This window comes from Poecile atricapillus, chromosome 9, assembly GCF_030490865.1.
Source record: "Poecile atricapillus isolate bPoeAtr1 chromosome 9, bPoeAtr1.hap1, whole genome shotgun sequence".
Lineage (NCBI taxonomy): Eukaryota > Metazoa > Chordata > Aves > Passeriformes > Paridae > Poecile > Poecile atricapillus.
In genome coordinates, this window is record NC_081257.1 from 12,826,343 (window position 1) to 13,085,445 (window position 259,103).

General features: G+C 40.9%; 3 protein-coding genes across 3 annotated transcripts; 1 reads left to right on the top strand and 2 right to left on the bottom strand.

Moving 5' to 3' along the window:
* Positions 1-66,227: 66,227 nt before the first annotated feature.
* On the bottom strand, positions 66,228-191,444 carry EEFSEC (eukaryotic elongation factor, selenocysteine-tRNA specific). The gene is made up of 7 exons (XM_058845096.1): positions 191,125-191,444; positions 159,341-159,548; positions 156,964-157,060; positions 155,220-155,384; positions 127,602-128,243; positions 109,369-109,525; positions 66,228-69,766 (listed from the first exon to the last, which is right to left on the bottom strand). Exons 1-7 carry the CDS (start codon positions 191,393-191,395, stop codon positions 69,582-69,584), a joined length of 1,725 nt encoding a protein of 574 aa, XP_058701079.1. The 5' UTR covers positions 191,396-191,444; the 3' UTR covers positions 66,228-69,581.
* Positions 191,445-197,742: 6,298 nt separating this feature from the next.
* RUVBL1 (RuvB like AAA ATPase 1) lies at positions 197,743-214,234 on the top strand. Its single transcript, XM_058845153.1, has 11 exons — positions 197,743-197,981; positions 198,717-198,803; positions 199,445-199,577; positions 203,444-203,595; positions 204,853-204,942; positions 205,765-205,914; positions 207,232-207,295; positions 208,212-208,410; positions 210,110-210,212; positions 213,253-213,344; positions 213,649-214,234. Exons 1-11 carry the CDS (start codon positions 197,841-197,843, stop codon positions 213,806-213,808), a joined length of 1,371 nt encoding a protein of 456 aa, XP_058701136.1. The 5' UTR covers positions 197,743-197,840; the 3' UTR covers positions 213,809-214,234.
* Positions 214,235-233,379: 19,145 nt separating this feature from the next.
* On the bottom strand, positions 233,380-245,641 carry SEC61A1 (SEC61 translocon subunit alpha 1). Its single transcript, XM_058845041.1, has 12 exons — positions 245,496-245,641; positions 244,163-244,230; positions 243,460-243,525; positions 243,293-243,371; positions 242,365-242,496; positions 240,860-240,969; positions 240,526-240,679; positions 239,530-239,690; positions 238,672-238,869; positions 238,174-238,365; positions 236,501-236,577; positions 233,380-235,716 (listed from the first exon to the last, which is right to left on the bottom strand). Exons 1-12 carry the CDS (start codon positions 245,620-245,622, stop codon positions 235,530-235,532), a joined length of 1,551 nt encoding a protein of 516 aa, XP_058701024.1. The 5' UTR covers positions 245,623-245,641; the 3' UTR covers positions 233,380-235,529.
* Between the last annotated feature and the right edge of the window lie 13,462 nt (positions 245,642-259,103).

The following is a 259,103-nucleotide window of genomic DNA, read 5'->3' on the forward strand; positions in this document are numbered from 1 at the left end:
TTTTGTTTTTCTAAATTATTTTTCTTGTCAAAAAACAAAGGAGGCAGGTTACTAACACTTACCCCTTTCAAAACTGTTAGGAGCCTGAAAAGAAGCATGCATAGCCCAAAGCTTTAGCTTTATGATCACATTTCCCCTCCAAAATATTTTGGAGATAAATTCCAGGCACTTCAGCCTGGAGAACTTCACTGGAGAACAGTGCAAAGATTAAAACCAAACATATTGCCAGTAATTCCTGGCAGCCTGTTCAGCAGTGAGACCATGGACCTGGGAATGAACCTTTGGCTGTGCTCTGACTTGAGATAAGACCTTGAGTAAGTCCTACCTGCCTCTCTGGCCTGCAATACTCTGCAGGGGCAATGGCTGAGAATTAGCAAAGGTTTTTCCTTATTTTGTGGTGTCTGAGGTCTGGTCACTGCAAGCCTGTATTTTCAAGAAGCTTGCTGCCTGCCTGCATGGTTTTTGTATATGTACATATTAGCATTTTGACCCATTTGCATGGGGGCCAATTTCACCTCCTGACCTGCAGTTTAACCTCATAAATTGCCTCTAAGCCACCAGAACATTACCCTGCTGTTCCCCCAGGAGAGCAGGCTGGCAGGATTTTGGATCAAGCCACCACTCAGCTGCACCATACTGTCAAAGTCCACCACCCTGTGCCCTGCTCACACTGATCCCAGACCTGCATCGGTCCCAGCCTGACCTCCTTTGCCCCAGCACTTGCATACCTGGCTCAAGGCTGCTGTGCAGGTAAACTCCCTTGTGCTGTACAAGTCCTGTTCCTTCTGCCAGAGACCATTTCGAGGTCTGTTTTCTGCTCTGCAACAATTCTCTTCATGCAGAGAACACAATTTGCAAAGCCCCTTTTTAAAAATCTCTCCCACCATTTGGCACTCGTCTAATCTGCCCCCAGCCCAATTGTTTATGTCTGACTAATGTTCATTGCTTCAAAATGAGTTTGGAGCTAATGCTGTGTCTACCAATTAAATGTTTGATGGAATGACATCAAAATCAAAATGGACAGAAAAAAGTATTTCCCTTTGATATGTTGACCACATTGTATAAAACTCACTATTATAAGACTCAGGTTGCTTAGAATTTTGCCAGACTTTAATATTTTGAATTAAAGCTTTTGATGCTGGTTGTCTGCCCTTCTGGAATTCAGGGTGAAAATTTCAGGCAACGCAGTTCATCCACTACAGGAAAGCTTTTTACCCCAGTTTAAAAAAGAGAAAAACAACAAACAACTGATATCTTGTGCAAGGTTTTGGTTGAATAGTCTCAGTGCTGTCATTTGGAGCTGGGCTTTAAATTTTGGCAGGAAGGCCACAATGGTGCCAGGGAATAATTTTTTACAGGAAGAGTAATGCACCTTTGGCCAAGCTATGAGTGCCTGAAAAATCAGTTTGCATATGCTCTGTAATGATTTGTGATAGGCAGCAAAAATATTTTTCAAAGTCCTGATTTCACAATCTAAATATTCTTTTTGTGCAGTTTTGGTTTTCTTTAATGTAATCTATAAAAATAGCCAGTGACCTTTAGTGACATCTAAACAGGCTCCCGGTTTCCTTCCATGGTTTGAAGCCTTAAACAATAGCCCCAAAGAAATGACTCAATACCACACACACATGTATTTGATGCCTGGGAAATTGCTGGTTGTTGGTCAGCAAGAACAAGGAGACTCACACAGCTCCAGTGCATCGCAATTTCAGGGAATTTGGGGAACTCAAGGCATCAAAGGCCTGTGATGCAGGAAGCCAACATCCTCCCTGCCACCACTCTGCACTCCAAGCAATGTGAGGATGCCCACAAATTTTGAGTGAAAGGTAAATAATGAGGGTAAAAAACCTTCTGGGATTCCATGGGATGCTGTGGCTCCTCACTGAGCTGCTGGGACAACACTTTCCACGTGCTGAGCTCTCAATGTCTTAGCACAGGCTGCTGAAGACTTTCAGTGCGGCCGAGTCCCAAAGCAGTATTTTCCTATATTAGGGCAGGAGCATTAAATTACCCTCGCTCTTAAAGGAGGAGGAAATTTCAGAATCCTATTAGGCAAAATTCACCTGACACCAGCTTTTAACATGTGTATGTATAACCTCAGACAGAAAGGAACCTTTGACAGCTCAGCTGATAGAACTGTTGCCTTTAGACCACAAGCAACGTGTGTGAAACCTGAGAGAGGAAATCTGCAGGTTTCTGGAGAAATCAGGATTCTGAAAGTGGGGTCAGCCTTCTGGCTGACAGTCACAATATGGCAACCACCATTGTCCAAGACAGTGGGCAGTCTGCAATGAATTATGTCCTTGCTCTGAAATCCCTGTGTCCTAAGGACTTCTTTTCTATATAGCTGCCAAAGCTGCTATTTACCCAACATAGCCATAGCATTGGGTCATTAAACAATACTGATGGCAATGCCCAGAGAATTCCAAGCACCTATTGTACTATCACTGAATTCCTCCTTTGATCACCATGGTCAGAAATATCTGATTTTTATCACTCTTTAATAGCTCCCAATCAACTTTAAGAAGTTACCACAATGCTCATGGTAGAACCTTTGTCAGACCAGGCTAATAATTGACAAACCCAGAAGAGCAGATCTCACTAGCTCCCCATTGTCAGTCATATATGACCGTCCCCATGGGCTTGAAACCCCAGGGACAGGGTTTGAGCTTCCATGCTGAAGATTCCTCTGCCTGTGTAAGAGCAAAAAGAGCTGTAAGTGTAGAAGACTTTTCTCCAGCTTTCTGCAAAAGCCCACAGAGATTAATAGGGAAGAAAATTTGAAGCCCGTTTGAGCAATCTCAGAAGGACACAAACTCCTAAGCATGAAACAGGAACTCTGGCATTCGTGTTGTTACTAGATCACTCAAGAGAAACACATCTTTCCCATACTTAAGGCACAAGACTCTTCCTTGTAACAATTCTGTCACCCTTCACCTGTGCACCAGACCATGCTTACAAATAATCTGGCAACACTTCCCAGTCACTGTTAAGACCTAGAGATCCCTACTCTCACCACCTGCCCCTCACTGAGATGGTCTAATTCACACATATCTAACCCCAAGCAGATGCTTATTCAGCACATGCTTAGCACTGACAGCTTCTGGTTCAGATTTGGAGGGCATGTGTGCCTCAGAGTTTGCCTGAGCTCTCCAACCATGCTGCTCCACCTAATAAAAGACACTATCTCAACCTACAAGCCTTGTCCAGCAGTAATCAGAGAAATGTATCTTCTCTGATTCCAAAATTTGCCAGTTGAAAGGAAATTAAAACCCAGTGCTCTGATAAACGCTTCTGAAAACAAAATGGTCTAAAGAAAGGAATCTGAAATCAAGTTTATAAATTATAGAAGTTAATATTGTTTTTAAAATCTCTGTTTTCTGTATGCTGCTGATGTTGTTCTTGAGAGGCTTATTCTTGAAACCTAGGAAACCCTCAAGAATCAAAAATGCTGGAGGTGAGTTTAGGACCAAGACTTCTCTTGGTGAAGGAGACATACATCAACATCCACTACTGCTTGTTTGAGTGAAAACAAAAAGGGTTATCCTTGGTTTTGGATTTATTCTGTGAAACTAATGAAGACTATGACCCACTTGCAACATATTTAATGAATCACAATAAGCAGATGACAAATTTGCAAGAGCCATTTGAAAAGGCAGCATTTTTAGGTAATCATAAGTTATATAATTACATGATTAATGCTCTCATTTGTAGGTAGTCAAAACATGGCAACAATACATATAACAACATTTTTAATCCAGTTCCATAATGTACAGTTTTATCCCCCTGTTCAGATAGGAATTTCTCTCTTTATTACCTGCCTGGTGATGTACAACCTGGAAATTCCTGGATTGACACTGAAGCACCAGGCATTATCCAGAGGCAGCACAGAGGATTCAAGAGACAGCTGTACAGTGTATTGACCAATTTCTAAGGGGTGAAACAATAATGGGAATTTACAAGACTTGCACGTTCCTGAGGAGTAAGGAAAACAGGAAAAATCACATATGTCTAAATGAAAGTTTTAGAGTAGGCGTGTCGGTGTAAGCTACCTGGGGAAGATGAAATAAAAAGCGTAGATTGCATTCACTTCACCCAAGAAGCAGCTGTGTATTCTAGTGGAAGTATTGGTTTCCTGCCTCTAACATGCACACATTCATGTCCCTCACTTGCAGATCACGAACCTGTTACTTGATTTGTAGAATTTATGAAATCATAAGGATTTTCACTCCGGTGCGTTTTGGGAATTCTGCAGACTTTCAGTGCTCCTACTCAAGTCAGCCACACAACCAGATAATTAAGCTAAATTCAATTAAAATAAAATCTTTATTTTATACTTAAACAAAACCATTGAGCTCTAAACCATGGAGTTGTTATTAAATGACCACTGTGGCAGAGTGACAGCCAGATGCAAACTGCTCTGTGCTGTCCAGCTTCCCAGAGGTGATGCTCTGCATGACACAAAGCCTCCTAGCAACGAGTCTGACAGCACAGAGTAGCTCCACAGCATTTGAGTCCTTGACCCAACACACAGCTAGGGGGAACATCCATCTCCTCTTGCTCTGGGTGGGACAGAGGGGCTGAACTCCCCTTCACAGCAGCCTTGTGTTACATTATCCACTAAGCTGTGTCCATTGCTCTCTGTAGTGGCTCCCAGAGCTGTTCCTGGGCTCTGTCTCTTCCTACTGAAGCCATTGGGCCTCTTGTAAGGAGCAAATGGGAAAAAGCCTTGGACTTTGCTTATGCTGTATGGCAACACAGCCCATATAGAGCATGCATATAGAATAATTTAACCTTTTACACCAAGCAGCTGTCTCAGGCTTAGAAACTAATGTCTTTTTACCAGTTAGCCAATAAAAAGATTTAGGGTTGCTAAAGAATAAACACCCATTCTCTCGGGGAAGCCCTTATAGACTATATGGATGTACCAAGCTTTTCATTTGGTGAGCTCTAATTACTGAAAACCCCACAGATCCAAGTAGCCAGGCCATGCACAGACTCTCAGAGGGACACCTGAAAAGCTCTTCTCTAATCACCACACTGCATCAGAGAAGCAGATTTGGAAAAACTCAAGTAAACCCCTTCTGGATTCTCAGAGGAAGCTCTTATCCAATCCTACCATCTACTGAGAAATTCTGTTTTTGAAGGAAAAGGACCTGTCTCACATCATGAAAGTTTCCTCCAGCATCTGAGCTGAGCCAAGTGCAAATGAAACCTTGAACCTATGCCCAGAATGATCATCAAGAAGTGAAACTTTTGAATTAGGACAATATAAAATATGCCAATAAAAATTTCTTTCCTACAAGTCCTGTTCTGATGTATAAATCTTGCCTCACGTCTCTCCCAGCCCAGCTAAAACCTGGTCTGTGCAAAAACCCCAGGGAAACCCCACTCATGGTATTTCTGACACAAGCCAGGGAGCAGTTGAAATTACAAAAGACAGTTCTCAGATCAAAGAAACCCACCTCAATTTGCATGAACTTTTAGATAAACACCAAAAAAAAAAATGTTAAAAGTTCACTGAAGGACTGACTCTTTCCTGCAATCACCCTCACACAAATCCTATATTTGCCATTTGTCTTGATGGGTGGTAAGGTCTTAGGGCAGGCACCACGACTTCCTCTGCTTTAGTAAAATACCAGCACCATTGACCTCTGATTCTAAATGGAGCCTGTGAGTCCTGCCACAGTAAAAATAAAATTCATAACCTATCCAAGCCCTAACATGACTTCATGAGGACCCTCCCCTTCTCTATCCATGCTGCTCTAAGTTACTGAGGTCATATTTAGCGAGGTTGGATGTGTGAAATTGACTCATGAGTGGTATGTCCAAATGATCCGAGGCTGGGAAACAAGATACATGATCAGGTCATATCAGAGCAAAAGTGAAAAATTCATAACAGAACTCATCTCTCTCTCATTCCTCCTTTGCTTTAATCACCAGATGTTCTCCATTCAACTACCTGCTACCCTCTCTGAGATTTAAATTAGGCACATAGTACTCCCAAAGACGTGATCACAGCACAGAAAGGTTATAGGAGAAATTCATTTTTGCCTTGGCATCCTACAACTGGTAAGAGATATGAAAAGAACTAAAAATCCTGTGATGACAAGCTAGCTTCAGGCACCCTAACTAAGAGCTCAGAAATCTCACTCTTTCCCTTGTATTAGAGTGAGCAGCTTCACAAAGACTCAAACCCTAGATTATCTTCAGGGTTATTGTGAGGTGACTGCAAAGCTTTCTCGTCAGGCTGCCAGTGGGGGGGACAAAAAAAAAAGCTTTCTGAATCAGGCCCTTATCATTTGTACCACATTACAATCCAAAATGAAAAATTACTTGCTCCAGATTTGATAGAATAAAGCATCTTGAGATGCCACGGCAGTACCCAATTTTCAATAAAGACATTAAACCTACGCTTCAAAAAAAGGGAATAATTACATTGCTTTTGCTTTGAGTTCTAATGTTAAAAGTGTCAATTTATAAAACTACGTAAACAACCACAATTCCTAAGCAGACTGCAGCTAATTAGACCCCTTTTGATCTTTTATTTTGCCTAGAAGCTTATTTAACAACTTTACACAAAACTCAAGGTTTTGACACACTCATGGACTGGGGGAGGGAGGAGACCACAGAAAAGAAATTTTTTCTCTGCTGCTTGGTAGGTGGGAGGCTGGTCTCTTCCTGAAGCACACTCACTAACAGCAAGCCTGGGAAAATTCCTAGCCATGAAAACAATTGCCTCTTATTTGAGCTGTCTTGATGGAGACATGATGCAGAACAAAATATTAAAAACTAAATCAAAGCACAAATCAAGTTGTTACAAATGCTCCAGCTCTACACTCACTATTTGTGTGCGTGAGTTACTGGCTTAGATGAAGGATCACAGAAGACCAAACAGCATGGCTCCAGAGCACTGGGAGAGGTTGTCTTTACCTGCCACTGCAGATAAACTGGGCACTGGCACTGCAGTATTCCCCAAAAAGGGCTGTGCAGTGCAGAGAGAGGAGGGAGCTGCAGTTTCCTGCCTGAGCAGCAATGAGCTACACTGCAGAGGAGGGGCCCAAGGGTCTGGTGGGAGTAGGACAGGCAGTGCTGGTCAGAGCAGCAGAGCCCATCCTGAGCTATGCTGCACCAACACAAATCTTTGAGCAAGCTGACATCATCTTGGGGCAGCAGAAAACACTGGACAGTATCTCCAGGTCCCTTCCAGCCCTCCTTCCCACAAAGAACTGACACTAAAACAACCACGAGGGCTGGGTGACACAGAAGCCAGTAGGACTTGGGCACTTGTCACTTCTGTGACCACTTCACATCCCCCTCCTTTCCGTGACACGGCAGACAGACATCCTGATCTCCCAGGAGCTCACCACGGCAGCAAAGTCAGGAGTATTAAGGACAAAAAGCTCTTTGTCCTGTCCTGAAATTAAACAGCATCATTGGACTTGAAGGACTTAGGTGGTTGGGCTCGTGCACACAGACAAAGCAAAAGGCACAGACACCCTTCCTCCTCAATACAACTGGGACACCATTCCCCTGTGGATAATCCCTGCCCTGCCTGGGCACACCAGTGGGTGTCTCTGCAATCTTTCCCAGAGGATGACAGCTCCACAGCATCCACCTGTATTGCAGCAGCCTTCCCACTCCCCTGGGTGAGGCTCAGCCCTCAAAGCTGGAAGCCAGGCATGGAGAGGGAAGAGTAACAGAGGGAAGGGAGAGAGGGATGAGCTGCTTCAAGCAGCATAGCTGTGTCTGCAGTGACATGTTCCTGTCTGCAAGCAGATCCCATCAAATGAGTATCTGGATAAATCTGAAACAACCATAACCATCTTGATTTACTGATTCAGCCGTGTTAATCCTCTAACATGCAAAGGGGCCTGGTGCAAACCTCAGTCTGATGTTAGTAATAGACTTGCAATGTTTCCTGTCACCACTCAACTGCCTTCAGAAGTGGAGAAAATCTGAGCTTACCTGGTAGCTGAATTTACCTAAGATTCTTTGTTCAAGCAGGAATAAATATGCTGATGGCAGCTCTCAGCCCCCACTGAGCTGTTACAGCGTCCCCACACCCACAGCCAGGTCCCACCCAGAGGATTCAAACACAGCCCTTGCCTGTGTTCCAGTTCTCTTACCCTAGGCTCACAACCATTAAGAAAGCTTTAAAAATTGCAAATTTATTGAAAAAGTTGTCTTCCTCACCCAGTTCCAAGGCTGTCCTGGCTTGCAACTTCACTTCCTTTTCTCCTCACTCTCCTGCAGGTGCATCAGCTGAGTGATGGTTCAGCAGGGGAAGGGAAGAAGGAAGTGATCAGAGGTGGTACCTGCACAGCAGCAGAGCTATTTCACCCTCATGCTGCACATTGCAATGTTAATGATTTCAAAGAAAACCATTTGCAAAGCTAAAAGCTTAATGTAGGAGTAAAAATCAATACTGTGCTCACTGAAGTCCCCTGATACTGGAGACTCTAAAGCATCATTCAGGTAGACAGCGCTGGGCATTCCCTCCTTAACGACTGCCTGCAGACCATTAGAGACAGGACAGTGCTTTAATTTATTCTCTTTGTCATTCTAATATAGATCTTCCCTTTTTAAATGGTGTTTGTACTTTATACTGCAGTCTGGGTTCAGAAATAGAACAAGTCCTAAAAGCTGGGATCAATACATCCCACATTACCTTTCAGAAGGGAGGCAGAGAGCACAGCAAAGAGGAGAGGGCCAAATGCCCTGCTGGCAGAAATAGTGAGTTCCTTGATGCTGCTGCTTAAAATATGAGTCAAAGCATGGACTCAAACTTAGCTGACTAAATTAAGAAAAAAAAAAAAAACAAAAAAGGAATTAAAAAGAAACCAATCCCAAAACACCAAACCAAAACCAATAAAAAACCCAACACAATCCAAAATACTATTCATCCTTCTTTTGCCAAGAACAGCTCTCTGCAAATAAATCCAAGCCTTTTCCAAATGTTAATAATTTATAATGTATCACTACTAATAACACTGGCAAAAGGAACTGTTGGGATGCAGAAACTGAGCAGGAAGTCTGACCCACCCAAGGCACCAAGCCAAAGAGACGAGCCAGCTCACTTGCCTGCTGCCTCTGGCACAGAAGGATCTCTTCTCCTTTCCCAATACTCCATGCTATCCAGATACCTGAGAATTTTAAGTAATTTATCTGGAACTATCCACAAGCAAAACAGTAAACATAAAGGCTCATTTTGCCTGCAAGGGCCAATGATGTTTTAAGGTACAAAACATTAAGGTTCTCTGAATCCACAGAAATTATGGTTCCAGAAAACTTCAAATGCTGTGAGTCTGGTCTGTCTCTTTTTAAGAAAGAATTATTCCCAAGGTTATCTTGTTTGTTTTTGTATGCCAGACTCCTGCCCTCTGAGCAGAGGTGGAGCATAGGAAGGCATTTCCCAGTGTTGGCCACAGTGGGCTTGAAAATCTTCCTAAAGGAAGCAAGCTTAATAAACAACAGCAATCAGTCCAACAAGCCTCCTCCTTGGCTCCCAATAAACTAGAAGCAGAAGGAAGTAGATTGGAAAAAAACATACCCCAACCCCCCCAAAAAATTGTGGTGGGAAGATTTTGAAAAAGTGGCCTGTCAATATTTCATTTTTCTCTGTACATCAATGATATTTCTAAGAATTTACATGTTGTGGGGTAATTCCAGAATTGCAGAATGCATGCAAGTCTCATGCAGCTGTAACAGCTAAACAATAACTAGCTGTAGACAGTTTATGGACACTGAAATGATGATCAGGTATGGATGATGATCTCCAAAAATTGCAGGGTTAGTACAAAACTAGTGCCTCTCTCCAAAAGAGACAGGTTAGTACACAGTGTTTTGATGTATATAGGTCACCCTGGGTGCTCTGAGGTGTCTCTGTAACCCAAAATCATTCATGCATCTTTAGAGGAGAGTGTGCAACAGGCACAGACACTTAGCTAAAGTTTGTTTTTTTCTGATCTAATTGATATAGTTTCTCAATCTGACATTGCCCTAAGGGTCAGAGATACTCTCTACTTTTATTACATACAGATGCCAGATCCATATAGCTCCGTTCCACAATGAAGAAATCCCCAAAGATTCCAATTGTTTTAAATAAAAAACCCAAGCAAATGAAAAACAAACCCTCTCCTGCCACCTACTCAACAAGCACATGCAACCCTACCCAAACACTGCTGCTAATGCTTTGCAGTAACACTTGCTCAACACCAAACAAAAGCACCTATAAGTCACCAAGTCAGTTGGTAAAATCAGATCTAATATGTCAAAATATTTCAGTTTCACCCAAACACTCTTGGTTAGTTAGTGCTAAATATTAATTCCATCTCTTAATCCTTCTGCTAGGCAAGCCATATTTCCTGCTAGCAAGCAAAGTCAAGCAACATGTCTAAGATCACAGAGGAATGTTGGCTGGACCAAAATAATAACCAGCATATCATCCCTCAGTCTGCCCTCCTCCAAAAAACAAGGGTACACTCCTTCCACTTCAGGACATTTCACCTTGGCTTTTATCCACTGCTTATTCAACTTATTTCCTCTCTCCTAGAATCCAAATAAATCTGCATGGTGCTAACTGAGTTCCTACAAAACAAATGGTGGAAGAAAGGCATCTCAACCCCCTAATTCCCTGAACAGCTCAGGCAACCCAGGAAAATGAGTTGCCACGTGTCCCCCAGGGCCATGCATGGCCCTTGAGGTGATTTCTTTGGGGGAGCACCTACCATTTCCTCAAGGAAACCCCTGCAGCTCACTCACTCGAGCACTGGGGCTGGAACCTGCAGTTTTGCCTTGCTGCCTTGTTCCCTGGGTTTGATCCAACCCCCAGATCCTTCTCCCTGTTCAGGGAGCATCAGGACACTTTTAAAAAGTAATGGCTGAAGAGCCTTCAGAAAGCTCTGGGAGTACAAGTGCTGTTGTTTCCACAGGACAAATGTCTACAGGGCTGCATTTAGGGAAGGGGCAAAGAAACATCTGTGTGCTCACGGCGGCAGCAGTACAGGCACAAGCTGCAGCTGCAAAGCCCCTCCAGCTTGGCTGGTGCTCGCTGCTAACTGCTGGCATAAATATAGTAACAGGCTTGCACATATGGCAGGCAGTTTAATTTTAGAAATCAAAACTATTGAGTGATTAAGTTAGTCATCCTTCCTCAATTTGGGACCAATACAACACTACCAGAGGCAGTGGTCATAACCACTGTGGTTTGCCAGAGAGAAGGAGAGCGCACGTGCTCCTGCGGCAGTGGGGAGCACCAGAAACCCCATCCTTCTCTGCCCAGCCTGGCTTCTCAAAGCAGGATCAGACAAAAGGAAGAAAATCCAACTTAAATGAGCCTTCAAATGAAAACTGAGAGCCTGCAGATTTGCACACACGAGCATGCACAGCCTGCAACACGTTCTGGATGGGGTGTGGCAGAACCGCTGCCCTGAACACGGTGCTTTCAAACAGTGAGATGAAAATCACACTGTGCCAGTTGGCTTCTGGAAGCGAGATCCATTCACATCTCAGTCTGGGATTTGAATTTCCCAAAGGAAACAAATGAAGAGGGAAATGGGGGCCCTGTTCAGCCAGCACGGCTGTCCAGGTGCTAACACGCCTGGGTCAGGAGTACGAGCAAGCTGTGTGCTGGAACAGCCCCTTGTCACCAGCACAGAGTCCTACCGTGCTCAGCAGCCTGGCCTGAGCCAACATGAACCCACCCATGGCCAGGAGGGGCCTTGATGCACTCCAAAACCAGCTGCTCCCTCTGCAGAGCCTGTGGTTTATCCTCAGCTGCAGCATCAGTGGCACCAGGAGGATGCAGCCCTGCAAAGCCAGCCCGTATCTTTCCCTTCCAGTGAAAACCAGCGAGTGGGGAAAGCAAACAAGCCATGGAGGGATTTTCTGTTTCTCTAGACAAACACTCTAAGAACAGTTCAAAAGAGGCTAATTAAATTCCAAAATCCCTGCGCAAATACATTAATAATGATTTTGAAATTAGCAGTTAACCAAGGAAGTTTTCAAGGTGGGAAGTGTTTGATACAGAAGAGCGTGTGAGAAAGAGCTGCCCAGCCTACGTTAGAGACAATCTCTCTGGCTAGCACACGTGTTCAGGGGAGTGGGCATAGCAAATGCTCCTGGGCCCAGGAACAGCAGTGTCCCCAGGCTGCAGGGGGACAGAGAAGCCAATCCCCTTCATTCCAAATCACCAGGAAACCAAGCAAACACTAAATGACATGGCCACATGAGTCTGAACTGTCGCTGCACAGCCTCACCAAAGAGGTCAGTTTACCCATATCCAGGGTGAAGGAAAAGCAAAAGACCTCTTTTTCTCTCCTGCTGTCATTACAGGAAATTTCCAAACACCAGATAAATATTTTTTGTCTTCCCACACAATCCTAAGCAAATCAAGAGTCTGCTCACTCTGTGCATGAAGCATGAAATGATGAAAAATGGATAACTTGTTATAATTGCTCATATGGCAGTGGAAAAATCCAATATTGTTGCATGGTCTGCACTCCCACGGTTCATGGAACCTCTCAATGTTAAATGCCATCATTCTCACAAGCAGGAAGGACAATAGTACCATTTTTCATTCAGTGATAGCAAACCAAGGAAAGAAGTGATGCGAAAAAAAACACAAAAGGGAAGTGGTGTCCCCCTGTAAAGTCCATGGTAGAGCAAGGATTTAAACCCACTGGCTGAGGCCCTGAGCACCAGATCACCCCATCTTAGTCAAATCTCCAACCATGGTCACAAGATTCTCTCTCCTATTCTTTTCCTTTTATTCTCCACATGTCTTTTCCCAGCAAAATAAAATTATGTTTTTTTCAGGTAAGATCTCATGAGATACTGATTCATATGCTTGTTAAAACGCAGATCCATTATACCTCTTTTTGCTTTCATTCACTAATTTTATTGTCCTATAAAAGAAAAGATTTTCTGGTGAGATGCATTTACTGTGCTGCCACTACTGCTAAAGGCATAGAGCTGCCATCATCTTCCGGAAACAGGTTTGTTTGTTTCATAAATCCTGGTTTCAGTATTTCTCTAAATACAGAAATTACACATAGGATAATAAATTCCAGGATCATTCTTCCTTTGGATTTGACAAATAGAGCTGCAGTTCTTTCCCCAGCTCTGAAGTACCTCTTTAAAAGAGCAGTCAGCAGTCTGATAACTTTAGATAAACCGTTTAATTTCCAGAAGGAGCCTTGTCTGTATACACATGGTCTACTGGGTGTTCTGCTTTCTCCCTGCCTGCTGCCTGTTGGGAAGCAGAGGCTTTGGTTGAGCAGCTGGCAGTCTCAGCTTTCTGCATCACAAAGCTGTCTCATTCAAAATTTAAGAATCACTTTCATGAACCGTAAGAAAGTGTGTTATTTACCTCAGCAGCAATCCAAGTACTTTCTTCTACAGTTTCACAGCCTAGAAGAAGAGACTTGACAATTTTTTTTCCTTTATTTTTATGAAACTAGAAAATAAAGCTAGAATAAAAAATGACCAAGAATTGTGAGGGACTGATTTATGAGGGAAAACAATGAAAGAGTGGAAAAGCTATGCAGTTTTGCCTCCTGTTTGAATGGTCCAAGAAAGGAGAATAACTTAGAGGTAAATCCAGTTGGTAGAACTAGAAGAGGAGGAAGGAAGTTAACTGCCAAATTCAACTGGATCACCAGAAAAAGCCTCCAAGCAGTTTGATTCATTATGCCATGCTTAATCCTGCTTAGGGAGAGATTCCACATTTAAAAGCAGCTCAGATAAAAGGAACCAGAGGTGTGCTCACCATACACGAACACACATCAGCTACCTTTAGCTAAAACTGGCACATTGATAACAGCAAAAGCAGGACAGGACAGCTCAGTGTAAACTGGTGATCAACATCTCCACAACTTCAACAGCCCTTCCTAATTCACACATTTCTATGAGAGCTCTGTCTAACAAAATGCATGGAAGAGTCAAGATGGCAGAAGAACTCCAGGATGTCAAAATTTATTTCCTTGTAACTGCCTAACCTCTTTCAAGTTTGCCCTGGGGCTGAGGCAGCTGAGCACAAGGATGAGCTCTGCCCAAGGTGCTCAGGGCGGTTATTCCCACTCACACCACTTGTGTCCCCTCTTGAAATGTGGGTAAATCAACCTTTTTGCACAACTGCTGCAGCACACGCCTGTCCTGCTGCTGTGGAGCTGCTGATCTTCCAAAGAAGAAAGCCAGTCACCTGGAGAAGGGCTTGCACCATTTGGGTTTGCACTGAGGCCCTTTGCAGGACAGACAGAGATCCTCCGTAGACAGTAGCTTGCTGCCAGTGAGGGAAGAGCAGCAGAACTTCTGTGTGATAATCTCTTAAAATGCCAAAAACGTGTTTTGCCCATGCTAATGCTTCTTTTTGTCCACCTGAAAATCTCTAGGAACAGCCAATGCTAAAAAGCACAGAATAAGCTCCCATAAAACCTCCTGTCTGGAGTCTAGGGACTATTAATCAAGAACATCAGTGCTTTTGCACAAAAATATTGTTAGATTTTGTTGTCTGTACTTTTTCGTGCATCCTTGGGTAGGGATTTCCCTCCACAGTTCTCACAGCAGGTAACAGTACTGAAGCCCTGAGAAGGTATGGTTACAGACTGAAGATCCTCACTGCAGAGATTTTACAGTCTTTTCCAAATCAATGACTAGAGACATAGCAGGTTAATCCTGATTAGTAACAAACACCTTTGCTGTGATTATATTGGCAATAACCACTTAAGGCTTCTTTCGTCAGGTGGACCTCATTTCATTCTCACAGCTGTGTCTGGTGTTTTAGCCACTTCTCCATCCTTTTTCTTACTTGTCCATTCTTCCACATATTGCTATAACTGAGGAAAAGAAAACCAGAAAGGGCTAGGAATGATTATCAGAATAGAAGACTGCCACTACCACTGCTTCTCTCTCCAGCTGAGGATTGTGTTCCTGTTGGCTCTCCCTTTCCCTAGCTGAGCTTGGGAGTGCTAAGCCACCCTTAAAATCCTCCTAGTTAGAACAGGTCCATCACATTATCTGGGATATAATAGAGTTAAAAAAAAACCTAATAAAAATCCCAAACCATCAAGGCTGGGTTGCCGGGAGAATCGTGCTATGCAAACATTTCAGCAGCTGCACTACACAGGTATTTATACACCTTGTGGGCTGCTCCTAGAGGCAACAACCCCAGGCTAAGTGCCACTACACCAGGGCTGGGATGATCTAGCAGTGTGGTGGGTGTGCAAGCACTCAGCTAGACATTGTGGGATAGCAATGGAAAGAGCTGGCACATGCAGAGCATCAGTTATTTGGGAACAGAGACAGCTCCTTGGCTGTGGGAAAGGTTGCCCTACCTCAGTAAGTCCATTTGCAAGGTAGCTTTCATCAGATGCAATACAGCAATGTAAAATCCCAAGAAACACTCCACTTGTCTGCAACACACTGTAATATGAAAAACACAGAAGTTACTTGCAGCAGACACCAAGCACAAAGAAGCATCTGCTTTAACCAGCTGTCCTTTTTGTCAGAGGAGGTCTGATGTCAGAGCTGAGGTGTCTGAAGGCCAGCAACATTGGTCAGTGGGCCAGAGCAGGGCATCCTGGCTCCTGCCCTCTGCTTGGGAGGGTGCTTTATCTCACAGTCAAAAGCAAGTGAACCAAGATTAAGATTTTGTTCCTCATTCAACACTGACTCACTCTGTAACCTTGAACAAGATCCTACACCACACCTTGCCCTCGTGGAAATGGTACAATTTACCCATTTCCCTGTGCTTGTGTGCCTGGCACAGCCGGTGCCCATGAGGTACTTTCAGGTCACTGGCTCAAGGGTGCCAGAACGGAACCTGGCTCTTTTAATACATCCTGGGCTTATTCCACACAGTGTTAGAGCCTGGGTCAATGTATGTGAATTTTTTCCAGCACTCCATGAGTTCTTCTGTATAGCAAAGTTAAAGCAAGCAAGGGGAGGGGGGGAGAGAGAGAGAGGTTCCCATTTGATTGGCTGTGACTAGCTGCAATTAAAAACTATAATTTATTACCCTGGATTATGAGTATAATTTCAATGCAGAGAATTAAGGTTTTCTTCTGAGATGGAAATAAAGATTAATTTTTAATTTCCTTTCTCACTGCACATTTAAGAGCAATGGACTCCATAGAAAACTACAGGTCAAAGTAGTTTTATGGAGGAATGACAATGTTCCATTGCCGAATAATTTAATGCTCTTGCTGCCTTTTTAATATTTGACTGCAGCTCCCTCATGCGAAACAGCGGCAGCAGATGCTGTACACGTTTGCTGCAGCACTCAGGTCAAAGTGACTTTGAAACAACAAAGTTTCACTGTGGACAGCTTTGGAGCTCCCTGATGCAGGCAGCTGCCTCCCACGAGAAAGGCACAGCCCTTCCAGCGAGGCAGGCAGCTTGTCTGGGGACAGGGAGAGCAAAGGTGGAATTAAAGGTTGAGGAAAGAGAAGGACGCTGAAGCCTGAATGGAATGGGTACACAGCAGGTGCACCCCAGCTCAGACATGCACAGGTATATTCAGATAAAGCAAGAGAAGTATTTCCACCCTGGAAATGCTGCTGAAGGACAGCAGGACTCTGGGTTTGCCTGCACACAGACTGTGTTTTTCCAGTCTGCACAGCACATCAGCAGAACACAGGGGAAAACTGGGAACCACGAGATCAGGAATTCACTTGGTCATGGACCATGACTAGGTCACTGCTTGCCAAAACTGCTCCCAGCCCCCAGAGAAAACAGTCTGGGAAAAGCTGGGAAATCCACAAAATCACACAGTGCTGCTGGGTGAGCTGTAAAGGAGAATCCAATGCAACATGAGAAAAGAGAGGAGGGCTGTGTGCATCCATTCCTCCAAGAACAAGCACCTCTCAGGACCGGATTTTCTGTTGCTGCTCACAGCAGGCTGATACCAGCATATGCCATAGACCTAGTATCTTACTTTGGGTAACTGGCAGTGAACAAAAATATCACTGAAATTCAGGAACACTTTAAATCCTTGCTCTGGTAGTAGAAATTAACAACAAAACAAAAACAAACAAACAAACAAAAATACAAACAAGAAAAACAAAAAAAAAACCCACCCAAACTAAACAATAAAACCCTGCCATACTAGTTGCTTGGATCCCAGTTAATTGAATAACCTCATGCTGACAGAACTGAAACCTCAATGGCCTGGTAATATACTGTATAACCTTTCCATTGCAGGGTTTTTAAAATTTATTGGCATCTTATACCTGGCATCTTGGGTTATAAATGCAATTAGATGCCTGAGTGATACAACTGCTGAGCACTGTGCAGGGTGACCAGGAGGAACATCCCCCAGGGACACGGTGGGGACAGTGCTTTCAGTGTGGACCAGATCCTCTGAGTGCCAAAGATCCCCAGCTCTCTTGGTGGCCTTCAGACGAAGTCTGCTTAAGGAGGGGAGAGAAGACTTTTTGTGAAAATCTTTTCCCTATGTGAAATCTGTTCACATAGAGATCTTAAGGGAGATTTGGACAGAATAATGAACAAATACTCAAAGTCTTGGCAGTCCCTCCCCATCCAGGACTTCCAGGAAGCATGTAAAGTAGATTCATTTTCAGTGCACAACAACAGCAGAGCTAGGAGCCCAGTTTAGGACAATTCAACACCTGTCTGCTACTCACATCTTGGCATATAAAGTGATCCTGTGTCAGATAGCAGTTTCATGAGGCATCTCCTCCAAAAAGAGGACAAAAATCAAATGGTGCTGTCATTCACCCAGAAGTCTCTACACAAACTGTATCTCAACCTTTTCATGTTAAGTCTCAAAATAGAAGATGTAACACCCACAGACACAGCTTCCCATAACCCTCACTGCCCGGGCAGCAGGACTGCTCTGAGGCTGCTGCTCCTGCAGGGACAGCTCCAGCCACTTGATGTACTTCTGCTCATCAGTCCAGGGAAACACTCCTCTGAGCTCTCAGGAAAAATCAAGATGAGCAGTTATTTGGAAGCACTCTAGAGAAAGCATAGAAGCTGAAAATATTAAGGTAACTGGATGGGGAGTGCTTCTTCCTTCTAGCCAGGACTGCATCCCAACCAAACCTCTTGCTTTGTGTGAGAGTTTGGAAAAGAACTCCAGCCAACAGCAGTGACCAGAGCTGCCCCAGTACTTCTTGCAGCAAGGGTACTGAGTAACTACCTTGGGCATTTATCACATCCTGACACTTTACAGAATTCCTTGCAATTTTCCAGTTGCCTACATAATTTTCTTGTGCTGTCTGTCCTAAACAATTGTGTCTAGACATTGTTCTCTTGAATCAATCATGCTTCTATTCCTGTGTGGCTGCCTTTCAGCAGCAACCAAAGCACTCATTAGCTACAACAAGTTTTCTTCTGATGGCTGATGACTCACAGACCCTGCAAAGGGGATACACACGAGCCTGGATGTGACCAGACCTTGGGAGTGTTCAGCTTATTTCAGCCCAAAGCACATAGAATTTTGGTGAGTTTTTCAGAAGTACTTCCCTGTCCATTACAGGGATACTTATGGCCACCTTTGCAGAAGATCCTGGACTATATGGGATTCCAGTTTTGTAGCTCTGGGGAAGCAGAGGAGACACAGAACCACCAGCTACAATGCAGCATCTTGCTCACGAGCATTCATCATCAGCCCTGTCTCTAGCAACCCACCCCAGTAGAGCCATTGCCTGAGTGCAAAGACTGGTGCATGTCTCCGGAAATGGAGTTGAGATGTTTGTCTTATCTGAACAAATTCAGTGACTGAACATGCTGCACAAAGAGCATGAGTAACCCTGACAAAGCAACTGCCGCCTCCTTATCATGGTCTCCAAAAGGACTGAAAAGAATCAAGCATCAGAGGCTTATCTCTTGAGAGATGTTCAGTGCCCATGCCTGGCTTACCAATCAGCCCTAACGCCCTTTTTCACTAGGGTTCTTTTGCCTTGTTTTTGGTCACACAGGACAGCCTTGCCACTTCCTGAGTGTGGAGGAGTTGTGAGGGGAAGTGGGGTGTGCAGGATGGGCCCCTTTGCCCATGCTGTTTTCTCGTATTTCTGGACGGTGGGATGTTTTTACCCATGTCTATTTTACCATTGTGATAAGCATAACGAACGGCCATCCTGATAGCACAGAGAGGTTCTGAAAGGTTGTGTGATGACAAGAAACAGAAGCTGAGGACAGGTTTTCTTGAAGCCACATTGAACTGGCATCCTTCTGACAGCCTACCCATGCCCTCAGTTTGGGGTCCTGCTGCCAATGTGCCAGCTGTCTGAAGAAGAAGTGCTCACCCTGAGGTGGAGAGGGTTCCTGGTTGTGGCTTACTCCCAGCCCCGCATGAGTCCTTTGGGTTATGGTATTCCTCAGCAAAAACAGAGCCATCACAGGGGTCACTCCATGACAGTGGGACACATCTGCCAACTGGCATTTCTACATTTTTTGTGCCTGGATCTAATGGCTCAACTCCTTATGTCAGAACCTGCCTGCAAGAAACAGATCGGGCTTGGTCCCACACCAGCCCCATGAATAATACTGTTTTGATGGTCATAACCCTCAACTGAGCTCCTATATTCACAGTGTTCAATATGGTAGAAACTGAAATGCAGAAAATATCAGCTGTAGAGAAGGAGGATTCTCATTTTCACTCACACCCAAATTGTGCTAAACCAGGTCAGAACAGTCTACATCTACACCTAAAATTTTATTTGATCTCCTTTCACTGCCTCATCCCAAGTTCTCAAAATTCTATAAGCAAATGTGTTGATTTATTTAAACCCAATATACACTCTTGAGACCACTCTGGAGTTTTGATATTTCTTAAACATGATCATCTTTCTTACTGTTCCTTTGTTCTGAATGGAGTAAAGGTATAAAACTAGCATCATGCTTTATCCTTAAGACCACACCAGCATGTCTTCTCAAAACTCAGGTGTCAGGCAGATAGACAGATAGCAAGAAGGATAGTGAAAACTCCACAGAAGGAGATATAGCAATATTATCACTAATTTACAGGGCTATTCTTATTTGTCATTTGTACACATAGGCCTGGGGGCACAGCAGTGTTTGAGGACTGGACAGAGCCACAGGAGCTGCAGCCTGGCCCAGTTTTGTTCCTATGTTCTTGCACACAGCCCTGAGCAGGTCACCTTACCCCTTGCTCTCCCTCTGCCCAGCTGTCTGCCCTGGCTGGGACTGTCTCAAGCTATTTGTAGCAAGGTGTATCTCCTCAGGCATATTCTGTACCTTGTTCAGTGAAGCCCTACTCTGACCTAAGGTCTCTAAGCACTTTTCTGAGACATATATTCAATAATGACATGAAACGGATGCTAACCGGTTGTGCAAATACCTTCATTCATTTCCATATTTTAAAATCTTTCCTCCAGAAAACCCACATAATCAACACAGATGTCTGCCTGTAATCATGCAAGGCTGAATTCATAACAGATGATGTTTATGGAGAAGTCTCACTGAAGGAGCTTTCACAGCTGAAGTTCTTTTATCAGGCACTCCCCAAGCAGCCCCCCTCTCATGCTGTGCTCAGCTGAACAGATACAACAGGGGTTGGAGGGGAATTTTCATCTGGCAGGTAATAACCAACACTTGAACCCTTTTTTCCTAATCTGCAGATTTCAGAGGTTTGGCACACTGGTCATCATGAGCTCAACTTAGCTCATGGCTTCACATCACTCTACAGGAGTGGAGCTGCACAGGAATTGCTCAAACCTTTCCAGCAGCTGTACTAGAACCTGAACTGTAATAAAAACTTCTCAGCTATTTGTTATTAGCTTTTTGTTATTTTTCTCTAGGAGGATACAGACCAGGCAAGACAGCTCTCTTCTCCATCTCCAAACCCATTAGGGCTGCCCATTTCAATCACAGTCTGCCACTTCTCACATTTGCCAGAAACAGTCACTAAAGGAATGCCAGACCCTTGCCCACAGGGTCTGTGCCACAGGGCATGGTTCAATATAAAATGGCCATCCAGCAGCCTTTGCTGTATAGTCCTGAAATAAACTTTAGAGATTGGGTAACTGAGAACTTCTACCAAAAAGAAAAAAAAAATTAAAAAAGAGAGCGAGAGAATTCAGCAGGGGATGTAGGAAGCACTGGCTGACCACTGCCCATAAGGCATCCTTGGAAATCAACAAGAGGAAAGACTTTATCATAGCTCAGATCTACCAAACAGAGCTCTGGAGAAAAATACATCTTGTTTTCAAACATTTTCCTCTAACAAGCATTGGATGAAGAGAGGAAAAAAACCCAACAAAAACCCCAAGCTCTGATGAGAAAGATAAATTCTCAAAAACAGTGACAGACGCACAGAGCAGATATCAGAGGAAAAATGCCACCAAGATCCGATTAGCTCAGTGAATCAGCACTGTGGACAGTATCTCTAAACCAAGCTACTCTTCCCTTTTCCCCTCTCACAAGCTTTCACCCCATCATTGCAAAGTCCTCCCAGCCCACAGCTCACACCCTACCAGGGGTCTAGTGCTGTCAGTGCTGGCTCACACAAGACCCTCTGTTGAGGCCAGTGAAGTCAATGCTGGTGTAGGCACTGGGCCCTTGGCTTGGGATAGCTGGCACCTGCTTCCAGCTTACTTTTAGACTGCATTTGGGATGCATGCAATAGGAAGGGATTGGGTTGGCATGTAGGGAAAATATCTTTATGTGAAAGATGAGAAATATCTTTTTGTTGAAGGAAGACACACAGTTAGACAGGTGATGTTCTGATGCATTTTCAGCCAGGGTGCACCGCCTATACCAGCACAGGTTTACCCCAGCGACTCTTGGAAGAGAAGAAGAAATTTTCTTGTTAAGAAGAAGGCAATAAACCTTCTAGAAGGTTTGTTGGCTTCATGACCTTAGGCTCTGGAGGCTTGAGTGAAGAAGTGTCCTATTCCTTGCTCCAGTGATCTGGCCCTGTGCACTGGCCAATGATGGCAGCTGAAGACACCTCCAAGGAATCTCTAAGCCATCCAGTCTGCCACGGGCTGTGGTTGTTGGCTAGATGAGGAACCTGCACCAGGCTCTGTGAAGCCATAGGTACACAGGCAGATTAGCTCAGGAAAGTTATGTGATTCAGCCACAGCCAAGGCAGATCTGCCTCAAGTGCTTTTCATCAGCTGGAGCAAGAGAGGACAGCAGTGTCCAAGACAAGCAATGCTGGACAGGCTGCCTCTGCTCTCAGCCTTTCCCTGGGAAAGGGAAAAACTACAAAGGGTGTGAAGGAGACAGGGAGAATACTGGCTCTTCCAGTACTGAGTTTCTTCTTTTCCTAGAGGGAACAAATAACAGCCACAGTGAGCCATAGTAGTGATGGGAGCAGAAGCCGTGACAGGAAAAATATCCGTAATAACCAGTTGTGGTCAAAGAGTGAAGAAGCAGGGAGAGGAGTGGCAGGAGGATCCTGTCCTGAGCTGACAGAGGAATTCAGTCAGGTTTTAGCTATTTACAATCCCTCTGCTAATTAACAAGCAGACCTTTCAGTGACTTTTCCCAGCAGTGAGACTGCTATACTGTAAGCTGCATCATATCGCTCCCGTGTCGGCCAGATCAAGTCTCAGTTTCCAGACCAAAGGGCCACCATTTTGGTCTCTCCAAACTCAAGAGACAAACCCAGGAACAAAGCCTGGAGCAGACAAATACTGCAGCCTTGCCAAACCACTGGCAGCAGCTTTACCATGTAAACATAAAGCTGGCCTCTATTTGCCAAACTTCAAGCCAGCTGCTCGAGCCCCTGGCTGTAGAGTGAGCCCAGCGTCACTAAGCACAGCGTCTCTCCCAGGCCTCCTTCTGCTCTGTTCTGGGGCCAGGATAAGCAGTATTTCTATGGAAATAAGCCCTAATAGTTGCTCTGGGTCCAGCAGGAGGAGCTGGCTAAACACATATTTTTGTCTTAATGTAAGGCCTAAATAAACAGTCAAATAAGACCCCAGTTTAAAAAATCCTGTAGTTTAAAGGATTCCCTCAATTCTCAGTATTTCTTTTATTCCCATGGTAACTGATATGAGTCTGATCTGTAGCCCAAATATTTTCTCCTGCCCCCTTTTCTAGTGTAACTGGAAACATACACAAATTTAATGTTGGCTTGTACAGTTTTTGCAAATACTGTCACACATTCATTCTAAGTAATTGGTGGAAGCACATTGCATTCTTTAAAAATACACAACAACTGCACTGATGTAGAAGCAGAACATCTACATAACTGAGAGACCCAGAGCTACTCAAAGGCTTCCTATCCATAGATCTGAAGGCTGCAGTGCAGGGACTCAGTTAACTCTTACCTTCAGGCCATGACAGAGTCCATTTGGGCAGGCAGGGGTGCACAGACCAGCCCCTTGGTTGCCTACACCAACCCAGCAGTAGTCCTGTTACTTCTGCACACTGACTGCAGAGCCAGCAGAGTTCAGCCAAATGTCATCAACCCCACATCTCCTAATAATCATCCTCCTTTCAGACCCTGCTGGGACTGCCATGTCATTTGGCACTTAGTGCCATGGTCTAGTTGAAAAGGTGGTGATTGGCCAAAGGTTGGACTCAAAGATATTAGAGGTTGTTTCCAGCTTAAATGATTCTGTGATTTGGCAGGAGAAGCAGTTTTTGGTTCCTCTGGTTAATGAAGGCCACGTTCAAGCACAATTCACTTGCCATGCATGAGCTGGAATCAAATGGAAAGACACTCATTTTAAATGTGGTTTAAACAGAGATGTAGAAAACCACCATCTCGGTCTTCAGGTCGTCCCTTAAGATTTTGTCATCTGCTGGCCAAACTGTCATGCTGAATCCTCTTAAATTCCTACCCCATGGTAACAAGGAGCTTGCAGGACTAGCTTTTTATTTGGCACACCAACCCATTTATTTAGTAGAGTTTGGATCACTTTTCAAAGGGTCCATGCTCCTGTCACCAAAATATACATTTCCTGAGACCCTTTAAAAGCTTTGTAAAATATCTTGCTCAGCACCTCCACCCCTTGAGTGAGTTCCACATCCCTTAAATAACAATGAAACAGCTTGTTCCCAAGCTGGGAGCAGGCTTTTCCAGGGACTAGGAGGGAAGTAGTAAGGACTTTGCAAAATTGTCAGATGTGTGCACCTGCTTATGAGTGGATATTTTGTCCCATATTTTTGTAGTAGAAAAAGAAACCAGAGGTTTTACCTGACAGCTTCTTACAATCCGGCCAGTGTAAGGTATAATACAGTCTTTTTTTCCCTTGCTTCTCAGATCTCAGGAGCGTGTGCCAAAAGACTGTCAACTTGTTAAAAGTACATTAATGCAAATTCCAGAGCTTTCAGTTATGTTTATGCTAATAGAAAGCCCCCCCCTCTGTGACAGGCCCAAGTGAAGAGTCAGTAACAGGAAAATTAATTCCAGCTGTTGAAATTGATTTAAAACTAGCTTATTCATAATAATAATAATAAGGGAAAAAAAAAAAGAATTCCTGAAATAAAAATAAAAAAGGGAAATACAGAAAGCACAAAATCATGTTTACTGCATGAAAGCAGAAAGGGTTCTCCTGTTGGGAAAAAATCTTCCAAATTTAATCAAGCCTAGTTAGAAGAAAGCTCTAGCTTGTTATCTGGTTGTAAGTGTAGATTAACATGAAAAGAATTAGCTATATGCACAGCCTGATTTTGCAAAGGAAACACAAGGGTTTTGTGCATGTATTTTGTTTTATATTCCCTATGTCTAATCCACAGGCAAGGAGACCAAATGCAGGCTGCAACAGGACAGGTAATATTTTAGATGATAATGGTTGCATACTGAGAGCTCCAGAGCTCTGGGTGGAGAGATTAGCTCCCCAGCACTGCTGCATTTATTCAGTGCCTTTACACTTCTTCTGACTTGAGTTCTGAGTGATTTCTGTGCTTAGACAGCCCCAGTCTTGGGATCACATACCCCAACTTTGCTGGGCTTTCAGGGTTCAAACCGAGATCTGGTGGTAAAACTGCTGTCTGGCCTGCCATTTCTAAAATGCTGAAAAATGTCCATATCCTTGATCTAAATATCCATTTTTACCTGAATTTTTCTTTTTCATTTCCCATCAATGACCCTAAGTCCTTGACTGTGTGTATGGGTAGCCCTAAAAGCTGAAGGAACATAGCGCCTTGTAAAATTCAGTGTTGATGTCAAAGGTGAGGCAGTCTTAAAAACTTTGTTCAGAAGTATGTTCATTCAACATCTACAACTGGAACCAGACTTGAAAATGCAAGGTATTCTCATTTAGCCAGGAGAAGAGAGTTTCCAAAGCACTGGTTTCAGACTACTACAATCCTCCTTGAGTATAGGACCTCCCCTTTCCTAAGGAGCACTTCTGAAAGACCTGAGGTCTTATTTAGGGTCCTGCATAGATTCTAAGGGTTATCTTTGCCACACGGGATATCATCTGGTTAGGTCCATATTCCTTGCTGCTTTTGAAGGGACTGATCCAGAGCTCACTGAAATCAGTACAAACCTCTCTATTGGCTCTGCAGTTTTCACATCCAGCTTTAAGGGACAGTCTTGCACTTCATTATTGAAACGGCCTAATGAACTCCACAGACTCTGCCTTCACTGCCCTCCTCTCTTAGTTCCATATCCCCACCTCGTAGCTATGTGCATTTGCTTCCATTTTAAATGCCACACATTTTCCACAGGGGTGGATGAAGGGGCACAGACAAAGATGAGATGCCATGACTTAGATGGAACCTAACCAACTTATGACACTGAGAAATTTACATGTGTGGGTGGATGTGAGGATAAGGTGTTGGACCAATTTCAGTAAGAATGTTTAGAGAAGCCAAGTCAAACCCATAGTTATGCAGGAAGTTAACAAAGGATGCCAGCCCTAACCCTATAAGGAAAGAAATGGGCTGATGAGTTTGCAGGAGGTTGCTTCATTTCAAGGCAGGGGGAAGAGTGAAGGAAGTTTCTCTAGAAATCCTCCTAGAATTTCAGAAATTTGCCTCTTTATTGTCAACTACAGAGAATTAAGACAAATCATAGAGCATGCCACAGCTCAGTCAAACAATGAAACGCTCAGATTAATTGTGGAAAAGGAGACACCATTGGTTCAGAGATTGACAGTGCCCCTGACTCATGCCATCAGAGGGAGGGAAAAAACAACAGTAAAGAAAGTAGGGGTTATTTCTCAGAGTGTACCCCATGACTTCTGCTAGCTCATGCCACAAAAGAAGGACACTGCACATTTTCAACTGAAGTGTGGGCAGCTAGAACCATCATTTGAACTTAAAAGGGCCATTCAATACTTCATTTACCAAATACAGTTAACCATGTGGGGAAACAGAGCATTGCAGTTTAAATGAAAACCTGACTAAGAAAGAAGGAGGGGATATCATACTTTGCAGGACTGAAAAATGAGGGAAGTGTGTGGAAGCAGGAAGGATTTTCTCTAAGGGCTGGTATTTCCCTCCATGGCACTCGCTCAGGCCTCGCTCACACAATTTTGCAGGCACTTGCACACCAGGCTTAACAGGCTCAGGCCATTTGCAAGCAAACCACCAGGTTCTTGCTTTTCTGCTCTAATCAAAGTCAGGCTTCTACCTGCCGTCAGTTCCTATGGCCCAAAACCAGCAATGAAAACCCAGGAATTCAAATACCATCGGTTTGGGGAGGGGATGGTGGTGTTTGTTTTTAATAACAATCAGCTTTAGGTGTTTTTCTCTGCCTTCTGGATCCTGAATCTTTCAAGCATAACCAATCCACACTTTCAAATTACATGGGGAGGTGCGTGGGGGGGTGGAGTCCACACAAACATAAGGACTAGAAACATGCCTTTGAAGTGAAGTTAAAATTCTCAAGCAGTTATTTAATTCCCAAAGACCAGACACCAAACAATAAAACATATCCCTATCCTCACTGGAAAGCCTGGTGCTGCAAATCCCCTCCTCCTACATATTTCTTATTCATATAAAGGAAGTTTGACTTGAGACCTGAGGGAAGACAATGAGGATTTTGCCCTATGACTTTTAGAAACTGTTATGATCCAAAATCTGTAATAGAGAGCAGAACCACAAGTCTCTTTTCCCCAAATAAATGGTGTTTGCTTGAAGCAGGCAAGAATCCTGTGCTGTAAACATTCAGGAAAAAGCATGGATAAAAGCCCAGAAGGAATACACACACAAGTAATGTTAGGAGGGTTTCTCTGCCTTGCTTTTGCATGGCTTTTGAGCCCACTGCTCTAGTCAGGATGATGATGGAACACAGGGATTTGAAACCAGAGGAAAAAGTAACTATCACCTCAGCAGCATCCTGGCTGGGCCAGTCTGAAGTGATTCCTGCAGCTGCTGGGAAGACCAGAACACTCTGGATGCCACAGGCACAGGGCTGGAGTTAAATGTTCTGTGTGCTGCCCTGTTCCATATCCTCCTGCAGAAGGCCAGGCCTGCCAAAAAAGCTGGAGCATTTCAAACAACCGTCATACTGCCCAGGGCTGATCAGCTGTTCCCCAAAGCCTCCCGAGGCTGTGCAGCACAAATACACCTCCTGCTGGAGCCATTCAAAAAGCTGCAGCTACGGGAGAAAGGAGCTGAGCTCTTTTACAAGGCATTAAGTTTCATTTGCAATTACTTGGGATTTTATTGCACTACTGAATATAACAGGTTCCTTAACTGGGCCAGCAGCATTGTACCCATATGCCTTTTTAACAGAGCTTTTCTGTTATTGTTTCCTTATTGGTCTTTTCCCTTTTGCTACACTCAACTGGATTTTACTGGCATCCAGCTTGTGCAATAGGCCCCAAGTGGCTCCTCCAAGAGCCTTATTTGTTAATTTGATGGCTGAACCAGTGCATGAGGAATGAAAAATACTGAAATGCAGTGCCCAAGATGCTACTTCACAGCGGTGGCAACAACCCAGGAAGCGTTCCCCAGAGTAAGGCTGCTGGGTGAAGCAGTTCCTCCTCCAGTTCATCCTTGGAAGCAAGACATTCCTTGATAAAACACCTACATATTTCTGCAGGTGACTGTGACTGCAGTAGGATGGAAAGCTGTTACAAATCACCCTGAAAGAACCACAATGTGCTGCACAGGGATGGGGCCACATGGAGAGATGACAGGGCTCCTGCTCCTGCAAATATAAGCTTCAGAACACCTGCAAAGACCTCAGTGTGCCTCAGAGACAGACAACAAGTGAGAAAATGCAAAAGGCTGCGGCATTTCCATACAGAACACCATTTTCTGCGCAAAGAGTCAGAAAAAAAATAAATCCCAGTTCAGTCCAACAACTTTCATTCAGAATGACCAGGTTCACAAAGGAACTCAGCACGCACCAGCAGCAAGTGCTAAGTGAATTCAAGAACTCCAGCTCCTTTGAAAACCTGGTTTCCCAAGCAAGATACCAGCAGCTGATGGTAGAACTCAAAGGGTTCCACCATCAGGGTTCACTGAGCTCTTGCTCTTGCCTTGTTAAATAATGCACCATGGCAGAAAGCATATACATAATAATGCATATGCTTTCTACAGTGGATAAGAGCTGAAAAGCCTTGTGGAAGGAATACATCTGAAGGAGGGATTAGAACAGAGATAAGCCAGTGGTGGATAAGGAGTTCTACTTGCAGAATTCCACATCAAGAGTTTTTTTTTCTGGAAAAACACCCCACCCCTCATCAGAAATTTCAAATTCTCACAAAGAAAATGTATGTAAGAAAGGACTGATTATATTCCTGATTTGGCGGAACTGGGGGAAAGGTTTCCAGTTTTTGTTTGCCATGACTTTTAATTTGAATGTCTTAATTTATGCTTGGAGAAGACTTGAAATAAAAATAGCAAAACTAAAATTAGATGTTTCAGTTGCTCAGGTCATATGGTACCTGAGCCTTTAGGTTTTATGGTGGAGAGGGCTATTTTATTTTAAGATTTTTTTTTTTAGTAGAGACATCACTATCCTGATTTATGAGATTACTTGTTTTTGGCTATTTTTCTTGTGCTGAAAATTTCTCCTGAGACGGGAAATCATGGTGAGCTCTGTTCTAGACCCAAGCACAAGGAACAATATCAAAAGGCATCACCACCCGAGAGTACTTCCTTTTGCTGAAACAGAATCCCAAAACATTTGCTTTGCCAAGAATAAGAGAAAGAATAGAAACAGGATGCTCTTGCTGGGGTTACAAGCCACCATTAAGAAATGCAACCTCCTCATATCCCAAAAGAGAGCATCTTGTGCAGCTTTACTGACTCAGGGTGGTTTGAGTTGAGCAGAAGATGCATTCCTGATAAACCACAGCAGAGATGAGAAAACTTTACTTCTCCTCAGCACTTTTCCCTGCCTCACCTCCTCAAGTCTTCCCCCATATTATGTCACAGATAACAGTGAAACACAGAAAAGGCTGGACCCAGGGAAAACCTGCCCTGATACATCCCTTCAGCCCTCCCCACAAAAGCCCTTGATGTAACTCGTCACCTCTCCCCCTTCCCAGAACCCACTGGAGCCCTGCCAGCATCTTCTCCACCAGCACCCTGGACACTTGAGGCAGTGAAAGGTATCTCCACATGCAATTCCACACCAAATCTGAACCCTTCAGTTCTTTCTGGAACACCCAGAGCTATCTTCAGAATCCCTAACAAATACATTAATTGCTTTCAATTTATCAGCCTCAAATCATTCCGTCTAATTACCATTCATCTAGAGTTTGTGTTTTTAATGGTTTATGGGTATTGTTGGTAATCTTTTAATTTCTCATTAAAAACAATATCTTGTACCCACTATGTGTGAAAAGCCCTAATCCGATAAATCAAGCAAGAGTAACACAGTTAAAAGGAAATCAGTGGAACAATATTTGGGTTTATATATTTCTGCCAGTCAATTTGTAATTAAAAGTTGCTGCTTTAAAAAACACAGTTGTTGCTGTGAAAGCCATTATCAGTCGGCATTTTCATATGAATACTGCTTTAATTAATTAGCAAAAGTAAATACATTATATATCAAAAACCGCTTTCCCACTGAACCCATGCGTTCCAGAACAAAAGGCTTAATAAACCATACAAAAGAGGGACAAATTAGCTGATCCCACCCTCCCTTTTCAGGTTTAGAGTCTTTTAAAGTTCTCCAAGGTTTTTTTTTTTTTAACACCACACTTGGTTTTTTTTTAATACATTGTTTGTTTTTCTTTAGAAGTGGGGGAGAAGATGCTACACAAACACAAAACATGCCATTCAAACTAAATTATTTGGAAATCAGTTTAGCTGGTTCTTAGAAAACAGGAGTGTTTATGATTATTAAAACCCAAATGTAATTACGATCACATACAACACAGTCTCTTTGGAACACATTATTTGCTGAACATTAAGGGGTTGGAGTTTGATTCACAAAAGGAAAAGATGTGTCTGAAAAATTCTTTTGTCTAGGGGCATTCCAGAGACTGGAAACAGCAGAAGAAAATTCTCCATTTTCATCAACAAGCCGGAGAGAAAGTGTGGATGAGTAGTGTTGTTTCAGACTGAGGCCTATGATAAGAACACCTTGAAACATCAGTGGCATCTCTTATCTCACAGGCCTTTAACAAGAAACAAGGGTCCTGCCATCTGACTAGCAAACAAATCATTCACCTCATCCTGTCCCTCTCCTGCTGAAGTGCTGCAAGCAGGCTCCACCTGTGGGTAAGGAGCAGAGAGGAACAAGTGTCTCAGTTTCGTGATGACTGTGGTGAGGCTGGGCTCCCTCGAGACTTCAGACCAGGCAAAGGCAGTGGTGGGACCACTCACACAGGTGTAGAACCCGACATAAACAAAGAACTCTGTAAGGCTCTGTCTGATGGATAAGACAGAAAAAATTCAATTACACTCACCTACAGGGAGGGAGTTCACAGCACAGTGACAGCAACCTCAGTGGGCTGATCCTCACCACCTTTTTAACAGCATAAACAAATACTGGTGAACAGGTGAGGCCAAGGAGTGCAGTTACCAGACTGAAAGTGTGCAAGGCCAGGTTGGGTGGGGCTCTGAGCAACTCAGTCTAGTGCAAGGTGTCCCTGCCCATGGCAGGGTTTGGGACTAGATGACCTTTAAGGTCCCTTTCAATCCAAACCATTCTGTGATTCCATGAAGTACAAAACGACTCAGTGGAAAAAAAGGAATTACTCAAGGGCAATTTCTCTATGAGAGTACTGGAGGTTTTCCACCAAAGCATACCTCCAAAAATTAAAACCAGCACTAAGAAGATGAGAATATCAGACTGGCTCATGGTATGGCTGTGTAACAACCCATGCAAACATCCAAAATTTCACTAACATAGGAAAACCAGGGGTGCACTCATTCAAAAGCAGTTTGCAGTCATCAGATCCAACCCTCTCCACCAAATTTCCTCTCTTGTCAGATATTTCAACACCCCACTCCATCCTGACTCCTAGTCATCTTCCCACTTGCTGAGATGCTCAGCATGCTTCCTTGAGAAGTAGATTGCAAGTAATCTTCCTTCTTGCAGGAATTACTGAATCTTCCTCCTCTTAACTTTAATGCATGAAAGACCTAACAGCCAGTCCCAATCCTTTATGTCCTGCTTTCTTGTGCTTTCTCTTCCCTTGTGTGTTTAACTTCAATTCTTTGGAGAAGGGACAGTTTTTCACTCTGACTCACAGCTTTGCAGTGACACACACCCCAACAGGACTCAGAATTAAGGCTTCAGGATGTTTTAAGTACCCAGACGATTTTGAAGATTGTCCTCCTGCTCACTCAGTTCCTTTACATCATTGCATTGCAACAGCAAATTTTTTCAGCCTTTTCTGACAGGAAATCTTCATCCTTACACCTTGCTTCTCATCCAAGGGTTTCTGTGCAGCCCTGTGTCCTAACCTCTATCCCTCACACATCCAGTCTGAGGCACAGTTTGATGAGACACACACCTGCTTCTTTGGAGTCCCAGCATGACCTGCACTTCAGAACACTTCCACCTTTCCAGAGAGATGAAAGTCCTGCTCCTAATCCATCGCTGGCTCCTTGCAAGGGCTGACAGACCACCCCTGCTATAATCCCACTGCAGTGGGATGACTTTTTGTTGCATTTAGGTGATTACTCGCCTGGACATGTTTCTAGTAGGATTTGTGCCTCAGTGTGAAGGCTCATTAGGAAGGTACCATTAAATCAAGCCAGAATTCCCCCAGCAAAGGGCACATTTGGGCAGACACAGGGGAATGAGACAGCACGGGGTGGAGTGCCCAGAGCAGCACCATGCTGAGGGATGCTTCAGCACAGAGAAGCGTGTGCTTCATCCACAGGCATTCTTTCCCCTGCACTTTCATTGATTTTTATCATTGTTTTATTTGGTTTAGCCGCCCATCTGGAGAGTTCTTGCCTCCCCCGGCCCCCATAAATAACAAAACCCGGCTCTAACCAAAGGCAGTTGACAGAATCAGCCCCATTGCCCTTTGGCAGTTCTTCCAGGAATTTTTAGGGTTTTTACCAGTCAGGAAAAGGCTTTGATGCTTTGGAATCAGGATTTTATGAAGATCACTTTGTAGGGTTCAGCCAACTCATGAAGTGTCAAGTGTGGGGCATTCTTTCATCTCATCGCTGGATGGGGAAAAGATCCTCCCTCTTACCAGAATGAGGACTGGCGAGGGGGAAAACAGAGAGATGAAGGTTCATCCATAGAGGGGAGGGTTTCTTTTCTCTTGATAGAGTCCACCCACCACATTCCCATCATACTGATTGCTGCAGTCCTATCTGTCTGCTCTCCAGGCTACATCAGATAAGAGGAGAACTGCTTGTTCGCTGCGGTTCTGATCCTGTGCTGAGGGGCCTCCCAGCTGCAGGGCCAGGCTCTTCCTCACCCTCCTTTTCCAGCTGCTGTTTTCCATGGCTGCTGCATCAGGAGGGATGCTGTCATGAAACCTGCCACATGCAAAGAATGAGACAGTAATTGAGACCAGCCTAAGGAAATTTCATCTTCCACTTCACACTCATAAACACCCATCTACAAAAGAGAGCAAAAAAAATCCCTGTTTTCTCTCAAAATTTATGTGCAAATTCCCATCCAGCCATGCCTGGGCTGTTGAAGGCTTGGTTGCCACTTCCCCCTGAGCCAGTCCCACTGTGGATGGCATTCACACACTGATGGGCTGCTTCTGAAGCTTGCAGCTCCACTGCCTCTATAATTGTTCAGAAGCTGCAGACAGTAACTAATGTCTATTTGGCAGAACTCGAGGCTTCTACCATGCTGTAAGCTACACAGCCCATCTTCATCTAGCAGCTGACATCATTCCACCTGGTTCAGAGCAGCTGAGTTGCACAATTGCTTGCATCCCCTCCCATGGATGGGCACAGCTGCATTGTCCTGGTTCACCTCACTGCAAGTACTGCTTCTTTGTTTGGGTGCTCTGCTCAGGTCAGGCCACTCAGAAAGTATTCCTTTGCTGGCTGTCTGGCAGACACACAAACACCAGATCCAGGTACCAGAAGAGGAGTGAAAGCAGCAAGCGGGACACCCTACACCCAGAGCTTCCACTCCTCTTCTGCAATGTAGAAGCCAAAGGCAATGTCAGCAACAGTCCCAAGGGAAATGACAGCAAAAATAACCTGAATGATCTCCTTCATCTTGCTTCATTCATGTTCACAACCAAACACAAATGGAGGCCAGTCCAGGGTTCATCAAACTTATGATCCAGTGCAAGGCACAGGGACATCATGAACGCTGCTGGCCAGGGGGCTTCTGCTGTATCTGCACAGTGTCGCTGAGGTTTAAGTGGGGACACCTGGCAGAAAATGTTTTACAATGGTCACATGCCTCCAACATACTGCTTTCCAAGGGCACAACCTCCACCACACCAGAGAACATGGAAAAAGCTACTGAAAACAGCCAGGCAGTCTCACAGACATTTCCCAACCAACAAAATACCACTGAGAATCAGTGTAAAATTGCCCATTGGTGCTGTTGCACAAAATAAGCTTCTGTATATTTTGTCTTTTAGGTCTATTACTAAAGGTAGAAGGCTCAGGTACTTACAGTGCTGGAGTAGATCTGCCTCCAGTTCCCAGCTCTGCATATATGACCTTGAAAAAGTCATTCAACTTTTCAATGGCTGAGCAGTTCAACTGCAAAACAAGGCTTTTCCAGCTTTTGGCTGTCCTGTCTGTTTAGACTGTAAGCTCTTCAGGGCAGGGACTGTCTCCTATTAAACAATCATAACTCTCAATTAGGGTTTTTTACACATCCAGGGCCCTCACAAAAATGTCATAAAACAAAAGCTTTCTAATAAATTCTGGGGGATTCCAGATTGGGATCCAAAACTGCTCAGTGGTTTTCCCTGCTGAATATGATGCCGAATCCCTTGTTAGTTTGTGTGTGTGAGGGGGGAGGAGGGAGACTATAATTTAAAGAGATTGCATAAAAGACCATTTAAGTCCTTGTGGCTGTATATTTCTTTTAATTAGTTTATGCACAGTGCATTTGCATGGGAAGCTGCACAGCGTGTGGACAGACTTAATTAGGAGAACAATACGTTCCCTCTTAAGATAATGACTTGAGGATTATGAAAATTATTATTCCAGATCCATCCATGGGTCATTCGAGGTTCAGTATCCAACGAACTTTTAAAATGCATTGAGGTCAGCAGTTTGGATACTGTCAGTAAAGTCACTTGATTTTACTGTTGCTTAAATGATTAATTATGAGCAGCGGCTGCAGGCATCCCCCAAGTTACACAATAGCCCAAGGACTCACTGCATCGCACATGTGCCATCAGCTCCTCTGGAGAGGCAGATGTGCTGAACAGGGCTGTGAGATCCACTGCAGAGCCAGTGACATCTCCCTGTGTGCCCTCCCCACTCCCTTTCACCCATCCCTTTGCCTTTACATTCCTGCCTGGGGAGGCAAGAAATTTCCATCTCCTCTAATGGATCTTTGCAGCTGGAGAACCAAGACAATTAGATGAGGGTTTTAGGACCCCGGGCTGTAGCCCACATCAGATGGCTAAAATATCCCATTTTAGAGCAGAGCACCATAGGCAACTGAGCTGAAGACATCACCTGAGTGCACCTCAGCTTTAGCCTATATCTTGATGTGCCTTAAAAAAGACTTTTTTGTTTTTTCTGCTTCTCTCTAAAGTCCCATCAATTTTCCTTACTCTTAGAAAAGCATGATCATCATGACAAAGCATAAGAACAGTCCTCTTTGAAAGAGTTTCCACATAGACCAATATTGCAGAGCCAACTCAGTTCAAATAATCTGAGCACCCCTCCTGGCTCCTCCTCTTCAGAAATGGTTGCTGTTGGGTGAACAGACTCCCCACTGCAGCAGGGCACCCTGGAGAGGGCCAGCCCTCTATCCCAAATCTCCAGCTCTAACTGCAAAGGCTTTGGAAACTGCTGTCCTCAAATCTGAGCCATCAGGTGCAGGACAGACAACAAAAAAGCAAAGCCACACATGCAGTCGAAGAGGACAAGGTCAGCTCTTTCCGCATCAAAATCCATGACTCATTTAGGAATCATGGCTATCACACCTTGAGTATCCTTTCCTTCCTCTTGCCCTATGATGATAAGACAAGTTTTCCACTCAAATGAAATGACTGTGAATTAAGTCAGGCTCTTTAATAGCAGTGACAGCAAAAACTTGGTGAAACCTTTAAGTGTGGTGTTGCTTTTAGAACTGAGGAAACAGCAGTTCTGGAAGCAGAGAGGATATCTTCAGCTTTACCTCCCCCACTGAAAAACTTTGATTTAGGTTGATCAAAAATTGACATTGCACATCTAGGGGTGAAAGAAAAGTCGGTTTGAAAGAAAAAAAAGAGACAGTTAAGAAAGAGGAATTTCAAAGGTTCATTTTGTGGATTTAGAACAACTCAGCCCAGTGATTAAGCCTCTCACAGTCTTTGTACATCTTCTCCAAAATTTCAAATCAAGAGAAAGAATGAGGTGGCGTGTCTGCACTCACACTGGCAAAGGAAAAAACTCTGTGACTGGTCCCAGCAGTTGCAAATATCCCTGTGCTTTTCCTTGCTACTTTCATTATTTTAAGGCTTCGTGAAGCCATACTAAGTGCTTAAGGCCAACTGTGGAGAATGAATACCACAGAAAAACCATGGTTTGTGCAGCAGGACACGAGGGTGTGCCCAGGAGAGGGCACAGCTCCTGTCACAAACACCAGACAATGGCTCAGCAGTGGCTCCATCCCACCACATTTATGGCCAGAGGGCTCAGCAAGGTCCAGTTACTATGGAGCAGGGGGAAGAAAACAAAAGCACTATTAATAATGAGAAGAGAACAGCTCCTCAACTCTTCAGGGTCAATAGACACAATTTGAGAGCATTGCCCATTACTCAACCTCTGTTGTTGATAACATGGCACCCAAAGCATGCCAGGCACTGTGCAGGGCAAGCAGAGATGTCCCTGCCCCAGAGAGATTGTCATCTAATTCTGATTTTACAGTCATATTTCAAAAGCACAGTGAGATCAAAGTCCTTCTCTCCTCCCCCGGGCACTCATTCTCTCTGGTGGAACATATCTCGATTCATAAATCAGAAGAGCAGTGATCTCAGTGAGCACTGCCATTCAGGACACAAAAGGAAACAGATACCAAAGGTAGTCCTAACATCATGCTAGTGCTCAGGAGAGTAATCTGGGGTGCAAGAAGAGGGGAAACACAGCAATTATTAATTTTTTTTGTTACCAGAGCAGATTTTTTGTCTGTCTGCAGCAGAGATAGCAGTAACAGCACACAACAATAATCCATGGCACTCTAGAACAGAAAAATGTAAAAAAAAGAGCTCATTCTAGAAATTACATGAAAGTTCAGGACCTGTTAGGTGAGATGGTCAGAAAACACCTTAAGAATGAAAACAGACATTGGAATAGGGTAGCACTCATTTGGGAAAGGACACTGAATTAGACAAGCATTCCCAAAGGCAAATCCCTGCTTTCTGATTCATCCACAGATAGTGCCAGCAACAGCAGGGCACACTTAAGCACACAGGAGTAGAGCCAATTGTCTCCCAAGAACTATCCCCACTGCAATATCTATGGATTCCTTCCTTCCACACCCCCCCCCAAAAAATCTGCAATTCAAAAACTAAATTTGCCCCTGAACTGTTTAATCTGCAAGCTCCAGTGATCTCCCTGCAAAGGGCGCACAGGCAACAGATGTTGAGAAGCCAAGCTGGCACTTTGCACACCTGAATGTGTGACTGGGAGCCAGACAGACAGGATGCACATTGCCTGGGAACATCTGATAAGGCCGTGCCCTTCAGAGCCTGCACAGCGGTGAAGGGGCAGGAGAGAGGCTTAGAAATAACCAGAAGCTTTCTTCTTCTTCCATGAGTCACTCCTGCTTCAAGGAGCTGCAGCTTTGATTATTAACTGGGCTAGTCAGCTAGATATTTAAATGATTCCCAAAAGTCATTAAGAGCCCAATCAGATATGCAGTGCTTGACTCTAGCACAGGAATGCAGAGAGGGAATTATTAGCATAAACTATGCTTTAGAGAAAACCTCCATGTATTTTATATTTCAGGGTACAGGGGAATCTGATTTAACTGAGTTAAAGAGAAGAAAAAGAAGCTTAAGCAATTTAAGGGAGCACATTAAACATGGAAGGGAGTAAAAAATATTAAATAAAAACATCAGCTACCTCAGGGATTAGGAATAAGAAAATATAATGTCAAAGCACTCTTCCTCTCTATTCTCTAAGCAACAGGCAGCTCCTTTAGATTTCTCCTGACTTTTCAGAGAGAAAATTTACACTCAAATCACTGCTGAAATTTGCATGCCTGAGCAGGAGATCTCATAACCCTGCTGTCCTCTGTCCCAGACTGAGACCAGAGATGTGAGTTGATGCAAGAAGTGAGGGATGGGAGACACAGAAAGCTTACCTTTATATTTACCTGGCCTCCATGCCAGAGCCATGACACAGACTCTCCCTCAGCAAAACCTCAAAGCCAATCTTCTGTAGAATGGTCTTTATAGGAAATATGGTGTGGCAGGAAACCCACTGGAGTTGGTACCAGAAGACAATGCCAGAACAGAAGCAATACCAGAGTAGGAGCCATTTCAGAGACAGACAGAGGATCACCTAACTTGTCTTTATAACTCACCTCACATGTCTGGGCAGCCAACCTAGCAGGTAGTTCCTGCCACATCCTGCATGGAATCCAGCTCCTGGGATGGCAAAATAGCACAGGAGTCTGTGCAGGGGCTCATTCAGAGGAATCATACCCAGTAGTGCATTCTTGCTGCTTCAGGTTAAAATCAGAGTCACGACAAACAAATCTGCAAAATAAAACCCAATTCAGGGTGACTGGAAAGTTGGGCTAAACTTGGAATTTATAACAAAAGAAGAAGGCAAGCAAAAGTGGTGCTTGCAAAATTCTGTGGGGGATCATCTCTTTAGAAGTAAAGAGCAATCAGAAACTCACTTCCTAGCCCTACTTTTCAGCAGAAAACTCAATGGTTTCTCACAAGAAGTCAGTAAACAGCATAACCTGAGGCTGGTCACCGAAACTCTTTATCCATCAGTTTCCCCATCCATACACTGGGGCTTAAAGTATTTTACTTTCTTCTTTCCATCAAGGAATGGGAGCTGGCAGATTGAATGTACTCATGCCTATGATACCTTTCTCAGAAAGAGACTGCCATAAAGAGGGCAAAACTGTATTGTGACTGCGATTAGAAACCAAAGTCCTCCCGTGCAGTTATTTAATTAAACCATAAATACAAACGGATAAGTGTCTAATGAGCCAGCTCTACACAGTGTATTTATATTCCTCTGAAAAGAACAATGCTTAAACTGGTTGCAAATAATAGTCCTCTCTCCCAGCCTGGTTTTCCCTGCAATCAGGAATCAGGCTGCACAGTAGTTTGCTGACAAATTGGTTCATGTTATGAAGATAATGAAGGCATCAAATTACTCTGCACTCCTTCCCCCTGGAAGCAGCGAGGCTCTTGCAGACAGCGATTGCCAGGGTTTTATTTGTGCCTGCATGTGTGTGTCATTTGTGAGCAGACAAGCCCCAGAGGCCTGTCAGCCAAGGCAGGATGGCTCCAGCCATCGCTCCCTGGCAAACTCCTGGTGCTGCACCGACCTTCTGGCTGAGCACTTGTCAGGCTGCCAGGGAGGTGACCATGGCAAAGAGCCACAGCCTCTGAAAGGTGTTTTCTTCCTCCAGCACCCACAGAGATGCTCCAGGCCCTTCTGTGAGAGCTTGCATGGGTATCAGAACCATTTAGTGATGCTAGGGCAACATTTCTCTAGCTCTGGTACACTCAGCTGTCCAGGAACAAAGCCTAAAGCAACAGATCCAGCACAGCATTTAACCAAGGAGCTGAACAAGGTCATCTCCAGAAGAAATAAAATACTTTGGCTGGATCACAGTCCTTTTGGACACTGGCTCTGGAAATTTTTCTACCTCTCTTTCCTTTTCTACCTGCTAAAAGGAAACTTTAACTCCTTCTTTGTAGAGGTTAGTGGAACTCAGGTGGAGAAGAGCAGCAGAGAGGAAAATATTCCCTGAGCTGTTATTACTAAATATATATTTTGAACAGGTAAGATTTCATGAAACTGGATCCAAAGAGCTTTTTAAAGTCACTATGGGCACCAACAAGACAAGAAAAGCTTTATAGTGATCATAACAAATGTGTCAGGCTTAACCCTGCAATTGATTCGCTTTTGGTAATGTAAGTTAAGCTTTAAATCTATATTTCATATATAATCAAGCAGCCAAAATGGCCTTTAAATATAGAGCCCAGACCAGCTGCTGTGTCTTTATCTCAGAAAGCAGGAGGGCCAACAAAGCTACAGCCAGGGAACTGACAATTCTTCATTATTATCCTCGCTGATCGTACCCATCATCTCATCTCCCCTATCAAATTTCTGGGCCTTTTTGATAAAAAATAATTTAAGACTGGGCTCCACAGGAAGCACACAAAGGTTACAGATTGAGCAATGCCTGGGAACCCCTCTTTAAAAGGTGCAAACAGAAACAGGGCCTGAGAACGGGAGCTGTACACAGGGATGCCAGGGTCAGACACTTTGGGAGAATTCTCTTCCCTTCATAGTCACCAACAGCAAGTTCTGCTGCTGGAACCCAAAGGCAGGAGGACTTTTAAGTCTCACTCTCTGGGCACTCATTGGTGTTGCTTGTTTTCCTCACTCTCTCCCCATCCTGAATTGCAAAGCTTCCCAAAACAGCCCACTCCAGACTGTTGAGTCAGGCTGAAGAAGACTCATCTTCACCTCTTTCTTCTGAAAAAGGACTTGGGTTGGGTTGGGGTTTGTTTGGAGGGATTTCTCTGGGTTTTCTTTCCCCTTAGTACTTTCTTTGGCAAAACAGTTTTCCCTGTTGGTTGGGTTTTTCTTTAAACTGCTCACAGGGTTTTCCTCTCCTGCTTTGCTGGAGCTACAGTTTCATGCTAGAAATTTGGTGGGAATTCTTGTTTTGGGGATTCCTTTCTGAGAGCCCATGCCTTGCAATGTGTGATCCCCTCCACGTGCTGCAGTGGTCCATGACATCAGCCTGACTGGAGAACTGATCCACTGTGACAAGAAGAACACAGGACACACAAAAAACAGGATTTTTCTTTTTCTTCTGCAGTTGGATCAATTCCCTAAGATATTTCACTGCACTGCCTCATAAAACCACATGGTCACCGTCACAGGGATGGCTGCTGCAGGCTGGGAATGCCCCAGACTGTGATGCCAGTGAGTTCTGCAGATGAAAGCAGGGCTTGCCTTGGCTGGCTCATGCCTCACTTCATACTTCTGCAAGCGAATCAGAGTGTGGTGTCTCCAGATCAGCAATTATATCTAATAATAAAGCAGTCATTTTGGGTGAACCTAGGTTTTTCTTTCGGACGTCTCTTCTGGGACATCTCAGATTGAAGCTTCCCACAAGGATCAAGGAAATCTGAGGATTTGGTTTAGATGCATTTCATAGCCAGCTACAGAAGTGACAGAGGATTCCACCCACCTATGAAAGATAAAATGGATTTATGTCCAAAGTCACTGTTCAGCCCTCTGTGACTGCTCCAGAAATCAGCGTGTTTTTCACTTGCACAAATAACCCACAAATCAACATGCAAGAGGAAATTTAGTGTTCAGCCTGGCACCTCCATCCATAATTTGTGCTGTCAAGGGGAAGAATAGGAGGAAAAGACCTAAAGGGCATATTTTGTGTATCTGGAAAAAAATGGACAGAAGGTTCTGCCAGTCATTCACAACCTTATTCCACATGGACCACGTCTCTGTTACAGACCAGCAAACGACAGCACTCATATTCAATGGGCTGCATTCACAAATGCTAGTCCCTGAAAGCCAGATCAGTAGAAAGGCAAGGATTTCTGAGCTTATCTCTTACCTCTGGTGCCAATTTCCCACCACTGCAATTTGCTTCCTGGCCAGTACTTAAAATTAGGTTACTTTACTAAGTTTCTACCCTAGAATAACGATGCTGAAGTTAACACTTTGAGATACCAGGTGGCAACACTATAATGCCCTTTCCCTGTGCTGCAGGGTCCCACCAAAAATGTATGAGAAAAACGTATTTTTCCCTCTAATGAAAAAAAGGGGTTTAATTCCAGATTATTATGCTGCAGAGGAACTTTGTTACAGTTTGAGCTTTTCCAGATTCAGCCTGTACTCTTTAGTTAAATAATTTTACAAGATGTGACAATTTCAGCACTTCCTATGCCCCAAGCAAGACCTCCTAACCTGATATTCACAGAGGAGCAGAGTTTGCTTGGCTGTTGAAGGTTTTCACAGGTTTTTGTTTTGGTTTGTTTTTTTAAAGCATATTTTTAAACTTTGCCTTGAAGTACCTTGGAAATGGGTTGACTGGCTGATGGGTAACACCTGCGAGTCAGGGTGGTGGCTCAGAGTTTTCCAGTTCAAGCCAAATCATTTTCTAAAAGATATAAGCCACGATGATCAGAAATGTATGGAGTCAATTAGCAATGTACAATTTTCTCGAGTGAACTTGGATTTGGGAACCTCAATTTTTAAGTTACTAATTTCAAACATTTTAAAATAACCTAGTTGCTTAAAAAGAGCTTTTTGTGCCACTCTCTGAAAGGCACCCCATGCCAAGAATCCAAAAAATGAGTGAGTACCCCAAATCTCTTAGCATTTTTTAGAATCTTAGAACAAATACAGAAGATATTTTATTTTCTTTTTTGAAGTAAGTAGTACTTATGGCCCATATATTAGTATTTCCTATGATTCTCCTCAATGCACCTCCATCCTGTCCCTGCAGGGTACTTTGCTTTCCCAGCTCCAGCAGCTTCCCTACACTTCACCAGGGCTGTTTCAGGCCAGGTATATTCATGAAAAGGTCTGTCAGGTTCTTGGGGGCAACACATGGAGGGGTTTTTGGGTTGTGCCTAAAAGGATCTATTGCATAAAAAAACAATGAAATTCACTTCAGCTGAAATAAAATAAGAAAAGCTTAACCCTGAGACTTCAGCACCAAAACAGGTGTGTGTGTGGGGGGAGGAAACAAACACAAACACAAAAAAACCCAAAACCAAACAATAAAAACTAGAAGCAAAAATTACTTTCTTGGTCTTGCTGCTTGCATGTAACCAGCACAAGACTGCTCACACTTTTTCTGAGGCTTTCTGAGAGCTGAGCACTCAATCATCATACATTGCATAGAGTCCAACATTAACTCCTCTCCTAGGTGGATGATTAAAACATACAAAGGCCATTTAATTAGCACCTCATGTCATGCCTTATAACTTGCAGTCATCATCTGGTAGCTACAGACAGAGCCACAAACGTGCATACACATCCACCCACACACTGTCACCCCCCAGGAACACAAGTTCCTCCTAAGCAATTATATCTGTGTGCCCCCTAATTCTGATCTGTTGAGCATTTAATGCGTTTGCTCTGGGGTCTACAGAATCCTGCTCTAATTTTGCCAGGGGCCTTTGTATCAAAGGCCTGAGCTGTGTGAAAGGTGATTTAGCAGAGATGGTGTCGGTGATTATTTTCAAAGGAGCTGCTGCAGCCCCACCACGAGGGACACTGCAGCCTCCAGATAGGGGGCCCTTATCATATTTTCTATTCTCAGATAAGATTATGTTTCCTTTTTTCATCCTCCTTCCTGAATGTTCTTGATAACAATTGGGGGCCAGTTTAATCACGGAGGTTGAAATAACCAAAAGGGTTCCTGGGGTAGTAGTGGGGAGGGCAGGGAACAGGGCCAGGTATGTGGGGAGGAGGGAGAAGCCTCACTGGACAGAAAAGTTGGGTAAGAACAACTAAGACATAAAGCAAGCAGAAATGGGGTTATTTCAAAGGGAACAGCTGTTAAACTGCAACCAAACAAAAAGCACATGCAGCCAACGTTCTTGTGGTCACCCGTCAAAAACAAAACAAGTTGTTCACGCGCCCATTCTGTGGTCTAAACAAATTAGAGTGAAAACGGGACCAGGACAGGGAGATGGATGACTGCAAAACAAGGGGGACAGGCCCTTTGTGAAGCAGCCTTTTCTGCTGCTGGTGGGGGTTTCTAAACACTAATCTCTTTACGACAAGATGAATCACTTGGACATGATGTGAATTGGTTCCAGGGAGCCAACTCTGACCCCTGGGGTTTGACTCTGCTTGGACTGAGCATCAGAGACCGAAGAGTGGTGAGTGCCCTGTGTTACTGCCCCTGAAAAAAGGATTCAGACCTGGAGTCAGAGGGGTGCAAGGAGCTCTGTAGCTCTGGCCAAGAGTGTCCATTCCAGGACAATACAGTAATGGTACAGCATGGTGAATTCCCTGGCATATGTCCAGGGGGGGTTAAAAGCCCAGTCAGTACTTAAATGAGACTTTTTAATAAACACCTCTCTGAACTCCTCCACAATGACACCATGCCCTCCAAGTCTGGTCTGAAACAGCACCTGAATGTTGCATCAGAAGGTGCCAGGCTTAGACAGTGGCAGTTGAGGGGCAGAAGGTGGGGTGGGGAGATAACATGTTTCAGATGGGTTATAAATCAGAACCATTCATTGCCTGTTGCTGTTTAGCATCCCCCCTTCCCATCTTTCTCCACTGCAAAAAACTGAAAAATCCCATTGTGCCTTGGCAGCATTACACCCAAACTCCTCAATCACCAGTGTCTGTTGTGTCAGTGCCAACATCCCCACATGCCAAACCACAGGGGACTGTTGGCCCATCCCTGTGCAAAAGGAAACCGTCCCGGCCTTGTGGACTGTTTGCAGTGAGAGGCAAAGTGTATCCAAGACACCAAAGAACCTCCCAAGGAGTGTCCTACTTTCCTGAGCTTGGAGTGATTCCCTAGGGGCAGCCTGGACAAGAAGAAACCATTGAGGCACTGCCTCCACAACATGACACTGGTAGGGACAGGGCCAGCCAGAGCCATTCTGGCCATTGTCCCTGCTCAGACCTAACAGAAAGGTCTGTGTTTCCAATTGGTCACACATGAGATTCCCAAACACAGATGGGTTGCAGGAGCCCACTGTCCAGCTTTTGGCCACTGATGTCAGAGCTCTGTTCTCTCCTGAGCCTGGCCTTTGAGGCTGGAACCAAACCTTGGACCTACCGTCCTCCAGTGACAGCCCGTTCCAACCCAGCAGAGCACTTGTCCTCGAAGACACTGCCATGCAGAGTTCAAAGCCAGGCCTGTGTGACCGTGAGGCAGCGGATGGCAGCTTACCACAGAGTTTAATAAACTCTATTTGAAGACTCTCAGTGAAAAGTGTGTTCCTAATAGAGGATAACATTTCATGGTCATTATGCGATACACTTAACTTTAAAAGGAACAAAAATGCTGAGAAAGTAATTTTCTGAAAAGGACTCTCGGATTTCATTACTATGGGTCAAGTGCCTGGGGAGAAGAATTAAAGAAAAACACGAACTTGTGCACAAATTAATTAAAGATATTTCCACTAATAAATTGTCCCCATATCCCAAGGCAGAGCCTTCAGTTTGCAAAATGTGGTAATATTCAAGTTGTGGTTTTCTCCACCAGGCAAGCAGTTCAGCAACATTTAAAATCAAATGGACAGAGTTGGGGATGTGGAGTTTGGGAATGGGAGGGGGTTTGCTTTCTACTTCACCCCATATAAAATTTAAGGCATTTTAGTGCATTTCTAAGAAAAAGAAAAAAATTGCCTTGTTATCCCCCAAGACTATGATGACCATTTAAATTCTTACTTTTCCTTGATGCAGCAAGTTTCTCCAAACAAGATCCCCTCCTCCAGATTCTCCCACCAAAATTTTGAAGGACTACTCCTTTTGATGCAAAGGCAGTGCCAGTTGCTGTAACATGAGGAAATTGCAGCACAAGGAGAAAGAAAACAAAACAAAACTCCCAGAAGGAAAAACAGAATTCACTGTCAGCAGCTTTGAGGAACAGACCCAATAGAGCCCCATGTTAGTGATCCCTTTCCAGCTGCTGGAGCAGCTACACAAGAGGGGCTGTATTTAAGCAGCTCAGAGCAACAGTGGGATGGCAGCTGAGCACCCTGGGTCTAAGCTGTGTGCAATGCACAGACAAAGCTTCTTGGTTGTCTTGGGAGGCTCAATAGCATATAGATCCACTGTCTGGGCAAGGCACCCCCAGCTGAAGGTCCTGGGCTGTGCTGAAGCCAGAATGCATCACTGCATGGAAATTGTTGGCTTGTGAGGGGGCTGGCACAAGGGGTAACAGCTGAGTGCTCAGACCTGTCTACTCATTTCTCCCTGTAACCACCAAAGAAAACTGAAGATGAACTTGATTTTCTTTTATTCCTATGACACTCTTCCATTTTGTGGTATTTTTCACTTGGAGGAAAGGGAGGTGGGAAGATTTGGAATCCTTTAGCAGCACATCTGCAAAGACCACCACTGTCTTAGATCACTACTGGCCTAATGACAGATGGGAAGAATTTGGTCTCCAAAGTAGGTAACAAACAAATCAAAAGAATGAGTCTCTCAGATACACAAATACAGCTAAATACTCCTGTCCTAAGAGTTGGGAGAGTTTATTTGGTTTGTATTGACCTGATCCCATTTGAACATCCCCGTTCTCACACTGATCAAGGGCTGAAATGGAAGGAAACAGCTTCAAGCTTCTCTTTTCCTTTATTTTTTTTCCCCTTCTCCCCCCATCACTTAAATTTCACAGGCACCTGAATCTGATCACAACTTCCTCTGTCCAGTGTAAAGTTTAGTCTGAGAGACTGCACATACCACAATACGTTGGGATAATATTAATGTATAGTATTTGAAGCCCCAGGGCCTGTATGTTTCATTAATTTCCTCCCCATTAAAGTAAAATGAGGATATCCTGTAGAGAATTGCAGTGAACCATTCGGACTGTGAAACTCGTCCTGACCCTGCTAAGAAAAACAGACAGAAGAGGAAGGAGCAGCTGATCGCAATATAGAGCCACCCAAACGAAACACAGGGGCTCCTTGCTCAGCCCTCTCTGCACTACCACCATGCAAATATTTAGCTTAACAGGATGTGAAGAGCTGGTCAGCAAGCGTTAAAAAAATACGCACTGATTTTTATTTGTTTAAAACGCAAAACATTTCCCCTACATTCTTTGCAGTGCATTAACCTCAGGCGCAATTTCCACTCTGGGATTGAGCAAGCCAGGGACCTGGGCTGCTCAGAAATACTTCAGATTACTGCATCTGTTTGTGTGTGGTAGGAGCGTGCATACCGATCCTTGCTCATTAACCCAGTGCATCCAAGCTCTGCCAAGCCCCTGAGGGCTGCCATCCTAAAGGAGGCATCTCTTCCAGGACAACTGGCCATTGTGGTGGTGAATGCCAGCCCATGGACGGCTGCCAGCTTTAGGAGAAACCCAGCAGAGCCCGAGGCCTTCGAAAGCACAATGATATATCCACTCTACTCTCTTACCATCCTGCTTCTGGTGCTGTTCCTCACCTAAATCCCTGACCTCCTCTATCAGAACTTTGGTCCTCACACCCTACACCACAGTTCCCCCTTTGGACTTGAAAACCCAGGTGTAAGCACATGGATTTCATAAGCAGGAACGGTTTCTTTGCAGGGGACAAGGGCAGCCATTCAGCCAAGGTTCAAGTTCTACCAGTTCCTTTTTTTCAGCTTTTTCAACCAGCTCTGCCCAAATGCCTGAGCTCCACTGCTCCATGGCAGCCAGCGAGACAGGCAAGGAGGGAGGCAGAGCTGTGACCCCTGTGAATATCACTGAACAAGTGAAGAGACCCAAACACAGCTTGCTGCCTTCATTTTTTGGCAGGCACCTACCTTGCTCTGCAGGTTTTCCTATTTGTCCAGCAATCTTCACGTCATGCCTGAAGTGATCCCCGGGAAGGCAGGGTGAAGCCTGGGGACCAGCCCTGCTCAGGGTACCTGCCACAAACTGCACAGCCAAGGAACTTGCACATAAACTTTCGGTTGTTCTGGGGAAACCAAGCACCTAGATTGGTCTAAATTACCTTCCACTGCCATGAGACATGCTTCAAAAACACATCTGGGAAATGGATTTCCTCTTTGTAGCCCCTTCCAACACCAACCCTTTGAAGACCTAATTTCAGTCCCAAGTAATGGCACTGCCCTGGTCCCAAGGCTGCAGGTTAAAAAGCATATTTTGGAGGCAGTCTGTGTTCTGCCCTGGGGGAAGGAGGCAGTTTGAATTACCCTGAGCCTCTGGATTGCTAACAGACCTGTGTGGCCAGGCTGCAGAGGATGCCCTGCCTGTGTCTGAGAGAGCACAGTGCGTTTGTGATGCATGGTATGGGCTGAACCCCATAGGGTTCAGATAGGGGCAAAATCTCACAGGACTGGGAAGGTATCCTTGCCCTCCCTACAAAAAAAACGCACCAAAAAACCAAACCAAACCAAACCAAACCAAACCAAACCAAACCAAGCCAAACCAACAGCAATAACAAAAACCCTAACCAAAAAAACCCCAAATGCTGCACCCCACCAAAAAAAACCCACACAAAAAGCCCCAAAACCAAAGCAACCCCAACAACAACAAAAGAAAGAAGAAAAATTCCTCTCCATGCTCCTGCCTGTGCATCAGGGTACAAGTCCCAGAGAACTTGACCTCTGTATAACTTCTGCAAATGGTGCTGAGACTCAGGGGCACAGAGGTGACTACTGCAGGGTAATGTGTCTCTCCAAGGCAATAGTCAGTTAAAATCATCCCCAGCATGCATCCCCCTGAGATAAGAGTAAAGGCTCATGGAATGATTAGGCAATTTGGTTGACTACCCCCGAAAATCTTAGTCCTGCACCTCACTATGTCCTCACAAAGCCCTAGCTCTGATGGTTTTGACTTGTAAACCCATTGCCAACGCACCTCCCATGCCAGAGGCTCATAAGAATAATAAATTTGTACTTGCTTGAACTTTAAAAGTAAATCCCATTCCAGATAAACTCTCATTCCCTCATTTCCCAGCTCCAGTTGCCATTTACTTCTCCTCAGCTTTCTAAGAGCTCCTTCCAACAAATTCCAGCATATTCTTCTCCCATTTCACTCCACATCTGCCTTTTGCCAGCAACTTTCTTCTTCCTTCTACCCCAGAAACATCTTTCTCTTACCCATTGCCCAGCACACAATTCAAATGCTTCCCTAAATTAGAGCTGGGTCTAAAGAATGAAGGTCAAATCCACATGTTGTGATGTTTCTGTGGCATTTGGCTCCCAGGCAGCCACTTGGGCCTGTTTCTGCTTCCAGGGCCCTAAACTGCATGAAGAATTTGACCTCTGGGCATTACAGGAATGCATATAATAATCACAAAAGGATCCAAGCACAATATACATGCCAGTGATCCCATTTGCACCATTTAAGATCTGAAACAAGGAATTTTATGCTCATATTGGCTTGTACAGTGCCAAGCTCCCATATGAGACTGTGAATGCATCATTTTCCCATTCTGCATGGACCCAAGCCTTCAGCCAGCTCTCATCAGGGTGGGGGGGCATAGTCATGATATAATATGCAATAGTCTGATGATTAGTAGTATTTCTTAATAAAAAATCACATATTAAAAAAACCCCAGCACTAAAAAACCACAGCCCCCAGCTCATTATTTGAATAAGGAGGAGGGAAGAAGGTGTGGGGGGAAATTGTCTTAATTAAAATTCTCCCTTTCATCCTGGTAATTACATTCAAACAGGCGACAGCAGCAGCATCGCTGTTTGTCACTGTGCCAAAAAAAGAAATTGATTTGATCACCGGGACATCGTGTTGCATAAAATAAAATTCTTAAAAATTTGCCAGCTATTTTTTTTAAACTGTAATTACTTCTAGAACACTGCAAAGAAGGGTGAAAACAGAGAGAAAAAAGAAAAGGAGGAGGAGGAGGAAGAAGGAGACCCCGTGGCAGATAATATGCCAGTAATGATGGAAACACCTGTAAGCCAGTGGAGATCTAGCAGCTATCAGCTCTGGCTGCATTCCATATCCATTAGCTACAAGAGGCAGCTTGGGCTCCAGGAAAGGAGGGTGTTAGCTCTGACAACTGGTGAAAAGCTGATGAAAACGTACCAAAGGGGCAGTCACGGCGCTGCCATTTGATAAAGAGGGAAGGAAAAAAAAAAAAAGAAAAAGAGAGAGGAAAGGGAGAAGAAAAAAAAAAAAGCCAGGAGTAAATCAGTCTAATTAATGGCTTTGCTCATTTATCAGGGGCAAATGCTAATTATTCTTTTTAATCAGTTTTCTGCCACAGTTGCTCATTCTCTCTGATTTTTTTTTCCCTGCCAGCTCTGCTTAGTGAGAGAGCCTGGAGAAAAGCAATCCAAACCTCTGGCTTATAAATAAGGAAAGCACAAGAGAAAAGGAAAGAATGGATAAAATTGTTCCATGAAATCCGACCAAGCTTGTCTCCATGTAGAAACTCCCAGCACCCTTGCTGGTCTCCTACCTCCTTTCATGACCTACTGGGTGAAAACCAAAATGCAAGAGCAGCACTTGACAGAGGCTAAAGATCCTGAAGACAGCTTTTAAAACCAAGCCTCCAAGCCCTGAACTGCTGCTCTTATAAAGCACATTGCTGTCCCTTATTGTTCACCAACACCTGCATGGACAGCTTTTGTTCATGCCAATCTGCAGGAAGCAACTCTCTGTGGCAAACCCCAGAGCTTTGGGGTATGAGAACCAATGTTTAACTTTCCCTTCTGCTCTTTTATCCACAACACGCAGGGCAGGGCTCTCAAAAGCAGTGAGCAATGAAGGTTGCACATCTCCAGGCACCTCAAGAGCTTGGCTTTGAGAAGGCAGTGAACACACCATCTTCTCAAGCCTTTTCCAGCTGGTTACCCAAAAAAGCCACTAATTGCCACCATAAATCTTGATCCTATTCATCAAGTGGTGAGCAGAGATTTGGGGTTTTGGTGACCAAATAGTCCATAAACATGGGGACTGAATCTGAAACAAACCCACAGACTTAAAAAAATCCAACAAAACTATCCAGCAAATTGTCAGAAGAAGCAAAACCAAGAGCCTACATGCAGGAGCAAAAGCCAGTCTGCAATCAAATCCCAAGAGAAGAACACATGGCTGTTAAATCCCAACAGAGGAAGAAGTCATGGCTGTCTGTTTGGACTAAGATGTGATGAGACAAAGGTAAACCATGACTGCCAGACTTGGCAGACTGTATTTGCCAGTCCGTGTGAGCAGTGCTGCTTAACCAACCAGACCTGATCCTAGTTTTCCTTGCCTTTAATTTGCAGAAGGAAACAAGTTGCTCACCCCAGGTAATCAGGTGTATCAGCCTAACCACCCCTCCCATTAAGAGCAATCCTACCCATGGCAGCAGGAGCTGGAGGAGAGCTGTAAAAGGAGCCTCCATCAGCAGAGCAGCTTTCCTCAGTCACAGTTTAAAGGTCTCCAATAAGAATTTAATTCAACAATCCAGTTACTGCATAGTAAATCCCCTGAGTACTAGATGTGTGTCTTGATAGCTGCTAAACCTCAGTAAACAAGTCTTTAATCATCCATTGGTAATCAATTAGCTAACAAGAACTAATTGCAACTAGATAGCTTCTTAGATTCAAGACGGTTGTTTTACGTTAATTAAATATAGAGGTCTGTGAGCAACACAAGTACATTCTAACCAACATACAGGCAGGTTTCTAAAATGGATTTGGTTCCTAATGAACCAAACTCCATTAAAATTGTTCAAAGGAAGCAAATTTCAGGGTGGGGCAAAGACTGGTACCTGAGACAGGTGCCCACAAGCACAGATACACACATCTAGCGGAGAACAGAGAAACCACAAACAGGGATAAGCAAGCTCAGGAGCTCAGAGCCCACCACTCAGTGAAAGGCTGAAAAAGCAAAAAATGATAAATGAATGAGGAATTTGGACTCTACTACACTTCTAGTCTGTTCTATGCAAAATTACTCCTGGAAAAATTGTTTCCCTGGATTTGATGCCAATTCTAATGGCATTAAGTCAGACTTCTGTCACCAGTTTTGAAAAGAACCAAAGCTTTTACCCTGTTTCCAGACCTCACTTTATAACCCCTTAAAACAAGCAAAACCCTGGACCAAGCTAAAGAGGTCATATTAAAACAAGAGAAATCAAATCCCCAGTTTGGCATTACCACACCAAAGATTTTGTGTAATGAAATGAAAATCTGTGTCTCTTGCTCCCCCAGGCTGATCTGAATTACAGGTTTTATAAACCCATTTATCTCTCTTTGAAGACTCTGGGACCTTCTTCTCCACAGTAGCTGTGCCACTCACTTGCCAGGCAACATTTACCAGCAATTCCCTGCCCCAGCAGCCATTTATAGTGAAACATTGCAAGGCTGGGTAAGATGCTGGGGTTATGTCAGCATGTCCTAAGAGGGAGAGATGGTTTTGAGTCCAGGAAGGTTTCAGAGAAAATGACCTTGTGCTGCTCAGATGTCTGGGCTGGAGTGCAGAGGTTCCTGGGCAGGGACAGACAAGGAAGGACAGATGAATCCTCACTGAAGAGGTATAAAAGAGAGGGATGAAGCCAGGCAGATGAAATTCCACACAATGGAAAAGCAGCAACCAGGAGGTCTGGGATCCAAGTCCCAGATGCTGCAGCTCTTTGGTGTGAGGAGGTTCTGTCCTCTTGGCATGGCCTTCCCAGACACTGCACTATGCATGGTTGGGAGATAATTCCATCCAAATGTGCAAATATGCAAAACAGACTGTCCAAAGGGCTTGAGCTGAAATGCATTAATGACTACAACATCCCAAACTCCCCCTGCACAGCTCAAACAACAGAGCATTGCTGCCCAAGCTCCTCAAAGGGGCTGGCATGCAACTCCTTTTTCATGTCAGAGCATGGGGGAGGCAAAATCTCTCTGCAAACTCTTATCTGCTCACATTTACCCACCCAGCAAGAGCTGGACTTGAACGGAAGTGAAGGGACAGAAGGTGAGATTTTTCATCTCAACTAGCAGATTTCATCTCACTCAGCAGCCTCTTAGCCCAGTAACACCCCTTTTAGGCCCCCGTGTCCCTCTAAAACACGCACTGAGCGTGTGTTTACAAACACACCATTTATATGTGAGTGTCACATGCTCTCAGACAGCATGCCAGGAGAGAGATTTAAACAAAAAATATGTCTTTCTCTAAATACTGTATGTTCCCCTGGTCTATTCATTTCATTCTGCTTTATCTATCAAAAATATATTAACCCAAAAGCCTGTTTCCATCAAAGTCTCGATTCCATGGACATTTAAAGATAAGCCTTATCTTATTACTGGTGCATTAACAACAGAAATCTAAAGGGCTACTGTCAATCATCTCCTTTCCTCTGTTTCTTTTTCCTCTCCCCTCTAAACAGCTTTGCAGAACAGAGCTGGGACCTCGGGGGGATTCTGGCAGACACAAACACACAGACACCAACAAGCACAACCCACCCCTGCTTCAGTGAAAAGTACCGTGGAAAAAACTGATGTTTTGACCAGGGCCAAGCAGGCACACATGGAAAAGGAAAGAGAGCAGAATCGGAATCAAACCCAAACCAGGAAGGAGCCCACACGAATTTCTACAGACACATCCCTTCATGCAGAGCCTCACAGATGATCTGAAAGCAATTTTCAAGAAGTTTGCACAGGAGAAATGAATAGAGGTCATCTGCACTTCTAACTCCATTGTATCTCTTGTTTTATTAAAACAATCTTTTCCCTTTGCCATCTTTAATTCACTACTTTTTCCCTCTACATCGTCTTCCCAACATCATGTGTGTAAATTTTAAGTGATTCTTTTTAGGATATTTGCATCAAACTCAGGCAGCATCCAAGTATCCTGGAAGAGATGTTTGAGATTTTAAAATTAAAAGGCTGTAGATTACTTATGGAAAACAGTAATCATTTTCTACAGTGATCTTCTGGGGCAGAGCAAACTCTGCAGTGGACTGCAATTCCATGCCTCTGGGGCAATTAAAATATCCACCTTAATTTTGCAGCAATGTGTTTTCCTTCCCTTGCAATTTTTTTTTGCTTTCTAATTAGAAGTTTTAATTCTGCAATGAGTGTCACTAAGAGACTGAGCCAAAAATAACACAGCCTGTTCCAAAGGCCCTTTGAAAAGCTTTTATTTTTAAAAGCCAGAACAAGACAGACAATCCAAGAGTGATAAATCTAAGGTTTCTGAAAAGAGCTGAGGATAGCAGGAGGGCAAAGAGACAGAGAGGGATGAACAGCATGCACAATGCAGCTCGTAGTAAAAACAAACTTCTCATAGGCAAAACTCAACTGCACAAGTAAGTTCCTACCAGAGATCTTACCAAGACTTGTTATAGGCCAACATAGACATCACTGAGGACTTTCAGACTCAAAGCCTGATCCCCTCTAACATCAGCAGCCCCTGAACTGGGTTTGCCATCTTCTTTTCCATATGTAGGAGAAAGCTCAAACTTTGAAGGTCTTTGCCTGAGGTCTGTCCCCTGAGCAATACGGGAGAGCACTTCTCCTCCTGCCATGAAAAGGAATACTCTTCTGGAAACAGCTCTGGGAGCCTCTGTCATGTCCCTCCAGTCAGATGAGTGCAGTGGAACCAGTGCACATGGTCAGTAACTTCCAACCATTTATGTTGGATCAGTTTTATCTTCACAGGCCCAGCACAGAGAATCCACCACAGATGTTCAGGCCTGTCCCACCCTGTGCATAGCTGGAAGCTGGAACCAGACTGCAATTGCTACAAATGATGCCTCTAGAAGAGTTTTACTGCACCTTCTGTTCACACTTTTCCCAGCAATTTCTCTGTTGTATGCCCTCAGTTCCAGGAAACATCTGATCTTTGGGTCAAAAATCCCACTACAGGAGGCTGACAGAAAGAAGCAGCAATGAACACATTATCTAAAGATGGTGTACTTTCAAGCTACAGGAATTTCAGAGTGAACAAACCTGGTTTTAACTATGGTTGCACATGGTCTAACACAGATTCACAGAATCATTCAGATATTGGGAAACCATCTAGCACCAACCTCTGCTGAGAGCAAAATTATTTCAGACCTGGTGACTTTATCCAGGTTGGTCCTGAAAAATTTGCAAGAATAGAAATTCCAGAATTTGAAATGACAGCCTGGTCCAACCTACATGGCTTTCTAGATGGAAGCACTGTCCTTTCCATCAAGTGTACTGAGGGGGAGAGACAAGGTTAAATTGTGTGAAATAGTTTAACAGGTCACTGCTGGAAACAGAAACATTTAAGTGTTACTCTGAAGTACTGTTTGTTATATCACATAAACTTGCATTCAGATAAACTTTTCTATATCATCAATCAAGTCACAGCCAGCAGCTCAAGACAGAATTAAAATCAGGTTATATCTTATGGATTCTGAGAAAATAGAAGAATTAACTGTAGGTCTTCCAAAAACACTGCACAGGGACACAAGATTTTAACCAGGAAAACACATCAGATATTTATGCATGTTAGGTGTTTATTTTTCAATCAGGTACATGTGGCCAGACCATGACAGGATGTTTGAACTGTGCACATCAGGTCTTTCACCCACTGTTTATATGAATGTCATTCACTATCAGGTCTCTGCGGAAGATAAACAGATTGAAGAGAGATGTGGACATATCAGAGTTTTGCATTGCTTCCGCCTCTAACTCTGCTCCTGGTGCTACAAGAAACAAAACCTCTTGACCAGAAGCATGTCAGAGAAAACAGGGAAGGGAGAAAAAGCATTGGTCACAAATCAGGAGGCAGAGAACAGTGCAAATCAAAGACATCAACACCAAAATGTTTCGAGACAGGTATTCTTGAGATCATGAGACACCCAGGGAACTTATCAGGAGTCTGAAGATGACAGACACAAAGTAGCTGAAACTAAGATCAAAAGGACACATGGCAGAAAATATTCCACATGCACACCAGAGAGACTTGCTAAGGGGACTGCAGGATGGCCAAATCCTTGCTGACATTTGGATCACCGGGCTTCTTCCTCACCCCAACACTTGTGAAGTCTCAGAACCCACAAAGTCAAGCAGTAGGCTTGGACCTATGCATGGTGCACTTAGGAGGGCTTGAAGACTAATCACAAACTGTATTATCCTTTGATACAATGCAACACCAAGATCAACTTGACAAAAAACATGGGCACAAGACCTAAGCCAGAAGTATTTTTTGGTAGAGCCATCCTTGCTCTGTTTTTGCAGTGGATCATCCCAAGGTTTCAAACACTGTTATAGCAAAAAGACAATATCCAAATGTATTCAGTGGTCTGTGCTCGTGTTCTACCTTCCCCAGATGTTTTCCCTTCATTTTTCCCCTCCTCTGCAGGAATACCAGAGTTTACTGTGTATGTGAGGAGAGGTTTAGAGACTATTGAACAGACATCAGAGTATGCCCTACAAAATAAGAGGTTAAATCCCTGTAATTCAAGGGAAAATGCCCTAACTCTGTTGGACCAAGGTCACTCCTGCAGCCATACCAAAGCAGGCATAGCAGTTTGGTTTGGGCTGTCAGCTGCATGCTGTCAGCACACTCCTACCCCTGAAGTTAGCCATGAATCTCACCATGACTGTTTTAAGAGTAGGTTTAGGGCTACTGCTTCTGAAAATCCCATTCATAGGATACCACCTTTACCTTCAAAAGGTAATTAGAATAATGATTCAACCTATCTACCCAACACAGGGCAGACAGCTTCGAGCAAAAGGGGTATTTGCAGCATCCATTTCTCTGTTCAGGCTTTTGAAGCACAAAATACTATCTTGGCTGTTATCTAAAGGTCACTTACACTGATGAGAGATTAAGATGAACAAAAGGCAGATGATATGGGGAACTCTTCCTTTACACATTTTATAACATTGCCTGATAGAATTAACAAGTAAAAGGATCTCAAGAACATGTACAATCCCCCAACAGCCCGAAAACTCCAGCGTTACTGTGCTCATAGCCCCAGACTGCCAAAGAAAAGAGCAAGTAACAAAACAGCAGCATTTAGTGACAAAACAAGGCCTTAAGCCTATGACAAACAACAACTTGCTGGCTGTACCAAAGAGTTTACTGATAAAAATTGTTGGTGGAACAAAGGGACAAAGAAGCAGCAAGGACAGGGTAAAGATAACTTCTTCTGCATGGGAGAACCAATGAATTCACCACTCAAATATCTGCAAACTCAGAGTGGAAAGACCACTTCCCTTGCACTCGGAGTACTATCATGCATTTCCCTTCAGGCTGTGATACCATCAAAGCCCAGTGTACTTCCTGTGTGGCACACTGTCCCCTGGCTGAAGGGCTGTCTTTTGAAAAGATGAAAACATCAAATGCTGGGTATTTCCCACGAATCATCCCTAATTCCAGGCGCTTGAGATGCAATCTAATTCTGCTGCACCACGGGGACAAAAGTACATATTAGCCCTACATTATGTTTTGTCAGCAATCAGAACATCAAGGGATCATTTGAGCAGTCACATTTCCAGGAAGAAAATGCTACGGAGAGTGTGACCCTGAGCCTCCTTGGGTGGGTGAGAGGACAGGATGCTGCTGCTTGAGGCACTAATCCATGGGCATGGTTAAAAGGGTAGACCCTGTAACAGGTTACTGTGCTCAACAATTTGGAGTGGTAACTTACCCATGCCATCCCCAAGGGTTTGGGATGAAGATTTCCAGATGCACACCCCCGTGTCACTACCTGGGGCCCACACCAGCACCATGCATTATTTCCCACTCCTACAGATGGGCCCCAATCCTCACTTAAGGCACTGCACTCGCTGCATTTCCCACATGGCCCCTGACGGTAACCTTGTGTCTCTGCTCCTCCAAGTCCCACTTTCAAGCTTTTTGTTTCAGAGTCTCATCATTTCCCATCCTGAGCTGGGTGGGGGCAGACAAAGGCCGTCAGTCTGTCTGCAGAACAGGCTGGCTCTGTTTGCCCCATGCCCCAGCCAACAGAGATTGTTGACTTTTAATGGAGCACTTGGGTTTCCATTGATGCCAGCTGCAGATAGAACAGCCCAGCAGCAAAAAAATCCAGTCCCTGGGGACTGCTCAGATTCTCCTCTTATTTGTTAGTTTACCTGTAAAATACAGTTGGGCTAATTCTTGCTAGTGTGGTGGTAAAGATACGTTTCCCTCCTCTTTGGAGCAAGTAGGGAGAAAAACCAAGAAAGTGCAGCGGGGCTAATGCAGTAAGAGCATTTCCCATGGCTCAGGAAACAGGCATTTTCTGCTGGGGATTGTTTGCTGAACACCCTGTGCAGATGTGAAGTTGTGCAGCACTTTATAATAACTAAGACCCATTCATTACACACAAAGGTGCAGGAGGCATCCTAATATCTCCATGTTCAGATGGGCTGAAATCCAATAGATCCTCACATCAGCTGTTGAAGGATTTATTATATGGCTATTACAAGGCCAAGAAAGGAGAAGGAATATCAGAAAATGTCTTATTTGATTTTTAAATGTTAACAGAAACATTTTAATCACACCTGAAAGCATCGTGATACTGAGAGAGACCACAATACTAACCTGCAATTCAAATTCCACTTATTCCATATGTGAAATGAATGTTTCCTCAGACTCCTGTTAGGATTCGCCCTTGTCACCAAAGTGTTGTTTAATTCAACTGCAAAATTTGCTGTTTCTTAGCTCTGAAAGCCTTACAGGCTGTGATTTAGACAGAACCCATGAGAGAAAAAAGCTGCAGGGCTGAAACTGGGTCCAGGCTGTGTTTGGATGCTTGGCACCCGAGGGTTTGATGACAGCTGTGATTTAGGACTGTGAGTGCAGAATACTTAAACCACGCTGCAAACACTTGAGCAAGTCAAGATTAAAAAGCACCTACAGAACAAAGATAACTTGCATATCATCTGTGTACAGCATATTTTGCATCGAAGTTGTCCACATTCCTAAACATCGTCTTACACATAAACATTTCAATTTTTCTAAGAAAAGTTGATTTTAGTAAAACCCAAAAATAAACATATACTTTGGGGCAGCAGGTTCCACACAGGTGCAGTTTTGCAGCTGAAGCCAAATAAAAGCAGAGTGAATAACCCTGAAAATATCACCTAGAATATAGGTGTAGGTAGCTTGATTTATAAAAATCTTTTGACAGTTTTCCTCAAGATATTTGCATTTGCAAGCTAGGGAAAAGTCACCTCGAGAAACTCATTACAGGCTGAGTATGAGACTGTTTGGAGAACATGAAGAGAATAGTTATCAATGATATGCTGTTTGGGAGGCTGTATTAAGGTTCACAGAAGCCTGTCCTTGAGCTAATTCTGTTCAATATTTTCATTAATGATCTCAATGACTGGATAGATCAGTTGGGAATGAATATACTGGAGGAAAGGACTAGAATTTGAACCAAGCAAACTGGGACAGCAGTCTGAAAAAATAAGAAGCTATTTAAGAGGGGATGTTGAAATGTGTAAGTACAGAATGAGAAATGGAAGCCTATAGTAACAAACCTACAGAGAGGCATTGTGATCTGAGCTCACACATTAAACTCAAAGTAATAAACTCCTAATCGTGCAAAACCTACAGACAGGGAAGCATAAACAGGTAGATGTCCTGAGACACCCCCAAAGTTAAAATCCTACTTGAATTAGTCAGCACTCATGAGGTCTTAGCTAGAGAACTGCCTGGCAGAGAGAAATGTAGTTAGGACATGGACTGTTTGGAGAAACTCAGGAAGACAGAAACAAGCCCAGGTCCAGGAAACACAGCCCCCAAGGGGAGAGACTGTACCAACAAAGAACATTTAGTTCAGAGGAAAGAAGATTGATCACATCCATGCTCAGTCTTCAAGTATATAAAGAATGGTGCAAAGTGAAAAAGAATAGACTGTTCTCTGTATCACAGTGAATAGGGATAAAAAAAGAGAAAAATTAAATATATATATATAGGCTTACATTGCAACAAGAAAGATATTGGGAGAAAAAAATCTGTTCCCTTGCTCTCCCAAACAACCCTAATGACACTAAAGCCCTGTGACAGCTAGTAACAAAAATCTCTAAAACCCAGTTAGCTGGACACCAGAAAAGAACATATATACAACTGATCCTTCCTTTAGGTAGGGAGAGGGACAAGATGACTTTAGGATTTCCTTCAAAACATAATAGTTCCTGCCATTCTATATAAATCCAACAGATGACAGCTCCTTACTGAAAAGGTGCAGAGAGATGCTTGCCAGTCACAGTTTCTGAAGAGAACTTGCTAATGGAACGTTAAAAATGTTTGCTCTCTTAATATTTTTATATTGATAACAAAGCAAGGCGCAGGATTCCAAGACAAAAATGGAGATGTCAGTGGAAGTTGAGAACACAGTACTTCCAATGGGATTTGGTGCTGTCTGAAACAGACACTATGGTGTTGACATCCAACTCATACACGTAACAGAGCTCATCCTCTTCACACACAAATGCCACAAGCTGGAATGGATGTGGCACTGCTGCTCTGTAACTCACTCTGCTGTTGCTGACCTGCCCCCCAGGAAAGGCTGCACACCTGTGCTTAAGTGAAGGGGTTCTCCTATTCTGTAGTGTGCAAGTCACTCACCTGGATTTGATATTTTGAGCTCAGAGTGACAGAAACTCCAGTACCACGAGCACAAAACTGAGATTGGCCACAAACCCAAAGACATCTAATTTGCAAACCAGGAGCCACAGGCTGTTTACACCAGAATGTCTCAGCCATAAACATTTAATTAAATCAGCCTTCTTTCAATCATGGCATATTTTCTACATTACTGCTCGTTTTCAACTTGTTGCAAAGCCTCTCCTGATGTTCACTTTTTAAGACACTGAAATGATGGACTCGAAGTTTCTGCAGCAGGCAGGAGCCAGGAGCAGCCAAGTGCAGGACAGTGACACTGGATTTGCTTAGCCACTCCTCAAGCACTGCCCACCTCAACATCCACAATACCTGCAGAAGTTCTTCCAGCAAAAAACTCATTACATGGTGCTGACAGTGCTAGCTTAAAGTTCAGATGAAAATAAATTTCATCTTTACAAACTTAAAACAGAATCTGCTTTCACTATCAGGTGACAAACTCTCGTATTTGTGATCAGCTTTGATCGAGAACTGCTCAGCAAAAAGTGCAGATGTTCAATAACATTCATAACATTGTTAACAATCATAACATAATTATCAACTTAGTCACTTCTACAAGTTCACTAAGTACTCAATCAGCAGAAAATAATTGCTAAAATGCTTCACTGATTATTGACAGCATTTTAAAATTAGTTACACACTTACAAACATATATGTCTTAACTACAGTCAATTACCAGAGTTACTTAAAAGTTCTTTAAAACAGAACTTAGAAGGGATTACAGACATGTGTCAGTTTACTTCAATGCCAGATAGAACCATGAGGCATCAATCAAAACCAGGCTGGCCAATCATCCTGACCAATGTCATTCACCAAGCTCAAAACAAAGCCAAAGAAAACTGGATACCTCTACTATACTGAATTATACCCACACATTCATAAACCATTCAGTTACCAAAGACTTTCTGCAAGAAAAGCAAAGAAAGAAAAGGACAGAAGTAAGAATCTGGTTTTAATCAAATGAAAGACCAAACAAGTGCTAAAAAAGTCCACACTAACTCAGTGTTGCTTAACTAGTGACCCTCCAGGATGGGAAGAACTGGACAAGATTTGCAAATAGCAGAAGGTTAATTTAGCTGGCAGGAAGAGGAAGAAGAACTCAAGTACCACCAAAGATAAGCTGAACTTGTGTACTGACAAGTGAAAGTTAACCATCAACAACATATAAATTGAACTGTGTGGATACATTAACAGAAGAACCCATGATGAAAGATTTGGGCACCAATGTAAACGCTCAATAGAAATGAACAGGGACCCTGCAGAGCAGGACTCTGTGGGATGATGCTTAAAAGGGACAGGTAATATTGAAATTATTAAAATGCTACTTACCAGTTTTCATTTGGAAGAGCATATTGATTGACTAAAACCATTAGAAGCATGGATAGTTTTCTATACCAGCAGAGGTTGCAAAGATTTGCACTTTTGGAGACAGATGACATCTGATAAACAAACTAACAGCAAGAAATAAGGGAAATCACGACTTCTGTTCCAGCAGATCATGAAATCAACTCAAAATAGCAAATTATAATTGCAGTACCATAATTAGCTTGTGGGTTAGAGTGCCACAAGATATCTTGGAAAATGCATTTCAGCAGTTTTTTAAATGATTGTGTATTTGTCTGACTAACAGAAAAACCCACACTTACTCTAGACAGAACAAAAATACGAATTTTCAGGCTCAAAGGACACAAGATATCCACCAGTTGTGAGGAGACTCAGGAAACATTTCCCTTATGTAGGTTATTCCATAATTATCCATGGCAGAAGTTTTTGAACTTTCCAGGAGTGTGATGCTGGAAACATGAAATGCTAATGTTTAAAAATCTATCCTATCTCCCCTTGAATCTGCTTTAAAAGAAGAGAGAAGAAAAATGAGGTAAGGGAACTTGAGCAACTCCAAATACATCAGCCCACAAGGCTCCCTCACACCCAGCAACTCGCTATGCATGGTGTGTTACAGACAGCCCAGATCAGGGATGGGGAAATCTCTTCAGTAATTCTATGTTACAGGACTGAAAATTGGAGCTGCAGAAGGGCCAGCATAGCAACTGATCTCCAAAGACAGGAACCTTCCTGCACTGGCAGCAGCACAAGTGGAGTTAAGAGCACAAAGGTGCTGTGGTGAAACACACCAACAATTGACCTATTTGTCATTCAGGTTTGAGACTTTGTCCTTACACCTTGTGTATGATCTGGGAATCTGCAGCTCTTACCTAAGCTCAGGTTCCTTGGAACAGATGAGGTCTGATCAGGAAGATGAATGCTTCCTACCTTGAGGAACATTTCCTGATGATCCGACTCAAGAAGCAAAACACACCTGCAGGCAGGAGGGTGCGAGCTAATCCCTGTTGTGCTGCAACCCTACAGAGAGAGCTGATCCTTCTGCAATTCCAAACTGCCAGTCAAAGCTTTAACATCTTAATACACAGCATGCTCTAATTAAAATTTCTAATTAAGGGGGAAAAAACCATCCCACACTAACCAGCAAAACTAATGTTGCAAATTAGCAAGTCTTATGTACAAATTGAAGGTGGTCTTTGCTGCTCTTTCATAGATGATTTTAATGTTAGTGTTTTAAGCAAATAATTGTGGACAAAGTTACCACAAGTTCACTTCTGCCTGTTTTAGTAGTGGGACACAAGTACCAATTCCTACATCAGCCTTCTATGGTAGGGTGGATGGCAATCCACAGACAATCCATTTAAGCACCTTCCTTTGGAAGATGGATGAAACCAAATATGGACCATATGGACAAACTCTGTCTGCATTGCCTGAATGAAAGATAAAGCAATGACAGATTTCCTTTTACTTTTGTCGCAGGAAAGAAATGTTCTGAGGAGTCTGGACTAAGTACCCTCAAGGCTGGCAACAGCAGATTCATCAGTGTCCTTCACCTGGCAGCAAGGAAAAGGTGGGAAGAGAAGCAGCAGGAGCCAGTCTGAAGACTCAGGTCCACCCCTGTGATATCCCACACGTGGCAGTGGACAACTGACCAAATTAATTCTCCCACTTTTGCACCCTTCAGTTGGGCATCGATTCACTGCACAAACACGTAAGTGAGGGCAAGTTGTACATAATGATGTGGTTTTGAAATACATCATATATGAAAGGCAAAAACTGTCAAATACTGCCAGCACTTCGTACTGAGACATCAAAATACTTTGTAAGAGCTTTTCTCAATACTGATCTAACAGCAACTTCAGCTTTAAAAGAAACTGTATATGTTAAACTGTGATGGTTAAACAGTAATGTACCTGACAACAGAATTACTAAATAAATGTGCTCAGATACCATTATTACAGCAGTTCAAGGTCTCTACAAATACATTTCAGTCTAAACCTATGCCTCTCATTGAGTTTTGTGCTCCTGCTTGTTCTATTTTCATTCCAATCTGGCAAACCTCTGTGCTCTTCCACTGTTCTAAATCCAGACCTCTGTCTGAAACTGCCCAGTCATGCCATGCTTTGTCAGATGGCAAATGAGATTTACAGCTCAATTTAGAACTGGATGGAGACCAAACTGTCCACTCACCCAGTGGGGTTGTAAGCACAGATCAATCTTCACCGTTAAAAACAACACAAACCACCCCCCCAACACTGAGGTATAAAGTGATTTGCATTTCTCCCTGAACAAAATGCTTCTCTTGCCAGAGCTCCCCAACAATTAAAAGGCAAGATGACACAACATCATGCCTTCCTTTTCCCTTCCACATTCATCAGCAATTGAAACCTACCTTAGTTCATCTAAAGACAAAACAAGTAAGATGTGCATAAGAAAATGCACATCTCAGATGCCCGATTTTTGAGGGGAAATAATTTTAGTTATTCCTGCACAATAAGTAATTAAATACCCCACCTGCATTTCTACTGTCCTCACAGACAGCATGACCAGCACTCTGCAGAAGAAAAATGCCCACATCCATTTAACAGAGGTGGGCACCAATGTAGATAATATTTCAGTAACTTAACAATATCTAGGAAAGCTTCTGAAAGACCTTGATCTTTCCAGGTAACAAAATTATGTTCTCAGAGAGTGCAGAGTTCAAGGCAGCTTTGGTTGAAGTGAGGCTTAAGAAAGAAACCTAGACAATGGATCACTTAGCAAAAACAAAGAAATTTAGGCAACACCTCTGTGTGGGGTCTAAGTTTCAGCTTGTCTTTATGGAATGCTGTTTTGGGAATGAATTCACCACGAGGGCACGGTTCACTCCTAACTGTCAGACTGAAGTTATAGGCACTAAAATATCAGTTTTCACAGAAAATAGTATAAAAGGACTGGCTTCTACATATATGAATGGGGGCCACATACAGCCTAATAAAAGCAATTTTGTGGTCCAAAAAGGATGGAGTCTCTCTGATTGACATGAATGAGGCCCCTGAGAAATCTCAGAATGATCAACCAAAACACAAGAAGACTGCATGACTTCCACTCAAAGGAGAAGAAATTGATCTAAACAGAACATGCTAGAGCTAATGAACAGCCTAGCTTTCTTAAAGGATGAAAAGTAACCAGATCAGTTTAGCCAAAATGCCAGTGCAAGGGTGTTAGCAGGCACCTCCATTCACTGCTGGGGTTGTCAGTTTAGCAGCACTGGATCCAGACCTCAAATTACCTTTTGGTTAAGAAATATGAACTAGAACAGGCAGGACTGGCAAGGACTCAATAGTCAAAATGACAGTCTCGTTTTTAAGAACGTGCCTTGTAAAGCAGCACAGGGTTGAGATTTACCAAAGATCTTGCAGTATTTTCTGATTCTGTTCAATGAGTTCCTTTCAGAGCTAACTGTGAAATACAAAAATATAAGAATTTGATAGGTTCTCTATCTTGTCCTTTACTAGGAAAAGTATACAAATTCATATCAGAAATGTATGGCTAAGATGCCCCATAGAGGACTCACCTTTGACAGTCACCTCTGAGGGGGAAGTGGATGATCCGAGTCCTGCAGACTGATGACACCATCTTGGAAAAGCACTCGTATCAGACACACAAATGAAAATAAAGAACTGTAACATTGTACTGAGGAATGGAAACCCAGCAACTGGAACTTCAACTAGCACAGCCTGCACAGCAGGAGATGCGAGAAAGACTCCATATTCTGGCGTTGACAGCGGGAAATAAGCAGATCCACTGTACTCTTTCTCCTCATATATTGTCAACAGTGTAAACTGATGTTTTTAAGTTGTTTTTGCACAGAACAGCAGGAGAATTTGTGGGGAGTCCCAGAAGACTGACAGTATCTTGCTTAAACTCAGCCACCCCAAGCCCCTGGATTCCTTCTGGGTGCCCACCATCAAGCAAAACTGGCCTTACCACAGATTGAAGCCATTCAGTCCTTCCCCTTCTACCAGGCTTGGCAGGTTAGCTCCCAGTGCTAAGCTCTACTTAAAATAATTCTATTTATATCCTCAACAAGTTTGTTTAAAACTCGATGTGTTTGTAAATTAAGAGCTTTCCAGCTCACTGTGAATATTATACTGAAAGGGAAACATGAAGGGGTTTTGAAACTGCTAATAAGGTGGCATTCCTCTGCAGCCTTTCATCCTTCATTTCACAAGATCCCAGAGCACTTTGCAGATGTAAACACAGAGCTGCTCTCCCAGCAGCGAGAGGCAAACAGTGCTGGGGTGGACTGTGGCTTCACCACTGCAGCTCCCCATGAGCTGTGACAGGCTCTCACTTCGCTTTACCACCCCGTGGCTGTTCAACTGCAGAGTCCAACAGGCAAAGAAAGTGCTATTGCCCAGAAAGAGATGCCTTGTACACATCAAGAACTCCCCTGGTGCAGATGGCTCACTCTTCCACAGTCAGTTACTTGCAACCAACTAATACAGTTGCAAGTATTAGTATTAATGTTATTTAAGAGAGTTATTTTCAGCATTAGCCAGAAACAAACACAGAAAGGACACGAGTGCCTCAGGCTTTGGTCAACAGATTGGAGTAGATGGCTCTGTCCCAGACATAAAATGCATTGTAGTTTTCAATAGAAGCTGTTCTTTAAGAGCTGAGTTGCAAGCCTGATGCAAACCCTTCTGTCTCAGCTCCAGTGAAAACCCCCTTTTTAGGTGGGGAGACTCAGCTTTGATTCCAAGCAAAGGATGCCACCTACTGAATCCTTGCTACCATGAGCACAGCTTTGACCCTCCTGGCTCCAGACCTCTGGCATGATCACAAGCCAGACTGCAGTCCCTAAACAAATTCCAAGGAAAAGTAGAAAACAGGCTTGTAAAAACGAAGCTTTTCTCCCTGCTACTCTCCCCACCACCCGAAGATGTATTACTCACCAAACATCTGCACAGCCGTAATAATTTTTAGTTTTGCAACAGTGACAACCTTAAAAGTATTAAAAAATCTCCTTACATCTTTATTCCATTTCCATTCATTATAATACAGTCTGACAATATATGCTAGTACAGTACATTCTGCAGCATTTAACCCATGTTCCCCGTTGCTGTTCTTAACTTCACGGCTTAATGACACAGAGTCAGTAGATCACAATGTGACCCTGTTAATATTTTTTTAATGCCATTTTTACAAATTACAGCATAATGCACTGATTATGAGGATGAAAGGAAAGTCTCTACGTCTGTCTGGAAACCAAATAAAAGAATGTTTGAACATCTGTTCATCCTACAAATGTCTCTAAAAGCTTTGATTTTCCCATAATCATTTTGTTCCACCATTTCACCCTTTTTTGAATGTGTATCCAACAGCCTCAGGACAGCAGCCAGAGATCTGCAGTAATAGCACATTATAATCAAAGTTCTTGGGCACACTTTAAGTTCTCCTTTTGGAATTCTACATTGGGAGAAACACAAAACCAAACCCCAGTCTTCAACAGATCACTCCCCAGCTGTGTATCCTACACAAACCTCTGCAACAGGAGCAGGACGAGGCTTTGTGACAGGGGCTTTCCACAGCAGACTCCAAGGCACGAGGACAGGGTAGGGTGGCAGGTGAAGGCCACAGCCTTCTCCTGTGGGTCCATCAGAGCTGCCCAGGGTCAAAGGCTGAAGAGAGGCAGCCCCTCAGTGCACACAGGAACTGGGATGAGCTGCAGGCCAAGAGCCCTCCCCACCTCACTGGGCTCCCTGCGACCATCGTGGGAGCCCTGCCACGGATCTCCAGGGCAAGAGCAGAGCCACAGCAAGGAGACGCAATGAGCAAAGAAGGAAATGGGAGCACCGAGGAGGAGATCAGGTCTCAGACTGAGAAGACAGAAGAAAAATGCCAAGTTAAGTATGCCAGTCTGGAAATGAAATCGAAGATAGGAAGATTTTAAAAATATGTTTACAAGAGACTGGATGAGAAAGGGATGTAGGTCTAGTTCTATAATTACTGCTGCTCACTCCCTTGGAGTACTCCAAGCAAATAAACCACTGGACTCCGTGCACTAGGAGTCCTTTCAGCCAAGCAGAGGGCTGCAAATCTAAGTGTTCAGGGTTAATGAGTTTTCAAAGGGATCAAGTTCCGTAACAACAGACTCACTGATCCTGTTAAGGGCAATCCATGGTGTGGGGGAGAAAACATTCATCAGATAGGCTTTTGTGAAAATACATAACCCCCATTTACACTGACAACCTCCTCTCCAGAACTACTCAAAAGTGTCTTAGAAATGAGAAAGACAAAACCCTGTATGTACAAGGATAACAAATCTGGAAACACCTTTCCTGATCACTCCCCTTTTCTTTCCAATACTCCAAATTAGCAACCCATTTAAAATTTGGCAAGGACACTAGAACTATACAGATACAAGTATTAGTTCCTTAATAATTAGCAGTATTTAATTAGTTTTTTCTATACCTGTAATTCTTACACTAACTTGGGATGACAGTAACACTGTTCCTTCAATGTGATCTGTTTCTCTGTGTTCCATGACTGCAGTATCTTAGGCAGATATAACAGTGCAGAGTACAAAATAGGATTTGATAAAGGCTTAAAAGAAAGATAACATTATGAATATTCTCTCCAAAGATTGCTTTTGGGGGTGTTTGGGAGGAATAGAGAAATGGGGAAGGAAAGGTGACAGGGGTGTGAAATGCATTTTTTCCATTACAGAAGGACACATTTAGCAGCAAGGCTGGCAGCACAAGTTACGTTAAGCCAATAGCTGAAGTTGCCTGCCTAATTCCTCTGGGATCACACTGAAAGCATACCCCATAATCTTAAGGGATGTGCTAAAGCTTTGCTGGGACTCACTCAGCAGAAACTGTTTGGGATTATTACATAAAGCACTAATTCTGTTCTGATTTAAAGGGGGACCATCAGCCCAGTTTAGACAGGCTTGCCCTGTCTCACAACTGTCCAGCTGTAAATATCCTCTCAGTAGCCGATAGCTTTGCCATTTGTAGCCACTTTGGCTACCTAGAAATTAAAAGGAGAATACCAAAAAAATCAGGATCATGTTAACATGATGGACTCGTACCTATCAAGGGATATAATAATATGATTAATAAGAATGAATGTAGCAATTATTTACCTCCATGTGCAACTAATGCATTTACATTATACATACGGTCACCATCTATAGCTGACTTCAGCAAATGGGTCAGAGGCTGCTATTTAGCATCAACAAGCAGGTACTCTTTTTGTTCAAAAGGTAGGAATTGACATTTGCCATGCTGCCAAGTCCAATTTCTGTTCCAGACTGCAGCTTTCATATCTGTGGAACTGCTGTTTGTTTTCACGTTAAGGTGTCCTATACTTTGTATGCAACAAGGTAGGGATATTACCAGTGCTTTCCTTTTTATGAAATTGAGAGAAAGAGCTAAAGCAGCCATGAAATCCCTATTAAAAACTAATGGTTTCTAAAGCGTCTTGGAGACACTCATTTTACAAGGCTTATACAGCAATCTTCTATCATTATTTTAATGAAATAAAGCCCTTGACTATTTCCAGAGGCAACTTTTTCTTTCACATACTAAAGGCATTTTGGTTACAAAAAAAAACCCAAACCAAACCAAACAAAAAACAAAAAAAAAAAAAAAGGAAAAAGAAAACAGTTTTGGAATAGGATTCATTGCAGAACAGGCAGGAAAATCAGAAAAGTTACATAAAATGTTACTGAAGATAAATTTTGAACCTTTGGAACAGCAAACAATTAAGACTCAGCTGCACAGATCATTATGTTTAATATGAAAAACATTTCTAGATACAAATCATATTTATAAAAAACATCCATACCATCTCTCAGATAGCATCTTACAAAGTTCCAGCTGAAGGAATGTGAAACATCCATTTTAGGTTTCACCTATTAAATAGTGTGCTTTCTGTCTCCCACTTTGCTCAAGGAAGTAAGCCTAGAATAATCAGCTTCACTTTGTAGGTCATATGAAATTCACATCTTGACTTGATTTAGATTAATATTGGTGGCAAACTTCTAAATCAAGAGAAACTTTAACACAATTACCCAGGAAAACAGTGCAATTAGAATGTACACCCAAGTGTGTTCATCTGGCAGGTGAAATTCTCTGAGATGCCATAAAGATGCACATCACAGAGATGACAAAACAAGCAAATTTGAACAGAACAATATGAGATTGCAGAGATTTTGGAAGGGGGCACAGTCAGCACAAGCTTCCAGGTTCTGTTTGTGAGGAAGTAACAGGTCTAATGTGTTTGGACAGGAAACACATTCCCACTCAATGCATTTCAGGGTCTGGACTCTGAGGTGTAATCAGAGGCCTCTCTTGCTTCCTCAGGATTGAATCATTTTCTTCTGTGTGTCAAAAACATATCTTTTAAAGATAAGAGAGATAGTAACAGGTTGGGCTGAATCATTCTTGCTGCTTTCATCCTCTTTGGTCACATCCCCCTTCCCTCCCTTAGATTTCTTCTTGGAGGCAGCAGTTAGCAGCATCTTGGTATCTGGCTTCAGCCCATCTGAAAAGAACAAGAACACACATAACTAACACACTCAACATCACATTTCAGAGAACTAGAAAAAATGAGCAGGCATGTTTTCCTCTGAAATCAACCAAAGGAAATAAGAAAGTAAATCAAATGCATTAGGGAAATCACATTTCTGTGTAAGACTCCTGTAATATGGTAATTTACATAGAAAATAAGAGAAGTCTTTAAATGTAACAAAGTTCACAACAGTGATACCACAAATTCAGTGCAGTATCCTGAATCCTTCAGTGTTCATCTGCAGCTTTTAAAGTATTAAACACAGGAAAGAATTTAAACAAGCCAGACCAGCTTCCCTGGTCTAAGTCTTTTTACTTGGCAGACCTTTCGTATTATTTAAGATGCATACCCAAAGTTTCTTGTCATCACTAAGAATATTTATAAAAATATAAGTCATGAATAAAAAACAACTAGTAAAACACTAAAATTATAGAGAGTCACAAGACTCAGAAGATTGTTGAATTTCTTTAAGTCTATTTTCTGGATTTACCAGGAGCACACTGCTTTTTTTATAACTTGCACACTATAAATTATACAGGTTTTTTGTCTGTTTTTGCTTGTTGGGTTTTTGTTTTTATTTTGTTAAGAAAAATTATTTGTTAGGGATTTCAACTTGCACTGCTTATTGCTTAGGGGCACTAGAATTAAGCTGCATAGTATTTTGTTTCTCCAGACATTTGTGACAAACAAAATTATTTGTCCTTTTCTTCCTAAGTGGCCAGTGTTTACACCTTTATTTTTTCTTCTAACTCAACACATCAGTAACATTTTAGATAAGAAATGCAAGGTAGGAAAGTACGAATAAATGCTGTAAAACAAGAGACTCCTAGAAGACCACTCCTGAAGAAGCACTTGCATAAAGCAGAAGGCAACAAACTCCTCAGAAGCTTTTTCAGTGGCACCTGAATATGCTGCAATGTGGTTTTCAGGCATTGGGCCAAGATCAGTTCAGGTATTTTTAACCTGTGGTGTCATATAACCTTATCGCAAACACTTAATCAGCTTCTCTCTCTTAATACTGAAATTCAGATGCGGATTCTCATATCACGGCCTGACAAAAAGATTGAGATGCTTATGATTTACTGGAGACAGGAGGTCTGCGGGCACAGGTGAGCTGCTCCAGCACAGACACACGCAGAGACACTCACAGCTGATGCAGGGGGACACAGCCCCAGAGCCCAGCTCCTCATCCACCTGTGGCAGAGCAAACGCTGCAGCAGCATTCCCAGCGCAGGAATGGGGAAGGGAGGAAATGAGGAAGTGTTGGAGCAAAACCAGGATACTGCCCATTTGCCATTTCACAACCAGAACCTATAAACCATCCCTAAGGCCCTGCAGTTGTGAGACTTTCACAGAGAGAGGAGTCTTTGTTTTGGAAAAAAAAAAACCCAAAACAAAACCAGAAACAACAAGAAGAAAAAAAAACTCAACAAAAAAAAACCCAAAACAAAACCCCCATAAAACCCCAACCAACAAAAAAAAAAAAAAAAAAAAAAAGAAAAAGAAAAAAAAGTGCAAGGGTCCAATAGAGGAGAAAAGCAACATGTTTTTTATATAACTAAATAAATCAATAAATTACAGCCCACACCAAGGCTGCAGGAGTCCAGCATCAAGCAGAATCAAGTTTGCACAGTTCTGCAAGATCATGCATTTCAGAATCATGCCAGCTGCTGTTTTCTCTGTTTTCCAGATGGCAGGACACAAAAAAGCAGTGATTATTTCATTGTGAAAATAATTGAGATTGCTCTTCCTTGATGGCTGAGAAGTCTGATAATGAGTATCTTTGCACATGTAAGGTTCAATTAATCAAACTAGGTAATATGGTTTGGCAGGACCACATATTTATTATATGATTTTATTACATTGTAGAGTCATGTCTGATGCAGCTGTTTTGGTTTTTTAATTGGATGCTTTCATATAAATCCCATTAATATCATTACCCTTACAATCACTCCATCTTCACTATGAAAATAATTTATCACTACATGGAAAGCAAATATTTCCCATTTGGAAAGCTCTGAGAGTGTCATGGGTGCTGCTAGAAAAAAAAAAAAAACAGTCAAAAAAGGGGAAAACAAAAACAGCAAAAGAGTGACCTCACACAGCCCCACTCACTACATTTGCAGAATTTATTTAATACTTAATACTTTACGTTTTCTGCTGTTTTGATCAACCTAATTGTAACTATCCCTGCACAGGCTTCCCTCCGCTTTTCTAAGACGACCATTTATTTTTTGGACAAAGAAACATTTCATTTTGCTTTCTAGTTGGTTTCCCTTTCTGGGTCTTATCACTATTACAAATGTTGCTGTTACTGGCACAGCACTGTTTAAGAAAGATGTTTAACTAAATCCTTTCAGAAAGACACATTTTAATTAAAACAAACAAATCCTAAAACACTTTTATTTATGTTAGCAGGCTTTGCGAGACTCTAATTTCCAAAAAATGCTAATTGGCGGAAAGGAGAGAGGAAGGGAGGAGATGTGGCATTAAAATTGCAGCCAAAATTTTCCCTTATGGGTATCTGAAGAAGCCAGGCTGCCTCTGCAAGCCCTTGCCCACCGGGACACGACACTGGTTGGCCTCTCACCCCAAAGAGACCCTCGGCTGCAGCAGCAAGTCAGGAAAGTCTCAGCCACGAGGGTGAAATAACCACCGTGGATGAACTAAGCTTGAAACTCACCAGTGACATCAGCTTGGATGGCCCAACACAGCTGAAACCTGGCACAGCATCTGCAGCATTCAAAGAAAGCGTCTCACGTCTGAAAAATTTTGTTTATGAGAAAAAATACCATGCTGCATATGGAACTCCACTGGGGAAATGTATTTAAAACTGAGCCATCTCACCTCCTCCACCCTATCACTAACTTCCACATAGAAACAGTAAAGGTACACCTCACCTGCAGCACTTAACACCTATTTGGGCTAAATAAGGTATTCCAGGTAAGTTTAAAGAAAAAATGGCAGAATGTGGTAGTTCCTGCTGGTGAAGTGACAGGCTGACAGCCAAAGGCAGCTCAGGTATTATCAAACTCACACGGTATCTAAATTACCTAATCAGATCCCATGGCCCTCATTCTGCAAACAGATTAGGTGGCTGGCATCATACCCTGACAAATGGCATTTGCTGTTTTTCTGCTCTGGTTCCAGCAGGTCTCGGGGCTGAGGAGGCTCTGAGACAGGGAGCAGCACAAAGGAGCAGGCAGAGAGAGACAGGCACAATCAGGGTTTCATCTACCTCCGTGGATTTCTCACATTACACACAATGCATACTTTACATTTTACAAAACCAAGGAAATGAAGGGAAATATATCTGTCACCGAAGAAGACATCAGAGCTTTAATAGCTGAAATGACGGATATTTTTAGATGGAGGTCTAGTTTAACTTACTTACATTAAGGGTCTAATCTCTGCTGAACAATAGCTGTGTTAGCTTGAACACATAGTGAGAAATCTGTTCCATTAATTAAGTGCTGCCTGTACTATTCGGATTTGTAGCAAATGTTAATAGATTTTTTTTTCTTCCCCTGTTGGACAATTACTTTATTTTGCCAAGTTGCTAATGGATTAAATTGAAAAGGTCCATGTGTAAAAAAAAAAATAAATTTTAGCTTCAAAGTTCTAAAAAATGCCTTGCATACAACAATGGAAAATACCTATGTATTAATATTATTAATGGGCCATCATCAAAGGCATACAAGATATGTGAAAGCTTAGCAAATTCATTCCTACTCATCAAAACCACGTCTATAAGAAGTGCCCAGACAAGGTCTTATGCAAAATGTACTTTTAGCATCCACTAACTCAGGTTAGATATGAAAATCTAGTTGTAAAACAGTGTAATCTACTTCACTCTTTTCAACTATTGTTAATAATTAACAAATGAAAATACAGACTCTTTAATATCCTTTGTCTCAGAATAGCCTGAAGGATTAAGTCCGAACTGATCCATTTAGAAATATTAATAAAAAAATGCATTTTCAAATTCAAATGAAAAGCAGTACCACATCAGGAAAAATATTTTCCAAGTCAAAAACAATTTCACATGCACAAAATAAAGGAAAAACGCAGTATTTTATACAATTTTCACAAATAAAAAGCTATCAGCTTTGTGATTTGCAGCATCTTACACAGTTAAATGAATGGCAGTGTTGAGTTTTACAATTGCTCACACAAGAAATTTGCATAGAAACACGCGGATTTTAACCACTTCATATGGAAATTCCACACGAGAACTCTGGACAGCTTCTTGTGTACAGGTTAAAATCCAATTTTATGTATACACAATCAGTTCAGCTCCCCTCCCTCCCTCCCTGCAGGGAAGTTACTCCCCCGGACCCAAGTTTTGCCCTCCTGCAGATGCAGCGGTGGGCCCGGGACAGGCTCCCCCAGCAGCCAGCCTGGAATGCCAGCCCGGACACAAATCACAACACCCACACACAGCACCATAATCAGGTTTATTTTTGCTTTGTTTTTACTACTGCTTCAGCTGGAAGGAGGATGAAAGCTGACACAGTATCTGTTCCTCTAACTCCTTTTGCTCACCCAACAGCAGGGTGAAGGAGCACCTCGGTGCTTTTGCCCCATATAAATATTTATTTCATCTATTACCTGTAACCTTGGACTCTACTTTGCCTTTTACACTTTTAACTTCTCCACTACACATCCTCCTTCACTTAATACTGTCATTCCTTATCAACATCCCTTGCCAGATTTGTTGACTTTTTTTTCTTATTAGCCTTCTGCTTCCCTGCTCCTTCAGAAGGTCTCCAAGGGTGGTCTCTGTTCTTTCCAGCAAAAGTCCAGCTCCTTCTTCCTTGACTCACTTGCTATTCAACTCTTCAGGAGTTTTATCTCTCTCTCCCCTTTTTCCAACTTAATTTTTCAATTTTCCCATCTCTGTACTTCCATTTCCTATTTTCACAGTTCCCTTCAATATTTAGGAATAGTCCTGTCTCCTTCAAAGCTAACGAAACATTGTGTTTGAATTCAAGATTTTAAGGACTGAATGCCAGACACTTTAGATGAGAAGCAAGATAATACAGTATCACCTTGTAGCCCAGCCAGAAACAGGAGCAATTTTTAAGCAACTGATAAACCCATCATTGAAAACAGGTGTAATAATATAGGTGCAGGGCATGCTTTCCAGCACAGCCATGGAGAATAATTTATTTTGCTGAACTTCAGAACTCCCTTCTCTTCTGTGCACTTGTAAAAAAAGCCTATTGCTAACTATGCTGGTGAGCATGGAAGTTTTTGCATGGATGATTACACAGTTTTCTTACAGTGTAAGAATTTTAACAGGAAAAAAAAAAATCATGTTAAAAGATTTCAATGCTCCCAATTAATGAGAGCTTTGCTTTCAGGCCCAAATTAGAAGTTCATCCTACCCTGCACTGGTACTTGCCATGGTTTGCTGGAAAAGTGCTGGCTCAGGATCCTCACCATGCTGTTAGGAAAAGGCATGCTGAGGCTACACCAGCAGCTACCCTGGGAATACAAAATATTCCTTTCTGCATTACATATTAAGAAATTGCTAGACTGTTCTTGACTTGCTGATACTATTGCCAAACCTTCCATTCCATCCAGGAATTTGTGAGCAGAATTTCAGTGGGAAATTGGACTTGCTTCTCCCTTCTGTAAACAAAATATCCTATTCACTTCCTTCAAACACTGCAGGTAGAATACTCAGCTACATGCAACTTCTTGATTCCTGCCAACATTCAAATGTTAAAAATTGACTGAACATCAGAGAACAAGTAGCATATTTGATGTTGGAAATAATTTTTATCCGACACAAACGTAACCTTTTAATGTGACAGGCAGCCATTTTTCTTTCCTCCCGAGGGAAGGAAGAAAAGAGCAAAACTTGAAAGAGGCAAAGTGTTGGGGATAATCCTCACTCACAATGGATTATTCGTACCAGCTGGTTTGCACAATTTCAGGATTTCCTTAAATTGAACTCTCAGAGCCTGAACCCTAATTACACAGAGAGTGTGTGCCTGCATCAGCTCTTGCTAACAGAGAGTACAAAAGCTGGTTGACCTGAAAATCAGAAATAATTAGAGGCCCAGATGGAGACATCCATGCCACAGTCTGATGCAGAGGGGCTTCACCAGAGAGTGTACAAAGACCAGCCTCTCCCTCAGCTTACTGCAATGATGGACCACTCAAAGGAAATTGAAACTTTTTGCCAGTTACTGCAGGAGTCAAGAATCCTGTATTTCAGCACAATACAATTAAAAACTATATATATTTATCCATCCTTAAAAGACATCCATTCTTTAAAAAATCATAGCTACCTATGTCCAAAGAAGGGTACAAGGTGCAAATAGAGCAGTACTCCCATTTGTTTCACATTTTGATCAACTTTAAAATAAGAATAATAGATTTATCATTGGTTTCCAGCAAAATCAATGGATATACCAGTGTTATAAGACCCACAATAGAGTCCCACAATACACTAGAAAGCACACACTTGTTTTCTAACTAGTCCCAAAACATGTCAGCAGTTCTACAAAACTGTTTCTATGCACTCCAAAAACTTGAAAAGCCCATGTAACATCCCTAAAGTAACACTTTGGAGTTTTGATTTAAACAACAGGAGGAGGCATTCCAAAATGAGAAGATCTATTTGCCCAGCCTCTCCTGTTCCAGCTATCTCTGCAATCAGGCAGAAAGGACAAGAACAACAAAACTTAACCTGCTGCTTCAACTCTTTACATCGGTTAGCAACTCTGCTTTGCTTCTCTTCTCCTCTGCTAAAGATACCCCAAATCCTGCCTTTTGTCTTTATTAATGCAATTTTGCACCTTCAATATCCCAGCAAAAAACCCCAAAAATCCCTGAACAAAAACCAAACCCAAAACACCAACAAAACAAAAACCCAAACCAAAAAAAACACCAAACTGATCAGCAAAAACAAGATCTTTGTGAGCCTTCCAAGGACAAAAGCGCTTTGTTACTGTACCCATAAACACTATAACAGGGACCTCAAATGCAACACAGTGCAGGGTCATCTAGAGACTGCTGATCCTGTCTAGCTTGGCACCCCACCTGTGTATCATGAATATATTGTGCTTTAGAAAGAGCGGGGGTGAAACTGTGTCCTGAGCTAACTGGAGCCCAAAATCAGGCAGAAATTCTCCACCTGACATCAGTGTCAACATCTATAAACATTTTCCAGGCAGAAGATTTAAGTTCTCTTTACAGGAGGCAATCTCTGTTCCCAGGTGCTCATCACCATGATAATAAATATAATATGATTACCAAGACTGTTTCAATGTAATTGTTGACCAGAGATTCACTCAAGAAACAAGGGATACTCCTTTCCTTGCTACTCTCAGGAGCTCAGGATTTGAGCTTCAACTACTTTCCCAGATCAAGCAATGAATTTTACTTATGTAAATCCCTTCACAATTCTCCAGTAATTCTATTTTGAATTCACACCACCTTTCCCACATCTCTTGTCAGCTCTCTCAAATATTCTGCTAAAGTTTCAAACTCCAGAGAGGAGTAATTTTTCTTCTCTGGCCAGTACAAGATCAGTTATTACCACCTTGCTTTGCTTGTGAATATTAATAGGGCTACAGCAAGAATTTGGCCAGGGAGCAACCAGCCTCCAAGGAGACAAGAAAGGAGTCTCCTTCCTTCCAAATGTGCTAAATCCTCAGCATGATGTTTGAGATCTACGCAAAACATTCATCATTCATTGTATAATGACAAAGACAAAAAATAAAAATCTTACAGCCACTTTGAGCAGAAGCAGACTGCCCCATGTCCCAAGCAAACACTGTTGTGACAGCCAGCCTGCATCAGCAGCGCTACTCCTCAACATGGCAGACTGCTTAGAAATCCTTAACAAATAAAACATCTTCCCATAAACTGGGGAACAGCTGCCCTGTACCACATCAGAGAAGGCTGCAGCTCAGTGGTGAGCAGGAATGAGTCTTGTGTATCAATGTAAGTTTATACAGGGTTTTGGACTGAAAGACATCATTATAAGAAGTGGTACTACTGGAAATAACATGGATTTCATGATGAGCTCCTACTTCACAGGGGAGGAGCCAATCTTCCTTGATGAGGAAGACAGAAGCTGTTTTAATTTAAGAAGCTGACCTGGGTGAAGTTCAAGCTGAAGCTGTATTTGAAAAACTCTCCCATCACGCCGGACACAACCCTTTCAAGCTCACTGCCAATTCCACACAATGGCTTGAACTGCGCTCTCCGGCAGTCCTTAAAGGCACATTTTGTATCTTGGCTTTTGCTGCAAGCAATCAAGAAAGAATGCAAGAAAACAAAACTGTTTCCCAAGCACTGTTTGCTGGTGCCATAATTAATATAATCAAACAATTCCACAAATTGCTTCCAATTGTTGGCGTCACTTTCATGTGCAGAGCCAGACTTTCAAAGAAGGGCCCTTCTTGTCCTACATCCTTACACTGGTAACCCTTGCTTCACACAATAGTAAACAAGACCTCACTAAATAGTACAGGGTAATTTGTACTGTAATAGGTCCCCAAGGCACCATGGACACAATTTGAAATGCCATCTAATTTTTCTTTTTAATTAAAAAAGCAGTTACTATATTTAAACAACAACACAAAAAAGTTCAGAGGGGACAGATTGGAGTTTCCCACAGCTCTCTGGGAGTTTTCTCAAGGTCAGGAAGAGTTTTATAGGCTCAATTGGTACACATTTTTTTCTTTAATTAGTCTGCCATACCTTCTACATGAAGTCAGCGTCTTGATTTTCAGTCTGATATTTTTCATATTGCTAAATGGAGCACAGACTCCAGCATCACACTGTAGCTGCTGAGCTACTGAGTGGGTACCATTGGTGAGCTTCCCTGTGCTTGCCTTGCCTGCCCCTTCCCCCTGCTCTCTTCATCCTAAACCTGTCATCCACACTGAGGGGACCCAGCATAACACAGTGCATTGAGTATGCCATTCATTCAGCTTTATGTGTCTCAATTTCCAGCAAGATGACCAGGATATATTATCCGATTTCCCAAATTTACATAATACATCCACCTTTTTAACCTTATTTTTCAAAAATTTGACAAATTAACTTTGAAAAATTTCAAATGCAACTATTAAACACAAGGTACAAATGGACCACTGTCATCTGGAGCTACATAGCAGGACATGTCTGAACTTGACAAATCCCCATCATGTATGACACCACTGTTCTGCATCCATCTCATTACTTAAGTAAATATACACAAGCCCACACACACTTTAGAAAGATATTTGCAGTTCCCACAGTGGGTTTTCCAAAATATACCCCTTCAGCCCTAAATGACAGCATGGAGATGAAGTGACATACTTAAGGGCTTCATTCCTTGGTCAGTTGGCCATCCTGCAGCAGAAATCAGTTCAGAGTACCAAACCTGACCCCTTTTTATAGTCCAAGACAGCTGCTGTTGCACAGTGCACCACAGCCATTTGTTGGCCAAGTCTTCTTGGAGTAATTCCCTAAGAGCAGAGGACTTTCTACCTTGCACTCTTGGAACACAACTGTGAGTTGTATGCTCTACAAAACTTTGTGTTTCTGTGAGCAGGGACTAACCTTAATACAGGTTCTAGGGAGACTCCAGTGCACCATGCACTAGGTCTAAGCTACACAAATTAAGTGTACACACCATACAATGGATGAACTGTCAGAGCTAAAAGACAACCACTATGATCATATTTCTGGCCTCAAATCCAACACTGTTCCACTAGCCTAGAGGAAATTTTCAAATTAATTTCTGCATGGTCTTTCAGTACAGTAACAAGGTCGCAATTATGGCAGCTGATCTATCATACCAACAAGTATTAAAACTCTATTTTCATTTGATGGTCGCTCAACAGCCATTGAAATCATGTGTAAATGCTGTACTCACTCTTCCAGCATACCTACAGGGAGAGGCTCCACTCACACTGGTGCTGTGATTTCAGTCCACACATTCTTCAAGCTCCCTGAAGCAAAACTGAATGCATAGAAAATGCCCAGTGCATAACAGGAGCAACTATGAAAAATTCATGGAACTAATAAGGAATCAAATTATTAATACATATGAATGAAATGTTGGAAGCTTGGGATTATAGGCAAGCTCTTCTTACAATCCAACAGTAGAAAAATCACAGGCAGGTCATCATGAAATACCAAAGACCATTCAAAACACTCAAAATCAGAACAGTGTCTTCAAATCACAGTTACTATCACTGCATCTCCTAAGTTCTCTCTCTCCTGGCAGAGTACTAGGAAACATGCAGATATAAACAGAGAGTAGAATTTGGGAGAGTCTATGACAACTGTTGTACAGGACAGATTTTAACAAGTTTTATTAGCGAGGGAGTCTTTGCTGATTAAATTCTCAGATCAAGAGGAACAATATCTCAAACATGTCCCAGTAGAATACAGTTAGGTATGTAAAAATAGATGAAGGAACCACTAAGCACAGGAGCTTTTATAATTTTTTAAAAAAACATAGAATATCCCTTTGGTACTAAATTTCTATCCAGTGAGGGAGTTTATCAGCCCTGAGCTACTCACCAGTGGGACAGAAGGCACTTTTGATTGTGTTTTTGTCAGAACTCCAGTACCTATTGAACAGTAAATAAACAAAACCAACAATGCTCACGTTGTGTGCACCAAGGTGAGCAGAAACAACTAAAACCAGGTTCTGCATTCAACACAAGGGACTAAAACTTCATCATCCCAGTGAAAAGGGAACAACAACAACAAAACCCGCACCAGTGCCCAGTATCTCCTAGAGCAGCCTCTCAGAAATGTATACAATGCGGAAGAAGTTCAGGTTGGCAGACCTGCCACACAATCAAAGGCAGTTCATTACAAAGCAGCTCCAAATCAAAGTGCTCACTCCACAGGCCTGTCTGTGATCCTCCCACCTCGCCTGGGACTCCTGATGTGGAGGAGGCACCGCAGCAGCCAGTTAAGCTGGACCAACTCCGCTGCCATATCCCAGGCATCTGCTGCTCAGCACTGGCCCAGAGTTTAAGTTTGGTGATATTCATCTTCCCCCAGGCTGCCTTTTTAAAGCAATCCTGAACAATGGGACTTCAGAATAAAGACTAGAACATTTAAATATTTTTTTTAAACTTCTAGGCAAGGGCCTTTAAGGCGATTAGAAGGGGAGGGGGATTGGATAGCAGCTTTTGCTTTTTCATGTTATGTATATTGTGTGTAAACAAATATGCAATTTGCTTTAAAAAGATAAGGTGATTAAATTTTTATCGGGCTTGTACTCTGTTGTCACCACAACAAAGAGAATTAGGAGGAGGAAAGAAAGGCCTTTTTATTTGAATTATGCTCTTACCAGAGGTTCTCTACAGCACAGCTGTAAAGCCACTCAATGTTCTCCAAACAGGCCCTTTGATTGCATTTTATTCAACTTGTTTGCATTTGGAGCAATCGAAAGGAAAAGAACGCTCCACATTTTGATGTCTTAATGTTCCTTAATACCTTCTTTAATTTACATTAAGCTTCTTAACTAGGGTGATGAATTCTTCAAAAACAATAAAGACCTAGTGCAGAAATCTTTCACACACCATGAAAATTGAAATTATAATGTATTCATGGCTTTTTTTTTTGTTATAAAAAACATTATTTAGAAGAAAGATTTAAAGCATATAAAAAAATCCCAAAGTTATATGAAAATTACTTGATCCAGAGAAATAGAGGAAAGTTCAAACTAATTATTACAAGGGAAATAAAATGTTGTAGGAGGTGGAGGAGAAAAAACAGCATGAGAATTTTGGGTTACTATGAAGTTTTCAGTCTTTAAAAAAACTATAAATTTCTCCTCTATGGCTTTCTACCAAAACAAAACAAACAAACAACACTAAAAATTTGTATAATTTTGTTTTACCAAGACAAAATCAAATGTTTGCCAGTTCTTTCTCCTTTATTATTCATATATTTCTTCCCTAAAACGATTCTTCAGAGTTCCACAGTGTGTTCCCCTCCCAGTGTCTTTCACAGTCTGCCAAGACCAAGAGCCAACAGCGAAACAGGTGACAATCACAAAGGGCAACTCAAACACCCCCAGATGCAGCAGCTCCATGGGGCACACACGCGTTCCTGGGTGAGGTTCCCAGAGTCACACCCCATCCACAGGTGGATCTCAGTCAAACAGGAGGGAAGGCTGATGAGAAAAGCAAGGGTCACTCAGTGAGGAGAGGCCACTTGAGGGACAATACTGGACAGGTTTGCTGTCCCAGGCACTGTGTTTTCCAGTTGTAGTGGATGTTCAAACACTAATTACCTGGATCATGCATCAAAACTCAGCCTCAATGCTTCCAATGTTCTTTAGAACATTTCTTTCTGCAGAAAATCAACACAGCTTTCAGAGAAAGCCCACACAAATTACGGACACTATACAAAGCAGCCTTAGTAAGGAACATCCAAAAGCGTGTACTCTGTCTTTGCTTCCCAATTTGTTGACTGTTTTACCTTTCTTTTAACTTAAAAATTGTACATTCTAATTTACCTGCTTTAAGTTTTTGGCAGTATATATGCATCTGCTCATGTACAGCCACAAACCCCTCACTTTGCTCCCCCCTGTCCTCTGCAAAAGAAGTCCAGAGAGAAACATCAGCCATGGCTGGTACTTCTCTGAACATCAACAGTGCCCAGAGCTGTGCTACAGCAACTGGGTGTCTGGGTTCTACAGCAGCAGAGAAATGAGCTTCCTAAGTGAATGCTGAATTACCTCAAATCCTCAAAATATTCTTGAAATAATATTTGCAAGAGAACAGACATTTTGATCTGGAACAATTGTCATTTTCTGTCAACATCCACTGACTGCTCACCTGCATTCCCAGGGTCATGTTTTTAAGCAAATTCCAGGAAAGCAGAGTTTAAAACCTCACAATAAAACCTACCACACTTACAAAATGTTTGTGGAAAAGCTTGCTTAGCTGTACACCAGCAATCAACTGGCCACAATAATTAAAACAATTTAAAACTCACATGCTGCATTTACCACAGAATAAAACAATGCTGCTGATCCTAATCTAATTATCAATGGTACCCGGGTTGAAATGACACCTTCCCCTCCTGAAAAAGTCACACCACACCAGCACAAAGCAGCAAAATCCAAGTTCAAGAGTAAATATGGATCATCAGATCAAAACTGAAAAATCTGAGTACCAAGAAATTGCAGACTGCGACTAAGGCAGCACAAAACAGCTTTACAAACCACGTTGTTGCCTTCTGCTATGGTGGAATGTTTTCTTCACAGCTGTCCTGCAAAGTAGGCACTGCTTTTGCAGGAAACAAGAGAAAGAGACGATACAACACTAATATAAACAGTTATTCAAGCACAATAATTATTGTATAGCAGGTAATCACAGCTGTAGCATAACAATTTAAACTTTCATCTGCATTTTTTAAGGGAGCAAATACAAAATTTACATATCCCCAACAGTATTTATGCATGTAACCAGTTAAGTCTTAACTGCTGTATCTATAAAAGCTTGTGCCTTTAAGCACAAATGATTCATGAATTTTAATTTGTTTTAAATGTTGAAAAATTCCATCCAAGTAAATTGAGTCAACAAGCCAAACGATGAAGACATGTATCTGGCTTTTATTTAAAAAAGAAAAAACTCAAGTCTATAAATTTCTTAGTCACCCACAAATCCTCTAGCAGTGAAAAATACTTTCCAATAACTAAGTTTCTTACATTTCTTTTAATTAAGACACTATGCTTTTCACATGCTGGTTGAATACTACTGAGCCTTAATTTGATTCTCTTTGTATTATTTAACTACAATATTTTTAAATGTTCTTATAAAAATAAATTAGTCAATGATTATCAAAAGGGGGGGAAGATTTTCAGATGAGACTTTATAAGCTTCTTCAATATTGTTAATTTCAAAAATGCAAAGTTATCAGTCCACTCTACAAATAAAAATGCTTAAAATTGATATAAGCATTATTCTAAAAGTAATAATTTATTTCTATTTCTCTCATAAATATCAGGACTTAGTTTAATCTTTTCATCCTTTTTCTCAGTAAATACAAAGATCAGAAATAAAACTTTTGTACGTGAAAGTTAATGTTTTCTAATAATTACTTTATAATACTCAGGCTCCAAATAAACAGCAATACTAACCAAGCTGAACATAAGAAGTGGTATGTTTATAAAGGGACAGGCACAGTAAGCCAAACTTTAAACGAGATAGCACAAGCTGCAGAGATAGAGTGACACAGACCTAGCACATATTAATAACTTAATACCTCTATCCATGCCACAGCAATACTTCCATTTTTCTAGGCAAGCACCCAAGGGCTGGGTTTCCTTCCTCATTACACTCTTCCTGGGGCACAGACTGTTCTAAAACCCAGTCAAGTAAAATATGAGAAAACAGGTACAGCCTCTGTCCAAGTCCAGGGAAGCAGATCATATTCAGGCTGATGGAGATTAGCTTTCCTGAACCATCACCCCAAAAGACTCTCTTTATCTTTCTGAAATTTCCAGGTGCTGATCACTGTTTAGAAATAAGATGTAGGCAATTCACAGGGCTCTGATGCAGAAATTATTAACAAGTGTTCTGATACAAGTGGCTGGCTGGAACAGACCAAATTACAGCAACCTAGAGGACAAGACTTCCACTACCAATGCAAAGTTGTTGAGTGTCTGGGTCCAAGGAGACCCGAAGGGAAAAGGTTCACAGCTTGCACTGCAGGGTGTTACAACAGCCAACCAGCTCTGTGGAGCAACAACCTGGACTGAAGAGCCACTGCACATTTCCAACACATCAATTCACTCTGACCTGCACTGCAAAAAAATCCAACCCCCACAAATAAATACGGTGTTTCTAGGGAGTGCAGTAAAAGGCAGCATTGAAGGAGAGGAAAATTAAATTACAGAAGATGTAATATGACCAGCCAAGACACACAAACAAGAATAAATCAGCCCCATTACTGAAACCACAAAGGCAGCATCTTGTGTGATGACTATTGATTTCATTAAGTTTAGGTTCTAATACAGCCCATTTCAGGAGCAGAAGCTGTCAGATATGAAGACTTATTTTTCTTGACAAATAATTGTTAAACATTTGCCATGTATTAACATATCAATGTTTATGATATCTTAAATTACTCAAAGACAACACAGGAATATATTTAGCCTATCATTATAAATAACTTGTAAAGTGACCCAAAGAAAGTATGGAGTAACTTTTGCTCACTGAGTTTTCATAGAATACTGGATTTTTAAAAGGGGGCAATTTAAGAAATATTCATACTCAAATTACATTTTCTCTGGTAGCTCCTCTACATCTTCATAGTGTAGCTCCCATTATGACACTGTTCCAGTCAACTCCACACTTCACAGAATCTGAAAAGCCATCCAATAAAAGGAAACTGTGTCCCTTCCCACACGCATCTGTGCTCTCTATTTAGAACCCTGATGACTCCAGTTATTGCTCAGGGCACAGTTGATCAGCTGCAGGTTCTATGATGGCAACCAAGAAGCCATTTACAATCCCAACAGCTGTTACTGATTTTGCTGCAGAATTATGGCAAATCTATAGTTATAGAAACCCTTCCTCCTTATGAGGGGGAAAAAATAAAAACATGCAAAAAAACCAAACCAAAACAACAATTTAAAGAAAAAAAAAATAAAAGCAAAAGGAAGGACTGGGAAAGTGCCATGGATAAAGGGCACAGCCCTGGCTAATAACAGTGTTGCCTGTGCAAAGCTAGGAAATAGGGACTACTACGCCGTGTTAAGTCAAACCCAAGGTCCTGTCTTATCCAGGTTCCTTCCTTACAGGCAGGCAGCCAAGGGGGAAGTCTGCAGCACACCACAATACTGAGCCTTATTCTTCATCTAAAGCTCTCCATGCCCTGCACACTTCAGGAGCACAGTGCAGGGCTACCTCAGGGACTGCACAAGGGAATGGTCCAGCAGGGAATCCCATCTCCATGCAGGTTAATGTGCCAGCACAAGCACCAGCTCTGGCTTTATAAGGCTACTGCAGCTTTCAGGAATCAAAATGGAAACAGCAGCATTCCCTCATCCTGCATACTGATGAGGGAATTCATCAAAGTGTTCATAAATGTGTGTTTGACATGCAGTTCATCAAGGCTATGGATCTACAGGAAGTTTACATTAATACTTATGCTGCTAAAATTCAAGCTCTAGTAAAAACTCTAAGGAGAAAGAAAAATCCGAGTGTTTACAAAACCTACCGGATGCACTCCCTTCCAAATAGGTTTAAACTGTAAGCCTTAACAAGATTTTCCTGAGGACAGCTATCCTTGAATTCTTGGAAGAAATACAGGACACTGTGAGGAAGACACGAGCCTCTCTCTTTGGAAGGTAACCGGGTACTTTGCCCAGGAGACCAGGCAGGTGGGTTGGAGTGCAGCAGCCTCTTCATCTCCCTCCCTCTGAAACAAAAGCAGCCTCCGTGCCTTGAATGCCCATATTTTAGGCAACCTGTGTAGTACCCAAGGCTGCTCAAGATGCAAGAGAAATTATCAGCCTGCAGGCAGAAATGAACTAGTCTTATTTCCTATAGTAGGCAAAAAGAAGCTAACCAAGGTCATTTTAGCAGAAATCAAAAGAAACATAAAACAATTATTTTTAGCATTTTCTTTCATGCTTGTATGCATCAGCTTTGACTCAACAACTTTTTATTAAAAAAGGGAGCAGAAATAAAACAAGCATTCCAGGTAAGAGCTGCTCAACTTGCAACTCTAAAGTATACAAGTATACTTCTAGTAAACTTCCTCTGAAGAAAAAAAAAAAAAAAAGAAAAGAAAAAAAGCCTTTACATTAGAAGAGTCTCTCAGTGAGCAGTGCTGACTTCAAATGAAGGTTAGTCTGTGCTCTGCAATCTAAAATTATAATGGACAGGTCACCCTATTCCCAGCTTTTATTCAGTCCTATTTTACTACTTCAAATATATACTACCTAAATTTGTATACTCTTTAACAGTAGTTAATCTTCAATTAAAATACCTAGAGCAGAAACTAAGATAACTGGTTTAAAAGGTAAAAGCTTATTGACAAAAATGTATTCTTCATATTGCCTTTTTTTTTAAATTCTGCATATTAAAAATGTCATTTTTATGACTTGGAAAAAATCTTCAGGAATAATGAAGGCTAACAAAAGACTGAAGAGCAGTAATTTAAAAAGCTCCATATGTAGCATCCTGATTACTGTATCAGTCCCATTTCCATAACGAAGGGAGAAGTCACCAAACTGCTGCTTGTCCTTTCTGGTGACAAGGAAAGGGCAAAGAGGACAGCGTGTTTCCAAGGCACCATCCCTCAGGCTCTAAGGGAAGAACAAGCAGTCTCCTGCAGTACAAGATGTGGGACTCGGTGTCCGGCACTTTTCTGGAATACGGTAACCCCAGCTTTGGTGGTCCCTGCACATGTAGTTAATTTGGAAGCAGCTGGGTTCAAAAGTTTATCCTCCCTTTTTGACCTGCAAAGGTTTAGTGTGTGGGCGTGCACGAGTGTGTACACCATACCACACAAGCTGAAGATGTGCAGCCACAACACACACAGTGTGTGAGCGTTTATGCGTCAGGGTTTGCACGCATAACGTGCTGCATCATCCTAAATACCAAAACAGCATCCAGTATACACTGGAGTGATGTACACTGGCTGCAGCATTCATCCATCCCAAGCCAAACACAGCCAGTCTGTGTTTCAAAAAGCTTCTGGAATTTTTAAGCATAATTTCAAAAGGACAAACTACTGAAACAGATTTTAATTGCAATACTACCTACTTAGATAGATTGAACATGCTCCAAATAAAGTACACTGACCAGTTGTGCAAGCTTGACTAGATCTACACATTAACATGCCCACCACAGGTACACCCAAGTAATGGATTCAACAGACCAGGAATTCTCTTCATATTTACAGTGCTTTCCATCACAGACACTGCAAGATAAAAAGTGTAAATGAAGCTGGGGGTTAAGTAAGACAGGGACAAAGACTAGAAAGCATGAGGAGGCTGGGGATTGCTGAAGCACAGTAAGTCCATGAGTAACAGTGACAAAAGTAGTCAAAGACTGGTGGAATATTCACAACTTGGAAGAATGAATGTATTCTCCAGCCAACATCTGACTATCTTCTTGAATTGCTCTAAAGCACTCTACAATTGCAGGCAGAAATCTCTGATCTTGGCACAAAGGATATATTTTTCAACCGGTTGTCATTTTACAGCTCAGACACAGAAGCAAGTCAGTGCCTATCAGCTGAGCTTCAGTAACTGCAAAATGCTCCTCAGCACATCGTATTCACTACAAAACATCTTCACTGGGATTTAAAGAGAGATCCAAGGTTATGAATTTATAGCACATTTGTGATGGGGTTTGAGCACTCAGACAGTCACTATCACTGAGATAACAAACAGTAACTCATTAATCCATGAGAATGTGACAGTATAGTTGAGTGCAGCAGTTTTCTCAGCACTTCTGTTATTTTGAAATCTTGAATCAATTGTTTACAGAAGCTCTTCACTTGTGTTCACAGCAGTAAGTGCTCTACATACCAGTGAATCTTTAATACTTCCTAAGTTGCAGCGTGTATGAAATAGTGGTTTCTTTTATTTAAATGATAAAAACCAACACATAATGGATAAATAGTTCATGATGAGTGTAAGACACAAATTTTCAAACAGAACAAGCACTTTGTGTTTGTTGATGAAGTTGTAACTTTCAGTCAGAATTACATAACAATAACCCTATTACAAACCAGTTCCAAACACAACAAGGGGAAAACAGTCTGTATGCAACACAAATCAAGTAAAGTATGTAGGCATAATGGCATAGAAAACAAAAGTTATTTAACAGAAGAGCCCATACATCAGCAACAAACTGGGAATTAAAACACAAGATGGAGCCCCAGGGGGAACACTTAATACAAAGACACTACAGACGGCAAGTCTATCAAGACGAGACTACTTGACCAATGCCAAAAAATGCAAGTCTCTCTTCAAAAGTTCCAGGGAAAAAGTGAAAAGTTAATGTTCAGAGCTATTGTGCATTTCAAACTTTCTTGTGACCTAAAAAAAATAATAAAAAAAAAAATCTGTCCAGCTTTACAGGGAAATATCCAGTTTTCAACAGAGATGTTTTATACAGTGCTTTAGTATCAGATGTGATGCCTAATACATAAAAAACAACGGTAAAAACTCTCCAAGAAAACAAAAACTGCATTTTCATTGTTATATAGTAATCCTAGCATCTAGTCAAAGAAAACACTTCCTATTTTTGTTTCAATACAGTAGTACCCAACTACTTAAAAAAATCCCCAATCAAATGAAATAAATAAGAACAATTCCAGTATTTTACATTAAAGCAGATAAATAACACTCACAAAGCAATAACAGAGAGAAGAACAGGCTCCCAAATGCCATGCAAGGCTTTGGGGCTGACAGGTCTATGGAAGGGACACCAGCTCTAGCTGCTGTGTGAGCAGGGACAGCAAGTTTATTCTCTCATAAGTAAAATCTGTTTTATAAGAATAAACTGGGAGTAACTCTACAAATTTGATGGTTGAAATGAGAGGACAACTGAACCAGTAACTGCTGCTCACAAGAAGGAAAACAGAGGGACAGACACTGCCTTACAGAAGCCTCCAAATTGTCACACAACTTGCTCTCAAATTTTTGCAGCCCTAATGGGCAGACATTTAGATTGGAAATTAAGAATCCCAGGCCCAGGCAGTTTTACTTCTTTGACTTCAATCAGTTCACAACATTATTTCACCTCTGTCTCAGCTTCCCCACTTAGAAAACACAGTTCCTAATGCTACAGTTCTTTATACAATACCTTGGAATACAGAGTTCTTTTTCAACCTGAAGAAAAGCTACACATTCTGTGGAAGTTTACAAAGTGTCATTGTTGATGAAACAGCCTGTTCCTTTCAATTCCATATTTAAACAACTCTGCTGAGGTCTGAAGATGTTGATTTATTTCTGATTTTACAAATTTTAAAGAAGGCTTTCCATGGAGATGTAATTCATGAATTTAACATTTCATCAAATATGCTTTTGTTAAGTGTGGTTGAGCAGGCACATTACTCAAGGTCATAAACTTTAAGTCAAATCACAGGCAACTGAGCAGCTCCTGTGCTTTTTCTATGGTCTCTGTGCCTCCACAGAAGGCTAATTATTTTACAACAAAACTTGAGAAGTGTATTTTTTACCCTGAAGCCATATTTGTTCCTTGTTTCACTATTTCTGTTTCCACAGCAGGAGCTCTTGCCTGCAGTTCATATTTTCCCATCAGAACCACAGTGCTTGAACCATCCATGCACCAGCAAGAAGAATCATGTTGAAGGTAAATTACATCCTTAAGAAGCATTAACTTCTGAGTGATGTGAAATTTAGACCACAACAAAAGAAAACACAGACACAGAGTTCAAAAGTCAAATAAGAATCAGAAGTATCTCTCAGCTTGCTGAGCTTGCTGTTGGCAAAAAACCCCAAACCAACAAACCAAAAGCCTACTGTCTTCTTACAACACAAACAAAAGGTACCAGAAAGAAAGAGTGAAAAACCCCAAAACCTAGTAAGTTGTATTTACTAAAAACTTGATCTAGTTGTGTCCTTACAACTGTAAGATGTATATATAATTATGGAAAACTATAGGATATTTCCTGAAAATACACCTTTCGTTACATTTCGAGAAGAATTTACAACTCTTATGAATTAGGCAACATCCAGTTTTCTTCTCAAGATTAATCCCCAACAGAGAATGAATACAGTGGATCAAAACATGCTGTTATGACCAGCAATTAAAAAAAAATTACCAACACAATGCCAACAGGCTTCTGGTTGACCCAATAACTAACCCAAAAGACAGCACTCTGCAAAAGCTCCAGGAGATGGACTTACACTGGTGCTAAACCTAAACTCCACAGTCTTCCTCACTGTACCACCATAAATTTGCTGGCAACTATCTATTGTATCTATTGTCACCTCTGCTCCACAGCTTTCTAGAGGAAAAAAAGAATAAAGTACATCTGATATGAGACAGGCACTAGCTGGGGGCTACCACTACCAAATGGCAGGGAAAGGACTTGAAACAGTTACAATCCATTATACTCATATTTACATTATGGATATAGCAATAAAATTCATGTGTGAATATACAAAAATTCAAACTGTCCAGCTTCACCCAGAGTTTTGCTGGACAAGAACTCTGCAGATAATGTGCACGTTGCCAGAACTCAACAGTCTTGTGGAGGAAAAAAAATAAAAAATAAAAGCCTTAACCTCTTTGCTTGTACTGAGGTAGGTACATTATTGTGCTGGGTTATTTAAGCATATAAGCTGTTTGAATCCAATTTTACATTGAATACAACTTTCTTGACTCCTATGGTTTTTTCTCTTCATCAGTGTCAAACTTGCAGAAAAACAGTCCTGCAAAAGTAAACAGTTTCATATTCTAAGCAACATATCAGATGGCTACGATGAAAACCATTATTATTACATCAGCTCCAGTCTTAGGACAAGCCCCAAGATGTGCTGACATAAAAAACAGAAGTCATGGAAATACAGAAACAAAAGTCTCAGGGCATTGTTTTGTACAAAAATAGATATTCCTATTTTTAGAAGAAAGAAAAAACCAACAAACCAGCAAATGTATTGCTGAACTGTGACTGGACTGGAAAAGGGAGTTCCCTGACTATATATAAATTGTCAACCTCACCCAAAATAAAGCAAGTGGGTTGTTTTGGTTGGGTTTTTTTTTTACATCTGGTAAGACCAAGTGACCCACTTAAGGGAGGTAAAGTCTATTTTAAGCTCTTCAATTGTCCTGAAGTTCTTATTTTCTTTATCAGTTCTACAGAGTAGTGTTTCACAAGTATCTCTGAACCCAACCTTTAAGCTGTTTCCTACTTGTGGCACTTTTCTTGTGAGACAACACTCTCTTTTCTTTCAAACATACTCTTGTGAGTATGTTTGAGGGACCAACAATCACATATACTGGAAAAGGGTTTCCTGCACACAAAGACTCACACCCCCAAAAAACTTGGGATGAGACAAAGAAAATACCATGATACAACACCACAGCAGTTTGCTGTTCAGGAAATCAGTCATTGAACGTAGTGTCATAAAACACAGCTGAGTAAACAAAAAAAGAAGTCACACATTTTCCTTCTAGGTATTACAACTGCCTCTGGTAAGAAAAGAAGGGAGACCAGCAACTGTACAGGGATTCAAAGAAGCCATGACATGTAGTAGTGCTCCAGGTGCTAAAAACATTCACTTTTCAGGAGCTGGAACACATGGGGATCAGACGTGACTCTCCCAGGGCAGCCCAAATGCACACGCTGTCTTCAGTCAGTGCTGAGCAAAAAGCCCACTCTGAAATCCATGAAAACTCTTTGGACACAACACAGTGAAATCAAATGGCAAGGATGCTCATACTGCAGCTCCATCTTCCTCCAAGCACTACATACAGCATTCCTTTGTATAGCCTTGGCTGCAAGCCCACTGGTTTCCCCACTTAATGCTGAGACGAGCTGTAAAGCTTTTATATTTGTGGAAGCACATTGAGAAAGTGCCTGAAAAGTGCCAGTACATGTCTGAAATGCCACCAGCCTGCACCATCTTAAAATCACATGCAACATTAAGAAAAGACTGATAAGTAAAACCCATATAAAACAGGTCTAACAAACCAAATTTAATAAAATAAATTAATTTATAACTACTGCAATCTTTCTCCCTTCATGATAACCAAATATGGGTACACAGCATCAGCTTTCAGCAAGGCTGGGGGAAGGGGTAAGACTTAACAGTTAGTCACATTTAGTCAGACAAAGCTGGAAGGAGGCAAAAGGGTAATAATTTAGTGATGAAGAAACTCCAAAGACCTAGAAAAAGCATGGCAGCCTCCAAGCATGGCTTGCCAAAAGGCTATTTTGGGGACAGATAGGGCTACAAAGCTGCTATTAAGCTTCAATCCTTAAAATAAGCCCATAAACTCAGAAAATATTTATCTATAAGGGTGGCAGCCCAATAAAAGTTTTATGAATGTTTTAAAACTGCCCTGTCAAGGGGGCTAGCCGCCCAGTCACCTCCCTCCCTCCTAAAAAACAACACAAGCAAGAAAGTTAGGCCCATGTGTCAGGTTCCCAAGCAGGAATGACAGGACAGCCTGAAAAATGGCTCTGCACCTCCTGCAGCCGCTCATGAAGCCAGCAAAGCACACACCTCCCTGCTGGGAACAGGCACGCGTGGATCTGCACCATCACCCAGCCCCACACACCTTCCCTGAGGAATTGTCTCCATGTTACTCACCACATGTCGAGGAACAGGGGAAAAAAATCAGTATAAATGAACAAGGAACACCATGGATGATGTTTCAAATCTGGTTTTGAAGTTCTAGTTTCTAAAATCTTCTTGGATCCAGAGATGGTAGTAACATTTGGTTTGTGCAGCCCAAATGATCCGGTCACTGTTAATTTGGCACCGGCTTAGAGATGGACAATGGGCCAAGTGTAGAGGATCAAGAAAAGTCCACTCTGGACTTTCCATGTGTCCCGTTTCTGTTAACACCTAAAGGCTTTAGAAAAAAATCAAGCAGAAGTAATGCAGAAAAAAATAGTGAATTTATGTAAAAGAACATAAAATTCATTTACAGAACTGTGTGAAGCCTGGAAAGAGCAGACAGAAGAGTGATGCTTCTTCTCCCTCCTGCCACATAGTTTTTCCTCTTCTCTTCCCCACCATCACCAAATCTAAAACTCCACACAAAGCTTAGCCAGAGGAAGCTTGGCACATTCCTCAAAATCCAGGGGAGGAATAATCACTGGCAGCAAAATCAAAATGGGATGAAAGAATGAGCAATGAAAAATTGTTTGCAGCCAACCAGACTCTCAATGCTCACATGCAGAATTTGCCATGACAGGAATTAGGTCCAATTCAAAACAGCTTTAAAAAAAAAATGAACTACAGTTTGTTCACACTTAGTCCACTCTTCCTAAGCAGCACCATCCTACACAGTTTCTTCAATTTCATTTTCAAGTAAAATGCTTATGGACTTAAAACCAATACAAAATGCCCAAAGAAAATATCCCAAACCTCTGTGGCACAACAGAGGGTCTGATGTGCACTCATACAATGGAGCACCCGCAGCTCCCAAGCTGGTGGTGCAGATGTGAGACTGTGGCCAGCCCAGGGATAGTTGGCAATGCAGATGTTTCCTGTCACCAGTGTCATGTTTGTGCTGTTACAGATTTATTTTTTTTAATGTATTGTGTTACTCCATCTATCTTAGTGAATTGTCCACCTTGTAAAATTCTAATTATATTATTTTCTTCTTGTTATCTGCATTATCTAAAATTATTTATACTATTATAACCTTGGTTTCAAACACTGGTTATAAACATTGTTACAACAGTTATGAGACCAGGGTTCCTATACATACACACAGAGAGATGAATAATTTACTTTACAACCGCTCTGAAATGCTGGAACATGATTTTGTTTCCCTAACATGCTCCTCTAGCAAAAATCAAAAAAACCCCAACAAACTAGAGGGACAAGATCCAATCTGTCCTCCCCTGGGATCTCAAAGCAGCAGCTTTCCTGAAGATGGCACAACACTGTCCTGTATTTGAAGCTTTGTTGGCCACTTCTTTCTAGGGGTGCAGAGCAGTTGCTGAGCCGGAGTTTGGCAGGAGTAAGTGCTCTGTTGGATTAAATTTCAGCATAATGTTCTTGATAGGAATCGGAGCACCATCCTGAAAGTGCAACGGGAGGGTAAAACGCCAGCCATCAAGATGGATGGTTTGTTTTTATTTTTATAGAGATTTTCTAAACCTCAACTTTCACCTCTTAGCCCCCTCCCCCTCCTGTTCTCAGTCACCTCCAATACTCCATCTGTCTGCTTCATTTAATAGAAACCTATATTTCCTAGCTAATGGATGCATTTGGCTAAGAAGATAATCTCTTTGTGTTCGCTTCAGTTGCCACATTCCTGTTATCATATTAATACTGATTAAATACGAAACCCAACATCGAAGTCAGACCCCACACACTATTTAAAAGCGACAAGACATTCATATTTTGGCACTTTGAAACCCCAGCCAGCATAGAAGTGTCCTCTCCCCCACACTCTGAACACCTTTGAGCTGGGATGCCATCCATATGGATTTGTACAGGGCAGGGTACTTTAAGAGCATCGTCCTACTTGAGAACACCAGACAAAGCTCAGGTCTCCTGAGAAGCTCCAGGAGTGCACAAACTGATCTCAAAGAAAGCCATGGCAGGTCAAGCAGCACAACACTGATGGTTACAAGACAGGAAGGGCCATACAGTTCTCTGCTTTCTCAAAAATGTCCAGTGGCCATTAACAGCCCATGTTTAGCCTCAGTTTCCCTATCTGTACAAGAGCATATTTCACAAGCAGTGCTGTGATGTGCAGCCAGTTTATTAATGTCTGTTTGGGTCTGCATGGCATTAGACTGAAGGCACTGCAGAAAAATGAAGTACAAGTAACCAGACATCAAATCAGCAAAAACTAATTCAACAAATTCTGGGATTTAAGCCAACTTCGTAACATGTCACATTTTAAAATCAGCCAGTCCCACATGTGATAAAGCACACTTCTAACCCTGAGCAAAGTCATCCTTAAATTCCAGAACAACTCTACTCATCAGAACTACACTGCAGGAAGACCCAGATGAATTTGCACCATTCCTTTCTCATTTCTCATGTGACCATTATCATCCTCTGCGGAGGAGGAAAACTGGGACAGAATAGCTATGGGAATCAGCCTAATGAGATGCATGCTTTAACTCTCTGTATTGTACAACATGTAGCCATCACTAATTTTTTTAATAAAAATTATTAACATAGCTACTTATTTATTTGGAGTTTATCCCATTCAATTTAATGGGCTACCACTGCCAAGTCAAGAGAAGCAGAAATTAGTAAGACAGCCTCAAAGTTCTGGTGAACTTAGGCATGTATGTCACAGATTTCTCAGAACTGCAATCAGTAAGAGCCTGAGTTGTGTGTTGTAGGCGTCCCTGCGCAAACATCAAGTCTCAGAATGAAAGCACCGTACTTACATACACTACATGTGCAAATTATTTACGAGTTCCTGAAGACAGACCCAGTGTTCCAACCACTCTGATTACATCTACCTTTCTTCGAGACCAGGTCCGAGCTGCACACTCCACTCAGCCAGTACTTTTCCTAGAAGGTGATGCGACACCTCCTGAGCAGCTTTGGAGCAGACAAGGTTATAGCATGGTCAGGAAAGCTCCCTGGGGATGTCAAGAAGGCTAAGCTAACCTTCTGAGATCCATATAAACAAACAACTGAACATGGAGAGCCTTGAACCGAGGGACTGCTGTTTATCTAACCCCTGAACTGCAAAAGACATCAATCCCTGCCTTATTAAAGAAATGCATACGCTAGCCAGGCATGCCTGCTTGATCAGCTCTCTCTCATTCACAGCTTCTCCAGGGTCGGAGGAAGTTTCAACAGGCCCTGTTCCATAAATAAAATCCTTCTGGCTGGCGATATCTAAATTGTATTAAGACTGGCTCAGACAGCTTCAATTAGAAATAATCGGCAGGGGTGGACTGAAATACCCTCCATCAATTTGCTTACAGATGGTCTTTTCCTCCCCAAGCCAATTCTACCTGGTTCAATGCAAGTAGCAGGGAATCCATAACATGCTTCCTCTTGTTCTATGTGTAACCCATATGTATGTGTGTCCTGAAATCAAAACCTAGTATCCAATATAAGATTAAAAGCTTTAAATACAGAGGCAATCGACAGGTCTTGAACAGAAGATTCCCAACCATCAGCAAGCAAACCCAGGAAACTTCAGAGGCTGAATAACACAGACCCTTCCCCATGTTTACAAGATTTCTCTCATTTCTTAGCCACCCGAAAAGCAATCATTTGTGTATACTACAAATCCATCCTTTCTTTACGAAGATTAGAGAAAATAAGGTTATTCAACCAAACTAATTTGCAAAACTCTACAGCATAGTCTTCTTACAAAAATCAGTATTTATTAAAGCTCAAAATCTTACAGAGAAATTACATTTAAAATCTGTTGTTAATCTACCTATAATTTTTTCCAAATGCCAAATAAAACTTTTTTCCTGTGCTTACAAGAAATAAGTTCTAAAAGAGACTCACTCCTGCTTTTGCCCCAGCTTACATCTACTCTGAAATCTAATCACATATTTAAGATTAAACACTAGTGTGAATTACACAAAGATCAACTGAACAAAAATAGTCAAGTTGTAGTATTTTCACAGATGTGAGAAATTAATTTGATTTTTCACAGAAATAAATTATCAAATATTAAATTTTAGCATTTTCCCAAAAAAAATCTTTTCTATTTGGCCTTGGTCAATGGAAAAATAAAAAATATTCTTAAAAACATTCGACTTCTCTTAAAAGGAAGAGTAGCTCAACAGAGAGCCTGGGCCAATAAAACCAAGCTTAAATTTCACCTCAAGTAAAAAATAAAAACACTGATAATTTACTGAATAAGTCAATCTTACTCTGAATATGCACAATTTCAAGACAGAAAAATAAACCCCACAACTAAATCCAATTATGTTATGTCCTCCAATTACTCGCTTCAGAGCGTAACAAGGAAAATATGAAGAAAAACTAGAGGAAAGAGTCTGGGATTGGGGAAGCAGGCATCAATTTCCACATGAACTCCAAAGGGACTATAATCTTTGAACATCTTCTGAGGAGGCACTAGTGAGAACAATCAATTGTAATGAGCCATGAAAAGAAAATCCCCAGTTCATGATATACAGCCTGCTCTCCTGTCAGCAGGAACTTGCATTCTTTAGCACATTTTCAGTCCTCAAAAAACATCTTCTTTCTCTTATGCCTGGCACATGCTGCTTGGCACAGCCTGTGTTACCATTGCAGGAGCTTGAAAAGATAATTCATTGCAATCATAAAACAAATGAATACTCTTCAGGCTGCATTCATGTTGTAATACCACTCCTGATGAGCTGATACTTCAGCAGGCAAACTGTCCCTTGCTTAAGATATCCATACATCAACTGGCTATATTAGGGAGAGAGAATGCTGTTCTTTCAGACAGGAAACTGAGAAGGCAACCAAATGCACTGAGGAGTAAATACATACCTGGCAGCAAACTTGTACTGAATTAAAAATCCTCAGGTGCACAGCAAAAACGTGCACCACACAAACAATGTTCTTCATTTACGTACAATGATGTGGTTTAGGACAGAACAACAAAGTAATCAAAGGGATGGCAAAGGTTCATCTTCTTGGTTCATGGTTCTGCATATATATATATATATATATACACACATATACATACACAGACACACACATATATATATATATAAAACCCTTTTTAAAAAACCTATAAAGCAGCAGAGGCTGCTCTGGGTTGTGTGGGAAAGATCAGGGGAAGGGGCTGCAGAAGTAAGAAAAGGCAAATGGACAAACAGAGGGAATTGAGTGGGGAGGGGAGAGTAGAAATGGATTAAAGTGAAACATCAAAAACATCAAACTGGGTAACTCATCAGTTTTAACAGGAAAGAACAGGTTCTCTGAATCACCTCATTGTCTTGATCTGCTAATCTGGAATAGTTGACAGGGATAAAGGGAAAGTGGTGAGGGGAATTGAGGGCTCAGAGGTTTTAAAAAATATTGTCATAAACCCCACAGTACATAAGCATGCAATATGGAGTTCTTGGGATTGAAGCTACAACTTCAGATATTACATGAAAGACTTTTCTAAGCAGGATGATGGTCTTCTCTACTTTTCCTATAATTTTTATTCCATATATTAAGTACTTTTAAAAGTATTTTTTGCAGATTTTTTTAATGCAGTAATACTGTAGGTACAGACAGGAAATGCTTTTGTTGGTTATGTATAACATTATACAAAATCATGTTACAGTAGAGCCCCCCCAATGAAAAAAGGTCTATTGAAGCTCCAGTTATTTCCTATTCTTTATTAAACACTCAAATCCCTTTGTGAAAACACAACCAAAGACTGCTTTACACAGACTTCCTTGAAATCAATGCACACTATTAAGAACAACTATTTTTTTTGTCCCCAAACTCAAAACATGGATCAGGCTCTCAAGGTTAACGTCCTTGTCACACAACAGTTCTCATACCCTGCGAACTGGCCACTGTTGCGAGTCAATACTTCAAATACTCTACAATTTGCAAACCACAAAGCTCTATGCCTCCAGGAAGCCCCTGTGGTGTATGTTTTTACTCAGACTTCAAAAAGCTATCAGAACAAACACTGGTGGAAAGGGAAGGTGAAAGGCCCAGGGGATGAACGATCAAAATCAAGTAAACGAGCACAAACAGTTTACAGAAAGGGAGAGAAATTTCATGGTGAGGGGGCAACCTGAATGCATGAGTGACCCTTGTGGAGACTTGAGAAGATCAAAGTTATGTAAAGGCTTGTAACCTAAGTATTTTCCACCCAAATACTGCAAAGCTGCAAGTGAGAACTGTAGCATCCAAAAACTAGTATCCCATTTTGCACACAAAAAAGCAGAAATAGAGATGAAAGAAATAATTCCTTCTTTGGTATTGTATAGATAAACTACAGACCTGGGAACACAAAATTTGGATTCATGGCTTCCACTTCCTTTCTCTACGTAAACAAGGGGGCTCTTGGAGAAAGCTGCCCACTACAAATAGGACAGAGGAAGTTCCTTCTGACCAGCTCATCCTGAAACCCTTGGTCCACCTGTCTACAGAGTATTTGACTCATCTCTCACCAAAAAACGTAACCCTTCAAAGTAAAATTCCACCTTAAACATTGAAAGAAGCAATTGCGTATATCCCCTGCATTGTTTTTCGGAGAATTTAAGGATCACTTTAAGAAGTACCATATTTGGGCAGTTTGGTTACGTACCTGAATCCCTCATATTTAGTTGCACTGACATCAGCTAAGTCCTCAGCAAGAAAAAAGGCCCTTCCTTGCCAGAAGGACAACACTTAACTGAGCAGCAGTAAACCAACAGAAATTTTTATGACATTTTGTAACTCCTCAGAAGAAACTGTATTTTGTTCTTTCTGCACATTTTTCCGAGGCACTCACTGAAGCATCCCAAACTTGCAAAGGGCAAGTATTTGAGACAGAAAAAGTTATATTCTTTTTCTAGAAAAAAAATGTTTTCCCATTTGAAATTACAGCAAGCTCGTACTGAATTTGCAAAATGAAACACCTAAAAAGGACAACAACAAAAAACAGACAGAAGGTAGCACATGCATCCTGCTCTTGTTTGCAGGATGTGTGGTACACTAAACTTCTGTACTATTTCATGAAAGTAAGAGCAATCGTGTTGTTCCATGCCATGTTCTAATCCAAGTTGTTTGCAACTTTAGCAGCACAAACCCAGTGAAGCCAAAATTAAAAGAAGAATTTGGTCTGTAAGGAACAGGATATTTGATTTGTAGTGACTGTAGTGACTTAAAATGAAAAATATCCAAAATAAAAATGTAGCAAAATTTTAAAACCTGAATATGGCTTTAATTCTGAATTCTGTAGTTGTGTGTTTATGGAACCATTACATATGCAAAACAGGGTAAGATTGATTTTATACGGGAAATAAACTCGTTCAGTTACTCATTTTGAGTATTTAATTTTGCCTCCCACCCACATGATGGATTTTTCCCTCCTTTTTCTTCAAAAAGGTAACCTTCAGTAAAGGAGCCCCATTGAACAAAGGATTTCCTAAGCACGTGGAGCAAGACTCACGACAGCCTGATGGGCAGCTTACATAACAGCAGCGTGGAGCCAAAAGGTATTAGATTATTTGGAAATAGGGTCCAAGTAAGTTAATGGTGAAGTGATGGCAAATACAAGCACAGAACAAATACAGGCAAATGGAGCAGCCTGTTTGGCCACATCCACTGCAGACATGCCCTGCCAGAGAGCTGGACTGGGCAATAGGCTCCAAGAGCTTACAGCTGCTGTTATAATTATACAAAATTCAGCAAAGCAACAGCCCTAAGTGTGCAAGATGCTTATTTTCTCCCAGGGAATGCAACTTTCCACAATAACTACATTCCCCCAAAATAACAAAGCCTGGATTAACTGGAAAGACTTACGACCACAAGAGACTCTACACAGAAGTAAGGTTATTATACACAGCAGCATTTCCAGCTCTCAGTTTTACCACAAATCTCAAGATAAGTGCACCCCTTTTGAAATCCCAGATCCTAAAAACATGCAACTGAGTGCAAATCTGAGTTTGTTTAATTTATGTATCTAGCTATTGTGGCTTAGAAGAATCTTATATATGACCTGAGTTTATCTAAGAAAAGAAACAATCTTTACAGATTTTTTTTTTCTTTTAATAAAAGGAAAATCATTCTTTGTGGGCTTACTATCATGAGTACTTTGGACAGCTGACTACCTATGTCACTGCCAATGGAAACAACAACTGTTCAGTTTCAAAAATACTTGTAAAAACCTACAGTCATCTCCCAAGCTCTTCCCATACTATCAGATCCCGATTTTATCCTGAAATTAAGATAAATAAATTCTATTATACCATCTTTCTATTTTGCAACAGAGATTTGAAACTTAACTTCAGGATAACTAATAGAGCAATTGCTGTTCTTGGAGGCAAAAAAGGAAACTTAATTAGAATGGACTTGGAGCAGACTGTTTTGGCAGCTCAATTCCCAACAGTCTCCATCTGCAGAGGGCAATCTCAGACACAAAGCTAGACTAGATTTTCCCTTCAGCCCTTCCTTTCAAGAACTCACAACATCGCAGAACTAGAACACTCCCAGGTCAGAAAACATCACCTCTACCTTGCACATCCCTACATAAGCCTGAAAATGCTGGTAGAAATATTTGAGGACAAACCAAGCTGTTACTGGCATCCAACTTCAGGGACCAAGAAAGATGGACAGGGGATGCAATAGCAGATGAATAAAGAACAGAAGCAAAGAGGAGGGAGGCGAGAGCATTAGCACTCCCTTAGTCAAAGTGAAGGAAGGCTCAGAGGAGACTGGAAACAAATATTAAGAGAAGAAAACGTATGCAAGTGATTACTAAGCAGTGTTTCTTTTGGTTGTGGATTTGTTTGTGTTTTTTCCTTTCTCAAGTGGTAGAATCTATAGAAGTTAAGATAGTCAAACAAATCCCATCTGATGGAATTATTTTTTTATTAATAGGATTTTTTTCCCATAAATAGCACAAATAATTAATTTCATATTTACAGCAGGACTCCAGTGAAATGCACAAGAAAAAGGAATTGGTTACTCACTGAGGAGAAAAAAATACTTCAGTACAGGACAACAGGTCAATTACAAAGCATCACCAAAAACAGCAAAGTCTTCCTTGTGTGTGTCAGTGTGGTGAATGCAATCACTTAATTAGACCTGGTATCATAATGCATCTCACAATGGAGAGCTAATTAAGATATTCTTTTTCATATCTGAAGTTCTAAATGCTTAACTTCACTACCTTGTCTTTTCAAGGCAATCATCTTTACAGATTGAGGCAGGACCTACATCCTTACTGCTCTCCACATACAAACAGTAAGCTCAGAAAAACATGCTCTCCTGAGTTGTATAGAAATGAACTTAACACAAACCCAACAGGCAGCAAAGCCCAGAGTGAAAGCTCAGTTTGCTTTGGGGCTGAGCTCACACTTGTACAAGTGTGAAGCACTTTGCTACTCAGGGGAGCAAAAAGGGTTCAGTACACACAGCTCTTTACTGCCATGGCAGGACTGGTCAGAGCAATAGGACTTCTTCCTGAAGGCAACTCAACAGCCCAGACCTCGAGGGGAGAGTGATGGTCACTGGTGTGATGAGGTCTGTAGGAAAGAAACACTGCAGTTCCATCACATGGTGCAGAACCACCAGTGTTCCTCCTGTTGCACTAATGACACCTCCATTAAACTCCTCTTGCACAAGAGTAGAAAGGGTGAGTGGCAGTGAAATAAAAGGCTCCCTCACTCTTTTCAATGACCTGGAGGATCGCTGTGGAGCCCATATTGTACCCAACATAAGGGTTTACACAGGAGCTGGACTCTTTTCTTGCAGACACACTCAAATACTGCTAACATCACCTGATGCCTGATAATTCCATAATCCATGTCTGCTTGATCCCAGGAAAACAACCTGCTGGACAGACACTCCAATGGAAATTTTAAATCCAAAGAAGAGTCATAACCTCTCCTGGGAACACTAGAGCATCTGCTCTAGTGTGCAATGACCTGCTGCTTGTGAAACCAATCTTACAATCAACACATTCCCCCTTCAAAGCTCTCAGTTCAGAGGTTCCATCCTGCAATTCTGTCATTGCAAACAAGACCAGGATCTCCCAATCCTATCACGAATGAGGCAGACAGGCAGTTAGTAATTTAACATTTCCTTGACTTCTATTTTCATTCAGAAGGAATGTACACAAATTTTGACTGTGGTTCCACAAGAACACTTTAATGTTAATAAATCTGGTTATTCAGCTTCAAAGGTCAATATGGGCTCACATGATGTCACACTGAAAAGGTAGACTTGATTCCTTCAGGTCAACCTTTTTGTGTAAATGCAGTACAATTTCCTAGTTCCTATGTGGTCACCAGGTCCACATCACTGCAGTTTAATCTGCTCAAGAGGGGATCATACAAGGAAGTGATGCCTCCCTGGCAACAATCCACTTCCAGCCTCTGTCCATACTACACCAGCCAACTTTCGCAAAAAGGAGAGAAGGAGATTTATGCCTGAAGTACCCCTTAAGGATTTTAGGTTTTGTTTGGTTTAGAGGGTAGGGGAAAAGAGACTGTGAAAGAACAAGCAGAGCTAATCTCCAGCTTTTAAATAAAACACAGCTACACAGATTTCTTTGCCCTTGGGCTTTTGTTTTTCCTCTTGACTGAAATCCTGCTCAGCCTCACCTGATACTGACAAGGATGGCAACCCACCAGACCCTTGCAGCCAACAATTTTTTATTTTCGTTATTAAAACAGAAGCCAGGCTGGGAAAACAAGGACATTAAATGTGCCTAAATTCCATTTTGCCTAAGAGAAGATTATCCTATTCTAATGCAACACAAGCAAAGAATTACAAATGTCAAGATCTCCCACAAAAAAAGTATGCTGCTTAGTGACAGGATGTTTAATTATTCTCATTGCAATGAAAAGGTTTAGACTGCCCCATTCCTACTGATGTCAGTAAGGAGTGCCCTCCAAACCACACAGTTGGGAATATGACATTTATCTACATTTATCAACTATTTAAAGCTTGTCTCCTACAATTAAGAAAACCCAAACCCTTGAAAGTAATATTCCACAAATGCCAGCTACATTGGCGTGTTAAGACCTACCTGAACAAAGAGACATATGCCTTGAATAATAATAAAAAAAAATAAATCAAATATCAAAAAAGAATACAATAAAGATGGCTCTTAAGGAGGAGGTTACAGAAGACAATGTGATACACATTATTTTACTGTTTTATTTTCCAATCTCCACATTAACTTTAATTTCCCTCATGCTATTTAACCTCTAGTCAACTTCCTTGTTTAAGTGGAATGCTAAAAAATACTGAAAAAAATTTGAATTCCACTTTTAAACCCTCAGTTTTTAACCGGAATTGCAGTCATACATAGTAGTACAGCTCTTACATCATAGCTCTCCCACTATGTCATTAAGTACTTTACAAGCCAGTGTGGGATCTCATCCAATGAAAAACTGGCAAAATATAAAAAACCAAAGATGCACCAAATCCAGAGTATGCAAGGGGGAAACACATTCTGCATTTCTACACTTAATTTCACATGTGAGAATACAAGGAATTCTGCTGAATTCTGACCACTTTGTCATGTCATACCAGCACTGCAGGTTCCCAGAGGTACTGTGTCCTGGGCTAGGGAGAAGATCTGTGCTGTTACTTCAGAACGGACTTTTATGGCTTGCTCAATCCCTCTTACCATGACAAGCAGTGGAAACAGTAAAATGGACTTGTTCTCTCAAGCACAAGGCAAAAAGTTACTGGCAACAAAAGACAAAGTCATAAACCAGTTTTTTTCACCTGTTTTAAGAAACTTAAAACTCCTGTTATCCTGTATGGCTAAAAAGAACAGAGAAGTTTGTACTCCAATATTCTCATTTTTATCTCTTCTTATGAAAAGTGTCTTTTATTACATTTAAATTTGCTCAATTCAGAAATGCGTTCAGCTCTTAGGAGTGTTAGATATGCACTGCTTCCTTCGCATTAAGAAATAAGGTAACTCTTAACTAAGTCATGTACAGCAATTTTTAGTCAAAAAGAGGAGAATGGCAGTCAAACACATTGCAGTGCCTCAGAAAGGATGAACACTTCACTAGAAATTAGACAGAAAGGCAGAAAAGAAAGTGAACCATGCCTGAGATATCACACATGCTCCAATCAGATTTAAAAAGTTGCTACGTTTTACAATAACCCAGCACAAGACAAATGCAATGAGCCAAAAAACAAAGAAATGGGCATGTCTAAAGTCAGTCTTTTAGAAGATGTCAAGACACACAGCAACAAATCATGATTTTGCAAACAAGCACAGTTTTACAGGGTCAGTTCTTGGGTGAGAGACAGTTAAATAAAATCCACTAGGTTATTCAAATGGTTTGCTGAACTTTCCTCTAAATGTCTTATCAACTGGCACAACATTCCTTGGTGCAAGGTATGTTGAAATAAGCATTTTTCCAAAGACTGTCATTGTTAGCCTTTATCTTCTTTAGAATAAGACACTTAAACATACAGTTCCTGCCTCCCCAAACTTGTTCTTGAACAATACTTTTCACTCATTTACCCTATACAGTGTTCCATTTACAACTAAAACAGCTGCCACATATCACCCACCTCAGCAAGCAGCGCTCCATCAGTAGCTCACTCCCTCACCCACACAAAGCATAACTTTAAAAGCAGTGTAGTTTAAATTGCCTTTCAAATCCCATTTGCTTTTTAAGCAGCTTGTTAAACTATGCAAAACTCTCTTGTGAGTTTAGAGACTATGTCCCCCTTTTTATGCATTTGATCATGCAACCAGTCTGGAAAGGAGTCATCCTGTCAATTAACAGGCCCTGAAACTTTGCCTGCAGTTACAGCACAAACAGCTCCACAACTGAGCCCTACAGAATAGCATATCTGCCAGCAAATACTTTTTTTTTTTAAATTTTAGATGCTGCTGCAAACACTCTAGAAAGTAGGTTATACCTTGTCATTCAAGCAATAAAAGCATGCCTGGACACAAAATCAGAAGTGAGTGAAAAATAAATTGCACTTCCACCCACCATCCTACTGCTCACCTGTTTTACCCTGCACTAGCAAACATCCAAGCAAACTACATGAGTATTGGCAAATTGGAATACATCATCTTCCTCTGCAAAGATAATCTGGAAGTGCCAGACATCTCTGCTAAATAACATATATCAATAATCAAGTAACACTTTGCTTTATTTCGTGGTATTAAGCTTTGCTTCCACCTCCTTGGACCACCCTTAGGGATTCTTCTCTGTTATGTTCTTCAAATACTTGTGGATAATCGTATCTCCCACTTAGACATCATTTAGCTGAGTTTCATGCATTTCTTTTCATCTTCTTTCCCTCATAAATCAATCCCTTCAGTCTCTCCAGCATTCTTGCTGCTCTTCCCTGAATTTCTTCCAAACTACTGACATCTTTCAGCAACTGAGGAACTTCCAATTGCATGCTGTACTCTAGATGTGCTTTTTGTACTCTAAATAAAGATAATTACGTCTTTTCAAGAAATATTAATGGTCTAAGCCTGGAATAAATCTAAATCAGGAATTTCATTATTTTGGTTTTTTTCCAGAATGGACAGTAATTACCCCCATCTCACAAAGCAGAAGAGCAGAGAGAAGTATCTGACTTATTGCTGCACACAAGCAGTGCCAGAGTAAGAAACAAATGCACATTCTGCCATTCCCAGTTGTGCTCTGCCAAGTTTCAGCCCACAGATGACATAAGACAATGTTCCCCAGGCTGATCTATAGCAAACACAAGCCATTTCCAAGTGAGTATGAAAGAACACTTGGGGAGCCCAACACTTGCTCATGTGGGCAGGTGTTGGTTCCAGCAGGACCATGCAGCACCCTAAGACAAGCCATGGTCTATTACCATCTTTAGTAGTCAGGACAAAAGCCTCTGACACACCTCTTGAATATTACTGCCATGGAGAGGTTTGTTTGTAAAACCAGCCACCGGCAATCATCAGGTCAACTAGCTGAGCAAGCTAACTCAGTTCTAGAGGTTGGCTGGTTTTAAATGAGAGAAGACTGATGGACTGCCAGACTGAGGCAGTACAAGGCAGTTTTCAGCCTGGACATTTCCTTCCCTTCCCTCCCACTCCCTGACACACTTCTGAAGGAATCACAGAAAAATAACTTTTGAAAAATTTAAAAAAAGGTCTACCCCAAAAAATATGTAAGAGACAGTATGAGAGGAGGCAAGGATGAAGAATGGGATGGGGTAAGGGAGAGAGAAGTCTGACCAGTTAAACTAAAAAAAAAACCCAACCCACAAACAGGATGCAGACACATTAAAAAAGCAACACTGATCTAACAAAGGAATGTGAACTGCAGTTGACTCAAGCAGTATCACAGCAATGGCCCTCCCCCTACACACAAATCCGTGGAACTCTTAAAGAGACAGGTTTTTAGGCTTTTTCAAATTCTGTGCTTCTTTCCCATTCCTTGATACTGACTTAATTTAACTGTCTTTTCTTTCCAGACAACAAGAGCACCCAAGTTTGACCCAGACTAAAGCAAAGCAAACTAAGTTGTATTATTCTGCCTACCTTAGAGAGGTATTAAATTCTAGCATTCTGCTACATATTCTTCTCATTGAAAGAACAAACCATAAAGGGTCCTCTGTTTCAAGGTCTGCTGTTAAACATCTGATGAGTGTAAGCAAGATTAGATAATGAACACCTTGGTGAAAGGTATCATTTCTTCCCACTAACTCAACAGACAGAAAAATGCCATTATCTAGATCTATATACAATTTTCTTAATGTAACTGCTGGTTCACAATTACAGTTCCTGCTTAAATCCACAAGGGTGCCAGAGACTCTTTACAAGGCTTCTCTCTGTCCCAGGAAGAACCATTTCCTCCATGCAAAAATGTAGAAATAGCAACATAAATACCATTGTTCTGCTCTTTTTGTTCATCAGATTTTTGCCTCCAGGAGAGAAGTTACTAAGAACATTACGTAAATACATTTTTAAGCAAGACACCATCTTGATTTTCAGCATTTCAGCTTGAAGGCCATCTATGCATCATTTCATCGCCTACCTAAAGGTACCTCACTGAATCCCCACAATCCTTTCTATACCAGAAAACTAAAAGCAAACACATACCTGGTGCAACCTTTTTCTTTAAATGTGAAGTGTGCTTGCTAATTAGGCTCTCAGACCTATTTGCAAAATCTAGTATTTGGTGGCAAAACTGTAAGCACAGCTAGGACAGAACACATGAGATATTTTATATAGTCAGAAATTCTTATCCTGTAACAGGAAGAAGAAAGGAAACTTGCAAAAAGGGTCAAAATTAGAGCAGTTGCATCACACTCTAAATTAAATTGAAAGATAGTCCATCTTCTGCAAGGAATCAGGAAACTTCACCTTTCTCTGAAGATCAGTTGCTATGTTGACTGTTTACTGCCATAGAAAATTATGATTTCTTTTCCCCACTTGTTCAACAGAAGTAATCTTACTCATCTCCCTAAGAGGGTGGGAGATTAACTAATGACAAACAAGCTGAAGACAAAACAGAAATACAAAAGTACTGCCTGATATCCTTAAAATCTTATCCTGCAATCTGAGTTAAATGCAACACCTATTTCAACCTTTTGAAAAGGCTCAGAACTACTCTCCTGCCTTAAATGGAGGAGGAAAAAAAAACTGTAGTAAATGACACTTATAAATTCTAGCATCCATCATTTCCCATGCTCTAACCTAAGGAGGCATAAATCCTTCCTGTAATTCACCAAGGATGAAAAATACAGTCATATATAATATTATAAAAACAGGAGACACAAGCAATAAAAAAACTCTCAAGATGTCCAAAACCCCATTTATCAAGCAGTTTTTGCTTGAAGGCAAGTTAGGTAATAACATGCAGAACAGAGCCAATTTAAGGAACTTGCATCCAATATACTATATTTAATAAGTAGCTACAGGTAAAATGATTGCAGGTTTGCTTTCTTTTATTTGTTTAGAAGGGCTCTGGTGCAAATCATACATACATTAAGAGAGGAGAGATTACCACAAACCTCTCTGGCCACAGCATGATTTCTGTGTTACTGCCACTTAGCAAGAAGTCATTTTGAGACTGTTGACGCAGGGGATGTGGCTTCAGGCCATTTGGTCTCACACTGTAAGTCACAGCCACCATCATGTAATTAGAAGAGGTACAGTCCCCACCAGATGCCTGCTCCAACTGGGTATGAGCCTATTTCAGAACTTCAGGAGATTACCTGTAGCACAAAGGTAGCACTTTGCCTTGCAATATGGAAAGCTCCTCTACACTTGACACAGATTAGTATTTGTTAACTGTTAAGCACCTACCTGGAATGCGGATTTTAAATTTACCACTTTGTCCAAAACCACCATCTATTATTCCATCTTCTCCTGTAGACAGTTTCACTTTCAGACCCACAAAAATCTGGATGTTTGTTTCCTTTTTAAACAATGAACGACCAATCACACTGTAATCATCCATCACCTGCAAAAAAAAAAAAAAAGGGATTCATAACTCTACAAGCTAAAGTGACAAAAAATTATCCATGTTACATGCTGAGTTTGGCAACTTCTACCACTCCACCTTTGATAAACCATTTATGCCCAAATGAGCAAAACTCTGGGTGAGTCATCTAAACTGCTGAGTTTAAGGCAATTCATGTCTAAAACCATAGAAGATTTTATGAACTAACACATTTCTGCTTCTGTCTCCCTTTTCAAAATACAGGAAGAATAAAACCTACATCAGAGCATGCTGTAAAGATCAGTTAATTAAAATCTTTTTTCTGCTTTGAAACCTTCCCATGAAAGTCACTAAAGTACCTATGCTGACAAAAATTTCATTCCATTTTTTATTCTACAGCTAGGTACATTTTCACCTACATAAACATTCTTTGTCTTAGCTCCAGACCTGCACTCCAACAGCTACACTTGCAAAGAAATGATAGAGTTTCTAAATAGAGCCTTTTAAATACTCACCTTCACATACATATTGATTTGTTAAACCAAGAGCCTTATGACCACTGTATCCAATTTTAATTTCAAGGTTTGTAACCCAGTGGGAAGAACCATTCCAAGTTAAATTCTTAATTAAGCTATCAGGAACAAGAGGAAGTGAGGTTGGTGGGTAAGGCAAGATAAACAACCCTCCCTTAGGCATTATAAAGTATAAGGTGCAGTCAAGTGAGCCTAATCCTGTAGGTGTGAATATCCTTGTACACCCAACGCCTGCAGTTACTCTACCCTGTAGAGACAGAAAGAACATTTATTTATCAGAATAAATATGGGGATATTACTTAAATCTTTCCAAGATTAGTTTTTTGGTGAAAGTTGCAGCTCTTCTTCATATCTCAGGAGCCATTTTTAGCTACACCTAAGGGTTGAAAGGATCAAAGTGACTGAGAACAGTAAAGAATTGCAATCAATTCTGAACATTCCCCTTTACTCAGTTTAAATGAACTCAAAATACTGATGACTTAAAGTATTGCCGGTTTATTAAGCAACTGTCCTTCTCTGAAGCCCCCTCCATAAACTATAATGCATATACAGACTCAAATCCCTAGGACTGTTATTATTTTGTTACATATGTATGCCTCCATTTTAATGCCCAATCTTGGTATGGTAGTAAACCTAGTACCAGAAATTTCATTTTTGTTTTATTTTAAACAGATCTTACTTGCTCAGCCATAAACAGTCTTGAAAGGGCCGTGCAGTATTAAAGAGCACTGCCAGGACCTCTCCCTTTCCCAGACCAGATGCAGGATGAGAAATATCTACAGCTCTTCTTGCTTCTGTCACATGGAGATGACAACAGGACAGGGAGCTCTGCTCTGGGACCAGCCAAGGCTGTAGGCAGAAACACTCAGATGCCTCAAAAACATTCACTGCCTGAACTCCTCATCTTTCCCCAAAAGGACACTTTTATGGGGTTTCTTTGTGTCTGTCCTCTCCCACTGCTTCAAAATAGCTTGTGAACCGTTGATGGCAGCATCACTGCTCAGCAACATTTTGGCTTAAATGTAAAACTGAATAATGTCTTTTCCTAGAGGCCCTGATAACAGGTGGAGATGGGGGGGGGGGGGAGATAAGCTCTCAGTCACACTTGCCTCTCTTTGGGTCTGAAACAGAAGACTAGAAGAAAAAGAAGCTGTTAATACCAACCTGAAATAGCACTTTCATTTTCAAAACCTAAATTTTTTTCCAGTTGCAGTGGTGTCTTGGTTCTAGAAGACAGGTGACTGCTAGGGAGAGCAAGAGCCTCCCTTGGGATGAAAGAATGTAGACCCCCTCCCTCCGAATTATTATAATTTTGAAATCAAGGGGGCTTTCAGGCAGAGATCTGAGGATAGGAATAACAGTTCTTTACTAGTATAACCAGGTAAACAAACAACAATAACTACAGCAATAACAAGAACACAGAACCAGGGACCCCGTGACAGCTTTCTCGGCTGAGACGGGATGAAGGAGAGGCTTTGTTTTCACAAACCCCTCGGGCAGTCAGTCCCGGTGCTCCTGCGGGGCTCCGAGGAAACAGTCGGCTGGAAACAGCAGGGACGAGCTGAGATCCTGGGCTGGTGGCTGAGGTGGATCAGCAGCTCCGCGGTGGTGCCTGGCACTGCCACACGTCCCGGCAGGACAGGGGGTGCGAGGCCACCAACAAAGAGGGGAGAAGGAGAAGCAGCAGCTCCGCGACCCAGCACACAAACGTCCTTCCCCGAAGCCCAGGAAAAGCCAGCTAAAAACTGTCCCCACCCTCCTTTTCTGCCCCCTTCCCCCCCACCCTGGGCCCGGCCACTCTTTGTCCTTTGTGAGCACCCCTAAGTACCGGTAGTTAGGTTGTCCCAGCACATAATGGGTAAAAATTCCCTGGCAGGCCAGAACACAAAATAAAACAAAAAAAAAAGAACACCTAACCCTCAACAGAACCCCATAGGAACCTCATAGATGCTTCTAGAACTCCATAGACACATCTAGAACCCCACAGAATCTTCTAGAACCCCATAGAAACCTCTAGAAACCCCATAGATGCTTCTAGAACCCCACAGAAACCTCCAGAACCCCGTAGAATCCTCCAGAACCCCTCAGAAACCTCCAGAACCCCACAGAAACTTCCAGAAACCTCATAAATGCTTCTAGAACCCCATAGATGTTTCTGGAACCCCATAGAAACCCCATAGGAACCTCCTAAATGCTTCTAGAACCCCATAGGTTCCTGTAGAACCCCATAGAAACATCGAGAACCCCATAGAAGAACCCCATAACACAGTCAGAACCCCAAAGATTCTTCTAGAACCCCCCCATGGAACCATCTAGAACCACCTAGAGCGATGTAGAACCACCTAGAACCGTCTAGAACCTCTAGAACCACCTAGAACCTCTAGAACCTCTAGAACCACCTAGAACCTCTAGAACTGTCTAGAACCTCTAGAACCACCTAGAACCTCTAGAACCTTCTAGAACCTCTAGAACAGTCTAGAACCTTCTAGAACCTCTAGAACGGTCTAGAACCACCTAGAACCTCTAGAACTATCTAGAGCCTCTAGAACCTTCTAGAACCTCTAGAACAGTCTAGAACAGTCTAGAACCTCTAGAACGGTCTAGAACCTCTAGAACCACCTAGAACCTCTAGAACGATCTAGAGCCTCTAGAACCTTCTAGAACCTCTAGAACAGTCTAGAACCACCTAGAACCTCTAGAAACTTCTAGAACCTCTAGAACATTCTGGAACAGCCTAGAACCTCTAGAACAGTCTAGAACAGCCTGGAACCTCTAGAACAGTCTAGAACAGTCTAGAACAGTCTAGGACCTCTAGAACCTTCTAGAACCTCTAGAAGAGGCTTGATGGCTAGAGAGCAAAGGTCATGATCCCATGCAGCAGTTAGCTGGGAAAGAATTAGACAATGGAGTACAGTTGGTGTGAGATGTTGCAAAAGTCAGGAGGACCTTAGTGATAACTGTTAACTGAGAACAGGACGCTGCATTCAGAAGAATGTGAATTCAGCATAGATGAGCAATCACAGGAATGTAGAACTAGGTGGAGTTGGCCTTAAAAGAAATATCCAATAATGAGCTTGCTTTTGCAATATGTATGAGCCTAATTATTGATAAGTGGTTTTAGAGTTACCAATAAATGAGACTTGCTGATCATTCATATTGAGTGCTGCATTTCTCCCGCCAAACTCGACAAATGGCGCCCAAAAAACCAAAATGATTTTAGAACCCCAAAGATGCTTCTAGAACTCAATAAAAAATCTCTACAACCTCATAAATGCTTTTAGAACTCCATAGAAACTTCCAGAACCTCATAGAAGCTTCTAGAACCCCATGGATGTCTCTAGAACCTCATAGGAACCTGTCTTGGTTCTAGAAGACAGGTGACTGCTAGGGAGAGCAGGAGCCTCCCTTGGGATGAAAGAATGTAGACCCCCTCCCTCCGAATTATTATAATTTTGAAATCAAGGGGGCTTTCAGGCAGAGATCTGGGGATAGGAATAACAGTTCTTTACTAGTATAACCAGGTAAACAAACAAACAATAACTACAGCAATAACAAGAACACAGAACCAGGGACCCTGGGACAGCTTTCTCGGCAAAGATGGGATAAAGGAGAGGCTTTGTTTTCACAAACCCCTCGGGCAGTCAGTCCCGGTGCTCCTGCAGGGCTCCGAGGAAACAGTCGGCTGGGACAGCAGGGACGAGCTGAGATCCTGGGCTGGTGGGTGAGGTGGATCAGCAGGGACGAGCTGAGATCCTGGGCTGGTGGCTGAGGTGGATCAGCAGCTCCGCGGCGGTGCCTGGCACTGCCACACGTCCCGGCAGGACAGGGGGTGCGAGGCCACCAACAGAGAGAGGAGAAGGAGAAGAAGCAGCAGCTCCGTCTGGGTGATGGCGAAATTCCCTTCTCTCCACCGCAGCAGCTCCGTGACCCAGCGCACGAACGTCCTTCCCCGAAGCCCAGGAAAAGCCAGCTAAAAACTGTCCCCACCCTCCTTTTCTGCCCCCTTCCCCCCCACCCTGGGCCCGGCCACTCTTTGTCCTTTGTGAGCACCCCTAAGTACCGGTAGTTAGGTTGTCCCAGCACATAATGGGTAAAAATTCCCTGGCAGGCCAGAGCACAAAAATAAAACAAAAAAAAAAGAACACCTAACCCTCAACAAGTGGCTAGAGAAATTAAAATATTATTTCATCCTAGAGATCTTTTATTTCTAAAACAAGAATTTCAAAACTGTTCTGCCTCTTGTCCACTGCTGGCTAGTGTTTCTTTCCCCTGTGTTTGAAATACACATGGTACAATATGCTCCAGGGAGGATCTCTAATATAGCTATTATTTTTGCGGTTATCCCTCAAATGGCACAGGAAGCCAACTTTAAAGGCCAACATCTTTGGAAACATCTTTTATTTTTCCAAGAGCACTTCAAAGTTATCTTTAATTTAATTAAAAATGGAATTACAGGATGAGCAATCATACTAGGCCAGCATGGTTCAACTTAGAGCCTCCCCATCAAGGGTGTCAGAAAGAAATCCAGTGATTTCTGTGAATAAGTGTTACAGGCATCAAGTACCTTAGAGTAAACCAGAAATGATAACCTCTGAGTATTAGAACAGAAACAAAATCTATCGGCATTTAGTAATGCCACACTCACATAAAATCTTTGAATTAAAAAACCCTTATCTTTTATAAAGAAAGGTGCATTTTAGGGTCTTGCTCTTGTACATTCAATATAGGAGAGCAACTAAGGACTCCAGCTGCACTGTTTTTTCCACTCTTATAGTCACAGAATCACCAGGTTGGAAGACACCTCTAAGACTGAGTCCAACCCATGCCCTAACACCACCTCAACTAAACCACAGCACCAAGTGCCACCTCCAGTCTTTTTTTAAACACATCCAGGGATGGTGACTCCAACATCCTCTTCCCTTAAAAAACTTTTCCCCAATATCCAATCATTATTTCCCTTGGTGCAGTTTAAGACTGCGTCTTCTCATTCTGTCAGCTGCTGCCTGGAGAAAGAGACCAACCCCCACCTGCCCACAGCCACCTTTCAGGGAGCTGTGGAGAGTGGTAAGGTCACCCCTGAGTCTCCTTTTCTCCAGGCTGAACAACCCCAGCTCCCTCAGTCGTTCCTCACAGGGTTTGTGTTCCCAGCCCCTCACCAGCCTCGTTGCCTCCTCTGGATGTGCTCAAGCGTCTCAATGTTCTTCCCAAACTGAGGGACCAGAACTGGACACAGAACTCCAGGTGTGCCCTCACCAGTGCCGAGTACAGGGGAAGAACCTCCCTGCTCCTGCTGGTCACACTGTTCCCGATCCAGGCCAGGATGCCGCTGGCCTTCTTGGCCCCCAGGGCACACTGCTGGCTCATGTTCAGCTGCTGTCACCAGGACCCCCAGGTCCCTTTCTGCCTGTCCAGCCACACTGAACCCAGCCTGTAACGCTGCAGGGGGTTACTGATTATTTTGTGGCCAAAATACAAGACTCGGCACTTGGACTTGCCAAATTTCCTTTTATTGGACTCTGCCCATCCATCCAACCATTCCAGGTCTCTGCAGAGCCCTCCTATCTTCCAACAGATCGACACACACTCCCAGCTTAGTGTCATCAGCAAATTTACTACTGAAAGACTCAATTCCCTCATCCATGTCATTAATAAAAATGTTGAACAGAACTGGCCCCAGCACAGAGCCCTGAGGAGCACCACTGGTGACTGGTCGCCAGCTGGATACAGCACCGTTCACCACCACCCTCTGGACCTGGCCATCCAGCCAGTTCTGAACTCGTTAAAAAAAAAATAAAAAATCCCTCCTTTAACCAGTCAATATGTTCTGTAGGTATTACCATGATTCCTTGGGCATCTCTACAGGCCATTAGAAACAAAACCACTTTAGTGGTGCTGAGATAGTAAGTGATCAGTGACTTACTGATCTTCTGTTTGGAATAAAACCTCTATGACCCGAAGTTTCTGTCTCGCTCACTAAATTCTACACACCCCATCCTGTACCATCCACGCCCTCCAGTGAGGCCATCATCAATTTATTCCTGACAAAGAAAATAACTAGAGAATGCCTGTCCTAACAGGAACTAAGATAACTGGATCAGTCTTTGCATTAAAATAAATGAGTGAAGCAGAGAATTGCTATGAAGGAAAGCTCATTTTCTCAACTTTAAGATTGTATTAGAAAAAAATAAAAGAAAAATTATATTTTTGGTTTAGCTTTGCTTTGTAAAAAGGAAAAGAAATGCATGTTGTTCTCCCTAACTGAAACTCAACACTTCCAATTACTTTACCAGCAATTTACCTCCAATCGTGGGATTTTAAGTTAATCCCCTTTGAGTTCTCAGAACATCTACAATGGCAATCACTTTGCCTATTAGCTGAACAGCCTTTCGGGAGAGCTTTCTGCTTTTCTCTCAAACACTCTTTTTTTCAGTATAAAATACTATGAACTTACAAAGCCAAATGCCACAAAGGCAGTAAGGGATACGCAGTCTGCTCTGAAGCAGCAGCAAGGGGCCTAGCAATGAGGACAGACTAATTTTATTAACTTCATGGAAACTTCAAAAAGCTTTAGGGCTTTAATGCCAGACAGAGACGACCCCAAAAGTCAGTTTAAGTGCTGCATAAACAAAGGATTAGGGCAAGAAAAAGCTGAAGGCTCCTTGCATTTCTTGTTTATATTGTCATATGACCTAGTAGGAGTGGGAGAGGGCTGCCTCTCTGACTTTAATCCCCCATGGTGTACAGTGGCGTTTCAGTTCACTGACCTACATTACGATAATATTTTTTTAAATTTATGGGCAGAGGTGCAGCATCAAACTCACTTAAGGACATTTAAAAAGAAAAGGGGCAGGATGGGAAAAATACCCAGAAGAGAAGTTTTCTGGCTGGTATAGTCTCCCCCTCTCACTTAGGTTAGATCAGCAGCTTAGAAAAGGATTTCAAGTTCAAAGGGAACATCTCTGTTACTCTTGTTTTATGGCTTAGATCAGAGGACACAATAGCACTGAGTTTATGAAATATCCCTTCCCACTTGGCTTTTGTGTTTGCACAAAAAAAGTAAACAGTCCTTTATAACCATAGGTGAAGTATGTGCATCTCTGGCACATAACCCTTGTGCTAAAACCAAGATGTTCACATAAAAAAATAACCAACTCGCACTCCTCATCTCTTCAGTACTTACCCTGCCTTAGACTGTTTGCAAAACCACAGTTCACGTTATGTGTTGGAATTCAGTGTAAACCGTAGTATTAATTCCAAGGAAAAACAACTCCAGGATGCCCCTTTGAGCAGGATAGCAAGTTATACTGTCCAGCCTGTTAAACAACCCTCCTTTTTAGGATAATTTAGAAATTACTGTCATCTGAACACCCCCTCCAACAATCCATCACACACATTTTGAGAGCAAAGAACCCTCATCTCTTAAAGTATCTGTAGGAAAAAAAAAAGTGGATCAGAACAGAAACACACAAGAGGAAACGAAGTGGTGCCAGTATGAGAGAGAAATAAGGAAAGGTTTAAGACAGAGAAAGTGAAAGTAATAAACATGAAATACCAGAAAAGATATAGAGAAAGAGAAGGAATAGCCTTTTCTGATTTAATAAAAAATTACATGAGTAAGAAAAAAAAAATTTTAACAGCCGAAGTACTATTCTTAGCCAACTGATAAAAGGTTCATTGAAACTAAAGCAGAAAAACAACTGGAGAGGAAAAAGAACAAAAAGAACCTGTAACACTGAAAATACAAAGCATTTTTATTACTTTTTGTACTTCAGAAAAAGTACGCTTGAGACATCTTCATCATGATCAGTGACAGCTCACTTATTTCTAGAACACAGTTCCAAGCACTTTCCATTTCTGTGTCAGGAATTTGCAGCCTCAAAAATATTCCCATTTCTGTTTTTTTTTTAAAACAAAGTTTCATGCATTGAGAAAATGATGGTACATGAGGCCACAAAAAGGGTGAAGGAGAAAGGAACTGAGAGGACTGCACCAATGATCAAGTGTCCAGCTTTTCTGACTCTACAAAGACTTCGAGCTTATAGCTGGTTACTGAGAACTAGCTGAACAACTTGGTACAAAGAAAGTGATTTGGTCAATCCTAGCTTTTCCTCAAGAGCTTACTTACAGCAGCATAAAGACTTTTCTTTCTGCAACTCCCTCCAGCACTAGAGGCCTTCAGCTTCACGTTTCATTACTGCTGTTTTAATGGAAGCCATCACATTAACATCTCCACATATCCATTAACTTGGTTTCCAGATGTTTGACCCATCTCTCACCAGCCTATGTTTCTTATATCCAAAAACCATTTTCCTTTCTCTGCATTTCTGAGTAAAGGGAAAATGGAGTCTGGGAATATTTAAAAAGGAGCCATAAAATTCCTTTCTCTTTGCTGAGCATTGTGCCACCACTAGAGCCTGGTAAGACCTTGCATGGCAGCAAAGAAAAGAAGTGCTGAGACAGGACAATGAGTGAGAGGTGCACAACCAGACTGCTTTAGGCTCTAAAAGCCCTACATCTCCCCAACAGCATTCTCCAGGCACATACAGGGCTCCAACAGGGCACTATTCATTCACCATGCATCTTTATAATGCAAGTTTCCTTCATCTCTGTTTAAAGCTTAGAAGTGTTGAATCCCAGGCACTGAATTCCTGTCATGATCTCTATGAAAACATTAGTTTTACCAAGTGAGAAGAAAGTGGTTCATGTCATGATTTCATTTTTTATTAATCTATGCTGCATTCCCATTATGTGGGAAAATCAACATCAACAGATAAGGGAAAGAGGAGGCTCAAGACTGTTACTACATCCTACACCATCCATCTCCAGACCAGCCAGCCCTGGCTTACTACACAAGTTAAAAACCCTGTGATCTTTATTATCCAAGATAAAAACCAACAAGACTTGTTCTGTAGACAAGATGTCACGTACAGGTCTTAACCTGGCTTTGTAAGCATGACACATAGAGGACTGCCAAGCTGAAGAGAGCTTCTCTTCCTGGAGAAGGTTCTGAGCAGCCAGGAGGACACTGGTGGTACCTCCATGACTTAAACACACACAGGCAATTTCTTATCTATTTTGAAGCATTTTAACTGTGGTGATCTCAGTCTCTTAAATCCTAAATATCCAAAAAGGAGACATCAGTGAGACATGACAAGTTTAATTTGGAACATGGCACAGACCCAGCACATAGCAGGAGGTCAGCTATAGCGACACTAAGTTAAATTTCTTTCTAAAGGAAACTGCACACAAATAACTAGAGGAGGGCAGGGGGGTACAAGAAGGAGGCAAAAAGGACAGGACAGGTCTGGAAAGAGCTGCCTGAAGCAACTGATGCTGAGGAAGAAGAGAGAGCTGACTCTGACAGACTTGCATTCTCCTCTCAAGATATAGCATAGACATACAAATACCCTGAGTCTTTCCCCTCCCCTGAGGATCTCTAACTCCAGGGTGTGGATCTGCTGCCCAAAGTCACCTCCTCTATTGGGTAACAGCTTCCTTCTGCCATGTGGCTAACAAGGTCTGTGCTATCAAGCAACACAAGCCTGTGCTACACTGTTGGATGTTTGTAACTGCAGCCCCAGTGAAGGTGTACAGTAAAGGGATGGCTCTGCTTCAGCAATATGGAGGTTTAGTTTTACTTTATCTTTCGACTTTAAAAATACCTAGGAAATTAAATAACTTAGGTTTAATATAAAGGTAAGTTGCAGAATTGGGCACTTAAGAAGTTAAGAAATGCCAGATGTCCATACAACCTTATCCCTGTTCCTCTTTGATACACACCATGATATAGTCTTAACATGACCATATCCAAAAAAATTTCAGAGGAACCTTGCCTTTTTAAGTGCACAGGGCAGAGGCACAGGGGAACAGAATTAATGTTGCATACGCAACTGTAAATCTGGTATTTCCTAACTTTCAAGTTCTTGATTCTGCAACCTAAGCAACATTCTTAATTCATTTTTGTATCCAATAAATAAAATGGTGTATTGGTCGCCTTGCTGACAAACTGATTCCCCCACAGGTGACTATTACACAACCTCGGAAAAATCAAGACCAGCTGTCCACACACTTGCAAGACTCAAAAGTATGTCTGCATTTTGAATTTAATAATATAAATAATAATCATAGGTGTTACTCAAACCTTGCAAAAATTCTACTACCCAGTCATGTGGAGTAAGCCATTCTTTTGCTGGTGAGTGAATAAATTTTTTTTTCTCCTATGGGTAAGAAGGCAGATTCTGCAACTTATCTGGTACACTTTTATGACAAATTTATTCTAATGTGTTAATCCATATGCTGAGTTAGGAAATGTCAGGAAACATTACCATCCATCTCTCAGCACTGTTTAGCAAAAATGGTATTTCTGTTTAATGGTCAGTAAGCCTTCCCTTCTCCCAACTAAGCTTCTCAGACTCTTTTACTCAAAAACTAAACAAGAGCCAATAAATAAATACATCTTTTATATTCCCACTGAACAGTGCATTTTAACTAGTGAATGAGCTGTGCACTTTTATTCACCTGATTGCCTTCATCTCTGTATTATTACTGTATTTAGCATACCATCAGCAGCCAAGCAGAACCAAACAAACTCATGTTCAGACATCAAAGCAGGAAAAATAGTAATTGTGGCGTCTGCATGTTTACAGTAGATGATGGAGTGACATCCACCACTTCTCCCAGCTAGAGCCACAGAGGGTTCTGCAGACAGCCCAGGTCACTGCTGGTGCGTGCAGGCAGCCCTCAATCAGATTTCAGTTTGGCCTTGTCACTCACATTGTGCCCCTATCAGTCTGCACACCCCACCTCAGTCACCCAGAAAGCACCATTACCTGGCTGATGCAGGCTTTGACTTGCTATGCCCCTGGCACTTTTCACTGTAGGAAAATAGCAGATGCAACATTAGCTCTAGTAAGATAATGAAACATCCTGTACCTAGAAATAAAATAGATAGAAGAGTCTAACTATCCAAGGTGGTAAAATTTAATTCTCTTCATTCATGGCATCACCATGAAACCACACAACAGAAAATTTAAGGAAGAGTATTTCTGTCACACATACTTCGAAAAAAGTCTATAGGCACAACTCTGAAACAAATTCTGGTATTACAGATATCTGGAAAAGTGAAAAAGGAACAATGTTTTTTATAAATGATCCACTACCCAGGAATCTTTCCAGACAGGAATACTCTAGTTCTCCTATATTAACCTACTGCCTCCCAGAGCAAAGGTAATCAGCACAGAACTGGTCTCATCCCTTAAATGAATCACATCAGATGCTCTTATTGCTCATGGGCAAACCCCTTTTTCCTCCTTTGCACACTCCTTTAGCAGTCTGGTAAAGTGTGTGGCTGAGCTACTACAAACCTGGCATGTACTCAGTAACTGCATGTGCTGTTTCCACTCCAATATTGCTCACTGTTTTTAAAAACCTACCATTTCCAAAACTGCTGCTTTTGAAAACGTCTAGTTCCCCAAGGGACAGCCTAGGTCATTGCTGGACATCAACAAATTTAATACCATTTTCTCACAGTTCCTGTAGCTGCTTACTGGCACTGATCTCCTCAATATCCTATCCTTCTTCTGAAAGGCCAGAAAGATCTGTGAAGTAATGATGACAAAGCCTTCCCTTTGACCACTCAGGTAATGTACTTGCTCTGACAAAGCTCCTCCTACCCTGCTGGAAGAAGAGGAAAGAACTCAACGATTTTAAGGTGCTGAAAGACAAGCTTTCTCTCTTCCTTTCAGACTTCAGAAGAGATGCACTGATAAAGATCTTGGTAACTTACCCTGCTTTCACTTATTGCTCTTGCAACAATGTGTTTCTCCTTGGGGACACTTAGATCACACCAATATTCAAACAATTAGTAACACATTGTTAGTAAGCAATAGGCAACCCTAAAAACTAAGCATGCTGGCTACATGATGGCCTCAGCCCCCAGGAGAATGAGAACAACGAGAAAACTCACTATCCAGCAACCCACAAAACCTGTGAACAAAGTGGCTATGAACAAAACCAGGACATCATACAATGATTACCATCAAGTAAAGTCTTAAGAGCAAGGCAAATAATGAGAAAGATACATTAAAAACTTTGAAATAGAGAGAATTTCTTCTTAGAATTGACAGAGGAGCACAGATAAAGTATCTTTATAAAGAACATGCCCATTATGATAGGAAAGCACTCCGCTACACTTAAAATGGGAAACCATTCCAGCCAGATATAATATACGTGTATATTCCTCACTACACAAGCCTGAAAGTGCAGAAGGTGCAGCTCACACTGTGCAAAGCAGAGTTTTCGTTCCCCTTTTGTTTCTGCCACAGAGCTATGGATTTACCATATGGAGTACCCATGACAACAGGACCCTGTGGCAGCTATCCTCAGATAAATCCTGCTCGTGCAAACACTTTCAAAACAGGCAGAATATCTGAGTCATGCAGGAAACCATGATGTACTCCTGTGGTTCACCTTTCAGCTGAAATTCTTTGCACTCAACCTGTATGTTCATGGAAGCCAAAGAGCAAATAATGTGACAAATATAAAGGATTTATTCCAGGAACTGAGTAACTGCTTCATGAGTCAGACTGGAATTAACCTGCAAGGCTGCAGAGAGGTTAAATTCAAAGAAGGTATTTCAGAGATGGTGTTAGGATTAATACAAGTCTCTTTGCCCACAGAACTGGGCAAGCTGAATGCTGAGCAGCCTGTCTCCAGAAGCCCAAGGACAACAGTTGCTGCTTGTATTTGTAATTTGTCTCCAACTTGCGGTTCAGCAAGCCCACATCCACCGCCAGCACTGAATGTCAAATCAGAGGGACAAAACCTGCCCTTTTTTCAGCAAGATTCCCACATCACGCTCCTTAGAGCTGCACTGGTGTTCATAATAGCACTCTCTTTTATCAGTACAAGCCACTTGTTGCCAGCCTAGCTTTTTCCTACTGAAAGCACATTTGTCAGGCAGCCAAGGGTTTGCAAAAATAAAATGTCCAGAGGGCGACAGTCTCTGCCTCCACATAATCACACCAGAAAGATGTTCTTGACAGAAACTTCCTCCCACTGAAGTTCTCCCCTCTCTCAAGTCCTCTCTGCAAGAGAAAGCTGGACTAGTATTTCACACTGTTTGTTAAACCATCAAGTTAAGCAAATACAAACCTCTGCCACTGTCCTCTTAGCTCTGATGAACAGCATATTTTGGTTTTCCTTAAAACTTACCATACTTAAACATAAAAAAACCCCTGTGGTCTAAAGCAAAACAGAGTGTTCACACATTTTTGTAACAGCTCAAAAATATCAAATGGTATAATACCAGAAAAACCATTACTGCAGTAGAATCATGCAAAACTTTTTCATAACCAAGATGCAATCCCAGGATCTCAATTTCATGGACTAAGCTGCACCTCAGACAACTCTAACTTCTCATATATTAATTTGTCATAGATCACAGTAATACATAGTCCCCTTCACTCCCCTTCACCCCAAAAAAATGAGCAGATGAATAAACAAGGATGCACTGCAGACAGTGATGCCTTGAGTTTTAGCTTTTATGTTTTTCATATTCTGAGGTGCCTAGCTGTGTAGTTTTAAGCTTTGTATTGTCAGTGAGCTCTCTTCCAAGAGCAGATAGACAAAACAATTCCTTTTCTAGATTGATACCAAGGACAATCGTTACAAGTTTCAGGCCCAAAAGCATAAGCAACGGTGGACTGAAGAGAGAAAACAAGAAGGGTGTGACTTCATAACGTGAAGCAGGGATTGAACAATTAACCCTGATATGCACATGAACCAAAACATAAAAATGTGTGACCTCGTGACCAGTAGTCCATTTTGTGACCATTTTTGGTCCAGCCTGGCCAGTCTCTTGTACTTCCTAAGGTGTATCCTTTAATGCCTTTCAATAAATACCTACTTTATTCTTAAACCTGTCTAGCCTCTGTTCTAGGTCAGCCTTCTCTAGGCATCAACAGGTAAATGCAAAGATTTTGATGAGCAATAGCAGTCAAGTTTGATTCTTTCTCTCCCAGTGCTCCACTCAATCCTGGCATTAGAGAAGTAAGATACCAAAAGGGAAAAGTGAGCAGTAAAAAATGCGATGACAGGGTACTCGAATTTTTGTAGAACATTTTCCATTACCTCAGTAGATGAGAAAAACCAGGAAGCTCAGGCATGAAATTTCAGTAAAATGTACTACCTGAAAACCTAAATCTGCTAGCTTAAGTATGATTTTTTACAAATATTGTGTAGTAAATGCCATATTTTCCATGGATTTGATTTTTATCTGAAACAGGAAAAATGTCAGACTTTCTTGTAGAGAGACAAAAAATGTTGGAGAAAAAATGTTCTTGTTTTATTAAGAAAATTAACCTTACAGTCCAGAAGGGTGCCATGCACAAGGGATACACAAGAAAAATACTGTGATGCTGAAACTTAATGAATTTACAGTTCTTACTATTCAATCAGTGCTCTGAAAGTAATCAGAATAGGAACAAAAAGCCAAACCATAAATGCCTGATTTCTCCTGGGTAAACTGGTAGCTAAACTGCAGGGAATTTATTTTAATTCCAGCAGCAAGCAGGGGGGCTTAGGAGACCCCACATCAGATTAGCAGCAACGCTTTACAAATGGGCACTATTGAATTCCACGGCATCCCAGCTATGGAAGAATGTTTGTATCGCGAACCCGGGAAGGCGGACGTTACATGCCCCTGCCTCCCTCTCTTCCAGCCTTTCAGGAAGCTATGAAGCTAATTTTCCCCAGCAGTATTCTCTAAAGAAAAAGTTCACTTCTTGTGAAGGTAACTTGTATTTTTTAATTATTATTATTATTTTATGCCTCCCCAGGGAAGGTGGGGAGGAGGGAGCTTCCTTGCTCAACAGAGAAAGAAATTTTCCTGTATGAGTGCCAAGAATAGACACCCTAAATTCAGCGATCCTAATCTCCAGCCATCCATCAGCAGCAGGGTGGAACCAGCTGATTCAAATTTTCTATTAGCTGGTGACTTTGTGTACTAAAATAAGTCTCTGTACCACCCAATTGTTCCTGCTGCTGTGCTCTGCAAAGCACAGACTTGAGCAGCAGCTACCTTGGCTGTAAGTACTTCCCCAGCAGGCCCTGCATACCTGGCACGGTCCTCTTCCCACCAACCCTTCCAAGTCCCTCAGTGCTCCTGGGACTTTACACCATGAGCCTTTCCTACAATAATTGCTCAATTATCCCTTCAGCATGCATCAGGGAAAATGCCAGCTCCAAGTATCTTCAGTACTATGGGAAGCAGAATCTGGGTACAAACAAAGCTGCAGAAACTACTCGATGGTAAGTGTCCCTTTACAGGACCAGTTAGTATCCATACACACAGTGATCAAGGCACATATATAGGGCACACTGTGGTACAAAGGCAGGATAAAATAATAAACCCTCCTTATCTACATTTTAAAAGGCACAGGAAAATAAAACAGTTCACTAACATAGCTTAATAAACTATCCTGTTGGTCAAATATTAAATAAAGCATGTTCATTGCTTGTTGTTTGGGCCAGAAAATAAATTATGTGTAATTGATTAACAGTATTCCATTATTTACACAGTAAAATCAAGAACAGAATATATAAACTGGCTAACAGTTTGAAAGTAACACTAAATAAAAACAATTAAAATTGTATGACTAGGGCTAACAGCAAGCTGTTAACCCCATCAGACAACTTACACAGTTGGTACTCTGAAAGTTTTTAAGTGCCATAGATAAGTGCCACGTATTGGGAACAAAAATAAACAATGTGAGACCAGTTCACCTCAGTTAGAAAAGCATCTGTTGCTATCATTATTGTAAACCAGGTCTCACTGGATCCTGGCAGCATGGGCCATGCACAAGTGTGTCAATCTTTAGCCAAGATACAGGCAAATGTTTCATGAGTTCAGAAAACTCCTGAGTGCCAGGAGAATGTCAGGCACAGATATTTGGTCCAGAGATTCTCTGAAGCTTAGAGCCCAGAACACTTTGGACTCCTCACTCTAGTTCAGAATCTCCATCAGCCAGGGAGAAAGGCAGCTGCACATGTCAAACAAAGGAGACAATACACCTGCTACCAAAATTGTGAAGAGTGACTATGGATTTTTGGTTTTTCAGGTAACCCATAAAAACAAAGATAAAAATTTAGAAGGCTCCAGACATCCCCCTCCTAACTACCTTCCTTTCTAGTGACAAAACTGGCATTCAAAAAACCAACACAATGCCTCCAAAATCAGTAGTGAAAATTTAAAGGAGAAACTCATATTTCCTTTTTTTTTTAAGAGCTAAAATTTCAACAGAAACCTGAGGAAAAAAAAACAAAGAAATATGAATTAGCTATTTGATGAATTTAGTAAGGCATTTTGAAGAACCTCACTAATCATGCCCTAGCAGGGATCTTCCTACTATTAAATTAGTAAAGCAAACAAACAATATTCAAGGAGTCTGCCTTATACATAGCAAACACAGTATTGTATGCCAAGTGTTTACTCTCCTATAGCAAATTAAGGAGAGATATTATGCAATCCTCAACTCGGCTTTATGGAATTTTGAAAAGAAGAATGTTAAATGTTTTCTTCAAACAATGAAGCTTTGAGTTAGGAACATCACCTATCATACCAATACATCAAGTAAAAAAATGCTGAAGTTTGTGTCAACTTGGTTCAGGAAGGGGTAAACAATTAAGTTATTTATACACTGTACATCTCCACCTAAACCATTTATCATGAAAAATTCTACTATGCAATGTGTAAACAAGTGATTCCCCACTGTTGACTGAAGGGTAACCATCACCAAGGCCAAACCTGTGCCAGCAATGTAACACCAACCACTACAGACAGCTCATCTCTCCAATTCTGACAGCAGAGTACAAACAAATCCCCCTCCAGAAAGCATCTCTGTTTTCTGCTACACTGAGATGGGTCAAATACAATACTATAATACAAATCACTATAGCAGATGATGACGGTGATGATTTTTATTATCTGTGTGACATAGAAACAACATGCATTAGGCACAGCTTAAGTTCTCCATGTGAATCTGACTGCAACTTCAACATGCTATCACTTGTAAGGCATCCTGTAGGAAATTTCTTTCTACCTACTAAAATAAATACTGTTATTCATTAAAATGTAAAGATACAAAAAAAAAAAAAAAATTACTTGCGTTCTTTGTGTTATTTAACTAAATCCTACTTTGTTTTCCACTGTCTTTACATTTTCAATGTACTGCAGACTGTGTAAAATACATCAGTGGAAAGCTGGATGTTTTGTCACTTTGGAAGGTGAACAAAGCCAGTCTCTGGGAGAAACAAACTGATCAGACTCCAAAAGGATCAGCGAAAAAACAGCACCAAATTACTCAGCTGGGTTGCACTGAATAAACCAGTCACTTGAAATAGTGATTTCTGTCTGCAGGCAGACCAGATGTAATACACTGGGTAATACAAACATTAGAAAGACCCATTTAAAGGTTCTGGAATATAGTAACAATTCTGTAGCCCACCAACATCTGTACAGGACAAATATTTCCAGTTCCCATATATAGCACAGAGAGACAGCTTACCCTTTCCACTTGTCCTTCTTTGTGCTTCTGTTTATACACTTTCAGCTTTGGAAGGAAAGTCTCTGTGTAGTTCTTGTCTTCCATGCCTTGGAGCAGTACCCCGTGGAATGCCAGCCTGCAGGTGTTGGCATGAATATCTGTATCCAGCTTAGAGCCGATCACAAGGCACAGTTTAGGACAAGTGACTGGTTTTTCAAACTCCAGCAAAGCCCACTGTTGTTTTGGGAGCTGGACTTCTCCTGAGTGGTCATTTTCTTTGTTCTCCTCTGAAGAAACTGAGTCCTTGGACAAATATTCCTCCTGATAAAGATAATCTTTTTCAAAATCAAAAACATTTTCTTGAATTTCTTCATTGAAGTTAGCAGGGGCTGGACTGAAAAACATCACTCTTCCCATAACTGTTTCATGACCAACTGTGATGTGGAACTTGGCTTTAGTCTGAAGAGCTCCTCGAAAATACTGAATTTTCTTCAAGGAAATTATGGCAGCGTGGATGGTGTGAAGTGAATCTGGGGTGCAGATCAGGCCTCGTTCCAGCAGTTTGGGATCAAACTGGGTCACGCAGACACCTACTCTGTCACCCTGCATTGCATAAGTCACAGGAGTATGGAACATCTGCATGGACTTGACCCTTTTTGTCACCTATAGAAGAAAGGAGAACAAAAAGAATGAAACAATTAATTGCACATGAGTGCATGAGAAGCACTCATGTATGCTTGGCACATGATATATGCTAATATTGTGATGCATCAGCCACGCATGACACCCTGCTGTCTTCTAAGACAACTGACCTTCTAGAAGAGTCCACAACTCAAAAAGTAGAAAGCCAACAGTCTGAGAACTCCATCACTTAAAATTACCACATATTTGAGCCCCCTAGATCATTCTTCCTCTGTTCATGAGACTGAAGATTACCATGACCTCAAGTATGTTGATATTTACATCATCTGTGCTGCAGTACCCACACTACTATCTGTAAATAATCAGATATACCCACACTGTGGAATAGCTTAAATATACTCCCTTAAGCATCTGCAACATCAGAAGTACAGCACTGCAATGGCCATTCATACACCTATGTGCCTGCTTTCCCACCCCTTCCATGAAAATCCTTTCACTCTCCTCTTTGACATGGCTGAATAAACTGTAAAATGTGCTGAGCAAAAAGACTTTGTATTTGCACAGCACCCAGCACAATGAACTCTCATGAACCATCACTACAAAATAATCAGTAATACAAAAGCCCACCCTTTCCTAGTCTATAGTATTCCATATACCAAAATAGAAAATCCTCAAAGCTTTCTTAGGAAGATTTGAATGTTCATAAACATATAGCTAGCATTGCTGTGACTAAAATGTGAGGCTCCATATCTCAGGAATATTATAGGAAAAGTGAAACACCAATCACTGCGTATAGTAAAATTTCCTAGATGCTATCCAATTTTGGCCTTAACGAGTTGCTATTGTATTACTTATTTCAAGGAAAGGAGAAGAATAAAATAAGCTTTTAGAGATCAGTCTAGGCTCAGCTTGATCAGACTAAACCGGTTCAGCTTAATAATGATTCATTTTTGGCTTTTTTCCTTTTCAGCTCAGCAAACCACCACCCTTAATAAGTATACCTGTCCACTCAAATTGCATGTAACCAAAATGTTTTTCTGGTAATACATTTATGGTGCCACCTGTTGCATTCATACTAATGATGGATGCTTGGGTAGGTAATCACTCTGCTTCATACATGCCTACATTAGACAATTTTTTTTTATTGCCAAAGATTTCATTTCAGTATTAAAAGCTATCTCCTAAATAAATTTTACATACTCTGACAAGAGTCCTTAGTACAGAAAAGTTACACACGGCATTTTGAAAGGCTGAAATCTCAATATTCAGATCCAAGAACTGAGCATTCTCATGGAGAGTTCAGTTCCACAGATAATTTTTTTAGTATGCTTTTATCTAAATACAGTAGATTATACTGTGACTGTGTATAGAACAACAGCATTGCTAAGACAGATCTTAATTCTCAGCATAATTTCTTCTTCCATCTCCCTTTACTTAGCATCAATTCTACAGCTATCAAAAAGGTTCATGCCAAATGCTACTGTGCAACTCTCAGCATTCAAGCCTTTACTTTCTTATTCAGCTTAAACTATTCTCAAATCAATCTCCAACCACTGCATTATCCCTTAGTAGCCCATTTTATAATCCCAGCCTACCCATTTATCTTCTAACTCCTGAAATTAAAAAACAAAATATGCAAGCACTGATGAAGAGATTCCAAACCAAAGGACTGGACTTGGCAGAGCTGGGTTTCATCCTCAGATGTCTCACAGCTTCAGTGCACAGCATTTAGGCTGAACAATTCAGAACAGTCTAGGGAACTTAATTATTTTAATCATAGGGCTATTTACTCAGTAATTTATAATACTGAAAATACCAGCTTTTCCCCTGCATCTTAGCTGCAATGCATAAGTGGAAACAAAACCATGTTTTTCATGTTCTCCTTTTCCACAAAGCCTGCTGCCCTGCATGGAGGACATCTCACTTGGCTCCAGATGATCTGTCTACACCTATTCCCAATATCACCTGACTCAGAGGGGAACAAATTGCAGAAACTTAGACCAAAATAGAAGAGCAAATGAAAAGTCTACTGGCTGAACTAAAACCTTCAGTAACTGAAATATTAAGAGGTCTCCAAATAAGTCAGCAAAGAATGGTCACAGGCAATATATAGAAAGTTTTTTTTTTTAAAAAAAAAGAAAATCTAGCAGCTACATGCCTTCTGGAAAACAACAAAATATTGTATTCCTTTTGGAAATCATAATTATACAAATAACAATACCCATGAGCTTCACCACTATGAATATTGTTTGGGTTCCCTGAGCCTCTGGCTGCTAACCAAAACCAAAAGAAACACCCTGTTACAGATTATAATGTTATTATTACAACATTTCTCAAATCAAATGCCACATCAATGCCTGTGAATTCCCGAAGAATCCACAAAATATTATGAGAAAGGAGATCAAGAGGTATGTTCATATAAGAGAAAAAAACCTCACTAAAAATGCCTGAACCAAAGTAGTTTGTCAAGATATTAACTAATGTCAAAACAGACTTAAAAGGCCGCTGTAAATACTTGATAGTTTCAGTTTCAAGAATTTTTGTACTCAAATATACATTCATTACCCCTTTAGCTAAACCACCTGAACAATACTAGCCATATAGATAAATTGGAGAGAAACAATTTAGCATTTACCTCCAGCTTTCTATTGACTTCCAAGATGGTATTTTTAAAGGCTGGAAGTAGAGGGACTTGAATCAAATCTTTCCCAAACCCTTCCTTCTTTCATCCACTACCTCTCCCTCTCCAGTTTCAATCATTATTATAGTTGCAACAATAGTGACACAAGTAATGTTTAATGACCTCAAGAACAGTTTGGATCTTGACTAATTCTCTCTCAGAAAACATTATCCTAATTGAAAAAACATTGTAAATTTGCAGAATTATGTATAGATCCACCCATCCCACCGCCCCCACCAACCAAAGCAGGTTATCTGTGCTGCCCCCAGCTCTCCCCCAGGAGGGGAGCCCTGCACATTGTGGCTGTGCTCACTCAGAGCTCTAAGAACCACCTGATTTCCTTCTAGCTGGGTCTGACTTTCAGACAGGTCTGTTTGTCCTCAGACACAAGTAGAAAATGACATTCCATCACTCAACCTACTGAGAATCACCACTTCATGCTGATGTATCCATTACCCTGCAGATTATTTAACCAGCTCATCTATACTGGTTCTAATTCGTACTTATTACTGTATCTGAAGTTTCCATAAACCTATCAGAGAAAGATCACATTCAAGCCCATTCCTTTTTTCCCCTCCTATTCTCAGCACCAGAACTGTCAAAGGAACACAGAGCTCAGTATCATAGCTGACCATAACCTCTGTTCCAAGAACATAATGTTTGTAGGAACTAGAATCTGACCAGAACAATGCCAGTGCAACTGGGGGATGGATTAGATCACCCAAGTGAGTTGGAGTTGCATCTCCTTCAATAGGTCAGACATGGAACCAGCAGAGAAGTGAATCAGGGAGTTGGTCTGCACCCACTGTATCAAATAACAAAAGCCAGAGTCACTTTAAATCACTGATTTCCTGTTTTCTGAGCAGACCATGAACATCAGTACAATATTTCACTCTGATCCTGACTGACAGAGACATTTGCCCATGGTTTAAAATACTCCAAATCTAGGGTTTTTCTTCGAGAGGCTCAAGTACATAAGTAAAATTCATCTGTATTTTGTCTGGCCTCTAAAATACAAACCCAGAAGCACTGAAAAGGGTGCAACTGACCCCCAGTATTAGATTTGTTTCTCTTATGCATATCTGGTTTCCCTATGTAAGGGATCCCTACAAGCTATAACAGAGTTCTAAGCTTTCACATATTTTCTTTAGCTTTACAGCAATGGATTTTTCAAGTAGAGAGTTTGGGCTGGATCACTCAGTCTACCTCTCTACCACCAGAATGAGGTAAAATATTTCAGAGCTCTGTCCTGAGCAACAGGAATTTGTAACTGAGACCAGCTATGACAAATATCTTTGGCATTTCTTTGCATTTATTTCAAGCACCCCATTTTAGTACTCAAAATGCTGTCTGGAAAACAACTTTTATCTTCTGTTGTCCATGAAAATTATGCAAGGACCATTTTATCAATCCGTTCAAACTGGGAAAATTAGGTCTTCAGACACAAAGTGAACAATATTGAGTGCAACTTTAAAGTGACAGGCTCTGCATGTGAACCATGTAGGTAAACATGGAGAACTTGGATACCATTAGAAAACTTGCCACAAACTTTGCTAAGAAATTCACACACATTTTATTTTCTTGTGGCACAAGGGAATTGATTATATGTCAACATATAATCAAGAGTCACATCATTTGCAGAGATTTGCTTCCTGCTTTAAATTTTAGTTTGTATAATCACATTCATGTTCCTAAAGCATATGTAAAAAGCCATAAAAATGGTGAGAAAGAAGTTTGTATTCAAATGAAGACTCAAAAACACAAAAGAGAAATCAAAAGCATCCAAACAGTTCAGCCCCTGAGATAAACAAATGTATCCAATATACGAGAGCCCATTATTTTAAGACCAAAGGAAAAGCCCACTAAGATTTTCAAAGCAGTTTACTACAGACTAATAGAAAACAGGATACAGAAAAAGTCCACTAATGACTTTTTGCACCGATATGTCAGACCTTTTTTCCTTTATTTATCCAACTTCCATTAAGTTATCAGCCATATGCCATTGCTCATAGCTTTAGATAAAAACCTAGCCATCCTACTGCCTCTCAATACTGTGAGTGCATCTTTCTGATATGAGATAAAGCAACCATACTTGCCTGTAATGCTGATGAAAAACTGCAAAGTTAAAATAATTAGTCTCAATAATATGTTAGAGAAAATACTGATTATGGGTGCAGTATTTATAAAAGCAGTATTGCATATGCATTATAAAAAATGACCCCACTTCAAATAGTGAGGACTCCAACAAGTTTAAAAAGAAAAGTCACACTTCAGAGCCCAGTTGCTAAGAGCTGCATCTTTAAACTTACACTGAACAAGGAACTGAAACTAAGAAAGCACCATTTCAGTCCTGAGGTTTAGAAATACACCAAGTGCAAGCCTACCCCAATCAATACCCTAGCAAGAAAAAACACTCTGGAGAAGTATAAACTGGCCATACATGCTGCAAAGTGCCAAATACATGAAACACCACCTCACTATCATCCAGAAGTACATGATTATAAGCAGAAGGGGAGCAGCAAACTCCCAACTGCATGACCAAAATGCATCCCATACTTACTGCTTTTGAAAGCGTGATCTTCCTTCCTCCCTATTGATCTACTACAAATTCAAATAAAGAATAGTATCTCATGTTCTCTCTTCCAGTATCCTCTCTTGGTGGTCAGAAGATACCAAATGACTGGTCTCTTGTCTGAAAGGCTACCACAATGACTGAGAATTTTCAATCAGCCTGTGTTTAACCACATCAACTGAAATGAAGCAAAGCTTCAATTCAGACATTTCATCAAAACTGCTCCATACATGTAAGCAGATCTTTTTATAAATTCTTTTCTAAACATGAAGAATTTTGAATTCTTTGCTTTATGAGGGTTGGCAAAGCCAAATCCCATAGATGAGCAAGCAGCCATGTATTTAATAAAGCTGGCAAACCACTCCTGCTCAAAAGCATTAAAAGGACATATGGGCTGTGAAGGCACAAGAGAGCAACAATGAGCCATCAGAAATAGAAAGTCACATCCTCCATCAAAATAAGAAGGAAAAAAATATCTTCAATTTTAAGAAATAATGTACCAAGTATTTTCTAGATTCTCTGAGTTGCCTTTGTGGTTCATGTAGTAACTAGTTAGCTGCAAAATTTTAACCAGGAATTCAAATCAGCATAAAATGGAGATAAAACAGGATGTGTCAATAAAACAAGAGCTGTCTATAACACATCATTGAACAGCAAATCACAATGCAAACTCTGCCCACTTCTGAGGTTGTGGAGAGCTTTCTCTTCTGAGTCAACATCACAAGAGCAACTATAGGACCAGCTACAAAGAGTAGAAACCTCAAAGAGTCAGAAATAATTCCAAGTTTGTGGGTTCCAGCAAGATCATGTGGCTTAGTAGGAATTTGCTGAAAGACCTTGACTATTTCTAGAATCTATTATTTCTGCATGGCCTCACCTCCATGTGAGAAAGGAATATAGCATCTGGAGAAAAAATTATTTCACATTGAATGATTCTTTTAACTTAATTTTTTTAAAGTGAGTTTTATAAGGGCATTCACCATATGACCACTGTGGTGCTTATGTAACACCACACTATTACTATCAGCTTTTATTTAATATATTCCTCCTCCTGGATGAAGTAACACCAGAGCCTGAAGAGCCTGCACTGCAACACTGGCATAAAGCAATGTAAAAGGGGATACTAAAATCCATTTACGTTATTTCCTTTCCCAGCATCTAAAATATGCACCCAGTAAATAAAGAAGCAGGTCAATGACCTTACTCTCATGCTACTCTGCTTCAATACCATAATTTTAATTTATATTACATGTATGCTGTATTCATGCAGAGAGTCACAAATCAAAAGATTAAGATTTTGCAGGTAAACTTAAGTGACCTTCTGTGCTTAAGCAGTCTCCTCTAGCCTTTAAATACATAAACCCCAATTTTTTTTCAACAAAACCTAATCTATCCCATGTACAGGCCAGACAAATCTCACTGAATAAAAAAACCTGTCCTCTATTTATTTTCTTCTCATGACTGAACTGCCCAGAATTCATTATTTCCTGTAAACTATCAAATTCCCACAGTATTACATGTAGGCTATCTTACTGGAGTATTTACTTGGTAAACTCCAGTAATCTTGTCACCCTTGTGATATAACATGGCATTACGCCTCACTGCAGATAAACTCAACTGCATCATTTGTCACAATCCAAATTCTCAAGGAAAAATAAACAAAACAAAACAATGTCCGCTTCTTAATTTTTCAGAATTATTATAATTTCACAGCAATATTCCTCATCCACAGCAAAGCTTCCTATAGACTTAAGCACTTCAGGTAACTTTTAACTCACACCAACCTCCCTGAATCCATCCCATCCCTCCCCAGCCACACAAGAATGTCGTGAGAGGTGTTGCCCAAACTTCATTCAAGTCATGACTCTATCTCTGTGCTCTGCCCCAGGAGACAATCAGGCTGCTCAAGCACCTTGCAGCATTTCCCAGTAACATAAGTTCTTAAAACACTCGTTGGCTCCCACCCCTCACCTCTGCCAATCCTCACTGCACTTTTATTTTCTCTCTGCTTTGCCTCTTCTAGATTTGTGTGAATCTTTTCAGGCAGGACAGGACCACCTCCCATTATAGTTCTCTGACCAAAAGAGTCTAACAGCCATACACATCAAATGTCTGGTAGGTAAGGAACAGATCCCTACACTCCCTGGACATGTGGAGGGATGCAGAAGGCAGACACCTCCCATAATCCTTTCATTTCAAAATAACGAAAATATCTCAGGATTTTGTGTTGTTTTTTTTTTAACAAGAAAGGAATATTAAGATGTCAAGTATCCTAAATTAAGTGGTACTGTTTGTACCACCTATCATCACAGATGACAAAGCATGCATTTTAAAAGCATAGTATAATGCCAGTGAGTTGAGGTAGCAAGTATCTATGCAGACAATGTCAGACCCATAGTAAAACTATGACACAGAAGCAGCTTAACATTTACATTCCAATTAAAATTTCTGCAACTTATCAAAAATATTTCAATAAAACATTTTTCAAAGGAAAAAACGAAGTCAAAACCAATGCAAAGTTATAGGTTAAAGAAAGGCTGTCTGGAATTTTCTTCTTCCAACAGAACAAACTGAATTACTTTTTCCAAATAGATTTAGGTTTAGAACAATAATAATACTTTTATCTGAAGACTTCAAAGTCACATGCAAAAAAATATATCACAGTAAACACAGGGTTGAAGGTTTTATAGAATTTCTACCGGCTTTTTTTTCTTCTTCTTTAAAAGAAATTTGTTTACTACCAGTCTTTGAAAAGCATAAAAGGGAGGAAACTATAGGGAAAAGAAGAAAAAACTTTTACGTGTAAGGAACATTTGGAGCTTTGTGAGAAGGCTGGTTTTGACAGAATATGCGACATGTAGCCCAATGTGAGTAATATTATATCTCAAATAAAAATCAGCCCATGAATATACATAATCCAAAAGGTAATTCTCCCAATCTCTGAAATGTAATGGAGCCACTCTAGATCACTGAGGCATGAATATTTACCGTATTCAGGCTTTACTGCTCTCGATCTGGGTTCAATTTTGCAAATTAAAATGAAGGCTCTGTGGATAGAGAGATTAAAGAAGAGCATCCCAAAGCCTGCCTGTTTCCTTGGTGTGGTAGCAGTGATCTGGTTACCCTTCTGTTGGGTTATTTCTTTTTACTTACTGGAGTAGTTCAAAAGCAATTGAGAGTGGAAAAGGAGGTCATTATTGGGTCACAACCTTAGAGTTAAATGCTCACTAAGGAAAACAAACAGAGTGAACATAAAGCTGCATTTAAAAATAAAACCTGTAATGAAAAATAATATTTTCAGCTCTTTTTCTTCTATTTTGAATGGCCAAGGGGAGAAATAAGAAGTTGTTTTGTTCATTTTTTGCCATGAACAAAGTTCTCCTGTCCTTTCTCTAAAATAAGCTTGTTAATAGAAGCCATGATTCATACAAAATGAAACAAAGGTGATGAATAATTACTGAGAGATCTAGTAGGCTTCATTAGCTATGGCAAACGTTAACATTAATTGTGATGGGTTGTACATTTTCTAGGAAAAGCTTAGAATATAAATACAGCAGCACTCCGGTGCTACACAGCAAACAAGCAAGCACAACAGTACAAATCAAATGATACACTGCTGCTCCTGGTGAATTCCTTCTGCTAATTACAACCAAAACAAAGGCTACCTCTGCTTGGAGAGGAGAAGAAAAGAAAAAGGAATTAATTATGATCAGACAAGTATTTTTCGCAGTACTTTTTAGTTTACGAAATAAAAAACAATTGGCATACAAAATCTTTATAGCTTTCCCTTGAGGCAGGATTTTTTTAGCGGCAAATTTTAAAGAGTTCAAGCAATTTTCTATTACAAGTCAGTAACAGTGATTAAGATTAGACGAGTAAATTTATATCCTCTGCACTTTCACAAGTCCTTAGGATATTTGCAAAATCTAAGCATCTAAGTCTAGAGTAAAGAACAAATGGATTTAACCCTACCACCTTGGCAAATTATAGTAAGCTGTTAACGGAACAAAGCAGAACAGTGAAAAGTTTCAAGTGCCAAAAATAAACTCTAATGCAAAGATAGCTGGTAAAAAATGTCAGGTTTACAATAATGATTCTGATTACTTCATTCAAATACAGTCAAGAGATAACTAAGGTAAAAGGTCAGAAAAACGAATGAAAAAAATTGGGGAAAGAATGAAGATACTCCCTCTTCTGAAACTGAAAATAAAGGCAAAATGTAGTCATCATCAGGTAACAAAAACTGCATTTACTATATTGAGGTGCCATGTGATAGCTTATGAAACAAGAAATTCACACTTTTTTGCTTCTGAGCTACGTCATGGTACCAAAGGGTTACTGTGCTTTGAAACCTTCACCAACAGCCTTACTAAACATTTAATATTTTTCTTTCTGCTTTCTTAAAGGCCCCAGATGTGTTCTTGCAGATCAAAAGAGACCAACTTATAAAGTTAAACGAAATCAAGGGCTTTTGTTCCGAGGCATCATTGCTGAACTAATTATTCCTGGATGTTGTTTAATGAAATAGCGGTGCCATATATTAAAACAGTTAACAGATGAGTTGTGTGAGTTATAGGAAAGGTCTGATCTGGGATTATAAATTTTAGGTTTTCTTCAAAGGAGATGAAACAAACTACTCACAACTCCCCAGTCCTTTCTGTCACTGAAAGACTGAAATAAAAGAACCCAAAAATGTATGAGAGTTGAAATATCATTCTACATATTTACCCTTCCCTGAATGATACAGGACTAAAGATGGGGGAGTTAAAAAACCTCCCGAGATTCTCTGAGATGGGGGAACGAAGATCTAAGTTATCCTGTCTATTCCCTGAATGCTACAAAGCACAAGTTCAAATAAATATTGGTAAGTCTTAGAAGAAACTTCATTCTAGACATACACATGCAAAACCAGAAAGGACTCCCATCCTAAAGCAACCCAACACAAATAGTTATGAGAGCAATTAAGTATATTTATTATCAGAAAAAAAGGCAGGAGGGTAGGTAGACAAAGAGGTATTCCAGCATCAAATTATTAGCAGAACTAGATCTTTTACATTACTCTGCAGCCCCCAATTGCATTCCTATTTTTGGTAAAATGCATATTTAACTATACAGTTACCTTACTGAGAGAAACAAAAGACCCTTAAGATCCCTAAGGACATCTCAGGCAAGGAAGGCAACTTTTCACTCTTAGACATTCAGACAATAAACACGTAACTTCCCTACTGATATTCTCTTCTGTGTTTGTATTTTACAGCCTGACACAGGCCAACCCAACACTTGACACCCAATTAACAGACCTAGGAGCTGGAGGTCCGTATATTGATCACACTAAATGGGATTAGTGTGAAATAAAAAGTTCAAAGGGTCTTGACCAAACTTCACCACAGCCCAGCTGTGACAGCTGCTATGAATTTGTGTATCCAGTGCCTCACGTTTTTATTAAGAGGGTTCTGGTGCACAAGAGTTTGCAGCAGCCTATGAGATCATGAAGGTTCACTAACAATGTCAGGCTCTGTAACTGTAGTGACTGACCAAAGAAAAAATCCTCTTGCTTGTTTGCATAGGTCTTTTTGATTAACTCATGAAAAGGACCCTCACCTCTGATACAACAAGCATTTACAGTAGACAAAGAGTAGTGACTTCTCTGCCTCTCAAGGTTTTGTTAACTTGCTATGGAAGAGCTGTCCAATTTGAAAAACCCTAGGTAAAAAGAAGTAATTCTCGACAGATGCTGCAGGCACACCTAGTATATTCTGACAATGACAGACAGGAGCTGTATTCAAATGATAGAAGCACAAACTATTATCTTCTAAACACTTCTAATCTTCTATTATCTTTCTATTTGCCTAAACCTTTCAGCTGTCATCAGGCGAATAAATATTTCTACATTCTGCACACAGGCATTTGTTACTGGCAGTCCTACTGACATGATTTTTAAAACCTTAATCAAGATCCAAAGAAATTACAACTATCATCAGCATATTTTAGTATTTCTGAGTACTTATGCAAATCCATTTCTTATTTAAAACAAGTAGTCTCATTTTCCAGTATCGAGTATCATAGACACCTGTAACAAACAGCAAATCCACTGCAACTCAGGGAAGGGAACAAGCCCATCTTGGGCAGAAATGTGCAAGTACCACTGAGCTACAGTGAATGCTCAACAGAGTTCTCTTGGCTGTTACAATGTTTACCAAAATATTCACAATAAGCTATGAACAATATGCTATTTTGCTTTTGTTGCTGTTTTTATTTATTTAATTTAGAACACACTCTATCAGAATATTTTCTGAGAAATATCCGTTCTGGGCATTTATATATCAGTGATAAGGAAATAGTCATCAGTCAGGAGAAAAAGATGGTAAACAGTTGTCAATTTATAAAAAATTTTAATCCATTATGGGTCTTTTAAAAGGAAGCAAGATGTGGTCCATGAGGGAACCTTAAAAATAGGCTCACTGGGGTTGCAACATGCATTTTTAACAGAGAAAACAGCTTCAGAGCCATCAGCAAGAACACCTGAAAGCAAATCACTAAGGACAGAAACTTGGTAAAACAGGGGCAACTTGAAACCTATGAGAGAACAGCAGCATGTTGGCATGTAAAGGTATTTCACAGAGTAAAGAACAATTCTTTATGTGGTATTGTAGCACACCAAAAATCAGCTTTTCATTTCCTTTTTGTTTTTTTCTATGTATTTCTCTTCTGCTCGATTTCTTTCCTCACAGAATCTGTCACTTCCTGTCCTTTGGGTCTCAGGACTGTAGCTGCCCGATCACACCTGCTGAGACAACCTTCACGAAAATGGCCAATGACATTTCAAGGTACCACAATTAGGTTTCAAAATTAACATTCCAGGACTAGGAGATTTCACATATGACTGCTCTGTCTGCACTCAAGACTGGAAAACTGCAACTGTCACTCCCTCCCAAATCCTGAAAGCTAGAACCTTTTATTTTTTAATTAAAGTTGAAATTACACATAATCCAAAGTGTGCAGGCCACAAGAAATTCTATGAGATGACTGAATCCAATCCAAAGAAGCTTATCTAGCCTATCCAGCAATACAAAAATTTTTCATTATTAGAACCTAGATGGTTAGGGTTGGGTGTTTGTATTTTATTTTGGTGGGGGAAGGGGGAACAGTGTAATTTTAGAAGTTTCATCAGATTTTTTTAGAAGTACTTCTTCATGATCAGGCTTCCTTATCCACAGATTTTCTTCATCATAATCACTGGATCTCATAGCTCCAATTTAGCAAAAAGCCTTCCTATGTTATCAGTTTATTTTCTCTGTGTTAAAAGTTGCATTAATGTTCATCTACAGTAAATATAAACACAGAAGATACATCACAGTGATGTACAAGGTTCAGTTACCTGGAGACTGCATAAAGATATAATTTGGGATGCACTGTCCCCATCCTGTATGACATTTCTAGCACAATACAAGGGCTTGAAAAGAAAACACAATTTAATTCAAAGTGACTGAGCACATTTTGGAAGTAAAATGTCTGCTAGAAAAGCCTATGACTAAGCTCAGAGTGAATCTGAAACTAAAAACCAACCATATCATTCGAAAGAAAAACGTCAGTGTTAGAAACTCTTGCTACTACAGCCAAAATTCATTAGAGGAAATTAAGTCAGCAAGTTGGTACAACTGGTGAAGTTTTATCACTGTCTTTCAACAGCAGGAGTGCAGGAAAGATAATTTAAACAGAGATGAGGCCAAAGATAAATAGAAAAATAAGAAAAGCTTTTAACTTGGCCAGTAAGCCGAGTTTCTCAAGTCTCTCTAAGGAGATCTTTGCTTCAAACTGAAGAGACCAAGCTTCAAGAATCAGTAAAACAAAAATGAGAAAAAATATACATACAACATTTTAGCATACATTTATATCCCACTGGCTCTAGATTCTATGTGTAACACATATATACATTTCATACTCCTTCAGAAAATTGGATTTAAAAGAGAAAAGTTTTTACATGAAGTTCGACAAAACAGCTGCCATTAGTCACTTAATTTAATTTTTGTCTTTCTTAAAAGGCAAAACATCACTGTATCAACTGAAATATTCTCTGTTCAGCCATCATAATTTTTTTGCATCCCCTTTGAATATCATATTTTAAAACTATGATAGTTTTTTCATCCTTTTCCTATAAAAGGTAGGTAACACATTGCCTTTGGGGCTTTTTTATTTTATAAAAATTGGATGAATTGCACACATTGTTTAGAAAATATCCCATCCCCTTATTTTTATGAAAATATTATCTGAAATCCCAAAAGGATGCTAATATTTAACAAAAAGCATAGGGTTAGCCTACTAGGATACCAGGTCTGACAAGTTATCTAAGGCAAAGACTTATTTCAGTCGTTTCAGAGGAAAAACATGAAACCCCAGTACCTTACCAACCATGCAACAACAGAAACGAGGTTGCAATGAATTCCAGTCTAACCTTCAATAGTGGATTCAAATTACCATGTTCACAGGGGAAGGAAAAATATTGACAAAATATAATACCATTTTTTCAGATAAAGGAGTGAATGCTGCTGCAGAAAACACTGCAGAGATGTAAACTTGCAAAGAAAATCAGATTCCCACTCAAACTTCATTCTTTTTAGTCTTGTTAGACCCCAGTACACGAAGGGATGAGCTCTCACTCTGCACAGACAAAAGGGAATGAAAAAGGGATACTTATGTGAGGTTTAGCAGCAAATAAACAGCTTTACTGTTATAAATTTTAGTAGAAACATTATGAGTTAAACTTAGTGGTCTTTGTGGTTTAATATACATTCAGCACAAGTCATTTTTCTACAAGCCTTTGGCTCCATCTGCTGACTTTTAATATTAAAAATAATTGACAAGGTTGAAAATGTTCATGGTTTTGGAACATGTAAAACACATACATTTTTGAAAGAGTGGTTCAAAAGGTACAACTGAACACCCCAAGTGTGTAGTCTTGTAAATTTGTCAGTTAAAATTACCTTGAAGCAACAACATTCCAGCTCTGAGGAGAAGGTACCTGAGTGAGCCTTGATGTACAAGGGATAAACAAGTCTTGCCTGAGAGACTGGCTGGAATCAGATATAAACAACTGGTAGACATCTGGATGTTTATGCCACAGAATCACCCAGCAATTAAGTACAAACCTGAGAAGTGAGATTCTGAGCAGACTAATAAAAAGAATCAAAAATCAATAACACAGCCCTCATGAGAGCTCATTGAAGACATTTGCTCAACACCTGCCCGTGCTGGTTTCAACTTCTTCCATTTGCAGAGATGTCTGCTTCAAAGAAACTAAAGCTTGTTTTATTTATGAACAAATAAAAAAAGATAAAAAATAACTCCACAGGTTCAAAAGCACACATATTTGCCTGTTCCAACTCTGATTTATTTTTCATTATTGCAGAATTCTGATCATTATCAGAGCACTACAAACTCAATCTAAGTAGAATTGCCACATGAAAAATTGCATATGAGAAATGCGTCTAATATGCTCCTTAAATGTAACGGGAGAAAGTCTTAGTCCCAAAATAAAACACATTTATGATACTTCATTGGCCTTCCTCACAATTAAACAACTAAATCCATCACTAAATCGCAGCAGTCTGCTTTATATTAACACTGAGCTCTTGTGGCTGCAAATTATTTGAGTGGTAACTGGGATAATCAGCATCTCTGGGAATTTGTTTTCCTTTGTGACTTGAACTTTTACTATCTGTATTAGAAAAATCTAACAACCACACTCTCACCTCCTACAAAACACGAAAAACCCCAACACACTCAACTTTCAAGACTTGCTGTGACATCTCTGCACTCTGAAACTTTCCTGTTACTATCAGAGTAAGAGATGCATTCCATCTCTCAAACTGAATCCCACTTGTTGCAGTTGCTACATATGGAGAAGAATTTTTTTTTTCTTGAGCTGTTCTTAGCTTCTATATCAACCTATTGGAGTCTCAGTAGCTGACTTAGAAACACAGGTAAAAAACAATAGATGGAAGAAATTATGTTGGCAAGGGGATTTAAACACGGAATGAAATCTTAACTTTGTTAAAGCTAAGATCAAACAATCTGAAACAGATCCTGAAGCTCAATCTTTATCACAAAAAGGCTCATTTTCATAGCTTTCTAGAAAAAAACACAACTCTTCCAAAATGAAAATATAAAACCCCCTCATAGATACAGCACATATCACAGATACTATAATTTCTAAAAAGTTTATTTTAAAACTATTAAATGTTTATAATGTCTCCTTCAGATCTGAGACTGAACCTAAGGAATCCACTACTTTCAAAAACTTAAAACACAGGAATCCAAATTCTGAACTGACAGTACCAATGAGTGTTAATGGCCTACAAAACATTAGGAAGATACAAGACTCATTTCTACATGGCCATGCTCAGATGTAGATATGGCTCCAATAGGTTTAAAACTATATTTATACAAATACACTGGGGAAAATTATCACCACACAACTGAGATTGAGGGAGGCATTCATGAAAACTTAAAATATAATCACATTTAAACATAAATTTAACCTGAAAATTTGATTCTTCATGTGTAGGAAAGCAGCAAGAAAATCAGCGTGTACTTTAAAGCACTTCACATAACTATAAAATTTTAAATCACATCAACGAGTTCTCTGTTGAAGTGTATCTAAATCCTGACTCAAATAAAAAGCCCTGGTGTCAGCATCACTAGATGACATGGAGAAAATGAAAGGCAGGATTAAAACTTCATTTCTGAGCTGATCAGAAGGGACTTTGTCCATCAGGGACAACAAAGTAATGTAAAAGAAAAAGCAGTAACACAACGTTTGATTTGCAGCGTTACACTCACTGTGCCAAAAAACGTGAACATTATGGATTCAGAATAACATTAACTCAGCCCACTCCTCATTCTGGATATCTAATGGCATGTTTTTACAACTGTTTGTAATGTATGTGTCAGATGGACTAAGTCTTTCTTGTGAGTCACACTACAACCACAAAACTATGCCTGAGCATTAACTTTCCTTTCCCCTTACTCCATTTAAATCTGACGTAAAAACTTTGCCTATCTCTCTCCCCATATATGCACCTTCAAAGCATCTTGCCAATATTGAACACATGAAGCCCTCAGACAAAAATTTGAACCACCCTTATTTAAATAAACAAAACAAACAAAAAAACCCCAAAACCATCCTCCTGAAAATTAAGAAAACAAAAAATCCACAAACAAAACTGAAAGCCTAACACCCCAAAACCCCATAAACCAAGTGAACAGAACCCTTACCTTCACAGTCTTATTCGTGTGTTTTCACTAGAGAATTACTGTCATTTTTCAAAAATACTGCTAAGGTGTCTGCCAAAAACATCCCTTTAAAAATTAAGAAAAAAAGCACCTCAATGTTTCTAATCCCCCAAATCAGTTCAGCATATCAGTTCTGCAGAGGTAGAGGTTACTGATGTCACAATTGCCATCCCTGAACATGTTCTCCTTACTCTTATTAACCCTTCTCTCTATTCCCAACAGTAAACCTCAAGCTGAGAAAAAATTCCCTCTTGCCACAAAGACTTTAAAATCTCCCAGCATCTCTCCAGAAGTGCAGCCAGAGCCTGTGATCGCAGCTCTGACAGCCAGGGACGTGTGACCTGCACAGATCACACATCTGGAGAGAGGATTGAGAAATGGAGGTTCAACAACCTCCACAGAAAGGATGAGTAGGCAGGAAAAGCAAAGATGAGAACAAAGCAAGGACAAGTAAAAGGAAAGACCTGAAATAAATATTTTGTACTACAAAAAAGTGCTTGACCACAGTTGTATTTTAGAACCTTTGACTAATCTGTTAATGCTTTCTGCAAGGAAGCAAAGCAGACACTGAGGTTTCTACCAACCCATGAATTTTCCACCATTTTCCTAGTATTTAGGGAAATACATGCCTGAAAAATATTAACACAGTAGAATAAATTATGTTGAACTTCATTCTTGCATAACATCTCAGACTCACCAGAGGGCTCAGAACAAGCTGGGGCCTCGCTCTGTATCCCTGTGTTGGAGAACCTTCTCCCCCTCCACCCATAAGAGATTAAAGACCTCCCCTGGGGTGAAGGTATCTAATAACCTCCTCTAGAGCCCAAACAATAGGGCAGTCCTTGACAAGGCTGGAAAGAAGATTTAATGTGAGGGTCCTTGCCACCTTAATACACTTTGTACACACTACTACTTTTCCTCAAACAAGAATATCATGTCAATAACAGAAAAGGAACATTTCAAATAGAAATACACATTGTACAAAACAGTATTATTGTCCAATCACCACTTGATTCCAACTCTCTCCTAAAACTGAATGCAAAATAGTTCACAGTGGGATTTACTGTTGTATTTTACTTTATTTTACAAAGATTTGCATTTAGACAAAACCAACTGGTGTTGCTGTGTGCTGACTCAAGGCAAAACTAGACATTTGTTTTAGTTGTATTGAGCATTTATTCCAACCCTTTAGTAAAAATACATACTTTCAAGCTTCCATTTTTCCTGTGGTTTTGTTTTGAGTGTCTGTGGTATACCTGCATATTCCTCACTCCCTCAAGACTTAAATTGCTGTCAGCTAATCTCCACAAGCAGGATCAATGTCTTCAACTAGGCAAGAAAATACCTCATGAATAATACCCATATTTCAAAAATAAACTGATTCATAACAGTACTTTTTTTTTTTTTACTTAAGCCACCATTAAACTTTTTGGAGTCCTATGTAGTAAGTATTGCACATCAGACAAAAACCTCCTAGGGATGCTAAGCCTAACAGTCTATTGAAATTCATGATATAATTATTATTAAGAAAAAAGCAAGTACAATACAGTAATTGAAATTAAGAAAACAAAAGCAAATAAATTATAGGAATATCAAGAAAGAGCAGAAGAACTTCTAGACATTCTGAAGCTCCTCACAAAACTTACACAACAAACAAATTTATGACCTGTTTTCCATACCTCTATCCCCTTTCTGTTGAAGAAAAAACCTTGACAGCTGTACATATACACCAGGGTTTTTTATTTCCATGAGTTAATCTGTTCACATGGCTGATTTCTGCCACCTAAGGCCACCTCTGTCATTCTTCTGCAGAACCTCTTATATACCCTATACACATATATCGAGAGAATGTGTCTTAAATACAGGTTGCCTAAAGAGGAACAGCTTGACTACTAAATCTTTCACAAAGACCTGACTCTTTTTAAGTCTCCAATATTTAAGTCTTCAATTTTCAGTATTTAACAATGTGTTAGCTACAGAGACTCTTTAAAAGTTTATTTGACCTTTCCCTGTTATTTCTGAAGTGTGAAATGTTTATTCTTAATTATTTATTCATTAGAGGAGAAAGAAAGAGAAGCCAACTTTATGTCATATGCTTTGAAGCTAATCTTTAGTCCCATGAAGAGCCTGGGAGTTTGCAGCTTTCATTTCAGACAGTTGCAAATGGAAATCTGTATCTACGCATTCATATCATGTTCATCACAGTACTATCTGGGCAGCTAAACTAATTATATCATTCCAGCTGATACTGTAAATATTGGCTCTCTCTAGTGTTAACTTTTCCAATTCAAGCTGCACCAGCTATTATAAAATGAAGTGATGGGAATATTTTAGTGAAAAGATGCATCTCACATTTAGTTTCAAGAATACATGCTATTGTCACAGGCATATGATGACAGATGCAGGTGACGAGCTGAATAAACATTTAAAGAGCAAAGTAAATTTTCATGTGATTTTTATGGCAGTATCAAAGAATAAAATGTAGAGAGTTCTCTAAGTGAAGCCCTCCCAGAAACAAACAGTACAAGGCATGAAATCCAGAGGACTTCCTATGGTGTTATAGCAATACCTCAAGAAAGTACTCTGGTAACAGAGTAAATACAGATTTCTAGGCACTTATGCACGAATCCATTTTCTTCTGTCTCTGGGTCAGATTTATTTTCAGCAGCATTGGTTAAGCAATGTTTTCAATATTCAGATCCTTTCTTTGCCAGTGGCCAGAATTAAGCAGAACTTTATAACATACAGACCACAGCTTGGTTAATGTGGCATTTGCTGAGATGTTCTGCTTCTCAAAGTCTCATCAAATGAGGAGTTGTACTGTGTATGGATGACCAAGGATGAAGAGTGACATTCTCTTCCTTCAGTCTGGTTACTGAAATTTTGCCAAAGCCTCCAGCTCTTGAATTTGAATATTTCAAACATGAGAGCTCCTCTCTGCCCTGACTAGCAGAACTAACTAAGCCTTCTAATAACGTTACATTCCCAGCAGCAATGCCATGTGAAGGCTGTGTGCACCATACAGCAGGTTACCTTCCCAATTACTATTCAAGCGTCCCACTAAGATTCCTGCTCAAACAGTTTGTGTATGTGTGTGTGGGTCTGCTTTCAGTTAAACTTCACTGAGAACAATTCTACCTGATAAATTAGAAGAAATAAAAATAAAGCTAATGACCTGGCAGCAGCAATGCTTAAGCAAACAAGTTATGCAAATACAATCCAGCTATCCTTTGCTTTAAGGAGTTACCATAAAGTTAAACAAAAAGGCATTTGGATGAAACTTATGATTACTACAGCAATGTCCATTAACTTGGTTTCAAATTAATCTTGAACCCCAGGGTACACAAAGCCAAGAACACAATACTTGATCCTTGGAGTTTCAATGGTTCGACAGGAAAGATGCTACCTACTAAGTTGCAGGATAACATGGGTCTTTTTGTTCAGCTGTATCCCAGTCACAGCTCAAAATTGCAAGAACAGATGGGAAAATGCAAGAAGAAAAAAGTTTCTTCAATCTATGGTATAAGTAGAAAAGACCAATGAGTTTGAAGAGCAAACTTTGAGACTGGAAAGGAAGCTAGAAACTGACAAAAAAGGACAGGCAGGAGAAAAGGTAGAGCGAGCAGATAAAGGAAGTTGAGACAATATAGAAAAATCTAGATGTCAGGTGTAATCTTAACAGCTCATCATATGTTAAGGTTTCTTTTCAACCTCATTCTGGAGTAACAAACCAGCACATTTGTTTATCCTCATGCGTTGCTATACAAGAGCCAAACTGCTCACTCATGTAGTAATCCATGTACATAAACCATTTCTCCATTTGTGGCACACTTGTGCACTGGGATTTGGAGGCTTTACCATCAGATCCTGCAACCCAGTATGCTGGTAATTCCAAAAAAGCTACAGAATACCGAGCATGAGAGACTACACACAGACCTCACATCTGCCAGCAGTCTCCAGGAGTCCGGAGACGACACTAATGTGGCAAATTAGTGGGGAGAAAGCCTACATACATGGGGCAGCACATGCAGTCACTAGTGGAACTATCAAACTTCAGTGCCAAGACCAACTCAGAACAACTCTGCCTGTTATTTTCCTGTCAGGACAACGGCTTCTTCTTCAGTTTCTTTCCCACCTTGTATTTCTGTCACAACTTTCTTTAGCTTTTCTGTTTTCATGGGGAAAAATGTTTACTGAAATCTTGATAGTGAAAATGTATCTTATCTAAGAAAATTGGTCATCATATCAAATAAAAGTGTGACTTTCATATCACACAGTATTTTCTTCTAATTATAGTCGAGATCATCTTGAATTGTTTTTTCACTTTAAACCCCACTGAAGAGTGTATCAGTTCTTAGCCAGTAACAGCTCTCTGCACTAGCTATTAAGGCAAAATTATCAGCATGGCAGTATCACAAAATCCACACTCCAAATTAATCTCATGCTATCACTACCAGTCAGCATTGCAGATAACCCTGCACAAGCAAGCAGCTCCATGGAAATACTGCAGAAGTCCACCTTGGAGAGCAATGTTGTTTCCAGAAACATGTGCTACATGTCCAGGTGAAGCCTTGATCCCAACAGTCATTTCAAGATGTTTTAGACAGAAGCAACACAGAAGTTACAAATATCTTTACTTTCAGATTCACTGTAGGTAGAAATTCATATGCTTTGCCTTCTAATGGATGAGAAAAATTACCCAATCTTGTACCCCAACTGTCTCTGGCAGGGAGCACAGGGTATACCTAGACCTCCACGAAAAGCTGCAGATGAATTTCAGTATTTGAAGAGTTAATTGGCCAGCACTGACTAGGCCACTTTTCTGCCTACAGAGATCACATTAGACACACAAGCTCCAAAAATACAGTGTATGGTTTGGATTAGCACTGCTCAGGTTGGCTGCTCTGCCCTGGCTTCCTTCCCTTCTGCTCAGACCAAGTAGAAAAAAATTAAAAGCCCCACAACATATATCAAGACCCCTTTCTATTATGTATTATCTCTGGTCCTGAATAGAACAAACCTCAGTGCACAAAGTCCTTTATCTTGCTCCCTCACTTTACCTACATGATACTCAGTAAAAAAGTGCAAGTGATTTGAACTAAGCATTGTACCTTGGTAACAGGTAGTGAATGAATAGCAACATACAAATCTCTTGCTGAACATTTTTATTCCTGAGGGTTGTTTTTTTAAGTTCAAAGGTCTAAAGTTAACCACAATTTTGTATGGTTTTTTAATAGAAACTGAAAACTGATTTGGTTCGGACTTTTTTTTAACGTGAACTAAAACAGAAATTAAAAACAAAACCAAAAAAAACATACAGTAAAAAGTTACAAAATCATACTTGAAAATGAGGGAACCGATCTTCAGAAAGAGCTCAGCATCTGCTACTCTTATTCTCTTAAGACATCAAGCCAAAAAGATTTGAGAAGTTTTTATTGCCAGATCTAAATTTCATTCCACAGGCACAGGATCAGATCTTTCATCCTTTACTTAACCACAAAGAACTGTGCAGAGCAGTTTAGTTCTTCCAAAACAACTGATAATATCCTAAATGCTCAAAGCAGCGTACTTTCCAGTATAAGCCAAATCCTGCGTATTTTCCTTTTAAGTAACGCCACAGCAGATGCAAAACCAGTAGGATTCACACTGATGTTTTCTAGGAAAGAAGAAAATCTCAAAAAAAACATAACCCATGCTTTAGAAACAGCAGACAAATAAAAAAAGGTTAATTCTTGTACTGAATTAAGCCACACATATAACATTATGTTTATACATTTAATTTATTGCTTTAGGATTTAAGATTCTTGCATTTTTTAATATGCACCACAAACTGCCTTTTCACAATTTTACCAGCAACATTTAGGTGATTGTCCCCCAACCCAATTCTCTGAGCTGGCCTTCTTCACAGTATTCCAATGAAAGGAAAATGTTCAAGGCAAGCAAAATTCCCTTTCCAGCAGAGGACCTGTTGCATTTCAAAGGCTGTTTATATCAGTATTGGGCAAGAAAAACCCAAGCAGCACAGGAAGAAACAGATGTAGAAAGAGCATTCAGACACTCTCAGAATATATAGCAAGCATTCTCTCGATTTGCAGTGCTAAAAGCAGTCAACATTGACTGTAACTTGGAGGGGGCATATTAGAAGGCCCAAAGTGCTCAAAATGGTAAAAGCAAAAACTCCTTTAAGATTGCACCATGAAAGTCCATATACAAATGTCTTTGTGATTCAATTCAGTGGGGTTGAATCCAAGTTCATTTTTGGAGATTTAAATGTCCTCTGACAAGGCTTAAGGGTGCAACTCTGATTGTGCAAAAGTCCTTAAATAAACTAAAATTTGTTCTTACTACATGTATATACATACTAAAGCTCAGTAATCAGATGTCCTGGGACATCAGACAGACTAAAGTACTTACATGGACAAAAGTAGATCTCTGTGCTAGAATTTTAATAGCTATAATGGGTTGAAGGAAATAGTCTTGCAAATACTATTTGAGTTATTCTATCAGACAGTGGAGAATTTTTTTTGTTGAACTAGCCATAAAAGCTACAGAACATTTGCCAAAACACAGACCAAGGTTATCTAGCCAACAAAAAAAGCTTAGAAGAAAACAACTCTTTTCATATAGTGAAAGTATATGAAGCTTCTCAGAATCACGCAAAACAATGCTTCTCTATCGTTCATAAAGTCAGTATAATTTGACAGTCTTGCCAAGAGAGAATCACTACTGCTTTAAACCAACATTCTCATTTACTAGGAGACTTGACTAGATAAACAGAAGCAAGTTCCTCACATTTTTCATATCAAGTCTCACATCAACTTTTGCAAGCTCACTTGAGTACTGAAGCAACCTGTATGACTACTCTCCAGTACCAGGGGAGCATTTTATAAATGGGCTTGCAGCTTTTGAGACTGAGATGCTCCACACAAATAATGGCAATTGGCTACTATAAACCTCCAGGATGATTAAGGTTGGAGCTGGTAAGAGTACTTATCTTTCCTTTTAATGAGATTTATTACAAGAAACAACTTTTTACCATACATCACCAGAGATGTTATTCAGATTCAACAGAGAGAGAATCCCGACATGATCCCCTAGAGAAAAACATGAATGTAAGCACTCAGCAGGAACACAGCTACTCAACATTCAAGACACTCACAAATTCTGACTCATACACAGTACAAATGGCAGCACTGGACTTTACAGAGCCTCCAAGTCAGTTATTAACCTCCACCAGCCACTCAACTTGCACCAGTCTGCTCCAGCATTTGTTAGCAATGCACTAAACAGGACAGACAGGAACCTGACTATAAGACAAAGGAAAGTCTTTGCTTCTTACAATTCCTAAAATAGAGTTCCAGCAGTGGTCTGCATACTTGGCTGCCACATCAGTGCTCTGGGTCTTGTACACCTAGAGCCCTGGTCACAGGTAAGGCAATGCCAAGTGGACACTTTCAGGATAATCAGATCCATGAGCTGTGTACATCTCTCTTTGCCTCCCCACCCAATTCAGACTTGGCCTATCTATGATCTTTCTCACCTGGATTAGGAAGGCAAAAGATACCTTTACCCCACTGAAAACACTTTCCTTTTTCAGTTAAACTGTGCTGAAAAAAAAATCCAGCAGCACTGGAGTTTGACATTCATCCTCATTTCAACTAAAATCTCTAAACATATACTTTAGATATCAGTAAACTAAAAACCTATCAGTAAAACAAAATTAAACTAAATTTCAAAAAATCCGTATTATTCAAACTCCAGTAACTTAAGCAGAAATACAAATGTCACAAGTCGTTGCAGTTTATAAACTCTAAGACAACTGAGATTGAAAGACCACTGAAATAATCTTAAATGACATTCAGAATTCTAGCAACACTGCTTTTGCTGCAGAAATCCTAGGTTCATGCTCTTCAAGGTGGATTTCAAGTGCTAAGGAGCAAATAGTACTAACTCAATTGGAGAGTGAACTGTTTGCTGTGTCAAAGCTTTTTGCCAAACACATATATATAATTTTTCTTTTTGCTATATGGATAATCAGCCCCAGATGGCAATTTACATAGGCAAAGCATAAAGGAATCCATGCACTGCTGGTGCTCTCAGCCTCAATCAGAGCAAGCATGGGCATTTGAGAATGTCACTGTTTATTTTTAATTGCTGTGTCCCTCCTTTGTGCAGGTTCAAGCGGTCAAAGATGTCGAAGTCCATTAGTAGAACTGGAAGGTGATGCCACTTCATTTGGTGAGAGGGTTCTTCAAACTTAAAAAAAGCAGCTAGTTTGTAACGTCCCTAAATGTACCAGCTGTCAATCTCAGTTACCATTGAGTCAGGGCAAAAAAAGGTCAGAGAGAGTCATAAACCACAATGTGTTGTGAAATGTGCTTCCTCCGTTACCTCGTAGGCCTGAGAAAGGTTTGACCTTTTATAGGTATCCTAACCCAGCTCTGTGTGATGCTGGCAGGGGTAAGTACAACACACAGCTCAAACTCACAAACATTGCTTCCCTTCCCTGTGTCTTTATTTCCATACCTGTGCAAAAGGAAGGTGAATGTCCACAAGCTGCTAGTGCCAAAATACAAAACTCTGCCTATCATTCAGAGGCATGGACACATCTTCTATTTCACACACAGCAGTGGAAGGTTTAATTCATTAACAGCAACTGGAAAAATAACTAAAACTTTGAGGGAAGTTGTTAATGCCTTAAGAGCATTAAGGCATGATCTGGCTTTTCTTTGCAAATGACCTGTTTATCTACTAAGTTGTCTGTACTCTCCCAGTCACACTTAGTCTTTTCCACTGTCCTTTTAAACACAAATTTACAAGTTGTTTACTATATTTTTGTCATTTCCTTCTTTATACAGATTCTCAAAAAAACGACTTATTCCTAAACATGTTTCTTCAAAAGATTCTTGGACTACAGATGAAAAGCAGAATAGTCATTTCCAGATACAATCTAGTGATGCATTCTTTCTTTGCAAAAAATAATTACTCTGTCCTGTCTCCCCCATCTCCTGGAGCACAAAATGACAGGAAGTTTGGCAAATGCTGTACCAAAAAGAAAGCAGTGAACTCGCTATGCAAGGCCCTGTTTGGGCAGGAGCCATCTCCCAGTCCTTGCACTCCTAACTACTTGCCCCTCTTTGGACCCTGAGCACAGGCAGGCCCAGGACAGAGAACAGGACACAACAGCAAAGGAAAGAACAGTGCCAAGTAGAAACCAGGAGAGGTTAAGTTAGAGCTACAATCCCAGCAAGCATATTCTGTGCAGGAATTGAAAGCATGGCTCCCAAATTAGGCTGCATGCTGTAATGAAGAATATGGGCAGTGAGGAACTTGACTGGGGAAGCAGAAATGTCAAGAGTACGTATCATACAAATCATTTCTCTGCAAAGAACAATAGGATATAAACTAGATGGCCACAGGTATTGCTGAAGAGGCTGGCCAGAAATAAATTGTCTGCTATCAGCCAAATACTTCAGGTGAAATCAGAATGCCTCACATAGTCTTTTACTTGCCCAAACAGTACAACCAACAATGAGAAACCAGCATGTTCACTCAATGAAATAGTAAGGTCTTTATAGTAAAATGGTTTGAAGATAATACTGACAGCATTGAAAGAGTCCCATCCAGGCTTGTTAGGCCAAAACTTGCCCACCCACAGAATGTTATGAGCTGGGTCCATTTTTAAGTGGCGGCTGTGAAATACTCCTCAAGTCTTAATTAATTTTGGGCAATTAATACTAAGGGAAAATCAAAGCAGTGATAATTGCACCTGTGAAATAGATTTCACATGTTCCAAGCATAAAGTCACTTTGTTTTCTTTTAAAGGATTAATGTATTTTAAGGAAATTAAACAGTAACAACAATTGAGCAGTTCAAAGGCCATTGGAAGGTCTCTTTGACTTCCTACAGGCTCTCTGAAGAGCCCAATGGCAGCAAGCCACCTACTGCATCCTAGCAGCTCTCTCAGAACATGCTGACACAAATTAAAGCCTCAGCAAACAAAGAGAATGTGCATCAAGCATTTCAATGCCCTCTTCTTGTCATTTCCTTTGCTTTCAGACATTTCTGGAAGCCTACCTACATGGATTCTTTTGCAAACCTTTTCCCTGGCACATATCTCAGATGAAAGTAACCTCCTGCAAACCTTGCTCAGTCCTTGGACACATCCCATCTTGGAAATATGCCCACTTTGCTTCTCTGAATTTGAAAGCGTAACATGCAAATCTAGATCAGTCTTCTCCCCATCCAACTAAATTATTGAGCAGGTAACTTTACTGAACGCCTTATTTAAAAATCACTATGCCTCTTACTGTTATAAACTGGGTTATAATAGAGTACAAAAATAAAAATTGAAAATAATTAAATAATTTCAGATTGGATGAGAACACTCTCTTCTTTGTTGAGTGTCTCCTCCTATCAGGAAAACCAGGGGGAATGAAAATGAGAGACTCACCTTCAGGGCAGGAATCTCCACATTGTCACCGAGGCTAACAGAGCCAGAAAGAATAGTCCCTGTCATCACTGTGCCTTGACCCTTGATAGAGAAACAGTGGTCAACTGCCATAAGGAAGTGTCCTGAGGGGTCTCTTGATGGCAGGTAAGCCTGAGACTTCAAGACCTGAAAAAAAAGATAAAAGCAGCACCATGCCTGGGTGAAAAATCATGACAGCAACACAGCAGAAGGCAGGCAAGTGGATGATTGATTGAACAAGCTTGCAATTTTACTGATTTCAGGCATCTCCCAATGAGCTTAGAACTCACCAATGTCAAATTAACTGCGTGCCATAGAGGAGCTGCACACTTAGCAGCAGGAACAGTTCGATTTTCTGCCTTAGAAAGATTTGGTGCAGCACATTTAGCTTGGTTAGCAAAACCTCACTGGCGATAAAGTTGCTGCCAAACTCAATATAAACACTGCAGCAAAGCAAAGAGAAAAAAACAACTGTACATGTGTCATCCCCCCCCTTTTCCTCCCTCCCTCATAAGTACAATTTTACAGTGCTCTTTGCTACTTCAGCTTTTTTGGATTTTGTGAAAATGACCTTATGTACAGATATTAGTGTCCCATAAAGCCCATCTCTGTCTCCATCCCAGAAAAACTGTAATACTGGGTCAAGTTTTCATATTCAACCTCCCCTTCAGACTTTTGTTAGTGCTTCTTGAAGGATCAAGACATTAAGAAAAACCACACAAGTACCATTTTCTAGAGCAATTCCCTGAGTTTAGCACTGTTTTGTTGACAAATACTCCCATTTTTTTAAAATACATCATCCCCCAAAAGATTTTAATTATAGAAAGGAAGTCATGTACTCTATAGTGCTTCAAAGGTTTGCTTCTGTCTCAAATCACTTTCAATGTCTGTCTCTATTATATCACCTGCATATACACTTGGTATTGCCTTTAACATCTGTTTTTAAGGTCAGAAACTGCAGCCCAAGCCCAGGTTGTAATGGCAGAACCATGGAGAGTCTCTTAGGAAGGACAGAAGGGATAACAGCCCAAAGTTCAATGACAGGGCTCACACAGAATTTGCCAGCTTGTCTAATATTAGGTTTCAGTTGACAGAACAGCTGCAATGAGTGTTTCCTTCAAAGGTTTCAACCCTGGAGAACATCCTGGTAAATCTAACAGGAACCAGATCAAGGCAGAAATAAGCACTTGCATATCTCCTCATCTCTAGAAACTGCTGGGGGCAGATTGGTCCTGGCTAAGTCTAGTCTAAGGCCATACTACATTCCATCCCCATGCCCATCCTGACTCACACTAGCCTGGGAGGTGATACAGCATTCAGTGCTCAGCAGCCCTGTGGAATATCCTGCCTTTAAACAAGCCAGGCTGCCCAGAGCTAGGCATCCCTAAATTTTTTGATGACTGACGCTGCACCTTACCTTCAGTAATTTACAAGCACTTTAAACATGGCAGCATCCAAATCAGAATTTGACAAGTCTTCAGAGAATGCTGCCTTGGTTTTGGAACTCTTTTCTGCTGTCTGAAGTAACAGTGGCATCCCTCCAGGGCAAAGATGTTCCTTTCCCTAAGCTTATTACAGAAAGGGTGTCAAGTCTATTTCAAGCTACAAACTGCTCTGTTACTTTAGGTGTCCTGCCCTTCACAGTATAAACATCATGCCATGTAACTAAAGCTTTTCAACATTTGAGAAGGGATGTTTTCATGTTATTATGTTCTTCAGTGAGTACCTCAATTAATTCAGAAACACCCAGTGGATTCTCAGACTCCGGGGCTTCCGGTCCACCAGGCTTTGCTGCGACAGCAACAATGGGACACCCAGAGAATCTGAAAGAGAGGAAGATTTTCACCATTAGACCACAGATCTCTGACACATGTCAATATAAAGAACTTCCAGGCCCATCTGAAGGCCAGGAAACTTCCTAAAATTCCAATTTATCTGCTCTTCCCCCAATATGACTGGCAATTTCTTCCTGAATTACCAGCAGATCAGCACTACTGGTCTTCACTATGAAAGCTTCAGTCCTGTTCCACATTAGCTACTGATTCAATGCTGTAACAGTCAAATGCAAGATTCCATTTATTTCAGAAGCAAAGGTCTGTTGGTACCCAGTCTTAATGCAGTGCTTTGCATCCAAAGTCATTTTATCTGGAGACCAGCACATTTTTAACTTTCATTAAACAATTGAAATTCTAACTGTAAAGTCATAACCTTCAAAACAGGAGCCAAATGCAAGATGCCTCATGATGCCTACCTGAGTCTGCAAGATCTGCAGACAACAGAAAGATCTAAATCTATTGAAATCAAAGTCTTCAAAACTTAAAAATCTCAAACATGCAAAGGTTCAGAGAGCAGCAGTACAGCCAGTTGACCTCAGTTTACCTTTTACCCTACAATCAGTTTTATTCTTTAAGTCCTTAACTTACAGCAATTTTTTTTACCAATTCAGTCAACAGACTTAACTTTTGCTCCCTAAAATACAACCTAATGTTTTTTACTGCATTTTTCAAAAATCAGAATTAACCACATAAAATATATATTAAAGTAATGGAATAATAATCAGTAATTACACCAAAAAGTAACTGGTTCTCATAGGTACTTATGCAACAGATTCAGACCAAAATTAATTATTTTGGCCATCCTCTTGACACTCACCCCCCACTGATTTTCTCTCAGACTGGAGGGAAGAGATGGTGCCTTGCTAAAGAAGAAATGTTAAGTTCTATAAAGGGAGCTCACTCAGTGACCCAGCTGTAATCAGGCACATGAGGTATTTTCTTTGTTTACATGCCATAAGCCTGAGGCATCTAAGGACAAAGGATAATAAAAACATGCATTGAAAATTCTTGTGACTAACCATAAAACTTTTGGAAATTTATTTTCATACAAGTATTTCAGAGCACTGTATTGTAATAAATAGAAATTTATGCTGAACCAGATGCTTTACTCCTCTTCCCATACACCAGAACAAACTGGAGTAATTGTGTGGTGCATTTAGAGGCACTTCTGAACATGCTCCAGCCCTACTGAAACTTTCACTCCATTATACCAAACTTCTCTCAGCAGAACTCAGATCATGCTGGACAAAGGAAGAATCTGATGTGCAAAAAATATTTTTAAAAACTGAAATTCCACTCATAGAGACAGTTTGCTTTTAGTTTTGGTATCAATTCACAGAAAACCAAGTTTTGATTAGGTAAATTCACAAGTATCAAACTATTCAAATATACAACAGTTACTTTCCTCTGCCTTTTTTTTTTTTTGCCTTCTATACAATTTCCTGACAACACTACAATAATTTCTCCAGCATTGGTGGCAACATCTACTCTACAACTGCAACAGCCTTCAGCTTTGCTTACTGTTATGGAATTCCACATGCACACCTATGTGTACAGTGAAAATATTTCAACAAGTAAACTATTTGAAAAAAAAACAAAAACACCACAATTGCCACTAGAGGCAATTGTCAAATGATATCAGCACATATCCTGCTACTAAGAATAGTTCAGGAATAGAAAAGCATTTTAAAACCACACATTTGGAGATTCAAAGTCAAGTGGGAAAAACGCTGTTGTGAAACTCCACAAGCCTGAGATACAACAGGACAAACACTTTGCAATCACACCCAGATCAGCAGTGCTTTCAAAGCACCAGCAAGCACAGACTGCACATGCAAAACTGAATTTTGGTTCTCTCTCCTCCGTACACTGAAACCTGTTTCTTAAATCCTTCCACTCAAAATGTGACCAGATAGTTCTGTCCTTTACATCCCTGAGCAAAGCATGTGCAAAGATGTGCTGCAGTTTCTGTAACCACATCCAACAGTTCTTCACCTGGATATTCTGGCTTTGTATTATCCTATCCAAACTCCAAGTAGCTCTTTAAATTGAAAAGCTTAATTACAGGAAAATATTTCTCGACACGTGATACTTGCAGAGGTGAATTTGGAATTTCACCTGAGCTTCTGAGCAAATATTTTCACTCTAGTCTCATCATTTTTGCTAGATGTGCCAGTATGTTTAGAAGCATGCTGGAAAAGAAATGTTGGTATTTTTGTCAAGCCAAATTTTGTGACAAGTTACCTGTAAGTATTACTGTTCACTTACTTGGTATTTTCCAAGGTCTTCTGCATTTTCTTAGTCATCTTCTCAATGGCACTCTGTCTCTTCCCCTCTGGAAGGAGATCTATTTTGTTCAGAACTACCACCATCTTCTGGCAGGCAATTTGCCCAATTACCAAGCACTCTGCTGACTGTGTCTGCATCCCTTTTGTCACATCTATCACAAGCATCATTAAATCGATAATCTGGGCACCTGGAGGAGAACTCACAGTCAGTATTGACACAGCATAAAAAGATTAAGGATCGTTTTCTCAAATCGTTTCCATTTAAAATTGTCAGCATATGTACAAATGCCCAGAAAGACAAACAAAACACAAGTCAAAGTAAGCACTGAATGCCACAGCTCTTTTGAAATTAAGACCTTGGGAATTTAAGCTATTATAGGCTATCATTGAGACATAAAAACCTGGGAAGAACATGATAGTTCAAGTCTAAGGCTGTTATCACTGCATTTAAAAAAATACTAAGAAAATTAAGCTTGTAGCAACACAGGCATGACATTTGCTTCAATTAAAAATCATCATCTAAGCAGCCAAGCAAGAATCTGATACAGCCAAAGAAACACACAGCAACACGGCAGGGAGCTGCACCCTCAGAGCAACCCCAAGAGCCCACCAGGTACCCCATAAAAACATCCACAAGCCTCAGTCCCTATCTGCTCTCCATCATTTTTCTTTCCAAGTCCAAAATTTCATGAAAGTGAAAACTGTGATCACCACCAGAGAAAGGTTTATCCCAAGCCTAAAGAAATTCTTGAATCCCCCAATGTTAGGAAGAGGCAATTTAAAACCTGCAAAATATCACCATTCACCCCAATTCAGATCCACATAACTTGAACAAGTAATTCCAAACACAGGAACAGAGATCTGAATCCTAGATCTCTTTGTGGAAAGGCTCCTAAATTTTAGGCTGATATTACCTATCATACTTACAGATGATTTTTATTTTTCGAAGTATTGCTGTCATGAACCCTTAATCTTTTGATTGAAGCAACCTGAATTTCATAGATTTAATTTTCAAGGAAGCTTTTGATGAACATTGGGCCTTCCACTAATTACATTTAGAATTTTCTTGTTTCATTTGAGGTAAGTGAAATACTCTGAATACCAAAATAGAAAAGTGCACCAGAATCAAGTGTTGAGAAAGTTTAAACATAAAGTAAATAAAAATTTAAAGCTGAAGCACTAAAAAGTCATATGCTAAAAAATGCACATTTTGAAAGATGACAAAAGCTAGAAATCATGTAAAATTCCAGCTCTCTAACTTAAGTACTTTTAATATTGGCCTTAAGATCAGAAGAAATCAATACAACTGTTCCTTGTTCCTCCACCCTCTCCAGCCTTCCCCTCGCCTTTTTTTGTTTTTAAGGCTTTTACAATGGCTATGATAACAGCTACCCTTGTTCCCAATTCCCATGAACTCGGGATAGGAAATCATTCTGAGGTTGAAGTGCATGGGTGAATGAGCGGGTGGGAACTAAAAGAAAAAAAATTATAGCTACAAATGACTATTTCAATCTACCAGAGCTTTCATCTTGTAATAATGAATGCTAAGCCCTTCAGAGCACTAGTTGGATAATTATGATATTTCCAGTGCTCCTGCAGAATTTTCACCAATCATTTCAAATATCTCTCCCTGACAAACCAGAGATGGGCTTTGTATCTTCAAAAATAGTTTGCATTTTTATTGTTTCAGGAATTGTATTGATTTAGAGCTTGTTTAAATTTCAACACAAACATCAAGACTGTACAAAAGGCTCAGACTTTACACACCACCCAAGTGCAGACCTAAAAGGTCAGAAACCAAGGGAAACAAAAAGCATGAAAATGGTTTGTGTGGGACAAAGCACTCAGCAATCAGAATGGATCCATTTTTGTGAACACATGTAACAGGGGTGTTTTAAACTTAATACACATATTTTGTATTACACTATTTTACACAGCTGATATCCTCAAAAGGAATGGGAATAAATAAGGAAAACCAAACCACCAAGTATAATTCTTTATTAATACTATAAAAAGGACATTCTGGTAACACAACAATGCTGCAGCTTGAGCCTTACCAAACATTACTATGACTGCTAAAGCACAGTGATCCTCATGCTCCAGAGCTAAGCCAAAGCAACCAGACCCAAACCTGGCCTTGAAAAGGGCAGCTGCTAAGATGCATTATATACAGTGTGGTATCTCTCCCTCCAAAAGAACACAAAATCTGCACTGAACTGTAATATGTAGTTTTGGTAAAAGGGGTCACGTCACCTTGAAACTCTTAATCAACAGCTTCAAATTAATTTGTTTTAAAGCAAACGTTTCCAATTGCCGAATTTATGAATCTATTAGCAACGCATTAAAAGAGCCTTGAAGATGATCAACCCAGTTGCCAGAAGGTCAAGAACATCTGCCGAGGGGCATTGCATAGCAACAAGAAGATGAACAAAGAAAAATAACTGTACATTCCATGGAAAAACTCCAGAAATATCACAAGACATACCATGACACTTCCGACAAAAAATACTTCAAGTCAAGGAAGCAGCAGCACACAAGTTTACAAACACAATTACCGTGCCTCCTCCAAAGCCCCGAGGTACTGACTGGCCACAGCTCCTAAGAGATGGCACAAGATGGGACAGAAGGCATGGCAGGCAGAGCTGGCACACCAGCAGGGTGGGAAGCTGCTGCCCTTCAAAGGAGTTGTGGAGTGAAGGCAAATATGTGTGCTGTGCTCTCACGGAGGCATGAGGATGTTCCATAGTGTTTTTTATGTGTCTACTCGTGCATATCAAGGCAGCAGTTCTCATGTTTATAGGACCTTGAGTAACAAGGCAAAAAAATAATGCTAAAACTTAGTTCCTCAAGTTTCCTTTTTGCGCTGTTTAATAAACCATCTTGGACAATTCATCCTCTTCCCAATCCCCCATCTTCTCCTACATACTTTTGCATTTTGGTTAATTCACTGCCCATTAGCCATGCATAAAGTTCATTAAATACTACAACAAAATCATCTAGAGAAGTGTACAGGGATTCACCAATGTCACATTTCAAATCAGGAAAGTTGGCGAGATGACAAAACTGTAACCCTCTCACACCTACCACGGAACACCTCATTCAGTACATTTTCTCCTCATAACATATAAACGGTAATAGCAGACTTAGAATATATTTAACTTCATATTCACTACTTAATCTCTAGTAAACAATCAGCTCACTATCATATCTGAGTTCAGTTAACAAAAGGAACAATATTTCTAAATCATTTTCTGCAGCAGAGTAAGATTTAACAAGGAAGAGTGAAGCAAGGATGAATTATATCAGTATTCTCATGAATACAATCTCATTTGGAAAGGTTTTTCAATAGGGATATAAAAATATTGTAGATATACTATGTGGAGACTCAAAAACCAGTAACAAGAATAAAAAAAGGTGAAAATATTACTCACACCTGCACTGTCTGACAACAAAACGTCAGCCACGGGGTCTTGTGCAAAATGGAACAGAATAACTGAAAGAACAAACAACTGAACTCAAAAAAGGAGACAGAGTATAGGCCTACACAGTTAAGAACAGTAATAGAGGAGAGATTATGGATTATTTGAATATTCCTCAAGCCTTCAGAGCAAGAAAACGGCTTGAAATTACTTTGAACAAAGCAGATACACATGCAAAGGACAGGTCTGCATACAAGGAAATACAGCAATCAAAAATATTTTATCTGCACTGAAGCAGGTCACATAGAATCAATGAAAAAGTTAAACTAAGATACTCAAATTATTTCTTCTACAGAGAAAACAGGGGTGTAACCTTTTATTTGCCACTTCATCTATCAAAGACATGTTCAAGAATATTGAGAAAGATAAATCCTGACATGTGATTTCTCACTTTGCTTGAAAATGAAAGATCAATTATTGGAGTACCCTTTGTGTGATGACACACAGCTCAGATGAAGCCCTGTAAAAAGCAAATGAAATAAACAAGTTGTCATCAGAAAACACAAGGAGTGGATAAAGATGGGAATTATACTTCAAAGATAAGCAGCTAAACCACAGCAAAAATAAAGTAGATAGTCTGAGTGAAGAAAAACAAAGAAGAAAGATAAAACATGACCTGAGAGATTCTGGATGACAGCCAAATACAGGAAAAACACAAGACCAGCAGCACAGCATCACAAAGACTGCAAGTGCCAGCTAAACCTGGAGGCACCAGCACTCATTTGTATCACAAAAGTGACAGGGAACACAAAACTCAGAAAATAAGAAAAATACCTTCACAGACAAGATAAAGAAAAGGTCCAGCTACTGTTCTGAATACACAACCCATGCTAGCTCCTGGAGTTTGAGGAGTATCTGATTATAAAAAGTCATCAAGGAAGTAATTTATTATTCTTTTCTCAGGAGATTAGTTGAATCACAGATGTCAGAGATTATGACAAGTTTCCAAAGAACAGAAAGCAGCAACTCAACCTTCTGTAAAGTGGCCATCAGCTCAATTTTTTCCACAGGAAGAGCAAAATGATACCACTTGCAACATCATCCCTAGCTAGCTCTCACTCTTGGATCCTGAAAGAACCCACCAGATGCTGCCTGAGCACACTGAAAAAGAGTAACTATGCATTTTAAAAGTATGTATAGATGAACTTTTAATTTTTAGGAGAACATTCACTGCATTCTATATATTTACATCATTTAGTATAATATATGCTAAAGCCTTTGCTGAAATAGGAAAAAAAAAGCCTACCCAGAGTTCTAGGAGACGAGGTTGCAGACCTTCATCCCCTCCATCAAATTCACTCCTCATAAATGTGTTCAGTGTCACACACAATTACTAAAAATCAGTTCTTATACCAGTGGTCACAAGGAAACACCATGGGAGTCCCCAAGACATCAGATGTGTTTTCAAAAACAGTAAAGCACTATAATTTGTATGTTTTATTCTGGAACAGAACATTACATCTTAAATAACAAATCTCCTTCAATCTCAACTACAAAGGCTGTTGCAGTTCTGCATGTACATGAACTCAAAACACCTTCCATTTGTTCAGCCTGTTGCATGCTTGTAAATTTTTTATCTGAACTCCCAGACTGAGCTGTGTCCCTACAGAAAAATGTAATATTAACACTAATTTAGAAAAAGATTACATTATTAGATCTAGGAAGTCAAATAAACAAACACTTCAGGCTCATGTATTAGTTTATCAGTTCCAAAACGTATTACTATTTTATTATACATGCACTGAGCCCACTTTCAGAACCATCTAGTTATAACCTCCAAGCACTAAATTAGCTACCAATTCCTTAATGAAAATCTCACCCAGAAGGCATTTTCAATAAATAAGTAGAATCTCAACTGGTTTGTCTTTACCAAATGTAGATCAAGAATATGAGAGCATTTTAAAGTTGTATTATTTTGGCAAGCATAAGTAAAGTATTGCATTAGATTCTCAATAATAAAGCTATAATAATAATAATATATAGTAATAATAAATATAATCATAAACTAATAATAAAGCTGACTTGGCTTCAAAAGGTAAAACCTGGTGAGTGGAGGGAAAAAGGCTGGATCAGGTCCCTGTGTGAACACAAAGGAGAGGTTTTGCATGCCACACAAACATGGAACATAGGCACAGACTCTGAGTGGAGGCTTCTTTAAGCTACTGTGTCCTGTCCTTTTTGTGGTAATCTTTTTAGATGACTCTGCACAAACAGTACAACTGTTGTTCACAGGCAGCAAAAGGAAGCAGAAAATGGAATTTGAAATGTAAAAATAAAATAATTGTGGGCCATGGGCTATAATTTGATTTCATGCTCTACAAGGAAATGAAAGAGGACTTCCTTAAACATACTTCTTTTTTTTTTTAAATATGCTTTTTACCATGTTACGATTTCCTCCAGTGTAGAAGAGAAAATAGGATTGTAGAAAATGTACCGTTCTCAAGTATCATTGCTACTCAAGGGCAAAGCTCTGTTTTAATGTGCACTTCCCATTCTGGGGAAGAGGAAATTCTTCAATTAATAAACCGGGTGGACTGAGGCGAGTTTTTAAGGTTTAATCAATTTCATCTGCACACAGGATAAAAAGACCAACTATTCTACCATTTTTACCTCCGCTATTCCACTTTCAAAAAAAAAGAAAAAAAAATTAAATCAATGTTTTATTTTAAATTCTTTGAGGTTAGTATCTCCTGTCTCAGGAAATATTGTCTATATCATGCAGTGAGTATCCAACTTCCCCTTTCACAGCCCCCTCTCCTCACTTTTTTTTGGTTAAGAAACTTTATTCAGAAACAGCTAAATTATTCCCTGTTTTCATATACAGTTGCACCCTGGGAGATGTTACAAGTCACACAGGATTTTGCCAGTTCCCTAAGGGGAGGCACTGTGATGAATAAGGAAGATATTTACAGGATATGGAATCCCCCAAAATTCAAACAGAAATGGGAGGTGTAAGGCAGAGAGAGGCATGCACTCAACTGGGGAACATGAATTACACATGAAGAAACCTTCTGTAAAGCAATGCAAATCATGGATCAGAACTGGGAAACACTTTGAAAAGAAAAGGATCTCATGGAGTTCAAGCATCCCACCATCATTTCCGAAGCAGGCCATCAGCAGCTCAGAGCACAAACGGGGAGCTGCACAGTTTCAAACTCTGCAACATCAGACAGCATCAAACTGGCAACCCACAACACTTCTGAGTGCACAGTAAAGCCTAAAATTAGAAGCATTATGTCATTGCATGAATTCTCTTCAGATGAAAACCAGCCACTATGGTTGGTCTGTAACTGAGAGCTAGAAAGGGAAAGCAGTGTGGCCATAAGGGCATAACTGGAAGAAGTCCATTTCTTGTATGTCGAATAACCCATCTCTTACAGTTACTTATTTGTAAATGTGAGTTCCAACTCAACTACAAGTAGTAGGTGATAAGGAGTTATAAAAAATCAAAGGGTTCTTTTGCAAAAGATGTCACATGAGAATCCCTTGAATATACTTCATACTTCATGTGCCAGAAGAAACAGTGTGCCATAGTGTTCTGAAGAAGATAAAGGCATGAATGCCTTTGCCATCTCCTTTGTCAAGTCATCCAAGGATCTATCCTAAGTTCTAACTGCACGTCAGAAACAAGTCTGAGTTCTCCAAAGGGAGGAAATGCCTTTAATGATTAGGGTATGTCAATAAGCTTGATCAGCCATGCTGATACAAATACACAGAACTAGTGCAATTCCTTCAGAAAATTCTCAAAAGATACAGTCACTATATGCTGCTCAGTGCAAACTGTGTGAAGTTTAGAAGCAGCAAAGAAAGGTAAAGTATTAGACTTTGCCTATATACAATGTAATATTGAAATAAAATACTGCATTTTGATCTGTCACTTGCTGGAAAAGGAATCTTAAAGTAGCTTCGAAAAAGGAAACAAGACAAATGCAGTTAGGTCCTTCACAAAGAAAAATCCACGTTAACAGCAGACAGGGACAAAAGTAAATGAAGCTGATGAAAAGAAGGGAAATAAAACACCTCTAAGAAAAGAGCACAATTAATTATATAATTTTAAGCAGCACAACAATTTAAATTCAGTGCTGCTAAATACCATTTGCCTTTAGACAAATAAAAATACAGCTTTGATATTTACATCATTAAGATTTCAAAGCTACATCTAGCTAGATGAAGCTTCATTTTTTAATAAAACATTTATTATTTCATCCTGCATAAGAGGTATTAAGATGAAACTTAAAGAAAGTTAAGTTTCTTTAAGTCACTGACTTTCTTGTTTGTCCCTCAAAAACCCTCATTTCTTTTATTTCCAAAGGAAATGTAGCAAACCAGATGAGTGACTACTAGGGTCTGGCATTTAAATTCCTGTCTTTATTTCTATCAAAATAGAAATTCTGTCTATATTTCTGTCAAAAACCAGAAAATCACCCCAAATGAATAGCCTATAAACAATGAGGGGAGAGCAAAGCAAACAATCCTTGCCTTGTAACGTGAAATGCCATGTAATACATAGCATGTGTAAAAATGGAGGTAAAGCACCATATGAGAGAAGACGTCATCCTTCTTCCATATGTACAAAAGTCCTTTTCTGTAATATTACCTATTACTAGATCTGAATTTCTATATTGACAGGGCACAAACTGGACAGAGTCCAAAACAGACCTCTACTTATTTTAATGCTGAAAATATAAACTATGGTACCATTTAAAAAGGCCTACATATCTTGGAAGAGCAACAATCATTCTGAGTAGACACAGATGACTGCTACAAAAAAAAGGTAGCATTTGCTGAATTACTCAACACCATGGTATTTCAGCTGCATTAATTTCTTTCTTGGCTTGAAGTCAAAAGTGCGTTAATTGTGAATTAGTTAGCAAACATTAACTTTTTAAAGTGTCATTCATACATATGTATATGCAAATACAGACACCAGTAAAAGCTGAGAAGTTAAATATTTAGGATACTGCACAAAACTACAGTGAAGTCACTTAGCATTTTAGACTGAATGTCATTATACAGCTCATCAGCCATGGAATACAATCTGAGGTGTATACTGAGAAAAACTATTATTTTATAGACTTGAAAACAAAAGAAAGCATAGAAGAAACCAACTGGGTTATTACTATCCAAGTAGTAAACCTGGTTTATTTGGGGGTTTTTGGTGGGATTTTGTTTGTCTGGTTTTTGCACTACCTGCCTATATTACACCTAGCAGAAAAAAAGTTCAGTTTCATATTTTGGTATTCAGGCTATAAAATATTTCAGTCTATTTCAATATTTCTAAGTTCCAAAATGTCATAAAAAATGGCACCTGTAATTCCACCAATTCATATCAAACCCAAACTTAGAGACTGGCAATGAAGTGCCCTGCTCCTTTTGCCTGGCCTTGTTTAGTTCATAAAATAAAGTTTCTGAAACAACGTAACAGTAAGTTGTACAAGAGATCAACATTTTATGTTCATGCTTCAGGAAAAAAGGTGCAAAGTGAAAAAAATGGAAAATAGACACTTGTAAAACCCTCCTTTGACTTCCTCAGATGATATTGTGTGCTCAGGATCCTAGTAAGCTTTCCTAGTGACTAATGAGTGATTAGTTCAAGTTTCAGACTTGTTATTCAGAGGTATTTTGTTTTGGTATCAGGGCCACATGTGTTTTTGCACTGCTCTGAAGAGTTAAATGTAAGGTAACATTACACTTGGGCCTTACATGGTGACCATAAATGGTCCCTGATGATCCATAAAGTCTTTACTGTAAACACTGAAAAGCAAAAAGGTCAGAGGACCAAGAAGAAAAAAAAATACCCTTTTTATAGTCTTGACCCATATCAGCTTTACGTTTGCTCTCTACAAGATCTCCTGCCAAGTTTCAAGAATTAAAAAGTAATTATATTGGTATGTGACAATGTTAAATATGTTGCAAAAAATATAACTACAAGTATGACCATTCTGCCCTTTGCATCTTTCAGACACAGACTGTCTTTGAAGCTATTTCCAAGACCTGAAAGAGAAAATAGTAGCTTAGCAGTATAAAAAGAATCAAACATCTGGAAGAACTGCAAAGGTACTGAACCTGCACCAGTGAGGACATGAGCCCATCTCCAGTTCTGACCTTCCACACGTCTGGAGTCTTCTGCCCCGTCTCTATTGACTCAGTTCACACCACACAGAAACAGACTATTCCCAACTTCAAGCATGTTGCACCTGAGGTTTCTCCACTAACTGGAGTGTGGAGACAAATATTGAGTGAAAGCCTCTATGGTACCTACAACCACGGAAATTCCTGCTACCTCCCTGATACTACAGGATGCTCAGGCCAGTACCAACAGCAGCCTATACCAGTATGCCTTTCACTACGAGTGATGAATCATGCAAAAACAGATTTGTACTGGAAAGAGAAAAACAGTACAAAAATTACTGGAATAATTTGATCTATTTTCCAAGACTTTTTCAGAGAGGGAAGCACATAAACAGCTACCAGTGCACACATTTCCCCTCAAAGCAGTGACCTGTTTCAGTAAGTGAACTCCTGTATTAGCTTTCCAGACAATTTAACACTCTGATTTCCATGAACAGACTGACTGAAATGTTTCTTAACTGATGTGTTCACATTTCTGTCCGTATTTGAATCTATTACATACAAACCCAGTACTGGACTCAGAGAGGAGGCAAAACAAGACTCATGAACAGTAACTATGAAGTTTCTATAAATTCTGTTTTCTATCAGTACTACTTCACACTCATCTCTTCAAGTTCTTTTAACATTTGTACAAGACAGTATCTTCCCACTAGCAGATCTAGGATCTGATCACACCCATGCCCCCAACGCTGTAACACAGAGAACCAGCACATCACAGAAATCCTTAGACAAGCAATACACAACTTTAGTACTTGATTGCCTCAGGATAAAAAGAATGTGCTATGTTTAATTACCAACTAGCTGCCTTTTTTCCTTCCCAGAGGACTGGAGAACTGTTACTACAGTGCATCTACTGCCTTCCTTGGGGTGCTTTGGAGACTTACTGAATTCTAAACATCCTGGAACATTTTAGAATTTCTTGAAGCATATTTTTATCAGTTCAATATTAGATGACAAAGAGACATTTTGCTATCTTTTGTGCTAACTTTTTCAAGTCCTGCCTAGCCAAAGGATATCTCACTGTAAGTTCTTGTTCACTCTTCTGCCATATCTTTGAAAGATCAGTCTAAAGAAAAGTTCCATGCAGCAGTCTTTGGAGATAAGGACCATCACACAGGTAGACAGACCTGAATATGCATTTAGATATGCAACTCCAAACTTCCAAAACCTATAAACAGCAGTTTGCATGCAGCTGAAAACAGGTATAGATATGAAAGTTGTACCTGAGAGATACTGCTGAACCACCTTGAAATTCTTGACTCCAATTAACTTTTCTCTACTTAAATACAGTGTTTTAGGCCAACTACTCTGAAAATCATGGAATGCACTGGAATCCCCAAGAAACACACAGATTATCACCTTGATCACAGAGATTTGCTTCAGGATTCTCTTCTTTCCACCCCTCTGTCAATTCAAGGACGCTAATCTCATAGTGCACCTGCAGCTTTAGATAATTCAACCACCACCAGTAAGAAATTGATTTAAAACCTCATACACATCAAGAGCGTATTTCTAAAAGACTACCAAAAATTTCCTTAAACAATTGTCACCAAGCCCAAAAGTAACACTCCAACTCATCAGATTCTAAGTCATCCTTCTAAAAAAAAAGCAGTGTTCTGTACAAAGCTGAAAAAAAGATATGTGATTCTTCTCCTAAATCATTACAAGCCCTAAGCTATCTTGTCTCTGTCTTTGAAATAAGGTAAGCAAAGGTCTTACACCCTGCATTAAGGAGCTTCTTTCGTATTAAAATGAAGTCCTATTATGTTTTTACAACACTGCATGCAACACACTGTCCTAACAAAAGAGTTATGGTAGAGTATGGGAAGATACTCCTGCACACCTCTCAGATGTGCTTCATCTAAGAATGCGAAACAAGGTTTTTTTCTAAAAAAAATTAAGAGTTTACATTTTGCTTTTTCATTTTTTCCCTTCTCCCCTGTCCTCAAAATAAATAAAACTGAAGATTGCTAGGGGCAATGAAAAATGCATTCTTTAATTTTGTGTTCACCCTCCACAATACTGAAATAACATCAGTCAGGGTTATAAACATCTGTAATTGCCAGGGGAATGTACAATACATTCAGAAACTCCAGGCCCACATATCCTGTAGCTCTGCACTTCACAAACAAAAGGTTGGGGAAAGAAAGAGGGGGTGGGGTACAGGGAATAAAGGCTTAAAGATTAAAGTCACAGGCAGAGACAGACGGCTCCGTTTTTTAATAACTGAAAACACTAGTTGTGCCTGAATGTGCTCATTGTTTTATGGCGGGGGGGAGAGTCTCCGCATGCTGGACTGGCTGGCGACAGAACTGCCTTTGCATCAAAAATAAGATTTGCAAAGAAAAAAAAAAAAAAAAGACACCAAACCCATGCCCTAATTTCCCCTCTTGCAATGGTTAATGATGCTTTTAGGTAGCAATCAACAAATTATCCCACCTTAGCTTTATTAAACTGGGGAAAACTTCATGACTGGAAGGAGTGTAAGGCATGGCTGCAGAGATGGGTGAAGGTTTTATGCTGGGAAGGAACAGACTACGAACAAGAACAGTCATACAGAACAAACAGGCACGTCTAGGGAACAACAAGTTTATAAATCAATTCCTAATAGGTTCTTCAACAATAAAACCAGTGCTGCAAGGCTGAATTATGGTATAAGCAGATTTTTATATGATTTCAAGAGGTTTAGCTGTCATAAGGAAGTTCTTAAGTCCTTACTTTTTAAAAGCATCAGCTATACTTTTAGTGAATGAAAAGTTTCATGAATTGGGTTCACTTCAGTCAGTAAAAAATGCTATTACCTTAAAACATTGCACTAGAGCATTAAAAAATTGAGAATGTTTCTTTTAGGCTTTCAAGTAATTTTTCTCTCAAAAATTTAGGAATACAAGCACTTGCACACTACATGACTACTCAATATACATGATTACAAATGTGCATTATTTTTAAATTCCATAATATTACTTTTTCTATTCCAGATAATCTAATACTTCTCATAATGAGTTTCAGTGGAAAAATTTTTGCAGGTTAGATCCCACCAGGAACCCATCTTAAAGTCAATGCAATGAGGTCAGTTCCACTGCGGGGTGCCAATGGACTACAGGTAAGCAAGCAGCCTCAACATATATAGGTAAATAACAAAATATTAAATCACTCACTTCTATTCTAATCTAGCCTCAGATATTACCATAAGAGAGCTTTTGTTTTACTGTATCTTTTTTTTTTACCTGCCAACTTTGCTTTAAATATAGACAGAAAGGAGATAATTCAGTAAGACAACAGGCTCTTTCATCTAAAACCATGAAACTCCTAGTCATAACTTCTTGGGGAAGCCTAAAATAAGGAGCAGGGAGCCACACAACAGGAGTCAATGAAAAGTAGTCTCCTGCCTGAAGCAAGCATGCTGTGCCGGGAGGAATCAGTGGCCACAATACACAGCTCCTCAGCCAAAAATGTCAAACCTGGAATGCTCCAGCTATCATCCCCTCTTTGTTGATGCAACACTTTTGCATCATCAGCCACTGGACATCTTGTTGAGATTAAAAATATTGTGGAGAGTTACTGTCTGTTTAGCAAAGAAAAAAAAAGACAAGAGACCATGTCAGAAAGGGAGCGGAAAGGAAAAGCCGAAACATGAGCTCATAAGCCTGATGTGGAGAATAAAGGCAGGCTTTGTTTTACCTCATTCATACCAAGTACAAACAAGAGACTCATCACTGTTTTGAGCTTGAACTGCAAAATTTGTTTTGTATGCACCACTGCCAATTTTCTTCCCTCGCTGCAACTCAACTATCCCCCTTTCTCAAAAATAGCTCTGGTGATGCTCCAATCAAGCATTTAAGCCGAGATGAAACCTGTATAGTAACAGACTCTCATTCTGCCCACACTGCACATTCTGACACTTCAAAGCACCTACAAAGGCATTCTTAGACTGTTAAGACCAGCCCTGGTTATATCACTGATGTTGACCTGATGTCTTCATGCACTCAAACAAAGTATCTAAAATTAAAATACAGGAATATTTAAAAGGAAAAAGCACTTGAAGGACACACTGGCTATCTTGTCACACTAAGAATTAGGCAACAGTTATTAAACTGAAGATACTTATTTGGGTAAGAAGTATTAATTCTTTTTAAACTTCTGAATTCAGTTCAAAAATACAACACAGTGTTTAAAAGGTACAGTCTTTGGATGATTAGAAGTTAAAAAAAACAAAACTATTAGAAAACAAGTCTGTCCTCTGACAGAAACACTACCCACCAGTGCTGTCCCAAAAAGAGCTCAAGGGCAATACCAAAAGGCAGCATGGGAAAGCAGTCTGGACTCTACTTTCGTGCTCTAAGGAAAAGGCGAAGAGGGTGGTAATTTACCGTGTACAACCAAATTGTACATGAAAGTTTAAAAACAGCCAATTAAAGCTAACATTATGGAATGGAACTGAGGTCCGAGTGGAACGCATTAGACACGCATTCCAGACAACGGCTCCAGAGTCCGCCTGCGAGGCGGATACTGTACAAAGTACAAAGGGTCAAGAAGCTCCTCTCAAAGAGAGCCTCAGCTTTGACCAGGAGTCAGGACAGCTTGCCCAAAACACAAATGTGGTGCCCAGCTGCAAAGTGACACCAAGGCTGCAAAGCCAAATCACCGCCTGCTTGGTGGCAGAATGCTACGGAGAGAGTTTGAAAATTTGTCAATCAAGCAAGGGCAAATTACACTACAACCGAGAATCAAACGGAGGGGGATAACAAGGGACAAAGAAGAACACCCCTAAAACTAATAGCAATAAACATGCCTGTATCAGTTAAAACCTCTTACATATCTCCCTTGCATAAACTCAACTACAGCTTTGCTTCTCTTAAACAGGTCAATGTAGAATGAGTAATAATGCCTAGTGGGAGCTGCAAGACAACTGCCTCAAGTTACATTTTGCCTTAGAGTCTTCTGTACATTGGAGGATGGTGAACCCAAATTTTGATGCAAGTTTCTGGATTTCTGTGACAGTAATGCAGAAAACTGTTGTGTTGGTATGCAGAACATAACCAAATGGGAATACAAAGAGAGAACAATTAGGTTACTTCTTGTCTCTTATATTTCAACATACAATTCCACACATACGCAAACCAGGGAAATTAATTCAATGTCATGATACAAAATTTTGTGAGACTTCTGTAACACTACCACTCTACCTTCCAAACCTTCATCATCTCCAAATGCCAACAAGAATTATAATCTTTACAAGAACAGCAGTTGGATCAAGGATGAAAAATAGATTCATGTCAAAAAAGTAAGGCTGTTCTCAAGAAAGATACCCTGCAAACAATCTCAGTTTTTATCAAGCTTTATTTCAAGTACCCACATTACTTCACAGCTACAGCAGTGCAGCATGCAGAAAAAAATCTCAAACAAATCAGTCCCAAACACATTAAGGATGCCAGTTCTGAGAAACAGAATACTTCCATTCCCTGCAGTGTGCACAGATAATTAGAGCCAAAGTAAACAAGCAATACGTTGGAAAACAATTTTTTCTGGACACATTCTAGGCAGCAGTCAGTTAGCCTGACTTGCTGCCACACTAAATATTAGGTGCTTTGCTAACTTGCAAATTTCAGCAGAAGGGTATCTGAAGAGTTAATGCTGCCATTAAATTGTTCTGGCTAAGGTTTTAAGACTTTATACTGAACTACCAAAGGAAGTTTTTACATTAAAAAATCACCACAAACTTATCACTTGAAAACCACAGTCAAAGCAGTGATCTGTTAGTTTATTCTCAGTTCACTTTAACAGTTTTCCATATTTGTACACAAAGGCTGTAACTTCTGCTTGTCTTAAAAGATAAATTGGATTCACCACCCAAATTTCATTAAAGATTTATTTTGTATTTAGTTCTCTGGCCTTCAGTCCATGGCAGACATCAGGCCCTGACCAACAATTCACCACCTAATCATGACAATAGCAAGGTTTTTGCATAGTTTGTCATTCCACTAAGTCACATCACGTTGTGCCCCTTCTCTGAGGCCATTATCAAGCACGTGGTACTATTTCATACCTCCTGCCAGGCCAGCACAAGGGCTTATGACAGTGTATTTACTTTTATTTAAATTTTAGCCGACTAGGATTGCACAGGATACGCACCTCATTTCAGAGCAGTCCCAAGGGGTCAAATGTCATGTAAATCTCACATCCCAGTATTTCAGGACAAAACTATATCATGTGAATATGCCATCTAAACTGCCAACACCACAAAGCACCCCAGAAATTGCAGGGTGTATGGCATTTGTGTTTCACATTATTACAGTCTCCATATAATTAATAAAAGTCCACTAAAATATAAAGGTGATGCTCACTGTAAAGAAGGAAAGCTGTGCAAAGTTTAATTACTAAATAAAGTTAGGAACAATACTTCCAAGATTAGAGTTTATACTGTGTTAAGAGGGGCTGGAATTTAATGATCTATAACCACTCTGAGATAAGAGACAGTGGCAATGCCTGAGTAAATGTTTTCCACAGTAGTGATAGGAGGCAAGGTAAAAAATCTAAGTTACCATGATTTATAGGCAGATGACTTCTTTAAAAAAAAATTACAGCAGATTGAGTGCCATAAAGATATTCCAAATTTCACTGGTAGAACATTAGTTTAAAAAATATTTTAAATGCTTTGAATTATATAGTTTATTATTTAAAATTAGATATTCATGTGATTGAACCTTCACAGCCAAAAAGCAAAATACAGACCTGGTCTGACTTCACACTGATTTGGACCTTAATAATGCAGTCTCCCTTACTGAGTTCATTCCTACAAGGCTTCATGAATTCAGAACACCCAGCTGGGCAGTGAATTGGTACTTCTACAAAGCTACAAATGTGCATGGCACCTCACAGATAAACACAGAACAAGGCCCTAGGTTTACAAAGCTCACAGACTAAATTTAGACCTTGCTTCCTAAAATAATGAAAGTATTTTAATCTCTGACAAAACCACATTATTTTGTTGTTTCAAGTTTTATACTTAGGAAAGCATAGCTTTTTGTGAGGTGAACAGATAGAAATCATCAGCATACAAAACCAGGCCCTTTATCTCTAAAAGCCCTCATAAATACAGGAAAAAAGTTTTCAATTATGTATTTTGAAGAATTTCCAAAAGTGAAGTTGTTCAACACAATCCTACACAGAAATTTTGTAAGACAGCTCAAACACTATATAAACCAGAACAAGATTATCTAATCATAGATATTTCAGTATAACTCAGAGCAAGTCCTTCCAGCATTTTCTCTAGGATAAGCAAACAACTGAATAAAACACAAGTGTTAACACAAAGGAACAAGCATTTTACAAGCAGTAGTGGCAGTTTGTGGAAGCTGACTTTGTGAGAAGTAACACCTGTGGATTAAGCAAAACATCACCCAAGCTCAAAACCTCCAACAAGAACAGAACTGTGATGAAGGAGGATCATCATAAGCGAAGTACAGCAGGTCTCCCAGTTTTGCATCCCACACTCACCCTCCTGTTTCATTTAATCATTAAAAAACACTTTTTTCTCACAAATCAAAATTTTCAAGTTAAATCAAAGGCTGGACAGCATCCCTAGGGAAGTGGGAAGAAAGCCTACAGAAAACAAATTCTGCTCAGAACACACATTAGTCTGCCAAGCTCATGTGACCAGCTCTCAGGAATGCTGGCACAGCTCAGGTTATTCTCTCAAAATAAGCAGTGAACAAGAATCCTGGATAAACAAGAAAATGACATGGAGTGCAAGGCACTAATGCTGCTGCTCCAAAGCTCTAACAGTAAATTTGCATTTAACTGAACATTGCAAGAGAACACCATCCCCACAAAAATTCAAAGAGCAGCAAGCGCAGGCACTGAGCCATCACTCTCTAGCTTGGATGGGGTTCTGGAAAAGAAGTGCCCAGAAGTCCAGTAAAGTCATCTGCCCTTGCTAATCTTACATCTGTGACTAAGAGAAGAAATTCCTAAGCATAAATACAAAACAGGATCAAAAGTATATCAAGTATACAAAGCATACTTGAAGATCACACCCTTCACTCTTTCAAAAAACCCCTCCTTGGATGCTCTCGCCTTATATGAGCCTTTTTTATATTTTTAATTATTGCTTTTCACATTTTGTTAGGTCTTCTTTCTCATTCTTCTTTCTCATTCATATCTTGCAGATTCAGAGAGCACAATGGATTCTAAATTGAACTTCCTGACAGCAAGAACTAGAATTACAGAACAAGGGATGGAAAACTCAGAATGAGAATTTAATTTCAAATGAACTTAAGTAAATATACTTAATTTGTTATCTAACCACTTCAGCCTTCGCATCAAATGATGGAGGCAACTGCTGTTGAAGAACAGGATAATAATAACGGAAGAGAAATACAATGGAACTTTATTAAGTATATTCTTACTGACAATTTACTGTAGACTTAAATTAAATTTTGTTAGATTTCCTTAAAGTACTTCCAATAAATTATTTTTATTAATTATGTTTAAAATGTCATAGTTAATTTGCTTTTGAGGAAAAATTATCTTGCCATTTTGTAAAAATGTAACATTGAAATAAAGCATATAAAGAGGAAAAAAGGTATGTAGGTACATAAAATGAAATCATCTAATGACTGGTGTACATAGAAGAAAAAATCAAATAATCATAGAAATGGATATTTAATTTTTTTCCTTCCTTAATAAAGTAATAATAGCATCTGTTTATATTCTTTTAGAGGTGTTTATATGACACCTCTAGTGTCCTTTTAAAAGCAAGAGACTCATTGGGGCTGGCAAGAGACCTGGGATGCCACAAGAGGCGAAAAAAGTTTTTGAAACAGTTTTCTCATCTGTAGTTGCCATGTTTTAAACATATCTAATGTTTTCAGTTACTCAGAAAAAAATAACTCAGTGTACAATGAGAAGATTTGCCTCTCTCCAGGACCTAGATCCTGTTGGTCCATGGAAAACAATCACAACATCTCAAAGTACACAAATTTTAGGAAGGGCTTTACCAGCAAAATGAAAGCTTTGAAGTTTTCAGTCCCAAGAGAGCAGCATCAATCTCCTCCCTCTGCAGCAGCACTGGGCAGGCAGAGAAGCCTATTTTACTGCAGCTGTTTTAATGAACTGGAACTCAGGCTTGGATACTGTTAAATCTGGAAGCAAACCAATCAGATAACTGTAAAACATGTAAACAGAAAACATGAAACAAACAGAAGTGAAGCAATGTGGGTTATCAGCAACCCAACTCCTCCTGCCACAAACCGCTGTAACTCTCAGTCCAACAGTGCCCACTTAAATTTAACCCCAGTTATGATACAAAACAAACAAGGGCAGTTTTTAAAAGTATCAAGATCCTTTTCTTCTCCCTCTTATTCATACAGGCAAGGACACCATATAAACATCAAGAAATTGGTTTTCAATCCCATTTCACACTACATTGTTCCTCCTCTTTTCCTTCTTCCTTGACATCCCTTTAGGTAAATAAGATCTTTTAATTAATTTCTGGAACTGCCAGCTTATGAACATACAGAAAAATCTATTCTAAGTACAAGCTTCCACACCATCCTGCTTCAGAGCTTATTCCCCTGCAGCAGAAAGAGGCACATCATGAACCATTGATGTTCTGCAAACAAAGCCTATGGAGATGGGCTTCAGAAAGGAATTCTAAAAGTTCAAAGCGGTGGGAAAGAAAACAACAACAAAACACCGACACAAATAAGCCTCATTTTTTCCTTTTGTTTTTTCATAAATATCAGATAAGATTATATTTTAAAATTATGCTAAGGCTATAAATGCCTCTCTACTGCTTTCTTTCGTGTTCATATATGGCAATTAAAAAAATCTGCTAAAACTGCTCAGCATCAGCCAAATTCAATAAATCAACACTATCTCTAACTGTAAATGCATCACTAAGGTAAATTAATGCATAATTGAAGATTATGAATCACTCCTTAACAAAATGCTGAAATCACCAGGAAAGAATACAGCCTTGGTGATTAAAGCTCAATTTTTTGGGGTGCTCAGAGCTAACAGAAATACAAAGAGAGATTACAACTCACACATTTAAAGTATTTTACAATAAATTGTAAAATACATTAGCAGAAAAACATATTTCCCAAAACATATTTAATTTTGAAAACTTGGCTTAATATTTTGCTGACCTATTACAAAACCACACTTACCACCTATAGACTATGCCCAAGCATCCATACTTCCATCACAACTTAACCACACAACTCTACTCTTACGATAAGTTCTCATAAATGGCTTCTTGCAGCTGAGCTCACCTTGGCTGCTTTTACTGCATCTATATTGCACAATGCTTCTGATCCAGAAATTAATTTGTTATTGTTAGAGAACGTCAGACTCCACTTTAGCATGCTCTTAGCAGAAAGAGATTTTTCATTCACAGAACTTGTTTATTCTGCTTCTGAACGAATAGTGCATAAAAAGGAACTGGGATAAAAGTACAACTCTTTTATATGAAGCATCTCCATAGAATAACATGCCCAAAATGACTGCATTTCCTTGTGCTGAAAATTTTTAGCATCCAATAACAACAGCTAATACAGGTGCACTTGAGATGCTATAAAATTGTTGGCTCTACAAAAGGAAGGAAAACTATCCTATTCTACTAAAATAAATATTAGCTTAACCTCAAACATTCTTAGTTTGTTTTTAACTAATATATAGTTATATAGATTTATATAAAAATATATTTTGTTCCAACTGTTCTGACAAGAGCTCATAAGCTACTGCAAAATAATTTAAAACAGTACAGAAGTCTTGAAAGGATACTGTCAACTAATTTTAATTTCACATCAGCAATTTCTGGTTTTACCTAAGATTGACTCAATTATATGCAAGAACATAACAAGAAATTCCATAAACCTGACATCACTTTCTATGGGATCTATTCTCTTCCTAGCTACACTCCCCCATTTTCTTAATGGGACAAAAATATCTTTACAATGCAAAGGAAAAAGAAACAAATACAGTGACCAAAATAACTTTCATCCACTGCATCAATTTGACTGCAAGTCTTAAAAACACCAGCATTCTTTTACATAGTAAGTTTAGGACTCACTGGTTTCTTGGTGCAGGATAAGTAATGAAACAGACAGCTAAATTTATCTTCACTTTGATTTGTTTGGCTTTAAATTACAACAAAGAAAACATTAAACCCCACAAAAGCAGCTCTGGCTATTAGTAGAATAATCAACTATTTTATACTGTAAATAAAGTTAAGAAAAAAAAAAACACACCAGGAAAAGAAAGCAAATTTACAGACATACAATGAAAGAATTCCCAAACACCTGCCTCCACATAATTTGTTAGTGAACAGAGTTCAGTAATAAAAACACCTCTGAGACAAACTTTCTGTAAAGACTGAATTTTGGGGGGGGTTTATAACACAATTTCACTTCAGTTCAAAACTCTTTTGTTCCCTTAACCAAAAAAGTATTTTCTCTATACAAGTTTGGTACAGTTCAATTTAACCTAATACACTTTTTTGGTACTTCTCCTAAAAGCACTATGCAACACCACAGACAGGTGAATCTCTTCCTACAGGAGACTCCAGTTCAACACCAGTTTTATACAGAAAAAGTCACCATTGTTGGATATGACAATACAAACCAGAGAGAGTAAACGGAGGGCTCAACTACAAACACACGGGCCAACACCTCCAGCACCACAACTTTATCACAGCGCTTGAAATAATGGCAGAATCTCAGTTGTTAGTCACATGAAATATCCACTCAGAGAAAAAAATACTCATGATGGTCCATCCCACAGGATGAAAAACCTATCAAACAGCAAGCAAATCCAAAGAATGAAATTACTTCCTCAAAACAGATTTATCAGGGTGCCTGACTTGTGACTTTTGAAATTTTAGCCATACACAAGAATAAATATTATCTATTATTTCAATGGATTTATTATTTACTTTATTTATACATACATAAACAAATAGATATCATTTCAATGTAAAAACTTGCTTTCCAGGCTTTAAGGAATTTTTTTAATTAGACATATTATCACATGATTTGAAACTATAATATAGCAAGACAGGGGCCAGTTTCAGTGTCAAATGCCCAAAGCTAGTCCCTCAGATGAACAGCAATGCTGACACTTGGCTTTTTGTTGACAAACTTTTTAGTACTCTAAACTGAATACTCATCATTTCAGAGATCAGGGAAAGATTCTAATGCTGAATACTTTTAAGAATGATGATGTTTAGGGACTTCTTTAGTCTCTAAATGCAACCTAGACACCTAAAATCAGGTACTGTTTGAAATATTTTCCTTACTCTCTGATGAAATGTGTCTTGGTCACTTCTTTTGACATCTTTAAAGGATACTTCCTAAATTAGAGTGCAAACTCAAAATGTTTTCTACTTAACACACAGTACATCATTTCTTTCATGGATCTTCAGAGTTAGGGGACAGAACAGTCCCAAAATTGCACACATAAAGAACTGCACACTAAAGCGAAATAACACAAAATACTTATCTGAATCCTTCCATCACACAGCAACACTGCTGGACACATACATTCCAATTTTGCAGGATGGGGCAATCTACCTCTACAAAGTTGTCTGTAATTCTTTCCATATCCACATTCAAACGTATGTCGGGCTCCTCCACAACTGGTGCCATCCTTCAAGATGTTGAACACCTCCAGTAAGCACCGTGAAGGTGAACAATAACACCTGCTGATGAGTCCTACGCCCTTTGCTTGGGATCATTCACAGAAACCTCCCTCAACCCACGTTTATTACTCCATCCCTCCTGCTCCAGCAGGTGACCAACACACAAGAACCGCTGCTGCTGCCATGCTCACCTGCCAGGGACAGCACAGAGGCAGAGCAGACCGAGCTGTGCCACACCGACACTTTGCACGTGCGCTCTAAGGCACTCTTTAAATCATTTCACACACTGCAATGTCAGCGTGGATAACCACTGCCAGGACACGACACGGAATCCCCCCAAGTCAACCACAGGTTCAGGTAATCATGACCTCTCTTTTTACAACATAAATGCATAATTTCCGCACCACTCTTTGATGAGGGGACCACAGACTTAAAAAGAGGAAACAATTACAGTCATTAGAATTTCATCCAAGCGTGAGATTTAATCTCAGGCCATGGTCTTGCCAATGGCTGTGGGGGTCTCGATGGAGACAAAATTGCTCTGTGGGAGAAAAAAATGCCTTGATGATGACATTAGTCAGCAAGAGAGACTGAGCTTTGTCTTCCATCCAACAGCACAAGTCAAATACAAGGAAACCATTTTCCCTCCCCCTCTTCTTGATCCTAAAAAAGAAAGCTGCAATTTTGTTTTTCTCTCTGAAATGAAGTCTTTGCATACTTTGGAAAACCCAAAGCAGTACTGCTGAAAGGCTAGTTTTTAAATATAAGAGAAGTAGATTTAAGCATGAATAAACATCTATGAACAAAAAAAAATTTCCTATGCCTATCCTTATTAATATGATAGGATAATTCTACCAACAATTCTCAAAAACTTCTATAACTTATTTTTACCCAACAGCTTTTCATGACCATTTCAAATTTTACATATACAGGAGAATCATATCTAAAGTATGTTCACCTGCTCTACAATGCATTTAATGGAAACAAGACAGGTAAAACTTGGCCAAAAAAAACAAAATTAAAGCAAAGTTTAACAACTAAAAGGAGCTCCTGAGATTCAAGAACACCAGCTTACTCTGTCAATCATACGTTGCATCCCAAATGAGACAGAAAACAAAGGAAAACATAAGCACAAAAGACAAGAAAGTGCTACAGGTAATTGTATTAAATTCATTACTCCAGTTCTACAGAAAAAAAACAGATAGTGTAGTGGACAAAAGAACCATCCGCAGTGGACAAAAAAATCATCATCATCCCTTCTACAACATGAAGTAAAAAAAAGTTTTTCTGAACAAAACCATAAGCCCAAATGAATCATCTCTCCTCTAGAGCCTGAGGTGAGGGAGCCTGGATGCTTACCCAGATCAACTTCCTGTAATTCTCAAAATTCAAACCTCAATTTTTATTCTTCCTTATCATTCTTTAGCTCCATGATGCTCTTGAATACATTTTTATTTAAGCTACCCTGTCTATTCCATTTCCTCTCCTCCATATATCCACCAATTCCTTCTGCTGTTACATTAAGCATAAATATATATTTATTATTGTTTGTCTGGTCCCAACTACACCTAGTGCTAGTAAAGGTGATAATTATAATCTAACATAGGATTAATCAGCCTAAATTTGAAACTGAGATTGTAATTCAATTTGGAAGCCAACACTAACCATTTTGTGTTCACTTGAAGAGATTAGATAAACTGCATGAGAACATTTTGGTAAAATAATTGATAAGAAAATGGAAAATAAGAATTATTGGTATTTACTCAGCCTGCAACACTTTCTGGAAGTCAATACCTTAAAGGAAGCACTTCAGAACAGCTACCTAATCTGAATTTTGCAGATAGCACAAGGACTATTTTCTCACAGAATGCACAGTATCACTGCAACCCCAGCTATCATATGAGCTGTTCAAGTCTTTTTGCCGAAGCTCACACGCAGCTTTACCCCATTATGAGCTGTGACCCACAGAACACAGTGTGTCCAAGAATCCAGCTGGAAATTACCACTGCAAAAACATCTGTCCTTGCTCTTCAGCTTGCCAGCCCAACCTTAGGGTTCCCACAAAGAAAACAACTCACTGCCACAAGGAGAAACAACTTTTTATTACGCTTAACAGACTTTAGCAATGACAGTGCGCAGGTTTGGCTTGCTCACTGAGTGAGATCTGTTGCATGTCTGCTTTACAGCTGTAACCTTTTTCTATCTGCGTTTGGTTTTTCTAGGGGTTTTCATAATAGTACTTTGCAACAGCCATGCAGAAACATGTATTATTTTAAGTACAAAAAATCCAAAACAAATATATTAAGAAGGAAATTCAGTTCATGGCTCCATCAAGATAACTAGCTACTAAAAATGAGTCTATACATAAGCAACATATTATTCTGCTTATATCTAGCATGTACTAATTGAAGACAATTTCTAAATCAAGATGTAGAACAAATACAGTAGAACCTTATAAGGTTTTTTGATTAGCAGACCACCGAATTGCTGAATTGGACTATTTAGCAACAGTCCCATGTAAATAAATAAGCAAGCATATCCATCATCAGTAAAAATGCTACTTTGAAAAATGTGCTTTAAATTTACTTTGACAAGGGTGATTTTAACTATAAATATGCTTCATATTTTACAGTAGGTTGTTATAGATTTTATGCAGTTATTTGTAATACTTCACTACATTAGCCAATATTTTAAAGAATCTAAAAATTGATTAACAAAGCTTCTCTGCTCTTCCAAACAGCTTACAAAATAATTTAAAGCAAGAATAAACATGAAGCAAAAGTGGAAAGTGGTTATTCGATGAATGCTTGCACAGAGTATGCTAAAACAAAGAAATTCTGTTTTTAAACGAATGGGAAAAATGATCAAACAGACTTTAACAGCACCATTACAGGGCTCGGTTATTAAGTTTTCCTGAGAAGCTGTCATGGTTTTGTGTCAGATAACGATGTGTCAAATAGCATGGTTTTGTTGTATACAAGCAAACAAACACAACCACTCAGAAGTTTTGTAGAAAAATCGTCATCTATGTCACAAGGGACAATTTCACGTTCAAACAAGTTTCACTAAAACCACTCCTGGTTAAAATCTACACTTAAAATTGAGAATTCAAATATAAATCACATCTTTCAAACAAGAAATGCATAATTATTTTTATTTCTAAACCCCACACAGAAACCAGTACATTTCATACAGGACTCTAAGAAGAGGCAGAAGAGAATGTGATTATTCACTATAACTTTTGATATAAGGAGACAATGGGTCTCTTGCTCCTTGTAAACTACTTGACCCAGAAAATGAACAGAAGATTCCTCCTGCTTCAGTTTTTAATACTGCCTAAGAGTTATTGTGTACATTCAGGAAGTTTTTGAATATGCAACTTTAACAGAGAAATCAGCTTAAAGTCAAAATTGCGGAAAAGGGCATAGAACAGAAATAGTAGCAGCACTCCCACTGTTGCATCACTCACAAAACCCACAGAAACAAGAAGCAATGTAATACATAGAAAGTTAGAGCCATTAAAGTTATGAAATAGACAGGTAAAAACTCCACAAGACCCATATTTTAAAGTACCTTATAAACCTCCCCAAGTTTCATTCTAGCCAGTATCCCACAACAAATCCCATTTCACACACTAGTGGCTCAAAGCAGATTTGGTACAACTAGCTTCCTTTTACACAGTATTAAATATACGGGGAAATAAGGAAGGAAATAAAAGACTTGTGCACACTAAATTCCATGGTTCCCTCATCAAACCGGTTGTTTGTTCTCAACTGTTACCTGTGTCTCATGTCATGTGTAAGACAACACCCCACACGTTTTTATTACTTAACGTACAAAAAGCACAACCCAAGTTATAGATGAAATAAGACTAACCTTCCTTACAACACAGAGGATGTTTTCTTTAAGAACGAGAAAATTAACCCAGAGTTGTGTTCCAAATCGCCTACTAAATTCTGTCTCGATTCACAGTGAGGTCACTCCCCCCAAGCTGACCTGTTACCCCGAGTACTTAATCCCCAAGATCCTACAATGTAAGCAAACACTGCCCTCTTGTGCACTGCAGCATCCAGGAAACAAAGTTCCATTTCGAGGGTTCTGGAGACCACGCAACAAAATTTTATACTGGTTGCTGTTCTTCATGCATAGCTCCTTAATTTAAAAAAAAAAAAAAAAAGAAAAAAAAAGTGGCTTTCATTTTAAAATGTCAATAAAAACACTCCTTCATGTTGTCAGACAACTATCTGGCACCAGCCAAATTACAGTGACTAAAAAAAAACCAAAAACACTGTTTCAATTTCATTTACAGAAATAAAGTTTATTTGAATTTTTAATACAAAGCAGTGTCAGCAATTCACAAGCACCACGAACCCAAAGAGTGTAATAGGTTTTAGAAAACATTCCCACTAGTGCTAGCTGAAGTCCCTTAACCCGTAAGTACTTCCATAACACCAACCACTACATCAAGGTTTGTGGATAGGAATTACACAAGAGTTCTATGTTAAAACAGAACAGGCTTCATTATGTTACTCTCACTTCAAGCTGGCAGCCAAAGATCTCAAGACTCTCTAGTGACTTCTCTCTGACTAGAATGATATCCACTAAATATAAGGCACTCTCTCCCTCCAGAGGTTTCCCTTCATTCAACATCTGTACTCAACAGCAGATCATCCACACACGCATCTACAACTATAAAACTCACTCATCTAGAAAAGAAAAAAACAAGAACTGTCACATCTTCACAAAGGTGTCAACAAACAAAAGCTTGCATCAATAGAAGTGTGTTTTCACTGCAGTAATACGAAGGTAACCCCGAGTTTACAAATCCTCTTAAAAGCTTATAACAAACTCAGCAAAACAACTAATCTGTGATAAAAGGTGGGGGTTTTTTGTGATATGTTAATCTTACAAATAATCTGCATCTGACTGAATTTGAATGCTGGTAGCAAGACCACATTTCCCTTGATCTCCCAAGCCTGTTTTCATTGTACTCATTTGCATCAGCAAGACATGCTTTTGCTATGCTCATTTCCCCCTCTCCAAGCTCTAGTAAAAGTTCAAAAGTCTTGGCCTCTCCAATGTATCAGGTATGAATTAATACCCTTCCTTAGCCGAACACAGCAGCAAAGTGGAAACAGACACTTGCAAGGCAGTCTTCTTTGAAAAGAACTGCAGGGACAAATGGTGACAATGAAGTTCTAGTTATAAAGTAAAAAGGTCAAAGGTTCAGACAGGCATAAGGATTACAAAACTAAAAGTTCGTCCAGCCCAGGTTTAAGCAACCAGGGCCAAGCAGTAGCTTTCCAATTAAAACCCTATAAGGGTATTCTGTTCTTTCAACTTCATAGGGGGAAAAAAAAAAAAAGAAAAAGACTATTTTCTGATTGAGAAGTTCTTTTGAGGACCCATCTCAAAATCAAACAGATAAAGGGCATCTGACAACAGCTCACCTAAAGCAAACACTCAGTATCCCTTGGCTGCCTGTGTGGGGGAAGTTGGGATGAGGTAATCATGTTCTCCTGTATTAGTGTGCTGACCCTTTGTAGGGCATGAAATTAACCATCAGCAAGGAAAAAATCTGCTACTGCTTAAACTACTTTGCTACGCAAAGTGGTCTTAAAATGAAATATGGGGATTGAATTTCGTCTGGCAGATTAACTTGTCTAACCTCTCTGCAGGCATCCCTTCCTGCTGAACTCATTTGAGAAACTATTCCAGACCCTACTGGTTCACAGGTCTATGACAAACAAATGTAAAAGCAACTCTTATTTTATTTCAACAACATTAACATCAGCTTTGTGGAAGATCAGGAACTGAACATTAACAAAAGAACAGAAGCTAAAAAACCCCATAGTGCTGTGACAGAAACTACCCCATCTCAGTGTGATATTTTACCAAAAATACCACCCTAAATCTCTACAGCAACAGAAGAACGCAGTAATGACAAAAATATCAGTCCTGCATCTTGCAGTCATTCCTTCAGTGTTACAAGCCAAGTATAAGGCTGATGTGGGTGCTTTTTACTGCTTGGGACAAGATAAGAATTGGCCCTTAAGGTTCAGTTACTCAGGTTTGTTTGTGCTCCTTAGCACGTCAGACACAAACAGCTGTAAACACTGGTTTTGTTGCCTTGCTTGAGACAAGAAACTGCTAAAGCACAGGAAAAGTCTGAAATTGTGTTTGAAAATCTAGAGTTCTGCTCTTATTGTTTGAAACAGTAAGACAGAAATACATAGCACAATCCAAGCCACACAGCTACCCACAATAACTTAATGCCTCCCTGCCACAGATACACGAGAGCCTTAGAATATAAACCAGCATAGTTTGAATACAAGTGAAAGGCATGATGAAGTACACCAAGTGACTATTACTTATTCCATTCCAACCTTGACTATCACCCTGCAGCTAAAACTTAAACAAAACATCTTGGGTGAAACTGTCTGCAACATTACCAATTCCTAGCATGCAGGTAAAAAAAATAATAAATAAATAAACAAAAAACAACCCAAAACAAAACACTTTTGATTTAACGTTTGATATGTTTTGTTTTCAAGGACAAGCTCTGCAAGAAAAATGCAGCCACACAGAATGAAATATGACTTCTATTTTTCATTCCATTTGCTTACTGCTCAAATATTCTTCATTCATTTAGTCCTAAGGTATTGTGTCTGAACAAGCATCTTGTGAGTGACTGTGAGAAGTATTCACAAGGTCAAGCACTACCTGGCACAGCATGACAAAAATGCAATTCTAGATTCTGACATTAAAAAAATCCACTTCAGCAATTAGCTACATACAGAAATACGCTAAAGAGTGGCAAATAGTAACATTTAATCTGTGAGCAGATTCATCAGCTTTGTACAGCAAATGAATTAACCCTTAGAAGCACACTGGGAGCACAGAAAAGATGACAGTTACAAGGGAGAGATAACCTGGAACACCACTGATGAAAATGGCACTTTGGAAGAGAAGAGCCAGAAAGTGACTCCTCAGAGCTCTGAGCTCATGAGCTCTTCACCTCATGGGAGACCCGAGTGTACAGCCCTGGTGCTACCCAGCCACAGCCGACGGTGTTTCCATGAGCTGGGATCACTCAAGGAGAGGCCAACCAGTTTATCCCACCTTCAGTGAAAAAGAGAACAGCAAACAACAAGAAGATGCAATAACATCTTCAGAGCAGTAGCTTCTCCTGCAAACCCTGCACACACATGACTAACACAGTTCTGAAGCAGCGTTCTCATCTCTGCTGTCATCCCACCTTCCAAATCCTCACATCCAGCTCCCTTGCACACAAGTATCCTACTTCAAGTTCTTCTGCAGATCAACTTCCACCTGTAGCTACCCCAGGATTTGAATTCAGAACCGTGGTATTTTAAAGAGGTATGGGAAATCTGAGGTGCAGAATAAACAAAGGAAAATAAAGCACTTTGCACTTACGTCTTATTGAAAAACCATGTATAGAGAAAATGTGTAGCGGCAGGGAAATCACAGATTCCATCAAAAAGACAAGAGCAGTGGCATTCCTGGTTGCAGAGAAAATGTTTGGAATGCTGAACCTTTAATGCTTAGTGATGAGGAAGTAGATGAAAATAACCTAAATTTTTCAAGTATCATTATCTGGGAGGACTCACTTTCCGTTCCTGAAGTGGTGAAAACGTTGGCATTATTGAAACATGCATGAACACCAAAGAACATATCCTGTTACACAAGATATGCTACACTTCAGTTTGAGTTTCACCAAACCACACCAAATCTGTAAGCACCTAAATAGTCCCACAGGCACAGATTGGCTTTTCTCATCAAGGTTTCACCTTTCAAACTTAGTAGTAAAAAAAAAACCAACCAAAAAAAGCACCCACTATCAAAATCCATCTATGTTATCAAGCAGAAAACTGAAGTTCCTAATTCTTTAAACTATTAACACAATACTGCATTTTCTCTACAACCCTTACTTAACACACAGAATTGCAGTAAGTCACACTAATCGACTGTTTTACTTCAGTAACATACAGAACCTGGTAAAACTGGAACTAAGCAAGTTTGATGTGCTCCTGTGTCTGAATTACCATCTGCAAATAATTATTTTTGCTGGGAAGAAAACTATTATCATCTCATCCCATCCACGCCTTCCTTCACTCTGCATGACCTGTGAATAAGCAAATTTGAATAACTTTTTCACCTGATGTGGATAGCTGTGACTAAATGCTTTGACAATCTTCATAAAAATAACAGAAAGCAATGAGAAGTCTGTGCATCAAACAACAACCCCAAGTAAGTGTTAAAGTTATTGAAAACCAAAACTGGTTAAAGCTGATTCCTAAGTTTTCCCACATCCCCTTCATGAGAAAGTTTACACCATTCAGATTACTTGCTTCTGGCAGAAAGGAATGTCTGACTACAAATGACTCTTCAGTGCATCCAAGAAACATCTGCCAAAGTCAACTTTGCTCTTCAGAAGATAATCAGGTTACAACTACAAATGATAAAGGATTATCAAATACAAGACTACAAGACCACAGGTTTCTGGAATTAAGCACACAGCCGCTCCTCCCTTGCAGCTGCGGAGCACACATTGACAACACAGAGCATTTTACTACTGGTGAAACTGACAAATGAGTAAATATTTATTATCCTGCCCACAAGAAGTGCAACTTACAAATAACACAATTGTCCAAAAGGGGGTTAAATTCCTACATCATGACAAGTAGCTCAGCTGAACCTCAGTCTAGCCAAGAAACACTGTCCTACAAAACTAGCACCAAGCTGTCATTAAAGAGACATTGGCAGAGGAATTGAACTTGCAGGCGAATCCTTGCAGTTGCATCAACCAGTGACTGCTTTAAACTCCTGCAGCTGGGACTTCAAGCACCAACCTCTTAACACTCTTTAGGAGAAATGGGAGTGATAGAACAAGGTGAACTAATTTAAAATGAATCCTAATGCAAACAAAATAACCCTCTGATATCACCTATGATGGCTAAAATGAAGTTACCAAAATCCACGAAACTCTAAGCCGAAAATGATCATGTTACAACTCCCTAGTCCTCCAAAACAACATAGACATGTCCAGCAACTGCACCACAGCTCTCAACTACAGGCAACGTCAAACTCTGACAGCTTTAACACGCAAGCAAATAGAAACTTATAGGGCTGTTCGATGCCATTAATAAGGCCTCCATACACAATAAATAAAACTTTTTTCTAATAAGTGTAAGAAACCTGAGCACACCTGACCATCCAAACAGCACCCCAAGAACTCACATATACAAAGTGCTTTTCTATGAGCGCCGGTGTTTTTATTTGAAGAGCGACTATGAGCAAGCGTAGCAAAGTCCTAGGTCCGTGAAAAACCTGACACCCGCCCGTCCCCTCGGTCTGGGCACAGCCGGAGACCCCAACTCCCAGCGGCCCCGCTCCCACCACGGACACGGGCGGGCGCAGCCCCGCGAGGCCTGCAGCACCCCGGGAGGCTCGACAGCCACCGGGGCGGGCCCCCTGCGCCCCCCTTACCGCCGATGATGGTGCGGATGAGGGAGGCGTGCCCCGGGCAGTCGACCAGTGTGAACTGGAGCTCGCCGGGCCCCGGGCCCAGCTGCGGCGGCAGCGCGGTGCGCAGGCAGGAGAAGCCCAGGTCCAGCGTGATGCCCCGCGCGCGGCTCTGCGGCGCCCGGTCGAAGGCGGCGGTAGAGCCGGTGGTGCTGAGCGCCCGCGCCAGCGCCGTCTTCCCGCTGTCGATGTGGCCCAGCACTCCCACGTTCACGTTCAGAACTCGGGCGGCCATGGCGGCGCTGCGCCCGCCCGGTCCGTCCCCACAGCGCCCCTGCGGCAACGCGGGCCCCGCCGCCGCCGTTCCGCCCGCCGGGGGCCCGTGCGCAGGGCGGCCCGGGGAGCGAGGGTCGGGCAGAGCCGGCCCGGGGGGCGAGGGTCGGGCAGAGCCGGCCCGGGGGGCGAGGGTCGGGCAGAGCCGGCCCGGGGGGCGAGGGTCGGGCAGAGCCGGCCCGGGGGGCGAGGGTCGGGCAGAGCCGGCCCGGGCCGCTCGGAGCCAGCGCGGCGGTGAGAACCACCGGCCCGGCTCACCGCTCTGCCCTGCGCTGCCCCTCGCAGGCAGCCCCTGCAAGGAGAGGCAATTTCAGCAGGTTACTTGAATGGCCACACGGCCATCAGCTGCGCCCCCTCCCCGGTGTGTGCCCGGCCTGAGGGAGGGCTGGGAGCAGCAGCAGGGGAGGGGGGCACTGTGTTTGCCCTGAGCACCTGCCACTTCGCTCGCTTCTCGCCCGCGCGAATTAAACACTCCTGGGCAGCTTAAACCCGCTCGCTGTCACATCACCGCCTCCATTCTGCCCCCAAGCAAACCTCGGTGCTGCTGGAACTGTGGTGATCAGGTTTGATTGCAAAGTCACATGGACATTGCAAACCCATGCGAAAAAGCAGGTCGCGTTTGGACCATTTACTCTCCACATACTTAATAAATTCTAGGGTTGTAAAATTAATTTTCCTGTAAAGGGATATTTAAGTTAGGTAAGATGCTGCTTTAAAAATCATATCCTTAATGAATTAAGAATCCAAGATTATTAACACTGATGAACAGCTCTCCTGGAGACTTGTTACCACCACCAAAACAGGCAACAAAAAGCAGATGAACATTGGAGAGGCCTGAGGGCATTTCAGAGGCTGAGGGCATGATTCCTTCACTCATCTAAGTCACTTTGCTTCAGTGATAACCCAGGGAGCTAAATGCTCTGCAGGATAAAACTACACGTGTACTCAGCATTTCAATAGTAACTAAGGATCCCAAAGTACCTCTTCAAATGATTACAGCTCTTTACAAGCCAAGAAACCAAGACTGTCTTATGGACTTCCCACAGGTGTCAAAGTAGACTAGACTTGTTCTACAGTATACTTTTTTTTTTTTTTTTTTGAGAGAAGTGCAGTTGTTCTTCTGTTCATTCTGTGCAGCGATACATATTGCCCATAGTAATAACATTCACATCTGAACAACTAATGAATGAGCCAGAAGTGTAAAAGGATTTGCCTAAGGCTACTGTCAACATCATGAATTTGGTTTTTGGGCTTGGACTCCAAATTCCAGGCTTTTTCTTACAAAGAAATCTGCTTTATATACCAACACTTTCAATAGAAAAGAGTTTGCTTTAAAGCTGGATGCAAATTACTCCTCCTTCCCAAACACATGGAAGTCAAGATGACAGAATCAATGACTGAAATGAAGAAGGGGGAAAAAAAATGGCATTTCTTTCTAGCACTCAGTGCTATTTGAGAGACACTGTCTCCCTAAAGGAAAGACATGAACTCACAAGGAATACTGAGCTGGCCTAGCTAATCAGCTTCTTGTGCAGAATAGTTCAGCCTGATGGAAGCTCTGTCATGGGAACCAAATTAAGCATAATGTCACTTTTCAGACCAAGTTCCCAGGCTTTGAATAGTTTCCTGTTAAATCATAATGCTCGTATACACTTCCTTGTGCTGAATCTGCTACATCAATGTGCACTTGCAAAGGGAAGGGAAAGTTTACATCAATTCCCACGAGACCCTAAAAATTTAGAATCCACACAGATATCCCTGTATCATCTAACCTACTCTTTTACTTATTTTCTTTTAGCATTATTAGATGAGTTCAAAAGGAAGAGGTGAGAAAAGATCTGATTCTCAGCCAGAAAAGATAGTATCCAGAAATCCTCCCAAAACATCTATAAAAAAACAGCTATTTTTCAACAATCCTTGACAATATAGAAAAGTCTAAAGCTTTCTACAACTCTTGGGAGAACGGACAATGAGGTGAGGGAGGTCCCATTTCAATACTCACAGTGTAAGAGGTCACAGCAAGGCTCACATGAGATCCATTTTGGGCTGCCAGCTTAACAAAGAGATGCATTTTGCTCAGCCAGAATTTAGAGGGATACTGGATAGAACTTACGGGATTAAAAAAAATACAATTCTTTCTGTTAAAGATAGCTAAGGAAAGAAGATAAAAATCCACCAAAAAATGGATTTCATATCACTCCTCACATAACAATAGTGACCCCTCTTTTACTCCTGAGTGACTTGCAAGAAGGAGGAATAACAGTAGGTTTGGTTTTCTCCCTTTAGACACAGAAAAGATTTGCAACTTTCTAGATAGGGAAGCAGTTGTTCCTCTGTAGAGGGAAGAAGAAAACTCAATGCCTACAGCTTTGTTGTTACCAATGAGATCATACTTCTGTCTCCAGGGTTTTAGAGCCTGTGGATCTGATTTTGCCACATATCACTTGAGGAAATATTAGAGTGCACATAGTACCTGTGAAATTAATAACTTCAATCACCAATATCAAGGAAGAAATCTGATAAAGGCAGACATAAGTACTTTTATTCAGCATTTAGAAAGGTCCATTTTGTTAGCTTACAAAGTTTTAGAATTAATTACAAACTTGGAAATTAAGGTGTGGCATTCGATAGGACACATCACTCCTATTGCTTTGAAGAGCAGAAAAATAATCAACTTCTTTTGCAGGGAACAAAACAAGACATGACCACTATCCCTACCATTCCCTACCCCTACACAAAGGTCTTGGTATTACTAAGAGGGAGAAGGGAACCTGGAAAAATGAGAGAATCCCAACTTCTCCAGATTTTTCTATTTCCCTCACAAAATTTGTAGCATTTAGCTGCTTTTCTTGTTTTCCCCTAAATAAACCATTCTCCATCCCAGTTCTTCTCTCCTGTATGGAATTTCTTCCTTAAAACATGTTCACTTTAAATTGGTAAAGTTTATGGACTCATGGGAGAAAGGGCAGGAAGTCAGACTTTTGGGATAGAGTAAAAATGTAAAGGTCATTCACACACTCACACACATATACTCTCTCTCACTCCAAAAATAATACACTATTTGACAGTTTCAGGATTCAGCATGTCCCACTGAAATTTGAAAGCTTATGTGAAACTAGGCTACGTCCTGTAACCTCAAACATTTAGTCTAGGAAAACAGCTCTCAAGTCTCCAGCTCCCACATCAGGTATCGCATGACATCTGTGCCAAATAGAAGACCTCAAACCAGGGGGCAAAAGAAACGTTGGTAAAATGAGTTGATTAAACCTGGGGAATAACAGTTCAGACTGTTAGTGACAGGTATTATTTTTTCTGATTAGCTGGCTAGCAAAATATTAAATTATACTCAAAGCATCCACAGAATGAGCTGGGCAGAATGGTCACACAACCTACTCATGTTCCATCTGGTGGCCTGGACAAAGGAGGAAGAAGACTCATGCTTTGCAATTGAAATTATTTTATCCTCCCTCCCTAATATGTTAACTAGTTAAAAAAAGTCATAGAAAATCATGTAAAAGTTGAGGTTTTATATTTTCTCATACTGATGCTTCACAACACAAGACACCAGCTATAAAATGTGATATACAGTATGGAAGTTCAGTTCTAAACTTCCCAGTTGTTCCACTTGTACTCTGCTCTTCCTGGGGAATAAACAGTCCTGTGTGGTCTAAAGGATTATTGTTTATTTTCCCTCCTCTGAATGTCCTCTTTTGCCCCTCTAACTGCAACTTCAGGACAATGCTCAAAGAACACACAGAATGAGTAAGACAATCAATACAATGAGCAATGCCAAACCTAGCACAGTTAAGTAATGCCTGTGAGCAAATAAGAGGGAGAAGCCAGCCTTGCATTTATCCAGCAAACTATTTTTTACTTTTATTTCTATTGAGGTATCCTCTTCTCCTACAAGCACAAACCCAAATAAACTTAATCACATTTTCTGCAGGTCAATATTAAAATTGTGTTTTCATTATGGCAGCAGATTTTATTTACTGAACAGCAATGGTCACTATCAAACAGAAGTTTTAGGCTCTAAATTCTGAGTTTGAGACATTGCTGTAGAAAAACAATTTACACTGTTTCTTATCCACTTTAAACAGGAAAAATTCCTAATTAATATTTACAAAGTTAAAGAACCTTATGAAGTATATCTGATTTTTATAGACATAGAACATTTGTATCCTTCCTCCAAGTTACAGTGAATATTAACAACAATTCTCTATTTCTACCACCTACATCCCTGTATTTTGAATTTCAACAAAAATAAATAAGTATTATTAAATAGACTTTGAAATGCCAAAATCTCAAAAACAGGTCTTGTTGCAATGTCAAACAAGATAACATGGACCATATGAACAGGTTTCAGTCTAAATTAACAAATTATTACGTATTTCACCCTTTTGAAAAGGAGGGTCATACCTAGCCTGAACCTCTTGATAGCAACCTCACTGCCTTCAGAGCTCTTACCAGACTTGCTAATTATTCTTCCAGAACTGGCAGAAACTTGAACTCTGACCAGACTTACCCACAGCACTTGGGGCAGTTTAATGCACTGGAGAAATCAAAGTTGTATATTTGCTCTTTTACAAAGGCAAAAGTCTGCAGCTCAGTACCTATTAGGAGTTTGTATTCTGAGACTAATATGACCCTGAGAGGATGTACAGTCTAATGGCATACACACTTTTCTAATTATTTAAAGAATAGCTCGTATTTGTTAGTCAAAAATTCTTAGCTGAACAGTTGTATAGCAGGATACCCTTACAAAGGTGTTGAACCACACATGTGTGCAATTATATTGTAATTTTAAACTAGAGTATGTAAACTGACAGAACAATTAACATAAAAAGAAAGCAACAATAAGCAAAGTCTTTCCTTTGCCAAATTACGTTTACAACAAAACTAATGGAAGCTCTTGAACAAAGCAGGGATGAACAGAGTGTATATGGTTCACTGGGCTTTTGCAAATTGAACCATAACTCTCATCCTCCCTAAAACTGCTCTCTGAGCCTGTGCTGTCACAAGACTGCTTTTGCAATTCCCCTGGCAGTGTGCAGGAAAGCCAAGATGGCACCAGAGACCAGTCCTGCCTCATACCACATTAATCCACTGGCTTTAAACATTGCAGACACAGCCATGGTTTTATAAGCACAGAAAACTCTATATATCCATGGGAAGAGTCCCATCTTTTTTTTGTGGCAGAGATCAAACTATCTACAAAGAACTCACTGTAACTGCAGATTCCCAGATCCCATCTAAAATTTCACTGTGAGTGATTTCCACATTAAGCTTTTAAACCCCTCATAGAAGATGAGGCAGAATTGCCACCAAACCCCAGTTAGGAGCTGGAACAGCCTAGAAGCTGTGGCACCACAGACCTCATGAAACATGGATGTTTCTGCAGGGCCCTGAAACAACCTGCTGATAAACTCGGGTGTTTTTACCTATTTCAATTGCTGAAAGCTCATAAGGTACATGTGCTGTAAGCGCAGCACATGTCACAGCCTCAGATGCTTACAGGAAGGTTTTCAAGATACAGAATGGAATTATTCTGCAGTTCCACTCAACACCGAGCACATAAGAGACCACCTTTACTTTGCCTAGCAGGGGAGCTGGACTAGGTGGTCTCCAGGGGGCCCTTCCAACCTTAATGATTCTGTGAATCTTTGAAGTTTTAGAAAACACTCTTGGAAAGCCTCAGGTTATTTTTGTGAGCTAAAGCCAGCCGAGGTTTTGATAAGGCTCAGGGCTCCTAGCGCACTGTCAGCGGCTGTGGGCAGGCAAGCGACAAGACCCCGAGCCAGGAACACCCAGGGCTGCCCCAGAGGGGACAAACGCTGCCTCCAGGGACAAATCGGATTGCAGGAAGGAAAGCGCTTGTGGTCTGCAGGGCCAGGAAACCTGCGAGCCATAACGAGCTGGTTCCTCCTCCAGGAGGGCTCCGCTCATCTCTCCCCAAACCGCCCTTCCCGATTTAGAGAATGGCAGAACCACTTCGGTTGGGAAAGACCTCCAGAATCACAGAGCCCAGCCTATGCCGGGCCACCATCTTCTGAACCGGGCCGTGGTACCGAGCGCCACGGCCAGCGTTTCCCTGAGCACCTGCAGGGACAGTGACCCCGCCACCTCCTCCTCCTCCTTCCCGGCCCTACTCCTCCGCAGCGCCCGCACCCGCCCGGACCGTCCGTGCGCGCCGCACGCGGAAACGGGCGGGCGGACCCAAAAAACCGGCGCCCCCGCGGCTGACGGGCAGGCCCCGGGCCCAATGAGCGCCGAGAGAGCCGCCGCGGGGGCCAATGACGGGCCGGGGGCGGGGCGCGGCGGCGCGCGCTGGGAGCCCCGGTAACGCGCGGGCCGCGTGCGAGGAGCGCGGGGCGGCCGGGCCGGAGCTGCCGCTGCCCTGCCCCGCCATGAAGATCGAGGAGGTGAAGAGCACCTCCAAGACCCAGCGCATCGCCGCTCACAGCCATGTCAAGGGGCTGGGGCTGGACGACAGCGGCGCCGCCAAGCCGGCGGGGGCCGGGCTCGTGGGGCAGGAGAACGCGCGGGAGGTGAGCGCGGGGCAGGGCCGGGGCTCTGATGGGTCCCCGACCGCGAGTGGGGGTCGTGCCTGCGTTCCTCGGTGTCGCTGCTGCGGTGCGAGCCGCCATCGGGGCGGTCGGGGCTGTGTTTGCTCTGCTCCTGCTTGGCGCAAGGACGGTGATGGTCTCCCGGGTGTCGGGCGTAGAAATTGGGGTGTTACAGACGACGGAACCGACCAAAAGTCAACAGATTCCATTGAAACAGGGGCTGGAGCATCCGCTTCAATGGTCGGATAAAACCATCGTCAATCACCAATCACAGATTGGTGTGCTTTGAAGGGACTTTAGAAACCATCTCTTGTTCCACCCCCGTGCCGTGGGCAGGGACACCTTCCACTGGGACAGGTTGTTCCGAGCCCCATCCAGCCCGGCCTGAGAGAAGATCTGTAGAGGACCTGCGGCTCAGGCAGCCAAGATTCATTTCGTGCTTTACTTTCAAACCTCTCTTGGTGCGTGGGACTGCGGGAGGGAAAAGGATTCGGAGCTCACAGATTGAGTTTCGTTGTCTGTGGTTTTTTAAGTCTGTGTCAGATAAAATGAGTGTAGAAAGTGTGTTTTCCTGATCTTGTCTTTCTTTTTGAATTTGAAACTGAAATCTTTACTTCTTGTAAAACCTGTTCTTTCTAAACACTTTAAGTAATGTTGGAACAAAAGATACCATAGAAATACTTGCTTTAACTGAATTAATACTTATTTAATTTATAGGCATGTGGGGTTATAGTGGAACTAATCAAAAGCAAAAAAATGGCTGGCAGAGCAGTGCTGTTGGCAGGACCTCCTGGAACTGGCAAGGTATTTTTTATTTTGTTACAAAATAAAGTAATTCCAAATCTATTTTAATTTGTTGTTAAAACCGTTTAGGGTAGTGGTTACAAAATGTTTTTATATACCAGAATAATGTTTTCATATACCAGAATATTTTTTCAATCAATGTATTGGTGTAGTTTCCTACTTTATCTTTTTGGTTTTGCCATGGTATCAACACTGGCAGTACCCAGTGAGTGGTGTGTTCAGCATCTTTAATGTGGAACCACCTCTTGTAGGTTACTAAACATATAGGTAGCAAGGGGTCTGAAAAAGTTTTAGAAGTTACTTTTATATTAAGAGCCAGAATAGTTTTTGCTTGGTTTACTTTTTTTTTCTCCCCACCATGCTATTTAAGGCTTTTGCATCTGTATCAGCTGTCAAATTCAAATGCCCCGTATTGTGCCTTCAAGATTTTTAAAGAATCTTTGGACAAAGTCACCTGTGTTGGAGGAGGGTTGCTGTATGTGGGAAATACATGTCAGAATAGTCTTACCATTAAATTGATAGTTGACATATAGAAGGTGATGCAATGAGGAAAGTTAACTTCGTGCACAAATAATCCTTTCTTAATTCTCTCCAAAATTAATCTCTGGGTTTTGTGTTTGGTTTTTTTTTTCCTTTTAAAGACTGCTTTGGCTTTAGCTATTGCTCAGGAACTGGGAAGCAAAGTTCCCTTTTGTCCTATGGTTGGAAGTGAGGTCTATTCCACTGAGATCAAGAAAACAGAAGTTCTAATGGAAAATTTCCGGCGTGCAATTGGTAAGTTTCAGGAAAGGAAGAATTAAATGTTTGTATGATACTTACTTTGATTTTTCCCAGTCATCTAAAAAGGAAAAACATTTCAGTGGTCATGACGTTCTCAGATTTTTGTATGCTTATTTTCTGAAGTGTTGATCTTAATTTAATGAAATCTCTTTCACACTTAGTGGAGTGAGGTTTTCTGTTTATAAACTGTAATTTAATGACTGTATTTTGGTTTATACTTCACCAAATTCTTCTCTTATCCTCCACATTCACCTCTCCTTTTTGCCTGTGCCTGAATAAAGCTGAAAGAAAAAAATGTTTTTAGTTTCTTACATTAGCAGAAATACTTGTAGACAGAAAAATGCTCTTCCCTGGTTTTTGTTTTAGTGAGTTCACCCTACTAAACCAAGTCTTAGTCAGGGGCTCCCAAACAGCAGCATTAGCCTTACTGTTCCAGCAAGCACAGAGAAAGTTCCATGCCAGCTAAATAAACACTTCAAGTTAATGTCTTTCTCAATTCTACACTACATTTACAACTTTGATGTAAATTGGCTTAATTTCCAGCACAGCCTCAGTGATTATCTAAAATCTCTTGCACAACCACTGCTGACAGCTGATAAATGCAGATAGAAGTGGCCCTTGTTTGTGTGAGGATGGGCTAAAGAGAGCCCAGTTGGTTTTAGTCCTGAACGTATTAACAGTGATTTTCCTGTTTTAGTACCATGTTTCCTCTTGGACTTCATCTGGCAGCAGCAGGGTGAAGAAGTCTCTCAGTTCTTCAGTGAAACAAAAGTATTCCATTGACTTTTATAAGAAAGCAACTTTCAGTAGTCTCTGGTCTTCTGGTTACCATGAAACTGGCAGGGCCTGGGGGAGGGAAGCCTCAGTAGTCTGCAAAATTTCCTTGATGTGATGAAGTTCCCTGTCAGAGATTTGGAAACCTGAACCAACTTATGCCATCCATGTTGTCAGTCCTAGAGATAGCAGAGATTTAACAGCCAGCTACATTGTTAGTTCCCTGCATTCCCTGAATGTCAATAGAGAGACATTTCTAAACAAATATTAGTGTTAATGACTGATGGAACTTCTTCTGTTCCTTTCTGTGAAATTCTATGTAGTGTTTTCATAACGCAGCCTTTATTGAATATTTTTATGGGTGTAAAAAAAATTCTCTGAAATATTTTAAAGGGCCAGTAACCACCATTTCTTGTAATGAAACACTTTCCAGCTGGCTTTTAATTTTGGGTAGGTTTTAGCTTTCCTGCTTGGTAATGAAATATTTTACAAGAGTGCATCTAAAAAGAAAAAAAAGATTCTGTGGAGTGTAGTTGGGTCTGGATGCAAGGGAAGCTTCAGCTCACATGCCCAGCACTTGAAGTATTCATTTAGGTTTTATTGAGTTTTGGTTGTTTGTATGTCTTCTTAGTAACAGGTTCTGTGTACATCACCATTGCTCATATCATGCATTTTACTTTCAATGGTATTTAGCCACCTGAATTCTTAAAAATTTGCAGAGATGTTAACATCAAATTTTTTACTTAATGGTTGGGGTTTTTTTCTTGGAAACTATGACTGGTTTGGACCCATCACTTTATAAGAAAGTAGTAGTTACTCTGAGTTTACAGATTTTTTATTGTTGAGAGTCTTTTAATAACAGACTTGATGTAGTCTCATGGGCAAGTAGTATTTGGGATGCAGTAGAGAGGTTATGATGTGTAAGAAACCTAAAAGGACAGAGTAGGAAATGAGGAGATGGAATTGCTTTAGGGTTAAAAGAAATTTAACCTGGGAGAGATTAATCCAGTATAGAGCTCATTAGTAGCTGGAGAGGATGATGATAGCAGCTAATGGTGAGAGCTCAGGTGCAGTGAAAAATAACTGCTGTATTAGCCACTTTAATGGTTTAACTGTTCCTTGTGTTGCTAAATTGTACCTGTCAATGAGTCAAGCAAGAACTGATTAGCCTCACAGAGTGCTGTTGAACCAAAACATGAAATAGCCTACAAATGCTGCCTTGGATTTGTGTCTGATTTGGAAGTAGGAGATGTCTCTAAGAACTATTCTGGGAGTTAAGTTCATAGTTGACACATACATATTCATTTGAAATCAAAGGATAATCAGCAGCGAGTTCAAATCATTAATTACCTTTGTTCAGATCATGTTCAACTGTAAATATTTTCTACAAACACATCTCTAAGAGCACATTAGTCTGGATTAGAGGAAGGCTTCTGAAGCAAATCCCTGGGTTTGCCCTCGCTGACTTGGCTTTGACTTGTGTTGTGGAACAGAACGGGCACATGAACTGGGTTCTTTCCAGATGAAACTGAACTGGAAGATTCATTGCATGGTTCAGCAGCATACAAATCATACCCCAAACACAAACAGGCTGCCATGTTTTCAGAGCAGAGTAGAGCTTATGCTGGAAGTTTAAAAGCAAAACAAAGAGAACAAGCAAACCTTGTCCAGTTTGTGGCAATAGTAGCTTCAAAGTGCAGATTCCTATATTGCTTCACACTCGTTGCATATGAGCCAGTGTGATGCAGCCTTCTTGAGATCAGAGGTTCATTAATTTCACTCTGGTGTTACATGAAAAAAAATTTAAAATTACTGAAGTTAACTTTGTACACAACGTTTTTGTTGAGTAACAGAAAGCAAACATTTCTTACCAAGAATTTGTCCTGTTATCCACAGTTAGGCTGTTTCTCGCATTTCAGATCCTGGCCTGAATTTGGGCCCAGCAGAGGGAGACAGACTTGTATTTGTCAGTTCTTTATAGCCCCTATCAGCAGCTCAAAATTACTGGTGAAGTGGCTGATCTATTTCAAAGCAAAATGAAAAGTTACAGAACAAGGAAAGGTTTATAAAGTCACAATACCCTCAGAATGGGCAGGATGACTTCCTTATATCTTGTTACAGCCCATTCATTATTTTTGGTATGGCATGTGTGTCTCATAAAATACTTCATGGAGTTTCTTCAGATGTGGATTCTTTGAACCTCTATGTAGTTAGAACATACATAATTGTAGTGGTGGTGGTGATGATAGTAGGTTTGCTTTGAAACAGTCTGCCTGTAAATCTCTTCAGCCCTATATTATTTATCAATTTAAAATAAGCTAGTTAATTACAGTAATTGTGACTAGAACAGAAGATAGCCAGGTATTCTGATGATTGCTTGGCTGTCTAAAAAATAACAAAGTGAGGATGTAATCAGCTATTTTGAAATAGTTTTAAATTTGCATTGTAGCAGTTTATGCTAAATTTTATCTAGCTCACCTTTTGCTATTAACTTGAAAATTATTTGAAATTATACATTAACCCTTTAGTAATTTTATGATGCTCTAGCACAATACCTGTTAACCAATTTATGTTATATTTTTAACTCAGTTGCTGAAATGTAGAGTTTTTTATGACGTTACTTTTCTTCTATTTTTTTGTTAACTCTGCAGGGCTTTTTTGATGGTCCAAAAATTGTGTAAAACTCATCGTTACATTAATATCACTACTTTAAGAAGATGATCTGTGTTTCTGGCTTTAGCATAGGGGAGCAAATCAAGCAAATCCCTTCTTTGTGAGAGGGAAAAGAGACAGAGGATCCTAACATTTGCTTCAAGAAGTAATAGTAATAAATAGAAGAAAGTAATTTCTAAAAGTTTAATAAACTTCTTACCAAGTCAGAACTTGGGCTGAGCTTTCATTCTGATGCACAGAATGAATATTCTCACTTAATGTTGAAGAAGAGAACAATAATTAGTCTTTCTGCCTTTAAAAGTAAAACAGTACCATGAAATGTAATGCACCCTAACGATATGTTACATTTTGTTGACAGTGAAGCATCAGATTCCTAAGTGTATACTGAAACTATTTTAAACAATTTCTTGCAGGATTGAGGATTAAAGAGACCAAGGAAGTGTATGAAGGAGAAGTCACAGAATTAACTCCCTGTGAGACTGAGAATCCTATGGGGGGATATGGCAAAACCATCAGCCATGTAATTATAGGACTCAAAACTGCAAAGGGAACCAAACAGTTGAAGGTATGTGTGGCAGTCTCAGAGATTTCCTTAAGTATTTTGGGTTTGCAGCTTCTACTTTTAGCACTTCTTAGTTTCATTTCAAGCTCTTGATCCCCATCTCTGTCAAGTGGGGCTGCCAGGAGGCTGCTTTCTTTAGCTAGACAACTTTATCCTGACTGTTCATCTGCTTTATGTAGAATATTTAGATATTGGTCTTGTGTCCTACAATTGAAATAGAAGATAAACCCATCAGTGCTTGGTTAGAAGCTGCTCTTATTTCTGTTTGGCAGCACACACCTGTATGTCTTCAGTGAGTTAAATGTGAGTTTCAGTAGGAAGAGGTCCTGATGCAGTTTTGTAGATCACAAGTACCACAGAAAATGGGCTGAGCTGGCAATCTGAACTTTGTTCTGTCTCAGTCTGTGATACACTCTGACCCTGGCTATAATTTAATGTTCATGGTAATAAACATATGAGAAAGGCCTTGTTTGGTTTTTGTTTTCCTGATTGTCAAGGACCAAATTTTTGAGTATGGCTTGGGAAATACTGCCTGTTTAAATATAAATTGTTCTTTCTGTCACATCTTTCCTTTCTACATGGGGTGTCATGCTCTAGTGAATATTTGATAGAGAACTGGAAATTGAGCTGGTGTGTTGCCAGCTCAGGCCCACTTTTCCTTTTGTTCTCTTGTCTCCATTCAATTTCCCTGTCAGACTTGGAGAGAACTAAAAGCTGTCTCTGTTGTTAAGTATCATCTTTCATTTGTTCACTCTGAAAACAAGGAAATGAAGAGCAAAAGCGAATAAACATGTACCAAGAGAAACAAAGGCATCTAATACATTTCACACCCACTCTCTCTCACAGAGCTCCACAGAGGATAAAAACTCAAGTAATCAAGGAACATAATTCAGTGCTATAGCCAGATTTTTTATAAAAGTTTTCCTAGAAAGCTAGAGAACTACTGTTTCTTAGGTATAAATACACTGTGACATTACTCAGAGCTATGTTTTGTACCTGGTACTGGTTGTTTCTGGAACTGTCACTTCCTTTTGGATAGCAGATTTTTTTGTAAGACAGTAAGTTCTGTGCATCTTCCATTTTTATACGCTATCCCTCCTCCAAATGTTACAGCTTTATAAAATCCTAGAGGTATTGTCAGGGTGAGTTACAGTTTTAATTTTGTCTGATGGGAGTGAGCTTCAAACTGCATTTCTTTACCTTGATTACCATAACAATACGGAGCTGTTTTGATCAACTGTGCTGTTTGCTTGTCTCCAGCTGGACCCCAGCATTTTTGAAAGCTTGCAGAAGGAGCGAGTGGAAACTGGTGACGTTATTTATATTGAAGCAAACAGTGGAGCTGTCAAGGTAAAAGAAAAGTTTTGTACATTTATGCGGGTGTATGTTTTTTGCAGACCTTTCTCTGCCTTTGTCAGAAGGCTCTTTGATTTATTAACCTTAACTGGCATGATATGGTTACATGGAAATTTTAAAAAGAGCCCAGTGCTTTCCTTATCTGGAGAGAAAAGTCTCTTTTGCGCCCAAAAAATGTGGTGGTCTGGTTCACAATTAAGGTCATCTGGCAAGGAAGCTATCACTGATGCTGTCTGGATGAATTTTCTTTTCTGTAAGATCAAGGCATCTCTAAGGGAAGAGGGGAAGAACCAAACAACTTTAGTCATTTTCAGGCTGACATGTGCAGCGTATTTAATCTTTCTTTTATCTCTCTGATATTTTCTCCACAAGATATATACATGTAGAAGGGGATACTGCATTAGTTAGCATTCTTTTCATATCTGATTTAGAAAGTGTAGTGATACTTACTGTTTAATGGATGAGCATAATATTTTCTATCATATAATAAATCACCCACCTACAAAGGAGGTTCTCCCAATCTCTGGTTAATCTGCTGGATTTGTCCTTTAGCAAGAATTGTGTACGGTAAAAGAAGGGGAGAGAGGAATGGAATATTCTTGCCACTGAAAATATCAGGTGTTTTTCAACAGTTTTTGAGCTTTGATCAGTAGATAGGGTATGCCTGTTGCTAAGCAGGGAGTGGGATGTCTGAATTGTCAGCTGAAGCTTGTCAGAAATGGAATTGTGAACTAACCCTTTTATCAAACTCATGTCACTCAAGGTTTTGGCACTGAAATTAATTCTATACCTGGGTTTCTCTTTGCTGTTCCTCAGAGGCAAGGCAGGTGTGATATCTATGCTACGGAATTTGACCTTGAAGCTGAAGAGTATGTTCCCTTGCCAAAAGGTGATGTGCACAAGAAAAAGGAAATTATTCAGGATGTCACCCTGCATGACTTGGATGTGGCCAATGCTCGACCTCAGGTATCTGACTTCATAAGATGAAGTCCTTATAGAAAAATGATTTGACATAGATGTGATGTTACCAGAATAATTGATATGTAGGAAGTTGAGCAACTCACCTTCAAAGATTCCACTGCAGGAAAAGCAGGTGGTGTTACACGTTGAAGGCCAGTCTAGCTGTCCTCAGGGAGGTCATGCTGCAGCTGGCTGCCTCAGGGCTCTGCCATGGAGGTTAAAGAGGCAGTTGCTTCCTTACGGTTCATGCGCCTGGTGATGGAATACTGGTCAGCATAAGACTCCTAGCACTACAGAGAACAGTCTGGGAGCTGTAGAACAGCTTCCACACAGGTATTTGGGATCCACCACCTCCACAGTTAATGCATAATCTAGACCCTGCTCTCTTTCCCTCCACCACTGTGCCCCAGCACTTGCAGAAAAAAAGCATTGTGGGCTGTTGTCTCTCACCAGAAAAAGAGATTATTGCTTTCTCTCCAGAAGGAAAGCTGCCTATAGTTGTGAGGTAGAAGCAGCCAGACCTGCATCATTTCATTTACTGGAAGTTCTGAATGCAGATTAATATATTCTGCTCTGTGTTTATGGTTTCATAACCATGAAATGGAAACTGCAAGAACTGTGATAAGAGGTGTCTAAGTATTTCTGACTGCTGTGGATTCTGTTGATCTTACTTCAGAAATCTTTCATAGCCACTTGTTAATTTTTTTTGTGAATTTCAGTAGAGCTCTGCATGTATTGCAGCAAAACAACCCAGAAAACAGAAGAATTATTTATTGCTGTGTTTTAACATAATCCACTCTTGAGGAAATTCCATCTGTGTCAAAAACAGAAGTCACTAACAAGTTTAAAGGCTGGGATCCCTACAGTAAAAACAGTACAACTCTTTAATTTACTCAATTATAAGATAAACTCCTTATTTACAAAAAAATAATTTATTTAATAAAAATCATGGTATCATAAAATTTAGAACAATTCGTCCTGTGTTGACAGGCTGAACACCTACTGTGCATGCAGGCAATCCAAGTATCTGATCCCTGACAATTTCATTCCTTAAGAGTTTCTCTGTGATAGTTTTTTTCAAGAGATGATATCTCTTTTTGATTTTTTATGCTCTCCAGGTGAGCAAGGTAGCTAGGTAATTATGTTTGGAATGTTCCTGTGGTGAGGTGACCTAAACTTTGACAGATTATCAAAGACTGCTGATATAAAGTATCAAGTTAACTGCAAGAAACAACTTCTTTAACCAATTCCCAATCTATAAAATTCCCAAGGTGTGTGCTTTCTAAATGACCTCAAAGCTGATCTGTAACTTTCTTTTCCTAGGGAGGACAAGACATCCTTTCTATGATGGGACAGTTGATGAAACCTAAGAAAACTGAAATTACTGGTAGGAAACCTGTATGGGATTTTGAGATGATACAGTCTGTTGTTTTCCAAGTAGAAAAGGATTAAAAGTAGGGTGACTGTATTTAAACGAATGCCTAGATAATGCATATTCATACATACTCAGATTTCAAAAAGCAGTGATACAGTTGCTAGAATTGCAATGGCTGGAGAGAGTACAAGTTACTGGTTCATGCATGTAGTGATAAAATGTATACAGTGCTCTGCACCCATCTTCTGATGTTCCACATGCACTGCTGCTCTTCCTACCTACAGGTCTTTGGAGAAAACAGTATCTACAGAGAGATCTGCTCTCCTTTTTGCTTTGAAAGAAATGGCACTTCACTAAGTTACTATCTAAATTTCAATCAAAATCTGTTTCAATACCTAACTGAATGGTCATCTTTTGAACTATTTTGTCTGTCCCAGAGGTTGTTTTGCTTATTCTAAAACCCAATATATTGATAAAACATCTGGCATAGCTTTGAGAGTGGTAGGTCACAGAAACTTACACAGCCTTTTTCTTTTTTATTTTTTCATTAATCAAAGCTTCTTTGCTGAAATAGAGTAGCAAGATTTCATTCTTTCAGTGATGTTCTTTTCAGCCATGCTTGGAAACATCCAAGTTCCGTGTTTAAAATGAGGTTTGACTTGACTTCTCCACCCCCTACCAAACTCCACAAACTACAACTATCAGTTTTTCACATGTGTGAATATTTTAGCTAGAAATACTTAGTTGCACAGATATCTCCCTGACACAGTATGAAATGTCACAAAATTTTAGTGTCACAGATATTTTCCTTGTGGCGGTAAGATACCAAACCATGGAAAAGTTCAAGAAGAATTTTCCTTGCTTCAGGCCTTACCCTCTGACCTGTAGTTCATTAGCAGAACAATCAATAGTTTCTTTTTGTTCTCAGACAAACTTCGAGGAGAGATAAATAAGGTGGTGAACAAATACATTGATCAAGGCATTGCAGAGCTGGTGCCAGGTGTGCTCTTCGTGGATGAGGTTCACATGCTGGATATTGAGTGTTTCACATACCTACACCGAGCACTGGAATCTTCTATTGCCCCCATTGTCATCTTTGCTTCCAACCGAGGAAACTGCATTATCAGGTATGATGTATAAACTTGAATTTTCTAGTTTGCATTGGTCCATAAACCTTGGAATCGGCTGTGTCAGTGGAGTTACAGCCTTGAAAGGCTTTTGTCTCTAACACCTGTGATAGTTCTCTGCATGAGTTGCAAGCTGCATTGGTGCTCAAGAACTGCTCATGAGCTTCATGATGTGACAAGCATTTAACGTCAGGCTGACTGGAATTTCTCCTTTCACCTAACACATCTCTCCTCCACCAGCAGTTTCTGAATTGTTTCATTTCCTGGGTGGTGTGTGGCAGTTACCATTCTCACTGTATATCCCAATACATCTGTCGCCTGCACATGGGGACATCAAAAGCACCAGAGCTACTAAACCTCTAATATCATTGTTTCCTGCTTCTGGATTATTTTGCTGCTTGCTATCCTAATTCCATCAGATTTCAGCTTCTTGTTCATACTGGTAAAGTGTGTCACAGTTCAGCCTCTCCCTTTTCCTGATATGTTGGTCTGGCTTTTTGTGATTCTTCATTCTTGCCAACCAATTTGTTTTTCATCTGCACTTCACTTTGAGCCTTCACTTTGATATCTTGCACCCACAAAATGCATTCTTTGCATGTTCAGTTAAAATGCTCTCCTCTTTCAGAGTCTGCTATAAGTTCTACTAGTTTGTGGTCTAGGTCTAATTATGTCTAAACAAGCTGTCATTAGCAATGATTGCTACTCTTCGAATTGATTTAATTCAGCTGTATAACCAGTTTTTCCTTTACCTCATAGTGGCTCATCTGGTATTAATCTGCATTTCTTAGAAGTGAGAACGATAAGCCCTTCAAAAATGTTTAAGCTGGACATTACTGCACTCTTTTTGCAGCTGTCTTATAAAAGTAAAGGAAGTAGAGATCTGTCAGCATGGATTCACTGCAGATCTTGTTATGAAAAAGCTGTGATTTAAGAAAGAAAATTTTCCATATAATTGTGTCATCTAATGTTGGAGAACTGTGGCCAGAGCTGCAGTACCTAAATACTAGCACTGAACTTAAAAGTGTAGTTCTTTACCAGCACTTGACTGTTTTTACTGCAGTCTGTGTAGTTCTCATAAATTAAATCTGGGTATCTTGTGACTTCACAGCAAATTACAGTGGTCTTAAGAAGCCAAGAGTACATGTGTCTGCAGGCTTTGCTGTTGGGTGTTGTATGTCAAACAAATAAAATGGTTGGGGGTCTAGATCCTGCCCTCTCCTTCATACAGAGACCTAAACTTCTCCATTAGCTGGATTGCAAGCATGGAATGTAAACCGCTGAAGTATTCACTGGAGGGACTGGGGAAAGAATGGCTTGCTCAGCAACGGGGAATGTTCTCCAAATGGATGAGAGTATATATAATTTCTGCTGATGCTGCTAAACAGCTTAGTAAGAATGATTTGTTCCTTGCTGGAAGATACCTTGGAATATTAGATAAGGCTGTATTGTGAGATACAATGCAAGAAAGCACCTCTCACTATTTTTGAGAGGCAGGAGCTCCAGCAATAGTGTTTGTTTCCCTGGGGCTGTCTAGAATGAGCCTTAGACCGGAATGTTTCCTATCTCTGACCCAGGGTGTATGTGTCTCTGTGGAAACACAACTGTAAGCTAGTGTAGTCATTTTTTACTGATTTTAACTGAATCAATGTACTGAACTCACAGTAGTGTCTGATTTCTTTCTGTTTGGTTTCTCCTCCAGAGGCACAGAAGATATTGTGTCTCCTCATGGAATACCATTGGACCTGCTTGATCGGGTAATGATTATCCGAACCATGCTCTATACACCCCAAGAAATGAAGCAGGTATGCACAGGATTTTAAAGAACTTGTAACAAGTCCCCAAAGTTGTGCACAGCTTCTGCCTATTCTGTTACTGTAGAGCTGTTTGACTCTGTGATCACCAGGGCTTGTGCCAGAAAGCTTCCTGCTTGTTAAAAGGCTGCTTCTCTAGGAGTCAGTACAGTGAGCTGGTTCAAACTGTGCCACAGCTCTGAATCTGAGCCACTGAGGAGTTGCTAAGCACACACAGAGATGAAAGTGGCACCTCATTTGAATGAAGGCACGAATTATTAGCTGCAGCAATCTCTTGCACAGGTGTGCTTCCCAGAGGTTCCCCCAGATTTCAGCAAGTAGTATTTTTTCAGACGGTATAAGATGAAGTGTCACATCATGGAATCTTTAGTCCCAGACCTCAGGCTTTTCCCTCACATGAGACATGAGAGGGATTGAGGAATGCAAGCTCATGTGCTGCATTTTTGCCTTTATGCCCTGTACTGTAGCTTTAATGTACAGGGCCTGCCTCTCCTGAAACGGGGAGAATTTTCATGCTCCTAGACAAGTTTTGAAATGTAAGCAGAGAAAGTGTTGCAGAGATACCCTTCCAAATGGCTGGAAGTTTTCCTGTGGGGCCATTACAGTGTATTGTGTATTGATTATAATGCTTGGTGCCATTATGATGCATTGTGTCAAAGATCCCCCCTCATTAGCCTCTCAATGCTGGGAAGTGACACAGTGCAGAAGACATTGGGATTTACCATGTCAATTCTTTGTATTATTTAAGAGATAGTGTCAATGGAGGAGAGCACTGTCACCAGATAATGGTCTCCTGCTGCTGGATAAGTGCCAAGGTGTTGTGGATGCATTTATCGAATGTAAAGGTAGAGGCAAAGCTTCATTTCACTTGGTTTGAGGAGCTTTTCACTGATGCAGTCCTGAGCTGTTCTCAGGATGATTTTTTTTGTACCTAGAGGACACTTTGAAGCATTGTTGTGTAGATTGCAGTAGAAGCAAGCAGCCCAGTGATTTAACAATACAATTAGGTTTAGTCTCTATACAAAACAAATTTTCATGTGTGACTTTTACTCAACCTGGGGGTAGTAAAGACTGTCTGGATTTCCCTGTAGTGCTAAGTGAATTCTATGTAGTTAGTGCTGTACTACCGTGCAGGTAAGACACTTTCTGAATGCTGATGTTCAGAAGAGCTGGCTAAGTGCTGTGGTCTTCACCTTCCCCGGGGCTGAAGGAAAGGAAGTGTTCACATTAGCGTTTCCTAAAGCTAAAAATAAGAGTCTAGACATTCAGCCCAATAAATCATGTTCCCATAGTCAGATAATCTCAATTTCCCTTAAATTAAGGCTTTTGAATGGCAACTTCTCATGGGAGAAGAGGAGGAACAGTTACACTTAACTTTGGCTTTGAAGTACAGTTGGGGTGGGGTTAAAAACAACGCATACATAAGTTAGTTCTCTGTTTTTGCTCTTGTTTGTCTTCCATATTAGGAAGTTTCTGTTGCTGATGTTTCTGTTTGAAACTTTTGCCTTCACAATTGATTCCTTTATCAGCACAGAATCTGGTCATGTATCTACTGAAAGTTTGTTCATAACCAGTTCAAAATATTTTTTTTGTGTGTGTTGATAAAGTAGAAATTCCAATTGTGAAGTGCTGCTTTGAGACAAGACACACAGTAACCTTAGTGCAACCAGAATAGGGGAAAAAAGTCACTTTTATACTTATTCTGTTCAGGTGGTGTTGTAATCAAACTTTTTTGCATATGTGCCTCCTGTTGGATGTTAGAGGTTATTACTGAGATGTTTTGTTCCTAATGTATTTCACTTGATAAACACTTGTTTTCCTATTCCATAGTAAATGCGTATGTAAGCAAGTGGTGGATTAATGGCTTGGGTCTTAGTCCTTCAGTAATGTTCTACTGGGTTGCTAGATAAAAAGTTATTTTAAAAAACATTGTTAAAGATGTGGCATTCAATATGTTGTTTGTAGCAGAGGAAGAACAAAGTAGCAGTGTTTGAATGAAGGGAAGGGGATGTGGAGGTGATCTACAGGTAAAAAATCTTCAACCTGAAATTGCAATTGTCAGCAGCGTTGCTAATATTCAGTGCACATATCTTAGCAGCAACTTTCTGCCATTTCAAGCCCTTCTCTTACTCTGCTCCCTACCCTGGCTCCCTGAGCGCATTTTTATGGCTTTAATTTAAACGAGTGCTTCTTGATATCTTGTTTACAAAGCTGCCAAAGTGAAAAATACCTGTATTATATGAGGCTTGCAGTTCCAGAGTTATCTCTGCACTACAACACAACATCATTATCCAGTCTGCCCCTTATCACTCAGCTGGTAATACAGACTACCGAGAGACTTGTGCCACTTTTGTTACAGCTTTATATGCTCAGGCTTATTGGTGATATCTTCCTCTCCAACTTTGTAAAGATCTTCAAACTGGTACAAGCTTGAGACTGTTCTTGAAAGATTAGATTCTTCTTAGTGATTTTTTTTTTTCTTCTTGAAGGAATAGGTGAATCATAGAAAGTAACTTTTTGATTTATTTTACTATCTTCTTGTCAATTGAATAAAAAGTGTGTTGTGAGCTGCTAAGGAAAGGGTGTAGCTTTCTGGAGGGCTTTTTGGAGGGCTCTGCTGTACAGCATCAATGATACACTGCAGAATTCAGTAACTGGTGTGGCTATCCAGAAGCCTCCAGCTGCCACTAACTTCTAACATAAATGTTCCATTTTCATGTATAAGTTCTCATACTCTGCTCCTTATTAGTAGCTAGGCTTTGCTAACCGTGCAGAGTTACCATGAAGGGTTAGCAGTCCAGGTGTGTTACTTTACCTTCCTTTTGTGATAATAGTTTTTTTAATGTTATATTTGCCTGTTCAAAGACGTAGAATTTGACAAATTCTGGTTTAGTGATAAGTTACATCAGGGTAGCACTCCATCTTGTTTTGTAGCATGTCGCATCTCTAAGATGAAAGTTTACAGATACTGAGTTAAGTAATTAAGCATATTAATTGTTTGGACATGTACCTCACTTACTCTTCCCAACAGATCACAAAACTTCGTGCTCAGACAGAAGGAATTAATATCAGTGAAGAAGCTCTAAACCACTTAGGGGAAATTGGTACCAAGACAACCCTAAGGTAAGCTGGGGACAGTTTTCTATTCAGCATGACTGGGTCTAAAGCCACTCGCTGTAGGGTAAGTCACTGTTGGAAGCAAGATAAACCTCTCCTTTATAATGACGTGGCCTGTTAACAATCATTTAAAAAAGAGTGGTAATGCTCCTCTTTTCTTCTTTAAAGAATGTATTTGCTGGAGTGCTAGCTGACTTTTTCTTACTGCTGGTAGAGCTGTGTTTCCTAGCAAATGTCCCACCTCTCTGTATCATCAGTTCCCTGGGATGCACTGAATTGTAATTACTCATCTGCCTCTGTTTGATCACAGGTATGCTGTGCAGTTGCTGACCCCAGCTAACCTGCTTGCCAAGATTAATGGGAAAGACAGCATTGAGAAAGAGCATATTGAAGAAATAAATGAACTTTTCTATGATGCTAAATCTTCAGCAAAAATCTTGGCTGATCAACAGGAGAAGTACATGAAATGAAAAGCTTATCATGTTAGATGCTTTGAAGTAGCTTTAACCCCCTAGCCAGGGCTGGCTTAGTTATTGAATGCAAAATGTTAATGGTTTGTCTCTTTTGGGACTGAAGAATATTTAAATGTTGGACTGCTTTGTCAGGCCAGAATTAACTATCAAGTGTTCCTAGTTCATTATCAACAATAAGATGCTCCATGGTGTGTGTGTAACATCTTTGTCTCCCTTTTATCAGTATATGTGAAATTAGTAGCTCTTGGCCCATCAGTTTTGTCTTTAGATTTCATTACAGAAGAGCTCCAACTGAAGCTGATGCTTAAGAACAGTCTATTTTCTTTATGAATCCTGTTTTAAAATAGTTTCCCTTTTCAGATGAGAACTTATTGGTTTTGAATTGAAGTTTGAAGTGCTTTATAATAAAATATGTCAAGAGTATTGGAAGTGTGTGTGTGTTCACTCTGGGTGTTGACCTGTCTATGAAACAGTCAAAATAAATTGGAATTAACAAAGCCAAGTATGAGTAAAATGAACCTGCAACACAAAAATAGATTGCAGCAAAGGGAAAGATAGATTGGGACCTTTTAAAAGTGTTTACTTCTTTGTAGGGTTTGGATTTTATTTTCTAAAGCCTTGCTTGGAGAATGCAGAAATACATAATAGTTATCTTAGCCCTATTGAAAGCCTTTCCCCCAGCGTAACTTAAACTTTTCTTGGGTTTTCCTAAAGCAGATTAAATAAAAATTTGTTTCCATCATGATTAGCTATTTTTTGCACTATCCCCACTTTCTTGATCACTCAGAATTAGGAAAATTTTTCTAACTAAAACTAAAATCCTGCTCTGCACAGACTTTGGATGAACATCATCTTAGTCTCATGTTCCCAGTGTGCTTCCTTGTTTTGTGAAGCGTGGATACCTGGTTGTTTCATAGCACTTTGAGGTTAAATGATTAACAATTTAGATCCTTGTAACATTGAAATATAAATCTCTGTAACCACATAAATGGATGTATTGGAGAAAAAATGTAGAAGCCTTATCAAGTGACTTAACCTCACATTCCTTATTAGAACCCTTAGGGAAGTAAAACTACCTTAATACACATTTCTTAGGGTAAGATGGGAAAAAATAGCTTGTCACAGGAGACCAGTTTTAAATGTCATGTTTAGCATCTGCAAAGCCATGAGGATGAGTTTTCAATTAGTACTTTAAACTCATCAAAAATTTTAATCTGTGTTACTGAATGAGACACTTTCTCACAAATACCAAACATACTCTGCCTTCCATGAATCCTTCACAGGAAGTCACTGGTTCCTCATGTGGGGAGAATCTCAGCAATGGCAAATTAGGCAGACACAGGCAATTACCTTTGTGAGGAGGAGGTTGTTATTTGTTGCTTTGGTTTGGTCTGGTCCTAAAGGTGAAATCCACCTCTGCTATTCATTTTGCTCTCCTAAGAGGTTTTCTTCTGAGACTGTGGTAGTTAAAAGAAGCTAAAATTATCACAAAGCCATAGCATGCACATTTGTATGAAATAATTTACATGGGTTAATTGATACATATCAAAAGTAACAAAGCTCCCTTGTTAAATCGGAATTCTGCCTTCTAAAACATGCAGGAGCTCAGTCATCATCTCCTTGGGGAAGGAGTCCAACTGCTAAAAATCTCTGTCCTCACCCCTTTATGCTCTAGAGGCTTGTCTCTTCCTTGTGCTGAAGTGCTGTTAGTGGAAATTGCTAATGATTTTTCAGCTCCAGTAACTGTGGACTGGACAGCAGAGCCTGCTGGGGAGAAAAAAAAAAATAGCTGGAAGGAAGCTGGGTGGTTTGGATTAAATAATGTTTTGATCATTTCTACCATCTCAGTCATGTAAAAACCTGTCCCATTCTTCAAAGTAAAATTCAGTACTCTTGTCAGGCAGCCCTAATTAGCTGTTGTACTTTAAATAATCGATCTACTCCTGTCTCTGCATCTGCAAATAAACAATAGTGACAGATAGATTTAATGAATGATTTCTGGTTTATCTGTGAATATTTTTGGCCAAGGAGCATTCCTGCTTTCAGACCTAAAAATCCACTGTTTTACTAACTCCAAATGAACAAAGATTGCAATTACACCCTCAGAATAATTTTCACGGTGCTTCTAAAATCTCTTTTTACTGTGGCTGGATGGCACGTTCTGTTTTAGTACTATGGCAGCATAGAAAGAGACACAGTGAATTAAGCTGCTGCATGATCAAAATTGAACATTTTTTTTTGTTGCAGTTTCAAAGTCCTTGGCAATGATGAATGTAGTTATTTAAGAATATAAGTACCATTTTTCTTTGAGTTTTCTGAAATATCTAACTGATCAATTTAGAAAGAAGTTGAATAAGCCCTAAATAATTCTGAATGCCAGAGCAGTTCAAAGGCCCAATCAACATTTGATGGCATTGGCTTTTTAGTGATAAATTTGTCTCTGTTCGCTCTGCTGCAAAAGACCTACCGGGGCAGTGAAGGGTGGTGCCTCCTGGAATGCTGAAATCTTAAGTCCAGTGTTCCCATTTACTATCAGCAGAAGGGGCAGAAACTCTTGTTTCTGCTTTAGCAAACCAGTTCTTTCTTTGTTTACACAACATTCTTTATAAAAATTCAAGCTCTGTAAATCTGGGGAGAAATACCTGTTCGCACGACAGTAAAACAAGCGATTCTCTGTGAAACTCGGGCTGGGTAGCCTGACAGAACTCAGACACAAGCAAAGACCTGGGAAGAAGTGAACTGTGTGCCACACACTGCAAAAAAGCAGCTCCATCAGACCCTGGTTTCACAGCAGACTTCATGACTGATGGTACCTGTCACTTGAGACTGACTGCAGGTACAAGTGTACTTTAGGAAGAAAACAAGATCTCAAAATACACACGGGGGGAAAGCAGCAGCAATCAAACTTAAATCGTTTTTCCCAAACCTTAAGCAATTTAAAAAAAAACAAAAAAATCATTACATCATTATGTAAGACCATCCTTACATCTGCCAAGTCAGTAGCAGAACAGTAGCTGGTCCCAAAGAACCCCCAGAAAGGAGGAAGGACCCTTTTAGCAGGCAAAACTTGGTGCAGAGGGTGCTCAGGAGGGGCTGCTGTTACCTGCAGGTTTTGCTCCTAGGAGGGCCCTGCTTTTCCCTCCTGCACCTTCCTGTCTGGACAGCAAACAAGGCCCTGCCCCAGCCCTGTAGGACCCTGTCCCCAGGAGAGCCCTGTCCCCAGGGTGCCACCTCTCTGATGGCCATTAAGTGCCTAGGGAAGACGTAGAGCTGTGGAACAAAGGGAAAATCCTTCCACTTTAAATGGTGAGCCAATGTTTATCTAGCCTATTAAGTGACATCCAGCAGACTTACTGGTGTCAAAGCTTTGCCCATGAAAAAAAGTCTTTCATATTACTGATAAAAATAGTCCTGTTGAAAGAATCACTGCACCATATACAATAGGTGCTGCTGAAAGATCTTTGGGAAAAGTAGAAATACTTTTGACACAAAGCTGCCCCTTGAAGCAGGAAGGCACCGGCAGCAAGGAACATTCCCACCAAATAAGTTTGGTTATTAATATTAAACGTGAAAGAACAAACTATTATTTTAATTCTTTTCTTTCTATTTTCCACAAAGGTTGCACTTGATGCATTAATCTTCTCAGAGAAGTTTTTACGACCGATTGCCTACACACTATGAGAAGTTTCTCCATCCATTACTCGCAGGGAAACGGGTCCTGCTGTATAGGAAAATATTTGTTACATCTTATCAGGGTGACACATAATCTAACAACAATTACAGCAAGCCCATATTTTGTACTATTTAGTTTTCAACGTGAAAAATAGTTCTAATATTAAACCTGGGGTGGGTGGGGGTTATAGTAACCAGTTGAATATTATAAACTGTGATTTCCTTTTGATGTGGAGCAATGCCACACTTGGATCCTGCTCTGAGACAGTGGATACACATAAATCCAGTGTACGTGCCTCCTGTGCATCTGCCATGGTCTGGTAGTACCTGAAAGTTGATTTCTCCTGTTTATACACACTGAGGGCAAAAAGTGCCACGTCTTTAGTTTTGGTGTGGCCAAAAGCATTTAAAACACAAATAACTTTTATGAGAAAAATGGGAGAAAGTCTGAAAGCTGACCCAGCCAGAAAACCACCACTGTCAAGCAAACTCATGACTAAATACATCCTGAAAATTTCCCATCTCAAAAACTGGTCCAGATGTCCTTTGATTCTCTCCTTGCATTGGCTTTTACCTGGTGATATTGGGGTACCCACAAACAATGCCAGGGTGAGTGCAGCAGCTCAAAGCACGGTAAGAGTTTTGCTGTGGTCAGCAGGCACAAGACACAGATACAAGCTTACCTCAGACTGCAGGATGGCCAGAGGATGTGCTGGTGTTACACCAGTGACCTGTTTTACACCCTGCAGGGCCAGCAAAACACTCCTTTGGGAAACCTTTCCTCTGTACCCACCCCTGCACACACAGCTGAGATGCATCAGAGCTCCTCAGCGTGGGAAACACCTCAGAGAGGTGAAGATGATGATGCTTTTTATTTATCTTGACAGAAGATACCCTGGTATTCAAGAGTCATTACCAGCAGGAGTTTCTTTTAAACTGCACTGTTCTCATCCATCCTCACAATGCCCTGGAGTAAACAGGAGCTTTTCCTGCCTAACTTTTTGGTATCTTTAAAGGGAACCAAGTGCCCAACAAGTGCCATGCTCTGAACCAGCTCTGGGAGCTGTGTATAAACACATTTTGGGATCTCAGTTTACAATTTCTATCTCTTCTGCCAATTAATAGTTTTAGAGCCTGTGCATCCATGTACATTTTCTATTGTGCATTGAGTGAGTCATTAACACCAGCAAAGCAACAGCACTGATATCCTGAGAGTTACAGCCACAAAATCTATTTTAGTGGCAACATTTTGATAAAATGAGCAGGCCAGGGAAAGAGCAGACTTTTTTTTCACTTTAAACAAAATTAAGAACAAATTTATTTTTATTACAAAACACTGTAAACAACCTTCACGTGGGTTTTTATTTTGGGTTCCAATTAAAGATTTCCAAACAGAAGAGGACATAACACTCGACCTTGTAACTGTGCAGCCTGCACAGCACTGCTGGGCTCCCAGCCCCGATCTCCAAACCTGGCACCAACCTCCCAGTCCTGCCACTGCCATCTCCACTGGCTGGTGGCCCTGTGACTCTGTCAGTAGCCAGGGGAGCTTGTGATGGTTTTCTGGTGTAAAACCGGGCAAACAAGAGGAAAGAGGAGAGATTTGAGCACGTTTCAGATTGGAAACCAGGCACAGGAAGGGGCACAGGGACAGCAAAGAAGCAAAGAGCACGCTCACATCTGTAGCTGATATTTGCTTTCTTTCCCAAAGAAAGTTCAAATTCCTGAGTCTGCAATTAAAAATGGGAAAATTGCACAACCTGAGGTTTTACTGCCAGCTCAACATGGCCTCTGATCCCACAGCCTGTGCAGATCCTGTCTCCTGTGGGAAGGTGGAATCCACAGGGACTGTTGAAGGCAGCTGCCATGAAAACAACATCCAGACTGAGTTCGAGGAGCACAGGAGTCAGTCAGGGAGGCCAGCTGTGGGCTCCTGGGCTTTGTGAGCACAGTGGTGCCAAGAACATCAGGTCTGCTCCCATCCAGCCTTGAGCAGAGCTCCTGGCAGAGGCTGCTGCCATGCGAGCAGGGAGCGAGGGTGGCACTGGGCTCCCCACAGCCAAAGTCATTTGCCTGTTCAGGACATTTGTCAAGCAAGTGTCAGCAATTCCCAAGCAGCATTCCCAGCACATGCCTGATCCCCTAGAACTGGGGCACTGTCCCTGCGATTGTCACCCCGCAGTGCACTGTACTCCCCTGGCCACAGCAAGCTCTGCCTTACAGGGTGATCAGTACACTTGACATGTTCTGGGTCAACAATTCATCCCCTTGATGCCTGGCTTGATGTTTTTTGCCCTGGGGTGTTATTTTCCCTCAAAAGCAATGGTGGTAGCCTTCAGGGATCAAGCACTTGTGCAAGGGACAAAACAGATTTTGCTTTCATACAAATCTGTGGCTTCCAGGGGGCCCATCTGAAGCCACTGCTGCAGTACAGAATAGTGAGAGGAGCACTGCCAGATCCCACAGACCACAAAACACTCTGGATTCACTTGTGGAAGTGGAGACATTGCCCAAGCACAGCAGCAACTGCACACAAAACCCCAGCACTCAATCACAGGGCCCTCATGTCCACCCACTGTGACCCTGCAGAGGCTGCTCCACCTGTCAGAGCTCCCAGCCCCCAGAGCTGCTGTGGGCTCCTGTGACACACACCTCACCCCCGGTGTGTTCAGGTAACTGAACTGAGCCCCAGAGCATTGCAACAAAGACGAAGCAAAGCAGAAAAAATGTTTATAAAACTGTCTAGTAACCTTGTGTGTGTCCTGAATGGGACATCTGTTGCTCAGTTTTCAAAATTATCTTGGGCTCTTGAATAAGAGGTTCCTATTCTTACAGCTCCAGGCCATGGACTGCAGAAAATGTTACCAGACAAAAGCACTATTTACTCATTTTAGCACTGGCAAAACATACCTGAACCATCTCTGCAGAGTGTATATGAAGGGTTCATCCTTTTAAGCATCCTCTGAAGCTCCTGCATGGACAGACCAAACCAACTGTGCAGGACCCGTTTCCCCTCCTGGGAGTGCTTGCTAAGGTCTGCATGGAGACCAGAGCTCTGCTTCCCTGAGTGAGGTGTGCTTATCCATTCTGGGTTCAACTCTTCCGTAAGCATGAGGGAAACATTCCTCAAGGACTGTTTGCCACCCATTATTACCAACATTTATCCCAGCCATATGGTTCACAAACCCACCAACCAGTGTCTGCAGAAGTTACCTGCTTCCATGAAGAAGGCAGGGACCAATCACCACTGAATTTTTGGAGACCAGATAGAACAAACTAGTTCTTTTGGAGATGCTGCCTAACCCTCCCTGCTTTTCTGCTGATCTTGTGGGATTTGAGACTGTAGACCACAGAGAGCAGCACCCCTGATTTTACAGACAACCTGTTTGATACAGATCTTCATATAATCCCCACTTTTATTAGGATAAAAACAAAACCAGATGCAGATTAGCAAATCATTTGTAGGGACAATATAGCACAGAATGAGAGAACAGACTGCCAAATGCTAATGCTAAAGAATTCAAGCCCAGGGGCTTCATACCAAGGAGGGACTGACAACTGCAGAGCAGAGCTGGGCAGCCTGGAAAGCTGCTAAAAACCGCAGGAGATAACTGTGTTTGAGGACGTTGCTGCTTATCCCTTAAATTAAAATAGACATGTTCCCTAAATACAACAAAATGAGCTTTCTCAGTGCCTCTCACAGATTTGGGCACCTGCTGCTCTCCCCAGCCCCCCAGAACGGGGCTGACAGTGTCTCTTTTACATCTGGGGTGGAATATACTCCCACAGACTTCCCCAGCTGCCTCTGCCCCACACGATTGCTTGGAGGGGCTGATGGGTGTGCGGGGCTGGGCACCTGCAGTGGCATCCCTGAGCACCCCCTGCCATGGCCCTGGGCACAGAGCTGTGGGCAGTGGCTCCAGGCAGCTTGCTGAGCAATCAGGGCTTCAGCGGGGCTTTGGGCACAGGGAACCCCAAGAGCACGTAAGCCAGGGGCAGCCACACTGCAGCCTGGAGACAAGGGCATCCTGCCCTGGAAGGCAGAACTCCTCTGGGGAAATAAGACAGTTTCTGCACAGTGCTCCAGTGATGGCACTGTGGATTGAGTCTGGCTGGAACCAAAGGATGGACCAGAGCGGGATGTGAGTAGGACCCTGATGGAGGGAAAATCACAGGACCTATAACCACACATTTCTTCCTCCAGGCTGCAGAGGTGAAGAGAGATCCCTGCCCAGCATAAATCCACACACAATGGAATCACTCCAGTTTATACCAAGGACTCCCAGCACATGGGGCTACTTGCCAGTCCCTCCCACCATGACCGGCTCTGCCATGCAAGAGGATGGGAGCTTTCAAAGTTGCTCCTGTTCAAGGCTAGGCCAAGGATCCCTCTCCCTTCACAGAGGGAGGCCCGAAGCGCTGAGGGCCAGGAAACACAGCAGACAACAGCTGCAAACCCACCGCTGGCTCCCCGCTGGATGCACAGCACCTCAAGCAGCCAGCATCACCTCCAACTTCACTTTTAGATTAATGTTCTTCCAAACTTTCCTTGGCTCCCCGAGCTCCCACTTTCTGTCACCCTTCTCATTACAGATGTATCTTTGCATCAAGGAAAGCGGGAGGAAAAATTGTTCTTTCAGGGTGACAGCTGAGCGAGGGCTATATTATTAAAGGTACCAATCATAGGTGCCGAGCTATCACCGCACGATGAATGCACTTGTCAGGAGCCCGCGGCGGCCGGGGGGAGATGGAGGGAGGGAGGGAGGTGCTGGTGGGACAGCGGCTCTCACTTCCCCACTCCTCTCCCCCCTCTCCCTGCTCTCCCTCTCCTTTAACGCTGGCCACCTCCGCTCGCCTGAACTTGGACCTTCAGCAGCGACAATTTCTCTGGCCTCGACAGCAGGATTAATTTCTCCTGCCCTCGGCGGGGCCTCCGAGTGCGGTGGAAGTCCAGCTGGCCTGCTGCTGATAAGATGTACCTTTTGATTTGTTTTGTCTTTGATTGCCTTTTTTGTCACCTACAATGGCTGGCCGCCTGGAGACCTCCACATCGCCTGACTGACGGATCTATTTATCTGTAGGCTGCTCCCCGGCTTCTCCTCCCCCTCGCTCCCCTCCTCCCCCAAACCACCACCTTGTACCACTGAAGTCCCAGTCTAATAGAAGCCGTGAAGGCTCATCCACCATAAAATACATCTGCCATCCTCCTTCTCTCCAAGATAAAAGCCTGTCAGTGTTACTTTCCAATTCCAGGCAGCTTGATTAATGGTGAAAAGCCACTGCAAGATCGACTTCTGGTTTTTACAAGCGCTGTCAGCCAGCCCAGGGTTATGCGAAACACACTCATAGAAAACAAAACAAAATGAGAAAAGGTTGGGTGGGGAGGGAGAAGAGGGATGGGAAGGAGGGGGCGAGGGTAACCAAATCATATTAGGCTCAAGACTAAATAAAATAGGAACCTGGAGCCATCAAATACCTGTCAGTAGGGTGCAGAAATACACTCTGCAGCTCATTGTACCAAGGCAAATTATGGCAATAATAAATCATTGTTGAAGGAAGATTGTTGATAATTTTTTTTTTTTTGGATGGTGGCATTCAATAGGGGCTCTGGGACACCTGCCACTGGGCTTGGAGCGAGAGCCAGAGCAGGTTATTAGCCTGTCACTCAGCCCTCCTCCTCACACCCCGCAGGAATCGCAGGCAGTGGGACAAGAATAAAAAGTCTGGAAAGAGAGATATTAAAAAAAAATTAATTACATAGCTGAAATACTCCTACAGGAAAAAAAAATTAAAAAGGGAGGGGGTCAAAAGAATTACAGCCCTCTTTGCAAGGCTCATTTTTGATAAAGAGTATTTTACAGTGGCCCAACCTAGTAGTGCTTCAATCACTCCACTTCATCTGCCACCAAGAGACAACCATCTCTAGGGTGAGATATGACTGATGGAGCAAGGTAATGCCACACACTCTGGAAAAGTCTGGGAAAATGTACAGCCCGGAAAAGGAAGTATGGAATATTCCTGAAGCACTGAGTCTGGGCTTGGGAATGGTCTGGAGTTAGGATTCTTCAGGCTCAATCCTATGAGAAACAACAGCACGAAGTGTGGAGGTGTGAGTGCTGTGGGGGCGGATCTCAGCTGACCCACAGTACCTCTCACAGCACAGGACTCTCTCTGCTATATGGGATTATCATCCACATCCATCAGGAACTAAGGCTATCCTCAGATAAATCATTCACTGCAACATCTCTGCATCTGAGGTAAGTTTCCCATCTGAGCTGCTTAATTCCAGTGTTTCTTGGGTGATGAGGTTTGGATCACGGGACAAGGTGCACATTGCCTAACAAAATGATTCAATGTCCCTGCTTTCACCAAGGATGGGCAGGGCTCAACATCACTTTTTCCAAACTGGAAGGTCAGGCTGATCAGCAGACGCAAGTGAGAGGGGGAGCTGGCAGGGTAGATGTAACTTCCAGTGACCTCACACAGATAAACTCATCTGTTCATTTGTAGGATCCCATTTGCCCATCACATGGGACAGAACCTCTGGCCTGGCCATGGGACTTGAGTTTTTTGCCTGTTGAGACACCCAGCAGAAGACAGAACGGACAGAAGGAAAGGGCTGATAAACAAGGAGCAGACACTGCAAGGGAGGATGGCAAACCTGAGAGATATAAGGAAGAAAATGGAAAATAAAATTCCCTGAAACAGGAGAAGAAAGTTTGAGGAAGAAGAAAAAAAAATCTAGAGAATTAGGAAAGCAAAAGAAAAAGGCGGAAATATGCTAAGAAAGGTAAGATAAAGCACAGTCAGAGGGGAGGAAAAAACCCTCTGTATAGAAGATGCAACCACAGAGAAAGCGAGAGGAGAAGCACAAGTGAGATGGGGTGTTTGAAAGAAGGTTGTGCATCACAAGACAAGGGGAAGAGAAAGGAAGAGTGGAAAGGTGAAATGGAGAAAGCAAGAAAAAGAGGAACCACCTGGAAATGCAGCAGGCTCTTTGGCAACCATCTTCCCAGGAAGCTAATGCCAGTAAACAAATAGAGGGGGGGGAAAAAGCATTGAGAAGAGAAGCAAATCCACCAAAACCCTAAGCAGAGGTATTACTTCAAGTTATGAATCAAACAATGTATTCCATATGTATTAGACACCTTCTCAGCCACATGCTTTCCAATTCTGTGTGCATGGGGGACCTCAAATCCTGGACCCCCTTTGTCATGCTGCTCTAAACACTCCGTTCCCCTCAATTACCTCACCAGCCAAAAGCTGTCACGGTTCACTCCCACCAAAGCTTCTCTCCACACCTCTGCGGCACCGGGCCCACGAGCTGCCGTGTGTGGGGACACGGGGCTGTCGCTCCCCAGCCCGGGTACAATGTCCCCCTTGTCCGAGGGCTCCCTGATGTCCCCGGGCCACAGATGGGTGGCGGCTCCGCTCCCGGCCCCGCGGATGCGAGCAGGGGGTGACAGAGGGGACAGGAGGGAGCAGCCAGGACCTCGCTCCGTCCTGCGGGGAAGCCTTTGGGGGGAGCACGGGACGATTTCTGCATGCGGGTGGAGTTAATGACTTCCACACTTCAGCTCTTCTCATCAGCCGGTCCGGCCGTGGGCACCTGCGGAGGGACACAGGGGCTCCTGTCCCCGCTCCTGCCCTTGTGGAAAGCGGCCGGGGCTGCAGCCGGGCTCGGCATCGCCCCAGGGCTGCAGCTCCTGCCGGCCCTGCCCCACACACACCCGGCCTTCCCCAAACCCCCACAGGGCTGCAGCTCCTGCCGGCCCTGCCCCACACACACCCGGCCTTCCCTAAACCCCCCAGGGCTGCAGCTCCTGCCGGCCCTGCCCCACACACACCCGGCCTTCCCCAGCCCCCCCAGGGCTGCAGCTCCTGCCGGCCCTGCCCCACACACACCCGGCCTTCCCCAAACCCCACCAGGGCTGCAGCTCCTGCCGGCCCTGCCCCACACACACCCGGCCTTCCCCAAACCCCCCCAGGGCTGCAGCTCCTGCCGGCCCTGCCCCACACACACCCGGCCTTCCCCAAACTCCCCGAGCAGCCCGGGCACAGCCGCTGCACTCCCCGAGCCCCGGGACCCGGACACCCACCCCGCCTCTCACAGCAGCCAACACGAGGAGCCAGAACACAGCGAGGGCTCAGCTGAGAAAAACACTTTCCAAATGAATTCCAAAGGTTAGGAACACGTGGTAATGTATAAGCATACATTAATTTTTGAAGTGATAATGTTACTTCTGTACTCCAGTGCTTGAAAAGAAAGCCTCCTATAAAATTACTAAATACTTCGAGCTGTTACATGTTAAAACAGGTAACTAAAACTCCTGTTTTTTATTGGCCAACTTTACTGTCAGTCCTTGATATTGTACTCTCTTAACTACATTTAAAAGAATCTATATTGAAATCTCACATAATTTTTTCCCCCAGCTCGTTCTTCAAAACAGAAGTTTTTATGTATCTGCATTATTATGTCTGGAAGTAAGTTCCCCTTCAGAGCCATGAAATATAACCTTTTCTATATACACATTACTATTTTGATTACACATTATTATATTGATGCCTTTTATTTTCAATATGTTATTCTCTCCTATTTTAGGAGTAAAAGTATATAATTTCTCTGTCAGTGCAAGAGTCTTTGCATGAGATGCAATTTCATTTCTAATGTGGCCTGTATTTTGACCATGACACAGTAAAAGAAATAACAAGTATTCCAGAAATATGAAAATTTTCCTTGTGTTATCTAATTGCACCACACACCATGTTTCATTAGACAAGCAGACAAAGTTTAACTCAAACAATAACTACAAGAAATATTTCACTTTTCCTAAGAAACCCAGGGGTGTTCCTCCCGCCACGAGATTTTCTCCACTCAATAGTTGACTTAATTTTTTTAAAAAATTGTATAAAATTCAGAACTTTTTCTTTGATAATCTCTCTGCTCTGTGAGGCTTGAATGTCATGAGCATTCAAACCTGGCAGACAGTTCCTTACTAAACCAGACCATGGGAGCAAGAGTATCATGAGCTTTGAGCCTGGTTCAGAGCCTGTCACACATCGCTCTGTATTCACACAGTGATTCTCGTGTGCCTGTAGGGAGAAGGGCAAAGGGATCTGAGGTGCCCTCATGCCTTTTCCCTCCCAGGAGCACAACTCTGTGCCAGCCTGGTGCAGAGCAGCAGCTCAGCAGCCTCACTGCCACTACAGCCCAGCTGTCTCGAGAGGCAGACAGAGATGGATGGCCAGGACTGCCTGATCAATAGACCTTTTGTCCAAGCCTTTATCACAAACAATAGGAGCTGCAACAATCCAAAATATATTTAGGTAAATACTGGGAACTAGCAAACCAAATGCTGCCACAGAAGCCAAAAACAATTCCCCAGCACTACCTTTGCTGGGTCCCAAATGGGGACCGTCAGGATCCTCAGCCCTGCTTCAGCCTGTCTTTTATTATCCCCAATGCTCTCCAGGTCTGGGAGCTGCACATGCTTTTCCAGAGCAGTGACCGCAGGAATGATGTGTTCACACTCAGTATTAATGTAAAGAACTATTGCAGCAGCTTTATTGAATGGCTCCAGCCCCTCTGGACATCTGTATTGTACAACTTGGATACAGGTGATAGGCACCTAAGATTACAGAGACTGATAACTATATATTCCTAAAGGGTCCTGTCCCTCTGGATAGATTTTTTCAGAGGATGAATTTGCTTTGTCCAATCCAGAAGGCAGGATCTTGCCAGGACTACCCACACATATCATCACTTGGCTTCAGAAAAACCAGTCACCTTCCCTCACACAGAATCAGGGCAGGCAACCCCACCCAACCAGTGCTAGGGCAGCAGGAAAGCACTCATCAAATGGCATTTACAGACCAACAGAACACACACATAGGAACAAATGAGAAAATAAAAAAATTACATCCAGGAATTGCTAAGCCTTTTAGACAGAAATATAGCAAATTAGTTTTACATCGCCGAGTGCTCTTGCAATTGTTGTAAGACAAAACCAAATTGTGTGAAGCTCATCTCACACCCTTCGAAAGGTCAGGTTGGACAAGGTCACAAAGCTCCTGTGCCCCATCTGATCTGGCAGCTCGTGTGCCTTCCAGCAGACAGATGTGTGTGCACAGGGGAAAAAGGCCATCTCTGACCTCTGCTGCCCACCTCTCTGGGCATTCATCCTGCTCCTCAAACCCCTTGGCTCTTCCAGCCTCTGACAGAGGTATTTGGCAAAAGCCACATCACACTCCTGCCAGAGGATTTACAAGAGAAAGGCAAAGCTGCACTTTATTGCTGCAGTAATGGCTGTGCACGGTAGTGGAACAAAACAGCATCTATTCAGATGACAGAGGAACGTGGGGGAAAAGAGTGCTCCCCAGCGTGCTTACATTTGCAGCAGCACATTATTATCAGAAATGTGATGTTTGGACAGTCTAAAGGTCACTTCCACAGAAGGACTGAAGCTCTGACATGAGAAATACCTGTTCTGTGCAAGAACCTCCCAGCACAGATCCACCTGTGGAACACAAGGAAATAAAATGGAGGATTTTGCACAGGTCTTTCAAGTTGTGGGCTGGAGCCTGGGCTAAATAAAGAACATTTTTCCTAATGATTAGAGGGTGCAGCTTGGTTATGCTCACACAGAGCTCCCTGAGCTGAAGCAATGTAACAGCCTGCAGGAAACTTCATGTCTCCAATAACACCTTTTAGAATCCCAATAGCATCAATCTGTCACCTCTGTTTAGGTAAAAGATCTAGATTTAAGTCGATTTTATAGCTATTATGTTTAAGAACCAAAACCATGGAGAAATGGTTTTGTCTTCTCTTACAGTGAAGTGTTAAACTTGATGAATTGCCGGCACTCAAAGCTCTGATCGTCATTTAATGGATTATGCATAAAGGAAACACTCTCTGGAGAAGCAGAAATATTCTGCAAGGGTGAAATAATATCAGGACCACGATGTATCAGCAATTCTGCATGAACAAAGGAAAACATGACCATGATGGCACATGGACCACTCACTTCTCAGACCCCCATTCTCCTGTAGGTATGAGCTCACTGCTCACACACTGATTTTGGGATTAAGGACAGAATTAAGGATATTATTTCATTAATTAACTGCTGATAGTTATGTTTTAAAGACAGCTACTGTATATACATACACGTATGTAGTTTGGATCTGCATTTCAGTCACTACAGAGTTAACACTTCTGGCGGTTTAAAAAGAAACAGCACTGGTGGAAGAGGCAACTAAAGAGGTGGCAGACATTGTTTGAGCCAGGACTCTTGTAATGATCAGCTGTAGGACTGGGGACAGTCCTACACTTCTGCTCTGCAACTTTTTTTTTTTTTTTTTTTTTTTTTTAGTTTAAAGTGGAAAGGTTTTTTTTCAGAGTGTACAATTTTTGGAACCAAAAAACCCCATCATATTGTAATTACAGTCAGTACCCACAAAAATGAGAGCTCACATGCAAAACAAACAACTGCAACACAAGTAACAGATGAGAACCCACTTCATAAAAATGCTTTTAGTTTATTTGCTCTGCAACTAGAACCCTTCTCTTTCCACATGTGATATCCCTGTCACCATTCCAGTTTAATGGATCCTGCAAGCTTCCAGGTATCCTCTACAAAAAGGTGGATACCTTTGTTTAAACCTAAATAAAAATGACTTTGATGTACCTCAGTTGCAGAAAGTAGTGTCAGACTCCCTGGCTTGTGGTACTGTGTTCCATCACTAAATTAGATAAGTCTTATCCCAAACATTGGCTTGTTTCCGCCAGCCTGCACTGCTTAAGAAATGGGAAGCACTGAGATAAGAGGCAGCTCTTTTCTACCTACTTGAGGAAATTAATATGTCCCCCCCAATAAATCTCTCCTCCTTTCAAGAGTCACTCAAAGCACAGGGGACAGGTTAAAAAAATACTCTTCTAATAAGTTAAAAATCAACAGTCTAAGCTTTATCCTCAAACATCCAAGATAAAAGTGCTTAGGAAAGGAATTATTTTAACAAACACACTTTCCTATCTTACAAGTTTCTACATCTGCAGAACACAAAGAAAACTTTGGACAGTGCAAAGGAAACATGAGGTCAGTATGGGATACCAAGGTTAAACAAATCATTGATTTCTATAGCACACAGGTATTCTGGGCTTGTCTGGCAGGGGAGATCCAGCAAGCAGCTGCCCCTCTGCATTTTAATCACCATCCACAGCCACACAAGGCACTCATAATTTGTTGTCAGCAGTCTTCAGAATCCCAAAGCTCAAGAGCATTTGCAGATACACTGATTTTAGGTATAGGCACATCATGCCACAATATCCCAGCTTCATGAGGGTACATCCCCTCTCTGCCTTGGCTCCTGCACTGCGTCTTCCCACAGTTCCTTCATGGCCTTTTACCACACACCCACCAGTTACTTTCTGCAGCTGAGCTCTGTAATCCCAAATCCTTGTGTAACTGACCACATTTGGGTCACAGGGAGCTCTTGCTTCACCTGCAGTAGGCAGAGTTCTGCAGCCCTAGGGAATCCAGCAGCAACAACAATTTCATGTTCTTGCACTGCCAAAAGATAAAGCTATTTAAACAAAAATAAAAATCACACTTATATAGCAAAGTTAATCAGGCAGAATGTTCTGCTCACTGTTCCCTGTTCCTATATGTCTGGAGCTGCATTTTTCTTTCATAAATCTTCACACCACAGGTATAAAGAGACACATTAGAGCTGTAAGAGCATCAGAGAGCTTCAGACACACTGAAGATTAAAGTGGATAATACTCGACTGAGATTTCAGATAGTTAATATTCCCCAGCAGTGCTCACACCATTTTTGGAACCATCCACTTTAGCCTTAATATCTAAGAAGGGGAATCTGGGATTTTTTATATGTGCCATGTATCCTGATTTTCTTCAAAGCAATATAAAAATATCTGAAACAGCTTCTTAAAAATATGTATCCTCACTGTTCTATTTGTTCCCTCTGTTTTAAGCTCCCAGGTATTTCTATTTCTGAGAAATTGGCTCGGTCTTCCTGTTCTTCAGCAAGAAATATCTCAGAGCCAGCATCCCATCTCTGACCTTGAGAGCCCCCTGTGCGATGACAAAGTGTATCATGTCTGTGCTCCTTCAGTCTCCAGCCCCTGTGACACAGCTGCCAAAGGAGGTGCCAATTGTCAGGGTATTTCCTTTCTGCCAAGCGCTGCCAGCTTGGCTGGAACCACGCTGGCAACGGCCAGAGGATTGCTAGAACCTGGCCCACAGAAGAGTTTCAATTTTAGCAGATCCATTCAGGAGCATATTATAAATCAGCAGCTTAAAGTCTAACTGACTAATTAGGTTCCCAGCTTAGAATATTGATTTTGGTTTTAAATGCTTCTTTTCTCGTCTTCTTTCCAATCCCTTAGACTGTCTCAGTCTAGGCTTAAGTGGCAGAAGATGGCAACTGCCCCTTGGCACCCAGCATGCTTGAAATGTATTAGAAAACATTATAAACATTAGAAATGCTCTAAAAGATTCTTTTCAGCGATCCATCTTAAAACAACCCCAATCCTGGCCACAGCCGCAGGAAGCACAGATAAATTGACACACTCTGCTCCGAACTTTTTACACTGTACGATGCCCATCGGCACAGTAGCGAAGGAAAAGGAAGGACACACATTGGGAACAGATTTGATCCGCCTTTCCCTGATCCCGATTGCCGTGCTTGACTCGCAGGGTAACATTGCCACCCGGCGGGCACAGGCTCCCGGGCCGGCCTCGGAGCTTTGGGAGGCTCGGCGGAGCTGAGGAGACCTTCGGAGCCTTTTGGTGCCGTTCTGGAGCCATTCGGAACCGTTCCGAACCTTTTGGAGCCGTTCTGGAGCCGTTCGGAGCCTTTTGGAGTCGTTCTGGAGCCCTTCGGAGTCGTTCTGGAGCCGTTCGGAGCCGCTGGCCCAGCACCTGCGCGCTCTCCGCCCTGGCTCAACCCCACCTTCAGGGGCAGGAGGCCGCCGAAGGCTGGGGGGGCACGGCAGAAACCTGGAGAGAAGCGGCGAGGAAAGGGAGGTGCAGGACAGGCAGGGCGCACACCGGGTACAGCAGGGATGTCACCGGGGTCCCTCCCTGCCCAGAGCCCCTTCTCCAGTGAGGAGCAAGCCTGCAGCCCGCACGGAGCTGGAGGGAGGCAGCCGGGCTGTGGCAAGGGCTGGAGCAGGCGCTCAGCACCCGGCAGCACTTCGGGAGCAGCCCTGGGATCCGGGGGCCACCTAAAGCTTGTTATTCCTTGTTATTCCTCGCAAGAGAGAACACTTAGGAAAAGCATTTACTGGGCTGCTCGGCTTCCTCCTTTACCAAAAGCTGGCTGAGAAGCCTGTTCCACAAATCAGTCTGTTTCACAGTACGGGACAGGGTTATCCCCAGAAAAAGTCAAGGGAGCACAGTCATGAAACGTTTAGAGTAAAGCAATAACCTTTATCGTTGCAGCCTAAAGGAATTAATTTATTTTTAAATATAAAAACCCAACAACAAAATGTTTGAGAAATTAGGGAAAAAAAGTCCATTCTCAAAATTGTTGCAGACAGGTAAAAGCTGTTATAAAAGAAAGGCCTTATGAAATCAGGCCTTGCTCTGCTAAATTGCCAAGCTGGCCTGCCACTTCTAAGTGCAGTTAGCCAGGTTCCCATGTGAAACAACCTTGGGAATGAGAATTCGTTTGCATCACAACCTATTCTTGGGGAGAAAAACAAGTCTGCACCTGCATCAACAATAGATCTGTCCCATGAGAATCAGTTAAGAAAATATGTAAACATATCTAGAGAAAGAAGATTTGATAGACATGTACAGCAGCCCTTCTCGAGCAATGAACTGAGTTTCACTGTATTGCTGACCAGTTAAGTTCAACATGGTGCCTTCTGATAATCCTATAAAATATTATCTATGCAATAAAGATTTGGCTTTTCCTGCATGAAGAAACTGAGTCCCGGCTGATTTATTACAACACAAAATGACATGGAAATAGGCCCTAGGAATAAGTGAACTAGAATAAACCATATTATTTTTAAGGCTTCATGAATAATGACAAAAGGGACAAAAATCAAGTACCCAGCACTCAAATCTAAAGAAACTTTCACATGAAACCTGCAGTGCAGAAGAAAAGGACATGAAAAGAATTTTGCACAAAACACCCCCAGCAGAAAGATGTCAGATGCTGCCCTGGTGTTGCTTCTCATCCAGCTTTCTTGCACATAACTCATCACAGGTATGGGGACCTCATTTATTTCTGTGATCATATGTGTGATGACATAATATTCCCATAGCAACCACAGTCATCAATGCAAGTTTCCTGGTGAAAAATAAAACAGCAAGGGAGAATTCAGGCTGCTGTTTAGAGTGACTTCAAGCATAACCAAAACTGTAGCTGAACTTCCTCGATCCAGTAACTGGATGCTGGATCCAGTATTTTAAGTAAATTTTCTTTCAAGTACTGGGATATTGCTGTTCAGGAGGAAGGCAAAATTTTTCCTCATTCTAAGTTTAAAAACTCAAAGGACAAAACAATATTGGGAATATCATCAGCTTTGAGTTTTGTCATCTCAATTATCACACTACTCTGTAGTGGCACTGTATCTCCCACGGAAAGTTTTCGTTATAGTGATGCATCATTACCCCACTCACCCTCTATTTACTTGTGCAGCGCCTTTAGAACTGCAACTCAGAAAAGCTCAAAGGAATGGTCAAGGTTCAGTTATTTTGGCAACCCACTACTGAGAGACCTGGGAACACATACAAATTGCCTTTATTTCACACTGACACTCTGATCAGGTGTTTTGAGGGTACCACTTTCTCAGTCTCATAGGTAGGTAACCTTATTCTACAAGTGTTAGAATTGTAACAGCATCCAAGCACCAAAAGCCAAGCACTAGCTCCAAAGATGTATTTTATTATAAAGCAGATTTTTTAGGCATTATTTCTTTTTGTGAACATCCACTGTGTGGCCAGCAAGTCCTGCTTTGAGGACACAGCTGTTTGATAACAAAGATTTACCACTAGACCATAATAATACAGATGCACAGAACAAGTGCTGCTTAGACACCGAAGAGCAAATGGTCTAAACTGCAACCAGTTCAAACAGATATGACCAAAAATACAAGTACAGCTCCAGCCCAGCCAGAGCAGCATGCACAGAAGTGGAGTCTTTCATATCAAAACAAAGTTTGTATTGGGCTTCCAGGAAAAACAACCAAAAAAAAAAAAAAAAAAAATCCCCAAAGCAGATTTGTATCAGAACCCTTTCCCTCTCCTTTTAATGCTACTTTGTAACTGTCTCCATTTCACATCACAGTTGTGTTGCGGTGCACTAGTACTTTATGAAAACCAGAAAAATGACTGAATGTAGTGTGACATCATAGTGAATGGCTGACAGTGATCATTTCATGGATACTTCATCCCAATTCTTTCATTCCTTTTCCAATCGTGATCCTCACCCCAGGAATTTGACTTTCATTGATAGGTGCATCTCATTCCACATTGCAGATTTCCCACGTATTTGGTACCTGAGCTCAGGGTAGTAACAAGGGTTTCTGGATATCATCTGTGCTCCTTGGGTGTGTAACAGAGTCCCAACACTCCAGCAGGAACTGTGACTCACATACTTTCTGCCCAACATGCAAGAACACACAGAAGGCATGCTGATGCAGTGTAAAGAAAAGTTCCAGCATTACAACTCCTCGTTCTGGTTTCCATGTTGTCCAATACTGATTGAGGAAAAGTGTATTTACAAGACTCATACAGAAATATTTGCATTTGGTCCTAGGCACCTGATCAGTACTGACAACCTAAATTAAAATGGAAAATTTTTATTCTGGTCCATTACAGCCTTAACTGTAAACTCTTCAGTTTGAAGGCGTGATCTTCAAAAAAGGAATCCAAACACTTCTGTAAGAGTATTTTCCTATGTACCACTCAAATCCATGAGATTATAGGATGGAAAAGCCTTCTACATAAGCCCCTTAGTGGAGTTATCTGACAAGGGTCTCGTATCTAGATCTACAGAAACAGACAAGTAACATCCATTCTTTCCACTCTTTTGTGGTAATGAGACTCAAAATTCACTAGATATGAGTAATCAGATAACATCCTGATTGCTACGAGACCAGAATTCATTATCAGGGAGAGAAACTTCACTCTAGCTAAGAGCACAAGCAGATTTGCATCTAAGCAGCCATAACACTCATTCCTTTCAGCCAGCATCAAAACTAGAAGTGCAGCCACTAATGGCAATAAAGACTAATTAGAAGGCTTTACAAAGTCAGTTTAACCAAGTTTCAAAGTAGCAACTCTTAGGCACAGGTTCTGGCAGAATCTGGATTTACCTGAGTTTTCTGCTTGCAGAGGAGAGGTGGTGGGAAGGGACACATTCCTTTCTTACATAGAAACATGAAAACAGTCTCAAGCCAATACTCAACATCTGACAAGGTCTAGTGTAGTAATTACAAGACAAAACATCTGGAATTAGAGATACCATTTAGTAAAAAGAAACACCTGCCTTTCAAATCTGCCATACTGAAAAAAACCCCTGAACACATGAAACACCGTTTGTGCTTACAACCGTAATTATGGAACTTCAGATAGATGATAGAGAGGTTTTTCTCACCATTACTGCAAAGGAGCTGCAAAAACAAGTTAAATGGAAAAAAAATCCCTTCCAAATATTCATTTAACAAACATTAATTAAAACCTGTAAAGGCTTCAGGTTTCTAAACGTAAAAGGGGCTCAAAAAAATTTCAGGAGTCATTGAACTAAATCCAAGTCAGAAAGCTGACTCTCCTAACACATAATTAAAAAACAATTTTCTTAAAAAATTTTTTTGCACATCTTCCTCATCAATTTATAAAATGCAAACAGTATGCTAGAAAAGTTTGAACATAAGGGAATGTGCTTTGGAAACATTATTAAAATATGTGTTTCTGTAGAATGACACTATCAACTTTATGATACTTCTTTTCCCCTGACTGGCTACACTTTGAGAATGTCCTTCCTCTCTTTCCTGTGTCCATGAGAAGCTAGGTTTAGAAAAGAAGAGCTCCCATACTGCCAACTTCACTCTGTTCCTTTACAAAAATTTCAAAGTACTGATAAATGATGGTGACAGCGAGCAGAATTCCAGTTCCAGAGCCAATTGCCCCAAGGAAGTCTGCCAGCACAGAGAGGGCACCGATACAGAGCCCACCAAAGGCAGCAGCTGTAGGGATGTACCTGTAAAATATGAAATGAGAACAGAAAAGGGGCCATTAGAGTTTGCTCAGGATAGTAACAAAAAAGTCAATGGCAGAATATTCTCTTCTCTTGTGGGTCTGCATTCAAAGGTAAGGAACATGCAATAATGCCAGTACACTGGGTTAAGGAAATAAAATGCTCAGCCTGACTGGAGAAGAAAAAAATGCTGCACTAAAAGGAGAAGGTATTACAGTCCACCATGTAATTATTCACAAATATTAAACTTATGGCTACTGGCTCTTCAAATTGTGTGTAGATGACTGAAATCCAAAGGTACAATAACATTTCTGTAACACAAAGGGTACACAGGTCCTACCCTTAAACCTGAAAATCTGAACACATCAACCCTTGCCCACCTCTGCATCTAGGAGACTTAAGTAACTGTTTTAGAAGTAAGGTCTGCATGAAAACACTACTCAAGGCTAATAATACAGAAAAAATTACAGTAGGAAAATACTTCTGAGTCACTTTGAAGTAGTGAAGTACACTGAAACTATTAGATACCCTGAGAAGAATGTGTGAATGAAAAAATAGGAAAATAAAAGGTCCAGAATTTAAGGCAGATTCTTTAAATGCAAGGCAAAAATAAGCTGTACTGTACAAGTCTTCCATTAATGAGATAACGTTCTATGTCTCATGCATGCAACATCAGAGCTGAAATAATATCTGTGTTCTAGGATCTAGAAAATGGAAGTCAAAGCAAACTTTGCCATGTGTTTGCCCATAACACTTTGCATGAACAGCCAGTGAATGTGTAGCTCACCTGTTGAGTTCATGTACCATTGAAGTTTCTCTGTGGCCTCGCATTACCATTTGCTGTTCTTTCAACTGCTTGGCAACCTGCATTGAATCAAGAAATGGAGCAAGTAACTTTAGTGTCATTTACCAAGGCCATGGAATGTAGTACTGTGGGAAAACAGAAGCAAGACATTTCAGTAAATGATGGTGGGGTTGGGTGCTTTTTGTATTGCTTAAAGTTTTGGATTGTGTTTTACATTATTCATCTGAGTTAAAAATATCCAGTATTTTAACTTCAGATAAATTACAGTCACAGGCACTCTTCTACCTGTCAATTATACAAAGCTTTCTGGATAGTTCTAGTCCTACTGAGGAAAGGAAAATTTGGATACTGGTAGGCTCTCATACGCCTAATTCAATCCATGTTTTGCCATCTACCCTTGTCCTGATGAGGATTTCATAGATGTTGCAAAACCATTCCTTGAAGTGTTAATTCCATTTCACTTTCCTGCTTTCAGTTGAGTCAACTATTTCTCTGTGGAGCCACACTAGAAACTAGATTTAGAATCCCTTCTTGGAACATTATTCTTAAACTGGATTTCTGCAGTTGCACAGGGTTACAGCAGAGCCCTGCAAACACTTTACTAACAACTGTGGATAACAAACTCTAGCAGGGGAACATAAAGGTGCTCATCACTTACTCCATGCACTGAGAAAACACACCTTCAGATGAGTAAGCTGCCAGTTTTCTTCTACACAGTGAACATTTAAGTAATGATTTATCAACTTTCATTTCTGACTTTTTTTGCATGAACTTAAAATAATTTTACTTAGAGTCAGGAAAAAATACTAAAGTGTTAAAAACTATCTGTTGGTTTACTCTGAAATAAAAACCTGATTGTACATGGCCGTGAGTGCTCCCCTGCATGCCTGAGAAGAAGCAAGATGCAAGTCCAAAACAAGAGAGTGCTCACACTGTTACAGTAACTGTGCAATTACTTATTTGTTAAATAATGGATTAAAACCATTCCATATGGCTGCCAAACTTCACCTTCTACCCAAAACCACACAATACAAATATACCACAATGATAGCTGTTTTCCATTTTGTTTTCCAACTCCAATTTCAGGATGATCTAGTTCCTAAATGTTAAATATCCTGTAGCAAATGGAATTTTTGAGAAGCTAGCCTCAGGTACATTAATGCACTGCACTATATTCTCCACTGTCAGTGCTCTCAAGTGAAAAATAACAAGCTCTAGGTAATTTTCCCGCAAAGGTAGCTCAGAACTCTGTGTCAGGAATGGCTGGCAGAGCTTTACCTGCAAGTTTTTAAGTGGCAATTGCCTTGCACACAGTGCACCTGTCATGTGGCACTGAAAGAGTTTCTACCTCTCCTGTTACCTTTCCTGCTCTCACACTGATCACGTGTCTATGTTCTAAATGTCCTAATTCTAATGAAAGCAATTTAAGTTTTAATGATATTTTGAAAAAGCAGTAAAGAAAACAGGAAAAAATTACCCCCATTCTGTCTTTCTCAATTAAAAAAGACACAGTCCTTGTTTACATAAACAATGAATATTACCAACAGGATTACCAGCAAAACAGCTTTTCAGAAGAAAGTCAGTCTTATTCTTAAAACAGCCCATCTGTTTTCATCATGTGAGCTTATAATGACAATTTGTCATTTTAAACTTACATCTTTGGCAGAGGAGCCAGAGACTTCAATCCATGTCTTAGAGAAGAAAGCACAGGAGCCCAACATAAATACAATATAAACAACTGCATGTACAGGGTCTTCCAGCACTGAAGAAAAGGACTCTGGAGGTGACAGGTAATAACAGAGTCCACCAACTGGATAAGCACGAGCAGGGCCTCCAGATGATGTGTCCTGGAAGAATGAAGCAAGCAGTCACCAATCTTCTCACTACTTTTAGGCCATTATGCCAAGTCTTAGAAAAGTTTGTATCACCTTTGTGTCACTCTGCATCATTACTACTGCAGCAGCACACACATTTACATTCATTACAGCAAGCCTCATATGCTACTATTAATTAAAAAAAATTACTAATTTAGGAGTTTCAGTGTGCATGACCATCTATCAAAGTGTGTCTTAATATTCAGAGACCATCTCTCTAACCTCACATTTCAATGGAGCCCTTGTAAAGACGTATGCAAGATGAGAAGGAATACTCACAGACCAGGTGCCCAGCAGGCTGACCAGCAAGTTGCCACTGAAGCGGGCAGAAAGCATCTGGGAGATGACGTACAAGTTTGACACCAGGGCAGACTGGAGAATAATGGGAATGTTGGAAGTATAGAACAACTTGATAGGGTAGGTGTTGTACTGGCCTCGGTAGCGAGCAGATTTGATAGGAAGATCCACTCTGAAGCCCTGAAAAGTTTTCAGAAGAAAGTCTCCCATTACATCTGGACATGAGCCCATGCCAGAGATCATAAATTGCAAGTGCAAGGCCTTGATGGCAACAGAAGAAATCTGCAATCATTTTGTGCAATTACAAGTATTCTGCCCAGAGGGCTCTCCTCTCCATGAGAACCCTTCTGCAAAGGGTCTGCAAACCTGCATGGCTGTCTAAACACAACACCCACACACAATAAGGGATGAAAGATTTAGACATCAGAAGGAATCTGAAGTTTCAAGAAGACTGAACAAAGCATCCAGGAAAAGAAACATTAAAATTTCCTATATTCTTCAGCCACAAACAGTAAGAGACTCACAGGCCTAAAATCTTCAAAGTATTTCTCAGTAAAAAGCAATAGCATTTGGGTTAGACAGTATCACATGTACACATGCATCTGGGGTATTTTTATTTGGTTTTTTTTTTGTTTCTTTTTTCAGAGACCAAACTAAGTCTCAAGTCTTCTGCATGACTACAATAAGTGTGGAAACTGATTAAGAGAAGGCAGTGCATAATGAACATCAAGATGTTGCAGGTATGAAAATGAGCCTTGTGAATATATAATTTCTTGTAGAAGGAGGCAAATTTCAAACCTACTTCCATACAGTTTTACAACCCTCATTATTCCAACTGACCTGGAAGTAAATGACAATTGCAAAGACAAAGATGGTGGCAATCAGATTCATCAGGTTGGGAAGATTCTGACGGTAAAAGGCCTCACGAAGAGCTCGGACTTTGTCCGTGCGAGTAGCCAGAAGATGGAACAGAGCAATGATGGCTCCCTCAAATTCCATGCCTTGGAAAGGAAAAGAAAAAAGTGAGATGTTATTATCTCTAAGCTTCAGTGTTTTGTTCCATTAAGCATACTTCTCAACTACAGGATTCAGAAGGGGATTTCTCTGGTCTTTTGCATCTTGAGCATATTTCAGGTTTTTATACTGTCACCCTTCGTATCAGCTATGTTATTTCCACAATTTTTTTTTTTTTTTAAATCCTCTTGTAGTGGTCTAGAAACTAAATCATAACCCAGCATGGGATAACTTTATTGTCTCTAGAAACAATGACAAGCACCAAGTTCTTTCTTTACTCCTCCTGATCAAAAAAAAAGTAAACTTACAGAGAAGCATCAGACTTTCTAGTGTCAGTTGTGGTTGAGACACAAGTTACTATTCAGATTAAAGCAAATAGCATAACCTCACTTCTGTTTTCTACTATACAGCAGCAAACAGGATCATCTTCAGTGGAGTTTGGAGAATAAGGACTTTAAGGCAAAGTGTAAAAAAGGCAAGAAGCAGAAAGAACAGCTAATATTTGGTCAGTAGGTTAGGCAGAAACCATAATACAATGGCAGTCTACTACTGCTGACTTTTAATGAAGGCATTGTAAGAAAGTAAGACATTCAAGTTCAGTAAATGTATTGTGAGATACTACAAATTGAGAAAAAAATGTCTTTGTGCTTGCACTCTGCACAGCAGCACTTACTGCATTAGCAAATTTTACTACACAGCCAAGATGGTAGCAACACCATTTGGCATTAAGTTAACAGTGCAAAAAAAAAAAAAGGAAAAAAAAAAAAGATGTTCCCCTTTTGTAGAAGCTATTGGTAAAGAAAACAGACTGTGCCATATTACCTCGCCCAGTGTTCACTGTGGTGGGGCTGAATGCTTTCCACACAATGGTCTCACAGATATTGGTAGCAATGAAGAGGGAGATGCCAGAACCAAGACCATATCCTTTCTGGAGTAGCTCATCCAAGAGCAGAACTATCAAACCAGCAACAAAAAGCTACAGAAAAAAAAAAAAAAATAAATACAGCATTAGCTCCATGTCTTTTTCATTTTGTTAAAAAAAGAAGAAGCAGGTACACTTGGGCCTTTTTTTCTCTGCATGAGGGACAGCCTGTCCATAAAGCTGATTTTTTTTACCCTTTCAGGGGAAAAGCAAGTAGAGAAGACTAGATTTTACCTGGATTGTGATAAGCAAGCAGATGCCAGCACCCATCTCAGATGGGTCTCCATACATTCCAGTCATTACATACACAATCGACTGTCCAATGGTGATGATCATTCCAAACACTACAGGATAAAAAGAAAAAGTATGTATTTGTATATGTATTTGGATATTTATGTCAGCGGGTAATTAGAGAAACAGAAATAATTTCTTTGTAGAGCATCTTGGTTTCAGCTGAGATAGTTAATTTTATTTGCAGTAGCTGGTAGAGTGCTGTGGTTTGGGTTTTCCATGAGAATAATGCTGATAACAGACTGATGTGCTGTTGTTTTAGTCGTTGCTCAGCAGTGCATACCCCAAGTCAAGGACTTCTCAGTGTCCCCTGCTCTGCCAGCCAGCAGGTGCACAAGAAGCTGGGAGGGAGCATGACCAGGACTTAGGATGACCCTAAGTGGCCACAAGGATATTCCATACCATGGAACATCAGGCTCAGCATACCAGCTGGGGGGCCTGGCCAGGATCACTGCTCAGGAACTGGCTGGGCACCCGCCAGCAGGTGGTGAGCATTGTATTGTGCATCACTTGTTTCTCTGAGATTTTATTTCTCTCTCTCCTTTTTGTTACAGTTGTTGTTATTGTTATATTGTACTTTGTACCAGTTATTGAACTGTTTTTTATCTCAACCCATGAGTTTTATTTTATTTTTTCCAATTCTCCTCTCCTTCCCACAGGAGAGAGTGTAAGCAAGACTCCTGTGTGATACTTAGTTGCCAGATGGGGTTAAACCACAACATTTGGGAAGTCAGGGGACCTTTAAATTCAAGAGCAAGTTAACTTTGTTGTCAGAAATTCAGAACTGAAAATAGAATTTTCACACATTAATAGTATTACATACAGATAGCTCAGAAACAAATGCACTTAAGAGCAAGTAGGTTTGGTTACCAAAGGCTGTTTTAGATACTGAAAAACTCTGAGGGTGTTAAGATATTACTATAGCAATTTATGATTTTTTCCAGTACACATATCATTAAATAGTGTACAGCATCAAACAGCTACAAAACACACAATTTTTTCTGGAAGTCATCATCAAATGACCACAGAGACCCCTTAGTGATGAGAAAGGCCCATGCCTGGAGCTGCAAGGTATAAACAGCTACAACCAACATCTTAATGTTGGTTGTACTAACTATGAAATACTCAGATTAACACTGGCCATCACCATTCAAAAGTTGATTCTCCACAGTCTACATTGCTTCACTTATCTGGGGAGATTATAGCAGCAATGCCAATTGCACTGACACTTTTCCTTTCCACGCCTCTCAGAAGCTTAACAGCCAACAAGGCAGAGAGCTGCCAGTAAAAGACCAATGAAATACAGGTGTCTGCAGCAGGACATGACACACATCATGACAGAAACCCTCTAGTCCAACTGCACCATTCATCCCATGGTAAATTCACACCTTCCACTGTTAGGGCAAGATACTCTAAACCAGCAGTGTTTAACATGAGCTCTTACTCACATTTCTGGGCTCCATTGAAGAGAGCTCTGTCCTTTGGGGTGTCACCAACCTCAATTATCTTAGCACCTGCCAAGAGCTGCATGATGAGTCCTGAAGTGACAATGGGTGAAATGCCCAGCTCCATCAATGTTCCTGCCAGACACAGGAAAACCAGTGAAGTTCAAAGTTAGTTTTTATCAACCTTTACATCACAATAGAGATCTAAAACTCTCAATCTCCATAAATGTAGAAGTTATCAATGACTACAAGTTTTTTAGAAGTCAGTTTGATACGCAGTACTCCTCAGAACCTCAAAAATACTGTATTCACTGAGAAAGACCTTTGCTGTCATAAATGGATTTACTCTGCGCAAAACAAAGTATGATATAAACTGTTAGCTCGAATTATATAGAATGAGAAAGTGAATTGAAGAAACTGTCATCATTCTTAATTCATAGCTGCATTAGAAAACCTCCCCAAGAAACAGAAATTTATGTAAACTCATGAATTTTAACCTTCATACCTGCATTAGAAAGCCTCTACAAGAAACTGAAATTTATAAAAATTACTATGCATTTCAACCTTCTGTGTGACAGACTCAAAGATGTAACCCAAGAAACCACAGCACTCCGGAAAGATGGTTTTGAAACACAAATCACAAATCTTGAAAATTGCAACAGCAGCAGTGCAGATAATTAGGAACTGTTTAAAAAAAAAAGCCACCTCAATTTTTGTACATATAATAGACTGCACACAGTAAACCATAATTTTGTCCATAAAGTTGTGCCTTTCCCAATGCCACACTGGTTCATGACTTTAAATAATACAGAAAAATTTCTTTTCTCTCTCCACTTCAGTTTTTATATTCATTACAATGGAGCAGAATCCAAGTCCAAAACCATTACGATTCAAGCTAAAAAAAAATGCCCTCCTGGAAGTCTGGCCATACCTCTGTTTGATGCCAAAATCACTCTCATCCAGTAGAAAGGATCTGCAGAGTCTGATGACATAATGCCAAACAAGGGAATCTGCATTTCCAAACAAGAGATTAAATTAGAGACTTCAGACCATGCTTTAAACATTTTAGCTCTTCCTTGAACAGGGAAGGAAACATACCTGGCAGCATACTAAGAAGATGAAGAGTGTGATAGCTGTCCATAGCACCTTTTCTTTAAACTGAATCTAAAGGGAATAAACACAAAACCAAACACCAACAAAAAATGATAAAGATGTCAAGATAACAAGACCTAGTCCATCAAGCAAATTTTCATACAGCACACTTGATTTTTTTGTGGAAGGACAAAGCAGAACACCCTAAAGAAAATAACGTACTGTTCATCCCTTTCATCCCACATAAGACCAAGGAAAGCTACAAAGCTTTATTCAAAATTTAATCCAAATAAACAAGCTTATGTCAATGCAAGGTAATTCTAGTACTTCCACAGAAATGAGTCTTACATTTTCATGAGTAAGAGCTTATGATGAGAAAAAAAAAACAGTTATAGGGAGCAGCTTATCTCAGCAAATAACCTTAGATTAAACATTATGAAGCAAAGATTTTCAAGTTGCTGGTTTAACTTACTCTAATTTACACTTCAGTCTGTACTGCCTTCAACATGCCACCATGCACTGCTTGACATAAACAAATCTGCCCAAACACTTTCACATGAGATGCACTACACATGCACTCCACTGAAAACAACTGTACCTAAAACTGCCATTCTCCCATAGGGAAGAAACACCAAATCCCACAAATGCCAACTCTGAACATTTTATATCGCACAAATTCAAACCTAGGAAGAAAATTTTATTAACCTACCTTCCGTTCTGGCTTTTGAATTTCAGGCAATATAACACAGAAGGGCTTGATCACTTCAAGAAATTTTACTGTATAGAAATAAGTTAAAAGACAAAGTGAACACACAGATTCATCCAACACTGGAAAAAGCTCAAGCTGAATTGAATTTGGACATGAACTTTATATAATAAAAGTCCCAGTTCTGGGGAATTTTTGGTTGGTTGGTTGGTTGGAGGTGTGTTTTGTATTATTAAATTCTTATCTGTTCTAATTACACAGAGATTGAGCTAGCACATTGTAAGTACAGTATGGACTGGGAACAGAATTAAAGAAATTCAAACATTTTCCCATTTCACCAAGTAGCTGACAGCACCAAAAAACCTCTGTCATTGCTTTACGTGACTTTGTCAATACCCCTGAACTTCTACTTCATGGTAGTTTCTCCCTAGCCTGATATTAGAGAAAAAAGTGCCTTGGGTATTGTATATATATTACTTTTGAGCCATGCAGCTTAAGAATTCCTAAACATTTTTGGGCCATACAGCTTAACAGTTCCTACCCATGCAATTCAGAAGCATCAGTTTAGGTTAGTCTATAGAACATCTCATGCCATGAACCCCTCCTAGCCAAAAAGACACATCCTTGTATCATTAGTCTGTCTTTAAAATAAGCATGTAATGAAGAGGAGATTTGCAAAGTCACAAGTTCTCCCATAAGTAGAGAGATCTGAACTTGAAGAGTTAATTCTCAATCTGCTAAGACAAATCTAAGGCTGCACCCGTATTTTGGACTGATCTGAACTAAGAAAAGTACAACAGTGCAGAACTGAAATTACTTCTGCCTTTCCACCTTTTCATGGAAGGCTGCAGCTTCAGCGGCAAGTTAGTAACGCTTTAAGACCAGCCCACAAAAGATATTTTCTTCATTTCAAACGATTATGTCTGAAAAGTTACACTGGACCGCGATACTCAATTTAACGCAAATCAAAGGTCTCTGCAGCATCTACAATAATACAGCAATCGACTAAGATGTTTTCCAAGCAGCTTTTTCTCGAGGTTCGGGATCCTGCAGATCCACACTGATCGGATCACTCCGGGAAGCAGACACAGTGTGTAACTCCCTCTGGCAATGTCCCTGCAAGGGTCATGCCCCAGGTGACATCCCGCCCCCGCCACCCCACACCGCGCCCGGCACCCCCAGCCTGGCGGGGCCGGGCGGAGCGCCCGGCACGGGGCACACGGCGCCAGCTCCTTCCCCGGGATGAGCTGCCACCCCGGGGACGGCGCTTTCCCAGCCAGAGGGGAGAAGCAAAGCCCAGCGGGAGCCGCTAAAGCGGGGGGTTCCCGGTACTCACTGCCCATGGCGGCGCCGGCCGAGCAGCAGCGAGCGGCGGCGCGCAGGGAGGGACACGTCAGGTTCCGAGCGAGGCCGCCCCCTTCCGCTTCCTGCCACGCGCCGCGTCCGCCGCCGCCGCGGCGCATGCGCCGGGCCTCGGCCGCGCCGCCCTCCGCCTACAACTCCCATCGTGCTCTGCGGCCAGAGAGAAGGATATCCTCCAAGTCTTTGCGTGGCTTGCTGGGAATTGTAGTCTTGCGTCTCCCGCCATCTTGGTGTGGTGTGAGGCTGGCTCTTGAGGCAGCTTCTGTCGAGGAACAGCGTGTTTTAGCTACCAGAAAGCGTAGCGCTGGTTTATGAGAGTCAACAGATAAATACATAAATAGACACTTAAAGTTCGTTTCCTGGTTATGTGTTTCTGTAGTGGGATTTTGTAGGCCTTGCTCTGCAATAAGAACCTACTTGCACCTGCCGCACAGTATGTTTATCAGACAGTATAAAGAGTGGCTTTGTCTAAATGCCTCAGCTGCCTTTGGCCATCTAAAACGTGTGTAGGCAGTTCTCTACGGTCGATGGAGATACAAGTGGAGAAATACTCTGCTTACCTTACATATCTGGAGAAATCACTCTGCTTATCTCACACAAGTTTTCAGATCAGATGAATCATCCCCCAGAGATATTTATCTCTATTGATTATAGAGGGAACTAAGGTGACAGCTTCAGCCTAGATACTGTATTTTAGGTGTCTGATGTCAGCTCCAGGTGTCAGTGTCCCACAGTCCCTGCCTGCCGGAGGCTGTGTGTAACACACCCAGATCCAGCATCCCGGAGTGATCCGATCAGTGTGAATCTGCAGGATCCCGAACCTCGAGAAAAATGTAATAAAATATGAAACACTGGTGAACGTGTGGAGCTTTGGGCTGCAGTGTCAAGGTAGTCATGGGACATCCACACGTCACTGTGTCACCCAGCAGCACCAGCAAGGGAAACGTGCTCACAGTGGCGAATGGTTTGAGATGTTTCTTTCCCAGAACCACTTGATGAATGTCCCATGTGTTTTCCAGGCCTCTACAGGGGGAGTTATCAGCGGTCTGAAAGGGAAGGTAAACAGAAGTCAAGAGAATGAGTAAAGCATGTGGAGGTGCTAATAGAAAGCAATTGAAGCCAGGGTATAAACTCTATGAAACGTGTAATGGCTTCCACAAAATCTCCCTGATGATTACTGAGCACTTAGGTATGCTTTGTCTGATTATTTAATCCCTACTTTTCTGAGATTAATTTAAAAGACCAGCCCTAATACCCGTATAAATTTTTTTTCTTTTACTGTTTCTTTTATTGTTGCACTATATATTTACCCTTCTCCAGGCTTCTGAAACCATGCATCTCGTCTGTGAGTTATTGAAGACATCTGCCAATGGGTGTGAGAATATTTTAGTTCTTGTCCAGGATTGCTCATTTCAAAACATCCAATTACTGGTTTTAATCCACTCATTTCTAATTAGAGATAAAGCAGCTGCTTTCCAACTGACATGCTGTCTTGCAGAATTGGTTTGATAAGATTAAGGTAAAATAGCAGTGTGAACTCTGTGCTGGTTTATCAGAGCTGATGAGTAGAAAAGGGAGAGCCAGCAGTGGTTCTGTGGAAGTCTGGTGTGACAGCTGCAGCCGGCCTGAGGCTGCCCAGATAAATTTGGCCATAACTGACCAGTCCCCAGGTGAGCAATGGTGGGATGGATCCGAATGCAAACAGGGAACCCCAGCCAATCCCATTCAGCCCTGAATTCAGACACACCATGGGCCAGGGAGCTGGGCAGGGCTGAGACCCTGGCCAGTCACGTGTGTGAGTGCAGGAAATTTGGAGCCCCTATAAAAAGGGACACCCAACAATGAACTCCAGCTGTTGTCACATGAAGTTGGTGTGCTCAGTCCTGTGCCTGTCTGAGACCCCAACAGAACAGTCTAGATAGGGAAGCACAGCAGGGATCACAGGATTGATGGTAGAAGCATGCAATGAGATGCCAGAATTTGTGGTCACACATGCTTTTTGTGCTGGTAAAGTTTGTCTGTGACATAAGAATAGAGAAAAATATTTAATAGTATTTAATAGGCTGTTATTTGCATAGCTCACCTGTTAGACTTCTTGTGTTCCTGTTTTTTGGGTTTTTTTTTTTAATTTTAGACAATAAGATAATTTGGTTCTCTACTGTAAAAAAAATGTGTAATTACATAGAGTTGTCTACTTAGGGAGGATGAAAACTCATTAGATTTTGCCTACCTCTCTATTTTGTCCATTCTGGGCCTGAACAACTTCACATTTTGGGTGAAGAGGGTACAGTTGTACAAGTGCAATTTGCCATTGAAGTTCAGTTCTAGGTAGAAAAATGGTTGCTGAAAGTAAGCTTTCCTTGGAACTTACAGTGAAAAAAGAAACTGTTATGCCAACTACAGTAAAAAAATACATGAAGAGGAGACAAGTTCAGCTCCTTTGTATAATCAGGTGTCACTCTGTAGAAGTGAAGAGCAAAAGAAACTGAAGATACAGTTCTTGGGGCGTTATTACAGTAAAGCCATGTGAGACACTGAGTCAAATTTTGGCCTGTTATGACTCCCTGATCTTGACAGTTTATCCTGGGGAACTCTTTTTGCAGCCAATTGCAGAGTGTGACATAAATGGAATTTTATACACTAGCGCTGATTTTTACACTGTTTTGGAAGCACCTACTACCACAAGAGAACTCAGTGTATGGAGTGGTGCCAGCTGGTACAACTGGAATGATGATGATGAAGAGGAGGAGGATAGCATGTAATTAATAAACTGCTCTTTAGAGAACAGCGACATCTGAGAGGCAGACGTAGATTTAAAACAGCTTGTTCTTTTCATGTTTTGCTATTCTTCTTCCAACCAAATCAGTCTCTCTTATATAACCAAGCTAATCCTGCTTCAGACATAATTTAGTAATTTAGGACCATTAAAAAGATTAGTATGCACTTACTGACACTGAAATTTTTTAGCCAGCGTGTTCCACTGTTTCACAAAGTGCAAATCTTCAGCCTTTAGTGCAAAATTATATATCTCAATATACCTCTATTGCATTAGTGCAAAGCTGACATTTAATTACTGCTTTTCAAATCAAGCTTTGCTCTGTAGCAGCTGACTACAGATGCTGGACTTAATTGTGCTGAATTGTACCCTAATGCAAGCAGCAAAGACTACATGACTGCTTCAATAGACAGAGGTAAAAAGCAGAAAATGGGGCAGAGAGTAGAAATGGGAAGACCAGCATAGATGAATTTGTGTCTTCCTTTAAATGGTTCCTTTTTGTTCTAGTCATTGCTTGCAGAAACCAGCTACAACCTCTCACTGAAGAAATCACATTTTTCACGTCTGTGACTTGCTCACGCCCTGTTCCCACACCAGTACATTTTATCAGTATGTCAAGAATTGCCTGTTGCACTGAGTAAAGGCCTTTCCTTAGCAGGGAGGATGAAGGAATCCTTCCAGCTGTTGGGATCCTGGTCTCAGAGACGCTGTAGGCTGGGATGGGCAGAGGTCATTACAAAGCTATTGTTTATACACTCGTGTGTGAGTGCACACGTGCACACATGGATGTTCATCTTGCAAAACAAGGCTAGTTCATATTTGTAGCTTCAGTCTGCCAGAGGGGTCCTGGACAGCAATAACCATGGGCTAGGTCTTTTTAGCTGCAGTGTTTGTATTCAGCTCTCTGCCAGTAGTTGTCTGTGTAACCACAAGGTGGAAGAACTGCTTTATTTATGGTGCCTTCTCAGCTTGCATGAAATGCGCACAACTGTATAGGCAAGTTTTATTACTGTCATTATTTAATTGTTACAGTACATCAATGCCCAAGGGCCACTTTCAGGACCAGAAGTCTTTGTGTTAAGTGCAATATGATACAGTCCACAGGTCCTGCAAGGAGCTTCCTGCAGACAGACCCCTGGGCCCCACACAGTGCTTTGGGAGATCACTGTGACCTCTCTGCAGAGTACAGCTATACTGTGAGTCCCCTTAAGAGATCATCACGTGGGGAGCTCCATGGGATCATGCTCAGATGGAGCAGCTGCATCTCCAGTGCTCTGACAGAGTGTTCCAGGGACCAACCACAACTGTGACATACTTGACGTCCCCTTTGCCTGCCACCCCCATGCTGTCTCTCAGGCTGTTTGACAGGTGCTTGTTAGATGTCCCTACAGATTTATTTATGCAGGTAGATGGGCTCTAGAGGTGGTAGCAAGGTCACTAAGTGGAAGGTCATGATCTGAATGACAACTGAGCACAGACATAAGGATGACCTTCAGGAAACCCTGGGTAGACAACAACCTTAAAGTAAACTGTTTGCTGCTAACCTAAAAGAGACAGCTGCTAGCTCCTTTAAGCCAATAGCGTAATTCCACTGACTTCCACAGAGCTAGAATTTCCCTTGTAGTCTGTAATCAGGAGACAATCTCCCAGCTTGCCTGAGGAACCCCAAACAGCTTCCAGTTACAAGTGGTGTTCCCCAGGGTGCTACATTGGGGCAAGTTCTGTTTAATATCTTCATCAAAGACATCATCTGGTCAAGGGGGTGGAGGGAACCCTCAATAAGTTGCAGATGACACCAGATTTGGTGGGAACGTTGATCTGCCAAAGAAGACACTACAGAGGGATCTGGGCAGGCAGGACCAATGGGCCAAGCCAAATTGCATGAGGTTCAATGACTATGAAGTGCTCGGCCCTGCACCTGGTTGTTTCATACCTGTGCCCATTTGGAAAAAAAATTCCAATTTCAATATCTAAAATGAGCTATCCAAACGACTAATTAAATAGAATACATCAAAGGAACTAAGCTTAACTTCTCCACCAGACATAAGTCCAGAACTGAAATGCACGAAAGCATTTCCAATATCATTATTGGGACGTGAGAAGTTAATTGAATATCTTGCTACTTCTTTGCACAAAATGTTTTGAGTCCTGAACTCCTGTTATGACTCACACCCCTGTTTCTCAAATTTGTTCACCCAGGTGCTCCTAGAACATAATTTTTATCCCATATATTTATGGCAATGCTTAATAAGGTATCTAAAGTACTGTACAACACTGTACCTTTAACGAGCCGTGCTCCCAGCTGGCAGCATTACAGCAGTGCTTTCTCAATAATGAGGAGCCTGATTTCTGGCTCTGATAAAAAAGACCTTCTATATAACACACACTTTGTGTAGCACAAAGAGTCAGTGGCTAAACCCTGATCTTGTCAAAGAACAACAACAAAACTGCCATAGGAGTACTGTTTCATCCTGCATCTTCACATGAAACCTCAATATTTCAAGTAGAAACAAAAGGTAAAGTATGGTTTTGCAATGAGAGCAGCACTACTGATTCAGAAAAAGCTCTGTAATAAAGCTGCCTTCTGTTTGCTAAACCACGCCATGAAGGGGACAAATTATGACAAATTATGGTAAAATTATGCAGAGGAGCCAACAAGGTCAGACAGATACTTACCACCACCAGTTTGTGCAATATGGGCAGTTGAAATATATGCAAGTAGAATGGAGTGGTTTTACACCCATCCCTGAGAGATGCAGTGCTGGTGACAGCTGGCCACAGAACTCCAGGCTAGATTGATAATGGCTGGTTCTCAGCTGACAGCCTGCAAATTGTTCCTGTTCATGATGAACCAACAGGTGAGTATTTCAGCAAGACTGAAAGGCCTACAGCTAATACAAGGTTAAAGTCTCTGTACCATCTAAATTCTTCCCATGTGCTCTCATCCAGCTTTTTTAAGCTTTCAGAAATCTTTGGCATGTTTATTTTTTAATGTTAACCCCCCCCCCCCCCCCCGATTGGTTATTTTTCAAGCCCTACTAGTTTTTCTGTGGCTTATCTAACTAGATTCTGTAAAAAATTATAATAGAGATAACAAAACCAAATGTTTTCATAGCTCTAGGAATTAAGAACTAGCTTTTACTTATATGATCTGTTTTTTAGTCATCAAACTGTTGACCTGGAACCATTGTTAAAAAAAAAACAACAAAAAACGAACAAACAACAGTGTTTGGAACATTAAGGAATAAAGTGCTTGTCTTACTAATAGTGATGCCAATTTCCCTTAAGGGCCTACAGACTAGTAACCAGATACATATAGCTCTGATAATGGACTAATTTACATAAAAATCACCTCCAGCTTGATTGTAACATTCCCCATGTGGAAATTGGCCAGGGCTGGAAATCATCGCTATTAACCTGAGAGCCTTTACACCTTTGCAGAGACAGCTTTTGGCACAGAGCCTTAATTTCATCTAGAATTTGAGAAAGCATTAGCTAAAATACCTTTTGTGCTGCAGCTGCATTGGACCTGTGTTTGGGAATGGAGACATACCAACAGAGGAGGCTGTTTGGTTTTCAAGTCAGCAAATCTGACCTGAGACTGGATCCCTCTAGTTCAGCTGGAAAGTTCTGATGGTACTCAAATAACAACGTGAACATTGGACTTCTACATCAGCTGTTGTTTTTCAAATCAATGTTTGGATATTGAATTTGAATAACCTCATGCACACAGGGCTATGGAATTACATTCCCCTCGTGCACACAAAGCTGTACTGGTGGGGGGCACACAGAGTAAGGCTGAGCTCTGCCTGTAGCTGCATAGCTTTTTCATGCAAATTAAACATGTAATACACTGACATTTCTGCATGCAGTAATTATCATGTGCATACTTGAAAAGAAAACGCTGTACATGTAAAATTCTGCTTTTGATCCTGGAATAGAACTGATTTCTGTTTATTTCATGGATATTTGAAGCTCTTGCTGAATAATTCTGTGATTCTTTCAATTTTGATCTCTTGACAACATCAGCTTTTAAATCCAAACTCTTTGTAAACTACCTTTTCAGCGACTGTCTTTTTCTTTCTTCTGGAATTCTGAACAGAAGCAGAAATTCATCAAGTAAATTATCTTCCTGGCTTTAAAACCAAAGCTGAAACCTGAGCTGTTCTGTTTGGTATGTAGTGAATGGGCTTTGATTTGATTTTTATTGTATTTCATTCAAACTTTATTATAAAACATCTCCCAGGGACACTTGCATGAGAAACACTTTGCAAGTAAAACAGCATTGTGTTTCCAGTCTCCCATTTTTAAAGGTTATTGTAACATTTTTGTCATGCTTGCTTATCTCCATAATAATCCACAACTGCAGCAGTCAGGTCATGGAGCTAGATGTCTCTGTAGGTTTTTCTAATGGATTTTTTTTTCCCCTACTACAAAAGGGTTTCAATGTGTCATTAACCCAGTGCCCAGCACTTCTGCAGTCAGACTGTGAGCTGTCCCCAGGCAGCTATATTTCCAGTATTTTCTGACTCCAGTTGTGTCTCACCTGATTTACTGACATGGAATTTGGTGTAGATTTGAGATCTGTCAAAAAACTATCATGGTTTAAATTGAGCGGATGATCTTTATGGATGGTTTAACAGTGGTTTTATGTTGATCCTAATAGCTGGTTCCTGTAGAATTTATCTACCTCTATTTTTCAGTGGAAAGATGGTGACTTTCAGCAGATGGATAATTTCAGGTTTGGATTCAGGCTGTACATACAAAAGATTTTCTTGATATCTCTTTCTTCATAAAAGCCGCAGTTTAAATTCAAAATAGGTATAAATTACAATATATCACTTCTTTTTATTGACTTTGATTACTATTTATCTCTCAGTCCCAGAGAAGGCTTTTTAAAATACTAGCATTTAACAGGCTTGGTTTGATCCTGCTTCTATTTCCATCATTGGCCAAAAATCCTGCTGGGTCATATCCTCTGAGTAGACATCCCTGTGGATATCCAAATGCACTTTATTAAATGCATCCAGTAAATCCAGTAACAACAGAAATATGATTAAATACACAGTGAACACATGGCTCCAAAAAAAACAAGTTATAGCTTCACTTTGAATTTTTATTTACGAAGATTTACTTTCCTTGTGAAAGTAGGCCATATAAATCTTTATCAATATTTACTTAGCTCAGCTAGGGAAATAAAACAGTAACTACACCCTGATCTGTGAAATATCAGAGTAGTACAAACACATTAAAGTCCTCCTTAAATGCAAGTGGGCAGGACGCTGGCCAACTAGGAAGAGCAAGAGAATTGCTAACACGCCTGAGTTTTACAGACACATGCCAAGAGGCTTAGCAGCCTTTAGTGAACATCGCTGTTACAGCAGCTTGCCTGAAATAAGAAACAAAGAAATCAGATTAAAGACTGAGCTGCTTAGGGCAGCAGCATTAGTATGGCAAATTTCCTGGCAAGGGAGCCGTGATTTTGGGCATCAGATGGCTGCTCCATGCTGCAGTGCTGGGTAGCAGTGGATTCCTCATCCCCTCTGAAAAACACAGAACAATAACTGTCAGGAAGGTTTTATCATCTGTGAATACTGGAAAGAGGGAAAATTTCCTGTCCCGTGGTTTTGCTCATCTGCTATTAGGCATCTTTGTGTAAGAGCCCAAGAAGCCATCAAGCAGTAAGCTATTAATGCACCAGCTATGACAAAGCTTTGGAGCAATTTCAGCCTTTGTATAGCCTTTGAGTGTTTGTCCCCTCAGAGTTGGCATTACAGTGGGCTGGCTCCAGAGCTGAGGTGAATGCTGGTGCATCAAGGCATGCTTTGATGAGTGAATTTTTAAGCGGCAGTGCTGGCACAAGCAGCTGCTGTGCCACACATCCCTCAGTAAGCACTTGTTCTCAGTGCCTCTCTCTGTGTTGTGCTGGTATAAGCAATTTATAGCTTTGTGGCAACGTGGACTACAAAATGATCTGGCTGCAAAATGCTTTTTCAAATCCTGTGGATGAACTACAGATTTAGTATTTTTTATAGTCATTTAGGAGTTCTGACTGCAATATGAGTGAATACCTTAGTTGGCCTCAGCCGAGCCTGATAATTGATGAGAGCAGTGAGCATGTAACAGCTTGGGCTTCAGCATGGGCTGTCCAAGCCAGCTAGAGATCACACTGAATTGCTCCGACAGCTGGCACCTGCACTATTGAATCTTCACTGGTAATCATTACATCTGGCTTGGGTACATCTATTCAGCTTAAAATCACATCTCACAGCAGCAAGATGGCCATAGCTTTGCCTAAATGGAGGTGTGTTCCTGCTGACAGGAGAAGGGAGATGGAATCAGACACCTTTAAAAGTCACTTTTCTTCTTACTTTTCTATCTTCTTACCTTTCCCTATACACTTTATAGTGTACCTGTGGAGTAATCAAGTAGTTAAGTGGGCAACACAATCTTAAAATGTGTCATTACTGAAGGATGCTCAAGGAATAAGCAAATTAAGAACCCCTTAAGTTTTACTTAGTTTTATTTAATTCAGTAGCTGAATTAAAGTAGATGCCACATCGTTTCAGCAATATTGTAAAACCCTTTTATGCATATTCTGTAGGTGACTCCTTGGATGCAGCAGGGCCTTTTAGTGGCTAGTTAAATCAGTCACAGATTTGTTACAGAGCTCCCCAGGGAGCCGAAGCTTTCCTATAAAACATCTAAATTCGGGACTCAGTTACCCAGTAAATCTACTACAGTTCTGCAAAGCACTGTCTCCTTTTTTTGCTTCACTGCAACTGTGTCTAAGTGGCATATTTTATTAAATCAGATCTGCTTTGAGAAAAATACAGTTCATTCATCCTTCTAATTACTATTGTTCAAATTTAGCCTCAATTAGTGACCTCTCAATTTGCTGAGATTAGTTCTGCCTGTGTACAAGTGAGATTGGCTATGAAGGTACATGCAATAAGTCCTACATTCCTTCTTCTATTTAACACATCAACAATTATATATGTGGAGTTGCTTTTCTACGAAGGAGTAAATAAAATGCCCTTGTTGGCTGCAAACACCCAATCTCTCCTTTCTCAGAAAGGCTCAGTTTCTGAGTGCTATGGACAAATGTTACTGAAATTCAAGGAGGTGAGAGCAGTGCAACAGTGTTATTGTTCTACCACTGTATAACACTATCTGATATGTGGATCTCGATATAACATTACAAAAATGTAAGCCACTCCCTCTAAACACACCAATACAGACCTACAAAATGAGTGGTGATGTTTTATTATAACTGCTTCATATGGGTGAACCTGGGTGTAGAGACCAGATGCCCAAGACAAGTAAATGCAGCAATTGAACTGAAAACACACCCTAGAGGTTCAAATTTCCAATCAGTGCTCTAGATACAAGATCTCCCTGTGATCCTCCTCCTCATACTGGGAAGCCTGGAAAAGCCTATTGAATGGGTATTATAGCTTTTTATGTTTGGATTCAGCAGTTGTTTCAGCCACATTTGAAAGGAATGAGTCAGGAATTTGTGTATGTGGGAAGTGGTTTCCTCTCACATTACTGCATGTATGGATGAAATACTTTTCCTCTACTATGAAGTTGCTGAATGAGAAAATAAAGTAGGGCAGCTGACTGGCACTTCAGTGGCTGTACTTGGACCCTGATAATGAAAAGCCAATGGCCTTGGGAGGCTGGTTTGGATAATGCATCCCACAGTAAAGCTGGTGAAATCACTTGTATTATTATAAAGAATGACTAGAAAAGGACAAAGTGGAAAAAAATAACAATATTAAAGCCTGATAAATTAGAGACCCTGGTTTCAGCCAGGTTTCTTTAGTAAAGCCTGGCCTGGCTGAAAATGCAGGAGGAAATCTGGCTTTAAGACGCGAGCTATAATGCAATAATGAATACGCCTCCCTCTGTGCTTCAGGCAGTTTTTGTAACAACCAGTGTTCAGGAATCAAAGCTAATGATAATGGCTTGTGCCTGCAGTCATTACAGCCGTGGCACACACAGTATGCGAGGCATTTAGCGTCAAACTCAGCAGCACCATGCAGCGAGATGGCTGCAGGGCTGGGTGGAATGCAGGTCACCTCCCAACCCCGGCCACAGCCACAGGATCTGCGGCATTGCAGACAGACATGCTCCATCTGGATGAGAATGAACAGCAGAATTTGGGCTGGGGCTAGAACCTGCCCAAAAATGAGTGTCCACAAATCCAGGGAGCTGCTCTGATCTTCCCCTTGTCCTTCAAAGTTGGTTTGATGCTGGAGCGATAGGCTTCTGTAAGGTCTGGGGCTGGTGAACACCCCAAGTGGCTGTTCCCAACATCTGGGGAACTGAAGGAGAAACAAAGGAGTTTAAGGACTGGTCAGATAAGTAGACTGAGGAAGAAATGGGATTAGGGGAACAGAAACAGAAGAGACTTGCGTAAAGCTTTTGAGAAAACTCTGAGGAGAAAACTTTGAGAAAGAAGTTTGGGAAAACTTCTGAGGAGAGCACTACAGCCACCAAAAAATGGGAGAAGGAAGAAGACATAGGGGAGTACTAAAAGATTTCCCCATTTATTCCTCAGCTCAGCAGGGAATTTAAGGATCTTTTTGACTTCAAGCCCAGAATAGTTCAAATTATTTAAAGACCAACACTTTTTTAAAATACTTTGATGAGCTAGGCAGAAGACAGAGTTGCCAGGTATGTTTTATAAAAAGAATCTTACTGCTGTTAGTAAAGAACTTCTAAAAATAATGCTATGCATATGTATATAAAATATATAGGACATTGTGGAACACTTGAAGATAAGGTTTGAAGGTAATTCCTTAGGCAGGGTAGGGCAGCCTGTCAGGGGCCACAGCTCCACACCATGCTGGGTCCCTCTGCTCCAGCAATACAAACACGCAGCCACAGCCTGGTCTGTGCCGTGGGTGCAGCCAGGGGTGATGAGTGAATCACTCCGTCAAACACCAGGCAGGGCAGTACACACTGAGACATTCCCCAAGAGAGAAGGAAAGTGTACCTCTGCTTACTTTCTATGACTATTTTTGCCATTTCCAAGTATTTGCTTTGCTTTCAACATCTACACATCAAATGATAGTAAATTGCAAATGTACTAGTTCCAGCTGAGCACAACTGGGGGTGAAATAGCTTTCCTTTGAAGCTGGAGCTACAGTCCACTTGAAAAACTTTAGGGAGAGCTACAGACATTTGCAAATGAGAACTGAATTTCTGACCAGGTGATTCAAAGCTTTCTGATTCATGAAACTTATTTCCAGAGGAGCTACATAATCCATTAAGAGAGCAGCCAGTGAAAGGGACCACCCCTGTAGCTAAAGCAGCAATCACTGGGTAAACAGCTTATTAAAAAATGTCATTATCTTCTAAATCAGCAGAAAAGCAACATAGATCTTTTTAAGTATATCTTAACATTAAAAAATTATTCTAGGTTATTTTAATTTTTTCCACTGATTGGCACATGATCATGGATCTCAGTACACATCTCAAGTAGAGGGAAAAAACGGGATCAGGATCCAGGGCTAAATAATTTTATTTCTGAACCCTCTCTAGGAAGAGATGGTGAAGATCATTCATCCCACCTTGGCTCCACCACATGTTGTAACACTCTGGGAGCACTTCCCATCTCTGTTGTCAGCTTCTTCTATTGATGCTTCCTCAGCCTCTTACCTGGAGTATATTTGGGAGTGCTGGTAGAAGAGCTGACAGCTCTGTGTGCACCATAGCAATTTTCTTTTGGCAAATCAGAGCTTTCTGAGTGGCAGCGTGCATCTGCTGGAGCACAATACAGACACTGCCCCATAAATTTCCATATTGCAGGCATGCAAAATGCATGTGTGTGTTTTTCTGTTGTGGGCAGGGACTGAGACACGGGCAACCAACCCCAGCAGTGCTGTGTGAAGATGAGTTGTCAGGTGCATGAAAACAGACATGAGAAATCTGCAGGGATCTTTATGACATCAGTTATCTATGGACAATTTCAAAATAAAACATAAGCTGGAGTTAAAAATTGAGAGTTTCAATTAGCTTTTTGTAGCATTTAATTTTTTTTTTTTTGCTTTATGTCTTGTGTGCCACGTGACCATTCCAGCATTTTTCTTCATGTGTGGGAACTAGTGAAGTATGACAGCATACAGCTGGGTCTGTATGCTTCATAAGAGGAGAAAGGGCTTGGCTACAGAGAGTGAATCCCTGGCACATGCTATTAAAGTCTCTCTGGTGCAGAAAACCCAGATGTTGTCGTCTCTCCATCTCCCCTGACTGTGACCGTGAAGCACTTCAGCACTTCAAGTGCAACTCTGGTTTATCCTTTTGCTTCATAAACCCCCCACTCATTTAAGCAGTTGGTAGCTTCCAGCACAGCTTGCATTTTAGAGTTATGGATGATGTAAACTCAGCCTTGATGAAGCACTAAGCTAACTGCTGCTCAGATGGAAAGGAGCTGCACTAAAATATTATTTCAGTGAAACCCACACTCAGTGGAGGATGGAGAATGCATACTCTGTAATCTATTTTTTTTTAATCGGGTTTTGTCTTAGCAGAAATTTAGGCTCTTAAGGACTGTCACAGCAATGTGAGATTACCCGTGGACGTAGCAGACCTGCAGATTCTTATACTCTCAGAGGGATGTTGGCTGAGATCTATAGCTCTCAATAAGCATGCTTTCCACTTCTGCCTACTTTCAAGTACTGGTTTGTCACTGTAGTCATCCCAAGGGCAGCCCAGGAACTGCATAGGGCCCACATAAAATTAAGAAGTTAGTGCCCCCATCCTAGGTATTTAATCGAGAAAAAAAGCATAACCCTG

Coding starts and splice junctions, on each gene's coding strand:
- RUVBL1 (XM_058845153.1), top strand. CDS start 197,841: ATGAAGATCGAGGAGGTGAAGAGCACCTCCAAGACCCAGCGCATCGCC. Junction 197,982..198,716: donor GGCAGGAGAACGCGCGGGAG/GTGAGCGCGGGG, acceptor TTTAATTTATAG/GCATGTGGGGTTATAGTGGA. Junction 207,296..208,211: donor TAAGAAAACTGAAATTACTG/GTAGGAAACCTG, acceptor TTTTGTTCTCAG/ACAAACTTCGAGGAGAGATA.
- EEFSEC (XM_058845096.1), bottom strand. CDS start 191,395: ATGGCCGCCCGAGTTCTGAACGTGAACGTGGGAGTGCTGGGCCACATC. Junction 155,385..156,963: donor GTGTTTCTGAATTAATTGAG/GTACTCACTGAA, acceptor CTTTTTTTTCAG/GTCTTGAAGTCTCAGGCTTA. Junction 69,767..109,368: donor ATTTAAAATCCGCATTCCAG/GTAGGTGCTTAA, acceptor TGTTCTTTTCAG/ATGGGCTGAAGCCAGATACC.
- SEC61A1 (XM_058845041.1), bottom strand. CDS start 245,622: ATGCGCCGCGGCGGCGGCGGACGCGGCGCGTGGCAGGAAGCGGAAGGG. Junction 238,366..238,671: donor GCCTGCTGGGCACCTGGTCT/GTGAGTATTCCT, acceptor TCATTCTTCCAG/GACACATCATCTGGAGGCCC. Junction 236,578..238,173: donor CTGGCTCCTCTGCCAAAGAT/GTAAGTTTAAAA, acceptor GATTCAATGCAG/GTTGCCAAGCAGTTGAAAGA.